The sequence below is a fragment of the Prenolepis imparis genome, unplaced genomic scaffold, assembly GCF_030444845.1.
Source record: "Prenolepis imparis isolate NDT839.2.m4 unplaced genomic scaffold, iyPreImpa1.0 SCAF_4, whole genome shotgun sequence".
Classification (NCBI taxonomy): Eukaryota; Metazoa; Arthropoda; class Insecta; order Hymenoptera; family Formicidae; genus Prenolepis; species Prenolepis imparis.
This window is the reverse complement of record NW_028141162.1, coordinates 15,411,626-15,661,997: the sequence shown is the minus strand read 5'-3', so window position 1 is coordinate 15,661,997 and position 250,372 is coordinate 15,411,626. Positions and strand designations below refer to the sequence as shown.

The window sequence follows — 250,372 nt, the reverse complement described above, 5'->3', positions numbered from 1 at the left end:
TATAATGTACATAATGATGTACATATATGTACACAAACCCTATATATTATGTGCATATATACATACTGTTGCGACAGTTTTCATTGGGATTCGTCGCACGTATGACTTTTACTACTTATCTTACTTTCGAGAGTGCCAAGAGCCAAAGTCGACAAGAAATCTCGCGAGTCCCTGGGCGGTGATTCCTTAAACTTTGCGTCGCGGATCGTTGATCTTAATTATAAATTGCTAATTGTATCGAGCATATAGAAGGCGACACGTGATAAATGTCAAATGGACCGCGACGAGAGATGGAGGAATAGAAGTGGTAGAAGAGAGAAGTAGAAGAGGGTGGAAAAGAGCGCGAAGCGAAAACGAGATATAGAAAAATTCAGGAAGACGTATATATATCACTAGAAGTGTCAACACACGATAATAACACACCGAGAGAGAGCGAACCGTGGCGTGAAAATGGCTAACGCGCGCCTCGACAACTCCTTTCGACGAAGCTCCGCGTTGACGTTCGCGTTCCCTTCTCGCGGGCTACAAGGCTGAATCCCGGGATCCGATTCACTTCGTGTTATCGAGTGACGTTGTAGCACGTCCGTTCCGAGACAGGTTTAAAATCGATTTTTAGCAGTAGACGCGAGAAACGCGGAAAACAAGATTTCTCTCCCTCGCGAGATGGCTATACGCTAGCGATACTCGGTTGTCACTTCAGCTCGGTGTGTCTCTCTACGGTTAGATATTAATTATCCTATATTGCTACGAGAACTCTCGTCAGTCTTAGCCGAGAAAAAGCCGAGGAGAGTCGCAGACCGAGCAAGCAGAGATGGCTGTCTCTCTTTCTCTCTCTCCCTTTTTCTCTCCCTAAGTAACAATCAGAACGTCGCGAGGTGGCTAATTCCGCCTCTAATGTCACCCACGAAGAATGGTCAACCGTGTAAACAAGTATAAGGAAGGAGAAAAAAAAATCCCACACGAGCCTCGGCAGGTCGAATCCTTCTCGCTCGAAGAGCCCGGTTCTCAAAAAAGGTCGCGCCGTATACAATATAGTACAAGTACGTCACCTAAACGCGGTGACGCGATTTTAATGATAACAGTAATACTAACAATATAGTAGCGATGACGATAATAATAATAATAATAGTAATAATATTAATAATAATAATAGTAATAGTAATAAGATATTATCAATAACAATAATTTATTATCGTCCGCAGCGACGACGCGTCCATCATGTGCGCTTTCTCACGAACAAAAAAAAAATATATATATATAATGTGTATATATATAACTATATATATTTTTCTCTTTATAGAATTTCTCCTCCGTTTATATCGCCGCGCGTGCGCGACGGATATATTTACAATAATTTACTTAACTCGGGATTTTTATACTGGACTCCTTAGTGGCGTAAGTTTCATGCGTGTCCGGAGGCGAACCTTCGCTCCCAACAGACGATCCTTCCCGCACGAGCTGGCATTTTTCCCGCGATTTTCCTTCCATCGAGGATTCCATTTTCCGAAAATCGTCCTCTTCAAGACACGGGTCAATCGCGGGTAAAAGTGCTCTTTCAAAGACAGAGTTCGCCATCAAGGTGCGGGACGGCTCGTACGAGAGAAATAATTTTTTTTCAGCGATGCTGGCGCAGCGCTCGTTTCCGATCCTAGATCACAGATCCTAGGATCACGTTCGCTGCGCCAGCATGAAGGGCGAAATAGGGTGGTCCAGCCTCCAGTCGCGAAAGTTACGTCACTGCTCGCGAAACCACGTCGTTTTGTCGGAGTCACCACTCTCTCGATTCCCTCTGTCGATCCGTTCCAAGAAGTTTGACCAGGTCGACATTGTCCTCCCTATCTATCCCCAGCATCCGGCTGTGCAGCACCCTCATCGTGCGTCACGTGACCGCGAATGCACGCAATGATGCGGCGCGTCGCAGCATCCTCGAGGGATCCGCGGAGATCCAGAACGGTGTGTGCGAATATAGGTTTCTTTGCGCGATAGACTCTAGGACTCTTTCTCGGATGAATATAGGATTGTCGAGATTCTCTCTTCCTTTCTCTCTCGCGACTGTTCGCTGGATAAACGCGAGCGCGCGCGGACGGACTGTGGCATCATTGAGCGTTCCAGGTATGGGTGATGGTCTTTTTCTCATCATCGAACCGAACGTTTCAAGCTACGAAGGATCGTTTCCGTTTCGTCGTTCGTGGCTGACCGGGGAGAGAGATTGTGTATCTTTTCATTTTCGCGGGTGCGATTAGACAGTTAATCTGTAACGCGGATTCATCGGCGTCTCGGAAGCTAAAGGAGGAAGGGGAGAAAGAGGAGTCCTGATAAAGGGTGGATGGCCGCATTTGTGTTTTCCTTGGAGAGTATCTCCTCTGACGCTTTTGTAAAAGATGTACAGGAAGGCTCGCAATCTTCACTCTATCAGACAACTAATCACGTCAAAATAATTTCATGACACTTATATCTTTCGCGTTTAAAGACGGACGAAAACTTTGCACTTGTGTCATCAAGAGGCAAAGATTGTTTTAATGCAGATTTAAAAAATGTAGATTGTTGCCCTCTATTTGTTTGCATAATCAAGGACACACGACCGCCGAATTTAGGGGGAGAAATGTATCGTCCAGCGAGATTGTCATATCGAAAAGACTACAAACGAAATTTAAAAAAAAGAGCAAAAATATGAAACGCGAAGAGAAAAAAATAGAAAAAAAGAAGATAAAACGCGTCAATAAAGCGACGTGAAAGCAAGCGCAAAATGGCGAGAAAAAAGCGTATCTAAAAAAACAGAGAAGGAACAATGAGATTTGTGGGATTAAATCGAAACGAAAAGCGAACACGAGAATCTATCTATCTCTACATTAATAAGGTTTCAAGAAAATCGGATTATCATTTCACTGAGAGATACGACTTCGCTTTAAGGATCTCACTCAAAGATTTTGGACAAGCCGTCGTCTCGGAATTATCAAACGATCGATTGACAGTTATTTGGACAGAGGAAGGATTATGTTAAGGGTTGCATTATATGCATTAACACGTCTTCGCGGAGCGAAAGGTCAAAGGAATACAAGGCAGCGCTCCTCTACTTTCTCACAATCAGCTATATCACATTCTCGTTCCTCGCTCGGATAGGAAACTAAGGCCGAGTTGCACCGACGATTTGAGTCAGCTAATCTTTCACTCGGGTTTCGTCTAACAATCGAACGAAAGGAAGAAATATCATATTATATAGAGAGAATCTCTCTATTAATTCATTCATTTTTAATTATTACCGATCAATTCTTTTCGGAGAAGATATATGTGTCGCGCGACGTTGATATTAAAAGTTACCGTGCGGCTCGGAGAATTAAAGAGCCGCAATCAAATTTCTCTCTTAAAAAAAATTTCGCAGGGTAGACAGTAGCTCGACCGAGATTAGCTTTAATCGACGTTGGCGCAACCGGCTCTAAGAAGGCACAGTCGTTGAGTTAAGAACGTTAATGCGGCTCTAGACACCGAAGAGACGAAGAGTTTTCCCAAGCTGGTTCGCTCGCTTCACGTTCGCCGTTGCTGGACGACGAACTCGAGGCGAACGATCCTTCGCGCAGCGATCTTGCGGAAAGGGAGAAGATTGAAATGAAAAAGAGAAAAAAAAAGGAAGACGAAAGCGGCGGCGAGGCGGGGGCAGCTTTCGATCGATCGGGAAGTCCCCGAACTGGCTGCAGAAGATCGCGACAGGTAGAAGTAGCTAAGTGTGGTTATCGAGTACATTGCTGCTGCGCTTTCTCTTGTTATTATAGCGATGCTGTTCTACTGCGGTATACTTGCACAAACGCAAGCGCGCCGGTTATGTCGTTCGTTTGTCTGTGCTTTTGTCTGTTTTTTTATTCATTCGGGCTGAGCTTGCTTTTTCTTTTTTTTTTTTTGTTTTTTTTGTTAAGCGCTCGGTGGCGGCTTACGGCGGCGGCGGAGTGTGTGGGATTTGTGCCTGTCGACGACCCACTCATTTACTGGGCCTTCCACTTGTCGACGACCACCTCATTTACTGCAACATAACACACACGAGAACTATTAACGAGTGGCGGAGACCTAAAGGGAGGAAAAAAAAGAATGGAGAGCTAAAGTGGAAAAGGTTCGCAGCAGCGCGTGCAAGGCTGACTGTTTTTTTTTTCGCTTTTTTTTTGTTATAGCGCGCTTCTGCATCCTCCTCTCGATATCGGCGATCTGAAACGATCGGTCCTCGGATTAATCGGACTAAATGAACGAGATTTGCTCGAACGAATGTACGGATCCTTGCGAATAAAAAAAACCATGTCGCGAAATCGCTGCAATTTTGCAGTTCGACAAATTGCATAACTATTCCTTTTGATGAAAGAAGAATATTTTATCTCTCTCCACGATGGGTTCTCCCCTTCCGATGATAGATTGATTAGTGATAAATGAAATAGAGTACGAATTTTTTAATTCGAGTAAAATCAACATATCCTTATTTGCTCATCATCACAATCATGATATAATTAGAGACCTACCAGCGCGTACAACGTAATAAACGAATCAATTAGAGATAATAGACTGCGACGATACTCTAATCCTCCTAAGCTAATCGTACATTCGTTCACTTCCTTCTCCTCCGTCATCTCCCGATCGGGGAGATGGATCTTGGACGTCCGATCGTCAGGCAGACGAACGTGCAAACGCGAGTGAGTGCTCGCGTTTGTATGGTGCTTGCAACAGTGCATGTGTCGCGGGGTGACAAAGGGGTGATGCAAGTGCTTTGGTTTCGCATTCTCAAAAGGGGTGAATAGTGAGGAGGGAGAATATTTTTGTTCTGTTATAAAAGACGTCTCCGGTCCCTCTTCGAGAGCAGCTCGAGAGTGTAGTATGTGAGTGCTGAGTCGCCGAGATTTCTCGACTGCGGCCGATTATTAAGGTGTCTCTCTCAAGATTCGCCCTACGCCCACTCGGTCTTTATTTCGACGGCGTCACTGGCGGTGCCACTGCAATCATACGAGGGTAACATCGATTATTCCACCAAGCCAAGCCACTCTCGCTGGCTCAGCTACGGCGAAGCCACGCGCCCTCGTCCAGCTACGGAGCGGGATGCAGCTGCTAATCGATGCAAGCCTTGGCGACGATGATGCGTCGTTAGTGCGGCGGTGTGAGTGTGCGTGAAGGGAATGTGAAAATCTAGGATTTTTTCCGGACACACGTGTAATTTTTGTGCGTTATATATGCGATACAAATGTATTACATATGAGTCACGTGCATGTAATGAGGAATAGTATCATATATATATATATATATATATATATGTAGAAAATATATTGTTAGAATAAATTCTTAGACTTAGAATTTATATAGGAATAGTATCTTATATATAAAAATATAAAAAATATACATATTATTACAATAAATTCTTAAAGTTAGAATTTATATGCATGTGATGAGAAATGTGTCTTATATATAAAAAATATAAAAAATATATAAGAAAGATCTCTGTATATATTATACGTATCTATTTTAAATTGTGGAAACACATAATGGAACAAAGAAAATATCACAGAATATTAACATCTCCTTCGAAAAATGCATGTTATAATAGAAATTATATATTATATACAAAAAACGAAGAAAACGCGATTTCGATCAGATGATGCACATATTGCTACCCTGCAAGTAGCTCTCGTTTTCGAAATGTAGTTCATGTGACGTGTCTTGCATTAAAGCGCTTATAGCTAAAAAAGTTAGTCTCTTAAAACTAAAAAATAGTATCTTAAAATTTCGACATTACCTGTATCATACACGTGTCCGTAGACCGTTCCCGAAGACCGTCCTTCCTTGTGACTGTACAGTTTGGCACACACCAGCAGGCAGGGGGTTAGCAAAAAGGGGTGTCGAGGTGGCGCGTTGTATCGAGGGTGACGTTTTTCAACTTCCTCGATTTTAGGACTTGGATCATTCCGGGTCGACAGTTATCACATCGGTCTTTTTATTTTCCAGTGAACGCATGCAAAAACTCCAAACACAACTTTCCGTGGAGTGGAAAGAGGGTGGAGAACAGGGGAGAGATGGGACACATAATAGTCGCGAGAATGGAAAGATTCGAGGACTCGTTATGGCGAAAAAGAATATGGTATTTCGGCATCACCGTTAAAGGTGTTTTATCTTCCGAAATCTTGCCTCCGCGATGTGTGGCGAGCTGTTCGCAAGATGGTCCCCACCGAGAAGTCCTTGCGAAGAACCTTTCGAGGTTTATTATATCCACAGAAATTCCAAAGATTACATATATATATTATAAAAGCAAGGGCTGCCTTAATCATAGGATGAGCGGACCTAATATTTTGTAATTATTGAGCCAGATTCTATCAGATTTTAAATCTTTACAAAATATATAATTTTTTTATGTACACATAACTTAAAAAAATATAATCGCATTTTAATTTTATTTTTTTATTTATGAAATTGCGAATAAAAAATAGAAAAATTTAATTTTCATTCTAAAATTCTAGCTTTATATTCATAATTAGTAGTTTCTATAACTTTGGCCCATGCTTGAATGTCTTAAGCCAGCTGTGGTTACAATGAGCATTCGGAATCTCGTGAGAGGAATAACAGATAACGATAGAAAAAAAGGCAAGAAGAAGTTAGAAGTGGGGCTTTTAGGCATACTTAGGGACACAGACTGAACCAAACACTTATTACGTTCAGCGGTGTATCAAGTGTTCGGTTTCGTGATAGTAAAATATATTAACATGGGCGGCAGCTGTCAAATTTGTAAGCGAAAGTCACCGGCGGATCAATAGGCCAATCATTGAGAATCGAGACACGTATGTTAGTAACACATGATTCTTTTTATTATAACAAGTAATGCACTCTAAATCGTTCCATATCGTCCATATAATATAACTCTCACTTGTTATAATATCGTTCCGTATACGAGCTCGAATTGAATACACGACAAAAAAGACGAATCAAAAAACGATAAATAAAGAAATTGCGAACGCCAACACAAGAAATGCCGGTAATTACATGATATAATTACATGACGTAATTATATATTATATTTATCATATATATAGACTGGATCTCGTAAACCCGCGCAATAGTCGGATTCGTGGTTGTATAATATTTTTCTCTCTTTATTTAATTATTATTTCTTTTTTTTATCTTTGTCTCACCTCTACGCGAATCTGATTACACCCGGAATTATAATCGCCAGGTTCCTTCGCCGCAAAACGCATCTACGGCGAGTGTAGGTGTGTGTATGTGTGTATGTATGTGTGTGTGATTTCAAATCACTCAATATGTCATAGTATTCTATAAGTTAATAATATTAATAATTACTTTATTATCGTTAGAGAAATATAGGTACTTCCTGCAGGAAACGTCGCGATCGTAGTCTCATCGTCGCTGGACACTGCGTTTAATTGTCGACGTCACACAAAGATCGATGAGAAATATTCAACGAGATTAGCTACGTATTTAATTTTTATTGGATAAAAAAATGTTATTTATTTTCTTTTAAATTATAATTAATAAATTAAACATGACATGTCAAATATATGTGCAAACAGCTACAATTATAAATATAAATCATTTTTTTTTCTTCAAACTCAGCATCTTAAAAACCAAATATGCATACGCAGATTGCAATTTTCGTTAAACAAACTCATCGATAATTGTATGACGTCACGCAGCGTTCTTTCGCCGAGATGGCACTACTCCGTCATTTTCGATCAACGTAAAATACAATGCACACTCAAGTACTTACAGATACATCATGGACGAAGTGGAGACTCGGACGCGAAGGAGTAACGAGCGACGAATCCCGAAGGAGAGCTTTTTGTTCCCGAGAATTTTTCATCTCTCTGTACAAAATTTCACGATTTTTTTCAGGTTTTTTCAGACCTTCGAAAACTTATGAATTTACGAAGCGACTGCTTTTGGGAGCTTCCTCGAGATTCGTCGCTCGCATTATCTTGCATCCAGACTCCCCGATTAATTTCGTCGAATTTATTGAGCGTCACGGAACTGCATTAGACTCTCCGTACCGGAATTGATCCCCTCGCTACGAGTACCTGTGCTCCAGTAACTGTGCTAATTAACTGCGCTAATCGTTATCGCTTCGAATGAGAGCGTTCGGAGTTCTGTGCCTTGTGATAGAAACGATAATGACAAGAGTCGGAAGAGATATTTTGAGATTTTTTTTTCTCTTCAAAAAATTGAGATTAGTTGACTCCAGTGTTTATATACCAAATCTCGAGGAGTATCTTTTACAAAAATAATTAAATATCGTACGTATATTATTCTTCGGCGTGACTTTTCTCATCTTCTCGCTGCAAAGGCGCACCGATTCGCGAACGAAAATTCAGCGGAAGAGCGCAAAATTCGCGGTGCACAGGTGAACATTGGTCGAGGGGATACAACATCCCGATAGGACAGTTTAAACTCTCACGCTAAAAAATTAATTCCGTTTTACTCGGAAAAAAAAAACAAAACATTACTCGAGACACAAGTTTGTTAGTGCAGCGTAGCAGCGCTAACTCGTTCGGTCTGATTAAGTTTTAATTATGCCCATACCAAAGTATCACGCCTTAACCATTGCCTAAATTAATTAATTAATTATATTACACTACCGTGCCTGCGGCACGATTCCTGAAGAGTGCGCCTGCCTAAAAGTGGCGCAATTAAATTATTATGCGTCTCGCGCGCGCTTACGGAAAAAAAAGAAAAAAAAAAAACGCAGCGGAAAAACCGTCTCTCCGCTCCTTCGCGAGGAACACATCGTCAGTCTTGTTGCGTTTGCACGTGTCCCGAGGAGCGGATGAGCGTCTCGCGTTGCGTCTCGCGCGCTAAAGGATCGCTGGACCGTCTTATACGGCGATCCTCTCTTTCTCTCTCTATGAAGATCCGGACAAACGTTGGATCGTGCACTGTCGGTGAAAGTGTATAGAAGCTATTCGAAACAATTTCTGTCTCACGGTATAACATCGCTCTTGCTTCTTGCGTCAATTATCTATCCTCTCTCTCGGATCGAACGTAGCGAGGAGACTAAGCTTCAGAATTGTGAAAGATGAGGCTTCTTGCTCAACGTGTCGCAAATAAACGAGAAGGGAAAAAGAGATTGAAATTAAGAGACGAGCGCTCTTTCTTTCGATTTTAATTTTTTTCGTCCGTATGTATTTTGAGAATTTATTATACGCTTACACCGACAGATTACGTTCTCAGCGGATGAACTGACTTTTAAGCGGTCAGATGCATCAGAAGGCCCACGTACTCGTGATACGACACCGATTTATTATTCTCGTTTCGTGTGTGGCGCGTGTAGCTAAGGCAGTGACCGAACTCGCGTTCACTCAATCGAAAAATATCCTCGATTAATAATCATGATGAGACTGTCTTTCCTAATGCAAAAGCTCTGCGGGCCGGCGAATGTCTGTCATATTGATCATTTGAGATTACGACGTTGATAAACGAGAAAATGAACGGAAAGCTCCACATAGACACTTTGTAACTTAGACTCGAACAAATAAATTTTTGTCAAAGAGACTATATCACAGTTCAATGAAACACAAGCTCGACGATCCTTAATAAAATTTTTTATATACATAGAGATGGGAGCGTCACTAGACAAAAATATTTTTCTTTTCCACTAAAAAATAAATAGCTTTAATGGATAATATATTATTCCGAAAGCAGACTTCTTCAACACTAATAAATATTGATTTCTTTTATATTAATCCTATTTTTAAGAAAAAATCAGATTAATAGAAAAGAAATCAATATTTATTAATATTGAAGATGCTTTAGAATATTATACTATCTATTAAAGCTATTTTACCAAATTAAATTGTTTATTTCAAATTAACATAATAAAAACATATTTTAATATTTTAAATAATTTATAAAATAAGTATATTAAGAGAAAACAATGATTCTTTTGAGAAAACGATCTTCAATCCTAAAGCAATCTTTTATGTGTTAGTCAAAAATAATTAAATTTAGGCCCCCCTCTATGTATTCGTAAAATTTAATTAAAATCAGAATTTTGCGATTAGGAATGTCCTTGTAAGTTTAATATGCGCGTGCTTGAAAACTGAATGCGAAAAAGCTTTTCGGGAGCAGAGACGAAACACAATGATACATGCGTCTAGCTAACTATTTTTATTATCAATGATGAATTTATTTTTAAAAAATTCTGTCGTTTTATTAATCCTACGAACAAAAAAAACGTAACTTGATATCACTATTAATAAAAATGGATAGTTGATCTCAATGTTGAGTATGTCCGTGTTCGGAACACTGCTCTGATAATTATGTATATGAACAAATGTACTAGAAAATCTATGGACTGCTTCGTCGGTGTGTTTTGAAAAAAATAATAAAGTCAATTATATTATTCATCCGCGCTTGACAGTTGCCTTATCTTACACTTACGAATCTCTGCAGTCCATATCCGAAAATTATCGATACACGAATCTACGTTGTACTGCATAGATCTTTTAAATACATAAATCATATATATACATATATATATATATATATATATATATATATATATATATATATATATGTATGTAATAGATTATATACATAGAGGACAGATGCTGTCGCAAATCAGGATGAGAAATTAGAAGAAATCCTACTGTGCCGATTACGATCGATATAAAAAATCGCTTTGTATACATTATTTAATTTAAAAAGAGATCGATTATAAATATATATTATAGATATAGATATTTACAAAATTTTACTTCACAATTTGTTACGATATTGTTACAGATTAGATATAAATCAAGAATCTCGATAGAAAGTTAATTTATGAATACATGGAAACTAAGTTTTTTTCTGATCCACTTATATAAATTAATAAAGTAGATATCTACTGAGCGCGTATTTTCTAAATAATGCGCGAAATTGAATCGTTCGTTAATCGCATGGCACAACAGGATACATAGTTACTAAAGGAATAGATTACGATAAGAAAGGATTTTACCAAAAACATGCTGTTAATTTTAGCGTGCATGGATTATTTTCTACGGGAAGGAAGACACGGTATGTAGGACACAAAATGAGATCCGTTAGTGCGAAGTTCTTGTATTCCCTCATTTCAGCAAACGTTCAGACAGCTTCGGTTTTGACTTCGGGGTTGAAACAGGAACACCAGACACTAAGAATCCATCAATAAAGGTGATTTATAACAAGCAACATTGAAAGCAATGGGAAAGAAATGTAAGTGGAAAATTTATAAAACGATTTGATCGCGTAAACTGAATATTAACCACCTTTAATTCAATGCGTGCGTGATGCATTAAACTCAATCTGAAAATAAAAATCAGAGGGAAAGGGAAGTCAAATATAAATATAGCCACTACTATAGGAATTGTTTATTTCTCATCTGCGTTTCTGCCGAATGTTTTATTGTCTTCGTTGTGTAAACGCGTCTATTTACTTTAAATAGGAATGCCTCTGCTCATATCACGAATCTGTGCTGCAAACCGAAGTTATTATTTCCGGTATGATTATAACAAGCCGTATTTTGTACTTTCCAAATCGATCGAGATCAATTATACATCCCGCAGATATGCACAGATATAAAAATTGTGTCATAATATTAAGTATCGGCATGAAACACAGATGGAGAAATAAATACGTGCAATAAATCAACATGGGTTTCAACTACGTTGGTGTGCTACAGGACTGATGCCCCAATTTATCCAATTAATTGCAAACCATACCGAAAAGTGCATAATGTTCAAGACAAAAAAAGGCACAAAAAAATAATAGTGCACAGGATAAGAATCGGGACGCGTCATCAAACACATCTACATCGGAAAGAACATCTACGAACAATTTCGTATTGATTGCAGAGGGGAATTCAATGTTCAAAAGGCACTCGTAGAAAATAATTTAACGATCACAATCTTTGATTTACGCTGAGGGGTCTTTCTTTATAGATCACTCGATGCCACTCGAAACCCGTGATCGTTGAGCAACGTCGGGGTACGGTGTGTGTGATGCGGGCATGGTGGGCCTTGGTGGCGTATCTCATATACATATGGTCGTACTAACACCATGCACAACAGTCAAATTTGTTAAAATCTCACTTGAACGCACTCTGTTAATAACTTATCTCGCGCCTTCCCGCGTCACGGTGGGAAGAGCTTCGGTTAAATGCAATTGCGAGTCCAAGGATTTATAGTCGCGGATGCTTTTCCATAGGAAAAAAACATCATCTGCTAGATTAATTATTATTACTTCGCGGACGTTCTATATGGGACAGATATGCAACAGTCCAAAGAACACAGCCCACATTAGAACGATCCAATGTACGGTGTAAATTGGATTCTCACCGTCTGTGATCTTTCTGGCAATGAACTTCAAGGTTTCGTCGAGAAGTACCACTGGAATGGAGAACTTCATAACGGTAAGCCATTCTTCACACGTTAGTGGGGTCACTTGGAATACAGCCTGAAACAATGGAGTTAACGATTTTTCGAATTCTTCAAATTTATGCACTTCGAGTTGCTGGAAGACTAAGACTCCTCGGCCATCCGCTGCTACAATTTTGATATGTACAAAAAAGTACTTACCGAAAGAACATCGACGTACAGGATGACGAAATGGAGTGTGAAGGAAAGAGCCATGGAGGCGATGAGCCACAAATTGGACCAAGGCGGCATACTGATGAGCGACTGATTCTCAGACAAGCTGTAAAGAAATACATTTTATTATAACTGTAAAAAACATGACTCTTACGCAAATTATGTAACAAGCTTTTTCTTACCTGTTCATGGCGTTTAACATTTCAATAGTGACCAACACAGAGAGAGCCATAGTCATGGGGTGAGGATCAGAGAAGACTTTGCAGTTGATGCCTTTGAATTCCTCTCCGCCACCAAGGCATGCCAAGTGATGAGTCTATATTTTGTATAAGCGACACATTAGACATCACATTAGGTTTAAAAAAACCGATTCCGATAATTCTCAAATAATTATGATTATAGCGGTGAACAAACTTTTGTCGAAACTTACCACTTGATAATAGTTCAATTGAGGACCGTTCGGACTATACATGAACCACCAAGCAGCTGAGCCGACAGTGGCAGCGCCTACGTATCCACCAATAGCCAAATAGCGGAAAAACAGCCATCCGGAAATCAACGATTCATTGGCCTTGCGAGGGGGCTACAAAGAACACACAATAGTAAGATCTAACGTACATTACACCATATTCAACAATATGGCGGCGCATCTCTTTGACTTTACCTTGCTCATAATGTCCAAGTCAGGTGGATTAAAGCCGAGAGCGGTAGCTGGAAGACCATCAGTGACCAGGTTGACCCACAAAAGTTGGACCGGGATAAGAGCTTCGGGAAGACCAAGGGCAGCGGTCAAGAATATACTGCAAAATAAGATGTAATTATCGATTAAATTCGAATTTTATCGTAATTTTCCTCACTGAACACTCGTATATCTTGTAAATACCTGACGACCTCGCCGATGTTGGAAGAAATGAGATAACGAATAAATTGTTTCATGTTATTGTAGATAGCACGACCCTCTTCTACGGCGGCTACGATAGAGGAGAAATTGTCATCTGCCAACACCATCTCCGAAGCAGATTTCGCGACCGCAGTGCCAGAACCCATGGCGATACCGATCTCGGCTTTCTTCAAGGCGGGAGCGTCATTTACACCGTCACCAGTCTGCAAAACAATTTTGCAATCTTTTATAAGAACATTAATTTGAATAAAAATATTGGCTAAAGATATAAAAATGCACGTTTATATAATTAATTTGAGAATAATAACAATTCGTCTTGAAATAATTAGAGTAGTGAGACTTCAAGACTTACCATGGCAGAGATCTCGTTCATGCTTTGTAAGTACTCAATAATCTTGGACTTGTGAGCCGGTTCTACGCGGGAGAAGAGACGAGCTCTGGCGCAAGCGGCCTTCTGCTCCGCCATAGGCAAATCGTCAAATTCACGTCCAGAGTACGACTTGCCAGTGGTGTCTTCTTCCTCGCCAAAGACTCCGATACGTCGGCAAATAGCTTCAGCGGTGGACTTGTTGTCGCCGGTGATGACGATTACGCGAATGCCGGCGGCGCGGCACCTAACAATCGAGTCGAATACTTCCTTGCGAGGCGGATCGAGCATGCCTACTACGCCGATGAACGTGAGATCCCTCTCGTACGTGTAGAACTTGTTGGAATCGCCGAGATCCATGTCGTCGGGCTTCAGCGGGTGATCGGCAGTAGCGAGAGCGAGGCAACGCAGAGTGTCCCTACCAGTTCCGTATTGCCGAGTCAGCTCCAGGATACGATTCTTCAGGGTCGAAGTGAGCGGGACCTTCTGACTACCGATGCGGCAGTGCGTGCACCTATCCAATACACCCTCTGGCGCACCCTTGACGAACAACTTCGGTCCGGTTCCCAGCTTCGTTGGCTTCAGAGGCACGCAGTACGACGACATGGACTTGCGATCGCGCGAGAATTCCAGTGTAAATTCCTTCTTCCACTTTGTCTCCATATCTTGCCTGACAACAATGGCGCTAGTTCGTCGATCCAGGCCAGCCTTCGGTACGCCGAAAGGATTGACTTTCTCAGCAAGAACGATCAACGCGGTTTCCGTGGCCTCGCCAACCTTCTCGAATGCTTGTTTGAATTCGTTGAAGTCGATAGCAGAGTCGTTGCACATGATGCAGATGGTACCGATCTCGTACAAGGTCTCGTAATCCTGTCCCTTAATCTTTTGTCCCCTCAAGAAGGTTTCGCCGATAGGTTCGTAAGTCGAGCCAGTGATCTCAAATTCGTGGAAGCTGCTGTCGTTACCCTCGATCTTGTCAAAGATAAACATTCTGTAAACATATAAAAAATTATGCGTTAGTTCATATTTTTTATTTCATATTTTGTATTTAAGTAACGGGAAGAAAAATGGTCTTGTTTGTTTAATCATCTTACCGGCTAACGGACATCTGGTTAGTCGTCAAAGTGCCAGTTTTATCGGAGCAGATGACGGACGTGCAACCTAAAGTTTCTACGGACGGCAAGGATCGTACAATGGCGTTCTTCTTGGCCATACGCCTGGTACCCAGAGCCAAGCAAGTCGTGATTACGGCGGGCAAACCCTCGGGAATAGCGGCTACAGCGAGAGCGACGGCGATCTTGAAATAGTAGATGGCACCCTTGATCCAGGATCCACCGTGAGCCGGATCGTTAAAGTGGCCGATGTTGATGGCCCACACTGCGACGCAAATCACGGAGATGACCTTCGACAACTGCTCGCCGAACTCGTCCAATTTCTGCTGCAACGGCGTCTTGATCTCCTCGGTCTCCGACATCTCCGTACGAATCTTACCGATAGCTGTGTTCAAACCGGTTCCAATGACGACACCGCGAGCCTTGCCAGCGGCAACGTTGGTACCAGAAAACAAGATGTTCTTCTTGTCCTAGAGAAACACAACAAAAAATTAATAAAAATTCTTTAAAATTCATCATAATTCAACAATGCAATGTGATAAATAAAATTTTGAGATTTTTATTGTAGGAATTTACACAGCTGTAGCTTCACCAACCTGATTGACAGCGCGTGGATCGGGTATAGCATCGGTATGCTTGATGACGGATACCGATTCGCCGGTCAGAATAGACTGATCAATTCTCAAGGTGGTCGAGAAAATTTTGCTGAGACGGATATCTGCCGGGATCTTGTCGCCGACCGATATTTCCACGATGTCACCGGGCACGATCTCTTTGGCCCGGATCCTCTGGACGCCGGATTTGTCCCCTCGTACGACCTTACCCATCTCAGGCTCGTATTCTTTGAGCGCCTCTATCGCAGACTCGGCGTTCCGTTCCTGCCAGACACCGACTACGGCATTGGCGATGAGAATGAGCAGGATAACGAAGGGTTCGACGAAGGCCGTGAACGCATCCTCGTGCTCTTCAAATAAGGCTAATACCTGAGCAAAAGGTAACCAATAGAAAATTAGCAAGGTTTGAAAAAAAGAAGACGGACAGAAATTAATATATTATTAAGTTTGCATTATTCAAGCAGCTGTCTCTCGAAGTAAAATTTAGACTTAAAACTTATAGAAAATAGAATTCGATCTTAGTCACTTTACAATAATATCAATCTATCTTAGAAATAAAATAAATAAGAACAAGAATATATATTATAAAATTAAAAATCAATCCTTAAAATGTACATGTTTTGCAATTTTCTTCTTTAATCTATTATCGTAGTAAACTTACACGTACTTTACTTTTACAATTTGCAAATTAGATTCCATAGTAAATGTTATGCATTTCTCTTATGCGCCGAGAGAAAATCAGATCACCACGGCAACTTGAAATCAATATGCTATTTTTTCACATCTCGTGTAAGGTATATTTAGCCTCATTTACCCTTGAACCCCCATAAACATATAATTATGATGTTTTTAGCGAAGCGGCATACACCGGAAAACTTGACGAAGAAAAAGAACATCTCCTAAATCATTTTATACTATCACAAATTTCATGAAAGATTAGGTCGTCGACATCTCTTTTACTTCCATATCCATAATTCATAATAATAATAATAATGACGATCATATTTAATTAATCTTTTTTGTACTATTTTATATTTTTTATTTCTTTGTGAAAGACGTATTTCACATTTTTTTCATTATTTAAATCTCATATTGTGTAAGAGATATCTATACTTATTTTTTAATCTCTCTGTAATCATACTGTATTTACAATCGCATCTTATACTTACAAAAGAAATAATAGCGGCTAATAGAAGAATTTTAACTAGAAGATCATCGAACTGTTCCAAAACGAGTTGCCAGATGGATTTTCCTGTAAGCAAAAAATAAATGAAATATTAATAATCTCGCGTAATGCGCAAAGGTGGAAAAATTTGAAAAAAATGTTCAAGAAAATATTTCTCATAGTATATAATAATATTTGCAAAATTTATTTTCATGAACAAGTTTCAGTATATATTTAATTAAATACTCAAAAATATTGTGATATAATCTGCGACAAATTGGCATTAAACCTACATAAAAGTTGTAAAATGTAAAATAATTATTGAATTGCAGTCTAATCTTTCAAATAATAATAATCTAGATATTTAGTTTAATCGTTTAATGTTATTATATAATTTAATAATAATATAAGTATATAGTTTAATATCTTTAAATAGACTTCGAGATAGTTTCTTTTGATAATACAAGAGCGCGAACAATGATGTATTGTTACGAATCATATTAATTTCAGTATTGTGCACTACAATTAACTACACAATCCACTTGTTTTGTATAGTTGAAAATTAACATCGACATTTATGCGACTAATTTAATTTGAAAATTAAACTAACTTTCAAATTAAAATTAGTTCAGAAACAATATGCACATACATTCGCGAATAGTGTATATCTCATTGACATTTCATATATGTAAAAAAATCTTTTGTTTCGAATAATAATCATAAAGTTACTGAAAAACGTTGCACGAGAAAAATTGTTCCTCTTTTCATCTGTTCCTTCGCGTTCATATTTTATTTAAGAATTCAATAGAATACTCTATAACGTAAGTATGTTTAACATAAATGTTGTCCTTTTAAATGCTATCAGAAATTATTTTATCTTTAGTTATTTATCTCGGCAATATTATAAAATTATCAATCTTTAGATTCTTCAGAGTAATTGATAAATTAAATAAACTTTACAACGTATAAATTTACAACGCGAGCTACTATACACGTCATATATATAGATATTATTTTAATCTAAAGCAACATGTGCTTTGTGACGTGGACACGTCAAATTAATTTGATATTACGAGAAAAGGTTCTCGTAAAAGCAGACGCAATCTCATTTTGACGCGTTCAACGTCAGCGAGCGCGTTATAGGAAAATAGAATATGTGTGTGAAAGAATGATACTAGTCAGGAGCAAGTCCTTGACGACTTTTGCCAGCACGCGATTGACGTTATGTCATCGCTTTACGATTGATGATTTCATTAATTGTAATTTACAGCAACGGCGAAAAGAGAAAGGAGCGAAAATAATGATTGGAGCAATTGTGCGAGAAAATAGAGCTTTCTCTATTTATTTCATTTCTTTGAATTTTTCTTTTTTTCTGTATGTATGTATAAGCTGGATAGCATTTTTTTATCACAATATTATTAAGTCCTTTATTGAAAAATTGAAAATAGTAAATATAAGAAGTTTTTATAATATAATAAAATAAATTTTCTTGTAGCAGCAGGATTTAATATTTTTTTTCTATAAAATGTGATAATTTAATTGGTACAATTAAATAAAATAAATGTAATGTGTGTAGATAAAAATCGTGAATCACAATGATTCATTCATAAGTCAGAGAAAAGGAGACACCAATAAAAAATGATTAATAAAGACAGTCAACGAATCTGTTGAGATGTGCTAGTTGAACTGAATCATTAAGTAATAAAAAGAAACAGCTATGATATTGAAACTTTTCATTCAAATAATTAAATTAATGTACGATCACACAAGATTAATCGAAGCTATATTGGATTATGCATACATATGTTAAGACAATATTTTAAATTGAGACACGTATACGTTTCACATCTATAATCACATTGACTGAAGGCATATTCTAACATATAATGTTTAATATTTTTAATTACGAAGAAAACTGATAAGATTAAGATAACTAAACACGAGGTAAAATTGTTTAAAATTACATTAGCAAAATTAATCCAAAACAGAGCTATTCTTAATTAATTAACTCGTCAACTACTAATCTTCCAATAATATAATTAATTTTATATATATTTTCTATAAATAATTTTCTTAACACATACATATATCAAAATCATCTCTCGCGCGTCTTAATGCATACGTTTCGACCGGTGCAAATATGTGTAACGTGCACATTTCGTTACATAAATTGCATTGTAATGTCTTGGTACACATTCCACCGCGTCTCGGAAATTAATATCGTGGTATGACGTGCCACACATCGGTATACATTTCTCTACGTCCTCCTCCCTCCCTCTCTCATCCCTTATTCTCTCACCTACATGCATATATGACAACATGCTTCATTACCGGATTCAGCGTGTGACAATAGATGTTGTCATTCAATCGATAGAACGTTATATACACATGTGCACATGCACGACGGACAGAGCACGGCGATGATTATGGATGGCTGTATGTATGTAACCGATCGCGCGATTAATTTATGACGAGAATCTCATTAATACGACCTTGATCACTCTTCGAAGATTTCGTCAGATTACATTGAAAACAAAAAAAAACGAACGATAAACACAATAATGTCTCTGACATTACTGAACCGCGCGTTCTTTCATCCCGATAACATATCTGTCACAAACGTATTCTTCTCTCCTTTGTTGCAAACTTTTGTCGGCACTTGAACTTGCGAAGAAGGAGCACGGTTTATCGAAAATACTCTTTGTAATTCGTCGTATCTTAATTTTCTTGGCGAATCTTATCTTCCGAATAATGCTAATTAAGCCGCGATTGTGAGATCTCTTAATTCAAACAAGCACAATTTCAATTACGAAGTCTATAGCTTCAATTCATGCTCGTGAATAACATAAGAAAATTACATATCGCGTTCGAGTTTTGCGAAAAATCATATTGCCCTTTGATAAAAAATTTCCGCATTTTTCGGAGAAACTTTTAGTAATTATATATCTTTTCTCGATTTTTTAAATTTAAATTCAATTTATAATTTTTTTGTCTCATTAATTACATATTGCTTTTGTTGTCCGCAAAACAATAATTAGAAAGAATTTTTCTTACAAATCTTATTTCACGGAGAAAATAAATAACAACGGTGTTAGTATATAATGCAAAAATATTCACATAAAAAAAATTTATTATAATAAAGTAATAAAGTCGTTTCATTTTTAATCTTGCATTTCGAAAACAGATTTTTTTTGTTAATCTGCTTGTATCTCACAATTAGTTTTATATATTTTCCGGGATATATTTTTGTTTAAAATTTACAATTTATTTATAGACTTGTTTACGTTCTGTTAACTATATATGTATATTATTATTTGCTTTACTTTTTACTTAATTATATATTATTTCTTATAAGCTTGATTTATATATAATGCAATCAAGTTTCTAATTATCTATTAATATTTTAATTAATAAAGGACTAACTAAAAATTAAATTAGAATTGTGCTAAGTTGTCGTTAGATTGATTATTAAATTTAACAAACGGGTATATTGTGTTTTATTGTATTTAAATGATAGACATTTTCTCTTTTTGCTCATACAAGTAATCATGTGAAAATTAGATTAGCTTTATTATGTATTATTAAGAAACATCTATTTAGAGATGTAATATTTTGGTGATCGCGGTAAATCTGTCTCTTCGACATTAAGTATTTTTAGATTCAAAGATAAATTGACGATAAGATAGACTACGGTATCAAAATAATATCGTGCTAATTCCGGCTCGAATTCTTACCTCTTTCGATACCGCAGAAATAAAGTTTCCGAAAAATGCGGAAATTTTTTATCAAAGGGCTAATATGATTTTTCGCGAAACTCGAACACGATGTAATTTTCTTATCTTATTCACGAGCATGAATTAAAGCCATATAGACTTCGTAATTGAAATTGCGCTTGTTTGAATCAAGAGATCTCACAATATCTTAATTAGCATTATTCGGAAGACTCGATTCTCTCGCCAAGAAAATTAGCATACGACGATATATATACATATATATGTATATATGTACACTATACATTCGATGAGAACATAAAAATTTGTATCGCGAACAATCGCTCGATTTTTTTACTCTATATATACGATAACTCGCGAACAATAATAACGCCGAGCGAATAGCGAGAGCCGTAACTACGGCGGGTCGATCCATTGCCGAAGGTCGACGGAAAGATAGCCTGAACCTCTGTGCGGGTCGAGTGCAATGCCGATGCAATTACGGCCGAGTCGAAGGCGACACTATGCAGTGGTGTCTTTCGATATACGGATGATAAATGGGACAAGTGCAGTAAGTAATAATAGGGCAAGTAAAGTGGCATCTCTACATTCGAGCAGCCTTTCATTCCCATCGTGGGAAATGCAAAAAAATGTTTTTATTTTTTATTATATATTTTTTTTATATTCAAGAATTTTGAATTAATCTTTTCCGTAATCTGTATTCTTTTCTCATAAATAAAATTATCTCAGAGTAGAATAATTAATAAATCGTTTTTACTTGGGATATCTTTCTTGTGTCAGATTATACTTATTATAATTATAGATACTCGATAATATAAAAAAATTAATAGAAAAAGACACATTTATTGAAGGAATTAAAATATAATCAGAAAATAATGAAAAGATGTATGTGTATATTATATATTTCTCTCTCTTTTTATTTTCAATATATTAAAAAAGATTGTATTTCTTTTTCATGAATCTATTTTTTTAATTTCTTATTTCGATTGATTGATATTGTAGAATTAAGTAATCTTAAAGGGAGAATTTCGTGAAGCTGATAAAACGATTCTGACTTCCTTGAGCAGCAGACTGATACGGTTGCTCTCGCATGTGTGCATTCACAAGTGCATTCAATATAGCGTGTGCAAAGCTAATTCTTGGAGCTTACGGAGCTCCGGGCTGGCCTATTTTGATAGCGGATGCGTTCATGGCGCCTAAGTCTTTCACCTCCCCAACGAGAGATAGATCGACATTCGTCAAGTTAAGACAAGAATTTTGGAGAAATTCATACATCTAAGATTCTCAAAACTTTGCACAAATCGATGACTCGGTATAAAAGCGAAAAATAAATAAAAAGAAAAGCTTTTTTGTGTTTCCGATTTACCGAGTTTGTTTTGCTTCATTAAAAATAATTTATATTAATGTCAGTAATTTATATGTATGCCAATTTGTCGCAAGACCTCACCTATTTTATACATCACCACATGAAGTCAATGACCATCGATACTCACCTTCCTCAGCTGGCAATTCTGTAACCAAAGAAGAAAGAACGTATTAGAGTACAAGAAAATATAGCTACTTCATTTATTTATGAATTTTTATTTACGAATAATAAAATTGATGAAAGATTAAATCAATATGATATCAACAATTGTTATTATCAAATATCTTACAGAATCTTTAAATAAGGAAATTGATTTAATAATTAGTTTTTAATAATTATATATATATACGATAGTGTGAAGAGACGTTTGGAAAAATGTTTTAAATCATTTAAAAAATTAAATAGTAATACAGCTTTACACGTGAAGGGATGATTTATAAAATTCAAGGTACTTGAACGACTTTGAGGGATCTACTTTAAGGCGTTCTAGTTCAAATTATATAGAAGCACCGAGAATCCAGAGTCTCTCCCATAATTTCCATGACGCGAACAAATTGGAGGAAGCCGCGAAAACGAATTTCGCGTGCAGAATAGGTGGTTGAGTGGAATGTGCAAGTGACAGTTTGTGAAAGCATTAAATCTTCGGTAAATTTATACATATTGAACAATAGGGCAGTTCGATATAACGCGATATAATGGAAATTTCGAAATTTTACAACAAGTTATTCGATATTATTGAATTTTGCTTATAATTTTGCATGCGTTTAATATGCGTCTTTTCGACTGCGTCGCGATTAAGAGACTGCAATTAAATAATTATTCTGAGGCAATTGTTTTTAAAATATTGCGAAATTATTAATATAATTCTCTTATCAGCTCTTATTATTAATTACATGTATATCTAACAAATACATAGTAGTTTGAAAATTGATATTGTATAATATTGTATAATATTGTGTAATATTTTTTATAGTATTGTATTATATAATATTGTAAGTATTTATATATCTAAGAATTAATTCTTGTGTAAAGACATCTATGATCTTCCAAATAACGTCATATGTCTCAATGAAACGAGCAAGTCAAGAAAGGTCTTAGAAATAATGCATATCTTTATCTTGAACGAGAAAATCTCCGGTCTAATTTCATCTGCGAGGTCAATTACTCCCTTCAGCGTTCATTAACGTCTTAAAATTGGACGCGTGGGTGCACGCTCGTGTATTTCTGCTTTCTGGTTCTATAGTGAAACCGTCGTATAAATATTTATACACCGCGAAAACTCGGATCCTCTCGTAAAATGAGCTTTTTGTTGGACAAGAAAAGCGGGCGAAGAACACTATTGTGTTATCATAATCGTATATATGTATATACAAGATATTTTAGGTTCCTTCGCGTTTCCTCTACTCCGAATTTCTCGATCAATTCACATCTTTCATTGATAAAAATTTTATCGGGCGTCTTATCTTTGTCCGCGATGTTTCTTGCAAGTTAAATGTCGCACGGTATAATTAGCAGCTCGTCTCTCTCTCTCTCTCTCGCGAATTAAAATCGCGGTAAACTTTACTTGGAAATAAATGACGATTAACATTTCGAGACGGATTGAGGACGGATGTGCTTGCGGAATATCGTTCCCAATGAAAAAGCAACTGTCTATCGACGCGAGTGGCCTGTTCACGATACCGGGCCGAGTGACACGTGAGGAAAAACAGAGACACGTGGGTGTCATTGATTCGTATACTGGATCCGCATAGATTTTCCCCTGAATGCCCGTCGCGAGCGATTGACGTGTTCAACAAGAGAGGACACGTCGCTTCCCGTGAAACAGCACATCAGCGGCGGATTCTGATGAAAGGCCGCGGTGTAATTCTCCAAGTCGCGACAAAGGCAGGCGTGAAAGCGTTTGTTCCGCGAATAATACCTTCAATTTCGCGTCGATTTGCGCCGTGGCAAACTCATTAATTCGCGCGCACGGGCGAATTGCATCTGCCTGATGCAGCCTGTATCGAAACGTGATGATCGATCCTTACAATCGCTGTTAGTATCAGGAAAAAGAATGCCGTTCTTCGATTAGTTTACACCCAAAAATTATTTTAAACCAAAGTGTTTCTTATAGATTTTTAGATGCTGAAAATATCGCAAACTTCACCAGTACATCAGATTAATAAAATGATTGAGGTTTAATGTAAAAAATGGCTTTTTTGCGATATTTTAGATTTGTTGTAAAAAAATGCATTTTATAGGGGATAAACAATACATTCATGATATCTAATCAGAATTTCAAAACAATGTTGACTTATTTTTAAAAAAATTAAATAAATAAATTTTAATATCGCAAAATAAATTTTTTTTGCATATTAAACCTCAATTATTTCGAAAAATTGGCTTGCGGCATCGTTTCAACATCCAAACATATCTAAAAAACACTGTCTGATTCCAATAATGAAAAAAAAAAAAATTTTTTTGTAAACTAGCGTAATATTTCATATATTATATTTTTAGAATTATTTCCAACAATTATCTTCGATAAAATGCACAGGCATATTGCGCTATCTTGCTTTAAAAGAGGGAAAAATTGCCGTTTCTTCCTTTATCATATAACGTATATTTTAATAATATCAAATCAATAATCGATGTTGTGCAATATTGGCAAAAAAAAAAAAAAAAAAAAAAAAATTGCCAGCTTTGCGAGATATATCGAAATTTGTAACAGAACTTTCTTTCGGATATCGATACCGACCTCTAAGATCAAAAAGATCAAACGTAACGCGATATTATGGAAGACTGCTATTCGTTGCTCAATGGTATCGCGACATATATCGTAAGTATCTCTGGATGCACGCGATCCTTCCGGCGCGAGTTGCATCGATCGCGTTTTACGCACACACGGGGACTTAGTTACGGAAGGCGTCATCATGCTGAGGGGGAGAGGGAGACGGAAGCAAATGCAGCCGATCGTGGACAGGTCGGCGGGGAAAAGGTGTGAGGAAAAAGCCGGGGGGGGGGGCTTTTTTCCACCCCGCGCCACGTGCGAGAGCGTCACGGGGCTACGGATTTATCACGCGACAGTGAACGGCCGCACAAAGCTGATAGATACGTGCGACAAACAAATCCGTCGGCGTGCATTGAATGACACGCTGGTGCAGCACGTGCTAACTTTAGCCCGCGAACTTATGTACGTCGGAGGCGGAAGGGCTGATTCGTTACGAGGTGTCACAAGCAAGTTCCGCGGGTTATATTCGCGAATTTCGGCGAACCTGGAAAATCTTCGACGGATTCCCCAATGTATTGTGATGAAATATTAAGTATGTTTCATTACCATTAAAATATAAAGTAATTAAAATATTGAGGGGATACTTTGATACACATTTTTTAATCCGAAAATAATAGTTTTGAATTAACTGGTTCGTATTTTCATGTTTTACAAGACAATAAATACTTTATACGTATATATAAAAGGTAGAGATGATATAAAACATAAATATTAAAGATAAACTTATTTGATTATACCCTCTTTGTTTGAAAATAAAATTCTCTCTTCTTGTTATAATAAAAAGATCCGAACACATTCTCTTATGAGAAAAATACAAATACTTTGTACTCCTATTTGATGTAAAATGCTGAGTAATATGATTTTAAAATATAACTCGCTTGGAATAAAAGAAAAAAAATACTATCGCGTATGAATAAAGCTACACAAATATATAATTTTCGTACGTAATTTTTCTATTTCATTCGCGCATATACGAAAATTCTTATATAATTCTCTTAAACTCTTGATATATTCTCCATAGAATATTCTATATTTCACATCATCATACTAACAATAAGAAATACTTTGATCATAAACAAGTTCAAGCAAAAATAAGTACATTCAACATTTAAATTAACGACAACATAATTAAAGATTTTCTTAATTACGTGCGATATAAATGAGTGTTTTGCAATATATTAATTTAATCTTTAGTCCTTTGCTGTATACTATTCGAAATAAAATAAATTTATAAAAAAAGAAATAAATATGTCAACGGATTGAAGAAAGATACTGCCTGCGTAAAAATTAATAGTGATGCATAAATTATATTGTATAAGAACATGACTTTCTTTTTTCGCGCTCGTCCCATTTGTCATCCTCATGACAATTTGACATGTGGACTTAATATCAACAATACGCTTGACAAATGGAAGCTAAACATGGAGATGGAAGATAAATTCCGTGACACACGTGAAATATATGTATATGCGCGATGCGTTCTCTCGTCTAAGGTCATCCGTGAAACTAATCTGCAACTGCGGTTGCAAATGAAACATCAGTTCGCTCATGAGCGAACGACATTAACACGCCGAGTGCGTTTATTTGTGTGTCGAAGGTAACACTCGTGTGCAGAGAAGATAAAACAATATTGTTTGAGCATGCTCGACTCGACCACTTGTATTACGCGAAAAACTCTGGATTTTTTCGTACTCATTGTCAGATATAATCGTAACGTATCTCTAGATTCACAGATATCAAAATATCAATCTCTTGTGGATCTGGATACCGCTCAAATATCCAAAAAATGTTTAATATATTCGTCACATTTATTTATATCACACATTAAGAAATCTTTAATTATGCTGTCATTATTTTAGATGTTAAACGTGTGTCGAGTATGATTTTTCTCAGTGTTGTATATAGATATAAAAATAAAATTATATTTTAACGATTTCCGTATATATAAATGTCATGTAAATGAGCTAAAGTAGAGAGCTTAAATTTAGCATTAAAGAAAAACAAAATTCTTGAGTTTTATATTACATGTGCCAAAGATTATGCAAAACTGCCTTCACGAGAAATTTTAAAAACAATATATTTTGAAATAAAACATGTTATAAATTTATCAACAAAAACTGCAACTTTAATTATTGTTATATCTTAACATTTTGAATAACAAAAAAAAATTAAAATATATGTATGTAATCTCATATACATATATATATATATAAACTTTAAATATAAAATAATTTTTAAAAATGTCGAAATTTATTCGACGCTTATTTTCTGCATTTTTCGGTCAACAAGATTTTAGACTGCCTGTAATTGTGTTTCCCTCGTTAGAAAATATACGAATGGAAGTTTTCTAGTATCGATTGGTTACGCTACTTGGTATGAGTGCTCAACGAGACCATAACAAACTTTTGCCAGTGTTTGTGAATTTCCACTAACAGTTTTCGCTGCAGTTCTTTTCGTTATCTAACAGACGCACCTATACTTATCCTTAATTCTATTTGCAACTATTCTACACAAGTTTTTCCTTTCACAGTTATTTTTCTCAGATAAACAGCACGTTTTATACATGCATTTCCGCTCCGCGAGCTGTATTGGGCTTTGTAATTGCAAATTATGTTTTTCTATTAGACATTAATCCTTGAAAGTCTTACAACATTTTTACAAAAGACTACGATTCTTTTTATACTACAACTCTTTCAAAATTTTTGTACCATCCGAAAAACAAATTAAATTTCGTTCCGTTCCATATGTGTATTTTAATCCAAATTTAATTGTTTTAATTAATATTACGACCTGAAAAGCTATCGCGAAAACAAAAATGTTATTTTGATCAGAATACTTTGTTTTAATCAACGCGACACATCGAAATGCCTTCGTGATACGGCTTTCAGAATTTTGGCATTTTAACTATTTTAATGTTAAAGGTCAATTAACCGTATTCTTTTATTGAATCATAGGTTCAGAGAAGTTTCACGAATGCTTCCTTGCACAACACGCAACACTGTGAATCGGAATCGCGAGCAAACATGACGTGACAAAGAAAGCATTACGTTGAGAAATATGATGATAATAATAATAATAAATATAACTCTCTCGAACTGCATAAAAGAGTTATTGAGATCGATCGAATAAACTAATTAAATGGATAATCGTGTGAAGCGATATTGAAGTCGGGTACAACGCGCCCAAGCGCGTTAAATATCAAGGCAGGCTGCGACTTTAAAGAGCGACCTTAAAATGAATTAACCTCACTCAGTAGCGTCAACTCTTAATGCAATTTCACCATACATGCGCGATTTATTAAGTGCCGAGCGATTTTTACAGCCGCCTGCTTGTCGCGACTATTTACGTAGCTCAAGTAAAGCAGGACGCGATTCACATTATGTAATCTAAGATTGGCTGATATCGCAAGTTATATAAATTTGTTTCTATCTAATTTTTAAATTGAAATTTGTAATATTCGTGTACAATAACAATAATATAAATATGCTAATTGAGAGTAAAAAGACTCAGAATTGTAAGCGAGATAAAAGAATTCGACAATTAAATGATAGAACATTAAGAAATAGTTTTAGAAATTTAAATTCAAAAGATTAAATTTTGTAAGATGTTGTCTAAACTCTAAAAGTCGAATGAGAATAATAAGGAAATATTAGATATATACATATATCAAATATTTTTAAGAAAACTATAAATATTTGATATAATAAGATATGATAATTTTTATTAAAATACGATCTAATAAGTACATTGAATTTTATAAGAAAACAAAAGTTGATAAAAATTTAAATACGGTCGTAAAGTTTATAAGGATTTAATTTAGCGTGATTCTATAAAATAGTTTAGAACTATATTATATCGACTTGTGGAAGATACTTAATACTTTTATAATTTAATAACATCGTGAAAGTTAAGATTTTAAAAACGCTAATCATTCTTGTATATTTTTATTATGAAGTTGAGTACAATATTGAAAAAAATGATAAAAGATTCCAAAAATTAATAATTTTTATATATAAAAAAACTTGATGTTTAAGTGTATTTAGATGGCTTTATTTTATGATAGTATTTTCACTTTAAAAAAATTGTATATTTATATAATGCTGAAAAAATATATTTTTCAGCATTATATAAAATGTCTGAATTTCCTTACAATAAGTATCAAAATTTATTTTTGAATATACATGTTTCATGATCTCTTCATATTCTCTTTGTGTATATATAAATAAAAATTAAAATATCCATTTCTATTTGTAAAATATTAAATACTAATGAATTAATCCAGTCTTATGTTCGCATGTTGATGTCGAGATATTCCTAAATTAACTCGTTATAACGTGTATTTCAGGTTTCCTATACAAACTCGCGTGATCGCAGAACGAAGGAAAAGACGCTCGTGAAAACGTCTCTTCGCAGTCAGCTCATTAATAATGGATCGGCCAACGACGTTGCTCTGACGTGGTTGCTTACGCTGAAAGTTGTCCACGTCAGGTGACTCGCGTACGCGAGTTGCGCGTCGAAACAAAGAGTCTAGAGAGGTGCTAAGAATGCAATTATACCGCCATGCTAAACGCAAGTGCGTGCTAGATGATATTTTTGTCCGCGAAGCGGATTAGAGCTAAATCGCATATAGGACGTTGAGCGCGTTGAGCTTTCAGTCTGACCACAGGGCGTCATTCGCTACTTTTTTCCATTGCTTTTGTTATCAGTTTTTTTATTAAAAAATATAATTGTTTATCACTGAAAAAAATCTATGTACTTTTACATGGAAATTACTTGTTCAAAACTGGAAAAATTACCTAATTATCACTGTAATTTTTTTTTCCATAATTTTTAAAGTAAAAATACATATTAATGTAAAATATATATAAAATATCAGTAAAATTACTATTTTTATGTAAAAATCACTTGTAATTTAAAATTTAGTATTTTTACTTTATTAGAACTTTATTTTATCCATATTATTTATAACATTATTTTATAGCATTTATACTTTTATATTAGCATCGCTAACATTTCGTATATGTGTAATTCTATGTTCAGTGGAATATTTTCAATCCTGAAAATATATATTTTATATGAAATTACATATAATCTGTAATCTTCCATATAAAAGCAATATTGCATGATTATGCTGGGTCGGAAAAAAACTCAGCATAATCATGTAATTTTACACAAATATTTTTGTCAGTGTATGATAAAAGTTAAATTTTTATAAAATTATTGATTAGTCTATCCCTGTTCATATCTTTATCTACTCATTCATGAGTGGATAAAGAAAGTTTACGAATTATTTTATTATTCTGGCCATTTTAATTACAGATTTTCCTCTTAATTAATAAAAAATAATTAATAGAGATTCAATATTAAAAAAATTGAAGATTGTTCAGTCAAAATGTAATAAAATTTTCATATACATAGAAAATATCTACATGTAAAATCTTCCTTAATTACAAATATTCGTTACTGTGCTGAATCGGCAATTAATTCATGACCTAAAAAGATCAAGAATCGCACGTTGCAAATTCCGATATTTTGTCCGAGTTTAATTTTGATATTTTAAAATGTTTTATACATTACTTTCAAGATATATTATTTTCAAATTTAATGCTCGCGCAATAAGTTTACGATTTAAAGATGTTATATATTTTGAGAGCAATTTTATTTTAAAAAAACTTATTAATATTATAATTCAAAACAACAATTAATTTTTTAAATGTACTTTACTTTTATACATATATGCCAAGTTGACATCTCCATATTTTCTGATAGTTTCTTTTTTTAAATTATCGATGAATAATAGCTTCATCTATGATATAAAATAATTTGAAAAACATTTCAAAATCAAAGAAGCAATTATCATTGCATTAACATAGTTTATTTTTGTTGGAGCCGTTTTCGATTATTTTTTAAACTTACTTTGTAAACAATAAATTCGAGAGAAACAAATGAATTAACTACAACAATTAATTAATAATTAATTATAATAATTATATATCCAAATTTGATTTCTCGTGATAAGAGTGTAAGATTAAGAAGCTATCACAAACGTATCTTGCGGAATTAATATCCTTTAAATCCGAGTCAATAATAAATTCATGTAAAGCAAATATAAACCCAAGGATAATTGGGGCTACTAGTATCGTATTTGAAGACAAATTTTGATTCATACCTATAAATTTGACAACTATAACTAACTAAGCTTTTTGCTCAATTAGGTTAATACGTTTAAGCCTATTAAATCGTGATAATATTGCGATAACAGCGATAAGAGATTTTAGAGCCACCGGAACAATTCAATCATGCTTGCACTATCTAAAATAGATTACGCTTATTTTTTTATATATCGTTAATTACATTCTTAAATAAACTAATTTAAAATTACTCAATATTTTATATTAATAAAGACACGTGTTTCATCTTACAATCGATTGAAAACAGCGAGTTGGACATTATAAAAAGTGGAAAATTGAATTGTTAAATAATTCGAAAAACTACTTATTGAAAGTTTACACACATAAAAACATAATCGAAGATTTTTTTTTTCCAAAATATATACGCGAGTATTAATCTGAATTAAAATAAAAATTTTTGCGCGGTTTACTCTTGGTATTTATTATATATATAGGCAGAATGACGATTGCATCGCGACTAAGTTCTGGTCTCAAGAAGCCGGGAAGAAGCCTCTCGAGTCCGTTGATGTAATGCAAATTCATGTGGGCGACGACATTTTATCGCTAGAGTGCGGTCTACCGCGCGATTACCTCGTCGAGAAATTCTCCTCGGCATCGGCTCGGTATCTTGATAAAAGCGAGTCACAGAGAGATCGCTGTGTGTAAGCACCTAGAATTTGTTTATCTTTGCGAATGGGTGCAAATACGAGTGTCGCGATATACACGCACCTTCGACGATAACGAATAAAGCTTATCAATTTCGCATACCTGCGCGGTTATTTTTTTTTCGCTTTTCTTTTGCGAAATAATCTAAATCCGTAAATCGATAACATCGATGCGCGAATCTCCAAAAATGTTCATTCAGACTTCGATCACGTGTGTATAATATTTACGCAAACAATGATTTTCTTTCTGAACTAATTTCAAATTCAATTGTATATTCCTCGCCTGCGGCAAAGTAGATTAAAACTGACGTATATGTTAAATCGATATTATACTCTGAACGAGCGAATAAAAAAAATACACGAAAACGACTAGAATCTTCTAATATCAGTTTAATAACTTTCTAAACATTTGTATAGTGATAATTCCTTGTAATAAATATATTAAAACCGTGACGCGATGGACTGATAAAAAATGAAATAAGAAAACAAATGTTTAAATAGCGTAAAGATCAATTACTATTTAAATGGCACTTTATAATGGCAAGTTGACCGATAATAAAGATCATGGAATCATAAATCAAACCTGTGCACTGCAATCATCTTGGAAATAAAAAAAATGTCAGTATACTTATAGATTATATTACAAAGAAGTATTTCTGATAAACAATTTGATAACAGCACTATCGCATTCTAATTTTCCGGGATTTCCTCCTTTCTGTATTTACTTGTGAGTGACATTTCCGCGAAAAAATATATTAGAAACGTATAATGTGAAAAATTCATCGGTAAATAAATTTTGTATTTCTCGTAAATAAACAAATATGAAATATATATCCAACTAATTAAGCATATCTGTCGACAATAAATAAAGCTTGTCATATTTCGCACGTGTTCTACACAAAATTGGCCACGTGTAACTTATTATTACAAAACCGAGTACAAAACGCTTCTGCAAATAACAACGACGGAAAGTCTATAAATCTAGAATTCACTCTACAATTGGCGCATGTATAACATTACGCAACGATACTTCTTTATCATAATGCGAAGTCTGCCCACTCATACTTATCCGATGAAAATCATAATAAAAGTTTCCATAAAAGATAGCATTATCTCGAAGCAAACGTCCAAATCATTTTGAATACGACACTAATGTAAATACATACTTTTGATCAAAATTCGTGGATATCTAATTTTAATCGAAAAATAAACACACATCCCCCAATATATTTTTTTAAATCTCTAAAATCCGATTGGCAAAATTTTTAAGATTTTTTCATCCACAGAGAAATCTCTTCCTTTTTCTAATTTTATCCTTTCATCCTGTTTAATTAAAATTAATATACAATATTGTGCGTATCGAGAAACGAGTTACGCCTCCGTTTTACGTAATACTCGACATAATATATACAATAGCGATCGATTATACATATATACGAGAAGACATTTTTTTTTTACGTAAAAAGATCCTGCTTCAATTTTCTAAATTCGCATTTGATATGCACCAACAAAGTGATATTCAAAATCCATGATCAGGACAAGTATGCCAATCATCAAGTGATTGCATGCAACCTGCCAGATGCAACGCTTGACCACGTGAAATCGAGTTACGCTATCCATCAAACTCGCAACACGGCCGTATTTACCGGGTCGATTTGAATCTTAAAGTATTACATGCGTCTACTCTGCTTTAGCAATTTTCTGCAACTAGTTTTCAAAACTAAACTGAAGCGTATCCCCAACATCCGGCATGTTTACAAGTTCATTAGTACGATTACTTATACACCATACATGAAGTGAGATGTTACTTTTCACTTTTTTATATATATATATTTTGCGTATAATACACGCATTATTTTGTATAAAACAAATTTTGTTTAGATTGAATTGAAGGAACGATTAATAATAATAATGCTCGTGAAACTTTATAGCGTTCTTCAAAATTGAGATAATGAAGTAATAAGAAGAAAAGAATAATAACGTTAACTTAAGATTAACTATATTATTGTCAATATTAGAAAGGACTTGATTTCATCGGAAGAGGACGAATTTTATTATAGTATGCAGATAACGAAGGCCATTCAATCACGTTGGATAGTACGTATGAAAATGTTTGCTGCAAGTCGGTAAACAATCGTCATCGTTTGATTATATCAAGCAGACTTTGCAGGATGCATAATCGCAAAAGAAAAAAGATGATTATAATCTATCTATAGATGTTTAATGTTAAATTAATCTTGAATTATCTTGAAACAATTTTTTCCTCAATATAACATGCGTTTTTTCCTGAACTTTAATGTTTTACAAGTCAAAGTATGAAAAACTGTTGTCGCGATTGTATTACAAACTCTACAAATTCAAATTTCCGACACGTTTAATCTAAAAATCTGAAGAAAAGAGGACTTTAACAAACTTTAAATCTAAAGCAAATCAAAATACTTGAATGAAAAAATTTATGCGACGAAACTCGCGTTCTCGATCGCAATTTAAGCCGAGAAAAATTCTTAAAAGCAGTTATGATTTTCTGGGACAACTATGTTATTTAAAAACAATTGTATCACGTCGCAACGATAGAGATGTGTCAAAATAGCGACGGAACACACCAGATAATGTCTAACTATAAAATTCGACTACACCGATGGATCCTTCTCTCTTTCTCTTTCTTTCTTGTTGCTCGCTATATTTTATTTTCGTAAACGAAAGACGATACTTTGCCGAGCACTCGCCTATTTTGTAGCTCTGCTATAATGTTTACTGCGAATAACAGCGAAATTTTCGAATAGGTGTGTACATACGCAAACGATGATGCATTTTCATAGAATCAAATGATAATGAGCGTAAGTCAGTAATAATTATCGCATTTCGTCCATCTTTGATCATTTTCAGGAAGTTACTGTTTATAAACATGCCAAACATTTTCAATAAATAAGAGATAATTTTGTTTTGTAGTAATTTAAAATAATTTAAGGATTAATTAGACCTTTTTTTAAGAAAATACTTGTATAAATAATAAAAATAAATTTTTATTAAATACAGTGTAATTTTATCTTTAATATTACGTATATTGAACAAAATGAAAAATGCCTCTATTTTCCATAACCATAAAACTGTAAAAGCAGTAATAAAATCTCTAATTAAAATTCTGCAATAATTTTAAATTAAATTTTGTTGTATTTCTTCTTTTTATTTAATTTTATCTTTCTTCTAGTTTTACTTGAAGACAGTTTATTCGATAATAAGATCGAACTCGTAAAAAAGTTGAGATTAAGATCCAAAATTAGCAACATGCCTCTTTTTAAATTCACTTTGTTTAATTAATACACTTTAATCGCATTTTTATGACCAAACTGCGAAAAACAGACTTCAATTTTTTACACGAAAATCTTTAAGAAGCAGATAAAAAAGGTATCATAGTCATAAGTCACGCTGATTATTTATCGGAAGTTCTAGATGCTCGATCTCCGAGACTTGAGAGAGGGGGACATCCGATATTTCAAGGGGTGCTAACTAGCGACGCGTTATGCAAAAATAAACTGTTCGAGACACGTGCTCGCCTTTCCTCCTTCGCACGATTGCCGGACGGAATTAACGAGACTTTGCAGCTGACAAAAGTTATAAAGTCAAACGAAGAACGTAATAATATATACGTGTAGATATTTCGTCGAATTATTCAATTATTTCATTAATTAAGATTTTTTTTTCAATTTAATTTAAACACAGAAACTTATTGTCAATATCTGATAAAAAATATTCTTTAACGCGGGATCTCTAACTTTATGTACGGATCTAAAAAATCAATCTCAAAACAAAGTTGCAATTTAAAGTTTATATTTTAAAAAAAACATAATATACAAAGCAAAATATAAAACTAGTAAATGGAGATACTTGTACCGTACTGTAAACCGATAAGATTGTAAGGCGACCTTCATAAAAAATAATTTTTGTTTTATTTTTATTTTTAAGTTATTTTTATGTGACGTATACATATTGATGTTTTGAAGAGAAAGAAGAAAGAATAAAAATATATATTTAAATATCTTATGTATTCCGTGGCTCATATCATTTCGCATAATTGTTATCGCACATGTAAGCTTACATGTGCGATATTACCATAAAGATCTGATTATCATTCCAAGTTATTTTTACACGAAGTGAAAATTGTATAACAAGAAGTTAAAAGAATAAATCTCCTATTAAGATATATCTGTGTTGTAATAAATGTAATAAATGTTAATGAATCTCGTAGGTTATCTCTGATCGTTATCGAAGGAGATTAAAATAGTTTCGATACTGTTAGAAAGAATTATTGTTATTCCGCAAATTTGAAGCGCAGTTGAATTTTGCACGATTCGGCAAATTTTACGAAATATATATATATATATATATATATATGTATATATACGCATACAATATAGAAATTCGATCGAATGGTTCATGTCAACGACGGAAATTGGAATGTCGATGATTTAAACGTCCCCGATTACGTTATTGTAAAGCATCGACAGATACGCACGTCATATACAAGCAGTCCTTCCGAAACGAAGATTATATATATATATATATATATATATATATATATATATATATATATATATAGAGAGAGAGAGAGAGAGAGAGAGAGAGAGAGAGAGAGAGAGAGAGAGATGCATCAGACGGTTAAATCAATCTTACAATGATTGTCCTGATCACCGAACACTTGGTGAAAAAGAAATTTTGACAGATTATTATCCGAGATATATCTCGGATATAAATTTATCCACAGAATTCAAACCATTTTCTTTTTTCATCTATAGACAGTTTAAATTGAATCTATGTGAATTCTGCAAAGTCAACTTTTTTCATTAAACGCAAACGGAATTAAATTTTCGAGGTGCTAATCGATGATAATCAAACCGCGGAGATTACGAAACGGATACTTCTTTACGCACGCGGATGATGGCATTCACGTGTGTGTATAGAGTATAGACGTGGCGAAATGTTGAAAAACAATTCCACAACCGGATCTTACGAACGATACATAAGTAATCAACAGTGAGAGAAAACTACAGACTTGGAACACGTGTACGAGGAAGTAGCAAACGGTGATGGTGGGGACGAGGCAACACGCGTGGCCTACAACTATACTCGTACGACGATGACGACGTACGTACATACCCAGGCTGATAAAGCGACTTTTACATCGACTCTTTTCGACCCTAGCGAGCAGAACGCGCGATTATGTATTTTCACGAGCGCCACGCGATTATCGCTTCCGCGCGTGCTACGCATAATGTGAAATAAAATAAATTTCTGCATACACAGGGTAGCAGCATCGTGTCTTTCATCCGTGGATTTCGTGCGAAATTAAAATAAATTTGTTTTTTGTTTCATTTGTTAGACGCGAATGAATTTAAATCGAGTCAATAAAAATTTTTATCTCTCAATGTCGACCTAAAATCTTGCTACACATAGAGAGAATTTTCTCTTAGAATTTACCCTAAAAAACCTTGGTAATCGTGGGATAATAATATGGTATGGAAAAAATTTTGAGAATTTTTTAAATTAATATTTATCACAATAAAAAATAATATCTATCACAATAAAATATAAAATATGTTTGATTAATTTTACTAAAATTCTTTCTATACCATATTGTTCCACGACTACCATGATTTTCAGGATAAATTCTAATGCGGGGTCTACAATAGAGTCATAAAGTCGTAAGTTGTAAGAAATTGACCAACCACAGTTGAATGTGAGGAGAATAATCGACTGTGATTGGTTAATTTCTTACGACTTTACGACTCTATTGTAGACCCCGCATAAGAGAAAATTCTCTCTGTGTATAAATTAATTGGGAAATAAATGAGACAATCTGATCAGAAGTGGAGAGCTCGTAATCTTGGGAAGCGGAGATAATTTTCAGACACGTGGTATATCGTGAAACTATACACATTGTATATCAATGAATGTGTGATTCACTTTCCACAAGACGGAGTAAAATGATAAAGATACACGATTCCAAGCTTTATACTTCTCGACTTTGTTTCGTAAATCAATCTAAATCAAATGATACGAGTAAGTTCATGAATGATTTATAAACTGCGATAATTTATACGATATTACAAGAGCTACTGTGAGCCTTTTGTGGACAGGGATTCTTCAATTGTGTCAGATGCATGTAAATGAATCCGCGAATCTATATCGAATGCTCCACAAGAGAGATCAAAATGTAGAGAAAAAAAATTACTCACCGTTGAGACCATACTTCTCCTGGCTTCTCTTGACTTGATCCGGAGACAGTCCATGGTCAGCATCGACATTGAAGTAATTTACTACTTCGTCCACAGTTTTACAATGGGCGTCTTCCATGGTTACTGCTTCGTAGATGCTTCACTAATGTTATCCTCTCAGTGATTGTATACGTTCATTCACACTAACAGTTTCTGAAAGTGAATAAAATTATTTGTTAAATAAAATGTTTCATATTTATATATAGTTATTAAATAAAGAGTGGAGAGTTAAGTACAGAGCAAATAGATTTAAGTTGCAAAAAAATTGCTTTAATCTAAACAAATCTTGAGTAGATATAAAAAATAATATAAATTTCACAATCAGTATAAGAACCTACTATCATAGTGAATGAAATGATAACTTTAATTAGTTTTCAAGAATAGATAGAAGTACTATCTTCTATTACATAAAATTACCAACTATTTTAGAATCTAAAATTACAGGTTTAATAATTAAATGTTCGATACAAAATTGCTTGATACTTTACTCCTTTTTTTTTAAATGTCAGGAAAAAAACAGTATTTTTTTATCTTATACGTTCATACAAAAAAAAACTTACATAAATTCTTATATCAACAACTATTTATATATCTTTTTTTTGTGTATTCTGCTTTTAATATTAACACACATCTCCGACAATTTCAAACATATATAAATATACAGAATTGGATATATTAATGCTCCAAATTAATTCTATATCTTTGCCATATAATATGTGTTTTTAATTACTCGGTTAGCCTTCGGTGTAAGAAATTTTTTTTTAATCAAGTTTTCTTACACTAGAGTTATCTTATATTTAAAAAAAAAATATATATATATATAAATCATATACAATATGATCGAGAATTTTATCATCTCGATCTACGAGACTTCCAGTCTGAGGTACACATAATTAATCCTTAGCCAAACGTCGTTATCTCTTTCCAGATTACACTCTTAGCAACAATGTAATCAGCTGAAAAAACACGAGGAGATTTTACGCTGTACATTGCTGGTACACTGAACCTTAACAACTTGAAAACTAAATTTAAGACTTCGCTACCAGAGAGAGAGAGAGAGAGAGAAAGAGAGAGGAAAATCCACCGGGAATTCCACCGCACAAATCTAGCGCGTATTACGGAAACGGATGTGACAGAGAAGGAGAGAAAAACAGAGAGAGAAGAGAAATAAACTTCAACCATACCGAGGATGTCGTCGAGACGCAGGGGATCGTCCCACGGCGAGATTGTTCCGTCTCCTTGCGAAATTACGAAACGTAACGATGGATGAGCGTGACGACTCGTCGCCGCCGACGAGGACGAGGACGAGGACGAGGACGACGGAACAAGCGCGGCGCGCACTTGGTTTAGACTCACTTTGGAGCGCGACGTGTCCTCGCGACATGCACTCGCGGCTCGCTATACGGCTATCCTCGGCGGTATTTCTGGCTCGCGTTATAAGCACACGGAGCGAGGAAGCCCGCGTTCACGCGCGACAGACACACGGCTATCGTTGATGACGACGTGTCAATGTGGAGCGAGAGAGACGGAGAAGAAGAGAGAGAGGAAGAGAGAGAGAGAGCGAGAGAGAGAGAGAGAGAGAGAGAGAGCGAGAGAGAGAAGCGGGGAGAAGAGAGAGAGAGAAAGAGAGAGAGAGAAAGACGGGAGAGTGAGACGGAGAAGGCAGGAAAGAGAGAGAGATTGAGAAAATTACGTTACGGCCGCCGAATATTTAGGTTAGCCGCGTCAGCGACGACACGACGACGGCGGCGAACTTCACTACGAAGAATCACGATGAGGGGCGACGCCGCTTCCCCGTGTCCGGTTCCTTCCGGTGAGGCCGACGAAAGGAAAAGGAGAGAGAAAAAAAAGTACGAGGTGCTTACTCTGCTGATGATGCTTGCCTGCCGTTCTCGAATCGCACGCGCGAGCTATCACGAGGCGCGGATGCACGAGAGGCACGTCATTTTTCCCGTAACGATGAACTAATGCAACAACTGTGCTAACCTGACCTCCGCTTCCGCGAGACTGACATGACTATGCCTATGACTGGCGAATCGGGCGAATCATCGCGCCGGCGTCGGCGCCGCCTGGCGGCGCGCGCAGGCACTAATCGCCGCGTCTCCGCGCGTCGCGAGAGACTAATTTCGCCGTTTCCTCGGCGAAGCCGAGGACTCCGCGGACCCGATCGGCGATCGATTCGCGCCGGGACGTTCCGCGTGGATTTCGGAAAGAGTTGGACGAATTTTCCGGACGAACTCGACCGCGTTAGCCTGACGTTTCGCGTCCGGACGCGGCCCGCTGACGCGGACAGAGAGCATGTGGAGCGACGCCATTGGCCGAGCGGAGTGACGTGTACGGCTATTTTCAGGCTTCTGCTAGGCTATTTCCTTGGCGCGTATTTTAAGACTCCCGGCGGGACGGATCTCGCGGCGTGTTGTCGTGTTACGTAATCGCCGCGTCGCGGCAATAATCGCCCGCCTTCAAGCGTAACCGCGACTGCGAACCTTAACCCTTTCGCGTAATTTTTCGCGGCGACCGCGAAAGATCGGTGTTCGTGAATAACGAGAAATTGCTGGAAAGAAACTTTTGACGTTTCCCATCTGTTTCGAAGCTCTTACGCACGGCGTCGTCCACCAGCTGATTTTTCAACCAAGAGGAAGACAGATTCCTCAAATATTTCATTGTCGAGACGAGACGTTCGTTCCATCCCAGCAAAGGTATGTGTGATATGTATTATTATTAGCACAGTCACACGTGTGTGACATATGATATAAAGTTTATATGATTTAAATCAATGAGGCATAAACGAGTTTAGATAAAAGCGATAATCGCGATCCGTGACAGAATTATAAATAAATGATGATAATGGAAGCAGAGGAAATACGAGAATTGGTGATAGCTTCGGTAATAAAACACATAATACACGTACAAATGTAATAGTGCATCTAAATTTTTTTCTCGCGATTCAAGGTTAACGCGACACGATTTTAAAATTCGAGTCAAGTTCAAACCTTCACAAACAAACATCACTATATTATTCCATTTAAATGGCTCGATTTCATCGAGGATTACGATCGTATTTTTTTTTCAGCTAAAATTGATTTGCATACGTAATTTATAAAATATTTCTTATTCGGTGAGTTTTGCCACAGCCTTATGTAAGCTCGTTTGCGAAGCCGCTTCTGCGAAATTTCTTCGCCTCGGTTATTCATATTTTCCACGGGAACACATTCTGGCGAATGATTAAATACACACGTCCATCATTCTCCTGACATCCCTCCATCGTCCCATAATTATTGGTTGTTAACTCCCCGTGTTAATTTACAAATTCGCGGCGACGCGAAGGTTGGAATAAAGAGCGTTTCAAAATCTTGCTAAAATGCTGGCAAGATTCCAAAAGATGTCTAAAAAGTGTATTTAGAATTTGCCGGATATTTCGGACATTGTTTAGAGATGTATTTTATATATTTCTTGGACCTTTATCTTTGGAATTTAGACAAAAGTCTCTGAAGAATGTTTCTTATTCGATTTAGAACACAAACAGTATAAATATATTGAATGCTGCGATATTTCTTTTTTTTTTATTTTAAATATTTCTTGGGCGATTTAGAAGCTTGGAAAAATTAAAAGTAACAGTTTAAATAAAACATTGTAACATTGTCTATTTTTTTTATAATATACACAATTCAGGCAACATGTATCTAATTAAAATGTGCTGTTATTAACAAGCTGTTAATTACACATATCCATAATTTTCACGCTAATATCATTTTTACAAAATGTTAGCTTTCTATTATAATTTCTGTTAATTAAAAATATTAAGGTAACACGATAATTAATTATACGTGCCACAGCGGAATTCCGCGATAACATTTTCCTTAAATATCAAATCTCAACTATTTTTTGCCATGTCAATTAAAATAGCATGCATATTTGAAACAACGCAAATAGAACGAAAAATCTATCGATTGCTGGCAGACAATTAATTACACGATCCTGACAATTATTTATACATTTTTTGATATCAACTTATTGCTTTTATTGCATTACTTGGAAAATCGTAAGCAATCGAAAAAAAGAGTTAAAAATCCAACTACGTAGAAGAATGAAAAATAATTAATGTGATATAGATATGTGATATTGTCATACTATTTTGTTTACTGATTAGACACACATTAATCATCCATGCTACTCTTAAATTAAAATAAGATGACACGTTGAGAACGAGTAGCCCGCCAAAATGTCAACAAGTTTTAAGATTAATTAAACACGTCGTATTCAATTCTCACGATACGCTTTTTAATTAATGCGAACGTCAACTCTTCTCGCGATTGCTTGGAAAAGTTGAGACAAAACGCGGTCATAGCGAGGCAGTTGCGCTAAAATGATGACAAGTGGTTAATTACACACGTCACATACGACTCCCATAGGGTATCTCTTGTATATTCACATTCAAGGCCAGGGCACAAATTTGTGAAGCAACTTAATCGAAACGAAGGACACTCAATCCTCAACCGCGAGACTTGATTACAATCTTAATTTTAAGCAATTTTTCGCTTGCCAATCAAAATATACCATGTATATTTAATTCTTAATATAATAATAAGGCCTGTACTTCAAGATGCATATATTTTATCGCGATTACAAGGAAGTTATTTTCTGTCAATCACATTTATAAGCATGATCAATCATAATTTTAACGAAAATTCGCGTGTTAATTAGCCATTATACTACACAGAGAGAATTTTTTCTTAGATTTTACCCTGAAAATTATGGACCATAAAGAATTTTATGACAATTTCTCTGATTAATATTTATTACAATAAAATATAAAATGTTTGATTAATTTTACTATGCAGTTTAGTAAAATTAATCAAACACGTTTTGTATTTTATTGCAATAGATATTATTATTCTTATTGTAATAAATATATTAATCAGAGAAATTCTCATAAAATTCTTTCTATACCATATTGTCCCACGATCACCAAAATTTTCAGGGTAAATTCTAAGAGAAAATTCTCTCTGTATACTGATCCTGTCGCTAGCACTTATGATAGGATTTTCCCTCCCTCTCCCCCTTTGTTTCGCGCGTGATTGAGGATTGAGAAATCGCGAATGACAGGACTAACCCTCTCGAAGCTGAGTATCCCCTTCGACGGAGCGGGAACCGCTCGCATCAGTTTGGTCCTTGAAGGACAGACACGCCGCGACAGATAAAGATACGGACTCGGTGACCGGTCGCGCGGTACTGCGGTACCACGATACTCTCCGCTGAGGACTGTTCTCTCTCTCGAGGACTCTGTCCGGACAACCAGCTCGCTCGAGCGCCCGGGACGCGACTAGCCGGCCAAATTGTGCGCGCGCGTGCTCGAGCGGACGTTTTTAGCACATCTTCGACGACGACTTCCTAATTATTTTGGCAGAGATCAGGTCGCTCTCTCCCGATCTCCGGTATCGCGCCTCCTGCCCTCCTCCTTCCCGCGCATTGCCCGTCCTATCTAAGGATGATCCGAGAGGGTGGTTTCTTAATTTTCGATATTGCGGAATAAGAGAGACATCGGTCTGTGGAACTTGCTCTTTTATCTCTTCGTTGTCAAACTTTTTGATTAATTATGAGACATTCATTTTGTGCTATTTTAATCTCATTTATATTAGAAATCAAATCTCCTCAAAAGGATACGTCAGATTGATTATATAAGGACTGAGAGTTGTTGAACTTGTATTGTTCATAATCATAAGTGGTCGTTGAACTTATTCTCTTTTCCTTGCTGAAATTACGTTATGTGAAGTAATAATCACCAACAAACACGCTGCGTTGTATAAATTCTAGAGAGAGTTTTCTCGCGTATTTATGCTTTAAACTTTAATAAAAAATATCAAGTATTAACATTTTTGAATCACTATCATATTCAATTATTTAATTATTAAGTTATATAAAAATTGAGATGAAAAATTCTTGTACAAAATTAAATCGCAGTACAAAATTAAATTTTTAACGTGCGAAATGCATATATTGTTTAAATAAGTTTTCTCGCGTATTTATAGATGTTTTAACTTTAATAAAAAATATCAAGCATCAATATTTTTGAATCACTATCATATTCAATTATTTAATTATTAAGTTATATAAAAATTGAGATGAAAAATTCTTGTACAAAATTAAATCGCAGTACAAAATTAAATTTTTAACATGCGAAATGCATATATTATTTAAATAATTAAAATGTTTTTAAATATATTTGAGAAATTTTGCAACATAAAGGAAACGATGAAAGGAAGATGTTTTACTAATTTAGAAAAATTTAAATTGAATAAGTTACGTTTATTTAATGAAGATGTTTTGTAACATGAAGGCCCTCTCAAGCTGCATCCTCTAATAAAACATGAGCGTACATTTGTTCCATTTTAAGCACAGAAAATGCGAAAAGTGCAACTGCAGAGAAAAGCAGACCTGTAGTCATGAACTGGGTGAGTGCACCAACGTGGGGATTAGTAGAATCTATTTGAAGACGAGGTGCAACATGTTGGACGGGCCATAAGGATAAGAAACGTAGCGCGTTTGTTGGCAAACAAGTAGAGGTCGAGTTTGTATGTAATGAATGTTCACATAGATATGAAGTAATCCTTGGATCGTTGGATCGCCCATCCTCGAAAAAAAGTAATATTCTCTCTCTCTCTCTCTCTCTCTCTCTCTTGTATAAAATCGCGTATATAACTTTCCCAATTATGCAAATAATTCGCTTGTCAGGATGAGATAAATCTTCTAGAGATGTATTAAAATCATGCGATGCGAATATTAATACTAAATAAATTTTATATTTGAGAGTTGTTCATAAATTATTAAACTTATTTTTTTCCTTGCTGAGAGATCATGTTATATGAAGTATTATATAATTATCAACACGGTGCATAATTATAGAAACAGCTTGCTCGCGTATCTACGGACGTTTTAAATTTTAATAAAAATATCGGGCATTAACATCTTTGAAATCATTATTATATTGAATTATTAAATTATTAAATTATAGAGATTAATGAAAAAAATTTGTATGATGCATAATCAGTACAAAATTGTGAATTTGTTGCAAATTCATCCAAGTGAATTTATAGTTTGACATTAATTTGTTCTTCGAAGGCAGCAACTGTTTTACACAAAGAAACGTATTGCATATTGACTTGACTTTTTCATCAATCGAGAGGTAATGTCCTCTAATATTGGCGATGTCTCTATGTTATGCTATTGTGACATGATGCCATATGCTAATGTTGGCGCGTATAAATGCGTGTTTCGATTTTCGCTCCATTGCGGACAGTGCACGCATTAGCATGTTCCTTCGTATGAAATCATCCATCACGTATTTCAGCCTTGAGATCCATCGCCAAAGATAACAAAATGCCTTTCGAAATTTTTAAAAATACCGTCGTACGACAAGCAAAAATTGAATTCGAGGTACAAAAAATGTAAAAAAAAAAAAAAAGAGGAGATAATACCTGTCCGCGCATAGTACGCTTTAAAACATTTAACGTTTAATTTTTCCGCTGCGGGATTAAAATGTTAGTTTATTGCAAATTTGGGGACGCATAATAAGCTTGTATAATATAGTATATTTTTTTCTCCGCGCGCGTTATCCCCTTTATTAACACGCGTGGATTTATTTTCATTAAATGTCGTGCCCCCTCTTTCATCGCGTAATATACCGCGATGTGATGTTTTATAACGCGGCGTTTAATTATAGTTTAGGATTGCACAAATTACGTGACGTCGAGTCGAGGTAATTTCTCGGTCCGCGAAAATTGTTTAACGCGCGCGCCAACGCAGCGGTGACCTACAAAAACTAAAATGAATTCTTGGCTCTAGTTATTATAGGTCGCGTAATATGCGCGACGAGTGTTATAATTTAACGAAATTTTATAAGATTTTCGCGCATACGCGATCGAGGACATTCGGCGTGATTTCGCAGGTGTTTTTATCGGTTTTTTTTTTTTTCGATGCAAGTTTATTATTATGACAGCATACTTTTGTTCCGTGTATTTTGCTTCGCCAGCGCTTATTATGCAACCGCGTTATTACTTATATCGCAATACTCCGAAACAATGTAACAGAACAGGTGCTTCATATCGTTCGTTTTAATTCTGACCGCAATAAGGATTTCTTCCATTTATTTAAAATAAAATTTAATGATATTTCTATAAATAATCTAGCTGGATATTTTGATGTTTCTTTAAATAACAACGGATGCAATATTATTTATATCCGTTGAAATGGATACAAGCTATTTCAAATGTAAAAAAAATTATTATGCAGATCGTTCTAGATTCTCAACAATTGGATATTTTTGCATATTCATTGAAACTCTCATATTTTCCTAGAAAAAACGTGGAGTTCTGGAAACTAATGCTCTAAAGCATGCTCGGAGCTAGTCATTTAAAAATATTAATAAAATCGTTAAGGAGGGATCTCTGAACATTCTGACAGATGTGTTACTCAATTCACACGCGCGTACAGTTTCAGAATTTCTGGATTCTGCACAGCGAGGAAAACATGTGAGATTCTACAAATAGCAGGCAAATCCGGGATTCATGCAGCTTACTAATATCTCTAGAGACACTTTCTGTCTGACAAACTATTCAAAAGTAATTAAAAGCCATCGTACTCTGAACTGACAAGAGGGACTTTCTATTAACAATCCACTACCGAATCGTTTCCGAATTCCCCGAGATTTTCGAGTTACATTCCAATATCAACGAGCGAAATTTTGCGCAATCGATCAATTTTGCCAGCCAAATTCCACTGTAGAGCTACATATATCCTTCAACGTAACTCATCGACCCTTTGACGGTGTGAATCGAGATTTATATATATTCACAACGATTAGATCAATCACAATAATGATATATAATGATCCTTCACGGGTTAATCCTTCTTGACATTTCCGTCACTACACTTGCGCTTCCTCCCTCCTATGCGTTCGCCACTCCGGAGACGGAGGATTCGTCACTGCGCGCGATCACACGAAGAACACTATGCAACTGCATCCCACGATTGCGCGGCAAGTGGACTTACCCCAGTTACTTCTGTCTTCAAGTCTTCAACTTTTTCACTTGGACGTGTCGCGGGGGGGTGTGGACCACCCCCGTTAAACCTTACACACTACTCTCTCTCTTTGGTTTTTTTTTTCTTCTCTTTCGATCCTCACTATTCCTCGATGTGCATCGTCGTTCGTCGACGTGCCGCTCTCGACTGGGCCCTTCTACGACGTGTAGGAGAGTCGTGTACGCGACGGTAAAAGAGGGAATCGGAACAAACAAACATTCAAAAGGGGGCAACGTCTGCACTGCTGACAAAACGAGCACCGAGGGGCCGCGAAATTCGTTTAAATAGTCCGTAGACGTCGCTACCTGGTGGCGAGACGATGAACAAAGAAAAACCTATCTCTGGCCGGAAGCCAGTGGTCCCGGCGGCTGCTGCGAATGTCGTCGTCGTTTTTTCGCGTTTAACCTTCGAATCCGGAGAGCCGAGAAACGGCGAGAAAAATAAGAGGAGATGAGACGACGTCCAGCCGCTTGAAGCATCCCGCATTTCGATTATTGAGAGCATAGGACGGGTTGATTTAGACTTTTAGACAGAAGGATAGTTTTAAGACACCCTGGATGAGAAAATTATAATCCTGAAATGGTTTTTCGCGGTTCATATATCGTATAGACTGGCTTTGAGAGAGTACAGCTGATAAATAAAAAGATAGATCAGGATGGATAGGTGGAATGTTTTTCTTTTTTAAGAATAACAGGAATATATTTTTTTAGGATATCAAGGTACTCGAAGATAGAATAAGCAACTAAATGATTAAAAGTAGATCGTAAGAAAATTTTTCTGAAAATATTTATCCGAAAGAAAATGCAAAGATATGGATTACACAAACCCCTGGAAAAGAAAATTTTTCTGAAAGTAGTTACTTATAATCTACTATCACCTTTATCGAATTATTGAATGATTAGATAAATGCAATAATAGATCATAAGTAATTATTTTCAGAAAAATCTTCTTTTCCAGAGGTTTGTATAATCCATATTTTTGAATCATTTTCTTATTTATACTTACGATTGAAGGAATATATAAATTTCAAATTTAAAAGATAATAACATGCTATCCCCTCTTTTATATTTTCATTTTAAGATGATGGTTAATGTTTCGAAAAATCTATTAATTATTTTCTAATCAGGAATAATTAACATCGATTAAAATGAAGAAGTATCATGTAACTCGTAATAATTTTTAAAAACATTGTGTTTCGACAGATCGATATACAGAAATTGAAAACCTTTCAATAAAGCTAGAAAGACTCATGAAGATAAAAAATATCAGGATAAAAATTGTTAAAACAATCGAGTATCTTTTAGGAATTAAAACACGATCGAATTCAGATTCAGTTATAAATAAATAACTTCGACCATGCTCGTGTGGCATTATTCTTATTAGAATTATACAAGACATACGTTTTCTTCAAGAACGAAAATAGTTGATTGGCGGATATCCAAATGCGATATCAGGTACAACTTCGAGGACAATTCATCGCGAGCAATCTGTTGAGAGATTTGTTCTTTGGCCATCTCGTATTAACGCGATTAAGGTTTTTCAGTGAAAACTTTTATTCTCCTATCCAATATGTTTTTGAAAGGCCATTTTTCTTTTAATCAATATTTTTTGCATTTCCAACAAAGAGATAATACAAGTATCCCCTTTTCAGCATATAATTCAAATATTTATATTTTTCATCAATCATTCTTTATATTTATACGTTGAGAGAAATTGTCTTATTCTTATTCTTAATTTTTTTCATAGAGATAACACGAGTAAGAGAGGGAAAGATATCTTCTTCTCAATTTTTTGAGTTACTTAATCTGTAGAAAAATAATTGAAAGTTTTGTAGATTTGCAAAATATAATTTTCAAGTTTTACAAAATTGATCGCCGGGATTGCAATGTGTGTTTTACAATTTTTCGTCAAGATAATATACTCGTTGTATGCGAATCCATTAACAGAGAGACCTGTTATATCGTGCCCGAATGGCAGCAAAATTACGCGACGTTTCAAGTATAAGCGGATCTTGAGAGGCACGAAAAAAGAATGTGCAGGAGAAAGAGTCGGGTCAACGGTCTGTGTTTCTCGAATCCTAAATACATTTAACGTACAAGTATCCGTCCGTGAGATATCGCGTCATCTCGTTGAATTTGCCAAGTCCAGATTCGATTATCTCACGCACATCGAGATCGCAGACTTGCTCAAGGTGTAATGTAACATGACGAATTCAAGTATTATATATAGGATATTCCAATTTTACTCTTTAATAGCAGCAGTGCCTATTTTACAAAATTGCTTGGCTCTCGATCTATTTCAGCTAAAAAAATAATATTAAAATATACAGCAGACTTTCTGATAACAGATGCATATCAATTAGCATTAATATATTTTTCCGATTCTATAAGAGGAGAAATCACACTCTAATTTTCGAGATTTGTCGATTATAATTTTTGTAAAATTATTAAAAGTATGAAACAAATAATTTAGTTAGAGTATAATTTACAGTGTATCTTATACTTTTATATATATATATATATATATATATATATATATATAAAAGTTAGTATATATATAAAAGTGGAAATTATACTCATTACGCATTCAAGGAGTTAAGTGTAGATTAAGTCAGACATAGGACGAAATAATGAGATAATTTCGTTGCACAAAAATAATTAAACGAAATTCTTTATATCTATATAATATATACAATATGTTCTAACTAAATAGTTAGAATGCAAAGTTTCTTGGATAATATTGAATGTTTTGCCACACATTTATAATTTATAAATATAATCAATAATAAGTGCAAAAAGTAATACATAAGGCTGTTCCGTCGTGTCAAAAACTTTCGTGATCAATCAAACGGATTGACACGCACAAACTTCACAAAATTTTTGTTGCGAAACAAAAAGATGAGAATAGACTGTTCGGAACATCGAAGATAAGTGCGAAAAAGTGTGTCATAAAGGCGCGGGTGCTTTCCAAGAAGATCTCTTCGTCGCAATATACTTCTAAGATGAAGCAACGAGCAATCTGGATAAACATGTCGATGCCACATACATTTTATCGCGAAAGTTAGTGCCTTGAATACGTTTATTTTAAATACATCAATGGCCGTGCAACGTTAACGATTATAATTCAGTAACAGTGTTCTGGAAATACTTGCGCGGGCAAGTCTGTTTCTCAATATTGGTATGCACAATCGGAGTATATTAGCATTATATCTCGTACAAATTAGAGTTTATATTTCTTGAATCCATTTTCTAATTATAAATTATAGCAAAGTTAAATATTTGTACTTTATCTCGCTCAATTATCTGCAACTTTCTCGTAAAAATTTTTTGACAACTACATATGATTTTTTTTTATTAACAGTGTTATAGTGAATAACGTCTTACCATAGTAAACGTAGCTCAGCTTCTATATATTTTATCATTTCAAATATTAAATATAATTTAAATTAACTACATTAACTATTAATTAACTATTTAAATTAATTATTAAACTATTTTATTTTTCTCAATATTGAATTTCATAATGTTGCAGAGTATTTTCATTGTAAATTGCAGAACCGGATTGCCCTGAATAAGAGATATACTCCTATCGGCTATAATGCATTCTGAGATGTGTGCAAGCACCTATCGAGATTAAATAAATATATGTTCATGGCGTATCGAATAACAAAAACAGACATACGCGCCATAAGCTGACAGACAGTCCTTGAATTTTGCAACACGGACTAATATCGTCCGAGCTTGTCGAAAGGCTGAACTGTCAGAATCAGTTAGACGGCCGTCCCCATGAAACATCCGCGCTATCAGCATTCTCTCATTATAGCAAACGAAAATAGACGTTGTTACTTCGTCGCTTACTCTGACCGGCGGTTCAAAGCGTGGCGTTATTATTAGCCGAAACTCAAAGTCTTACGTAAAATCTGGTCCGCGATATAGCGGTGTTTTGGAGCATCATTAGGCCAGAACTGTTTCTTCATGCTCGATGTTTTGGGTTTCGTCTGCTTAGTAGATCCATCAACCCGGAAAAAGTTACATAGAAGTGTAACAGGAATGTAGTTATTCTAGGAAAGGCAATATCTCGGCGAATGTAGAATTAATTCGCGAATTTTATCATTTGCCAATTCAATAAGAAATTGCAAATATTTATTTTATTGCAAATTTTTTATTGCATGTATATCACACCTTGTTTACATACGGAAAAAGCACAGAAAAATAGCGATCGTTTGTACAGCGCACAAATATCGCTAGTTATATTGTGCCTCTTTGACGGTTCAGACAATCACACCGTTTTTATAGCGACAATATGATGAAAAGGCTATTTAATAGTTTATCAGGTTGAACACGTGTTTTGCTGAGCTTTATTTGCCACTAACGCGAATTTTAGAGGTGCCGATCTAAATATAGAACCGGAAAACATTACGGGGCACGCGCGTCTGTGATACAAAGAAGGAGAGAGAGATCAGTATTTATTTATAACGATTTTTATAAATGAACTGCTAAACAACCATGATGAAACCACCTGTCAGACAGAACAGGCCATCGATCATAACGTATCCTAAAACGAGTTCAAATACTAACGGACCGATGAAAAGTCTGCCACTCGTCTCTCGAGTATATATTTCTTTTAATTTGATATACCTATATGCGTTAATAATTGCAACTCGATTATTTCAGTCATAAATTTTACTCTTATTTTATATCACATTGAATTCACTTTTTAATATCTAGATAAGAATCGGGAATAGTCATTTTAATATTTTTTCGCCGAAGACAAGAATGTTTATTAGATCTTATAATTAAAATAGATTTATTATAGAAAGAGAAAAATATACACAGAGTTAATTTTTCCTTAATAAATAATTTTTCATGACGTTTTAATTTTAATAATTCGATTTTCAGAGAATATAATTAATATTATATTATTAACGCGTAAATAAATACACAAAAAAATAATTAGCGATTTCAAAGGCTATTTTAATAAATTTAATTTAATCTTTGTGCGATGCTTTGTAAAATAATTCCATTATATTTTAATACTATGATATTCCACGCAATTTTAATATTTAATCATAGTCATTGAACGTTTCAAGTTGATTTTCTTTAAAGTGACAGAATGAAGACATGACACTAAACGACCCGCACAACTTTATACTTCGTTAGAGGTGTCTTCAAAAGGAGATTGCCAAGATAATTTTAAATCATCGTCAACAGGATGCATTTGTCAAAATTTATAGGATATTATCAAAGAGCAGTTCACGCACGTCTCTCTCTTCTATCTCGCCGAACAGAAAGGTTCTGTTGCTGTTGAAGGCGCTTTCAACGTCTAACGATATTATCAGCATCCGAAAATTATCGTCACAACTCAATCACTTGTAAGAGGATAGCACAGACTCTGTCCTAAATTGTTCTCAATCATATAAAAATTAAAAAATCTACGACGCGTACACATAAATTCACTTCCTGAATTTCTTTTAATCCTGGATTAATTTTGAGATAATATAGCGAGACATAACAAATTTTAAGAAAATTCAAAAATTATTCTAAATACAATAAAAATTAATAATCTAATATCACATATCTAACAAAAAAAATTTTTAGTTTAAAAAAGCTTATATTTATTATAAAATTTTTATATTATTATATTTCTTTCTCCCTCTCTCTCTCTCTCTCTCTCTCTCTCTCTCTCTCTGTTTTATTTAACAAAATTTATTGTTTATTTAACAAGATCAAATATGTTGTTAATCAGTGCTCGAAAATTATTATATAAAATGGTTTTAATAGAATAAATTTACATACTTCCGAGAATATTTCAAGTTTAATTTAAGCAAATTCCGGTTCATTCTTCCATAATCTCATTTTGTAAAGTTTATGATTTTGTATCCTTGCCAACGCTGTCTTGATATACTTGCATTGCGGGCACACTATTGCTTCATAAATTTGTTTATTATCGTATGTGCATGAGAGAGAAAAGGGGCGCGAGGGACTAGAGTAAAGAAAGCCAAGTCTTTCATTTGCGGGGGGTGACTGCTTCTATACTACTACTACTCTACAATAAGTTATCTAAACCCTACTCATTTTATACTCGTTCGTTCGCCCACATGTTTAATGGTGTTGCGCTTACGTCAACGCTCGGAAAACGAACTTCCGTAATGAATAAGGTATTTTAAATCGCGTCCTACCTTCTATACAAAGTGTTTTGTTAATATAATTTTTATGAGAGAATTTAATATCGACGAACGAAAATATTTGCTGATCATTAAATTTTTTGCCGATTAAAATTTTTTTTAATTGATTAAAATTTGTCAAATTACCTGTGTATATAGTTGATATATTTTATCTATGGCCTCTCTCTGCATCTCTACAATTTGCACGTCTCTAATGCTCCCCCCGTGGAATAATCAATGATAATGTCCGACAAGGTTGCAACAGAATATTAATATATATATATAATAATAAAATATAAAATCAAACTGTGATCGTTATATTTTAAATTATTATTTTTTTATAAAAATATTTTTTTTAATAATATGAAGATTTCCTCTCTAAATATATTCATAAAAATCTAAGTTGACGTCAGATATCTTTCATTTCTGACACGAATAAAAAACGTAAACACTGTATATATATTTTATTTAAGAATTCTTTAAAAATACACATAAACCCATAGCTATCTTTTTGATATAAGGTTCGTTTATTTATTCAAACTTAAAAAGTATTTTAGTGCAAGTTAAGAGCATTTTAGTGTACGACGTCGAATTGACGGATGTCAATTCAACGTCGGTTCTAAGTACTGGCTTATTTATATGTGATTCATCACGGGTCTTTGCCTCTCGCGACGTACGTGACATTCCTTCCGGGAGGAAGTCTCCACGGTCAGGCGTGTCTGTCAAACTTGCAAGACTTATACTAAACGACTGGCCCGAATTAAGAATGCTTGCCCAGCGCGATATAGACACGGATGGTGATGTGATCTGTCATCGTGTACATGACATTGATGATTTCTTGTACATGTGGAATGAATCAACGATAAAATATTGCGAGAAAACGTGCAAGTCACTTGTTAGGAGAAATGATTAATTGTATTTAATCGTAATTAATCTGTCTTATGCTGTCTTGTTCACGAAAGCTGAGAGTCGTATTAGAATTTAAATTTGTATAATAGCAAGACCCTAATAATAATCGATCGCGAAATAAAATTAAATTAATTTGTCGTGAGAGCTTTCTGTATTTTCTGTATCTTTATGATATCTAAAATATCATTGAAGAAAAACTCTTTAATGCATTAAATGCAAATTAACATTCGATTACTCTTTATACTTTCTCGTTTTTTAAATGCATTTAATAATTATAGATTAAATATCTTAAAATTGTCAATTTTACCCCTTCATTCAGTCAAGATATTTAATTTTTCGCGTATTCCGGACTGTAACTCTTAGTCATCTCTTTCGCCGCATCAGACAGTGACGATTCCCGATCGATCTCGAAGAGGGAGATCGGTCGCATATGCGTCCGGTGAACAGAGCCGCTTTCAGGGTTAACTCGGATCGGTCCTACTTATGTAAAATCTTGAACGAGTAACATTGAGCTAATTATAAACACGGCTGGTTAGCTACGTCCGCGTAGCTGTCCGCCGCGTTTCTCGTCCGTTCGCAGCCAGTGCAGCAATTTACGATGCACGGTCGGTCTTAGGTGGATCGATGCGCACGGCTAGCGACCTAACTAAAAATAAATGGTCGGTCACAGAGTGGGCAGAGGGTGGAAGGAGTTCGGGGGTCCGATCAACGGCCAACTGGGCCAGTAAAGTAGTAGCCGTAGCTCAACGTCCCAAATATAGTCCTAACATCTAACGTGGACGCAACCGATCTATCCTATCTATCTGTCCTATCTGCAATCGTCGTCGCTCCTTACGTCGTATACATATATGCATTATATATGTATCGGGTATGGTATAACACCCTCTGCATCACCGGCGATTCCCCGATGACACGGGGAACCGCCGTGTCGAATCGCCGCCCTCGAATTGGAGCGAGTTCCACGCTAATTCTGGGGTAGGTCAGGTCATGCCGTCTCGTCGCGCTACAGGCGACAGTGTTAATTCCTCGCTATCGCGACTTGATTTATTAAACCCAGGATTGTCCGCGTTGATCTTTTTTAGTGACACGCGGACGAAAAAAGTTACTCCGTACGCTTCTACTTGTTGAAGAATAAAAATGAGAGAACGTTAGTATTTTATATTTAATGTCCGAAAACTTCTTGTACGAAGAATTTAAAAAAATGTATTTATTTAATAATTATTAAAAAGTTGAAATTTTGTTCCATCGCGCAAAATTGATCGAATATCTGCAGCAGAAATAAAGACTTTGATGATCAATTTTTTTTTAATGAGTTACGCGTTATTATTAGCTGAAATTGTCATCGATGAAATAATAGATTGACGAACACACGTTCCGTCCATTCCACGAGGATGACAATAATTTTCATTCGATCCCCACTCTCCAAGATACGACTATATTCAATCTTTATCGTGTCATTGTAGTGTTAATGCACTTGATCAGTATTATAGGCTCAATGCAATTACATCACTATGATGATATATATGACGGTATGAATATAATGGTTATTCAAAGTGCATTGTTATATGATTTCGAGTCTGTATGTGTCTGTTACTCTTCCACTTTATCGATCTATGCCGATCATAATATATATAATAGTTGCTCTCTTCTAAAAAAACACGACATATTTATCATCGATGATGAATGTGTCTGTAGACAAACAAAGTCAGGAAATACACGTCACTTAGATAGTTTTAATTTAATCTTTTTAGACGGCAAAGAGTAGTTAAAAATAAAAACACATGGGTTTGTTTATGTCACCGTATTCTTACTAGTTGATGGAATGCGAATCCTAATACGCCTTCTAAGTCGCCCGACAAATTTTCTAGATATAGTTCCTCTAATCATTTTATATAAATGACTTTAAATAAAATATTTCATAAAACTTTATATCACACAAAGCCAAAATTATTGTAAAGCATGTTTATTTTTAAAACGCTTTGTTATTTTTTGAAAATTATATTTTATATAAAATATATATATATATATATATATATATATATATATATATGATAGAAAGTTCATTCTTTTCTTTTTGAAAAGAAAAAATAGTAAAATGCAATAAAATTTATTACAGAGTTAATAATTTAGGTAAATCTTTAAATGCCAATGCAATTTTTTCAAATAAAATTTTTAACATTTTGATCTGTAGATAAATTATATTAATATGATACACATTAATGTTTATAAAAATTTCTACTTCGCATACAATTATGATATCTTGATTAACAAATTATAATGAGGCATCAAAAATGAAATTTTATGTGTATGTATATCTGATATTTGGTTGGCATCTCTAATTTTTACTTTTATATGTATATACGAAATCTAATACTTCGATAGAGTGACTATGATTAGTCTGGCGAAGTATTAGATTTCGTATATACATATAAAAGTAAAAATTAGAGATGCCAACCAAATATCAGATATTTATCGTTGTCTACGCGTCTGCAAAACTGCATCAGTGTAACAGACACATAACTTTTTCAATAATGAACAGAGATCTAATGTTAATAAAATAGAAAAAAATTAACTAAATTAAAATTTCAAACTTTTTCAACCACCGACGATACAAAATTGCATATCAAACGTAGAGATTTAATTTTTAATGCAGGCTTATGACACTTTCTTCAGACTATTCAACCAATAAGATTCATGAATATCACAAGTTTATAAAAAAAAAAGAGTTTAAAAAGATTCTTTAAAACCGTATCGAATAGCTCGCCTTGATATAGTATGCAGAAAAAAAGTCTTGTTTTTATATTTAGTAATATTTTTCGAGTCCTAATATTTCACAATCTTTTCTATTCTAGTCTGATAGTCTGTATTCTTTTAATTTCCTAAATTTAATGTAGAGTCTTTAAATCTCTCTCTTTAAATTTAATTTAAAAAGAAGAAAGAGAGGGTGATTTGATATTTAATAAAATATATTTGAAAAGTTAAACCTATTTTAAGATAATCTATTTATATTTAATCTAATGAATTAAAACGGATTTGACATTATTTTTTAATATTAAAATTTCTGGGCCCATATTTTTATGTTTAAATGCGCGACTAAAGACTGTTTGAGGAGAACAAAAATAGCAGATGAACGAAGGTTGCATTTAAGTTGTGCGTGCTGACATCCCCAGGAATTCTATCGTACTTTGAGATCGGTCTCTGTCCATTTTGATGAAGGCAACGTTACGGCTCGATGAATATCGCGGCTGTTGCGTGATGCAAGACGTCGCGAGTGGATGCACTTCTCTGAATTTTCAAGACAAGCGAGGCTCATATAATTAATTTATTTATTGCTAATGTCAAGCATAGATTTATAATCGTTCTCTGCTCTGGAATAAATAAAACTATAAAAATATTTTAAATTCTAAAAGAAAAGATGCAAACAAATTTTTATCAAAGCTCAAAATTCCATCAGAATTTAAAAATATTCTTCGAGCTATTTTTTAAGAATAAATTTGAGAAGGTGATTTCTGAATATAAAAGATATTGAATTAATATAATACTCAAGAAAAGACAAAGTATGTGTATATAATATAGGAAAAGACATCGATTAAAAAATTCAGCAATTAATATTGCAGAATATATAGAAATAATACATAACTTGTCATAACTAAAATAATCGCGACAGAACAAATTTTTTTCGAAAGCAGGCGAGTACAGAGAATTAATTAATATTTTAAACGGAATCTAAAAAATAATTTGCCCATGTGCGTGCAATTTTCCATGAAAAATTCGACGACTACGCTCGCGCGACAGGTGATCCTAAATTATTCGTCGTTCTCCATCGCCGTGTGCCGGGGCTTTGGCAGATCTCGCGCGGCTCGACGCGACGTCGATGAAACGCAGAAAAGTCTCATCTATCATGTCGAAATGCGTAACGCGAAAATAGTCGCAAGGATACGTGTTCGCGCGCGCGGGTCCGGACTTGGCGACTGATCTCGCGCTGATCTGTGCGCGATCTTGCAGGCGCGAGTTATCGGGCTTCGCGATCCCGATAACGAGCAGAGCTAGGTCACATCAAAGATCGGTTATAACGTGACAGATAGAAAAGAAGCCATAAGGATACAAATGTCGTTTTAAGCTTTAGAATTGAACAGACAGAAATATTGATAGATTCATGGAGTCTATCATTTTTCACTGCTCTTTTACCCTTTTTTTTTCTCAAAATACGTATATTTTTATTTTACTTTCCGCATAAGTATGTGCTAGAAATCCTTATTAAATAATTGGCCGTTTATGCCTCTTGAAAAAATAAATTTTTACGAAATAGCACATTTTTTGCTAATCATTGAATGTTAACTATATAATAATAAATATGAGGGATATATCTATGGAGGGTGTATGTATTTTTTCGTCGTGCTTCATTGGCTTAGCAAAGATACGTCTTTACAGAAAATATCTTAAGCTCTGGGAAAGGGCAAAATAGGCTCATCCTCTTATAAGAGCATGCAAAAGATGCACTATTACGCAATGATAGGAAGAACATTTTGAGGTCTAATATGAAAGCGAGGGTTGTTGTCGGCTATACACTTGCTAAGGGTGATAAAAATACGAGAGTCAACTCTGACTTCTTCACGATTAAAATACATACCGTCGTCACCCTTCAATTATATATTTCTTGATAAATTTTTAATAACTAATAATATATTTATAACTCTTTTAATAATCGAGATAATCAATTAATTATTTTTTGATAATTTATATAAAAATAAAAAAATCTTAAATTTTATTTAATATAATTTTCATATATTATGTTTTAAAATCAGCTATTCTTTGTAATTTGCAATACTTTTATAACAAATTGGATTCTTGATATATAACTTTACGTAGAATACTATAATTATATTAGTCACTCTCTGTTATATATAATAGATAAAAGTGCCAAAATTATTTAGTATATTTTGCAACCGATTCTCTATCATGATCTTATTCATATAATCTACATATATTTTCGAAAATAATATATATATATATTTGAATATTATCGTCATTCTTTCTCTTGCTTTTTTTTCATCTGCAGATTTCTTCGACCATTTTAACGTTTATTTTTTTAAAATATTATTTTCGGAAAAACCATTTGAATCTCCTTCAGATACGAGAGAAAATAATCTCTTCTCTAATGCTACATTTGCTAATCTACGAAAAGAACATGACGTCCCGAAGGATCCTTGAGAAAGCCGCTATTACGGCCGGTCAAGCCTACGCTCTAGGCCAGGGGCTAGGCTAGGCTATTTCCGCGTTTCAGCTTATGGACCGAAATAGTTGTAGAGAGAACTTGTGTACAAGAAACCGTTGGGACTATCCACGAGGATTCCCGGTGTGTCTGACTAGTATAGAATCAATCTTATTTCTTTTCATCATCCACACACGCGCCGTTTCGACAGTGTATCGCTGCGAGAATTCAAGTTTTCGCTGTTGCGTCTGTTAGTTTTCCAAACACATCGAAATGAGGGACAGCAGATGTAATCTAACAGACGTCTCATCGAATCTCCACGCGCACGCGGATTATATAATATATCCCTCTTTAAAATAAACGGACACCGCGACGAATATAGAAATAGATAGCTTTTATATAAAAAGTATTAAGACAGTTTTAATTTATTTTGGCCATTCGTAACTTTTTAGAAATCTTTATAACAATGTAGAGTATGGAAAAAATCGCGTTAATTAATATTATTCATTCTTCTAATATCTGAATTGTTTACACGTTATTATATTTACTGTGATAATTATTTTCTTCTTAATCACATGTTTTTTATTCGGTTATAATTATTTTCTATCATAAATGTATATTTAAAAGTAAAATTTAAAAAGTATGTATATATCACATATATAAAATATGTGACTAAAATCGAAATATATGAACTTTTTAATAACAAGTATATATTTACAAGTAAATATATAAGTCTGTTAAGAATTATAACCGATGTGGACAGAGCTAACATTTTTTTTAATATAAATATTTTTTTATTTTTATTATATTTTCTGGGTGTCTAAAAAAATAGACTGAAGAATGTAATTCAAACTCCAATTTTCTTTCTTTAATTGTGAACGACAAGTGGTGAAAGAAAGAGAGAAGGGGATTATCTCGGCGGGTCTACGGTTTACTCGCACTCCTCAATTTCTGTGCACAACGGCTATTTCCACTGTCGTCGTTCGGGAACGGTGCGACAGGTGCTAAAGGCATGCCGCATCTTGGCGAGGATTTCGAAATCCGCCGAGAGAAGCCCGCGACGGAGTATTTTCAATCGTCTCTACGGTGCTGGGCGATTCCTCCATCGTCCTGGGAACGGCACCGATAGGTGAAGGCGAACAGATAGGTGGGTTCGCAAAGCATATTTCTGGCAGTCACGAGATACAATTATACGGGCGACGAACGAGCTCGGTCGCGAGAGAAAGATAGGGAAAAGAACGAGAAAAGACGTGCGACGAGGCTAAAGGATACGCGAATACATATGAGATTAACAGGGAGACGAGGGAGATGAAGGCAGAAGGGTAGACTTTTGAAGTGGAAACGCAGACACGCGTTGCTTTAGGCAGATTCGACATTGTCGGGCGGCAGCCAATTTTCAGGGAAATTCCATTAATACTCGTGGCTTTGTCCCACTTCGAATTGATGATTCCTCGTCATTCCGCACGTTACATTATTAAGACAAATCGTTTTATATGTAAGATATTCCTGATTCATTCCGGATGCCCGATAACTTGCTTTTGGAGTTAATTCCTCCCTACTTCCTCTCTCTTACTTTTTGCATTTTCTTTGACACTATTAAAATTCGGAAGATCAAGATTCTGTTAAAATATACTACTTAAAAAAAATCACAATAATAACAAAAGCATATCTATATCTATCAATACAATAATATTTAACGATAAAATAGTGATTTGTATCCGGGGTTTCAAAAATATTAAACTGCCGATTTATTTAATAATAATTGAACATTGAAGCAATCACCATTTTTTTCTCTTATATTATTTTCTTTATATTTGAAAAAAAACTTGAAACATTTTGTAAAAGACGGCGTACCTGACATTGAATTGATCAATGGAGTGTAAAGACATGTAGAAAGATGTAATGGCGACCAAATATATTTTATAGAACGCATGCGGTATACTTTGCGATGATATACAATCGTACTTGCGCATGATGGATGCTTCGGTAGATTGAAAATTATGAATGTCTCTTGGGAGAAGAGAACATCTTCAACTTCAGATACGCGCTCGTACATGCATTTGCTAAACGCGTTTCGTTGCGACTCCGCGTTTTATAAGTTTGAAAAATACCCGGCCATATCAAAGTCATATTTTCTGTATTTGTATACGTTGATCCTATGCCAAAAATGCACACCTACACACGTGCAATTACACGAGATTGATATCTTAATCTGGTCTTCTCTCAACGCATTAAATTATCAGACAGATTAAGCAATATTAAGAGCAGTAAAAATTATAAAATAAATGTTTAATTAATAAAGTCCTCGTATTCTTTTTCATAATTCGAAGATAATTTTTTTTTGATCATAAAAATATTTAATATTAAAAAGTAATGTAAAAAAAACATTAAATTCTCATTGCAGAAAAGTCAACAGCAAATTGTTTAAATAATGTATTTTTAAACAAAAATTTAGCGATAGCTTTTCGCAATTTTAATATTGAAACATAAATATTTCTAACTTTAAATATTTTACCAAATCTCTGGCATAAAAATTATTCTCCGAAGCAACCCTTTTACTTTATATTCTCCAGTCTTTGCCTTACTTGAAGGATCGACTAAGGTCAATTTCGCGATAGCAATCGACACGAGGAACGCGCTTCGACGTAGGATAAACGGATTATCGGTGGGAAACTTCGCAGTTTGGTTAACCCAATTCCGTAGCCCTGGGTCCGAGTCCACGCGGACGACCTTTACCTCGTCTACGCAGCGCGTGGAAGGGATTCATCCCGAGGAGTCCACACCTGCCACCGGACACCAGCACCGACCAAGCTGACTGTCCGACCGCCCACACGAATTGCTACCGCATTATTTCGAGTGCTTTGGCCTTGGGTAGCGGCCAGAGAAAACTTTTGCGGAGATATCATCGCGGAGATACGCGATGTCAGCGGGAATCTTCCTCCTGCGGACGATAAGTACCTATGTATCTTAGCACTTTGATCGCAGAATGTATCATCGTCCTCTATACCCGAATGCTTACATATGAGAAAGACGTGCATTCTGATATAGCGTTAAGTACGGAAAAAAATTTATTTCCTATCTTACGCCGAGATTTATGAGGAATTTGCCTGACACTTCTTTTCGCCTATAATTCTTCGCGAAAAACGTGATTTTTTACACAATTTTAACGTGACGTCACGAGTGTATGATTATTCGGGGTGGTTGGGCTGTTGACGAAAGAGGTTGACGAAAGGAAGAGGAAAAAGAAATATGATGGATGGACCGACGTGACAATCAACGGTTCTCGAGATCACGGTGGGGATAATTGGTTCTTTTTTACAGAGAGGGAGAGAAAAGGGAAAGAGAGAGAGAGAGGGAACGTTTCTTTGGCAAACGAGCGTGGAGAAGCACTTCCTGCTCTCGGCTCGAAAACGAGCTTTAAGCTCCGGCCGACTTAGAACTCGTCGAGCTCTCGCCACGAGTCATAATAATAACAACTGCCGCAAAGATTCCGCTCCCGAGCTGAATCTTAAATTTAAACAGAATGGCGACAGGCACATTGCGGTGAAGCGTAAAATGCTTGTCATTTCTGTACCTCTGTGGACCTGTACGGTTCCCCTATTACGTTCTGTGTGTGTTTGCTCGATTTTATAGGATCTATGAATAACTTTGTCGTCCCTCGAAAATGGTATTTTATGAGCCGAGTGTTCGGAGCCGCAAATTTTAATTTTAACGATAGGTAAATCAGTTCATCAACTTGGAATCGCTCTTTCAACTGTCGTAATTTAAGGATAAAAAAAACAGATATCATGCCAGGAGTCCAAAGTATTTCGTTTTCTATTGTTATATATTTATAAGAAAAATTTTTTACATGTACACTTTAAAACTTGTGTGTTTTTTTTTATAAACTCTTATTAAGGACAATATATTTCTAAATTTTAGAATATACATTCTACTATTGTCCTAGATTTTTTCTTAAAGATATTTACAAACCATCTCTAACTACTTCTCTGAAACTTCTGATGCAGCATCCAAGCGAGGATCCCGCTAGAAACGACTATACTGCCCCTAGTTAAAAAGATCAGTCGATTATATGATACAAATATATATATTTTTTTTGTACAAATAAAATAATAAGAGAAAATTAATAAATAATAACATACAAAAATTATAAATGACGATTGGATTATTTTTTTCGTAATGCAAATATTTTGAAATTAAAACAACGATATAATTTATTTTTTAAACGCTATGCTTTCATAAAATTAAAAGCACAGTTTTAGGAAAATTTAATTTCGATAAATTATTGCACCTTCTCACTCATCATGGAACATATATTTAAACAAGCGTTCTATTCAAGGAGAACGTCGCGATCATAAAGAGTTTAAAATTGAACATTCTAAAAACGTCTGCGGGGTGAAAAATCAAGGAAATCTCTAATGTCTAACTTGGTGATATGACGCGCGAGAGAGACGGGGGAGAATCGCGACGATCGAAATATAAAATATAACATCTTCACGCTTATTGCACGCGGAACGGGTATAATGATACGCGAGCGCGGATTGATATATATCGATTGCGACAAACCGAGATAGAGGCGGAAAATCGCAGCCGTAATAAGCATCGGCGAGTCGAGTCTTTCACCCGAGTGTTAGGTAACCAAGTGACGATCGACGACCAGGACGTCGTCATATAATGCCTTCGCAACAATTGGCAGCGCGAATCGCACACGACTTCTCGCATCCAGGGGAATGTCGACGCTAATTGGGGGACTTTACGAACTACGAGTGCGGTCTGTCGAAAATCATTAATTTGTTTGACGTAACCCGGCGTTCGCGTTCGTTTACCACTACTAATAGGAATTGGATCGACCTCAACGCATCGATCATCGATTAAAATCCCGATTACGACATCGGGATGCGTCCCGAAATCGACGTGGCACGTGGAAACATGACGTCCCAAAAACTGTCGCGAATGATGGATCCCTCGATAGTTCTCCAACATGTACATAGCTATATAGCTTAATTAGTGAACACGTGCCGTAAGGCGAAAATCGAATTTCCCTTTCACATTTAAGCGCCGCAGATCTTCATAAAATCAAATAAAGAAATAAATCTATATTTATTATAATCTAAATCTATATTTATCTACCTAAATTTATATATCTAAATCTATATTTATTTCTAATCGATATTTGAAATTTACGCTCAAGATCAAATCAGGAATTTTTTATCGAAATTTATATCGAACTATATTATGCTATATATTTTGCATATTGATTTTTTATACGCACCATAGGACGAGCTGGACCGAGGGTGAGTGCCGTATCGGATTATAAGGGACAACGTATAGCTCCTTGTTTTGTTTGAAGTGTTGCAATATGTCTCGTGCGCTATAAAACGATCGAGGAAATCGTTCTTGATCATTGCGTCGCAAATGAGGATGTAATAACGCGACGTTTTTCGATCGGTCTGCCTTGACAAGATAAACGTAATTACGCGTTAAGCCAATTTCGCGTGACAAAAGTTGCACACGTGTGGCACACAGCAGGTATAATAATAGACCGTTAATAATAATGTACACACAGTGATGTAGACAGTGGCGATCTTTTAATAAGCGCTGTAAATATATCCGCAAAAGTTCGTTGGTAAAAGCGACATAAAGATGGGAATGATGCCAATGACGAAGAAAATCCTACGCGCAACATGACAGCGACGAGTCAATTATTTGTACGGATAACTTTACGGAACTTTTATCGTAAAAAAAACAAAAAAAAAAACCGCATAATTCTACGAGATAGTCGTTAATCCTTTTCTAAAAAAAGACATGCTATTGACATTGTCGCTTTTCCGCGATGTTGATTAGCTATACCTCGATTCGCGTTATATTCATAGCATCAAGCAGCTGTCATCGCGAGGGATAGCAGTTTGACAGTTTGTCCAAAATAAAATTAAATAAAATAATATTATGTTTTAAATAATATGTTATAATACTTTAAACTCGATTAATATTTTTGACAGTTATCAGCTGATTTCTGTCAAAAAATATTAATCGCGGATAAAGTATTATAACATATTATATTACTTACAAAATATTATTGTTTTAATTATAATAATATGTTGTAAATAATATAAATACCTATGTTATAATATATACTTTGTCCGCGATTAATATTTTTTGACAGAAATCAGCTGATAACTGTCAAAAATATTAATCAAACTTAAAGTATTAAAATATATTATTTAAAACATATTATTTTATTTTATTTTATTTTGGACAAACTGTCAAACTGCTAACCTTCGCGATGACAGCCTCTTGATGCTATAAATATAACGCACAACGCAAATCGAGGTAGCTAATCAACATCGCGAGAAAAAGGCAACATTACTTGCGAGACTTAATATGCCTTTTTTTAGAAAAGGAGAATAGAACACAAGTGCGCGCCATTCCTCGATTTTATCAGCTGATGTATGTATGTCAAAAAATATTAAATAAAGCATTAATTTGCTAATTAAGTTCTGAAATAATAATATGTTAAAAATATTAAAATAGTAATATGTTGTAAATAATATGTTATAATGCTTTATTCGCGATTAATATTTTTTGACAGAAATCAGCTGATAACTGTCAAAAATTTTAATCGAGTTTAAAGAATTATAATATTATAATTACTTAAAACATATTATATATACTATTTTAATTTTTGTAACGTATTATTATTTTAAAATTTAATTAGCAAATTAACGCTTTATTAATATTTTTTGACAGAAATCAGCTGATTAAAACATTAATTTGTTAATTAAATTTTAAAATAATAGTATGTAATAAAAATTATAAAAGAATGTTTTAAATAAAATGTTATAGTACTTATAACTCGATTAATATTTTTTGACAGTTATCAGCTGATTTCTGTCAAAAAATATTATTCGAGTTTAAAGAATTATAACATATTATTTAAAACATATTATTATTTTAATTTTTATAACACATTTTTATTTTAAAATTTAATTAGCAAATTAATGCTTTGATCAGCTGATTTTGATCGAAAAATATTAACAAACTTTATATATAAAAATATCATTCCTTTTTATATAAAATCGAGGACGTAGCGCTTGTGTTGTTCTAGTTTTAATATAAAGAAGACAAGATATATGGAGAGATCCTCGAAACGCGAAGTGCGTTTTCTTATTATCAGAACGCGTTTTTCAATGATAAAGAGAAACAAATTCGTGAAATTAACAATAGAAGAGATGCAATTTTGCAAATTCTACAACGATAAAGCAGATCACACAAAATATTATCCTACTTCGTTGAATAAAAAACACATAAAATACAAAAGATAAAGTGTACATTTTGCCGCGAACACCTGCAGCGTTTAAATGGCCGCAAGGCACTTAACGCGTTCGCTGTCTCAACACGGTGCTCTCTCGAAAACAAGCGAAATTGTAATGGATTCACTGAATTGGCGATATCCCACGGCTTGTGTTTGCATACTATCTGAATTAGACAAACCCGGTCGATTGAAATCAATCGCATAAAACCAGACCGAGAAAATAAACTCGGATGGAACATGTGTTGCGAATCGCCGGGTGAGTGTAAAGTGATAATTCAATGTAACATCGTGTCAATGAAATAAATGACGATCGATAATCTCACAGTCGCATAGAGGGGGGGATCGCACACCCCCTCTTTTATATAATTATACTAATAAAATTATAAAAATGTTTCAATCAACAGTTCATCAATTCATCAATTTAAAACTTTCTAAACTGCAGCGCATCTAATATATTAGAATACGCACATTTTCTATTTGATATAATAATAAAAGAGCTATTCTGCTTTTTCAAGTGTTAATAAATTATTCCATTAATTTCATCGTGTTTGAGTAATGCTATATCGAATTTTTATTTTCCATTTATATTCCGCGTGTCATTTTTCACATTGATAACTTAAAGAATTGTATAATTATTCTTTCCGATATCATATTTATCGAAAATTTATTATCTATATATCAGTCTCGTTTTAAATTTTAAATAATATTAAGTGACCTATAAATTTGTTATTCACTCGCATTTTGAAAAACATGCAAACGTGGATGTTTTGACAGTATAATTGTTTTGTATGAAAATGAAAACACTAAATCACTTTATGCAATGCATTGGTGAACGGTTGCCCTTGGAAGGCATCCAAAATAGTTCCGCCACCGAAATAGTCTTATATTATTATAAATTATCTTTTCCCTCTCCTCCGTCGATTATTTATTTATATTTGTGAATATGGAAGAAATGAAGTGCTCTTTAAAGACAGCGAATTTTGCGAAATCTTTTTCCGCGCTTTGCATTAATGCAATGTTATGGTATTTTATAGATATCTCGAAATTAAACGCAGTTGACAGCAATCGTTTTCTCAATATATAAAGCCGTCCTATTTTTCTCATGCAAGATTTTTGTGCGAAAGATGTTTAACAATTTATTTATATATGCACATAATATAGAATATTGATAAAATCAAATAAGAGAGAAGCGAAAAAGAGTTGATAAAACAGTATGGATCACTGACCTTCCGTGATTTGCTACTGCAACTAACACGCGCTTCGATGTGTATTGCTTCACGTCAACCATACCGAATGTCGACATTTTTTCAGCTATCTGCGCAAATATTTCATAACAATGCAGACTGATTACAAATTATTCATCTTTTACATTCGTATATTGCATATTGTAATATACGAAAGTGCTTAGAATCCTATAATCATATTACATTGTTATCTGGAATAATTAGGTACAATACCTGCAAAGCAGTTATCGGCTTCGACATTTTCACATAAAGCCATTTCGGTCGAGTCGATACAGGTTCAGGTCCGTCAAGTCTCTGGGAATATCATAATGTGTCGTTTTCTTTTTGTAAAAGAATATAATATACATCCAGCTCGTCTCTTTTTATATAGTATATTTCATTCACAATTAATGTTTTGCACTTTTCTTACCAAATAATTTGTACTGCCACGGATGATATTTATACAATTTGCAAAACTTTTTATATTGCTCATTAATTCTGTATGTGTAAAGTGCTTCAACATTAAGCCTCTAAAATTATAAGATTTTTCTATATATTCTACTTATAGCAATAGATTTTAATGTATATAATATATATATTTTTATTAGGAATCAAAATAAATAATTATCAATTTTTGTATATATAACTTACTGTCCATAACGTTTTGTGGCAAATACATGAGCCATTCTAATAAATACATAACCAGCAAAGTAAGAATCCCATCCTGCAGTATGATATTTCATTGAAGGTACAGTAACTAAAAAAATTTAAAAGTTTTACAAGATGTAAATTAGCCATAAAATTGTAAAATCAATATACCATAAAAAAAAATATCTACCATCCACTTTATCTGAATTTATTTTACAAGTGAGATTAATATTAGGTGGTGCAAGTGCTAGATGTTTTCCTTGCTTCTCTGTAAAATATTCGACTAAGCCACTTAAAGAATTAAATTTCCATTTTTCTGTAAAGATAATAAGAATGTCGTCAATATGCTTTAAATTGTATACAAACGTATGTAAATGTTTTTAATTAATAATAATTCTGTAAATTACGTTCTGTTGGAAGAAGCTCTCTCAATTCAAAACTTAAATGTTTTGTGTCATAAACTGTTGGAAATAGGTGTTGTATATTATTCTTGAAATCAGTGTATTTTTCTGCAAATAATGTATTATTCATAATTTATCATAATTTAACTTTTTCTCACCGTATTGCATTATACAAATAGAGAAGATGAATTATTTTTTCATATTATACATACGTGGTAATGGCTTATAAAACTGTTGATGTATAAACATTAAATCTAACATAGCATTATGTGCTATTATAGGTTTTTTCAAAGATACCAAAAGTTTAAACACCTTTGAAAAACCTACGTATGATTCAAGCAACACATTTTCTAGTATAAAACCTTCTTCTTGTTCCAAAACTTTTCTCGAATCTGGTGGAATTTTTATAACCGTAATCTAAAAAATTAGAAGGTTTAAAAACTTTGAAAGATAATCGAGTTTTCTTATGGTTCTCGTAAGAAGCAAAATGATTGGATATACCATATTATTTCCTGAGAAGGTCCAAACATTTGGGAAACGATTTCTTAATTCCTTGTGCATAAGATATTGCAAAATTGGAGTAGGAGTGTTAATTTTAAACGAACTTGTTTCGTCACTCGCTAGATTCAACCATTCGGACACTTGATTGATATAATCTTTAAGAGTGTCTTCCTCTTTATAAGAGATAGATCGCTCCACATTGCGAAATAACACATTCTCCTGTAATTGTTTCTGCAAGATTGCTTGGTCAGCCTCATTGAGATACGAAATGCCTTTATAAGCAAGCTGAAAGTTTTTGATATACATATTTGTTACTTTTTTAATAGCAAAATAAATGTAATTTCAATGTGAACTATATGCTGCGTCTTGTTCTTAAAGTTTAAAGTAATTCATAAAGAATACGACATACTTTGTTGAAATCAAAGTCATATGCAGTCAGGAATTCTAATGCAGCAATTTGCCAAACGATTTGTCTACTCTTTGATGGAATAGATCTAGGTAGCAGAAAGAAATTAAAGACCTCTGCTGTATACTGATTTTCATTCTGGACTCGTTGGAATACAGTAATACCAAATTGGATTATTATGTACGATTGAATATTGCATCTCTGCTTCTCATAACGCTCCTCTATGGAATCGAACAAACTGCAACGATAAAGCATACGAGAAATAATAATAAACTCACTGAAATATTATTCAAGTGTATATTCAGGAGATTTAAAACTAACCTATTTTTGACATCATCAACATTTATACCTGTCAATTCCGTATCAATCCCTATGAAATTCGCATCTTTCAATGTACGTTCCAAATGCGGATATATTGTGCTAAAATTTTCATTCGTAACTTCAATCATAATAATATTCTTTCAGATACAGTGCAAAATAGTGCGAGATAACCTTAAACAAGAACATGCGCTGTGTTCTTTACAATGTTACCGCCATTCATGTATATGTGTGTGTGTGTGTGTGTGTGTGTGTGTGTGTGTGTGTGTGTGTGTGTGTGTGTGTGTGTGTGTGTGTGTGTGTGTGTGTGTGTGTGTGTGTGTGTATATATGTATGTACAGCGACATCAGTCACACATTTATTGATCTGTAAATAATTTTTTAATATTGCCAGTATTATAAAATTTTTTTATCGAAATACATTTCTCGTATGCTTAGAACATATATCACATTATGTACAATATATAATAAAATATATAATAAAATATATAATAAAATAATAAAATATATATATATATTATTATTAATATATATATTAATTATTCTATATATATGTTTCTAAGCTCATGTGATACCAAACATTGCAATGATATACTTTATTTATACATAAATATTACTTGCGCTATAAATAAAACATCAATTAAATATATAATTCAAATGCTCTCCTTTTGTGATTTGTATAATTTATATTTCTAATTTTTATATAACTTATTCATATACTATATTATTAATTATTAAGAAAGCACTAAAATTTTAAAAAAGAAAGTATAATAATAAGATAGCTATCATTCTTTTTATTCCAAACTTTTACAAAATTTAATTATTAAAATATTTTTAAAAATAAGGCATCTGTAATTATAAATAAAAATAAAAATGTGTGCCGCATTTATATATAAATTATAGACACTTTATTTAAATTATATCAGATTATTTCTTTTTTAATATTAAATATTAAAACATTGAATAATATAATAATTGTAAAATTAAAATTATTGATTGAAAAAAGTAAAAATTCAGAACAAAAATTTTGTATCTTTTATTTGTATTTAAAATATCTTTTTCTCAAAAAAATTTCCAGTTACTAATTTATTATGTATTCGAAAGGCATATTTTAATATTTTCTATAATAAAAAGAAATAAAATTAATATTATATATATTTTATATTATCGTTCATATATAGCGTAATGTTGGATCTGTTTAAATATTACAATCAATAAAATAAAGATAATTCAACAAGAAAAATGATACGGTAAAATATCATAATAGAATATTCTTATGAAATAAAGTGTTTAATAATCGCAGACATAAAATTAGTTCTGGAATAATTTGATCGATATTTTCAGTTTATATTTCAAGTTAATACTCGATCATTATATACTTCCGTTTCGACTTTGTGCTTCCTATTAATATCGTTGCGTGAATGAATTCTCATTAAATAGTAGTTAATAATTATTAGCTTAATTAATATGATTCTAAATATTCTCTTTAATTATAATATCCCTAACAGCACACATATCCGAAAGACGTTCAGAGGACATCCAGAGGACATCCCAACATCCTCTGGATGTCCTCTGGATGTCCCTTGAACGTCTTTCGGATATGTGTGCTGTTAGGGATACAGAATACCTGAATACAAATAAAGGAAAACTTGTTGGATAGTGTTATTAAATTATCGTATTATCGATCACAAAATATATTTAAACAGATTTAAATTACGCATAATGCAAGAATAAAAGCAACAGAAAAACAGAAGCCTAAGAAAACTAATTACATTACAAAGTCTAATTGCTCCAGCTTTCGCGTGTGAAGAAGATAATTTATAAATCGGATACAATTATAATTAATCAATTTTAGTAACTAGTAGTAGCTCATCCCGCGCTTTTCTCTTGTATGAGAATACTGTTGGAGAGAGGACTCGAAGTAAAAAGAGTATTATTACAAGGGTCACCAGAGGTGACCACCATCTCCCCGAAAATTGTCAAGTATACCGCGATGATTCCGAAAGATCCACCCACTCGCGTGTATAATCACGAACGTGCTAAGTAAGAGGCTTCGTACACGAGGCATAACAGTACAAGCGCGTTAGTGCTTCACATGCAAGATCTTTCTTTTAATCGGCAATCGACTCTCTCTCCTTGGCAATGAACTTGCTTGAGCGGTGCTAGTGTGTCCGCGACCACGACACCGGCTAGTCCGACACTCGCTTGCCTTTTCGCGCTTCTCTCGCCACTGATTTTCTCGAGCACCATGCTCTTCAGATTCGGGATCTTCATCGGGCTTGGTTCCGTGGTCGCGACCATCATCTACTTGACGCCCGTCCCAGGTGAGTCGTAGGCAATTTCTGCCATAGCAGTGAAAATGAAATAGACGTGTAGCTCGTATAGCGGAAGTTGAAACATTTATTTCGAAATTGGAGCACGAAGCGAAAGCGTATCTCGCGCATCGATCGTAGAAATAATTTTTTCCGCAACCATTCGTCTCATATTTTAGAGTTTTAGGTCAGTTTGTAACTTTGCAATTGGCACAAACTGACTTTTGACGTAGACAGATTAAGAAAAAATTGCCAGATGAGATAACTTTAAAAACTGTTGATATATATTATAATAAAGGAGAATACATATATATGTATTATTAATTATAAAATATTAAAAATTGTGTCTTTACTTATTTATTTTGCTTCAAGTTTTGTCAAGATCGTCAAGATAAATTTATGATTGATATATAATTGTTTATATATATGTACAAATTGTTTCTTCTTCACATTTATTACTTATTCTATTTGCTTGCATCTTTTTTTATAGAAGTGAATACTTTGATTTCAAGTAAAAGCATGCTAGGTAAATTTGTTTTCATAAATTAAAAGAGAAATGTTTGCATCAAACTATTTATGTGACACATTGTCGTATAAAGAACGTAATTGTATTATTAAATAATTAAATAGGGAACCCTTTAGAAATATCACTAATAATCGATTTTTTCTACAAATGTAGTCAATGTCTTATATTTATAATTATTTATTTTATTTAAATATAAATAACATTATCTTTTTTATTTTATTTAAAGGTAAATATATCAAAATAAAGCAAAAAAAAAAGAATAAAATATAATAATAATTAGAGAAAATTTATACAAACTTTCTCCTCTTATTATGATTCACGTCAAGATCGCGATATAAGCAGATATGGAAGATTAAAATAGCAGATGGACAATTAATACTCTAATAAATTGTTAAGGGTTCTATAATAATAATATATAGACTTAAATTTAAAATCACCATATATTCTATAATATCCGCAAAGATTGAGATAGTAAATCGACAAAATTTTGATAATTCGTATTGATATCACAATTAATCAAAAATGTTTCTTAGGTAATTATAATAGTGTAGCATGCTTTTATCAGAATTATATGATCTATCTCTTTCAAAGTATTAAGAATTATAATATTTGTTAGCAAGACTATTTGCAAAAATTTTCCATCAAAAATTGTTTTCTTCAACAAAATATTCACTAAATATAAATATAATACTTGATATAGCGAATATTCATGCGAAGATAGGCACAGATTGTATGACCTCTGTATGAGATGAGGTGAATGTCCTCAAATCAAAATTTACAGTTATGTACAGTATGCCTCTTTTAATAAGGACCAATCTTATTGCCAACGATGCTAACTGCAATTACTATTTGTCAGAGGTCATACATACGATATGAGGTATTGTTTCTGTTGAAACACGTTATGCTAAATTAACTGTCAAGTTTTCGGACTTCATTATTAATGTTAGTATTAGCTGATGAAAAAAATTAAAGAGGAGATTAAAAGCCCTTTTCGAATTTTTATCATGTAATTATCAAGTTATATTATTTGTTATATTTTAATTCTGATTATATCATAAAAATAAAAATATGACGAAGGTAATATGCAATTGATCAATTCAATTATATCTCTCTTATTGTATATGCAGCAATTTTTTTTGTAAACTTGCAAGAATTAAAGAAATATTATTTTATGTAATGATTATTTTACTTATAAATAATTATTTATATAATCTTTAATTCGTGTCGGGAAAAGAATTTCGGTATTATACGCTTTTGTTAAATATAAGATAAAATATAAAAGTAAATAAAATATATATTATTTTACAAATTTTATACATATAATATTTTACGTTTAAAATTGTATGGAGAAATCGTGCATTTTGGTATCACTATACTTTTACTGATGTAATTGGTACGTATACTTTATTAAAAGTCATTTACTCGTGTATAATCATGATGCTCTGTATGCTTTTTAGCATTTTTAGATGTTAATGATTTCTTAACATTCTATTAAAAATTATCTTTTCTAGATAATTTTTTAATAGAGAAGATCTCTCTAATATTACCTTGCATGTACATACACGCCTGCAATTAGCTCTAATAACATCTTAAATGTTTATCAGGAGAATAATTATATTGTACAATAGTATAATTTTAAGTTATTATTAATTCTATTATTCTCACATCTAACAGATATTTTTTTACGCTATATTAAAATTGATATATATATATAATTTATACATCTTTATACAATTAGCATTTTTATATTATGTTATACCATATTATATGGTATAATATGTATATATTTTGTTATATATTTTGAAATATCATAATTTTTGGGGTAAGAATAATATAGAAATTCTTATTATACTTTTAAATTCACAACGTAAAAGTGTACTGGAAATATTACAAATTATAACTATGACAAAAATTGTTTATGGTTTATTGGTAATCTTATTGAATAATGTAATGTCTACATGAACTACACATACGAACTTTCTCTTTGATTAATTATAAAAGGGAAGAGGCAACACACGCGTATCGTACTGTATCGTAAATATCGTCAAAATGTACAGGAATGAAAATTGAAAGTTTAACGTGAAAGTGTGTGGCATCGCAATAACACAATTTCGTTTTTTGACAATGCCATTGTTTCCGCTTGAAAAAGATGATCGAATTTCTTATTAACAATTTGAACGTAAAGCCGGCGTCACACAATGTACGTTTTTTTGTATGATTAGCTTGTATGCTAGCTTGTATCCTGTACGTTGCTTGGTTTGCTGCATAGAGTTGTATAAACACGTCACACGAAGTTGGTTTGCTGTATGGAGTGTTGTATGAAGACGTCAGACGAAAGAAAACGTCAAACGTCAATCATAGCTGGTTGATAGGTTTTGATAATTAAATAAAATATTTTAAAAGAGATTGATATGGAGGAACAACAGCTCCTGTATATAGTAAATGAAATTTTGCGACGACGGAGATTGGCTGCATTCGTGCTATTACTTCATCGCGAAATAAATACAAGAAATCGTAGAAACTATTTGTTCTTTATTCCACATTTTTATTAAAATATTAATATTCTGTCAAACGATTTTGACATATCATATCAACAGTGAAGATTGCACTGAATGAAACATTTCCGAAACGCTGATTGGTGCATGCAAGGAAACGAGCACGAAATAATGCACCGTAGCAAACATAGAAATCATACAAGCTAGACTTTCGCACTCAATGCATCGAAGTGTCTGGCATGCACAAGTGCAAGCACAATAGCGTACAAACTAGCGTACAGCTAATTATACAGAAAAACCTACATCGTGACGCCGGCATAACATTAGCCTGCCTTAAATGTCCTTTTTCGTGGCTAGCTCTAAATGACTTTCTCTTATTTTATACTTCAAAAGAATATCTGTCATCTCAGGCAAAGAGATTAATTTATTTTTGCTTGATCGCCTTTTTAATGGTATATATAAATTTCAGTAGAATATTTCATCTTGCAGAGATTTTAGTTACAACTTACGCGAATTATTAAATATATGTCAATTAAGTTGCTAACATTATTCTACTCGCATCATTATAAATACTTTCTTTGTAATCGGATTTTACGTGCAAGCAAAGAATTTAGCGCTTTCTGAAAAAATGTAAATTTTTTGATAATAATTTCGTTTCTAATTGTACCAAAAAAATAATTATGAATTAAAATTAATTAATAAATTAATAATAATATCAGCTTTTCCTCAAACAAATGCAAATCAATATTTAATTTTTGCAATTTAAATTAATTACTGTAAGTATCGATCTTTTTCTTCTTATATCGATAGTTGAATCCTACATATACAAATTTAATTACTTCAATACATCATTCTGCATTATCAATAATGTTTGAACATGATTATATCGTATGATAGGGTCCTCGTCATATGCACGTACAGGATTATGTATTTACGAATATTTGACGACTAAGTAAATCGCGGCGATTATAAATGCAATTTTATTTCCGCGCGCAAATCTATTTCCGCATGATTCGAATACTTCCTATAAAAATGTGATATTAACAAAACCTACATGCGATAGTTATCTAAATTTCGCGGATTCTGAAAAATGTGCGTGAGAGAGATGCGTTTCGCCGAAGTAAACAAGTGAAAGCGTCAATTATTACACGGTAAATGTGGCGTTTTACTCGCAATATATGTAGAGAGTAAGGAAAGGGTCATCTTAACTATCAGAGTGAAACAAATTCCAGGATATCAATTCGAAAATTTTCCGACACATGACGCAAAACTATATAAAGCGCGTAACGTTATTTGATACAAATATAGAAATACAAAGAAAATAGATAAAATAATGTCGGAAGTAAAAAATAAAACCTTAATTTATAAAGAAGCTTATAAAACAAATAGTTGTTTTTGCACTTCCAATTTGCACCAGTGAAATCAAATATTTTTTTATACCAAGAAGATACAGAGGATCTGCTCCCATTATCGATTAAATCGAGAGCATTTCTCTTTTATAAATGATCTGTACATTTTTCATTGTGTAAGCAACATGCAATACTTATTAACCGCTTTTCTAATTCTTATTCTAAGCTAAACAGAATCGTCTTGATTACCTGATAACTCATAGAAATTCTTAGTGTCGATAACCATTAAATACAGGATGCGAAATGATATCGAGCAAAACGCTCTTAAATGTGAAAGATTTCCGCTTCAGTGTGCTACTTACAATTATTATTGTCGATAGAGAAAAATGCTTTCTCAGGAGAAAATAAAATAATACAACTTGCATGAGTAACATGCAACATATTGTAGATAGACCAAGAGATACATCTTTCACTTTCTAAGACCGATTTGCTTCATCCATCATATAATCTTTTAATAGATTCATACTTAAATGATTCTATTTTGTGAATTACATTCGATAATTTGAATACTTTAAAGTGGGTCTCAAGTCAGATAATTGCATTATCAATAATCACATTATTTTTGCCCAGATGCACAATTTTATAACTATTGTAGAAGCTGATAAACATAATAAAATGCGAAGCACAAAATATATTTGAAATCATTAATTATGACAGCAGGTGACAACGCGTTACTTGCAAAGCTAGGAAGTCATTACCTATTTAACGCATCGTATAATGACAATCGCACTGAATATGAATTAGATAACATAAATGACATTACGAATTTAAATAACGCAATTTTGTTATCGAATGTATCGCAAGTGTTAGATAATGCGTGACACATAGGCAAAATTTACATTTTGCGCTTTGATTTTTGATTAAATCGTTACATTGATATTGTGATAATGTTAATTAGAGTGGCGAAAATTTATTTATGTCACTTGCAGAGGAATAAATTATACTCCTCATAATTTGAGATGATAAATTACACTCGCGAGGAAAAGATGCGAATCGATCAATATTGAAACATGATGTATGTATACGCTATTTTTTCATTTATCTACTGTCTGCGACATGCTTATAAAATGTTAAGAGAAAAGTTCGGACCGATGTTATTCCGATAGCAATTTTCTCCACTATTGTGTTATAACTTGTTTCCAAGAATGCAAAGTCATTCGTTTCACGAATGTACTTGTTTTGTTTAACTTCACTAAATTTAAATCAATTATCCAAGTCGAGTTTGCACGAAATTCTTTTATATTCTATTCTAGCGAGTCTAATAATTTATTTGTCGCCTATAGCGACAAATAAATTCTCGCGGCATGACAAAGCATCACACAAAGAAACTTAGAAACTAAATTGAATGTACCAAATTATCTATAAGAAAGTTATTAATTTTGTGATTAATTCTCATTGTTTTTAGCTGCGCGCAAACGGAGAAATTTATAATATTTATTATTTATCTTAAAATCATGCGGGGAAAGAAAAATATTAATATAGCTACATGTTTCACATATGCATATGTATAAATTAATTAGCGTATTTCTATTTATAGATATAGATACCTACTTTTTGCCTAAGCGATGCGAATATCGTGTGGCAAAATATTTTGCTGTTCAAATAATTAAACTCGTTGAGATCGTACCAGTTTCTAAGTGTGCACCATAGATATGTACCTATGTTAAAAATCTTATCCTTCTCTCTAGAAAGTTCCGATCGAGCATATGCAGTTGCAATCTAAATGTTGCAATCTAAATGAAAATGACCGATAAATATGAGCCTAAGCGTATTCACGACAAGCAAAACGTTACTTGCTTTCCATAGAGAAGTGACCGCACAAACGATGATTATCGTTTCTATCCGCCCATGTGAGTAAGAGCTGATCCGGTACGGCATCAGCGAAAGCGAAATCTCTACACGTTGGCTGGACCGAGGAGACTCGAGGAGAAGGAGAAAGGTCGGGAGATGAAAGTATTGGCGCAGAGCCGGCTTTTGAGAGAGATGAAACGGGTCCCCAGTCGCATTGCGAACTGATGGTAGGTAGGGGCCTTCAGGACGGGCCCTCCGGCGAACTTTCACTCGCCGTTATGCCGTTTCTGACACATATTTCAGATTCGATTCGCGTACGCGAAACTCGAGGTGCAACGCACGATCGCGGGGATGTGTAGGAAAGAAAAAAAAAAAAGGAATAGAAAAAACTACCAGTCGCGCATATAGATGATCTTTGTTCCTCGACCGCGGATCCCCGGGAGAGGGAAGGCGCACGTCATAGTTTGTTCGACTGGGTAGCGATGGAAATTGGACTTTTTCGTCAGTTGACTACTGGGTGCGCGGCGATACCTATACGACGACGTCGCGGTCGTTATAGTCTACCTACGTTAGCCGACAACTGTCAGTGGTGCGGTGATTTATGAGATCCGGTCCATCATTTTGTCTCAATCATAATCATCCACACTTGCCTTTAGATCGTCATGCCTCGGTCATCTATTAGCGACACCTTATTCGATTTTTCCTCAGCTATTATGATAGATGGACATCTGGATGTTGAGTACTCTTTCGATACTTTCCATTTGAAGTACACTTTGATCGTTAAACTACCATGTCGGGTAGTCACATACGAAGCCAATCGGGAGTCGATACGCATAGTTACGTACAGATGAGGCAGCCGATTAATCATATTCGCGGATAGGAAAAAAAAATCTTCGAAAGAAGTAACATGGCAAATACAAATCGCCAGTAAAGAGACGAGTCAAGTAACATCATTAGCGCCTTTTATTTGTACTCGCGAAAGTTGTCGATGCAGAAACTCTGCTGCGTGAATGGATAACAATAGTAGTTATTAAAATATTTATAAATGCATGAAAAAGAATTAAAGTTTAAAAAAAATTTATTAATTAAAATTGACTTCAAATATATATTTCTCATTTTTGAAAAGAATCTTGTTACATTTAAAAGTTATCGCCTCAATAATTTCGGATCGAATCTAATTAATCTGCCTTCGTAACATATGTAATAATAATACTTTTTCGCAACAATGTAAACAGATAATTTATTGAGATGGAAAAAATCTGACGGCTAATCAAATTTATTTACTACTTTTGTATAATAAAATCCTCTTCAATTGTCGATGCGATAACGCAATCTGAATAAAACCTCAGACTGGTTCAGAACTCAAGGATAGAAAATTATATAGCCAAACGTAATAGAGGCTATGTCGTAATTTGCAGACAGCCTGAAATGTTTGTGTAGCGAAACGCTCGTAAAGTTATCGTAAATAAATTTATTATGATTTTTTTTCTTACGACTCGACTCGTTTCTTTCTTTCTTGTTAATAAAAAATCCGATTCTCTCCTCTCACCTTGGATGAATTTCACGAATAAACGAGCTTCGATCGTTCTTTGCTAGCAATAGTTTGGATCTTCGATAATAAGGAAGGAACGTCGAAGAGCGGCGAAAGAGAGCGGGAGAGAAACGCCGTTCTAGCAACGAATTTCGGGCTCAATATTCTCATCAGTCGTCGACGAGGAGCGCGACTGTGTCCGCAATTTTGTTATAGCGGCTCCACGTAAATGTCCGTAGTGGTGCAGTGACACAAAGATATCTATATTCTCTTCATACACGTTTCTTTTTCATGTTATTTCTTTGTGCATGATCGTTTTATTTAGGGGGAATCTCTCTTTTCTCGTTATCTATATCCTCGTTTATTAATATTTATTATTTATATCTGTTGAGTTTAAGAATCGTGTTGCTTTCGTTGCAAGATACGTGTCAAACGTAGTGATGATTAACTCTCTTGGATTTTAATAACTTATTTCAGTTTAAAAAATCTTTAAGACTTTATAAGTTTTACGTATTGATAATTGTAATATAAATAATATTTAAATAATATTTTTTTATTTTTTTTTATTTTAAAAATTACGCGCCCTGCAATATTGAATTAAATTGCAAAGAGTTGAGTTAATCGATTAATTTGTGTTAGAATTATTTCTAGAAAAAATTTTGAGAACATCCTGCAATTAAAAAAAGATTCATTCTATCTGTTTGTATTATACAATTCGTTTCGAGGCTACAAAAAGATCTCTGTGGTAAAATTGCTACAATGTGAACAGTAATTTTACTTTCAATTTCAGTTAAAACTTTCAGAGATGCATGATTCCGTTGTATATAACTGAATTATGGTTCATCGACGTGTTATAATGTGAAAATTATACAAATTTCTACGTAATATATACAAAAATTTTTATGTGATAATGATCTCGTAATCGAGGACGGAAATGACAATATTAGGCAAACGTTGTGTTTAATCTTATTATTTCGTTGATTTTTATTTTTTCTATAAAAAATCTCCGTGATTATTATTCAGAATATAATATACAATTTTCTTTAATACATATATTTCAAATAATTGCTACTTATATAAACTATATGTGTTGATTATATATAATATTGTCATAATCTTTTAATAAAACTTAACGTTTGTAGTATAATTATAGTTGAAATAATTACACATACAAATATTTTTAAAAACAAATATTTTGACAGTTAATGAGTGACAGATAGCCTCATTATTTACTATATGATTAATCATTACGCATGATTAAACTTCAAATTTAATCTTCATAATTCATTCATCTGTCTCGCGAAAACTGATTATGAACGCCTTTTGAAGACTGAAACTGGAAAAGATTTGACTCAGAAAGATAGGCGAACAAGAATTCAACTTTCGATCTTGTTTATATATAGAATACAAACGGCTTCTTTTTTTTTATCTTCACGGTCAGCTTTCTCCGCGTCAACTCTTTCATTTTATTATCCTCGACACATCAACACTTAGCTTGAAGCTTGAAAGCAGCAAAGAGTCATCTCAATCTTAAAAAAATTTTCTCTTATTTATTGGTAGAAATCTATCATATATCTTTCTTGTCAATTAACTGCTGAATACACATACATCTCGTGCTACTTAATAATTGCACGCGCGCTAATTTACGTGATTTAATCGACATACTTTTTTTTATTAAGAAGATTAATTGTTCATCCATAAATATTTCATTCAAAATCTGTCAATTTTTAAAGCTCACGGGGAATAAATGTCGTCACCACCTGTTATTGTTGTATAACAACGTTGGTAGGCGATGTATTCTCCAAAATCCGCTCATCGTCACGTGGTCACTCCGGCCACGTACATTTTACGATGTCTCGTGGTCGTAACAATGATCGCAGCTGCGGCGACATTTTTACATATTAACAATTACAGGCCTAGTAAGTTGAAACAATTACTTTGTCAAAATTACAAACAACATATGCAGTCTTATCGCGCATAAGCCATGTAAATTTAATGCAACTTTTAATTATTCCTCATGAAAATACATTTTAGACAATATATAATGTAATATAAATTCGCGACAGACATTTAATTAATTAATTTAAAAGACATTTACTTATAATTTTTTATTTAATGCATCGTATATTTTATATCCATTTTTTCAAATATATTTGCAGTATTATATGAAATTAGAGGAAAGTATTATTAAAATGTTGTCTCTCTCGAATTTTTTTCACATACATCGTCTAAAGTTAAAACTCACTCTGATATACGTTTTGAAATATAAATATAAATTAATAACGTAAAATGTATTTGAATGCAAAGAAATTCACTAGACATTGAATTTACCCGATCAATAGAAGTCAACTTAAGATTTTATAATGAAGATAAATATGAAACGATAATGCGTGTAATAATGCGCGAAATGCATTTTCGCTTCTATCTCCAGCCGCAACTTTGATGTATGTGCCATAATATATACGCGTGTGCATCATTATAGCTTTTCTTTACTAAATAGTACTTTCTATGTGGTTTGTAACTTTCATCTTTGCCGCTTGTCCACTCATATTTTTTTCTGGTTTGTGTGATAGACGAAAAGGAAAATTGCTTTCGTCCGCGCATCGAGGCGATAAAAGATTTTTCTCACTCTTTCTGTTCTTTTTCAGAACAAACATTCCTCTCCTGCGACAGGCCATGTCATCACTTGGATTGGCCTATGATCTGCCGGGTGAAACTCACGTTAGAAGTCTTCCAATCGCTCAGCAAGTAAGTCTAACATTCAATTACATTTTTTTGCCAGTGTTGTACCCATTTTGTAAAAATTTAATCCAACCACGCATTTGCGCACGTAACGAGTGAAAAACTTAATTATAAATACATACGTCAGAAAAGGTCACATCGCTTGACTCGTCTCGTTTGTATGCAATCTCTTTAATCAGCTGATTATACCATATACTATCGATGTTTCGATAGCCAGATAAAAAAACCGATAAATTATTAAATTTTGTGTCAAATATTTTGTTTTGTATTTATTTAATATGTATATTTCCTATCTATTTTTTTCAACAAATTTTCATATACCTTTATTTAAAGAAATCAAATATATAATTTATGAGTATTTCAATGTTGCAAATCACACTAATATCAGGTTTCAACTAGTTTCATTAAAATGTAGCACATATGAAAAAAGCAACTTTTGAGACCAAATTTTTTTTTAATTAAATCTTCTCGGATGAGAAGGAAGACAAATCATATACGAAGGTTAAACGTTGCAAGAATGTAGATTACGTCGAAGTTAAATGTTGCGAACGATATTACGCAATGTTTGACTTCTATTTCATAAAATACCTATTCGTAAATAGGTTATTACGTCTCCGCTATAATAGATCGAAGTTATAAAAGCGTTTTATTAATTTAATTATATTAATTAAAATTATATTATATATATTAATTTTATTAGATATTATTAAATTAATTTAATTTCATTAAATATTATCAAACTAAAATTATATATACCTGTTGCTTTTATAAATTTTTACAATAAAATATTAATTTCGAATTTTCAATAATGTTGCGCTCGTCCGAGGAAACGAAGAGAGGCGAATTCTAAAAAGGGAAAGTTTCCTCATGTAATAAAGAAATGCATATGCGATCGTAACCGCATCACGCGAAGGAAGTTGGATTTTTCGTTACGCACGTTTCGCGAAATAACAGCATTATAAACACACATCGTTTCTTTTCTTTTCGTGTAAGTAATAATAATAAAAACAATACACACAGGAGATCGTGTGCAACCGCGAGGAAAGTTGCATTTCACGTTACGTGCGCGGCGTGAAATGATTATTACTGCATTATAAACAGTTCGTTTTTGTGATTGCAACATCGTTACACCGCACCGCCGTATTACATTTAACCATGCAACTATTACCGAACATAACGCTCGGTTTCGGACTCGTCGATGCAATAACCGTTATGCAATCCTTAACCGGTGTAATGTGGAAAACTCTCACGATTGCACGAACGACCGCACGCTTGTCGAAATCAACACGCAAACGAGAATCGCACTCTCGGTAATAGCTAAGCTGAGATCGGAGGAAATCGGATCGATATCTTGCAGCTTTTTATCAAATCTTAATAAAAACCTGTGTAAAACACTACGAATTGAATAATACATTACTTGTTTTTCTATTTACTTTAGTTACGCACTATTTATTTCGTTTACGCATTATTCTCAAAAAAATCGCTTGAGCGATCTTGTTATATAGATGTCTATATGAAATATGCAGATAAAAAAATTGCGAAAGTTTTATGCGGAAAATTGTGGTAAAAGGTATCATGGAAAAAAATTAATTACCCTAGTTAAATTTTAGATCTCCCTATATTACACCTGAAAGTTAGGCATAATAGCTATTTTGTTTCCGTGATTATTTCATAGAGCGCTTTTATAACACTTTCGGTGAAAGATATGATAGTTAAATAACAATTCGATCTGCTTCGTAGATATAATACATTATAGTGCTGGATGGAGAATCGCGATTTTACACAGGTTCCTTACAGATCATGCGGAGATTGTCCATTGAATCAGACCGCTTGCTTGGCCAAGCATTGCGTTTCCGCGGATGGACAAAGACGGGGCATTCTTACAGCTAATCGTCAAATGCCAGGACCTAGTATCCAGGTATGACCTCGATATACACCGTCGATCGATAGCCCGAGTGCATTACACTTACTGCTTGGAACTCGGCGAAATTCACCGCAAGCATATTTCGATATCGCTTTTCTACACTCTTTTTTTAATTAGAGTTTACTTTATAATGTCATATTAACGATTCAAAAATAAAATTTAATAATATATATTAATATAATACAATATATTTTATTTTGTAATATATTATATTATATTATTTAATAATATATGATTAATAATATATGATGATCTGAAATTAATATTAAGCTGCATATTTTAAAATTGCATTATTAAAAATATCTTTTATTATTTTATGATTTAAAACGCAAAATTTAAAAAAAAAATGAATTTAGTTTAATGTAACATTAAATATTCGGGATTTTACACGTCGAAAATCATTTTAAATCATTAATTAATAATGTACAATTAATTTTATTACCCGAATATCCTCTTGTTTTATTATTATTGCTATAATTTTACAGAAAGATTGCATTAAATTGAGATATATATGAGTGTGAATGTTTGTATAAATGTGTACGATTTGATCCACGTGGCTTTGCCGATACAAATATACCTTCATTTGCAATCAGCGATCTTCAATTGCAACGAAAATTGAACTCTATCTTGTGTTAAAATTAACTCGCATGGTGATTGAAACACGTATACACAGTTTTGATAATTAATTGCGTTGCTTGAATATAGGGAAATAATCTCGCGCACGTGTCTCGTTTAACTAAGTAACACTTTGAAATGAAGAGAGTTTCGTTGAGCCTCTAATTGATCTTTGCCGCAAACGTTACGAAGCTTTAGAAATGTTGATTAAAGCTAAATTCCAAATTTCATATAATTAAATAATATATGTGTGATGTTTTTCATCAGTCTTTTATATCAAAATCCAATTTTTTTAAAAATCCTTTTCATTTCTTTCATAGTAAAATTATAAAATAAAACTAATAAAATAAATTAAAGTTGGCAAAATTATAAAATAAAATTAAAATTAGAATCAACGTCGAAGAAAATTATCGAATATTTTTTCATTCATATTTGGAAGCTGGCTACAATTATCTTAATAGGATGCATGATTCCAACGTGAAGATCCCTGAACATTTATGACGGATAATGGGCGACTAATTAGCAACTTCCAGATAGATTTACGTCTTTACAGGTTTGTGAAAACGATATCCTAGTAGTGGACGTCATTAATCGTCTTCCGGGTAAGGCCGCAGCGATGCATTGGCGTGGACAAACGCAAATGGAAATGCCTTACATGGACGGCACGCCGTTGATCACGCAGTGTCCGATACCGAGTTACACCACTTTCCAATACAAATTTCGTGCCTCCACACCAGGCACGCATCTCTGGCACGCACACGCAGGTTGATAGTTGTCACTTATTTCATATATGGTATATATTGAAAAAAAATATTTAGAAATAAGAAGTTGGGCTTATTTTAGAAATTAAATTTTATCGCATGTGATATGAATAATAATTCAATATTGTTGGTGTATTAATATTATTAATATTAATATTAATATTAATATTATTTCACCTAAAACGAGTTATACAATTATCGAATTATGAATTGACCGATTTGTTTAAAAAAAAAACTCAGGCGCTGACGTCACCAATGGTATTTTCGGATCATTGATCGTGAAACAGGCGGACCTTCGGGATCCCCATCGCACCCTTTACGACATCGAGGACCCTAATCACGTAATTCTGGTGACCCACTGGCAGCATTCGCCGGAAGTATCGTTTAACCAAGGTCACGCCAAACCGGCGATTCTTTTGATCAATGGGAGAGGTCGTCAGCCTAGCGGACCCACGGTTCCCCTAAGCACATTCACGGTCATTCCGGGACGACGTCACAGATTCCGCGCCGCCAATGCCGGAGGTGCCGGTGCATGTCCAGTGACGCTTTTTATCGACGGTCACACTCTTCTCTTGACTGCGCTTGATGGGCATCCCATCGAACCGCGGCAGGTTGCCTCGATCACACTGGCGAAAGGTGCGAGTCCCGTTAATACCTTCCCGGAAATCTCTACGCGGTAATTCGCGATATTGATAGGTTTTATGTACGGGATATCTTCTCGTATCTTCGGGAAAATCAAGCAGATTTAAGTTAAAACATTCTAAATTTGTTTAGAACTTTTTGGCTTGTATTTTGTACACTTGGGAACGACTGAAAAGTAAAAGCATCCTAATAGGTTGCTCGCAGAGATTGTAATTCAGCTGTTTTATCTTTCAAGCAATTTATTTATTTTATGACGATAATTTTCCCCTTCATTGTTTCCACTTTCGAATATACCGGATCTCGAGTAGCGTGTCTTGCAACTTTTACCTTTACCGAGATTTGCAAGAAGATTATGATTAAAAATTCCGGACGTAAAATCGATACGGTGCACATAATTGAATTTTATTCGCGCGAAACAAGACTTTCATTGCAACTTCTCGCGATTTCCATTGAGCCAAGAGAGTGACGAACGATCCTTCGATTTTCGTTTATAGGTGAAAGGGCGGATTTTGTTCTCAAAGCGAGCAAACGCGTCGCTTCCTATTGGATGAACGTGCATACGGCGAAAGAATGCGGAACGAGCGCGATAAATGGCGCGGCCGTGCTCAGCTATAAAGGCAGCAGTTCGGAAATTCCGGCGACAACGGCGGAAACTATCGATCAGCAGGATATCGAGATAGGGACGAACCGGTTGGCCATGACAACGAATCCTGCGGAGAAATGCGGCGCACAGGAAAGCCTGTGCGTCATGGATATCCAGAATATGCGCAAAATTCCACGAGCCCTGGCTATGCCCCGAATGGACGTGACGATGTATCTGCCAATTAATTACAAGATGCAAGCAACAGAACTGATAGGTGGGTGTACGTGTGTCTCAAAATGAAAATGACGCGAAGAATGGGAAGTGAAAGTATAATAAAATTAAATCGCAACCGCGCGATGCAACCGTAATTGCAACGAGCAATTAATTTCGAACCAGACGTAATCGTCTGGTTAAAAATTCTCTACCACGTTTGTACGAGAGTTTCACCGCGTTCCGCGTTATTGAAATTTTGCTACCGATTATATTTCGCACAGAGAGACATAATGCAATGTATTCGGGTCAGGAAGACGCGCGCTTTCATCACTATTATTTTTCTCATAAATCTTTTCGTACGTCTCCTTAGCTGTTAACTTTTTGATGGATTAGTAGTAAGTCTCTCCTCGATCTCTTAACGAGTAATAATGAATTTATTAAAATAGCTGAGAGCGAATCTAAAAATATAAATATAAATATTTTTTATTTTAAATTCAAGCCAATTTGACTAGAATAAAAACTTTTATTTGACACTATAAGAGATTATAAAAATTTGTAAATTATATTGAGATTATAAAAACATCATATATATAGAAAATAAAAGGATCGCGAAATTTTCATCGTGGGAAAATCGATTCTAAATTCGCTTAAAAGTATTTGAGTTTTCTGCTAATAAGAATAACGGCCTCAATTTCCCCTAATCATTTGCGTAATACAAAAAAGAAGAAATCTCACCGTCCGAGAAAACGGCGCGTAATTAAAATCGTATTAAGAGAGTAATTAATTTCGAATCAAGAGAAGGATCACGCGCGCGATGCTCGATCAAACTCGATTATCCGATCGTGGCGCGAGAATTATTTCCCTTCTTTGTTCATTCTTAGGTAACAGCGGGACGGAAACGCGAGTGTTGAACGTGGACAATGCCACTTTCACGTATCCGTCATCACCACTGTTGACCCAGGGTGGCGACGTATCGCCGGACATGATGTGCTCTAGCCACGATGACGACAACGATGACGCCGATGACGCTCGCAATGAGAATAACGAGACATTATTGCGACCTCGGTGTCGTCCGGTCGGCGGCCCGGGTGACATGTGCGAATGCGTACACGTGCGTCGCGTCCCACTCGGAGCGACCGTCGAAATTATTCTTCTGGACCAGGGTAATTAGCCTTTCTTTCGAACGTCATCAAAACGCACATGCAACTCGCGCAATGTGACGCGAACGTCACGTGTCTCGTTTATTGTGCGCGGATTCTTTACGTTCTCCTCTCTGACAATCTCCTTCTTTTATCCCCGTGAATATAAATGAAATATTTAATATACTTGGTGCTATATTTCATTTTTTTATATAGCAATATATGTATAATATTTATCAATATTATATCTTCTTCGCTATATATGACGGATAAAATAATGTATTAAATTTTTTAGGCTGACACAATGTGTCATTTTGCAAATTTAAAGATATTACATAAAAATAATACTATGTTTGTTTAATTTAAACGATTTTTTAATGATCAATCTTTCAAAGATCGTTTTATTAATTAAAAATTATTAATTAAATTTTTTATCAATTAAAATTAATTAATTAATTAAAAATAAATTCCAGAGTGCCGAGAAAATATAATTAGTATGTTGAACTTTCGATATATTCGTTATATATAAGATATTAATACAAAAGGAAAATACATTAATCACAGAATGTGGTCTTTTGTGCAAGACATACACAAAGATTCATTATTACATAACTATTAATCAATGGCATACTTAGGATAATCTTACAATAAGCGGGATGGCACGAATGAGATAAGAGGGAACGTTGGCGCACAATGGAATGTAAGCTCAACCAAGATATCTTGATGTCCTTGATCTATATTTCGTATTTACTGCGAAAGTCGGCAATTATTGATCTTGCTTTATCTTCATAAAAATCATTTCCAACGGAAACGTATATTATTACTTTTTAAGAACAATATTTGACGCGTTATCGCTACTTTTCCCAATGTGTTATTTGCGTCAGCTGAAAAAAAAAATCCTGCAACTTTTTCGATAACAATGCGAGAAACAATCGATTATCTAACGACGAGTTCCGAGTTTATTAGGTCTATCTTTGTCATAGAATTCTTTTTATATCCAATTTAATTATTAATTAATGTTATGAATGTGCTGTTTTAATTTTATGATACGAAGGATTCCATTTATTCGGGAGTTAATGCGTCATTACTTTGCTACAGGCGGTCTGGATGATCTAGTTTATCACTTACACGGCTACAGTTTTTATGTGATGGGGGCAAGACAATTCGGGCGGAGTATGTCGGTGCAGGAAGTGAAGAAACTCGACGAGAGGAAGCAACTGTTTATGAGAAATTTCGACTGCGCGCCTATTAAGGACACTATCGTCGTACCTAAGTTCGGTGCCGTGGCGTTGAGATTTAAAGCCGACAATCCAGGTAAAATTCCCAGTAAATCTTCATGTCATCAAACTACTTAACATATAAACTATTTTTACATTTAACCGGATAAATCGTTAATTTGTATTTCTTCAAACAAAACGGGAGATAAAAATATCGAGAGATGCATCAAAATATTCTTAGCGATTGAAAATAAAGATGTTTTCGATATTTTCATAATTCGACTTTGCATTTGTTACTGCTCGGAATTTCGAGATTTAATCAAATTTTAATTTTCAATATATTTTATATCGACATTTTTTATAAATTATAACGAATAATGACATTTTCCGATAATTTTATCGAGAAAAATTGATTCAGAGTTTGTCAAACATTTTAATATCGATGATTAATCTGGTAGAAACGCAAAGGAGCGCTTATATAACAGCGACGCTTGCGCATTAAATCGATGAAATTACTGATCCCTTACTTTCACATAATTCTGCAGGTTATTGGATGTTGCGTGATGAACACGCGGCTGATTGGACTCGCGGTTTGGACGTTGTTCTGCAAGTCGGGGAACCGAGCGACATGATGTCTGCTCCGCAGGACTTTCCCAAGTGCGGATCCTTCATCGGACCCGACTATTTCCTTATATAGACTGTTATAATCGCTTAAGCTTAACATATGTATATAATTGTATATAACGATAGGTTTCCACGTGTACGTGGACTAAGATTTACAATTTTTTTATGAATAAATATCGAATCATACATCGACCTATAAAAAGTGTTCTCGTCAATTTCGAATAAAAAAACCTTTTATCGCGCTTTCTTAAATAATTCCCGCATTATAGAGACTTTTCAGCGAAAGGAAACTGTTTGATTAAACGCCACACACACAATTTCCGTAACTTTCTCATTTTCAACTTCAATTAACTCGATCTAACTTTATAATAAATAAATTGTTCCAAGAATCTCTGCTACCAGAGCGTAATACATAACTTTATAATTTTCAAGTTTTAATAACCGAGAGCTTTGAGTTACGGTTACATCGTAATTATAAAGTAATCATGTTTCCATAATTTAGAACCAAAACTCTAGTACGCGCGCGATTTTCAGCCTCACACCGTATATACCACAGTGTGTTTCCGCTTCTGTCATTCACTTTTATCCTCGAACAAACGACGAATGCCGCTTCCGCGGATTATTTCAGCGCGCACATCAGGCGTTTACATGCGTTTAGATGCGATTTAACGTAAGTGTCGTAACCGCGATTCTCTCCTCCGCGGTGACGATGAATCCTGAAGAACCAGAGGCTGACTCCTCGTCAGTGACGTTCTGCCTGAACGCGCTGGACTCGCAGTTAGCGACTCTGCTCTCGGTGCCTAACGAGATCCTGCTTCTGCGACACAGGGTGTTCCGCGAATACGCTAAAATCGCAGTCGGGCCGGACTTTATTCACACATTACCGTCCTTCGTAATCGTAGCGGCCACGATGCTCGTTCTCTGGAAAAATCCTCCGTTCTCCACGCGGCTGATGAACCTCGTAGGCGTGACATTCGTTTATAAAGGTCTTCAGGTACGGAGATTTCTAAAGATTCATTATGCAGCTAGTGCTTTCACTCTGCACGTTTTTCAAGGTGTCAATCAGCTGGCTAATGATTACCGCGCTTTTATGGTTATGGCTGGTCCTTCAAAGAATACTTTATTGCAGCGTTTGGCATTATTGGAGTTACGTGAGTGGACTCGTTATTACTTCTTTTGTAATTAATTAAAGAAATCACTCTCACAATGTTCGAATTATTCGCTTTTATACAAGAGCATTTAAACACTCTTTTATATTATAAAATAAAAAAATATAATTCTAAAGTTTCTTCTACATGTTAATTACGTGTAGAATATACGTATATATATAAAATCGCTGTAGGAAACTGAGCATCGAGATATTTCATATCCCTGGTGGCAACGTGTCTGGTCTTCATACTATCCTGTACCTGTACAACCACCGGTAATGTCAGCCAGTTTTATTAGTTGGATCATCGCAATGTCGATCGGGATAATCGCGCTAGGATGCGCAATGAACACTGATCGCTTGAAAACGTTTATTAAAAAAATTTCAAGTAAACTTCAATACATCCTTGCGGTGATAAAGTCTTGCATAGAGTGGTCACAAAATAGGTCGGTATTACGATTGATATTTCTACTCTCTTATCTCCTATTTTCATTTTTGTTTTGCTATTTGTAAACATTTTGTACATATTAATTTAAATTTTTCTGATCAAGAAATTTTGCAGCAGCTCTATAATGCATAACACGTAAACTCATTATTTCTTCTTTCGAAACTCAAATTTTGTTTCATAGTATCGTGTTATCATTTCTTATAAATTAAAACAATCATAGCAATAATAATATAGAAATATTTAAAATAGATTATTTAAAAAATTAAACCAAAGAAGAAATTAAATTATAATATGTACAATAATAATAATAAAATTAATAATAATAAAATAATAATAAAAATAATAACAACAATAAATAAGATATGCTTGTAAAATTTCCTAGAACGCAACAAATACTTGTAAGCTCCGAGGCAAACGCAGCAACGGATGACAGTGAAATGAGCTCAGTTTGCGACGACGGTCGCTCAGAAACGTCGATGGATGCGAATGCGACACGAGGAGACGTACATCCGATCTCTTATGGAACAAATTGGATGCCACCGCCAAACTTTTCTACGTTCAAGGAAGCGCACCGAAAAATATCTTTGAAATCTTTTCACACAGTAACGGGAGTGAACGATGTTCAGGTAATAGTGAGAGAGGAAAAGAGAGAGAATTTTTCTTTTCAATCATAAATGAATTTTTTTTTCTCAATATTTAATTGATGCATTACGATAATTTTTATACCTTTTTTATTTTGCTATACTTATCTTGAATTTTTCTCTAAATAAATGTAACATAAAAATAAGGGCAGAAATAGGCGATCACTTATTGATCCAGTAATCTCATCTTTAGAGAGCGAAAAGCTCTTTTTTCAAGAATTTCTTTAGATTTCGCAGAAATTTCCAGGTAAACAGCTGATGCGATATAATTGCAATGACGCGGCGGTTATTACTTCCAGGATCCCGACAAATTCGCGGCCAAGCAATTCCGACACCGACGTGGCTGTCACACAGTGATACCGGGTAATTCCAGTGAGCAATCGAGTGGATGTTGAAGAGACTAATCACAGCGTTCGTTAAACGCTCGTTATTGAACACGCGCGCCTTCGGTTAATCGAGTATCGCTAATGCGTGAAAAAAAAATTTCCATGAAGGCGACACGTCAACTTCGTAGATGATATTTAATTTGAATAAACGCCCCGCACGATGCTATTTTTTATATATTTCGATAAGATTTCATAGATTCGCTATAACATTTGTACGCGTTATTTTTACACAAAATTTTCTATAAAAATATTTTTTATACGAGTGATATATAATCGTGCGCGAGATTTTGAGATTTTTGAGATTATATTGAACAATATCGAATGTACGCAATAATTAAAAACAATGCGCGTAACATTACGTAATACAACATCTATCCGATATATCAATTACATTAATAGAATATGTATATGTATATAAACTTTTTATAAATAAATATCAATTTCTAGCATCTAATTTTGATTATTTTCTCTATTGTTTTGCAATATTTTGTCCGCACAAATTTCTAATAAAATAAGTTTTAAAAAATATACATCAATTTGTTTGACAAACAGTTTTCCTTCTAATGATAATTTTATCGATTTTACAATCATCAAATAATATAATCTCTTCTTATTTTAGTATCAAAATTTAGATTTTTGAAAAAGGAGCAACACAAAATTGATGCTTGAATCTGCTTGAAATGTGTTACTGCTTTATTCTTTTTAAATTTCACAACTAGTTTTAAATATTAAAAAAATTTCTATAAAATTTTATATATTTTACTTTCAATGGCAATATTTATATATATATTGAAGAGCATATCTTATTGAAAATTGATGCCGCATTAGAAAAGTTACTGAATTTTTTATATATACAATATTAACAGCAGTATTTTTTTCGTTAATATTTGTAAAAAAAACGTATAAAGCACAATGTTATTCCAAATCATTCTATGGTCTCTTTGAGTATTTATCGAGTAAAAGGTCCTGCCGCCAGATCCCAGGACTCCGCCACTTCGCTGGCTGGCGGGGATGCGCGCAAAAACGCGCATGCGTTCGAAAGGGGTTAATATTCCCCATCTTGAACCTATCTAGTATTATTCTGTAACCACATCTCTTGTGGGGTAGGTCGCAGATATCCTGTGACAAACGCGTCAATACAAATAAATCTCGTCTACTCCGAAAGTGCGATTTATCAAACGTCACCTTCGACAAGTGAAACCGTGCGAGTCATCCGTGGATTGATTCGAGTCGGGACGTCCTCTCCGGAAAGAATCCAGAAGGAGATTTTACCCGGAAGCGGACTCTCAGGCGTGAACGAGTCTTCCCAACAACGTAGCTAACGTCTGCTTCCTCGAGTGATGTAATGATTACGCGCAATACCGGATCTTACGATTATCACGACGAGACGGAAAATTGACGATCACGGCTAGTGCATTGGAATCCTTAACGCACCCTTTGGTAAGAGAACTTCGTTCAACAAAATCAATATTTATATTGTATATATATATATATATAAACAGAATTTCATCATATTTATTACATAATATTAATTTTTATTTCAAACAAAATGTCCGCGTGAGATATAAAAATCTCTATTTGAACTTAAAATAAATTTTATAACAGGAAAAAAATAATGGAAATAAATTTTCATACACCGAGATGGAAACTGCATCTAGCTATATATATACTGAGAATATATATTAGACCTAAATGTCTGAAAAACTGCATGTATGTGTGAAGCTATAAATTTTTAAGAGTTGTAACAATGTTTTTTCACCGGCAATTGACAAATCTAGTTTAATATCGTATCTTAATCGACACATGGACATCGTGTAACAATTAAGATTATATTCGTACACGACCTACGTCATTCAATTAACGACCATGTATTTCCCACCCTCGCGCACTCAAGCGCATGATGCAAGCATCATCATTTCTGCTACGTTTCGTTTGTTGCAATTATGGCAATAAGATGGGCTGGGCAATAATAAATTTACTATTATTATTTTTTAAATATTTTAGATATTTGAGCGTATAATTATGAAATTTGTTTTAATGTTTTTTTCACTGTCTATGTATATATTAAATTTTATTACAACAATTAAATGCCACACTATCAGTTTGCATCTGAAAGTGGACATAAAAAAAAGTTTAAATGTCAGAAAATATCAAAGTTGAGTAACGTGGTTTGTGTTAATAATGCCGGATGTTTTGTTAACACTCTAAGGAAATGAAATATTATTAAAAATTGATGAAAAATTAATTATATTTTAATATTTTCTTCTTCTAATTATTCACGAGACACTTATATTTTTGATTCACGTTATACAATATATCGTTTTAAGGTTTATCTCTCTTGCATTTTCTCTGTCCCCGTATATGCTTTCATTTTTCTACCCCTCCCTTTCTTTCCCCCAAATTTAAAGTATTCAAATGTCTTGATGCACCCTCGTATAATCATTGTTCTGACGCAATCGCAATCCAATAGGGTATCAGCGAGCCTGTGTCGCATCCGAATTTACGGTCGAGGTTCACGGTCCACGTGTATACGTAGACGCGATGTAAACTTGATATTGATTTTGCGTTCAGCATCCGCGCGTAGAGCGCGCGCACGATGTGCGCATACAGACGTAGCAGACATAACACACTCACACGTATACATACATCCGGGTGCACGTGCACCCTCTTCATCCGCGAAATCCCGAATTGGTAGGACTACAATGGAGAAAGAAGTAGGGTGGCGAAAGAAAGAGAGAGATTTTTGAAGGAGGGGACTTTTCAATGAGTGAACATGTGTTCTTGTGTATATACGCATGCGACGAGGATAATGCGCGCGAAATGGACACGATGTGTTGAGCAAGAAATCGGTTTAGGTCCAGCTTGGACTAACGTGGATTGAAAAGAAATTTTTTGAAATGATATTTTGAAATGATTTTTAAAATCTCCGCAGGTATCAATTTTTACATATAACTACTTCTATTATTCTATATTTTTTACATATAACTATTTATTTATTTTTTTTCTTTAGATTATATTATTTACAGAAAGATAGAAGCAATAAACAATTTTATAATCGATATCGATATTATGTAATTTGAAATAAATTATTACTTTTACGCTTAGTTAACGCTATCTTTAAAAATACCTATTTTAAATACCTAAATGCAAATACGCGTTATTTAGATTACGTTATTCGAAAGATCAACCTGATTTATATGTATTATGTAAAAAAATCAGAGAAAGGTAAACGAAACGGAGGCGGTTATTGGAAAAGCAATTCCCAAACGACACTCGTAATTGCTCAGCTTGTAGTTGCGTGCCAGACCTTATCGGAACGTGAGCGGAAAAATTTATCGTTAGAGTGCATCGCTTTCTTCTATGAATGCAATAAAGGTCACAACAAAATATTGATATTGGAGAAAATGTGTACACTTGTGTTATTGACTTCTCGGAAATCTACATAAATTAGATCGATCTCCACTGAAAGAAGTCTATGCATTGAAAGAAATCTCGGAAATAAGCGAATAAAGTAGGAATTTATGTAATATTTTCCTGTTAACTTGTAAATTCTTAATCTTTCTTTGAAAAAGAAAAAAATAAATAAATAAATAAAAATCCAAACAGCTTTTAAAACTGAAAGAAATAAAAGCAACTGTAAATATTAGTAAACTTTCTCTTTAATTATTGATTTCAAAAATTAAAAAAAATTCAGTTTTATAAAATAAATGCTTGTGAACTTTCTATTTTAATTTGTCAGAAATTATTTAAAAAAGTAAATAAATAAAATACTGTAAAAATTGTTTTTACACATACATTCTGTTAAATTATATAGCAATCTTTTATCATCTTACATAAGACATCGCGTGTGTCTCCTTTTAGCAGAAATGTGCCTTAACGCATAATAAAAAAAAAATAGAACAATTTTATAATCGATAATACGAAGGTCGTAAAAGAGAATTTGCGTTTCATCCTTCCAATTATCTTTAAGAACCGGCTTCTCGCTCTCTCTTATAGATATTCAGTGTCAATTTTCGACGCGTTTACAGGCTCCATGGCGGAGAAAATGTATTACTGGGGCGAGGAGAAGGATCAGGTCGACCCCGATCAGACCTTCATAGAGTTCAAGGCCAAATCGGTGGGGACGGACAAGAGACGCGAGCCGTCCCGCTCTGTGCCGAAGATGACGGTATCCTCGCCGCAGGGTAAAATGACCGAGATCGGAAATAGGGAGGAAGATGCCGAACGCGGCGGCTGGGACAATAAACTCGACTTTTTGTTTTCTTGCATAAGTGTCTCCGTCGGGCTAGGGAATGTCTGGCGGTTTCCTTATCTTTGCTACAAAAATGGAGGTGGTAAGTCTGTATTTATATCAGATTTACATAAACAATATAAATAATTTTAAATATTAGAACTTTTAACCAGCCTATAAATTAATAATTAGTTATTATCAGTTTTATTACATGTAATTAAATTATAAAAATTTTATTTTATTTAAAAAAAATAATATAATAATATTTATTCTGCAAATATAATATAGAAAGTACTTCTACAATTCGAAATAATTCGAATTGCTTTAATAAATTATTTTAGCTCTCAGGAGCCTTGAATGTTATTTTATATTTGCGAGCTTCCCTAGAGTTTTAAATTTGCCACTTTAAGTCGAGGACACAGACAGTGTTAAATTTCAGTAGCATCCAACATGTATAATTGCCCCTCTAATTTATGATGTCATGTAATCCTTAATATATGATAAAAATTGCGTGAGCTAAAATATAGTTGAGCTCACAATTTCGCTTTTTCCGAGCTTAATTGCTAACTCGCTGTTAATTAACATCTTTTATGTTCATATAAAAAAATGTATTTTAAAATAGAGAAGGAAAAGTGGCTTATAATTATAAACGATGAGATAAATGAGATAGATTATTTATTTATATTTCTATAACTTGATGTGTAAAAGTAATAATTATTATTTATTATATATATTATTAAAGTAAATTAATTAGTCATTATTTTCATTCATCTCGGAATTTTGCTGCAGGTGCTTTCCTGATCACTTATGGTATCGCGATGCTATTTTGCGGAATTCCTATATTTTTTCAAGAAGTCGCTATTGGACAATACCTTGGAGCTGGCGGAATGTCGCTAGTAGGGCAATTATGTCCTCTTTTGCAAGGTATGAGAATTATTTTCCAATATTTTCAAATCAAAGTAATAGCTCGACTATGTCAATAATATATTAATGATTATTGTGGTCATATTTCAGGTGTGGGATATGCTACAATGACTATTGTATTCTTCCTCGACGTATATTATTGCATAATTATTTCTTGGACACTTTTTTACCTCATAAGTACATTCGTGAATTTACCCAAAGTACCTTGGAGTGGATGTGGTAAGTAATATACATTTAAAAATACCCAAGGCTTATTAAAATTATATTATTAAGTTTTTTAAGCCATAGAATCTTTTAAAAAATTATATTTAGAATAGATCTTACATCTTTATATGTGATGTAATAACATTGTTAAAAAAAAAAGTATTATCTTAATTGCGCTTTTTTTCTATATTCAATATATTTATATATAAATATAAATGTAATATATTATATAAATATAATATTTATAATAATATTTATATATAAAATACTGCAAGACGAGATATTATAAATCCGCGCGACATCTTTATTGCTACTTAAATATTTAATTATGTTCCGTTTGCCGTATATAGAATATTCTTTTTCTTTTTTAGGAAATTGGTGGAACACGGACGATTGTTACGATGCTGAAGATAGCACAAGCGCGCATGGACGAATAAACTGTTCGAAAATAATATCTGCTGAAAATAATACCTGTCACCATACCACGCCGGTAGAAGAATACTGGGAGTAAGTAAAGCGTATTATTAAATAATTGTTATAATATATAAACAAATAATTTGAATAAGTCTATAATAATAGATGCCGAATATTTTTCGCTAATTAATTGTATTTCTTTTTTTAATCACAAAGTATATTCTTCGAATTAGAGAAGACTTTTCTAGACTCAATAATTTTGAGTTCAATCAAAGCATACATGTATGCATCAAATTGTCCCTTGCGAGTTATAGTGCCGATTATGTAAGTTTGAAAGTATTGGGGGATTTGTGTGGAACTAAGAATTATAAGAAAATGCGACATTGATTTTCTTAAAATCAGGTCGAAGCAAATTCGCTCGTGTTTAAACGCATTTATGTAACGGAAAAAAATGTCAATATTAATCTCAAGAGAACATGTTTACATGTTCGCCACAAAAATTTGCAATTTATCAATCTAATGTAAACTCATTATAAATTTACTTCGCAGGATGATGAGTGAAGCAATCGCCGCGATTTTTTTATATATGTATTAATTGTATAACACAATTTCAATTTAATCGATATAATTATACTGACATAATTTATTCTCTTATCACAAGTATTATTTGTGTAAAGTCATGGGGTTGAGATATTGAGGCACGTTAATTGAGATATATTTGTAAGTTTAAACCGACTGCATTTTCAGTCAGCGAGTCCTGGGCATCACGTCCGGTATCGAGACTGTCGACAAGATCCAGTGGGAGCTGCTAGGCTGCCTGATTCTCGGCTGGTTGCTCGTTTACTTTATCATCCGGCGTGGTCTACATCAGAGCGGTAAGATCATCTGGTTTTCAGCTATGTTCCCGTACGTGGTGCTTTTCATTCTTTTGGGAAGAGCGGTGACGTTGAACGGCGCGTACGACGGTTTGCTTTACTACGTGACACCGCGATGGGAGGAGTTGCGCAATCCCGGACCGTGGATAGACGGTGCTACCCAGATCTTCTTCGCGTACAGTATCGGTACCGGTGCCCTGCCCGCCCTAGGCTCGTACAACAAGTTCCATCACAATTGTTATAGGTAAGCGATGTAAGATCCTATCCCGGATGGCAATTATCAACAAGATATCGAGCTTCAATAAGACAGCGTCGCTTGTCCGTTCAAGAAGTAATTTTTCGCCAACAAGAATGTCGAGGTAGAATTTAATAGTAGAACTTTCAATTAACTTTCTCGATGCTGCAATCGTCGGTTTTTGCAGCTCCATGTCGATTCGAATAAGCCACGTGTGTCGCTACACGTTAGCCGAGTCAGATTTCACGTTGGCCTTATTTGTCTTAAATGAGAATTTCTATTGTTTGCGTATAAAATGACTTTGTTAGCACGCTCTATTCTTTTTAATCACACGACGGTGTCGTCGCTGCTGGAGTCTTTCAAAAAGAGAGTTTTGTCTTGCAGAGACGCACTAATCACTTGCGTAGTCAATACCCTGACGTGTCTTCTGGCCGGTTGCGTAACATTTTCGATACTGGGTCACATCGCCCTGGAACAGCAAACGCAGGTGTCCGAGGTCGTCAAGAGCGGGCCTGGTCTCGTGTTCCTCACGTATCCCGAGGTCGTTCTGAAGCTACCCGGTGCTTCGTTGTGGGCCATTATATTCTTCGTGATGCTGCTCGTAAGAAATTGTTATTCCGACGACGGAATCGGCTGTCGCCGTCTATATTTATTATGTGATGCGTACATCGCTGTAAAAAGAGTTTGGACACGCGTTGTCGCCCTCAGCAGGAAGATGCTTTCGACATGTCACAATTTAATGTCGAACTATGTATTTTTGTGCTAAGAAAAATTGTGAAATGTTCATGGAAAATAATTTTTAAAAATTTAAAGAAGTGAAGAATTCTCAGAGAAAAATTTTACGCGATTAAATTTTAGTATAAATTCAATTCCTAGCATAAACCGATATTAGCAATTTATGCATAAAATTCTCTCGTATAATAAAATCAAAATTCGATAATATTTTATTTTCTACAGATATTTCACAATTTATAAATTTAATGTAATGATTATTTTAGTCACAGGCTTGCTCATTTTTTCTTAAAAATTTTAAAAGTTTGAGATTTAATATGTAGTTGATATTGTTCATGTCGTTTGTCTTCTTAAAATTGATAATGAGAACAAATCATGTAACAGTATAAGAATCATATTTCTAAGATCTGAATGACTATAATTTTAATGGATTATTGTAGATGCATATTACGGAATATAAATTGTAAATCTAATCATAGATTTTTTGGAGCAAAGCTTAAGCACACCTAGAGAAATTAAAATTCTTTCAACTCTTTATACAAGATAATTATATACGAATCGCTTTGTCTCTCTACGCAGATACTTGGCATCGACAGTGAATTTTGTATCGTGGAATCTTTCATAACCGGTATGGTCGATTATTGGCCGGATATTCTTCGTCCTCACAGGGTCAAGTTCACCATCGCTATCTGTCTGATAATGTTCCTTCTGGGAATTCCGATGGTCACAAATGTTAGTATCCGACGAACAATGTCAATCAATCGATAAACAATGAATCGAATATACATATAATATATATACAGAAAGGTTTAGACGCGCAATACAAAATTAAAGGAAAGAAAAATGAAAATGTTGCTTTTCAGGGGGGAATTTATATTTTCCAACTGATGGACTTCTACTCTGCGAGCGGTATGTCTATTTTATGGGTGTGTTTCTTCCAAACGATCGCGATATCGTGGATTTTCGGAGCACAAAAATTCTGTGATTGCGTACATCAGATGATGGGAATTCGTTTGAATAAATTCTGGTACATATGCTGGGTTCTACTCGCGCCGATAATCATGCTCGTAAGTATACTAATACGTTTCAATTACGACATCCAAAGCAGACCCACACAAATCATTATACTTCGAAGAGAATTAATTATATAAATCAGTGCTGTTCTCTATTTGCAACTTTTGTTCTAATTTCGAATAATAAGTGGGAAGGCAGTGGGCGTGAATCACGAAGTTTGCTCGCAAGTTGCAAGTAAAAAAATAGCATTAATGTAAATTAATGAGCATAGAATTATTATCAAGTAAAGTAGAAAGCATATGAAACTAATATTATAAACGAAAAAAACTAAAAATATATAAAATGTATGATATATTATACACGCAACAGCGAAAGTTTTCTCAGTTGTACATATTTTTATCTTTCAGTTTATCTTCGTATTTCAAATCGTGCAATACAAGCCACTCAAATATGGCAGCAGCTACGAATATCCAACGTGGGCAGAAATAGTGGGAGTGTGCTTGAGTCTTTCATCTATGATATGGATACCAGGTTACGCGTTGTATTACGTAATAGTTACGCCAGGATCGTTCAAGGAGGTAAACGATGTTTGCGTGTAAATTGCATGCATACGCAAACCCTATCTGAAATTATTATCGTACATGGAATAATAATAAGCTATAATTATTTTAATCCATTTTGAGTTGCGAATATAATCTGTCATCTTTTTTTTTTTTAGAATATCCTGAAAGGTCTGCAACCGAACATAAAATCGCACGCAAAGTTACCGAAAGGCGAGAAGTCGGCCGTGATACCAATGTCAGAGAGTAGCGCAGGCTTAATTACGAAAAATAACAGCTTCCTCAGTCAAACATGATTGATGCTAGCCATCACTTTTAACTCGTATATTAGGTTACACTTATCGTAAAAGTAATATTTATAGTGAGATAAATAAAGTGAAAAGAGTCCAGCACACGACTGGGCATTCAGTAGTAATTTGTGTCAAAATGGACGCGTGTCAAATTAATCGGTTTCATATATAATATGCTCAGTAAGACAGCGATCATTATATTATTATTTATTTAATATATAATCATATATCATTATATTTATTTAATAACGTATATCTTTCTCCTAAAGAGGTGTCAAATATTCTCCTTAATTCTTTAATAGCTGGTCAATTTTTATAATACATATCTTAATATTCTTCTTGAATTACATATTATTTAAAAAGAAATTGTTTCAAAGAAACTTCTTCCAAGGCTTATGTAATATATATTTTTAATTTGTAAAAAATACATTGAGAGTTTTAAGGAACGCAAGAATATCTTATTATCTCGTTTAAAGCTTGATTATTTAAATTTATTGTTAAAGATACCAGCTATTAAAGTTTTAAGAGAGAAAAAAATTCAGCTGTCAAGAAAATTATTTGGGGATCGCAATTAAATGATTCGTCTGCGTTGACCAAGCTCTGATAAGATAAAAGATATAATATGTATATTGGAAGCGTATGGCGGAGGAAAAGGAGTACTTATAGAAATAATAATAGTATACCGCGCTAGAGAGAATGTGTATTCAGATACCTAATTATGGGGATGAGAATTAAAAGAAGTATATTTTTATATCGCGATCACATACTCGCGATAAGTGTATGAATTTTTAACAGAGAGATCGTTTGGTTGATAATTCGACTGGTTTAAAGGAATTGAAACTTCTTGTATTGAAGGATGAGCTCTTGAGAGGAGTAGAAATTTACATTTTCTATGTCCACTCAAAGTAATGCACTTACGAGTGTTCGCGCATTTAAAGGCTCCGCTTGATGAGTGCATTAAAAGGTTTGCTGCAATTCTACGAGATAAAATAGAAACGTAGCATATATAGAGTTACTGACAGTTAAACTAAATATACTCACAATATACTAAAGTACAAGTAATAAAATAAAAATATAATGTAATTTTGGTATTCGTATGTGTATTTTGAAAAGTGACTCGATGCATTCACTGAGAAGAGACATCTTCAATTCCAACCAGTCGCGATAATCAACTGGACCGTAGCAGGATACAGAATGTTTCTATCATAAAGTTTTTTAGCAGTTTATACTGCACTCACAACTTCGACAGCACAAATATTAGAATTTTTTTTACGTTTCACGTTATGATACGATTAATAATTATAATAATGCATTTAATGACGTAGAATTATAAAGTGATGTATAAGTTCCGTTACTTATTTGCTCTAAACTCAATTTTTGATGGCGCATAATATCGGCACAATAAATTCATCTAATAGCAATTTTTATTTTAAAACATGTGAAAACTCTGATTTGAACTTGCAATCAATATATAACAAAGTATTTAGTGTCTGAGACACGTCTGACAGTATTTTAGAAAGAGTTAAAGTTAAATTTAGAAGAAGGATATATATGTTACATATATATAATATATAAAATTATTGGAAAAAAATTGAGACTTTTATTCGATGAACGATGTTATCCAATTTAATCTTCTATATTGAGGTTTTAATTTGTTCCATCAGTTCAAATGCGCCAGAGAATACGGCGTTCTTTTTACTTGGAAAAACTTGTGAAAAGTATGAAATATAAAATTGATTTATCTCATTACCACTATTAATATTACAATTAATACATTCTCTTAATTTCTATCATTTCAAATCTTCGTTTTCTCACGTAAAGATATTTTATGTACGCGAGAGATTTTTCATTTGCTCGAAAAATACAAAAGCAATAAACGTACGATACGAAGCGATATGCTTTTTCAACCGGCCTAATTCATTAAGAATATGTTCTCTTTTTTCGTCCGTATAGAGTAAATCGCGAGCGCTATTCGTCGAAGTGTTACAATTGTTGACGTTGTACAATACTAAGGGATATGGCTGCGATATTCGTTTCTATTTTAGTACCATACGGTTGCGAAGTACTTCCAATAGTAAGCTAAAAAAAAAAACGAGCGATATTATAAGCCAGTTGGATCTGCGTTGAACAAGGTGCGTATATAATTGCGGCATGATTAATTCGTAACTTTATTTAATGTGGTTTATATATATCGGCAGAATATATACACACACATATTTTGCAACATGGTTTATAAAACGACTCTGTTTGCGAATGATAACATTAGAGTGAAATATTTATACACACGCGCGAAGTCTCGATCATTTGATTATATTATTAATCGGCAAATTAGCCAATGATGACACGCGAACATGCGAAAAATTTTTTCACACACACCCATTACGAGCGAGAAAACACAACACTGCGACTACGTATATGTGTGTAACATCGCAAACATTTGTTCAGCGCATGATAGCTAATAACCACGTAACTCTGTATCTGTAAATGTATTCAATGTGATGTACACATAAACACAATCGAAAGGGAGGAATGGGGGATGCGAGCATAAATTTCCGCAATTATTCTTGCACGGTAATGTCTGCATACGTGTTGCCAAACGCAGGATGACCGCATGTATTATATTTGTCGACCGCACATATGATTCGATTATGGTTCGACGAATCGTTGCTACAACTCGTACGAAGAATGTGAAGCGTGTTATACGAATATTATATTTCTATATACGTATATATATTATGTGCATTATGTTTTATACGATGTATAGTGATATGACCGTGAGAAAATCAAAAAAGATCTGAATCAAGGCAGTATAGTTTTTTTATAAACGGAAATTAAATGCATTTACGACGGAGGAAATTGTTTTCTTATTTTCGATGTTGTAAAATTTTTCTGTAATTTAAGTTTATCGCAAATTTTAATCGAATCTTTTGTTAATTCTCGATTATACGCGTATGAGAGAAATATGAGAAAAATAGTTTGCATCGCTTACAATTATTGAAATATATTAATATATGATCGTTTATTTGTGCAAACAAGATTATCATTTCATGATAAAGTTTATTTGTGCAAACAAGATTATCATTTCATGATGAAGTATATCGAATATTTACTTTTGAACATGTGTGTGACACATAAATATAATAAAAATATATATATCTAAAATTAGGTAAAATTTTATACCTGGCGAAATTTTACTTAACTTTAGATATATATATTATATTTATGTGTCACACACATGTTCAAAAGTAAATATTCGATTTACTTCATCATAAAATGATAATCTTATTTATATTTTCAAACTTCCACAGAATATATTTTTAATTGCGATCAATAAACTGTTCTATATCTAGATTTATTTTAGAATTTTAGAAAATTATATTCTATCTAAAATTAATTTTTTCGCCATTGAGGCAATTGCGAAATATTTAATTACTTTACCACGTATTTATAACTTGAAAGTCGCAAGCGTTTCTGTTTCGCGAATTCTGAAAAACATATAACAGAATAAAAACGGTGGGTAAGAATTTTGAAATAAATTTTTGGGAAATCAGATTGCGTGAGTCGCAATGTTGTATATGTGCTCGAGGACCGATATTTGTTTAAATTCAATTACTTTTCGAGCGATATATGCGTTAAAAGCAATGCATTATTTGCGAATGTGTACTAGCTTAATGCATTGGGTGTTTCACATAGTTATAACATTATGTATACGTTTCCGGCTAAATTGTATCCACATATATGTACTCGAATAAATAGTAACGCCTATTATGTTGTGAGATAATTTTTGACATTTAATTGTGCACAGCGATAAATAATAATACTTTTTGTTCTATCGTTTATATATATTATTTCTATTATGATTTTGTGCTGTATATACGATTGTTTATTCAATTTGTGGATGTTCATTATATTCTCTTTCCTATAATGTTCATCAGTTGTTTAATGACTATTTCAGGCACGAATTACAGACGCGTAGATTAGAATCCCCGCAGTCATTATTCGTACCAATATTTTGATTGCCAATAGAATTGCACGCAGAATTTTGCATAGCGATTAACAAACGCGGACGTAACAATCCACAGTTTCAGTAGCGCCCCCAGATATTCGTAATGAATGATTGTAATGCCTCCGTAATATCCCCTCGTTCAATAAACGGTCGCTAACAAATGCATAGTTTACTAACGACACAACGTCGAAATAATTACGTCAAATGAATACAGAACTTTCGAGAACTAGATGTCAGAGTTTTCTATGCAATATATAATTTCCGAACTGCAATGTCTTCTCTCCTTAACCATCGCGAGTTTCACCAAATAAAGTAGTAAAAAATCTGTCAACTTTTTCGTGTTGAGAGAAAAAAAATACGACACAATCTCGTAAAAAAATATATATCCGGTTCAAAGCTTTTCGCAGAGACCATTATTGCAAAGGTAGGAAATAATCCATTTCAAATGACGATTGTAGAATCGCGCGGAAGTTGTCCTTCGCGTGTAATGTCAGCGAGACAGAAGATCTTGTCATATTTCGAGTGTCCCTGCTTCGTTTGTCTCTCTTTCTCTCTCTCTCGCGTCTGTGTATTTCAACTGTCAGCTTCCTCTCATCTTGCGAAACGACGCATCGTTTCGCCATGTGTTTTACGACGGCTAAAGGCGACGTGATACGGGTGAGCAAAGTGCGGAAACCGCTGATGTGTGCCGACTCGTCTGCCACACTAAACCCGATCGTTACGCGGTCTTTTATTTTGCAGCAGCGACTATTATCGCAATACTATCGCGCATTTTCCATGGCCCACCGTTCGTTGGTGACATTTTCCCTCGCGTAGATACGCGCCGTCGTTAAGACTGTCTTACGCTCCTTGACCGCGCGAGCTGCGCGAAAGGATAATGATATCGCGGACGAGTCAAACTCATTGATGGACATATTAAAAAAAAAAAGCACGGATTATTAAAAATAATCATTTAGATAATTTCGTTTAAAAATGAAATATATAAAAATTTAATAATTTAATAATAAATGATAGTAAATTAATTAAAAGTCTAGCACGATGAGCAGTGCGAAAATTATACCTTCTTGATATTATTTATTTAGTATGTTTTGATCCTATTTTCGAACCATCTTCAGCAAAAAATAATCGGATGAATGTGCATATGTCTTCCCATGACTTTCACAATTAATAACATCTGCGACGGATAAAATAGGATCAAAACGTACTAAACAAACAATATTTTATCAAGACTAATTTGTTCTTAATTAACCTACTATCATTTATTTGCAATAATTAATATCCCGAAAGCCTCATATTTCAATTTTAAAATACAATAATTAAAATTATTAATTGACACAACAATTTAGAAAGAATTACTAGAAATTTCCTGTCTTTCTTCTTTCATTTATATATTATTATTTTAAATATTATGTAATAAAGAAAATAATTAGAAAAGTGATCATATATTGTTTATTTAATTTTTATAAAGATAGTATAATTTAACAAAATATAAAGAAAAACGGATTTGCAAATAATAGGAAAATAAATAGAATAAGTACTATAAATTCGTAAAAATACTATTAAAATATTTATTATAAATATTTTATTGTGTATAAGAAAATAAATAATTATTTTAATTAGTTGAAGTCTCTAACAAGAAATATACATATTTGAAATACTTATTTCTGATAAAATTTACTAAATATTTTCATTAGAAATTTAATATACAAATAAATATTTCAGCATTTATTATACTTATGCATTAATAAAGTAAGAGAAATAGCTTAAGTAGAAATATTTTTCTTTTCTAATTCAAAAAGTTCTTTTGTGTTTATAAAATATCCTAGTTTAATCTTGACAATCAAATACAAATTAGAATAAAAATATGATTTTGTAAATTTCGAAGCTCTCAAGTGAAAAATAAGACGTAAAAATGTATGATGAGATGTTGTACTTTTCATCTCCTCCCCAATGTCCTCTAATTTTCTGCTACCATTTTGTCTCTGTAAGGCTTGAAAAATTGTCTGGCTTAAAAGTTACATATACAGAATGTCCTATTACTTTCGCTACTTTTTTGTACTAAATAGAATTGATGATATCAGTGAATAAAACAAATAGAGCCTTTTCTCTAATTAAGCTGATTAAAAAAAGAAACAAAAACAGAAAGAGAGAATAAAGTATTTAAACTTTTCTGCAGCACAAACTATACATTATCTGTATTATGCAAATTATGCTAAATAATTATATTCTCAATCAATAATAACACGGAATGCGTGTGATAAATTATAGTGTGTATCAAACTTTATTTAGCTTAACAAATAAAAACGGCGAATTTAAAATAATATTTCTTAATAAAAACATTTTATTATTTATTGTAATTTAATTTGATTTGATTTGATTAATTTGAAATTTCTTATTTTAATGCTTAATTTATCACATACCTAATTTTGAACAATTTGAAATAAACTTTTCACACACACACATGCTTTTGACCAATAGTTATCTTAAGTTTCGTAAATAAAATTATTTTTGTCCGAAATAAATTTAAAACGAGTAAAAATAGCAGTTTACTATTATCCTCGATGAAGCCACCGATAGCTAGTGCTTTTCATGTTCTATGTACATTTTCATATAACCTATCCGTTAAGTTTAGCTATCGGAAATCGGAGCAAAAGACATCATGACACTATCGCGTTACAGGATTCGACTTGCATTTCGTGAGGCGATCAGATCCTACATTTATCGTGCAGATCCCAGGAAAGTGCTCGACACCGTTACTTTCTTTCTTCATGAATGTAAGCTAATCAGTTCTTATGCGGATTTTACTACGATCGAGCAGCGAAAATCCATGATTCAGATTTCTCTGTTAAAATAATGAGTTTCTTTGATTATATTTTTATATTCGATAATATGATTCGATATTTTTTTGATTACATAACAAGATCATATAATATTTTGATAATTATTTCGTAATAATATAAATATCCGTATTGCTGCATATTTTATAATTAAATCTGTGCTTCAGAAATCAAAATATCGCAAATTACTTATCTAAGGGGCGTTCAGCAGTTGACCTATAACGCAAGAAATGTTACAGAGAGATCCTATAAATTCTTATCCATTTTAGGAGAGTAATTCATCAATCATTATTTATGTTCAATCGTGTAAAGAAATTGACGAAGTCGAAATAGAGAACTGACGCGTGGCATCAATAATTCAGTTATTTAGGCTAAAAGCATTTCTCGGATTGTATGTCCAAATTTTATCAATTAGAAAAAAAAAATAGTTGTTCTATATTTTACACAAATCGCGGGTTTATAATTGTACATAAAATGTACAAAATATATATACTCATAAAATAATTTTTTCAAGAGTTTTAATAGGTAAACCATCTTCAATTAATTGTGGCAGACGAAGTTAATTAAAACAGATAGCAAGTTTTTAATTTTTTCTTTTTTAGTTTTTTATTTTTAAATTCTAAATGGATTGGCTTTTACTTTTTACTCATTTATGAGGCTACGATAGAAGTTCCGGACAAATTTCGTGCATGTAACATAGTTGTATCAAGTAATTATCGGTGCACTTGTGAGATACATCGGTGTCACGTTGAAGCATAGGCCTATGTCTCGTTGGTTTCGGATGACCTATTCATTGAACACGAGACCCGCATTCTCACAACGATACTACACAGCAGTAAAACGCAAAACTTAAGAACCTTTGGCAACGTGATGCTACTTTCGGGTGTAAGTCCGTAACGTGTCGCCATGACGACACCCTTTATATGTACGCACTTCTGTTTCAAATAGTAACTTCAGCGGCACGTGGGACACGGTTAAGATCTTCCTTGTAAGAAAATATAAATTCTTGCAGGAAGAATATTAATTTTTAAGCGCATGACTTTTTGTATTTTGGGATTAATAAATATGATATCATTTTTTGTCATTTATATATTAATATTTACAATTAATAGAAAATGTAATAAAAAATGTTTTCTTTATTTTTATTTTCATTATTATTTCCACTATTTATTTTCACTATTTTTTTATGAGAAAATATAGTTGCCAATAATTGCGGATGTGTATAAACAAATATTTACAAATATAAAAAAATATAAAAAAAATTTTATATATACAAATAAAATGGATAAAAATATCTATCCAATTATTCTGCTACAAAATATTCTAGAAATCTCATTTCTATAATTATTACAAAAGAGTAAGATGAGCCTCTAAGTTTGTCTTGAAATATTCAACCACATTTCACGTTTATGAGTAGTACAGTATTTTAAGATGCAGAAGTGTGTACAACAGACTAAAGTGCACTTAAAAAATTACCACGGATAAATTCTCGTCGCACGGCATTAAAAACTGTTATGAATCTGCTTTGTGCGAGACATGTTTTTCATAATCTTTTAGAATATTATAACTTCAAAAACATACATAAGCTTGACTAGAAATTTCTAAGAAAGAGAAAGAAAATTTAAAAGAAATTCTAAACTTGTAGAAAAATAGCATTTTTATACCATTTTGTTGACTGATAGTATTAAAGCAAGTTTATTTAATGCTGAAGATTTGTTATTTCGCAAAAAAAAAACCGCTTTAAAGATTTCAACGGAGATCGTTTATTTTACTATCACAGATTTCTTCGTTGCGCGATATCACCGACAGTGTCTTCGCTTTATCATCACGGCCTATGCATAATTCATTGAAATTGCAATTATTTTTGCCCTGAGGCGCGCCTTTCCCTCTCACGATGAAATAGTATTATATGTTACGTTATAGAAATTATTTATAACCTTTCATTATTCCAAACGATCAATCCACACACAAAATATAATTGCATAAGAAAAAAGATACGGAAATCAACCAGTCTCCCTCTTGCGCAGGATATCCCAGAGAACATATGTCACAGATGTCTAGAAGCGAAGTTATTATAAAGAAAAAAAATGTATTGCGCGTATATAAACTTGTGATTAAAATTTTTCCATCTGTTTTTACCTACACTTTATATTCCTTAATATTTCGTTGATAAGTTATGTATTTAAGATACTTCAAAAATTTGTTTGCAAGTACTCAAACTTACGCAGGTCAAATTTTTCATGTATCGCATTTCCTTTTTGTTCGAGCACTTTGCTGTTCATGACACTTCGCAACTTCGAAACTTTGTGGAAAAACTTCTAAAATTTCCCTATATCCACGGATGCACAGAGTATGCGAGTGGAAGCGAAAATGGACTTAGGAGACGAAGAGATAAGCTTGCTTCAAAAAACTTCTTCGCATAACAAAGATTTATTTCTTGGACGATCGTAAAGGACTTGTGATTTACTTCGACATCCGAGACCATTCTTGCGCATTCGGAATTTTAAATTTCCATAACTTAAGATAAAAATCGTCACACATATGTCCTCGATATTATATTACGTTAAATGCATTACATTTATATTTAAAATAACTCATAATCGACAAACTTGTTACATAAAATAGCTTCTTTTATTGAAATAAAAATAAGCAAACTAACGTCACAGAAACTTAAGTCAGACAATTTATAATTTTACATTAAAAAGATATTTCACATTTTTATTTAGGATAAATCGTAATTTATGTTATAAAAAATTATAAAAGCATCAGAGAAACACGAGATTAAAAGAATAATTATGTCCTATAGATAGGTTTTTTATAATTATCTTAATGTATATAAGAGACATTCCATTTCTCAGGGGATCGTTTAACAGCGATAGCTGCTTGTATCGATCGCTTTAAAACGCGAATACGACGATCAAGCACTGTAAATTTTAATTCTGAGTGGACTGAGAGGCCGTTTTGTGCTCGAGAATCGCGTGTAATAGTCTTGCCTATGCTGCACGTTAAATAACCAATAAATGTCAGCGGTTAGCGTGTCTTGTCGATATTTATGAAAATCTTAATATTATTTATCTGTACGAAGGGATTAACATTCAAGTTAGTTTTCATGTCACGATCGCTTTAATTCAACTCATTTTTAATTTGCTTAAATATCAGATATTTATTTATTTTTAATTGCTCAACACTTATTACTGCCATAAAGATGAACAATATTTTTGAGCAACTTTATGGTAAATATATTCGTAAAATAAATGCTCTTTGAAAGAGAGAAAAATGCTACTTATAAATTATTAAGATATACTTCCAATTGTAATCTGTACGATATCGTACAAAGAATATATGCCAGTGACACATGACAAGTTAGCAGTTGTATTGATCTGGAATATGCAATATTAAAGTAACCCTGAAATTTCCTTTGTGATCTACTGTCTTAAACCATCAACGATGTCGATAAAAAGCTTTGCTATTATTGTGACCTGTCGCAATCTTCATCGTAAAATAAGTTTTTTTTAGCTACACAAAGATAAAAATTAAAAATAACATTAATATATAAAAACAATAAATTGTACTTTTATCGCGTAATTTAATTATTTAAAAATTTTTTTAAGATTGAAATATTATTTATATCCTAATTCGACAATACATTATTGTTCCATCGTTATTATGTTCGCGATAAGCGCCATTTTTGGATGTTTTATGATAACCGTGAGATGGAAAGGTAACAAAGATCTCTTTTAACGGGATACTCTTGCCCAAGTTTTTATAAAATGGACATTAACTCTCGGGTCGGAAAACTTTTCTTTTATTGCATTAAAAGTTTAAGATGTAAAGAGTGAGATATATAAGCTACCGGGTGTATTACGGCGTGCAATCCTCTAAAAAGAATAGATTGGGGGGTAGTAAAAGGGTCCTCGTGTAAAAATTTTACAACTTTTTGACTGCGGGCACTGACCGTAAATAAAACAAAACGTAATAAATAAAACAAGCCGTAAATAAATAAAACAAAAAAAATTCAATAAGATTTTTCTTTTTCAGGAATCAAGTTTATTAATTATAATTAGCTTTATTAATCAAAGAGGAGAGAAAATCTGCATCTATGAACAAGAATTGAAGTTTATCCAATTTTCTGGTGGATTAAATAATTTCTATGTTTACACGAACTAATCGGAGCAAAACATAAAAAATTTTTAAAAATAAATAATGTTACCAATCTCTCTCTTTTTCTCTCGCAACCTTTCATTATGGGATTCTTCAATCACCAGATGTAATTACTGCAACAATTAACATTTTCATTGATCACTTTTCGGCAAAATTGTGAAAATCCGCTCTGCAGTTTTTCGACGCCGACGGGGATTCACGTGATCGCTTCGCAGCATTTATCACATTTCGCTGTTGTAATTTTCTGCCGCTGTAATTTTACCTCCCCTGCCGTAATACCGTGTAATTATTTAACGATCAGAGTCAGGTTACCGGGGGCGCGCGAAGGTATCTCGGGGAGGTTTGCGGGAGCGCGAGAACGTCTTGCGGTGCGATTCAACTGAATGCGTCCGATTCGAACGCGATAATAAATCACATAAGCACCGCGTCAAGAAGCACATTTATTCGTTTTCCACGACACGATTCTATCGCATTTTGCAAAATGCGAGACATGTATTCGCGGAAACGACGTGTTTCGAACAGAAACACGGCCGTATAGAGAGAGCGAGGAGTCATATTTTTTGCGATCATTTTTTTTTCTTCTTGTTTTTTTTTTGAGTTGTGTCAAGTTTTACACTTGTTGGCTCGGCTGAATTATATCGGACGGGGCAAATTTCGCAATCATGACAGGGATATGAATTAGAAGAATTTCACGTGCGTCACGCGCGATTCTCGCGGACGGCTTCGTGCATACTTCATGCATGAATCTGATATCTTTATATATATGTATATAAGTATATATACATTCGTGTTGCACGCGAGAGGAACCTTAAAGGAGTTTGTTCGACATCTCTACGTTGCATCAGGTTTCGAAACTTGGTCCGCCCTCTCGATGCAGCAAACGTTTTAGCGTCGAGACGGACCGGATTCTTTATCACGTCGTCTTCGATTTTCCGATAAGCGTCAAGCAGCGAGAGATTCGCCGTTGATCGAGTTTAGCTTTGAATTATTCGCATCGAACACATTTCATCTATTATTCGCATTGAAGCTAAAAGAAGTCAACGCAGAAGCTAATGGTCTTTCTTCAAAAAATCTATCGCATTAATTTTCATCATTTAGAAATATTGAAAGGATTAACGATTATCGATTTATCGACTTTGCAATCAATATATAATATGACACTTTTGAAATAAATTTATTAAAATTTAATATAAACAGATTTACTGTAATGCTATTATATGGTTTCAGATCATAAACTTTAGGTTTAAAAAAAATTAAAATACGACAACATTTACAAAACACAAATCAAATTGAATACATTTTCAAGTGACAATAGTTAAGCAAAAAACGTTATGTTAGATATTTCCAATTTTTTATTAAATGAAACGCAAACGAGAGAGATATGTTCTATGTTCAATATCAATATTTAACCCATCAAAAATATTACAAAAAAATATGCCATTGTACAAAATTAGATTTCTCGTTGCTCTACTAAAATCCTTTTCAAATTAAAGAAAAAAATATACAAATTATTAAAAATTAAATTAAATTAAATTTTAATTTAATTCAATTTTAATTTAATTTAAATTTGTGACTATAGTTTAGTGATATTAATTTATAACTCGGATATATTTTTTCCCCATGAATATTTATTCTACAGCAGCACCCTTATTTACATTTCTCAAAGAAGCTTTAGGTGAGCCGTTCGTAATAAAAAAGAAGCGGCGCGACATAAGTAAAGTGATAAAGATTACGCGTCACTTTCAAGAAATCCTCTCATACTGCATTAACGGCAAGTAACGGAATTTGCCTGCTTTCCGTTGGATAAGTACTTAAATGCAAATAGCCTCTAAAAAGTTAGAAAAAGAGTAGCCAGACAACAGTGGAGTCACGGGGAAGTGCATTGGAATGAAAGCGCACACAATGCACAGAGGAAAAATGTTATATATGAAGAGGGCGAAGAAAATATATGGCACTTGAGAGATTTTGTAGATTTCTGTTCTTCCATAAACTGCAATTATGCTCAATATATACGATATAGAGAAAGAGATAATTTCTATTAAAAAGTACACGGAAAAAGATTTTTAATGAGTTTTTTCTCCTGCATTTAATAACTTTGCTCTTCATTTTACGTCGATTTTACTTCGACGTTTTTAGGTCATTTCGTTCAATGAATCAAATTCATTTCCCGTGCACCATCCGCACCGAGGAACAATAAAGAAGTTTCAAAACGTGCCGAATAGGACGTGTTCGAACATCGGAAGCGGAATACTGTAGTTTTTCTTCGCGCGGCTAAGGATCCAAAGACAATATAACACAAAAGTCTCGGTTGGCTAGTCACTTACGCTTCCTCTTCCTTGAATTTTATCCGAGAAACGTCTCGGCGGCGCCTCCACTCTTTTTCCAGCCTCCCTCGCGTCCTCCGACTCTTCCGTTTTTCACCGTCACGGCGCCTGGGTTACACACCCTGAGAAAGTATTACGTGCATCCTGTTCATGATGGAGGTACCGCGGTTTCCTCTCGGCGACTACTGTAGTTTCATCGAAATCCCGAGGCGCAGAGATTTCGGGGAATGATTCGGGAAAACTTTGCGGCTACTTTGTTTCCTTCTAGCAATTAACGCCGCGGCACCTCTCTGACAATTATCTTAATTGCTCAAACGAAATCATAGAGAATTCACGAGATTCTCTCAAATTCATCGAAGAATTTGTACTTAAGGTATTTTTCAATAAGTTATCTAGAAATTCTATGTATTTTATATTTTATACTTTGCAACATAAATTTATTTATAATTTTATGCTGCTTATCCTAATATATGTGTAAAATCTCCCGATCAAAAAATTATTTTGCTTTATATTATATGTATATAAAATAATTAAATATAAATATATATATAATATATAATATAATAAATATATCTATAACGTATTATATAAAATAGAACAATTTTTTTTTAAGAAAACAAAACTTAAATCTCTAAAAATGTGGCAACTATAAATAAATAAATATATATATGTGCGTGTGTGTGCGTATATTTACACATATCTTTATATCTATTCTCTCATATTTCTAAACGTTTTTTATAATTTATTTATATAAAGTAAAAATTATAAAATTTTTAATCTAAAAATGTTCAGATATAAAACTGTTTATTCAGTGATATCTTTGAAAGATGAAGACCATATACAATTTATTGTGACATTTCATATTTTGCTCGCAGAATCTTTTCCGGATTAAAACATAAAACATTACAGTATATCATATATGATATACATGCGACTATTAGTTTACTTTCAATATTTAAATTCCTTTTGTCACTTTTTGTTTTTATATTCTGTTGTTAAACCTTTTATCTACAAGCCCACAAACGTTCAACAAGAATTGACAACTTTGCGATAAAAAAGTAAATGACATTTACGTAACTTTTATCCATTAACTTTCTCTTTGTTATAATGCATTTTTATTATACTTTAATTTATAACGTATATAATTGTTATTTTTATAATTAATACAAAAATATGATAAATCAAAGCGGAGTATATCGTGCATAATTACAATATTCTATCTCGTTTTGATCAAAAGGAGTTTTACAAACTAAATTTATAATTAAATTTTTCTCTGTTATAACAAAAATAATATAATAACCAAGATTAAAATTATGTTTAGTGAGATTTTCAAGTTTAAATCAACAAACTAGAAAAAGAACTGGACATATCAGACGTCAGTAAGATATTTTTCTTTTACTTTAGTAGTGTAACACCATTAATAATATATCTGGATCGATCAGAGCGCTGCCCCCGAAAAGTTCGCGATGCAAAAGAAACCCTTAACTTGTGTACCTTACTCACTGTCACCCTCGACAACCGACGCTCACTTAGCGATCCGTGTTTCGTCTCTCGTATGCAAGAACGAGAAGGTAAAAGAAGCGTGGGGTGTGTAGGCAAACGAAGGACAGGGGCAGTATTGACCCAGTTGTGGCGCGCATTGTTCGCCCTCTTCTCGACGACCCGTCGATGCGCGTGTGCATGCGTGAAATGCGTGCGTGCGTGCGTGAGTGAGTGCGTACGCGCACAACTCATTAATGATGTCGATACGTTTACGATTTAATGGGTCAGCCGCGGCCATCCCGTGGGTGTAGGGTGTTAACCTCTCGACACATTTAATACGTACAGAGTTCGTCTATATTGGCTGAACTCTTGTAGTTCTAAGATATTTCAGCACAGAACCTCTCTTTGTTAATTCAATCTTTGTCGATTTTTTTTCAGATATGTGCATAAATAAAATTATTTAGTCTAAATAAAAATTGAAACGAATTGAAAGAATAGATATTCGTTTCTTTTTTTAGTTTTAAATTTATTGAACGAATCAGAAATTATACATCTGCATTGATGATTAAAAGCTTGCTAATATTGAAATATGCAGCCTGTCATTTGCCATTTGTCACACGACACATTATATATATAATATATATGTGGATGTATGTATATATAGGTATACCGTCATTCTGTATAGCTAATTCTTCGGTCAATATTCAATGCATAATTAAATGCTCGCATGTATGAATATGTACTGCATATAAGATGTGTATATATATATGTTTTAAATTATTTCTCATAGACGAATATTGTATATCTTGATTAAATGTGCATTAACGTGGTAAAATAATTTTCTCCGTGTAATCGCGTTGTGAAGATTAAATTAAATTCATATGAGCGACATAAATCGTCATCGATTTTTCTCGAGACAAAGTGTGCTCTATATATAGGCTGACGCCAATTTTTAACAGATCGAAGTAGAACGAACTGAATAAAAGCGATTTTATCGATTTCAACTTATCAGAATTATCTAAGACTAGAGAGTCTAGATTGACATCCTAGCTATTATAATATCTACTTTTAAAGCAGCAACAGCATTAATTGAAAAGCTATGTGCATTGATTAAAACATTCAAATTTTATTAATTCATTCGACATATTTAATATTCAAACATGATTTGATCAATATCATATAATTTATTCAAATATATTTATAATATGACGCATAATTTTCTTTTTTATGAACATCAACAGAAAATTAATAAAATTTGTCTGTAACAGAGAAGAGCTATTCATCTTTATGTATAAAAAATTCATACTTTTTATGGTGATGAATTCATGTATTATTTTCGGGTAAAAGTTATGAAAGCTTTTGTCACATAAAAGCTCACAAGTTAAGACGTTAAGACACATTTTCATAATGCATGCAATTACGCGAACATGATTTTATACTTATGTAGAGACATTAAGTATTAAAATAAAATAAGACAAAGAGAGATATATATTTCGTTCGATTACCATTTCATGTCATTTCGCAAAATGTCTCTTCGGCGAAGAGATCAGATCTTTTACTCATTTTACTGGTTTCGTGAATGGCTTTGTGATTACATAAAAGCTTCACCTTCTGCGAAATTGCGATTTCGTGCGTTTTATGACCACGAAGTTAATGTTGGAGGATCATATATATTCAGCGCGTTCTACGTTCACCACGATGTTAAAGCAAAGAGCAAACTCAGGTGCTGAAACGTCGCTGAATATCAACTGGGTAAACAATACATTGTTAAACCATTTTACACCGGTGCAGCTGCATCTACCGGATACGTTAATTGGAAATGTAGTCGCAACAGCGATATTAGCAGATCTGAATGCTTGAAGTTATTAGTCAGAAAAGCGTTACATCGTACTACTTGCTTCGAATAAAAAGTTCTTGCAAATTACCCTGGCTTTTTCTCTCTCTTTCTCTCTCTCTATTCGGTTGAATAAAGTCTATAGAAAAGATTCCGAGTGAAGTTTGCGATTGCGTTCGATTTTGAGTTCTTTTTCCATCCCTCTTTTTTTAAATTCTACGTTGATATTCATCATTATTACTTTCTCCCCTTCTATCTGTCGTTGATCCAGAAATACTTCCTCTTTTATCAAGTCATGAAAATAACAATTTCAACCATCATAATTAAGATAATGAAGATTTTAATAGTTGGAATTATTATCTCCATGACTTGACGAAAGAGAAGGTCATTAGAGTCAACAGATTGTATCAGTCTTAATGATAATTTTCCATAATATCGAGATATTTCAAACATTCAACAATTTCTTCCCTCATTTTTATTTATCGCAACGAGAAATTTCCAAAGCTCCTCGCAGTTTATCCCATTTATCCGCTATTCTCCAATCGATCTTCACGCTATATTTCCCCCGAATTTCAAACGCTTCTCCAAAACTCGCAACAAGCTCGAATCGATGCTGGCCCGATGCCAAGAGAATCGTCAGGTGGCAGTCGTCGACTTTATCTTCGCCCGAGGACGAATCCGTAAAGACGTTGAGCTTGCAGCGAGGATGGAGAGAGCGAGGTTGCCGGAACAGAGCGGAGCTGCTGGAACAGAAGCTCGGGGTGTCCCGGTCGGTTGAAGGTGGGCCCGGGTTTTCGCTAAGCGCGCGTTTTCAAGGCGCGCAGGTGCGCCGTGACGTCGTTTCCTCCCTCCCTCTTATTCTCCCACGGTTGTGTGTGAACGTCGTTCGGGGTACGCGCGACGCCACAGAGCACGGCAGAAGTCCAGAGGATCGCGAGGTCCCATCGTAGAGAGTCGGTTCTCCGCCGGGTTCGCTGCTTGTCGCTCAACTGACTTTGACATGAGCCTCGGTTCCCGCGCGTTCGTCAGCTAGGAAGGGGGATCCTCTCTCCGGAAACCAGGTCAGTCCGAGACGCGTCACGATCATCAGCGACCAACGTTTTACGCGCGACTCTCTCGTCGTCGTCGTCGCGCGATCAAGTGAAATCAAAACGAGTTGTATCATGTACGAGTGAGATCGATTCATCTTCTGTCGATTGTTTCCGTTCCGTTGACCCGGTACGTGAAGAACGCGGAAGTTGTTGTCGAAGGAGTTTGGGATACAAGAGAGAGACCAGTGGACAAGTGAGCACCTTCACATTCCTCGGGAAAAGTGAAGTGAAAAAAAAATACGCGGGTGGTGGATTCGGTGACGTTTCTCGAATTCGCCGGAAGTTTATCTCGACGATACTCTTACTCTTGCAACTTGTTCGAAGAATCTTGTCCGTGGAAGATTTTCGCCTTTTGCGCGCTTGGCCGTTCGAAGGTGCCCGCTTGTTCACGGCAGAGACGACGCGCGTAAGTTGGACACCTGTTAAACTAGCGTGAACGAAGTAGTAGTTTCGGGTAAACGGTTTAGTCAAACGACTGTTGGTGATACAATGTTCGAGTTTTCTATTTTAGAAGAATTGAAATACACTCTCTCGTATAAAAATTAATTAACACGAGAGATAGCTTGTTTAAATGTTAAATGTCACTCTTCTTCTATTTTCACCTCAATATAATCTCTTGAAATTAAACAATTGCGTTTCTTGAAGTCGCCCGGGAGAGTCGCGATCAATGTTTCATTCCTTGATACACTGATGATTTAAATTTGAAATAAATCGCAACATTTAAAATATGACACATGTGTGTAGTAAAATCTCTGTTGCGACTTCAAGAATATCTTGTCGTAGCTATCGCGACGAGGTTTATATCCGTAGTTACAATTATTCAAATCATAAAGCCATGACGCGAAATGGTGCCCGGGTGTTAACAGTTCCGTGGATGTAACGACGTGGATATAACAATGATTTGAAACAACGACGAAGAAAGTTTAATTGCAAGTTGCAATGAGTTTTGTTGCAACAGCCGAGTTAGTTAGTACCTTAAAACCACGCTTGAAATATATATACCTATTCTTGCTCTTGCTATTTAAAATTGCTATATAATAGTCTCTTGTAAAATAAACATATTCTTCTTTACGTAGAAATATTTTATAACGAATAAAATATGGTTCACGGGAGATTTCATAAATTTCGCAGAATATATTAATGGAATGAATTTTATATCAGATTAAAATTTAAAATTTTTTTATGCACAAAAAATATATAACGTAAAATATAAAATAATAAGATATATATATCTAAGTTATCTAAGTTATATATAGTAATGTTTTTTAAAATAAATTAAGATAAAAAGAAAAAAAATACCGCAACACAATTTGTTAACCAAAAGCGATCGTTTCCTCAAAAGTCTGCATTCTCAAAAGTCAATTTCTTATAAATATTCTATTCTTAGAGCACGATACAGTGATCTCTTCAGAGATCGTAACAAGTTTCCTTTTTCCTCTTGGGTTTGATGTCGGTTCCCATGAATTTTTCAAATCTCTGTTACGCCATACGCATCGATCGTGCCCTACCTTGCCCTTATACATACATATTTTGCATATTTTGCAGTCGCAGAGAACGCGCAATAATCAGAATAAATTCATATAATCGAATAATTATTCCATCAAATATTCAACATTTTTTATCTGTTTGAAAAAAATGCTCTAAAGAATTTTTTTCTAAACTTATATACAGTTTTAATTTACTTATAAGGCAAATTTAGTTTGGAAATAGCGGTTTAGAGCTAGAAAAGAAGCTTATAATTAGCTTATAACAAGATATATTTTTCATCGCTATTCAATAACCTGAGTGCACACTTGGAGGATGCTCGGATAATCAATGCGAGGCCGGGATCGAACGTTCGTTCATCAATTACCACGACAGTAACTTCCTTTTAGATCTTTCGACCTACCTTTGAGCGATTGCCCGAGAATAAGCGCGTAATATCGATCGCGGCGCGATAGTCGTGTGAACCTAGAACGGCGGCGTCGAGAAAACAATTCCTATCGCATTGAGCGTAACAAGTGGCACCGGTTTTGTACGGGTCATGGGACTTAGCCGTCTCCTCCATTGTCCCGAATTCTCGTCGCCTCGCCGGCAGACAACGTGCCGATAACAGCGAGACGTCGCAGTTCGTTCATCATCACGGATCGGAGTTATTTTGCGACAATGGAAAGCGATTTTGCACTCGACGTTTCTCGCCATGTTGTATCGGATAAAGGGCTTCATCAAGCTATCCGAATGGCATACGTGCACGAAGTCAGACATTGAAGTTTCGGGACACTGTGTGTATGTGTGTAATTTCGTATTGCAAAGCTGCTAACTTGCACACATCTAATCTTAGAGACATAAACTTGGCAAGAGATTACCAAGAGTTAGAATCAAAGTTTTGTTTCCTCCTTTATCTTCCGCATAGTGTAAATAATTTGACGGAAAACAAGGAAGAGACGAAACTTTAATTCCACTTCGATAACTTATCAAGCGCAATTTGCGAATTAGATTTGTCTCGTAAATTAGGAAACTTTGTGCCAACAAGACTTGCTTGAAAATGCATCTAAGAACTTTTGCATATACAAATCAGTGATTAATTCTTTACGAAGATAGCAATTGGGTAATTGGTCCATTTTAGTATCGGTGCGGCTGGATACCTCTCGCACGACGATAGTGCACGTTCGCGAATGTGTAGATATTTGAAATTACGGAACCGTAAATTTGGCAGCGCTTCCTGCGGGTACCCTTATTTACTCGCGCATACACATGTACGTGATACAGGCGAACTCCGAAATTTCGGGCGATATGCCACGGAGTAAGAGAGCAGGGTGTGTCCAATTCGTGTACGCATGTTGGCTCATGGTCGTTTACGTAATCCCAGGAGAATGATACAACACGATTCTGTTGTTACCTGTTTCCTTCTCCCACCCCTTTTGATCAGAATAATAATTTCGCGCGTCTTCCGTGCGCATTTCCTTAATAATACGTGTCTGTTTCCATTGTATCATGCGCTGGGTTGGAATCCCTTCGTCAATTAATTCAAAGGGCCATTTACACGAATCGCAGGCATTAAAATTGCCTCGCATGTTAACGGAGAGTTAAAGATTAATGCGCTTCTCGATGTTGTTTTAAACGGCAGCACTATTAATTAAGAATTAAGCAAACGCTTGCAGAAAATCAATAAAGAGAAAAATAACTACCTGCGCGAACCGATTATTTCGCGCGATATTAAACAATCATTTTTTTCGTTCAAATATAAATATTAATTTGCGCATAATAAAAAGAATTATATATAAAAAAAATCACACACAAATTGTGCACTTTTTATTTTCAAAAAATTCAATTTTTAATTAATTTTTATATGTAATATTGAATGAAAAAAATACCTCGAATAAATATTACGCTGTAGATTTGAAAAAGGAGTGATCTAAATTAATCAAAATATATCAAATAAACAAATATTTGCATGTATATATAAAAGATCTAATTAAGGAAGAAAAAAATAGAAAAGAAATTTTTTTCTAAATTATTTTTAATATATTTTCAAGAGGAAACATTTTACTTTTCTTCTTGAATAATAAGGACATATAATATAAAAAGAACATATAATATAAAAAGCATCTAATGTAAAAGAAATGCAAATAAAAGTATTCGAAATTGGCTAATTAAACTACGGAGTTGCTATTGCAGAATAAATGGCTGACAATTTAAAAATAAAGTGTTAAGAGAGATTGGAAAGACAATGTAAATTAAAAATTTTATTCTGTCGACTCTCGTGTACCATTTTCCAATCTTTTTTTTTTTATTATTTCCACATTTCATTTTATCATATCATTTTCATTTAAATGTTTCCAATTCTCTCCTTGTAATATCTCTCATTTCATCATTTTTATTCAAATAATTCCGTAAAATATTCATGCTTCTAACAGAGCTAGTGTCGGCATATTCAGGGACACGTGCTATAGAATCGTGTATTACTTTCGCGGCGAAATGTCAGCGAAATAGACGGGGTTACGACGACGAGCGAGTCGATTTATCCCCCTCGTTACGTCGCTGCAACCACCTACGGCTTGTGTAATCGCGAGATCCAAGATTTCTCTCGCTCACCGTAAAGGTACGCGTACCTTGCTCTTAATGCGTTATGTACATATTGCGCGACGCGAGATAATACCGCGTGTTATCGGTCGACGTTATCGCTGCGTCACATAATGCACGTATGTATGTATTAGTTGTGCGGCGCGAGAATTTTCGCCTTCCACGTCTCTCTTTCGCATCAAGATTTTGCGTCAACTTGTCTCGAAAAATGCACATCGCTCCTACGTAGATATTTACCGCTGAAAATACGACGTTCGCCGATATCCCCGCGCGTTTATCCCCGATCACTCGTAAATTGCAACCCCGGGAAACGCAAAACGATGTGGCGCATCGCAAACATTACTCATACTTTTATACCGCCTCTTCCTTCTTGTCACGCTACATTCTTTCTGATATGCAAATGATATTTATACTGCTCGCTCGCGCTATTAAGATAAACGAGGGTGAACACTTAAGTTCAGATAAGTCATCATATAATGTCTCTCAGACCACTTGAAGAAACTTGATTTTATTGTTCTTACAAGACCGGAAAAAATGCGAGATCCTCCTAGCGTTACACATTTATTACATTTCAAAGAGATAGATACAAAGAGCGCGCACGCATTCATCTCAGGTCATACATACATCCATTTTCATTTATTGTACCTTTTCATTTCATTTTCTTACTTAAACACGTGTGCATAACATTTCCTTTGCATAACATTTCCTTTGCATGTTTACATTTATGAAAGTATATTCGTGAAATATAGGTACATATGTCTTTATATCTCGAGTTCTCCTCTAATTTGCATATACGCGCAACAAAAATCTGCATTTACAGTTGAAATCTTACATTTACATTTTTCACATTAAATGTTTAAAATTTAAAGTCTCAAAATTTCTCGAAAATTTTATTATATATTTTTTCACGTTAAGAAAAAATTTACTTCAAACTTTTTTCGTAGAGTATGTGACTGCAAAGGCTGATATGATGTATCTGCGATTTTCTGCATATATAATAGATACATAAATATTTCCGGAAAATTCGACGTATCATTTGTATTTATTATACTTTACGGTGTACGTGAAATTGGATTTGCATTGCGTTCGACATGAATGTATGATTTCTGCTGGATGGTATCATTTAACATATATCATCTTTATTGAGAATCGCATCGTATGTCCGTTGCATACGCTGCTGCGCGTTTTTCTTTGCGTGAAAATTTACGAAGGCTGCAACAATGCTAGGCTTCCATGCATTTTCGCTGCAGTGGAAATGCATTGCACACCACTTTACTTTCCCGACCGTTGCACAAAGGGGTGGTTCGCGTTGTTTGTGAACACACAACTCGTACTGTTTTACACAGGCACAGTCTTGGGGCGAGCGTAACGTATTTCCTTCACTTTATGCTTTAAAACAGCATGACGTTTTCTTAACACCTGTTTCGTTAAAAAGCGCTTCGCATAAAGCTCGGACTTGTTCAATCGAGAGAGAAATCAGGGATTTTTATCAAGTAATAAAAGGAAAGAAAAAAGAGAAAAAGATATTCGAATGACTTTTAATTGTGTAATTATATTGCAGACTTTCTTAGAAAAAAGTACATTGAACAATTTATTTTACAACATAAATCGATTATTATACAAGTGACTATTAAAATCGAAAATTAAATTGCAGTTGTATATTAAGTACTCTAAATACTTGTCTCGCGTGATATTAAGGAACAAACTGTTTGGAAGGAAATGTTAACTTGAAGTTATTAGGGCTGGATATTAAGGTCGAGGAAATTTTCTCGGGGATCAATTAGGATTCATCCTATTAGATGTGGTTTCATTTACGGTTGTGCCGCAAGGAAGATGGAAGAGTTATAAGCTGCTTGCACGCGAATTCGTCGCGCGAAAATAATGAAACTGTGTTTCGGTTACGTATCGACGAGTCGTTTTTCACGACTCGCTCGTGGATTTTCCCTCCCGAAATATTTAATTAACTTAGCAGAGCAAGAGCCTGATGTCTCCGGGAAAGTACCAAGCCTAACTTGAACGTGTTTAACGTGACCCAGGAGGGAATAAACGATTCACGCGATGCGGGACGCGAAAAATGGAACGTCGTCGTCGTCGCTCGTGTATGTTATTTTTTCGTGCCGCTTGAGTAAAAACACGAGGATCGATCTCACGTCTGTCAACTGCGCGCACAGCGGATAGAGAGAGAAAGAGAGAGCTTTGATCAGAGCATATTATCTTTGCATCCGCAAAGGCAACGACGATGCTCGTTAATCCGAGGGCTCGAGTCAAGGCGATTTTACCACCCGATACGCTGATCTCGTCTTTTTTTATTTTCTCCCTTTTTCGCCCTACGTTGACTCCGTTACATTGTGTCGCCAACAGCGAAATCACTCGCTTCGACTTTCCGTGAATAACAATTTACATATATTCTCCTTTCAACGCTCAATACGCGTTATTTAAGACTCGCGGTCCATATTTTCAAGAAATATCTTTTGAATCAGCACAGTCAAGAAATAATCCGAAAATAAAGAAAATATGCATGCCTACGTTTTTTCATATCACTTGGTAATATACACACTAGATTGTGCAGAATGTATATTTGAATATTATTAAATAATTCCAAGATATATATTTAATTTTCGTATGTTAATAAGAAAAAAATTTGTACAAACACGTAAAATTCTTTTTTTTTCGAATTTTATAGTTTGTTATATATAATCAAAAATTTCTCGGTGAAAAAAAGTAACACGCACAGTTCACGTTGCACGAAGGTGTATGTAATCGCTCATTTCCAAATAATGTTCCTGAGATATGTCTAACTTTTAAGAAAGAACTTGAGTTCGCAAACAAAGGAAGAGTAAACTTTCGCTATTATCTTTATAGAAGATGTTCAAACTGTCTTTTTTGGTGCTATACCTTTGACATATCTGTTATACAGATGCTTTCTACTACATAGACTTCATCATCGCGCAATCCATTAACGCATCCACGCGTTTTTCAATCTCTTGCAGCATTAATATCAACATCAAAAAATGCAAGAAATGAACGATTGACTTTATCACGTACTACGTAAAAATATAAATTTAATAGAATCAAACCAGATGAATGATCAAACTGTAAAGCTTTTTATAATTAATCCATTTATCACAGGAACACTCATTTATTACGGAAATATACATTTAATCGAATATAAGTTAATGTGGAAATTTTTATATATCGTGGAAAAATTCCTTTTCTCCAAGTTACGAGTGCTACTAAAAATTTCAGTAGTAAAAGCAGGGACATAGCTGACCGCACGTAATTATAGTTATGCCTATGTGTTAGCTTCTAGTTTCTAATAAAATTTTTAGAAGCGTAAAAAGACTTGGAGACAGTCTTCTTTTCTCATGCATTTTTTTTACATAATTTTGGTATTCTCAGAATTTTATATATATATACTGATATATAATTATCTAGTATTAATTATATTTTTTTCTGTATCTTCATACACAATTCCAAAGAACCTGTAAATATTTGATAAAAATTTGTTATACGATTTTCGTTATTATGCGAGCATAATAATTCGAATGATTTTATCTTGTTTCTTGGCCGTACTTTCGATATTGCTTGTCGCAGTGATGTAGTGTAATCTCACTTCGCTCGATTTTTATCGTTGACCTTAAGAATAAATCTCGTGGCTCGATATTTTAGTAAAGTTTAAAATAGTACCGGTGAGAAATGTTAAAAGTTTACGATGCAACTATTTCTTACCGCGGCCTCAAAATTTGCGCTTTACAGAGCCATTAAACAAAAGATATTCAAAAACTTGTAACTCTAGCATGACGTTCCTAATGTGCGTGACTGCACATAATATGGCTGAGAAAGATATGAGACAAAAAGAGAGACAGAGAAAGAAGAAGAGAGGAGAGAGGAGAGAGGAGAGAGAGAGAGAGAGAGAGAGAGAGAGAGAGAGAGAGAGAGAGAGAGAGAGAGAGAGAGAGAGAGAATTTTATTGTACCTTAGGGCAATGTCCGTTGAGGGGTGAGATAATACATGCACGTATATAAGCAACTATGCTGCAGGGAATTTACATGAGTCCTAGCAAACATGTCAAAGCTGGATTAATGTAAGCAACTAGCTACGTGTGTAGATTAAGATTAGACTAGTTATCAGCTATACAAATGATTATAATTAGAATGAATTTACACAACTTTATATCTATTACAGAATTTATAAATGAAAAAGAGAAGAGAGGAGGAGAGATGCGAAGGAAACAGAAAACACATAGAAACGTATATATAGTCGTTATTTAATCCTCCAGTCGTTACTAAATAATATCAAGATTATGTTGTTAGATTAGGTAATTTAAATATATATTATAATTAATTGCGTTAAATTAAAAAATCAGTCCGGTACATAAGTTAATCATATATATTTGTAATTGTACGCGCAATTTAACAAGTTTATCTTTTTGTATTTCCTCTTTACATTTGCAAGACATCGATAAAGCGCATGTTACGTTGATGTACGTTGCTATGCATGCTGTGTGAATTACAGCACTGTCAACCATAGAAAATTGCGTTTACCGCGAACGTAATGCGTGCTAACTTCGTAGGACAAGTCCGCATAATTTAGACGAGGGATGACGAGACGATGTTGCTTTTCCCTCGTGTATCTTGCTTTCATGGCACGTTGATATAGATAGAACGACGATAAAGTTCTGTGAAACGGCAACGTCTCCGCGTATGTATTTACCAATATTGAAGAAAAAGCTATATGTCGCTAAATAATCGCTAACGTTTGTGCGAATGGAATTGTGGATTTGAATCGGGAAAAGCTAAACAGTTAGCTAATGGCGCCGTGTTAAGTTTCCACCACCCTGTGTGTTCCAAATAGATGGCATTCATTAACGTGAAATACGCCACGCTGATAGAAGAAATAGATTAGACGTTTTTATTTGACCCAAAACAAGAGATAGATAGGACGCTATAAAGAAGCGATATTGCACGGTGATATAGCTTTAATTAATCTGAAATACTTTCCTTGTTCGAATTCAAACGCACCTACCTAAGTTGACGTCACGCACAAGATTTCTCTTGTGTAATCATTTGTATGTAATATTACCCTAAACTTCTAGAGATTTTAACACGAATAATAATGCTCCATATAAATTGATTTTCCAAATTATATATATTTTTATTTGCATATTATAAATCATATAATTACTTTCATATAGATATGTTAGAATATTCTTCAAATATATATATGAACACTAGTGTCGCGAAATGATTGATTTAGATATTTTCTTTTATATAAATTAATGACCCTTAAAAGATTTGTCTTTCATTCAAATGAAAAAGAGAGTATATTCTCATTTATACGAAAACTTTTAAACTTTGAGAATAATCTCAAAGTAACATTTTTTATGAGACTGTCGCATTATTATGTTTCAATGGTTTAATTTCAAAATTATTCTATGTGTTAAGGAGACTCAAAAAATAATATTTTTAATTTGCTATTCTTCAAAATTAAATATTTTATTGTTATCAGATGTGAATTTCGGACTGCATTTAAAAATAAAAGAATTAAATTGAGGTAGAGATACGCTTTTCCTATATATATTCTCTATATTGTGCTATTGCTTAAATGCGACGATAAAGGTGTATTTTCATGATTCCAATTTCGTTAACAGAAACAAGTGAATTGAACTCTTTTCTTTTTCTCACAATCAGCTAGAAATCCTTCCTCCAAAGTACAACATGTGCTCCTTTAACCTTTTCACGCTTGATAACAACGATAGTAATGCAACCTTTGCTGCAATAATATCGGATATTGATTGCTGACGGGTATTATTTTATAACGTTTGAAAAACTTCACCGAGCATCTTTGTACAAGCGCGATCTCCCTGAGATGCTTAAAATACGCGGCAGGCATATAAATACACTAAGGCCCGATTGCACGAACGTCATTTTGGTTTTAAGCGAGACTTAAATATATGTTTGTCTTTATTTATTTAGAAAAAAAGATAAAGATAGATACATATTTAAGTCTCAATGATGGCTAAAATGATGTTGGTGCAATCGGGCCTAAGAGAATTGCGTATCTCTGTATCTTATGTCGACCGACGTAGCGTTACGTATACATAATCTATTTAATAATTTAATCAGACCTCTCTCTCTCGTTTAGGAATGAAATGATTGAAACTGCGGTTAACATTATACTGTATTTTCTTCAATCCAACTTCGTCTCTATACACACATCGGTTTTGAACTTATTTAAACTTTCCTTAAAACTTGCTTTTCCCCCTTCGCCCCGTTTTCGTTAAGATCACATCAAACGCGCCGCCAGCGTTGTAGCATCTTAACAAGACGTAACTTTGTTATCGCGCCATATACGTAACTTTCCTCGAATTCCGCGGAATATTGGCACTTTGCATTTATCGGGCGTGAATCTCATTTGCTCTGATCATAATTCATGAGAGGAATCCGCCTGATCGAGATCTTTTTTTTTTTTTTTTGAGCTAATGCAGAGAGGAATCCGTCTGATCGAGATCTTTTTTTTCGGAGCTAATGCAGTCGCTGGGGATAATCCTTGAATTGATATAATGCAGTTGGAAAATTGGTGGAGACGGTACGAATTTAAATGAACCACGACGAAAAACTTTCGTCGCAAATATTAATCGTTATTAAATGCCGACACTTCATCGTAATCAAAACTTTTAAAAGCTTCCTAACAATAAGATTTTTATAACACGAGATATTTCAATGCGAAATATATTCTATAAATTGACATTGTGACTTAATTTTCTTTTTTATGCAGAAAAAATACTAACTTGCAGATAATATTATCTCTCTACATTATTAAAAAATTAGATATTCTTATTAATTCACATATATTAAAAACAGGTAAATATTATTATTTCTATTAAAGTAATTTTTCAAAAAACTTTTTACATCTTTTCTTATTTATATGCATCTGCCATTTCTACTTTAAGACACGGACATGTGGGAATTCTGGGATATGACGTATGGTCTTGTAACAATAAAGTGACATAATCTGGCATTTTTCGGATATTTCCGCTTCAGATATTTCGATACTCCCGATAAATATTCCCAGTAAACATTTGCAGCGTATCACACATATCCTTACACATAATATTGTTATCTCGGTCTAAAATTTTATTATACTTCAATTAGATGTATAATGATCGCGCTAGCTGCACAAATTTGTCAAATATATAAGCAAATATCTGCTATCTAATTCATCGTTCATCGCCGTATAGCTTCCGCATATGTGGAGCGTGCTACAGACTTTAAATAAATTATGCAGGAAGCAACGTTGTGCGCATGGTTTATACAATGCTGCGGAAATATAAACTCAATCATAAAATAATAATGTACGTGCTACGAACTCGAGTCAGGATACATGTAGCTAAACGCTAAACAATTATTTTGTAAAGTGATTAAAATAGTGAGAAGCGCACTTTTATTATGCATCTAGATTAAAAATATTATATCTTCGATATTAAAAAGAATTTTTATATTTCTATTCTAAAACTTTATTCCTCCCATCGAATATGGTTATCCGATTCTGAATACGATTCGTCTCATTTATTTCATATCAATATGAAAAATGTCAACGACTCAATAGACTTTTATCGATAAATATATGTCAAAATATTGATCGCAATTTTTAAAAGAAAGTTGCCGATAAATCTTGTGTTAAGAAAAATGGAAGGTATCATTTATGTTCTTACGGGAAAGAAAAGCTGATTCGATAGTGCTTTCCATAGTGTTTGGTAAAAGTGTCACATAGCTTCACTATTGTTCGATACAAAAGCTTGTATGAAAATGCAAAGCGCTATTACGATAAGGCGTAACAAACTTGTTAGACTCCGGATCAACTGCGAAGACAAAAAAAAATAGATATATCCCGGTTACAAGTTAATTAAAGTTTGAAAAATTTATCATCTTACGGAAATAACATATTACCATTGTGAAACTTCAAAATTACACAGGTAGAGTTTTGCACAGTTTTAGATGAATTATTACGACATATACCTTGCCGCGTTCCTCCTCAATCTACGTTGATACTTGCGACATACGACGGAATACTCACATTCTCGATAATTAAAGTTTTTGAACGGATTAATTGAGACAGTGGTTAGAAAATGGGGCAAATGAGCAGAAATCTTGTTTTAGAGAAAAAAGACCATTCAAACTTCTAATCTTATTTTGGAGAAAAAGTTGGAAGCAGCTTGTAACTCTGCTAACTGTTAATAAAGTTGTACACTTACACTGCTGTTATTCACACATGTAATATACTTTTTTAGAGAGCAAGTTGTTAAGCTTTTAAATTTGTTTTTTAAATACTGCGTATACACGTTGCAGTGTATTATATATAGGTATATATAATATATATGTATATATAAAATAAATTAAACTTTAAATTTTTTGGAAGCAAATTTTCGATACCGCAAAATCACGTTAACCGTGAAATATACAGAATATCCATATTGATAAAAAAAAGATAAAAATGTGTATTAAGAGTACAATAACTGTATACAATACATAAAATGTGTGAGTTTATATAGAAGAAGTTCACTCGAGCTTAGTAGCAAAGGGCTAACTTTACTCCTAAAGGGAAATGGAGAACGAAATGATAATGGTGGAACGTGACAAAAAATTCTATTTCTGCCCTAACGGTGCTTGGCTCTGCAGTGTTTGACAGAACAATTTTGGTTTGCTCCCATTTTCGCGTACGCGTTTGTCCCTTATTGACAATAAACCTGTCAACTTATCGAGGGTCACAATATCCGTCTACCTCTCTTATCTTTCAATGAAGTCTATGGAAAAAAAATTAATAAAAGTGTCAATGTTATAAAAAAATAACGATTTACATAATTTCGAGAGTTTACAAGTTTAAAGAAAAAATACAAGTTTTTCTTTCCGAATTTTCTAAACCTTTGTGAAATTAGAGCAAATACTTCTTCTAATAAAAATAATAATTATATGTAAAAATTCTAATTTTCAGCTGCATATAGAAATAAAACAAGATTACGTAGAAAATCCATTAGAAATGATAATAATAGTAACTAAAAAAACTTTCTGTGATATTATAAACCGATTAAGGCCAATTATGATAAATAATGCGATTATTTTATATATATATATATATATATATATATATGTTCGCTAATATATGCAACTAATTGATTACTAATATGAGATTATTGTAAATGTGGTTTTAGATACGCTGACACATGTGTATATTAATTATAACTAATGTATAAACTTCATGTAATATTGTCATTTTGACGTATAATATTGTTTTAGATTTTAAATAGCAAGATCACTAAACCTCACAATCATAATTGTAGAAATTATAAAACTTGTATACTTCGTCTCTTTTGAAATACATATATTTTAAATTTACACGGCAAATCTTATGAGATAATCGTAAAAATATAACGTAATAAAAAAAATACTCCAAGTAATATTACGTTAATTTCACATTAAATGATCCAAAGAATGTATATGAAAAGCATAATTATATCATTGAACACTTCTTTATAAATATAATTATATCGCTAAAAAGATCTCGTTAGAAACAAACTTATTGAGTATAATATGTGCAATATAAGCTTTAGTGTGAAAGACAGAATTTGAAATTTTAATTCAAACGATGTTACTAAGATCCAACTTGCCAATAGAAGAAAGTAAATTCCAAACTTTTATTATGAATGCCAAAAATATAATTGTTGCCAAAAATAACTCGATATGTACAGATTCTATAATCTACATGAATATGCTATTGAATATGATATTTGATCATTAATCAATTCCGCTGTTGTTAGCCCATTAGCAATGGAAATTTTTAAAACTTTCCTTAAATTGTCGGAAATAGCTACAATGAATGAGCACATGCAATCGAGTTATTTTCTTGATGAAACATTATAGTATCAATTAAATATTCTGATATTTCTTTTCGTTTAACCATTCTCAAAAGAAAAAAAAATATCTGTAATAATATCGATCACGAAAAAAATTCTTTGAAATTATATCTTGGAATATTTAAGGCTTAATTGATATTTCAAGCGTTACATATATGTATAATAAATAATCAAAGATATTTTATTGAACGCTGAATATAATAAATTTATAAGATATTTATATTTATATTTATGATTTATATGTATATAATTCATTATAATTAATATTTAATACAATTACTGATATAATTATTTTAAAATTATATAAATTAATTTAAATTCTACGTTTCTTTGTCTCTTTAAAACTTATATAATTTTAATATATTCTATTGGTTTTAAATTTTTGTTATATTCGAAAATAATATATAAAAAATATAAAACATACAAATATGTATGTCAAAAACGTACTTTTTGTACACACATTTTTAAATACTTTTTGATATATAATTGACATGATATATAATTTAATTATATTCACTAGCGGATCCTAACGTCGATAATATAGGGGGGGGTTTAGCAAAATTATTTTATTTAATATTTTTGGTTTCATGATTAGCTTTTATTCCAGGATCAACGACGTCAATAGCTCTTTAATGTTTGTTTTTCTTTATTTATATTTTTTAAACAAATTCAGCAAAACTGTTTCTTTTAATTTCCAGGGGGGGGGGTTACCCCCCCTTCCAGGATCCGCCAGTGTATATATATATATATATATATATATATTATATAGATATAAAGAATTTCTCGCCTAATTATTTTGATGCAACGAAATTATCTCATCATTTCGTCCCATGTCTGACTTAATCTATACTTAATTCCTTGAATGCGTAATGAGTATAATTTATAGTGTATCTTATACATACATATTGTATATATTATATATATATAAAGAATTTCGCCTAATTATTTTCGTGCATGAAATTATCTCATTATTTCATCCTATGTCTGACTTAATCTATACTTAACTCCTTGAATGCGTAATGAGTATAATTTCCAGTGTATCTTATACTTTTATATATATATATATATATATATATATATATATGTATATTATATAGATATAAAGAATTTCGCCTAATTATTTTCGTGCAACGAAATTATCTCATCATTTTATCCTATGTCTGACTTAATCTAAACCTAACTCCTTGAATGCGTAATGAGTATAATTTACAGTGTATCTTATACTTTTATATATATATATTTTTTTATATATATATTATATATACATATATATATATATATATATAAAAGTATAAGATACACTGGAAATTATACTCATTACGCATTCAAGGAGTTAGGTTTAGATTAAGTCAGACATACGACGAAATAATGAGATAATTTCGTTGCATGAAAATAATTAAACGAAATTCTTTATATCTATATAATACACACACACACACACACACACACACACACACACACACACACACACACACACACACACACACATATATATAGAAAAGTATAAGATACACTGGAAATTATACTCATTACGCATTCAAGGAGTTAGATTTAGATTAAGTCAGACATACGACGAAATGATGAGATAATTTCGTTGCAGGAAAATAATTAGGCGAAATTCTTTATATCTATAATCTATATAATATATACAATATGTATGTATAAGATACACTGGAAATTATACTCATTACGCATTCAAGGAGTTAAGTATAGATTAAATCAGACATAGGAGGAAATGATGAGATAATTTCGTTGCAAGAAAATAATTAGGCGAAATTCTTTATATCTATATAATATATACAATATGTATGTATAAGATACACTGGAAATTATATTCATTAGGCATTCAAGGAATTAAGTATAGATTAAGTCAGACATAAGACGAAATGATGAGATAATTTCGTTGTACGAAAATAAGTAGGCGAAATTCTTTGTATCTAATATATATTATATAGATATAAAGAATTTCACCTAATTATTTTCGTGCAATGAAATTATCTCATCATTTCGTCCTATGTCTGACTTAATCTATACTTAACTTCTTGAATGCGTAATGAGTATAATTTACAGTGTATCTTATACTTATATATATACACTAGCGGATCCTGACGTCGATAGTTCTTTAATGTTTGTTTTTCTTTATTTATATTTTTTAAACAAATTCAGCAAAACTGTTTTAATTTGCAAGGGGGGAGGGGTTAACCCCCCCCCCGATCCGCCAGTAATTATATTTATATACTTATTATATTATTTTTAAATTTAATTATGATATTTCATACATACATTTTTTTAGAATCTATTCAAGATAATTTTCTCGGCACGTAAATATATCGCTTTGCTCTCTCAATCTACAATTTACAATAATTCAAGCGGAGAATATTGATTTGAACCTAGGTAACAAGTCTTGCATGTTGTACTATCACAAAACGAAATCCTGATTCAATATATCGTCCGAAACTTTAGGGTTGACAACTCGGCGAATTAAGCACGAAAGTCAGAAAGCGGAATTACTTTCTCGCTCGAGAGACGCGGCACGTTTCCGCAGATGTTGGGCTAGTTTGTAAAGTTGCATCGTCAAGTGATGCAGTCGGGAGGCGACCAAAACGACAAGCGGAGTTGCGAATTGCAATCGCGAATCCTCGCACGGTGCTACACTGACTCGGTTTGTGTCACCGATTAACTACGTGACACTTAGGTCCGCCCTTAAGGTTCGGCGGACAAGTTACTCGGACAATTTTCATGATCCCCCCTGATTTAATGCATCGAAACGGAATCGTCCTTTGTCCAAGTTGAATGTAGTTTCGTGCAATGTAAAGCGCAATTGTCCTGTCGTGAACAACGTATTACACATGCGTGAGATGTATATTAATATCTTCCACGTTTAATAAAGTTAACAATTCTCGTGATAATATTAATCAACATCGCGTCTCGCTGTCTCTTCAGCGAAATAAAGAAGATTAGTACATAGCGAATTTATTGCCTCCATTTTAAGTTACCAATTATGATTCCCTTTAATTATTAGCGCTGCATTTTGCTTCCGCAAACCAACACAATTATCCAGATTACTAAGAGCAATTAATTACGATACATCTCATCGCTGACACTCCGAACGCATTCAGGGCAGATCAATAGGGTACACTTCAGAGACTGATATGGTGCTGATTCGTAACACGCTATACGAGGATCTAATTGTAAGTGGACACTTTATATCGACAGCATTAGTCGAATAGAATCCCTATAGAATCCCTATAATTCACGCGAGAGATCATTTATAAGGATTATTCTGAGAATTATTCTGTAATTATTCACGCGCAAGCGTCCTCTTTTCGAGAGAAAGAGAAAATTATTCTCTTCGCAATAGACCTCGGTTGCATTAATAGAACCGATCTGTACATGATACATATAATATATACATGTATATATGTATATATAGAGTGACAAGCGATATGCGAATTCAAGAAGAAAGATTGAGTGTTGACCGTTTTCTAAATAAAACAGAATCGAAAATGTTGAGGTAAATCAGTGAGAAAACCGTAGTAAAATCTTTGCACTGCTGCGAGTCATTACGAGAATACGTTTCCAACATAACTGCGGTATCTCAAACCAATGTTTTGATTGTAATCAAAACTTTGGACACGATAATATGACGTTCACGAACCGCACAGTAATATAAACGCGTAAATATTAGTCAATGAGAGTCGAGCAATATTTCCCGCATAAAACTGTCCGATGGAGGATATTCTCGAGATTGAAGTGGCAAAAGCTTGTTTGCTTGTAATTCTATTTAAACGCTTTTCGCTCTATGAGACATGAAATGTAATCGAAACGACGTTAATGCACTATAAATTTTAGAGCAGTAGAATCATGGAAATTTATTGGCATGTTGCTCAAATAAATTGTCATTATGATCAAAATATATACCGCTAAAAATATATCGACATAAAATAATACATCGCTAAACACTGTTTGCAAATACACGGGAAAAAAATCAATGCAAAGTCGCGGAGAAATATCTGTTCAAATTTTACATTTGCGCACAAAATGAATATCTCAAGTCCAATAAAATATTTCTAATCAAATATAAAATGTCGGAGACAAAATAAAATTATCGGTATAAATTTCATCTCTATAATATTTCTCGGTGACATCGTTAATTTTCGCGCATGATATCAAACTTTTTTTTCGTAACATTCATCGAAAGATTCACGTTTACAGAACACAACATCAATAGCGACGCTATCAAACGTTTCGCGTTTTTCGTTTATTTATCGGACGGATGTCACGCCATCCTCCTTCCCCCCAGCAATGTATAAAACAAACATTTAATTTTCCTATTTCGCTTCTCGTCTATACTGTCAAACGGGACGAGGGTTTTCGCTTCGGAAATCGATAGTCCTCTATGCTATTTTCGGGTCGAATACCTCTTTCAGGTAAGATCGGGGATCAATGCATGCGAGCGAAATAAGATGCAGCAGACTGCAGGCGCCGGAAATCGCAAGCGATTTCGTGAATTTTCCTTTCCAAGAATATCTCAACAGCAAATGGAGACTCTCGAGTGGGAATCGATCACCGTGTTATTCTTTTCTTCCAGATTTATGCCGCGATGAAAAATTCTTTATTCGGGCGATGGTTTATTCGCTCCTTTCATATCGATTCGGGAAAAAAAAGGCGATGCGCGATGCTTCGCGTAGTCCGACTCGACACGGCTAACGCGGCAGTGGTTGACCTGTACTACTGCGAACCGCAAGAACCGCGTCATTTACGCGATAGCGTTGCGATGCGGACTGTCATGTCGATTGTATAAACAACGTCGTTCTGACGAAAAAATATTAGGCAAACGTTTTTTTTACTAATTCCCTCTGCTACGCGAAAAAACTCCCGTTGTACGTACAATAGTGATTCGCATTACGTGAACGTGATATCGCTTTCTGCATATTCAGTAAATTACAGAAATCACGCAGTGTCCCCGTTTTATACATTTTATGCTTCGTAAAAATATTTGCAACTGTTATATTCAGAATGTCACGACAGAATGTTATTCTTCATTATCTTGCGTGAGATTTACCTTACCCAGTCATAATAATCATATTTACCGGTTTAACGTAAAAATTGATTTAAAACGAATCATCTGATAAAATGTTGGCGAAATGCGAGCGCGACGCTGGGGATAGGAAGATATAGCGAAAACAATTTTGCATAAACACATCGATCGATGCTGGAAAGTTCCCTGAAGAATAAAGCATTCCCCGACGGAAATAAGTATCTACTATTCTTGACGTCCTTCGTTGTCCTTTCTAAAACTGCCGATGTTAAGAAATATATATCAACCTAGCAGTTGCGCAAACAAGACTTGACATACAGTTTGACATTTTAATACTTGATGTACGGCACGTGGAAAGTAAAAAATGAGCAACAAAAAATTTACTTTGCTAATATTACTTGCATAAAATAGTATTGATTGAGAAGATTTCGAAAAAAAAGATTTAACCTCAGATATAAAAAATATTATTTCTCGAAAACATATTTTTTACTTCGTATAAAAAAAAATATCAGCGTAAAATAATTTTATAATCGTATTTTATATTCAATCATAAAAAAAATATCGCGCCAAATTATATTCAAAATAATCCATATAAAAATGAAATAACGTAATAAGCATCTTTTTTAGCTTAAATTATTTCATTTGAATTATCTTCTCTTTTTCATCGAGATATTTAAATTATATAAATTTAATAAATAATAAAGTAATATAATATTACTAAAAAGTGGAATTTTTAATCTTCATCTTTTTAAAATTATTATTTTAAATGCAAATTTAGAGAGAACTTTCTTTCTATATTATTTCTATTTATTATAATTTTATTTTCTTCCTTATATAGTTACTGCCAAAGTGACACTTGTTTTTAAAAGATTCGATACACAACTATTAAAATAGTGACTAAATTAAAACAATTTTGAGTTTAATTCCAATTTCGCATGTTTATTCTTTTAACTGTTTTCTTAGAGCAAACGCTTCAGAGTAAAAGGTAGAGGTTTCTTCCACGGATTGTTTTCTTTCAATTCGATTTTGCACTTGCGAAGATAGTTTACTTTTCTCTGTACCACTCCGCAATAAGCCAAATCGAAATAATTTAGAGAAATTCAGCAAACGGATTACATTGTTTTTTCTATGAAATGTTTGACTGCGGCAACAAAATAACAAACATATAATGCATCTAATATCAATTGATACTTCCTATTTTTTAATATATTTGGTTATGCGTATATTGAGTTTTTGTGTACCTATATCATTTTCAATATTAATTGATACTTGATTAAATCACCGCTATGTCTGCGACGATTGCATCGACAATATTTCAAAAGCATATATTTGAGAGATTATCTTTTAGGCAATTTTCTTCAAATACCATTTTATTCCGTGAATATGACAAAAACATGCGAAATTTATGTCACCTGCATCCAGGGTGATCCTTGCATTTTCCTGGCGAAATTCTATTCTTTCGCGCGATGATACATTTATATCATATATCTTACAGAGAAATGTATAAAATGTGGAATTAAATTTCATAAAAGACCAGATGGTTTTGAATATTAAGATAGTGCTTCCGCATGATGCATCGACTGAAAAAAGTAGCAATTTGTATTTCATGTCGAGCGTTAACTTGCGAAAATCTATGTGAAAAATTTGCGCATATGATGTATGCGATTTCCGCGGTATCGATTGGCCTCGTAACATAAGTGTGCCCGATAAATTTCCATTTTTATGGAATTTGGGATGTATGCGAGGAAAGAGTTCTATCGCGCAGTTAGTCAAATGAGCGAAAGTTAATAGCGAGACGAGTTTATATTCGTAATTGCAAATAGATCGCTTTTTTCCATAAACGCAATCGATCGATGTGTTATTACAAAATATTGCAAAAAAATACCGCGTTATATACAATGTAAAATAAGTATTGCGAATAATAATATGTGTCTTATATCCTATCTCAATGTTTTGCTTATCATGCACCTGTATTCGCATGGATATACTTCGTCACCTTTTATGTCACACATACAGGTCGTTATACAGAGTGCATTTTATTAATTTTTTTCCCATCACATTCCAATAATTTCATAATATCGTAGCGGTAGAAAATTAATATTTTTGTTTCGTGTCACTGATAATCTAATCGAAATATATCTGCTCCACAAATGCATATTTGTAGAAAAAAACAATACATAGTTTACAATTTTTATGTGATTTATAATAAATGTACAGATATGAAATACAAAGTAAAATTGTTTTTCTTAGAACCGAGTAAAAGTAAATGGCATTTTACGAGTTGAGCATCAGAGAACAAAATCTCATTTTTTCAATCTCAAATAAATGTTAGTTTAACAAATTTAAATATATAATTTAATATATAGATTACAAAGAAATATTATTTCCTTTTCTAAAAAAGATATGTAAAGTCGATACTCGCATATATCGAAGTTTATTGTTGTCGCTTTTCTGTGATGCTCATTGGCTGTCAAGATTCGCATTGTGCGTTATAATTCGTAGCATCGAGAGTCATCGCGAGAGTTAGCAGTTTGATAGTTTGTTCAAAATAAAATTAAATATAATAATGATATTAGTTTTAAATAATATATTATAATACTTTAAACTCGATTAATATTTTTGACAGTTATCAGCTGATTTCTGTCAAAAAATATTAATCGCGGATAAAGTATTATAACATATTATTTAAAACATATAATTTTATTTTATTTTATTTTGAACAAACTATTAAACTAGTAACCCTCGCGATAACAGCCTCTTCATGCTATAAATATAACGCACAATGCGAATCGAAACAGTCAATCAGCATCGCGGAAAAGATGCAACAATACTTGCGAGAATCGACTAATAAATATACCTTTTTTGGAAAGGGATGTTATAATATTTTTTGTCAAAAAATATTAATCGCGAAGATAATATATAACATATTATTTTAAATGTTACTATTTTAATATTTTCGACATATTCTATACACCTCCATATTACCGCTATACAAATGTTATAAAATAAACTATTTTTCACTCACCGATACGTAGAATAGCGGAGTTGTAGTACACAGCACGTTGATCTGAAACAAAATATTCAAATTATATATATGCATATGTGTGTGTCGAATAAACAATGCAGTTTAGAAAAAAATGTTTTGCATACCTCACAGTTGTCCCGCTGTTGCCCGATGCCTCCCCGGGCCTCCTCCTCCTCTCTTGGTCCTTCGTAGCACTCACGACACTCACGAAAATACGAATAATTACGATTGCCCGATACTTTACACGGCACTCCTGACGCGCGACACTTTACGGCACTCCCGACACGACGCGTGAATCGCACTGTGTATCGCAATGCTACCTGTAACAAATAAAATACATACCTATATTAGTATAATCTTATTATTTCGCATTATAACATACACAATATAAATATGTAAGCTAGAATAAACAATAGATATATCCACGGATCGCAACACATTCGCGCGCGCGACAAGATTAAGTTGGGTTATGTTGCCAAAAGAGATTTTGCATCGAATTTTTCGCGAAATATGCGTTTCGAACAATTACGACTATATATTAACGTTGAAATAATGATATGCGATTGATAAATATTACAATACAAAGATTAGAAATCGTTTCTAATGATTATGCTTACTAATTAATCACAGCGGGACGCAGCTCCAACTGCCTGATACTCGCGGCGTTTCGGTAGTGGCCGAGCTATGCGCTACGAACATCGGCAACTTCATTCTAATAGCGCGCGCGCAATACTATATACATACATGACTTAATATTAATAATTAATTAAAACTCGAAGGAGATTCGTTCGAAAAGATATAGCTTTAGAAAGAAAAAATATTAATCGAGAATAAGGTATTATATAACATATTATTTACAACATATTACTATTTTATAACTTTTACCATATTATTATTATATTTTAAAATTTAATGAGCAAATTATAACGTACACAATATAAATATAAATATGTAAGCTATACTTAATTAGTAAATTTTCGCTTTATTAATATTTTTTGACAGAAATCAGCTGATTAAAGCGTTAATTTGCTAATTAATTTTTAAAATAATAATACGTTATAAAAATTAAAATAATATAATATATTTTAAATAATATGTTATAATACTTTAAACTCGATTAATATTTTTGACAGTTATCAGCTGATTTCTGTCAAAAAATATTAATCGAAAATAAGGTATTATAACATATTATTTACAACATATTACTATTTTAAGTTTTATAATATAGTTTTATTTTAAAATTTAATTAGTAAATTAACGCTTTAATCAACTGATTTCTGTAAAATAATATTAATCGAGTTTAAATAAACTTCATATTATTTTTTTAATATCATTTTTTTTAATACAAAACCAAAGAATGGCGCGCGCTTGGGTTGTTCTAGTAGATATTAAAAAGCTGCGACAAATATAATGAGATTTTCGTTAAAGAAATATTTCAAATGTTAAAACATTTTTTTCTTCAAATTTGATGCAGTGACAGTGATTCGTTCTATAATTCTTCAAGTTCCTCAAACTTTTCTGTCAATTTCGCAAATTGATAATTAACATTGTTTCGACGTGCGACATTAAAAAAGGTTCGATAAAAATGAAATAGACCACCTGTTTTCAGGACTAATGAAATCACAATAAAAAAAAGAAAATGTAAAAGAAATAATATATAATAATATTGGGGGCTGAATTCTCTCTTTTAGATTGAGAATTATGAGGGTCTCGCGAATTTACGACAAATTTGAGCGTAATGTAACGAAAAGTTGCCCGGATAGAAAAAAAGCGAGCGGAAGAAGACCGGTTGCGTTTATCCGGTTTATGCGCCCGTGAAATTCAACGTCGACGACTAATGATCCGTCTCAGCTCGGCGCCGACAATTTTATTGACAAGCGAATTTCGAAGCATGTGGCTACAAGAGGCTACGTCGAGATCGAGACATCTCCTGTTCCTGCCGTGCTTCCGCGCGATTTGAGAACATGATTTATCGTAATAATATTCTAACAATAAGGCGAATATTCTATTAATACGTGGAATACTTAGATAGAAAGTATTGACAAGTGTGATATAAAATTTTTGGTGTTAAACTTGTGTATTGTTAGAGCGATATTTCACAGGCAAAAAGATACATTTTTAAAAATGAAACACATTTTTCGAATTTTAAAATTTAACGTTATATCAAAAAGCTTTCAATAATTAAAAAAATTGCTTCTATTGATAGCAAAGTTGCTGCGTTATCCAAAAAACATAAAGATCGCTGAAAGCTTTTAACAACGCGTTAAACAATTCAATTTTATTCCTTTATAAATGTACGACAAGTGTACGACAAACTTTTTGAAAATACTTTTGAAAAAAACTTTTAAAAAGATGAAAAAAAGTTGTTTAGATATTGTACTATCCTCTTCTACCTTTTTCCAGTAATGTCATGCCAAAATATAATACTACAAAAATTGCAAAAAAACATAGACTGCTTCCAACTTTACTTTTCATCAAGTTTGTAGAGTAGTAAACTTTATTTTGATAAAATTTTGATTCTTGGATTAAATGCAAAAAAGTTTAATGCTGAACTGATAAAAAGAGAAATGAATAAGTCTTCAGCGTGATCAAAAAAACATGAAAGAAGGCAGAGAGAATTTGTAAAAGACATTTACTCTTTCAAATTGAATTAATAAAAATGTCACTAATTTAAACTATGACAAATTTTCACTGAAGAAAATGAATGTTTTACTATTTTTCAGTAAAAGCACTTAGACATTTTGTCTTACATTTCATTAATTTATGTAATATTTCATTGAAAAATCAGCTACTAATTGATTCTTCTCAGTGCGAAGAATTTCACTGTATAACATGCTCATCAGTCATAATTCCATTTAAGAGAGTACATAGAGTTATAATTAATTATAAATAATAAAAGATACATATTTCCTCAAATAAATTAATATTTCTTTTAAAGAGATGCTTTTTTCTATTTTAATTTTATACTTAAAATCTATCGAGCATATTCCATCCTGTTGAAATTTTATAAAATAAAAATATTCATAAAATTATATAAATTTTTCTCAGACAACTTGTAAAAGTTCTATCAATTTGTAATATAGACGCATGACATTGTCACTTTTCGACACCGTAATGCGAGTAATCTCACGAACATCAATCAATATAATTTTGGTGTCGACAACGGTGATACAGTTGTATTATTTTGCGGGGAATGCAATCACAACATTCCCTATTAGTCTGTGGTAGTTTCATCGAACGATTTCCCGCCGCGCGACAACGGAGAATTCGATACATTCCTCTTGACATCAATTTCCGTCATATCAAACACGCGAGATCGAGTCGTTTATATATCATTTACTGAAATATGCAGATGTCAGTAACCATTGTTCCCGATTCGATCTATGTATTTTGTATTCGAAAGTGTGGCATTAAGCCTCAATTTGACGTTCGCACCATGTCGTAATTATCAATTTCGTCAAACTTGTTGCTAAATAAAATCCTGTTTCTATATAAATATATTACGAAATTTTACTATTCCCATTTGATCTCTGCGATCAAATCCACATTGTACAAAAAAAAAGATTTACATAAACAATAAACAATAAGTATAAAATTATATAATAAATAAAAATGTATAACATTTTCATTATGTAATTTACACTTATTATATACTAATAGAAATATATAATATTTCCCCGTTATTTATTGTATAATTTTATACTTATTATATGTTCATATAATTTTATATATTTTTTATAATGTATGCAAATAAAAAATTTTATCTATGTGTTATTATCTGAAAAGAGTAAATATAGTCAATTATTGTACGTTTACTACACAAATAATATAAATTATGATATTGTTCTACACTAGATTCAAAATGTGTCGCATAATAATCGCATTGACGATTTAATGGATACGGGTTGAAACTGGAGAAAATGCATTTAATTAATTAGTGTAACGAACGCCTTTCTATAATGATTCTGTACAAATATGGGATAATATTTACGCTGCGAATTGTTAGCCAGTAAGATAATTTCGATAAATTTCATTCCCAAATATTATTATAGGATTACGAAATTAATATTAACATGTAGAATATATATTTTTGCAAAAAGTTATATAAATTATAAATGTGTCAATTATCTTGCGTATCTTATACTTCAGTTATCTTTGCGTGACCTTCGAATATAATCACTAAAGATTCACTACTTATCCAAACATAATTATATAAGTATTGATTTTCATCGACATAAACATCGACAAACATCGAATAACTACGTCGTAGTACTGACAATTTTGCGTTGAAAACGAGAAAGTACGCTTAATAGATCAAGTACTTTATAAGTTTGCCAACGAGTGCTTTTGCAATAATTAGATGCGGCCATGCAATATTTGCGTTGTGAATTGTTAGCTCTTAATTATTACGCAAGGTTGAATAGTTATGGTGGACTGTACATTGTTCATATCAAACAGCGACTATCAAATTGCTCGATATAATCGTGGACATATAAACATAACATAATGCAACGTGCTAATTGTAGTTCAAATAATGTACGTTCTATGACATAATGATTAATGAATTTGTATCTACGAGCGTAGCACCACGCTTTACATATCTGCTTCATATCGTTATCGACGTAACAATATATCAGATGGGAATGTGATTAACTCTCTTCTTATCGAAGAAATAACAAAATCTTTCCTAGCAGCAAAGTTAAAACAGAGCTCATTTTGAATAAAGTTTTATTGTTATAAGAGTTTATAAATATATATTTTATCAGTATTTTAATGTGTTTATTGTGCGATTTAAACTTATGTAAATCATTTAAATTTACTTATTTGTCTGTAAAAATATTTTTAAAATAGCATTTATATCTACTAAATTGTTCTATGAACAAGTAAAAGCTTTGATAGTAAAAGAATATTACAAGAATAATTACATCTATATATGTTGCGTTTTAAAGTTAAGAAAATTTTTTTTCTCTTAAAGAAAATATTTTTTTTCTTTTCTTTCATCAGATGTGTTCTCCAATTTACAAGTGAAAATATTAATAAATAAAAATATTTAAAAATGCCAATAAATATTCTGCAAAGTATTTCAATTCCGCGAGAGATTAATAATTTTCCCAAGTATAAGAAGACCATTACATGACTGCAAGCATGAGTGGGTCAATTTTAATAAATTCCGTCACTAATTGGCAAACTTATAAAGTTGTAATTATGGTCATCGAAAGAAGCATGATGTAAGAACTTTATTAAAGTCGTTCAATATATTCTAAAAACTAACGGAACTGATTATCATTGAAGCGTTTTTAGCCTTAGATGTCAAATTGATTTAACTGCCTGGAAGTCATTTGAATAATTCGGAAATATCTTGCACATCGAAGCGAGAATAGAAATAATTGATTGGCCGTGATCCAATCAAGATAAAAAAACTGACGTTATAGATTGATTCTAATTTGATTGTTTATCAAATTTATCTTATAATAATGGTGCTATCATCGAACAAAACGTTTCCTTCAAATTGATGTGTAAAAATTGATTTGCATTAATTATATTATATAACATTTTCCTTTCGAATAAATTATTCTGTAGCAAAAATTTTTTTGCTACAGAAACTTAATCAAAGCAAATCAATTTTTACACATCAATTTGAAGGAAACGTTTTGTTCGATGATAGCTATCATGACGCAAATTTGTAATTTGCTACATTAAATATTGTCAAAGTTGGCTGACATGAATTTCTGCTAAATTAAAAAACTCGGTTGAAATCAAATAAAATATAATTCTATAATTGATTTATACTCTCAAAATTTATAATTTATAAATTTTTGTTTGTTCGGTTTGTTAGGTTCATAATTATATATACGAATAATAAAACAAACAGAAACATTTCTAGATAATTTTATGCGATTATCATTGTTGCAAGCGCAAACAATGAGCGTTAATTAACAAATTAATATTTTATTTCAAGCAGAATACAACTTGAATCTATTAAAAATAAAAAAAGTATTTGTATAAAAAAAATTTTCGGCTCATTATGTCAGAAGAAATCCAAATAATGCTGATAAAATTAATACAATCCTTTAAACTATATTGCTTGGATTTCTTTCTTATATATTATGTGTCATTTATAATTACAATATCTATTAATTGTAGAAACGCCGTTCTACAATTAATAAAATAACAAACTCAGAATATTTCAGTAACGTTCGGATAATTGCAATTACAAGCTATTAGACGATTTATAATATCAGATAAGGAAAGCTGCAAATGCACTCATTGTGTATGCTCTCCATACGTAAAATATATTATGTGACAACGCTATATAATTACAATTATACCAGTACATTAATCTATTATCCATTTAATTCTAATTATTTAAACACATTAATTATTTAAATTGTTATTCAATAATGACTTAATAAACGAATGGCAATTGCGGTTATATTGCAAAATAAATTAACGGTCACTCAATTGGATTCAAAATTGCGCTAATTATGATAAATTTTATGTAAAGAAGTAGTAAAGAGAAAGAGAGATGCGGTACGCTTATGTACATATACGCATGCCAGAATAAATGATGATGTGGAAGGGGCCAGAATAAATGTGGCGCTTTAGAATATATTGCATTAATATGCATACATTATTTCCCATCTATGTTCTTCATCTATATGCTAGTTAGTTGTTTTAAACACACCGTTGGATTATCGACCAGCTAGGCGACCTATATCCATAGTATTATTGTTTGCCAACTTTGCGTCTTTATCGTATTCGAAGAATTGCGAGTGTAAGTTTGAGATTTAAGAGAGAATCGCAAACCGAATGTGCTACTTTAAATGTTAATGCATTCTCTTTATCGTTTTCCCGCAATTTTAGAGAAAAAAAACTCAAGTCAGACTAACTCAATAATTCAAGCTATGTAATTCTCCAACTATCTTCAGTCTTGTAGTTTTCAAACGACGCTCTACACGATATCTGATAATAAAATATTAAATTCGACACACATAAGTTTGTGACAAGTTTCTGAATATCGTAAACTTACAATATATTTCGATTAGTCAGATTTTAATTTGATATGAATATATCGGGAAATATAATCTTATATGCTAATGTCGCGTTTTGTTACACGAGTAATAAGTAAGAATCATTTTCGCGCGCAATGTATCGCGTGTAAAAACACAAATGACTTTAATTCCTACAAATTTATGAGAGAATTATAATTCCTCTCGTTAACTTTTATGTAAGAGATGTATCTCTCATAAATGTAAAATGCCGAAACATTTGCGTTTCATTAGTCTACACATTCCCATTTCAATTTTCATTGATATTATATACATATAAACGGGTTTGAACATTTTTGTGTGTATGCATTCGGATATTAATTAAAGCTTATCCATTATAAATTATAATTGACCCGACGCATGTTATTTATCGATGTGAAATAACTGCATCATATATGAGCATCTGTTACATATTCTCCATCTCGTTTTAATATTTGTTTGCGAGATTTTTATAAATGTAAACATGTTAACACGTGTCATATGTTTGGCGTTGTGCGGAATATTCGTGAAAAATGCAGAGAATATGGTGGATAAAATATCTCTCTTTAATTCTCTTAAATATAAACGCGTGGAATATGCTATCGGCAATTAAATTTTGAAATAATGAACTTATGGTATTTGAAATAATCAGGCGACTCGTATTATTCGCATTATTCAATGCACGGAGATGCGTTTGAATTATATGACGAAATACGGAAATTTGGATTATATACAGAGATCAGTTATGTATACCAACACTGCATTAAATGAGATTCGAACAAATTAGAGTTTTGCGTGTCAAAAAGAAATAATCTAAGAATGATCTTTTCAAGAGAGAAGAGAGAGAGAGAGAGAGAGAGAGAGAGAGAGAGAGAGAGAAACAGAGAATCAATAAAAATCTTTTTAATTCGCACATATGGTAAAAATCAAAGAATTAAGTGGTCTGTGACAAATCTCTGTTGGATTTTTGGAGAAAGCAAAAATTAATTTTAATTATAATTATAAAATTGTAAAAATTATAGTCTCACTTCGTAAATTTTGCGAATTGTTCATTTTCACATGTATCGTAGTAGCGTTCGTTAAAAAATATCGTAGATAGATTTTTGAACGATTATCTTGCGTAAACAGACAATCGTCCTTGTCAATTGAATAAAGTATCCTCGTAACAAGCACAATTCGCCTCCAATATATGACCCGCGTTCGATATATCGATATATCGATCATTCGTTTCGGTAAGAGTTCAGCTATCTTCCCAGGCAAGGCTCTTGAAGTCGAGCACACTCGTACCAAGAACCTATGAGTTATGCTCGATATTTGATGTTAACATGGTTGATCAAAGGGCAAATCGAATGGTCAGTAAACGTATAATCATAAATCATGCAAGATCCCTATGTGACTTCATGATGCAGTTCAACTCCAACCGCGTTTCTGTGATTGAAACTGGTAATTTAGAGTAATTTACGTAAATAAACGTTGCAGTGCGCATTATAATTTATTCGTGTGCAAACCTTATCTGATTCTAAATTATATTATTATTCTATTATTTCTCGTTCAATGAAAATAAAAAAATGTTAATTTATTTTCTGAAATAAGAGAGAAGATGAGACGGGACCTGACATATTTTTAGAATAAATATTTCATTAAAACTCATTGTAGATATCTGACAGTATCCTATTCTTAATATATTTCTCGACAATTATATCTTTATTAAATTTGCGTTAAAGCACAGGTCGCACTGTGTTATGAAATAAATTGAATTTTATACTATATATAATCGAGCTAATTTCAATATTAAATAGTTATAATTCAGTTTCTAACTAAATTTGTATTTTTATTTTATATTTCATATTTGTAAAAGATATTCTTATCGTTTTTCAAAATTTTATTTTATATAAATACCTAATTTAAATACGAAAATATTAGAAACTTCAAAAAAGATTTATCAAATTAAAGAAAGAGCGAAGTGCCAAATTATTAAATTCTAAATTATTAAATTGGGGCAATTTAAAAGCAAAAGAATAAATTAATTAAATTATTTTAATTAAATTATCTAATTCAGTATCTAATTCAATTTGTTCCAAACTTGTATATCTAGAGTTTATAAAAATATTAGAAACTTTAAAAAAGATTTATCAAATTACAAAAGTAGAGAGCAAAGTACCAAATTATAAATTCATAAACTTAACATTATACTAACTAATAAAAAATATTAAGTTATATTAATCAACGCGCGTGCATTTGTCGACAAAATTTCATATAGGCTATCAATCTCAAATATAAATCGAATAAAATAGCATGGAAAAAACTACCTTTATATGCGTAATAAAGAAAAAAAAATTTCCTTTTCTGCAAATTTTAATTTAAAAAATATCTTTCTCAAGCCTCCACTATAGCCTTCCTAAAAAAAATCAATAAAAATTAAATTTTTAAAGATTCAAACGCATTTAAATATATTTATTTGATACGAAATATACATATATGTGTAAGCAGCGCTTGCACATATGGGGTCCGGGATTTTAGAACGGTCCTGTTGTTCTCGCGTGCACATAAATGTGCGAAGAGCGGTTCGCGCGCAGACACGCAAATTGTCGTGTGAATATTCGATTTCCGGTGTTCGGCTGCCGTGCAATTTTCGGGTGCCGTGATAACGAACTCAGCTATTCGCGACTGCAACAGCAGTGAGGCGAGGAAATTTCGCGTTTAGCGCCTCTACGTGTCCTCGGATCGATCGTGCTCGATCATCATTTGTACTTCCTCGTGCCCGAGTGTACAGCGCAGTGCAAATTCGACTTGATTTTTTTGCGTGTTCTCGTTACGTGTTCGTCGCCCGCGCGTTATGACAAAAGGCGAACGTGCGCGCGTGATGGTTACAAATCAAGCCGATAAATTAAAGGATCTCGCCGCGCGCATGGTTCCACGAGCAACGTTCGATCATCCTTGATTCTTCGTGCTTCGCGACGGGAGGATGATGGATGTTGAAAGCTCAGGAGCTTCTGCAGAATGCGAATGTTCGCGAGATATTATTACTGCCCTATGGAGGTAAAATAGAAGTATGATGCATTGTTTTTGACCCCTAACGTAATAGAATGCGGTGTGTTATCTAGGTAGAGCTTGAAATCTATTTATGAATTGTTAGTATTGAGTTATAGAATTGTTATATTTAGAGATTATTATACATATATAATAGAATTGTTGTATTTAGAAATCAAATAGAATTTCGATAAATTCAGTTTTGAACACTGTGGTAGAGGATGATCAAACTTAGACTTTATAAATAGTCTCGTATGTCTCTCATAATTAGTAAATCTGTTTTTAATCTATCAAACGTTCAAAATATCTCAATGCTTATTAAAGTAACTCTTTAAAAATTAATAAGTTTTTAAAAAGTAAGCATCCTATGTTATAAAATAATTGTATTATGTTATGTTATAAGTGTGATCTCTATTTATTCATAAACAGTGGAAACATGACAATTATATGCAGTTGTATCTATAGTACAAATAAAAATTATGCTTATTAAAATTTATACAAGAGAAAAAGTATTACTATCTTATCGATAATCTGACCTCAATGCAATTAAAAAATTCCACAGATAAAATATATGAAGAAGAAAGGGAGGAAGAGAAAAAGTATATAAAGATTACGTTAATGATTAAAGCGATATTGCTTATCACTAATTGATGCATATGTGAGAGCTAATCCGCGACCTAATCTAAATAGAAGATTCTTTAATTACATTTTCAATAATGTCGGCGAGTGGGGATTAATTTTTCTTATCGCATGGACCTTCCTTATTTTATCAGATAGGCAAACTTCCTTGCAAAGGTAGAAAGGTAAACGGAAAGGAGGAAGGTCACCTGGCCATGCTAATGCCCAGTTCGTCGAGCAAATTGTAGGGTCAAAGTAGGCTAACTCGCAGAATCCTACGTAGAATATTATGCAAAGTAAAACATTGTGTCGTGATGTGGATGCGAATTTAAGTGCCCGGTCCGTACGTGCTCTCTCTTTCTCTCTCTCTCTCTTTCACATACACAAACATATACACATTCTCAGTGGTCGTTTCCGTGTGGTTTTATCATGCAAAAATCGTTTTCCTCCCATTCCGAGAGCGAGTCCGGAGTACTCGAAACTGTCGCGTCGGTTATATGTGTCGTTACAGCGTTATTGAGATTCCGATGTTTTTGCCCAATTTATCTTCCTGCACCGCCATCACTGCGGTGCAAAAAGCGGAACTGTGTAAGCCGCTTTTTCGGCAGTAATGCCCCTGGCAATATTTTATAACCGCTAATGGTTGCAACAGTAACGATATCGGAACTGTGTAACGAATTTATAATATGCAGATCTCAGGCCTCTTGCATGTGTGTTGCGTGAGATGAGCGGATTGATGCATATTGAAATATTTAAAAAGGTTTGCGGATATTTTAGGACTCGATATGTGCAAAGATCACGCCCCGACATGCGTTTTGAAGAGGAAGGATATTGATCCCGAACTAATTTTAGGAACTTGAACAGAATGTTCCTTCGAGTGAGGTCCTCCTTTTATAACCACGGATCTATAATGTTGTACGTTTTAATAAATAAGTTTAACTGCTTGGATAATTATATAATCGCCCATGTGCGCAAAATATATTAATATTACGTATATGAATATTTAAAAAAAAACAAAGAGTTTATAAAACATTTATAAATACAATAATCGTTAAATTGAAACGTAAGCGAAAAAAGGTATAAAATTATAAGTTTTATAAGTTTTATTATAATTTTCTCAAATCTCTGACTTTACATTCAATTATTAGTCACTTAATCGTTTCAAATATAAATTTCCACGGGCACAAAAAAGATCTTTATATTTGATTAATGTGATCAACGTTGTCAAGAGAATTGAGTGAATTAAATCTCTAGTATAAAATATTGAATCACATCCTTTTATTGATCCAATCTTTTACCGAAGAGAATACAATCTAGCACAATCTTAATTATCTAGATAGATTCTATAGCAGTAATTCCCAATGCCGCAACTGTTAACTGTGTGATTCGATTCATAGCAAGACATAGATTAAAGCCACTGCATAATACAAACTCACTTCGCATGGCGAATCGCGTTGTTAATATTCTCCACCCGATGCAATTTTAAAACTGTAATTTGCATTTGTTCAAGGAGTTGTTATTCGCTTATTACAAAAATACTTATAGAGATTTATAATACTTGTTGAGAGTAAGAAAATACATATGAAATATGAAATCACGAGAAATGCGTACAAACTATTTATCAAGCATCATAATACACACGCGACATATCGTATAAAATAGAGATATTTCATGATATAGTTGACGGTATCACGATCAATAATAATTTAAATCTGACTTTGTGACGTCTCGCGTGAAATCTATTACGACAACACAAGTTTCGCTAAAAGGATTTTTATTTAAACAATTTCAAATTAACTAACTCTAAGTAAGAACACAAAGCGTTGAAAGTAAGCACAAAAACTTCTTTAAACGTTACTTTTTCGCTGCGCATTCCCCTCTTTCTGCGTTCTTATATTTTATTCTTGCGGTTTTACATTCACATAGCCGCGACTCGGCCCAAGGGACAGAAATTCTTCGACTTGAAAGAAAGAGAAGTCATGCTCGTCGGAGATCTGTTTACATTTACATATATATTTTAGCGTTTATTATTGCGTCAAGATGATCCGGATATTTTCTTTCTCATTCAAAAACATATAATTAAATCATATAATTAAATTGAATTCCATTATATGTGTGTTTCATATTATTGTCCATTAAACTTGCAATATTTATGCCATATTCAAATTGTTTTCATATATAAAAATGGCTATAAAATATATATTAAATATACATACTTAAAAATAAAAATATTTATTATATAATAAAATATAAAAATACTCGGTCCAATTCATTTATAAATATAATTTCGAGTTCTATTTAATTTCTATGTAATTTAAGTAAGTAATTTTATGTAATTTAAAGCAACGTATATATTATAAAATCAGCATCATTGCATATTCTTTTCTTTTCCCGTTTTCAGTTTGCCGTAAAACTTGGTGAGACTCTATATTTCTCCGAAACTTGGAAACCAACAGGCTACTAAATAAACCACGAAGATTATATTTCAGGGATAAAGTTTTAACATAAATAAGAAAACGCAAGAAGAGAGAAGGAATAATAACGAAGATAATAACATGAGAATTTTTGGAATGGGGGATTTAGATAGCTTTAGTAAATATATCGAAGATATAATCTTTGAGATGCAGCTCGCGTCAGCATTACGTTCAACAAGAGTACGATTTTTCGTGATGCGACCTCTCACAGGTCAAGATCGATTACGGTGGACCCGAAGAAGTTGACGTTCCCACAGAAGCTTGAGAAGCAATCAGCTTCTTGCTTTCAAAGTTATCCGTGATGGGCATTCGAGGCAAGATTCATGGCGTATCCAATTCTTGCCAAAGAAACTTTTGATACCGAAAGTCAGCATAAAATAGAAATGCATTTAGACTATTTTTATATACATATATCCCTCGTGCAAAAGTCAAGATATTTAATAAATCATTTTCTTTCATTCATTCTTTTTATTAAAATATTTCTTTCTGAATCTATTTATCCCAAATTTGCTTCTAACAATTTTTACGTCTATTTAAACTATTTCTTTTGTGCGTTTCTATTTATACACATATAATACTTCTCGCGAGTAAAAAGAAAATTACCATTGATTCTAACTATAAACATAGCGGTCTGATCGATAACCTGCATATGTTTTCAAGTTGTATTTGTTCTCTTTCGTTTCATGTTCATCTGACTTATTTATTCATATTTCAAGGATTCAGAAAAGTTGTATCTATATAACGCAGATGCGCTCGCGGATCAGAATGACTCTTTGTGCCAATATTTCTCAATATATAGTATCCTATTTTTCGCATATCACGACACATTCCGTATCTCTTTTTCATCTAGAAATTTATCTTTGCTCATTTCCCGCATGCAATGCTCTTGCAATTGCCTTTTATGCGCGATTTAAATAAATTGCTGCCTTTATCTCAGCTGCTTTGTCCTCTGATGAAATAATAGACATTTATTTGTGTTGTTGCAAAAGGCAGATGCAACAAGATAATTATTAAACAAATGTATAACTTTTCCATATATATTCAATATATATAAATTTTCTGGAAGTACGAAAAAGACGCAAAATAATACAATTGAAAAATCGAACATCTGATATTTCTTTCACATAAATTCTTTTTCATTATAAAAGAGAAATATATACGAGTACATGATCAAACACATTTTCATATATTTAAAATAAAAATTATTAATTTAAAATAAGAATTATTAAAAAATTAAACAAAGTGCGATACTTTTTAAAAATTATTTAATATTCAATTATAAATCTCTTTATAACTTTACAGAAGGATAATATTTCATTAGAGTAAAGCGCGTTGAAATTCAAGAATAATTCGTTTTTATTCCCTCAGTCATAAGTCAAAAATTACTGTGATATTTCCATGAAAATGGGAAGGAATTTGCCTCAAATCACTCATAAAATCTGATGTCTCGAAGACAAAAATACACCACATATTCTTATCTTTGCTTTTATAATGAAATAAAAGGAAAATATACAAAAAAAAAGAAAAAAAGAAAAACAGAAGAAGAATAGTAAGTAATAATCTTCGGCAAAACGAGAATAACCTCGGATGAAGATTCAAGATTATTTTTATCGTCTACTCCATCCATCCATTACATTCTCTTTCACTCTTTGGCACCTTTAGGCAGTGACCATTTCTTCGGTCTATTTATTGATTTGTGCTCTTTTTCGTCACACTAAGGTGGGAAATGTATAATACTGTTTTAAAGACTCTAAAGCAATGCTGAGTGAATCTTTTTATAAACATTTTCCAATGCTTGTTGCGAACTAGCAATACTTGGAACATTCAGATGCGTTTCATCAGATTTTGCGGATTTATCTATTTTTTCTTTTCCTGTCTCTGTTTTGATTAACCCATATCTCTCATATAAAAATGTATGGCTGCTTCCTGTTCCAAATATAAATTGCCGTTTTTCTCTCCGGCTTCTATATTATTTTTTACAGCGGCTTCTGCATAAAGATCCATTGTCTTGTATTGATCCATCGTGAAAAAACGTCCTCGTTGTAAACCAATTTCAAGGGAGATTAAAGTCAAAAGGAATTCAAACTTATTTTACGAAGTCAAAGTGGGACTCTAATGTACGGTTAGATAGAAAAGGATCAATAAAACTAACTTGTGCCAAAGTTTTCGCGTCTCAATTCTCTCTGTATCGTATCACATTCCATGTACTATTCTCGGTTTATCTTCTTACAAAATACATTAAGCGACTGAATTTTCTTCCTCATCTTTATTTGAACTGAGTTAATTTTATTCTACATACATTTTAAATAAAAATTATTAAAGAAAAAAATTATATTAAATATTGATTATATATCAAATAAAAGTTATATCTATATTGTTATATTTATCGTTATCTCTATATTCAATCTAATATAATTTGCTAATAAGTGCTCCCTTCCCTCCGCGTCAAAAATATCATTATTATTGCTTTTAGATAGTAAATGATAATTAAGCGCACATGGAATAATAATCACGTTTTCGCTTTTTGATGACAATTTATTTCGCTAATGGATATTACCGAATTCGACAGGACCTTCGATTACGTTATTCGTGATAACTTTTTGAAAAGATTACAAAAATAATAAACATGCGTAATTAATACCAAATAATACTGAACGTCAACCCCCAATAAATTGTCGAATTTCCATATTTAATGCTGTTTAATTAAATGGAAGAGAAATGAGCAATGTGCAACCTATTGTTTAGGTTTTGTCGTATCTGCGGTTTACCGCGAGGTTGCTCTTAGCGTTCCCATTGAATAGAATGTTCTTTTAGCAATTTGCCTTTTTCTCTTTCTTCGGAGTCCTCTAAATTCAACGTTGTCGAGAAAGCAATAAGATTCCACGCTACCGCACTGACGTGCAATTCCAAGCAATAAAGAACCAACTTTTAGAGAAAGAAAGCTCTACTTTCCGTGTATACCCGACAACGTTTGTTGTCTAACTTTTATATTTTGTATCTATTTTAATTACTCTCGTTGTGTGCGTTGCGCATTCACATTTATTGCATTATTATTGCACACTTTAGATTACAGAAAGTTACTATTGCACGTAGCTGATGACATGACATTTCTTTCGAATGCAGAAAAATTGTTAATCAAAATTTTTCTACTATCCTCGTTTATTAATAAAATATTTCTGCGTGATTAAGTCTCAAATAAAAATATCAAAATGAAACACACTCTCGAGAATTAACCGAGAAATAAAATTTCATGAGCTACATACATATATGGTGGAGAAACTTATTTCTCTAAAGTACGTTTTATTTTTTAGAAAGATCGCTTAATATATTTTTAATAATATTAAACGCGTAAAGAGATTTTAAAATAACGGCATTTCCGTCTTACGTTCTATTAACGATAAAATAATAAATTAATATCAGCACAGTCTTTTGTTTAGATTCCGGTATCTTATTTCACTACTACGCCCACACGCTATATGACAGTACTTTACACTAACTAAGAATTTTCTTTGCCCTGTCGTCATTTATTAACGTATTTTCTCGCGTCAGGCATGTTTCTCACATGTCTGTTTTTTACACCGCAACCTTTGTTAGATGCAACATTACTCCGAAAGTAAATTCGTGCTCCCCAACAGTTACCAACTGCCCTGCAAAATACAGAGAAAAGCTTTCAAAAACACACGTCGCGATAGTTTCTGTACAGTGTTTTCATTCTATTTTATCTCCTTTCTTCTGCATTATATGAATTTGCTGCTATATGTATATCGGTGTATAATTTTTGATTCTATAATAGTTACACGTGGCAATTTAAACGAGAAAATTATATTATTTTTGATTTCATGTGTTGAGTGATCGTGATATAAGGTTTTTGAATTGTGTGTGCATTTAGAGAGAGAGAGAGAGAGAAACGGTAAAAAGCGTTCCGAGATAAAACCACGGTATTTAATTCACTTTTGTCATCGGTGTAGCGCGGTTTAGCTCTGTATCCGGCGCGCTTAAAATCGATTGAATCTTCTATTTAACCCCGGAATGAATTTAACAGGGATACCTTCGAAAATACCCAGCATATTTCACCGCTATCCGTTTCTATCGATTTTATCGCCTTTGACAATATTTGCGAACCACATCTTTGTCATACGCGCGTTGTATTTCACTGTACAACCCAGAAAAGGGGTATAGGTTCTATTTCTCCCCGGATAGTATTACCTATATGTATTGCCTTTGTACTATCGCGTACACAATGAATATTTCGTTCATGCGTACGCTTTGTGTCATAGCAATTTCCACCTCCTTTCGATTGCTTTGTCAGTCACGGCGATTGTTCCTGTCGCATTTTGCTCTTTAAATGTGCTGTTTCGTTCGTTTGATTCCTTCAGCCATCAATTATTCCTCCAGTGAATCAATTATATTATTCCTCCTTTCTGCATTACTTATGCTTCCATAACGTCACGTCATTTTTTTCTATTCCATTTATCCCGGGGATCTATACATTCGTTCTCTATATCGCACAACGACAATAAAAAGATCACACACATACAAACACATACAAACTCACATAAAAAGATACGCGCGTGGGGAAAATATATTCCGCATACTTTTATCTATTTATATATCCATTATCTACGGATCGTGCATACTTGCGGCCAACTTCTTATTCTTCGTAAATTGTAAAGTAATACTTTTCTCATGTTTCTCTCTAACCAGACGTATACTCTCTCTACTACTCCAATTGAATTTTTTGTGGTATCCTTTCGTCACCATATTCTCGGCTCCTCTTTAAATCCGGAATTGTTCCACACCTGACACAAACAGGCAAAGCGAGATGTAACGTCTTTGTGCTAGCCAAACGACCGTAGGAGCTAAGATATTGCCGGACTTTAAGGCTGTTATAGCATGAAAATTTATTTGCGGTAAAACTTTATAGTTCGCAACACGTTCTTAAACACGTCCAACATGGTTGTATTAAATTGCTTTACATATTCAAACCTCGGGTATATCTCGGGATGGATTATTGTAAAGATAAATTTTCAATAAATAGATTGCGAAAGAATTACTTCTTTTGAATTGAATTTCCGAATCCGTAAAAATATATAGAATAGACTTTCTCTGAAATGAGATTGAGTTGCAAAATGGAGAAACTAAAACTAGTGCAAGCTGCAAAGGTATGCGTGTGTGCTCAGCCATTGGTCAATTGTTCAACCAATCAATGATTGAAATTTTTACAGCGCGTTTGTGTTGTACGTCGAACGCATTGACGTTTATCAAAAAATAACAGTTTTCAATCTATTTGTAGAATAAAGGACAGATTTTATTTCGGATTGCTGAAAAACATGTGCTGGAAATGACAGTTAACCCCAATTAAGGAAAAAAAAGAGTAAATTTTGATGTTTCTCTATTAGCAACAATACTTTGCGAGATAATATTCAAAACAATCTTCAAGAAACTAAATATTTTTATCCAGTTACAAAAATACTTATTAAAAATTGCATGTTAAAATTTTGGTGAAGAGAAAATATTCAAACTTTTATCGAAAAAAAATCGTAGATAAAAGGGGAAAGTACAGTCTGATGTGGGGTATTCTATAAACGAGAAAGTGTGAATACAACACAGACCGTTGGATCAATCAAATCGTCTCATCATCACTTTCGTATCGGAGTTACTGATCGTCAATCGTTTGGAACAGAAATAAGAAACGGAGTAGAAGCGGAGTAAGTATAGTAAGCGAACGCGAGAGGGATGATGAAACGAGGAGGGGACGAAAGAGAGCGAGTCGAGGCGAGCGGGCTACGTCACAAAAATCGATAGGACAAGGGTAGAGCGTACCGGAGGGGAAAACGGAGGCGCAAAAGTTCGGCGATAAAATCACGATTGCGGTGTATATAGGGTAAAACCCGGAGCCGGACTCGCGTATCGAGCTTATCCCAGGCTGAAATCAGAAAACGCGGCTGAACGCGTTTTTTCTGTGGCCCGAACTGTAAAAACTAACGATAAGATCCCTCGACACGATCCCGTTATGAGGGTAAGAAGTACCCCAAGACGGCGCCGTCTGTTGTAAAACTCTATGCAAGGCCTAATTCTAAATAGAGTGAGGCAGAATCTCGAGAGCTAGAGCTCTTTTATAAATACGCTAAAAATTTCTCGCTTACTTTGTATTTCCATTTGATGCGGTTTTCTCTCATAAAGATAAACCGATCGACTATCCCTGCGGCAAAAAATAAATCCCTAGTCCGGTTTCAGTTTGACCTGAAAAACTTTATCAAATGAGGATATCTTAATTCTTTTAAAACTTGTTGTAAGACTGTTTGTTAGCTCTGAAACAAAGGTACATATAAACTAAGAGGTAAGAAGTGTGCACGCGAAATATTACTTGATATAGAACGCTCTTAAACACTAGCGCTCAGCTTAGAAGCTTTTTGCAAAAAAAAAAAAAAAAACATTTAAATAATTTGTTTGTATACATATATATTATGCGCTTAAAGAAATATTATCTCCAAACAACATAGTAAATAATAATATAAATAATAATATAAATATATATAATAATAAATATGTAATATAAATAATAATAAAATAAATGCAAGCCATTTCCTTACTTTATCACCGTTAAAATTAAAATCCAATGCAAAATAATATTTGCACAATAATAATTATAAAATAATAACTGCAAAATAATATTTATCATTATCAATGCAATCTAATTGCATCTTTTAAAAGAAGTGATATTATTAACGACTAAAATATTTATAGCCTAATTAATTTAAAACTAAAATCGATTCTTTCAAACATTAACGTGCCGTTTTATTACTCAGTCTTCCGCTCATCAGGGACAGTGTCGATGCAGGGGTCGAATTAACGATTCACCAGTTTCAAGGGAAGAAACGCTCTAGAGAGCGCAGAATGATTGAATGTCCTCAGGGATATTCCTGCCTCTGGCGTATTACATCTATATCCTGATGCAAGGAATACGCTGAACTTTTTCGTTTTTTTCTCGCTTTTCCCCTCCTCTCTCTTTCTCTCCTTCTCTTTCTACATATATACATATATATGTAAAATAAATTTTTATTCTTACACACTTTTACTTTCTCTATTTACTTTCGTGTATTCTTAAATTCTAGGTTCGTCGAAAAGTTTATCACATTTGCCCCAGTTGCACCATTAAATAGTGTCAATTATGAATATTCCTTTTGCTTCCATTTTGCATTTTACCATATATATAAAGACAAAAATAGACAATCTTTATTGGAAATTTCGTAATTTTGATTATATAATGGTGCAACTGGGGCAAATGTGATAAACCTTTCGACGAATTTAGAACTTGAGAATGCACAAAATTAAGTAAAGAAAGAAAACACAAAGTAAGAATAAAAATTTTATTTTTTTTTCATAAAACTGAGAACAGTATCTTTTACGCAAGACGTGTTTTCTACAGAGACAATGTAATTTAAAATTTAAACATTGTCCAAATAAATGGCTCATGCTTTGCTTTAAAAAAATATAAAATACAGCAAACTCCATGTATATTCACTTTTGTACATCCCGTCTTGTATATCACTTAATCGAAAGAAATTTTCCCCAAAAAGAAAAAGAGCAATTTCGTGAAGATAGCGATAAAATGGTATTACGTCGTTGTCCGATGATATTAAAAGCGGTGTGGAAGTTAGTTTCGCGCACCTTCGTGTACTCCTATCCCTCGTAAAACGTATACCCTCGATATTTGTCTCGCAATAAACCGTGTCCGAAAAATATCCGATATATACATACATCTAAAAATTGATTTTTATGCGAGGAAAAGAATAAAACGGTCTCTGTCCCATAAAATCAAGCGAGAAGAGAAAGTGGATCGCGCGAAATGGAAAAACCAAACGAAAATAAAATAGAACACGCGTAGAAAAAAATCAACCTTAATTGCTACGGCGAATTTTTTGTTCGCATCGGCAATTGCTTTCAATTTTTTGCAATTTCGCTCGTTTATACCTTATCGAGAGAGAGAGAGTTCAGACCGTGAGAATGCTAATTTTGTAAAATAATCATTACCCACTTCTGACTTTACTTTCGCCTCGTTACAAGCTCAAATACTTCCGTGTTTTTCTAAGGATCGCCCGACACGGGCTAGGCGGAAGGAGCAAGCGTAGCGCAAACCCAGACTAAAGTGATATAACGTGTAAGAAAATAGACGATCCTCTTCACCTTATATTTCATCATAACGTGAAGTTATATAATGAAGTACGGGAAAGTCATACTCTGACCCTGTGTGTATACACAGGGTGAAATACTTTATAATATACGTGGAAATTCCTTTATTTTGTTGGCTCATCAAAGAATAATTTAGGGAAAGGTCCTATTGTTTCATAGTGTAACCGCGTTAGTTGCGCGAAGTTAAAGTTTTGATGACGTCTCATCAATCACGAAAGATTTTAAATTGAGTGACTCATAAAAATTAAAATGTCCATTAAATGTTGCTTAGCGTCGTAATTAAACATTGAAAATTTATCAACGTCAGAGTAGTTGTTATACGTTGCTCTTGCGAGAATAAATAGTTTTAATCACACTTGGAAAGAAAGGTAATAGCGTTAAAGTAATATCGAACATTAATCTATTATCACGACTCGATATGCCAACTCTTGCGCTTCGATTTTCGCCTCCGCACAAGAAAATGAAGATGAACGATTTCATATTTTACCGCCGTTCATCATCTCAAACGTCAAACTGTGCAGCTATTAAATGTGATAGTTAAGTGACACTAAAGCTAAATGCGACAATACTTAACATCGTCTACGACGATGTAATCTTTGATTCAAAATTACATTATTTTATTAGAAATAATTTTCACTGATTTAGTCGCGTCCAAGAACATTTAAAATAAAATCAATATTAATAAAGAAAGAATAGAAGTAATTCAAAAGCGGAAAATTTAATTCATCACTTATTATTTAAAAGTTGAATAAAGCCCATGAACCAAAGATATTTTAATTTTGCAAAAATATAATTTTATATAACGTTTATTTCATTCGTTATTAATTTCATTCTGAATCTACAGTAAAATTGAAAAGACAAATATCAAAAATAAAGAACGATAGTAATTGTTTGTCATAATTTACATTTGTAATCATTTACTTCGCTAAATTTATGTAAATTTCGTCCAATGCTACAGAACTTTACACAGTCGTTGCTACTGTATAAATAAATTCAAAATCCTTTCAAGTTAATTTTATACTAATAAATTTATAGTGAAACTTAGAAATTACATTTTCACTCTTCTTGCAAAAAAAAACAATTTAAACTAAAAATAGACAGACGGAATGAATCATGAGGCAAGACTCATAACATTAGTGAGATAAGATCGAAAGATAAAAAAATTAATATACGAAACTCTAATTTTAGTAAAATTAATCAAACTAATCAAAGATAAGAGAAATATTTAACGGTCTTTCAAAAGTCTTATTCTTTGACAGATTCGAATAGATGTTTTTTCTCATGTCTCTATAAAGAATCGCGCCTCAATTTTAATGATATGGGAACGTTAGAGACATCGATGCGAGAATGCAAGGGTTATCGTGAGGCCTCGACAAAAGCGCGCATTATAAAGCGTTTGCAGCGTGTTGAAATGAAATGTGCGCCTTAATAAATCAGGTGAAATGCGATTCAGGTTCTTTGTGCATGCGGAATCGTTGGCGCGAAAGGGAATGAAAATGCCGATAAAGGAAAAGCCTGTGCATATACGCATTATATGAGCCACGGGAATACTACGGGTCTCTTCGTGAATCCATTCGACATTCGATTTCGCGAAGTAATCTCGAGTGGGCTCGTGATTTAGAGAGAAAGTCGTGACGTCGAATTCCCGTTTCCCGTTTGACTCTGGAGCTTACATGAGATACGCTCAAACTTTCCACCGTGTATACGAATAAAAGTTTCTATATTTTGAAAAATCATATCGCTTTACTTCCCGTGTTTTCTCTCACTCTCTCTCCAAAACCGTCCGCGATGACGAATTAAAAGCAACGACGATAATCGAGATTCCTGTTGGAATTCCACATGGAAATTATCTAAGAGTGTGCACTTCGTTGCGACGTACATCGCGTATATTTTTTTCAAGCTTCTTCAATACAGAATCCGCGCTAGTATGTATGTAGTTATATACATTTAATGTTATTAGCGGTATTACACGCTAAGCGTAACGGAAGAGAATAGAATCACCGATCGTATCAGCCGTATTCATGATACGACCTATTATAGCTTCGTACCACGTCCCGGTGCTTTGTCCGCCATCAAACTATATCCCGTTTATGCTTCCAACCGTGCTATGATCCAAGGATTTAGAGGCTCACCGATATATATAGCGAAGAAAATCTAGTATGATTCTCATCGGATATAACCTTTCCACCCCTTCACGTCGGTGTCAATGTGTTCTTAATATTATACATTTTGCAATATTTATTCCATTACTATATTTCGTAGTTTTAAATTTATTGCAAATATTTTGCAAAATTTTTTAATAAACTACTATACAATTGGAAAACTCTGCTGATATATATATATACGCACAATAGTAGGAGATTTTTCAGTGACAGTGATACATGGAAACCGTATTCTGAACATCATATTAAGTAGTTTCATATTATAAGTTGCGTGAAATAAATAATGCATATTTTATTCACTCGTGCATTACTATATATGCAGATTGAACCTGGCATTTTCTGTAACTTCATTTTATAAATACGGATGAAATGCCAGTTAACTGTGTGAGACTGAATTTCACTTCTTGTATTAGATTCAATTAAAACTTTGCGGAAGTTTCTTTCATATTAAGAGATAGTTATAAAGCGACGCGTATTCTTCGTAGAAAATAAGACTATAATTATAAGCATGAAGTCTGGTAAATACTTGAGATGGAAATACGTATTTGCCAAATGATATTCCAAAGCAGTCCCGTTCGTCGGAAATGCAGATATTTGCAAATGCATTTTCTTTTAAACTTCGTTTTGCTTTTACTTTTCTTGAAATAATTTTTCTAATAAGTTTGACTAACATTTTCATACACATACACAAATGGCATAAAATAACTTCTAAGAAAGCTCTTATTTTTTTTAAATGAAATAAAAAATGCATTTGTATAAAAATATAAATTTGTAAAAAAAAAACAATATGTAAATATATAATCATAATTATTTGGATCTTTATAAAGTTTTTTTGCAAAAAACATTTTATTCAATTTAATATTTCTATAAGTGCAGTATTTATGCTTCAATAGCACTGTAACCATCTCGCAGCGCTTTTATTTTTCTTTAACCGATGCTGATGTTCTCCTCAAATGCATCAACCCTCTATATTCTGAGTCGTAACATTAATCGCTTAGACATGCTGTTGCTTTAACGAGCACGTCTCTCCTTCTAGAGTGTGCGGTAGCAATAACTACAACTATAACACTTTTGAATGTAAAACCGCAGTTTCGTATAAGATGATTAAATAGAACGATTTAATCTCTGCGCAGAGGCAGAGCTACATTTTCAATCCATATAAAAAAATAAACATATTTAACCTCTTTAATTAAGAGCTTTAGAAAAAAAATCTCTGATATTTTTTATATTTTTAAATATATAAGTGCATCAAGATTGTTCAAATATACGTATTTGTTCTATCTTTATACTTGACTTATTGCGAAACTATATTTAATATGAAAGAAATAATTTATCGTAACAATTATCATATATTTTGTATTCTCTTCAGTTTCTCTATCTTCTAAATATCTTCTAACAGCATGTAATATATTGCATAGTAAGATATTAAGCATTGTGGGATTAAAAAAATATTATATATTGTATTTAAGTCATAATCTTATAAGAGAATGGAGAGAAACATTAAAGCACTTTTCTGAATTTAAGATTAAAATACAAAATACAGCGAAATGAAGGACGATTTTCCATTGTACATAACTATAAAGTAAAGCGCAGCTGGTTTTATCCGCGCGTCGAAAAAGATATTTGTTGAAAACTAGGCAATACATTACTACTTCCTCGTTTCAATGCGATTTATCCGATTCGCAGTCTCTTATAAATTCTTCGAGTCCCACGGGAATCGAAAAATCGAGAGCTGCATCGGATCTGCCCTGTTCGCCAAAATCGCATTACCTCACGTCGCTCGCGTGATTTTCCCGGCTGAAGGAAACCCGGAGGACCTACTACTACTACCACTATTCATGTACATTTTCGCGTTACATGTAACATGTTGCTCAAAAACTGCTATGTAAGATAACAAGTTCTTGTTCCACTATGAAGTTGTTGAATACATGCACGTAGTGAAACGTTTTTTATATATATGCATGAAAAGATAAAAGAGTGCAAAATAAATTGCAATAAAAAAATAAAATTAAAAAAATATATGTATATTTTTATATGATACATAATTCAACATTTTACATGCGATTATGCAGTTTTGTTTTCTTTTAATATTTTTTATCTCTCATCGTAGAATAAGAGAAAAATAGATTTTTGCATTTTTACATTTTATAAAAATAACATTAAAGCGAATTATATCAAATTTATTGTTGACAGAAAAACATTTCGAATTGATGTAAAATATGTTAAAATAATAAAGAATATAAATATACATTATATATATATATATAAAATACATTAAGAATTTCATTTCTACTAATAAAATCCAAAACATAAAAATATTTATGATTTATCCAGTAAATTTTTACACTTCTACATATGTAGAATATAAAAGAATCACGTATGTCTCATAAAATAATTTTTCTTACACGTTTTATAAGTCTTATATTTTAAAAGGAATACGCATAAATGAAGAATCGTATAAAAAAAATCAAAACTAAATTGTTACTGACTCTTTTAGGTCAGTTTTGTCCGAAATATTAAACTAAACTTCGCGTAGGCGAACAGTATATCAAAAAGATCGCGTAATATGACACAGGTAAGACGCGCTATTGATTTGCTCTGATCAAAATTCCCTATGAAATCGAGAACTGCGTCCTATTACGCGATCTTTTTGATATGCTGTCCGTCTACACGAACACACTTAGCCCCGATGGGGCGCATTTAGTATCCCCAGAATGAAATTTCTATGATGGATCTGAGATCGCTAGAGAATATATGTATACCCGGCGCTATTTTGCTGCCATGAATCTCCGAGGGATAAATGTCATTTTCCTCCGTAAATTCTTGTTATAGAATAAAGATAATAATCTCATCACAACGAAACACGGATTTTTAATACTTGCGATATAGCATCGCCGAAACAATTATGCAGATGTCTTTGGATAAATTTCCTTTTACTCTCCTCTCGCCTTACGTCGAACGAATCTCAGAACGCAGTCTCTCTTGATATTCGCGAAAAGACTTTTCTCCGCGTAACCTGCAGTAGCAAAGCCGACTTATCTTGCATTTCCATGAGCTGTCTTTAAAGCGTAAAATTAAATAAAGTTGCTAAGACCAATCATACCCGCGATTTTCTGCAACTTTCTCGCAAAGACTGAAATCCGCGAAATAACTTTTCCTCAGATAAGTACTGAGCAATGTAAATGTATTTTGAAATTATTGAATCTCTTAGATTTTTATAAGAGTATCAGACTGCTTTTAATTTATTAATGTCAGTTATTCGCGCAAATATATATATAGAATGGTTTGAGAGATAATATAATTATTTGAAAGCGCATTTATTTAATATCGGACAAAAATTACGGAATTTTGTCGCTGTAAGATATGTCGATATTCAAGAATATCAAATACTGATGATGTACATATGTCTTTTTTGCAAATTTTGTAGAGTTTTTGTGTCATGTCAAAAATAGGTCCGCATATACCTTTTTTTAACTCAATCGATAGTCGAGAACAGACCATACTTGGAACAGGCAACACATGTTATTCAATATTACCGTCCAGATTTATTTGCACGGGCGAATGTTCCTCCCTTTACAGTCGAGGTCAGCGCGAGATCGTTCGTGTGATTTTTGTATGCATCCTATCTGAACCACGTACTTACTACTAGAAGCTCCAAGGCTGACCCCATACCCTCTGTAAAAGCTGACTCCTTCGGATCCAACTGCCGTTTCAGCGAGCACGTTTTTCTATCGGTACGTGATGGTACTGACGATCTCGCGGAGAGCGCAAAGAACGAATACGAGGGCGAAAGGTTACGGTGCTACAGGTGTGCCGTACATCTCGTTTCAGTGTACCCCTTTATAGTAAAACGGTAGTATCACCCCCATTGTAAAAACGTCGAATCCGAAGTCTTCTCGACCATCAAACCCGCAGTCTGATTGTTACAAATTACCTCTAAACCCGCACCAACCCTTTGCCTTTTCCAAAGTGATCATTCCTAACCGATAAAGATTTTTAGAATCCATTTCGTGCGTATATTCTATGATTTTATTCGATCGAAATCGAGTATTTTATTGGTCTAATATCGCGCATTTTACATATATTGATCTTTGCCAATATATTGTCGTATATATAATTTTGTAAATCTTTTTGTTAATATATCCATCATCTTTTGTATATTTTTATTTAAATATAAATGCATATAAGTCATCAATATGTTAATTAATTAATTAAAAAAAGAGATTATCAATTTACCTAGAAATAGGTAAAAGTTCTTTGTATAATATTCATCTTGTAATGAGATCTTCATGCAGTCCGTATACAATGTGTGTTATACAGAAATAAAATTTACATGTTTAAAATTCTTATTATTTCTTCTTTAATTATATAGACACACATACATATATACATATATATAGTATTTTTATGTTCATTATTTTTTACTCATTTCTTGCATTATACAAAGATATAAGAAGTACATCTGATTCATAATTAAAATAATTAATTTAAAGCTCTATAAAAATAATTAATTTAAAGAGAAATAACAAATGACTCTCTCAAATTAAAACATTAGTATTATATTGGCAATTTAAAGCTCTGTAAAAATAATTAATTTAAAGCTCTGAATTAGAAAGAGAGTGAGAGAAAGATTTACAAGAAGAAAATATCATTGATCATTGATAACTCAAATTTTCTAAATATACTGATTGAAATACCACTGTACCAAAATATATTTGAGTTGTAGTTCACAATTTTATAAAATAAATCGCGTAGTTGCTTTTGTTCCGTTGTTGGTGCGACATTATTTACAGCGAATAATGTGCAGTAATAATTTCACATGTATGTACCAATATACGTTGTGCTTGCACGGGACGGAAGCTACATTTGGAGTGCGCCTATATTCGAGACATTTATCAGATTTCCCGCTTTTACATCACATTCACATGCTCGCAGCAATTAGAGTGTAAATGCGCATAACAGAAATATTAAGTAAATATTTTTGTTTTCGGAAAAAAATATATATATGCACATACAAATTATAATATAATATGTTATTATATTATAATTTGTATGTGCATATATATATTTTTTTCCGAAAACAAAAATATTTACTTAATATTTCTGTTATGCGCATTTACACTCTATATTATAGTATAAATTATAATATAATATATCTGTATCTTTTAAGAATGTCTATTTCGTAAAGAACGTAAAATTCGTGAGAAAAAATAATATTCATGTTGTGCGTGGGAAATTAAAGTGCGCCCCTGAATTGAATTTGCTTATTCGCGAGACTTCAAAAGTGGAATCAATCGACAAGGAGAGCGTTCTTTAAACTCTCATAGATTCTTTGCTTTGGTCTCAATATTCTGATGCAAAAATGGGTCGAGAGTTTCAGTATATTTTTACCGCGATACATATGTGACGTCTGAATAATTAGAATCGTGACGTTCAACGCGTAAAAACGTAACAAGAAATTCCACGCTAAGTACATAGAAAAAATATTATAGTAAAAATTACAATATAATTTTTATAATCACGAAATATACTAACGTGTAAAAAAATTTTAATTAAAGAATATTTTTATTCAATAATATGATATACGTATTATATATGTTACAAAGAATATTATAATGTAGGGTACAAACAAATGCATAATCATTAATAAACAGTAAAACAAATGCTTAACTTACAATTTTTATAGTAATAAATATTCTAATGTTATATTTTAACTTTATAATAAATGCTGTAAAAGGATATTTTCATTTTTTTATATAGTTTATACTGTAAAATTTTCTCTTTGTATTGAAGTGTAAACGAGATAATATATAAAGCGCTAGAGATGTAAAAGTAGATTTGAATTACGATATGTTTTATCTGCAGAAATAAAGTATAATTCTATATAAATAGTATACGCGTTGGTCTTTCCGGAAAGAAAATATTCCAATTATAGCATAATATTCATGCATAATTTTTATTTCCTGATATAACTAATTTTGTGCGCGTGAAATGTATATATTTACTATTGGTAACAAATTGGAAATTGAATTGGTAACAAATTGGGAATTAGTCTTTCATTACGTATTTTCTTTTTAGAAAAGGGGGAGCAATAGAAATATATTTATAAAATATATATTAATCAAAGGGGAATATGTAATATATATAATAAAAACCAAAAAAAAAAGAATTTAACGTTCGAAAATAAGATGTGTTGCATAAGAAAATCTATTTTCAGCGAAGAAACAATGTATCAATGGCAATTCTTATAGAATGAGAACGTTCTATTTCGTAAGAGATTGCATTTACAAGATCCATCAATATCTACTTTTACCATACTCTACTTTACTTAACAATTCGAAATAGGACATTGACACCTCGGGCAGAAATAAAGCATCTGCGCTTTCACATTTGTCGATCTCGGTTCACGCAACACAATTTCCTCGCTTTTGCGGGCGAGGGATTAAACATCCATCGTCGGGATTAAAACATCGTTGGCGTGTTCAAAGCCAAATGTCAGTTTAAAATCAAGCCAAGCTCGGAAAGCATAATTGGGAAAACCAAGATCGTTGTTAACACAAACGTCACGTCGTTTACCAAAAATTTGCACATCCACTTATAGTCGCTTCGACAAATATTTGCAGGGATAACTTTAATGCGGGGCACTCGCGCGAGTTTCTTACCTTTTCTACATCAGCTTTCTATTCTACATTATATTTTTCCAACGATACATTTTTATTTATCTTTTGATGTTTTCTTGCGAAAGATACCTGTGATACGCTTGCCTTGAATTTATTTTAGAGAAAAATATATGTCTCTATATATAAATATTCCATTCAATTTGTAAATGTTCATTAAAATGTATAAAATAATTAATATTTCTTGATAATTTCTTTTCAAAAAATTGATAATGTTACGTGATTATGATTCGTTTTCCATAATTACGCACGGATTTTAATGTTCGAAATTTTAAGATCTAAAAACGGTAGAAAATTGACATATCTACGTCACTATGTTTCGTACGTAAAACATGCCCCGTATGATATTTCTCTGTCCCTAAACATGCGAAATTGTGTTCTCGATTATGCGGCGGCATGCAATTTACATCATATTGCGCCTCGCGCGAAACTATAATTGCGTGGACTAGAGCGAGTACAGCGAGGGTTCATCACCATGAAACACTGAATCCCGCCAATAATAATCAGCCGAAGCGAACCTCGGCGAGAACAGCTATGCCCCGCCAATCTATTTAATTGAAATTGCATGTACATTACTCGTCGTCAGGAAATCTCCGCACTCCAGTATTTGTGCTGAAATCAGTGTCGGCACTTGTACGAGTAACACTTTCGATATGCTCTAGCAAATCAACAATTGACGCATCTCTATAAATTTTAAAGAACTTCTTTCTTCTCTTATATTAATGCAATAATTATGACTAATAATATTTTTTGTATTTTTTTTTACTTGTGATTCTTACCGCCTATTAGTGAAAATGAATTCTAATAATTCCACTCTTTATTATCTATTTTTTTATCACGTGTAAAACACGCGAAAATACATTACTTCTTTAAATAAAATTTAAATATGCGTAAATATGTAAACAATATAAAATGCAAATTGTTATGAAAAGTTTGAAGACCTTTTTATTAATCGGAGAAATTGTCAAGATCAGAATTGCATATTTAAAACAAAAAAAAATTCTTGTTTTAAAACAAAAACGCGATTATGACAATATGTATTTAAATTTAAACAATCAATGTAAGTATTGATGAGAATTTTCACAAATATGACATCCAATAATAAAAATGTTTTTTCGATAAATCAAATATTTAAAATTAAAAATAACTGTAAATTAAAAGTAAATATAAAATTATGTAGAAATATTTCCCATATATAACATATTCATGAAAATATTCTTTCATATTTTGAAATAGCTATTTCAAAATATTTCTTCCAATCTCAACTTTATAAAATATTTCTCGCTACAATTTGAGGTCATATTGCGTTTCTTTTTATCGCGCGAGCTTTTAATTGGCGTTCCAGAATAATGCGCGTTATATTGTTGTATTGTACATTTATTGATTCCATTTCTGCAATCTTTTTCATTGCAGGTACGTACCGTACAGAATGTAAGCTCAACTGGCAGTATTCCATTAAACGAGAAACGCCCGTAACATCCGGTGAGTAAATATTTCGCTAGTGATAAAATAATACGCGAGCGCAAATATGAATGAGACAAACACGTTATCGTGATATACAATGTAGTGTGCTTTGCTTTGCTTTAAATATTTGAAAAATTACAAATATAATATATAGAGAAACAATGATTTAAAAGTTCATTATAATATTTTAGTGAAATAACGCTTTGTAAACTATATAAAAATTTTTGTAAGATTAGACGGATCAAAGATTTAAGTTTTTATTTTCGATTTATTTTAGATTTTGTAAATATAATAACAAAAAAATTTCTCTCTTTACGATTAAATATAATTGATTACGTTTCATTACGTTTCGTGCATTTAATCTATTTTTTAGCGTTGTGTTACAAGTTTGTTAGAAAAATTATATTAAGCCACAATTTTTTAATTTTACAATTTTTTAAATATACTGCCATAGATGTATGTGCGCGCGTTTTTATCTTTAAAAATATCAATTTTATCAAAAATGCAAAAATGTAATTCTGATTTTATCAAGAAAGAAGAAATAAAAAAAAGAATCTTCAAAATTTTTAAAACAATAAAGCCGTTCTTATAAATTATTTTACATCATTACACTAAATCTAATTTAAAAATAGCAACATATAAACGTATTCCCCAACGCATGTTTTATCCATGATGAAAAAAATTACGGTACAATGCGTGACAAAGGGCGCGGTTTCTCTGTCATAAGTTTTGTGTTAATAAAGAGTTCGCGAAATAATTAGCGGAAATGTAACTGGATCATTGCAAAAGGCAAACTGCGTTAACACATTGCACTTTTGATGTAAGTAAATACAAGGAAAATAAAACTGTATACGAATCACCTATATGCCATTATTTGCATCCTAATCAAATATTTGTTCAGCACTCGCGATAATTCAAGCTAGAAGCGTACAATGTAAAGTATACTTTCTATTATGCACATACGTGCTTCTTTATCCTTTTCTTCCTTTGCTTCCCTTTATCGTCGTCTTTATCAAGAATACGGTTTGAAGAGTTAGCAAAATACGACTACGTAATAAGAATAGTCAAAGGTATCGGTCCGGCGAACTAGAAAATAAAATCCTCACGGAATCGTCTAGAGTGACGTTCTGCGCACGTATTTTTTCGTTGGCAGACAAATGGAGTTTCATGGTCGAGGAACTTGAGAGACATAAAGTGAAATTGTCAGAGAGACAAAAAAATCTGTATACAAACAGTGTTCATAATTTATCTGCAGAAAATTTTAGACGATTAAGTTTAATGCGATTTAAAGGCAATATCTTCTTTTTTCTATCGTGCACTTAACTTGCAGCAACTAATAGAGACTACTTGTAAAAAAAAAAGATGAGAACGATACTTAAAACACTTTTAAGATACGATAAAACCAGAGCGACACGATTTTATAGAGTTTTATGACACATAAGTGAATGTCATTATAATCGGAGTAAAACGAGAAATAAAGAAAATTACTGAACTTTGCTAATTATTTTAATTCTCAAACTTTTGCAATTTTTTGCATCGTTTTAAAATTGTTTTACCCTCAATTATTCTATTAATATCTTTAACAATAAACTATTAATATCTTTAACAATAAACAATATTTTATTGTACTTATTTTGATAATTTTCAAATAATGATCAAAACATTTAATTCAATTTCTTTGTATTTCTATACATATAAGTTTAAAATTGCATTGGGGGGGCTTCTGCAATAACTAAATAATTTAATTCAAAAGAGTAATAAACGCAAATTTATAATGTAACTTTTTTGATAAAAGCGGTGCTTAATGAATCGTAAAAACCATAGTTGAAATGCATATTTTAGAATTGCAATAAGAACGAGAATGTCCAAAGACAACGAAAGCGCGATTGCATGCATATGTATACATGTACATATATTAAACCAGTGCTTGTGATGCAAACGCTATTTACGTAAAAGATTTATAGACACAAATACACATACATTACTGCAATTCTCTTATTTATACATGTCGCTTTGGAAAAAATTCAATTTTGCGTGCTAACACCCGAGAGGAATTTTTTTTGCGGTGATATTAAATATAAAAAAAAAAAAAATCAAGCGAAATTCTTTCGCAATCCGATATTGGAAATTTTATATGAAATCGAATATTTTTTCGCCTCGTATTTTTTTCCTTGTACATAGATTTGGGTAATTATGAAAAATTATTTATCGCGCATTAATTATGTATCGGATGAAATATTATACGTTATGCATACATGGAAAGCACGATAAATCACCTGTCTGTGAAACTGCGTTCATTGCAAAATGCACTGGGGATAGATCTTGTACATTCAAAGCATGTAACGTGATTTCACGTTAAACGCCCTGTTAATTAATTAACGTTGATCGAACTGAGAGGAATTACCGTGGAACATTGAACACGTGTACTTTGATATGCCGAATCGGCAGACGATACGATGCCTGTCATACGTAATGAATTAAATTTTAGAAATAATCATCGGAAGCGCGTTTGTGGCGCTCGGTCGAGCGTCAGTTGCTCAGATTTTATTACAATTACGTCTGTCCGCATAAATCCGTCGTAGTATACGCGAGTGCAACTCTTTGATTTTGCCCCGGCTCTCCCAAGTGTATATACCCAAACTGACGCGGAATATATTTCACAGAGTTGGAGTTCTGCAATATGTATATGCGGTTAAAATTAATGGATGAACAGCGTGTTCTGCAAAGATCGGATTGCTGAGAGGAATCTAAACGCGAAATAGTCTTTTGTGATTATTTGTTGATGTTTCTATGTTGATCGTTTCTATAAATTGTGAACCATTTTCCTCACTCGTAACGATTTATAAAAAAGTTGTCTAAAAATATCTTCAGTAAAAAAATTATTTTTCAAAAATCAAAAAACACCTGATAAATGAGAAATGTTAGATATCTGTATTTCTTTTTTAATTTTTCATCATCGATTTTATATCATCATCAATTTTAAAATTTTGATGTCTCTCTCTAATTGCAATAGAAAAAATAATAAAGATAATAAGAATTTCTTTGCTGCGCGATTAAGATAAATAAATATTGATTTATAATAATTTCTTTTTCCATATAATCTCCTAATGTTACTGATGGTACAAGCTTTATTATTTTTAAAAAATTATTTTAAAAAATATTTTATATAAACTCACGCGTTGCGTATTCATTGCATATGTTCATAGAAATATTTGCATTGTTTTTTGATGTATTACGTGTTACATAAATATCACAGGTCATGCTGTATGTAGGTGTTACAAAGTGCACTTTACAAAGTACTACCTACAAAATATTTCAAGTTGTAGGAAGCAGTTCTTTCCGCCCGGGATGCTCGTGAGTAGCGCTACGTTTCTTGCAGGACAATATATCGCGAAAAATCGAATCTTTCTTTTGCGGAGTCATATTGTTCGTTGAGATATCACGCGGGAGATTCAACGTTTCAGACATATTCTACAAAAATTTTTCAATTCTTCTATGTGCTTTTGCAATCAAATCAATTTATCGTGCTATACACTATACATATATTGACGTCATCGAGAGCAGATACAGCTTCATGCAATAGGAAAAGAATTAAACACGCATATCGACTTATTCATGTAGAGTGATTGGATTGAAAATTTAATACACAATTTTGCGCGTTCGACCATCCCGCGTAAAAAATATGTCAAAAATTAAATTGATTGCCTCATGAAGATCTGGGCATGTGATGCTGCAGGCTATCTATAAGTAAACCTTATACGATTATTTAATAAATAATGTAATTATAATTGACATTTAATTAAAGCCTGTATATAGCTGTATTTTATGCATAATTATCGATAATTATTTCGTTATATTAAATCGGATGCATATTCGTAAAATGTGTTTTACATCGTAAAAGAAATAACTCTTAATATAGATCTACTTTTATTTAGTCACAATTTTTACATTCTTTACTGAAAAATATTTTCTATTTTCTCTCATCTTCAAAATTATGAAACTATACTTTATCTATGTTAGATAGTTACTAGCTATAGCAATAACATTTCAGTATAAATCAATAATCTGTTAGAGACTAGAAATTATTTTGTAAAAAATTATATACGATAAACAGGGAACTTTATAGTTTATCGTTTTACATCTATGAGATTAAAGGAACTTTTGATCTTGAGCTAACGTATTTATCGTCAGTGGCAAACTAAGTATATAGGACCATCGATCGAGAAGAAAGCCCTTTAATTCTATTTATCTTTAATCCATTTAATCAATTCTCTTTTTCTCCGTTCGGGCATTTTACGTTCTCTCTCAAACTATTGGCGCAACGAGCTGTATTTTGCGGTAATATTTACTCAAAATGGATCCGGAACAAGCTCATTAAACAGGCGCATTATTGCCAGATTACTATAGTGCATGTACGACGGCGTGGCAGTCAATTTTAGACTAATTAGGACACAGTATGAGTCTTACTCCGAACCGACGGTGTAGAGATGGATTAACATAAATCCAAGATGGTAATTGAAATTACCGGAATGTTCTACCATCAAGTGAGGACCTAAATATGATTGCGCTAATGTTACACGAAGTTTTATGTAAAACGTATGAAAAAAAAAATCGAGATTACACATATATCTGCGATTTATTATAAATTTATGTATATAATTTGTAATTTCTGCAACGCATTGATTTACCGTACATTTGCTACAAATTAAAATGTACTGTGGTAATAAAATTGTGGGAAATATATTTAATCGTGTTTATAAAAGAAATCTGAAGAGTAAATAAGCGCAAGATAATAAACGATAATAATGTTTGAATATGCAGAGTTGCACGGCAGAGATTCAGCCTTCAAAGGAAAGGGTCGTCGTAGTTTCCTTTCGAATAACGCAATTGCGAAGGTACTTTCATCTTCCTTAATTTGGGGAAATATTTTAATCGCTTCTATACAAAGAAAGATAAATATTCGCGCAAACGGAAACGGTCTCTATTTAAGAGCCTTTAATCGCACAATTATGTACATAATGTCAAATAGTCGTTCTTGTTAACAGAAATATTTAATATTATCACGTCTTACTGAATATTCTGCTTTTTTAGAACATGAATTTTTCAGGTTCTAATATATAAACCAGCTATGTGAACCTAGCACCCGACTTTTTAAAAATTAATTTTTTAAAACGGAAAATGATAGCATTTCGTTTGTAGTTGTTTGTAGTAACAATAATTTCGTTTGTAGTTTTATCAATTAATAAATAAAACAAATTTTTTAAATGACTCGCACTCGACATTGTGATATCGCAAATCCGCTTGCGCAGTCTTCTTTAGAATCGTTTGTAGTTGTTTGTAGTGATTTTCTTTTCGTTTGTAGTTGAGCGGTTCAAAAGTTATAAAGAATTTGTTTATAACTTTTGAACCGCTCAACTACAAACGAAAAAAAAATCACTACAAACAACTACAAACGATTCTAAAGAAGACTGCGCAAGCGGATTTGCGATATCTTTAAAATTAACAAATTTACCTCTTGGACGAATAAACAATTGTTTATAACTTTTAAACCGCTCAACTACAAACGAAAGGAAAATCAGTACAAACAACTACAAACGATTCTAAAGAAGACTGGGCAAGCGGATTTTAAAAATCTTAAAAATTGACAAAGTTAGCTCTTGGACGAATAAACAATTGTTTATAACTTTTGAACCGCTCAACAACAAATGAAAGAAAAATCACTACAAACAACTACAAACGATTCTAAAGAAGACTGCGCAAACGGATTTGCGATATCTTTAAAATTAACAAATTTACTTCTTGAACGAATAAACAATTGTTTATAACTTTTGAACCGCTCAATTACAAACAAAAGGAAAATCACTACAAAACTACAAACGATTCTAAAAAAGACTGCGCAAGCGGATTTGCAATATCACAATGTCGGATGCGAATCATTTAAAAAATTTTTTTTATTTATTAATTGATAAAACTACAAACGAAATTATTGTTACTACAAACAACAACAAACGAAATGCTATCATTTTCCGTTTTAAAAAATTAATTTTTAAAAAGTCGGGTACTAGGTTCACATAGCTCGTCGTGTGCGAATAATATTTTATTACTTTATCAATAGAATTTATTATTTAAATATTCGTAAATAAAATTTTAAAAAAATTGTAAAAAATGATAACATTATTTATGCTATTATCGCGATATTCGTCAAAATTATTCGAACGAGGAATAAAAGCATGCAGGGATGAAAAGAGTTCGGACGCGTTACTATTGTCGCTTATATCGGACGGATAATCACTGAAATCGGCTGACCAGTGCTACTTTCTATCCCTGATTAATCGCCAGACTCGGAAAAAATCACTTTCTCATTATTATTGCATATGTACATTATATTGCATATTATATGCGAGTATAATATGACTCATTTGTTAAATAATTTTGTCGAAACGCTCATATATACATGATGTTATATGATATAAAACTTTCTGTTTTTTTTTCCCCGATTTAAAATATCAAACGGTAAGAGTTTTATACGTCGTGTGAGCTATGTGAATCTAGCACTCGACTTTTTAAAAATTAATTTTTTAAAACGGAAAATGATAGCATTTCGTTTGTAGTTGTTTGCAGTAACAATAATTTCGTTTGTAGTTTTATCAATTAAATAAAAAAAATGTTTTTAATGACTCGCACCCGACATTGTGATATCGCAAATCCGCTTGCGCAGTATTTTTTAGAATCGTTTGTAGTAGTTTGTAGTGATTTTCCTTTCGTTTGTAGTTGAGCGGTTCAAAAGTTATAAACAATTGTTTATTCGTCCAAGAGCTAACTTTGTCAATTTTTAAGATTTTTCAAATCCGCTTGCGCAGTCTTCTTTAGAATCGTTTGTAGTTGTTTGTAGTGATTTTCCTTTCGTTTGTAGTTGAGCGGTTCAAAAGTTATAAACAATTTGTTCATAACTTATGAACCGCACAACTACAAACGAAAGGAAAATCACTACAAACAACTGCAAACGATTCTAAAAAAAACTGCGCAAGCGAATTTGCGATATCTTTAAAACTAACAAATTTATCTCTTGGACGAATAAACAATTGTTTATAACTTTTGAACCGCTCAACTACAAACGAAAGGAAAAAGGAAAATCACTACAAACAACTACAAACGATTCTAAAGAAGACTGCGCAAGCGGATTTGCGATATCACAATGTCGGGTGCGAGTCATTTAAAAAATTTTTTTATTTATTAATTGATAAAACTACAAACGAAATTATTGTTACTACAAACAACTACAAACGAAATGCTATCATTTTCCGTTTTAAAAAATTAATTTTTAAAAAGTCGGGTACTAGGTTCACATAGCTCGTCGTGTGCGAATAATATTTTATTACTTTATCAATAGAATTCATTATTTAAATATTTGTAAATAAAATTTTAAAAAAATTGTTGTAAAAAATGATAACATTATTTATGCTATTATCGCGATATTCGTCAAAATTATTCGAACGAGGAATAAAAGCATGCAGGGATGAAAAGAGTTCGGACGCGTTACTATTGTCGCTTATATCGGACGGATAATCACTGAAATCGGCTGACCAGTGCTACTTTCTATCCCTGATTAATCGCCAGACTCGGAAAAAATCACTTTCTCATTATTATTGCATATGTACATTATATTGCATATTATATGCGAGTATAATATGACTCATTTGTTAAATAATTTTGTCGAAACGCTCATATATACATGATGTTATATGATATAAAACTTTCTGTTTTTTTTTTCCCCGATTTAAAATATCAAACGGTAAGAGTTTTATACGTCGTGTGAGCTATGTGAATCTAGCACTCGACTTTTTAAAAATTAATTTTTTAAAACGGAAAATGATAGCATTTCGTTTGTAGTTGTTTGCAGTAACAATAATTTCGTTTGTAATTTTATCAATTAAATAAAAAAAATGTTTTTAATGACTCGCACCCGACATTGTGATATCGCAAATCCGCTTGCGCAGTATTTTTTAGAATCGTTTGTAGTAGTTTGTAGTGATTTTCCTTTCGTTTGTAGTTGAGCGGTTCAAAAGTTATAAACAATTGTTTATTCGTCCAAGAGCTAACTTTGTCAATTTTTAAGATTTTTCAAATCCGCTTGCGCAGTCTTCTTTAGAATCGTTTGTAGTTGTTTGTAGTGATTTTCCTTTCGTTTGTAGTTGAGCGGTTCAAAAGTTATAAACAATTTGTTCATAACTTATGAACCGCACAACTACAAACGAAAGGAAAATCACTACAAACAACTACAAACGATTCTAAAGAAAACTGCGCAAGCGAATTTGCGATATCTTTAAAACTAACAAATTTATCTCTTGGACGAATAAACAATTGTTTATAACTTTTGAACCGCTCAACTACAAACGAAAGGAAAAAGGAAAATCACTACAAACGATTCTAAAGAAGACTGCGCAAGCGGATTTGCGATATCACAATGTCGGGTGCGAGTCATTTAAAAAATTTTTTTATTTATTAATTGATAAAACTACAAACGAAATTATTGTTACTACAAACAACTACAAACGAAATGCTATCATTTTCCGTTTTAAAAAATTAATTTTTAAACAGTCGGGTGCTAGGTTCACATAGCTATATAAACCGGATATTCCTCACGTCAGATTTCCTATCAACACGACTCTTCGCGAGTTTTGTTCTCGCGAGAGCTCTTTGGCCGACAAAACTTGTCGTTCCCACAATATTGCAATATATCGGTGATGGAAGCGAGTAAATAAAAGAGCCATCGAGAAAGCACACGAGTCTCATGTGCAGTATTATATAGCCTCTATGTAGGTAGCCAGGTGTACGCTACGCACTTGGATGTCTATTTTTACAGCTAGATACACAATCGAGTTCCAACTTTTCATGCGCTACTATCTGCTGCAGGCAATGTGGATATAGATCTGTGGTACCTACAACTGATATATGCTGTAGATATCACATTTCCTCGTTAACATTTTATTTAAATAAATCGGACAATTTAATTTTTTTAATTAGAAAAGAGATTTAATGGAAATAAAAAACTTAATAAAATAAAATAGCGTTCTCGATATAAATTTGTTAATAAAAATTGTCCGCAATTGTGTGAAAACAAATTCAATCTAAAAAAAAGCACGCTATTTAAAATATTCTTCGTATAATTTTGTCGTATAACGAACGGCACAATTAACGTGCAACGTCGATATTTAACATGAACAGTTCTTGAAACATTAAACTGCGACCCGGATCGCCGACATAAGTCGTCCTCCATTGGATCAACCAGTCCTCTAAAAAAATATCTTTCACAGTTTACACACGAGGCGGTCTAAAAAAAAAAAGAAAAAAGAAAGAAAAAAAACAACATTCATATCGATCTCGCACGTGACTGGCTGTCGGGAAACGCGATCCGCGCCTGGATAATTTAGCATAGTATGTGCAGGCCGTGTTTTAGAGAACCATGCTGAGCTGCATATTTCATCGTTTATTGTCGCACGCAGATAGCGGCGTATGAAAAAGCACGAATGCTTTTTAATCCGCGGAACGATGCTACGTATCTTCGTCGCGGCGGCGATTTCACCGTTTTTATATTCCTCTTCCCGCGCATTTCACACGACCCGCCTTTATCTCCGCTCCTCTTTCTCTCTCGCTCGCTCTTTCTCGATCGCACTTTCTCTATGCACGCGATGTACTTTAAAACTAATCTGAAAATGAAACCAACCCGAGGTACCAACACTGATACATTTCACGGACACTACGAGCAATCCCGCGATATAGCCGTGCGAGTAAGCCGATATTTATTTTCCGGCTCTCGCAATTTGTAGAAGAATGCGAATGTCTGAGCGGTTAAGGATAGATGCGAAGAGGAAGTTTACAAGTTTTACACAAAAGAATAATCCACTCTGGATAAGAAGCATTTTAATCTCTTGAGTGATGCAGAGTTTGTCTCGCACCCGATTTAGATGAAATAAACAACACGGCAATATTTATTAGCTAATTTTTCAAATAGATTTTCATTTAATTCATTTTTAATTTAAAGCTTAGTCAAGACAAAAGATGACAAATAACTTCTCGGCATGAAAAATTAACTGTAAATTTGCTTAAGTAACCATGTTTATAGAGACATCGTTTATAATTTTCGAGTAAAATATTTAGTCTGAACAGTCTCTGTGTAAATGAAAAGGGGACGATATATAATAATTATAGAGGGAAAAAAAATGCCGCGATATTAAAACGGGGCGAGATACGCGACCGAACAAATTTGTCGTTTTTTTTTTCGTCCCCTATCGGTGGTTGTGCAAGCTTCGCCGCGCGGTAATAATTGTGTATACTGAAATTGCAACGAAAGTAAAAAGCGCGCATCAACATAATATCGATCGATATCGCGGCGCGGTCGAATTATAAACAGCGCTATTAGCGCGATATTGCGACAGGAAGACAGAATATTTGCGCCACAATTATAGCAGACAGGACGTACATAACTCATATCGCGCATGTTCAATTATTCAGATAATTGAGATGGAAGTAAATCCTCATTTGATCAAGACGCATGCGCCGCGTTAGAGCTCTATACGCCGGTGATATAAGTGACAAAGTTCTAAGGGCCTTTCTGGATCCAGGCGTTGTAAATAATGTCGCCGTGTAGTGTTAATTAAAAAGTTTTGGGCGGTTCTACGTGCTAGACGAACGCGCGTGCCTCAATTCTCTCGTCCGCGATTTACGTAAAACATTGCAAAACTACCTGCTGGTGCACATCGCGTGCATCGCTTCATTTAGTATGTTCTCCAAAATTTTTGATCTATTCGCGAAACGTTACATCGGATTTATCATACGTCACTTCCGTTAACCGAATAAATTTTCAGATGAGTGTTTATGTCGAATTATTCAAAGAACATGACGAATAATGAACAAACATGAAGAATCTCTTAACACAGATGTTAACATATAAAATTCTTTATTATATTTTTTTTTACTGCGAAATTCATTTAACACAAATTGATGAGTTCAAGTATATATTTAAAAGTTGCTTCACATATATTCTGTATAATAATTGCAATATACGATTTACTTACGATTTGATTTTACGAGTCGTCTTTCGTGCAATCGATAAATACACAAAACTCATTAAAAACATGATAAATACATAAGAAAATTAAATATTTGAGACACTAGTTGAGAGACTTTATTCTCTCATTTCAGCGTCATCTCGATGTAACAACGTATACATAATCCGTAGAAACGGCATATTATAGTCAACAACTCCCTCTTTGTGAAGAGCCCAAGTTTCCTTAACATTTGTGACACGTGCTGGGAATACGCAGATGCGCGAGAAAGCGCAACAATTTCTGACTGTTTCGAGGAGGGAATCAGACTGACTGACAGTTCAGGAATACGTTATTTGCGAAAATAATAGCGTTTTGTCCAACATAGAGAAAACGAGACCGCTTAAACTCGCACTCGAAATAAACAGAGATGGCCGATGTAATAAGACAGCTAATCGTTCTCGGCGCAGCATCCCGTTATATATTGTCTCTGCTGCGATAACAAAGTCAGAGAAATTACAGTCTGCTCCGCTAAATGTATATTTGCAAGATGAAGAGCCATCTTCACCAATTTTCGCCTCCGACGACACCCTCGGGGGCTCAATTTGCCTTGCCCGGGAAAGGATCTTGTCAGGCTCGCTACCTGTGTGTGCGAGCACGATGTCTACTTAAATATTTAGCAGGGTGCAAGAGCGTGAAAAAAATATGTCTTGGCGAACCGGTTTACGGCTTTATCGAAATGATATGATAGCGAGAAGATAGCCTTAGTGCATGACCGATGAAAATACGCGCGACTTTCTGTCAAACACGCACTTGCTTGTTTGCAAACTAGATTTGATTGGTTACACGCTTTTTTACTTAATCACCGCATGATCTTTCGCGAATATTATCACAGAAAGAAAAAAATTCTTTATTTTCGAAAAACACATCTTACATTATATTGGCCTAATTTTTGTAGAACGTGGGAGTAACGTGGAAGTTCTATGTTAAACTCGCATAAAATAACAACTCACGTAAATACCATTAAAAAACTGCAGTAAAAAATAGTTATGTAAAATTTATTATGTAGCGTTTTTTGCACATTTTTGCAAATTTTTCCAAAATTACAATAATTTAATTTTCCGAAATTGCAATATTTTTATTTAAAGCTAAAATCCTAAGCTATCTAATATTGAAAGTTAAATGGTTGTGTATAATAAATAAATTCTTATTTAAAGTTTTCATATAAAATCCGCCGACTCAAAAGTCGTCAAATAATTTAATATTCTAAGAAATTAATGGGTCAATTTTGTCAATGTGTTTTAATCTAGAAAGAGAGAAAAAGAAAGAGAAAGACATAATACTGCTCTTTTTAGCATTCAATATATAGATTATCTCAATTTATAAAATATATAGTCAATTAAAGATTATAAAGCATAATTCAATTTATGTCAAAAGTGATTAAAATATTAATCAATCGATACTCCAATTTCATCCTTTTCGCAATAATTAAAAGATATTTTCAGAATAAATAAATGCAGAACAAATTTATATATTTTTATTCTACATTCGGATAATTGCAAAAAGAATTTATTGATTTATTCAAAGAGCCAGAGATCCCTAAACTATTATATACATATATATACATATATAGAATCAGAGTTTCTCCACACTCTCGGGAGAATGCCACATTTTGCTTCTGGGTCACGTGAGCAAAGCATAAATGGATTAATTATATCTGAGAATATAATCGAGCAGTTAATTCCATTCATCCGGGAGGATTCTACGTGACCAACGAAAGTCGAAGAACGCGAGAGGAGCGAGACATAAATGCAGGAATACAGCAGCTGCTTCATTTTAGTATATTTTACGCCTTCAACGGGTAAAGCTCGGTTGTTCCTGTGGGATTCAACCCGACTTATGTCTCGGTTATATTCAACGGGCTTTTGTTCGTAAAGTTTCATCAACCTCACGATGTAACGTTGCCGCCCCATCGGACAACGACGCGAGTATATTAATTTTCTTTTCGCCCACAAAAACCCGGGCACTTCTGATAATTCATCATTTAGGGCAGACATTTCTCTATTCGTTTGGAAAAATTTCGTAAGCTCTCCTGTTGCTGCTTTGCATATTCGAGATTCAGATTCATCATCGTCACGTCAGAAACATATCCCATCATTATCGAATTTTACTAAGCCGAAAATTCTGCGGATTGTCTAATTTGATTTTTCTTTGACATACTATGTATATAATAATATATTGCGATATAAATTTTAAGAAATTTTTTATTGAAAGCTAAAATGCTAAGATATCTAATATTGAAAGTTAAATAGTTGTGCATGATAAATGAATTCTTATTTAAAGTTTTCATGTAAAATTCGCCGACTCAAAAGTCGCCAAATAATGCGTTATTAAAATGTTAGGCGAGAACCGCTATTGTGATTTTAGCTTGCATGTGACATCCGTACTATACCCATTAACCTTAATGCATATTGTTACACGGTGTGTAATTTTCCTCGAGTTTCAAAGACGCCCATCATCGACATTGTAACGCTCGCGGATCGATACCGGTTCACTTTCGCGAAGTTTCCTCCAATTTGATTGCTCGACGTAATTTAAAAGTTTTTCGAAACGTTATTGAAGTCACACACTCTTCCGCAAGTGCAGTAATGTCCGTCTTAAAAAACACGATTTAACTCCGATTAAATCTTTACGAGAATACCACATCTATGTGGATCACGACTATCATATTATATGTATATACATACATGTGTATTGTATATGCGAGCACAATCATTTCTCCTTAATTGTGTTGCTATCTCTCGTGACACGTATCGTTCTCTAACTACGTCGGCTTTGCTGCGTTAGATGGCAGCTACCATGCTACCTTGCGACACATCGCTACGTGATACTGATGCTGATGCTAGACGTGGCGAGATCCGCATCAGCTGAGACAATGCCGCGAGTTTATTGCACTTTATCCCAATGTAGAAACGACGAAATGGCTTTAGCCAAGTCGTTCTTCGTGAAAGCATCAAGAGAGCATTATTATTAAAATACGCTAGAAACGAAAAATATGACATTATTTCTGCATTCATTTTATTGCTCTGTAAAATTAGATCGAATTCATCAGTATCATGTAAAAGAACACCCTTTCTACAAATATAACTTGGAAACCGATTAAAAAGTTAGAAACTCCAACTTCAAACGTCCCTCTGCAAAATAAATTCTTGTGTAATCATAATTTTTTTAAGAACATTTTTCTACATAAATATTAACGCTAACTTTATTTTCCGTTTCTCCGTATTTATTCTTTATTTGGAAAAAGAATTTTAGTTTCGGTTTTATATTTAAAAAAAAAAAGCGAGGAGATAATTTCATACTTTTTCATTTTTTTGATTAATGTCCATTTTTATTCGATAAAGGAGTTATTTAAAAAATTACAGAATTTGCATATGCGTCATTACTTATTCCCGGCTCGTCGCGAGCAATAGAGAAAAACATAATGGCATATCGATTTCTAATTACTATGAAGCGTGACTAGCCACCGGCTGTGCACAGCCGCTGGGCATATTTCTATCTCTTTCTATCTCTTTTGCGGGAGCGTTTATCATTACGGAATTAGTGCAATCGTCCTCAAATGCGAAAATCACTAGTATCTCTCGCCAGAAATTAATTTTCGCGCTGCGACACACGCTGCCATCGTTGAAATCAATGCCGGAAGAGGTAATTAGGATAATCGGCTATTTCTGAGTTATACCGCGAACGATTTAACGCACTACCCATAGATCGATAGATATCGTGTAATTAATTCGGCCATTTTACGTGGGACGTGAACTATACGCGACATTTGACCGGTCAGCTGGTTCGTTGTTTACAATAACTGACCGCTTATTAAAAAGAACAATAAAGCAGATACATAAAACATGTGGAAATAATAACGTAGTTCCTTCTCTAGCCACAATTTTTTTTTTAATAAAAATTTAAAAGTTAAATGTTCCGTAACAAAAATGTCATTAAATTTCTTTGGACAAGGCAGTAGGCAAATTTTTATCAACAATGCATAAATGTTATGAAATGTTTAAATTTTTTGTGACTAAAAAGATCATCAAAAAAATAAATTTTTCAGAATTAATAAATACAAAAGTATGTGCATTCTTTATATAATTTCAAGTAAATTTTAATTAAAATTCTTAAATTTTGTTTTAACAGAAAAACATGCCCAATATAAAACATTAATAAATTACTGCATAAAAGAGTATTAAAAAAAAGTTAATTTAAAACTTAAAAATGAATTTTTAACAATGAATCTTTTTTAACAAAAACTTTTTCATAGAACTGTTATTGAAAGGATATATATTGTACACGCGATACAGAATATTGCACACAAAACCGTTATTCGCACGTATATTACCGAAGAAATTTTCTTTTCTGTTGCAGCAATAGAGAATCTGTTATCACTGTTATAAAAATCGTGACGTGTAATTCTAGTCACATTTCAACCGAACCCGAGATGCACCAGTGCGGCGAATAAAACTTGAGCGGCATTCGTGTCACACCTAAACATTCTATGCCAGGTTCGCTATCGGAAATCGTTATGGCTTACAAAGCTTTTCGAAGATAAATTCGCGACGTTATAAAATGCAATTAAAATTATATATTTTACGTTTTTTTTTTCTCTAGTTTCTCTCTTTTTCTTTGATTTTTTTTACACTTTTCAGAATACTTGGATTGAGAGCCCTCGGTCTTCTTGAAAGAAATTATTAAAAAGGTCAAGGGTTTGATTGTTCATTAGATCTTGCTCATACCATAAAACGCCCGGCGGCTCTTATTCGGCATAATTAAAAACTTAGTGCTTGTTTATCTTTTGCGAACAAATTTCATCAAGGTAGCTCGTAAATTGCACGCCTACGCCGAAGTTATTAAACCGCGCCGCGTGATTCTACATATATGCGGTGTCGATTATACGGATATTATCACGGCTGCTTTATCATTGCGCTTATATCGGGGCAACAATATAAATGAATATTATTGTATTAACTCACTATATACCATGTTCATATTATTATTCGAACGAAATGATTTGTATTAACTATGAATAATGTTCGAATCATAGAATATCATGCGGCATTTTAAGGCAAACAAGAGCATTTAGTATTATCATTTTCTCGATAACGATACCGTCATCCTCTCTTATAATTGTCATTAAATGTATAAAATGTTACTTTCAAATTATTATGCAATATTGCAAAGTATCATAGAATAGATATCATTTTTAAAAAATCTAAGAAAGTAATTTGTTAGTTTAAATATAGTCTTCTACTGCACATCGAACAATTTCCTTAAAATGATTCGAAACGTCTCGCACTCGAATGCACAATTATTGCATATATGCTGCTGCAATCTCATCGTAATGGTAGGCATTTGGCAACAAAGCGATTCAATTCTCTTTGTAGAGAAACACGTCTAATGCGATTCGAGTATCATTGATCAATCTTATCATCTATCCTATGATAGCGGAATTCTCTCTCCTTTCCTCCTTTCCCTCCTCCTCCTCCTCCTTTCTCTTCGGCAACCACAAACACGGCAGTTTGCTCTCACAATTAGTTTGCGATCGGCGAACCAGCTTTGGCAGTCAGACTTGCCTTGGCTAATGAATGCTCCACTATTCTGGTGCCATTATCGCAAAAGGTACTGTCTAAGTGTAATGCGCACGGTGCTCGAGTTGGAGAACCTCGTAAATATTTTACCTGTCTAATAAGATTAGCTGGTGAGTTAAATGCAAACTTGCCATTAACCAAAGTGATTTGCGGAGTATTTCATTAAAGTAGCAATCATGGTCAACTCCACTGTTCATCAATTCTTTCCTTCATATCTAATCTAAATCTATAAAAGAATTCACAGCACGAAGTATCCCACATTTGTTTACGCGATTATGTACATACACTAATTAGAACATATGACTGTAAAATGATTTGTACTTATAAAAAAAAACTATTTATGCCAAATTATACATGATAGTATTTTATTGTATATTTTATTATAAATTATATTGTCCGAGAGAAAAGAGAGAGAATGAGAGAAAAAGAGATTGCCTATTGTATAGTTTATTTACTTACGATATATAAATAACTTTTAAGTTCACGCGAAAGTAAACAATAATTAATAACGTTGACGCTTATTACATCAAGTTGCACTGCCATTTAACATGTGTAACAATATTTAATATGTAGCATACTAATTATGATATCGGCGAAAATTTTATTTTATCTGTAATTAATTATGCAATATAATTATTGGTACGTAATAATAATAATATATATATATATATTTTCCTAATACCGATTGGAAACCCGGTTAGCGCACAGGGAAATTGTAATTGGAAGCTGTGCCGGAATATTTTAATTTTACTCGCGAGAAACGACCATTGCTAATCCTAGTTAACATTGCAGAGAGTTCCAGCGTTAATTGTTATTTATGGCCGACGGAAGCATACGCGTGAGTTTTTTTTAACGACGGTCCGAGTCTACACCGTGGCATCAATTATAATAACACCTATGTTTAAAATAGTAACGTACGATTATATGATTATGACTTTTTCAAGTTAGAACTTTGCGCCGTCCGCAGGGAGAATAACTGCGTAAGGTGTGCACGCATATTGTAATAATTATACGCAAAAGAATATCACAAACATTATTCATTGTTATTAGTGTATTCGGTCACATTATTTTTACTCTTTGTTTTTATTAATCAGAAGTTTTTATTATAGCAAAAACAATTTTAAAATTTTAATTAAAGATAACTCTTTTGCGCTTAGTTCGTAAACTGATAAATAAATATACTTCAGAAATAACATAAAGCAATAAATCAAGATAAAATTTAATTAATGTAAAAACTTGTTTATAACTAATTATTAAATTTGAACGCAATAATTTTAAGATAATTAATGCTCCAGTTTGATGAAAGAGAAACACAAGTTATGGAAAGATAAATATTTTTTAAATTTTCATAACTTCAGAGACCGGATTTCACGAATTCAGGAAATCTTTTGCTCGTCTCGTAAAAGCTTTCGCTATGAAATATGAGTGCCAAGAACAAAGCTAGTAGTTCCTGCGGCAAATCTGGGGTGACCAGGTGCTTAACCCGACTTTAGACCGAAACTTAACTCAGATTATTATCAGTGATACTTGGCTCTCTCATAGTTACGGAATTATGCGGTATCCTTTCAGTCCTTGAGATGCCATATTTTCCGAAAAATATATAAATATGCCATGGAAATGATGATTTTGATGCAATAGCAAAGATTTCTTTTTTTTTTTTTTTTTTTCTTTTTCGCGAAAAATCTTACGGAATCCGCATTCCTCCATTTCAGTCGCGTTTTTCTTATTTTGCATAAACCTATATATTAATATAATTATCCGTGTACTACACATTTTAAACAAATATTACAACAATAATTCTGCAACTGCACGATATATAACTGTGCAGAGAGTTATAATTCAACATTTCTGATTCGCATGGGATTTCCGAGGTACGAGTTTCTCTGTACAATTTAATCGAATTTGGACCAGTTTACTCATAGAACTTGTCAGCATGCGGATTCTGATAGTCGATGGTTCGTTTGTGAATATTAGTAACACCCTATATGCTCAATTATCTTCCACAGAATAAAACAAGAATCTTCACACAAAGAGTTCCTTCTTAATAAAATCAAGTATAGAAAATGATAAATATATTCTTAAAATTTTTTCTATAAGAAATATTTAACAGTAACTTATGCAAAAGCATAATAAAGTAAACTTCAAGCCAATTAAAAAATATAAGTCAATTTTACAAAGTGATAAAATGTCATGTATGTGAATTTGGCACGATATTCTATGAATTAAAAAAAAAATAACAAGAGTTATAATAGCACTTTTCATAGTTCTATAAAAATTTTAAAAAGTTCTGGATTTTCTTTATTAAAAATTCAAACAAGAAAAAATATGTGTTAATTCGCGAATCTAATACGACACTCCTCCCTCTAATATATTAAAACGCGTTAATTGTTGAAAACAGTTAATGACCGAAACTCTTTTTAGATTTAACCTAATAATGCCTAGAACTCTTATAGGACTCTTGAAAATTATGAGAACTACAGAAAATCATCAGCACGACACAGTTTCATTAAATATCATGTTGAGCGTGAATATTATAAATCGATTAAAAATTATTAATTAGTAGAATATCGATCTAAAATTGCACATATACTGGACCTGAATAAAACTACTATTACTGGGAACTACTGGGAACTCTTGTTAAAAATGATAATATTACACGCGTTTTATTATTTTAGAGAGAAGAGTGTTAAATTCGCGAAATTAGCACATTTTTTCAATTTTGAATTTTTAATATTAGAAACGCGGAATTTTTAAAATTTTTATCAAGAACTGTAGAACTATAAAAAGTGTTATTAGAACTCTTAGTATTTTTTTGAAATTCATAGAATGTTGTGCCAAATTCACAAACACTAAAATGCCTACAATTCAAAATTTAAGTTACACAGATAAAAATATTATATATAAATGTTAATTCTTATTCATATTGGCTATAAATATTTTCGGCATATATATTATTTTTTGATAACTAAAATCGTATATTTCTCATCGATTATTTTTTTGTAAAAAATTATGCAGTACACGTCTTACAGAAGATATAGAATGGCAAGCCTCCTTTAAATTCGTGTTACGTTTTAGTGGGTGCTGTTTGTTTTGCGAACCGTTAGTTTGTTTTCTGTTCGCTCACTTTATTTTTATTTATTTTTTTTTTGAGACTTTGCTAACGATTAAAAAATTTATCAGGAACCATATCAAGTTGGACAAATCAATCGAGTTTGCATTATTTATGCAGAGAAAACAATTTTATCCGTTATAAAAATTGCATATATAAATTTGCATAATATATTTTAGCATTAAAATTGTTTTATCTATAATATCGTGAATATCATCCAGAAATTTGTATCGGTATTGTTTCTATCTCAGAAACATGAGCAAAGTAGTAGGTATCATAAAATATTTTTGAATTCCGGAGCTAAAAGCGCCTCTTATATTGCAAGGGTATCTCCGTTAAAGTGATAGCGACTAGAAAGAAATATATGTAGGGTTTAACGATATGATACATGGCGGGAAGTGTCTGGAGGGATAGAACTATAATAATACGTAGACGGAAAAGAGAAACATTAAAACTGCAACAAGATATAACGCGCACCATCAGCGATATAGAACGTACAAAGCAATTTCAGTTCCGGCACGTCATAATATTGTAAACGTAAATGTGGCTTAAATGTCATTTTTCGACGAGTGCAATTGATATAACAAATTAATATAATCACATACCAATATAGACGGATTAATACGTCTATCAAAGAGTATTTTGCATTATTTTAAACAGGTTTACGGTCCCTCTTTTGATTGTCAACTCTACCTCCGTATATAAATATCTAATAAGCAGATAATTGAATAATTCTATTATAGAATTTATTTGATTCAAGATAATGTTTTAATACTTCAACTATAAATATTTTTAACAAAAATCTTTCTTGTTTAAAAAGTTAATGTAAAAAGTTTAAAATAAATTCTCTCTTTGTAATTATATATATATTGTAATTATATATAATAATTAAATATATATACATATATATTTGTTTATCTTTTTTGATATACTTTACAGTTTAAGATTTGATTAAAATAAATCAATTAAATTATCCGCGTCAGATTTAATTATATACGGAATAACATTATCGCACCATGCAAGTTATTATAAAAAGAAAAAAATGTTTGTAAAAAAATTATAAAAATATCTTAAAAATATTATATTAAAATTTCACTCATATTCTTTACTTTACTCCTAATCTTTATTTTACAAAATAATGTTATTTATATTCTTCCTATATCGATTATGCTTTTTCAGAATGATGTATGTTTTCAAACATGTAAGGAAAATTATATTTCCAAATAGTATCTGCCTATTTTTATTTATGATTTTATAGATTATTTTTCATGAACTCCGGAACTTTTCTCCAGATTTGACAGAAAATTGTCGCGCAAAACGTGTGCCAAAATGTGCAATTTTTCGAAAATTTCCAGAAAAATATCCAGTTTTATTACGGTTAGTACGATGGTGTTCACGGCTTCGATGAGATCGTAAACGTTTACGTATATCACAGGGACGGCGAACGAAGTTAAGCCTGATAACGATATTTCGCGAAGCTCGTTGCACGTATGCGATGCATCTCCGCCAAGATGAGATTATTTTCAACCGCGAAATATATCCTAACACTGACTTTATCGCAATTGAACCGAGTAATTTACAATCATTACTGTTAATATAAAATCGTTTTATACATAGAGAAAGAAAGAGAGATATAATACTAATTAAACAATTAATTTTGTTTATAAATTTTTCTCTCAAATATAAATTTTTTTAATTCTTAATTCCTTAAATCAAAAATATTATTATTATTAAATAAAGATAATCCAGATAACAAACCAAATTAAAAATTCATATAAAAGAATTATATAAAATATATTATCTATAATATATATTTCAAAACTCAAAAATAATTTAAGCTTTATAAAAAATCACAAACTTGTTTTTTGAAACTTTAAAATATACATCTCAAAATATTTCTTTATTATTATTCTTTATTATTTATTTATATTAAAATGTAATAACATTAGCTGATTAATTTGGCTGATACCTAAATTATTAAAAAATTAAATAGGGCTTAATATATTTCTGCTATATAAATATGTAGATAAAAATTTTTATAAAATATCTCTAAAATAATTAAAATTGTATTATATTTATATACACGAGCAATTATAAAACTTTGTTTTTCCATCATTTTTAATTGACTGTAGAATTTTTGTCTAAATTGCACAAATGGCTAGTTTTATTTGTTAGAAAATAATTCAAAAATTACTTTTCTTAAATGATATTTTGTGGACGTATACAATAAAATGATATTTAAATATCTTCGAATTTTGACGTAAAATCAGATTTTATGATAGAATAAGAGACAACTTCGGAAGAAAAGACAATAATTTCTACTATTTCTCATAAAATTAGATATGTCAGAACGGATCGCAAAAATGCATTAACTGCGTAATATTACGATGCTGCAGTGAAGCCATAATATTTTCCATTAAAATAACTGATCTGAAATCATGTTCTATTCTTATACACATATATATGTATACTATTTCAAATACTCCAATGTTTTCAAATGGCTTCTAATAGTATACTCTAATGTTATCTTATTACAGTATACTCTAATATTAATGATTATTTTTATCTAATATTATATAATAAATATCTATTTCAAAATCTCTCTCTTTCTTCACAAATAATTTTATTTGTTACTTGCGATAAAGCTTTTCCTTAAACATCGACATGTATTTTTTCAATTAGAAATAATTATTAAAATAAATGATCTTTGATAGCGCATAAAAATACGAGCATAAAATATCCACTAAAATCTAATAGTCTTTATTTTTCTTACTAGAATTTGAATCAATTTTTTAAACTGTGACTCAAAGCACTTTTTATATGGAGAAAGATTAGAGGAAGATTTTAACAGCAAATAATCATTTCGTATTCAGATAGAGTATTCAAATAATTAATTTAAAGCGTCAAAAATGCTAAATAATGTGTATTTATATTAATTAATATTATTATAAATTGGATAGTAATAATAAAAACAATTCCGTACTAAAAATAATTTTTACAAAATTTTAGCAGCATTCTTATATAGAAATAATCGACATCGCAACTGCAAAATGATTACAATTAAAGAAGAATTAGTTGTAAAAGTAAATTTTTCGTTTAAAAAGAGATGCAAAAGTTATAATCAATTATTATCTATATACGTAGTCGCAAAGTGTAAATGTCAATTTCTCATTCAGATATAATAAAAGAAAATAATTAAATTGCCATTATTTATTTCTGTTTGCTCTGTGTACCATTGATGTATTACATTTTAATAAGCGCAATTATTTTAATTTCATAATAATTAAACAAATGGTTATAACTCTGACCCAACAATATTAACATTTATTTAGACTTATTTTCCCAACAAATTTTCGCTAAATAATGTATATAGATAATTTCCATGATATCTGGTTTGCTTGTTGCTGTATGCTTTTTTTTTACTTTTACCTCATAGCTCATCGAGACTAATTACTCGCATTACATCTTATTTCTTTTGTACGGCTAAAGTACATCGCGTGATACAGGCGCAAGTAACGGCTCGAAATTCGCAGGCGAATTAAATAGACCGCGAATTCAATTTCGGCATGGCTAATTAAGCACTAGAAATCCCTGGTTTAAAATTTACGAAGCTGCGCTTCGTGCTATATCAATCTATATCTTGCGAATATCGTAAAGCGGAAGACACGAAAATGTGCGCGGTTAGTTTATCAGCACGATTTTAATATATTCAAGGAGAAAAAAAGGGCTCGTGTTTCTCTATCGATTAATGTCGTCTATAGCGGTTAAAGCAAACACAGTTTTAACGTTATTTTCTCTTCAAAAGAAAAAACAGCATTACAATTTTCGAAAGAAAATTTAAATCGTTTTTTGACTCACCGATCGATCCGTAACAGCAGAGTTGATCTGTAACAAACAAATAAAAAATCTAAATTATAGTAATGCTTCAAATAATTAATATTTAAAGAAATTATTATTGTACATATCTCGAATTTTATATTCGGTGTTCATAAACATATTTTTTATTGAATGAATTATATAATTTTCAAAAAGCAAATTTTTCTAGAGTAACAAACTTTTAATAAGATACTAAGAGATTTTTATTTCTAACTCTTGTTTAAGTTGTTCAAATAAATAAAAAAAAATAAACGCAAATATACGTGTGTATGTGTGTGTGTGTGTGTGTGTGTGTGTGTGATTAATAAAAAATAATAAATCAAAACAAAGCGTGTTTCAATAAAATATATCAACATTTCATCGGTAATCAAAGTGCGATTGTCAACGACAATGAGAAATGCGAAAGGGAATATCGCTCGAAAGCTTTAAAAAACCTTTTGAATACTTAGCTTCTCTTTCAAAATAAACCTTCCAAGTAAACCCTCCCATCAACATCAAAGTGTACCCAGTAGGAGAAATCTTGTCGGCAAAAGAAATGTTTAAAAAAAAACGAGTACCGGATAATCTTTTTTCGCCGCTATTTTCTTAATTATATAAAATAAATTATAAATTAAATATATTGTGAAATTGTGTATAAACACCAAATATTTTATTCAAAACATCATCCATTATTAATCACGATGCAACATATGTTCAAGTATTATATTGTAATGAAAAGTAGTTTTATACGAGAGGACAAAATAGAGTCGCATTATCGAAGGCTATCGAAATAGAAGAACTCGAACATTATAATGCTTAGCGTACAAATATTGACTGAATAATAATAATCTTTTCGCTTTCTGCGTGTCAATTTTTATCCTTTCTCCCTCTCGATTTCATTGTAGTATTGTTTAAACGCTCCATTATACCTCATTGACATATTGCCAAGTAGGTATGTAAACAAAACCGCGCGTCGCTATTTCTTACTATAAAAATCCTCATAAGGATTATCATGATTTTTAAAACATTTACGATAATTCGCGTTTATAAATTTTTATTAATAGAATTAATTAATTGTACGAATATAATCACTAATTGTTCGTACGTACATATAGAGCGAATTGTATCTGCGCCAGCCCAAACATCATCGTGCGAATACTACAAAACGCGTATGCAGTATAAACGAAGGTTAATTAATTTGAACTATTCCAATTGATTTGTTAATTGTCTCGTCTCGAAGCATTACTTTATGCCAAATAATTTAACATTTTATAAGTTAGTTCTAAACCAAATATTCTATTCATATGATTGATTATTAATAAACGGATCGGCTTGTCATTATCTAAATTATTCAATCCAATTCGTGTATTCCATATTCTATGTGTTGATTGTTTTCCGTTATTTGGTTTGATTCGGATTCATATTACATATTACTTCGCTCTCTTAATCCGGAAATGACAATAATAATAAATTACGTATCCGCATAAAAATTTTACGCATGATGCGAAATATATTCAAATCGATAAACATCAATGTAGAAATAACTGTCGCTTGTAAATATCACAGTAAATAAACATTTCTATTTATTTATTGTTTTAATTTCTATTTAAAATTGATAAGTCGAACGATATATCTACTTAAATAATTGTCGGTTTGATACGCTTACGAATCGTTAATAGTGAGAATAAAATAATCGTGCAGATTGATAATAGCTAACATTGTTCGTGGAAATAATCGCGTTTTCTCTTGGTACTTGTGATCACGCCTCAAAAGATAATAATACAATGACACGCGGAGCGGCTCGCATTACTAATTGCCGGCTAGGTCTGTCACTGCGCGTGCGAGATTTATTGAGATTTATTAAATATTAATATTATTTTTTAAATATTTTTAAGTATTATTTTTTTTGCTTTCAAAATATTTTAGTATATATACGTATAAGAACTAATAATAAACTACTCGAGAATAATTTATAAAAAATCTTCTATATTCTTCGATGAATTAATTATATGTTATTTTACATGATTTCAAGTGAAATAAACAAAACCGCGCGTCGCTATCTTACTATAAAAATCCTCATAAAGATTGCCATGATTTTTAAGACATTTACGACAATTAAATACGAAATAAAGATAAATTATACCGATAAGTATGAATAGACAGTCTAAGAAAAATTAAAATAAAACTGACGTTATAATACAGATGTGAATAACAATTATTTATGTATTTTCACAAATAAATTATTTAAAACATGTGATATAATCTTGTTCCGGTCTTCATCATTCATAACCAGTGAACAAAACTGATGTTAATATTATTATTACAATATACAAGAGTTATATTACTACGTTTTAACCATGCATTTACAATATTTATATGCAAATATTATCATTATAACTCAAACATATTCTTTGTAATTTTATTTGTAATAATCAAATTACTTATAGCAGCTAATATCTCTGAAGTACTAATTACAATATTGCTGTGTTGTATACATGTATATAATATTATTATCTCTATAATACATGTTACAATATTTAAATAAAAATCCGCACTCTTTAAAATATATAAATTATTCTACACTTTAGTATATTGTGTGAAATATTTATATTATAATATTTATTATAAATATACAATTATTGCAACCCAAATATATCGTAATCAATAGTTTAAAAATATTAAACTGATAAGTAACTTGATCTTTAGTTAAATTATAAATAATTATAATATTAACAATAGACATAAATATCGCAAATGCTCATATAACTACAGCATAGAATAATACTCATATTATAGTGATAACATCTATGTTTATGCAATTTTATAATGCAATACATTTTTTAATGCTTTTTCACTTCGTTTGATAAGTTAGCCACACACACAGAGCATCAGCATTTTATAAACATCAAAGAAAAAAATTAATTCTTCTATATAATTTTATCTTTTAAATATAATGAGTTATGAATATACCTACAATACGTATACACATTATATTATAATATCTATATAAATATAAATATTTAAATCTCTTTTTGACATTAAAGTTGAAGTATTCTTCAAATTCAAACTTTCTTCATATATATTTATTTCATTAAATATTTTAATGTGTATAAGACAAGAAAAGAGTGACCACGTGGTTCTTGTCATATCATTTCACAAGTTAAGTTCAGAATGTTGTAGCAGCTGTTATCACACTCAAGATATACGTGTGTACGCATCGCTTAATATCTAGCGTTGCGTACAATTTACGAAGTATAATTACAGAAGTATAAATGAGTGCTATATATATATGTATATATATAGTCTGCAGTTATAGTAGGTATATCAGTTTAGTACAAGTTTAGTACAAGTTCCCTCGATTGCAACACGCCGTAAAGAGAGTCCCGGCGCTCTAATCCCATATTCTTAGACTGTCGTTAATATGACGGCGACGGTAATCTGTTTCGAAGCGTATAATTGACCAATTTAGGGATATATGGGTCGTCCTCCTTACGAGGAGGCGGCGGTTCTCTCAACGCGCTCTTCCTTGGAATACTAGTCAGAACGTGATCGTGATTATACTCCCCGGTCACGTTATACTCGGTGGCTGAGGTCTTTGCAGGACAGCCCGAACCCACCTCGCCTCTCGACCCGCGTGCGCTGTGGCCGATCAATATTACGTATACGTTGAGGGAGGCCAAGCGAAACGTCGAGCAACCAACAGGTGAAGTAACATCGCGGCAACAGACTGTAGGTACGAGGCCAAGGGGAGAATATAAAATTACCCTCCTCGTGGATAGAAGGCTGCCAGTCGATCTCAGTTCGTCACGGATGGATCACTTAATGCGCGAACCACCTTGGGCTTTCTCATGGCCTCGACGCATTTTCCATTCTCCTTTTCCCCTTATCAGCCTCTCTTTCTCCTCGTCCCTCCATTTCTCATTCTAACCCTACTTCCGGATGCCGACATAAGATAGAACTTTAAATAAACGTTCTAATTTCAGCGCGATTCCTTTAATCGATAAATTTCCGTGATAAAGATTCACCTATCGATTACGTAGTCTAATAAACGGACCGATAATGCGTGGTAATTTCAGATTTTACAGTTTATATCTGTTGAACGAATAAAATCTTTTTGTCAACAGAAGTCTGATTCAATGCAATAAGTCTTGTGTACTGCATTATTTGAAGCTTGATGCTTCATTGTATTTTTAATTATTTTTTATAAAATAATCGTATATATTATGATATTAAAATATCCTATCTAATCTTCTATGCTACGTACAAGTAACTATTTTCATGAAGATTTTATAACAGTATATTGACCGTTAAAGTTTTCTGTTATAAAAACTTTCTTTTTTTAGTAAAGTATAACTAATCTTCATTTCTCATTTATTTAGATAATCAATTTTAATCTTGGTATGTTCAAAAATATTATGTTGTATAATGTAGATGTTTTACATTCTCAGATTATTTAGCGAAATTAATATATATATCAATATTTCCCGAATTTTATCTTTAATTAATTTAATTATAATTATTATATACATTTTTCTGAATAACCTATTTGGAAAATTCATTCCTTCAATAATAATCAGATTTCGATAAAATATGAAAAAAATTCTACATCATCTATATAAATGTATCATAAAATATACTCTACAGAAATAAACCATATATTACACATATTAAAAATTATTCAAACTTAAATTTAATTCAAACTAAAATTTAGTTTTTAAAAATATTATACGGTTTATCACAATTCAAATATATAATATATTAAACAAATTGTATTACGCAATATTTTTTATTTAATTTTGAAATTGTAGAAATATATAGAATTTCGTTAGTTGATATTTAATTATATACTGTAGCAGATTATTGTAATTTAATAATTAAACAAATTTTCTGGAAAACTGGAACATTTAATTTTATAATTGTAACAAAATGTATAATGATTAATTATTAGGTACCTAACGTTTGTTTTAATAAAAACGTTTCATAAAATACAATCGTGTCAAATCAGTCATTACTGCTAATGATATATTGCACAATTAATTGAATAAACAAGTATTACCAAATTCTGTTCATCAATTTTTCACCTAAAAAACAAACTCATCCCTTCATCCATCATTAAACGCGTCATCTTCTTTATTATTATGCAATAGTTACGTCTAAAAATTGAACTCAAAATAATTATTAATATTAACCGAGGCATATCTTGGCCCATGATGGACGTGCCATTGTATCGTTTATTAATACGCGCGACGGAACAATGGCGTGGCATCCGAGCCAGGCATCTAATTAGGAATACGCTGTTGGACGCACGCATGGTTCATTAGGTCACCGAGTCGTTATACCGACGCTAACGAATGCCATATTCCGTAGCTGGAACCGAATTCGACGTCGCAGCGCGTCCTTATTCAACCCATTCGTTCGTTACGATGCGTATATGTATCCGGAAAATATGCAAACTCCCAGCGTGTCGTCGTCGTCGTTGTTGCACCACGGGTCGCATTTGCATACGCGTTTCGCGAACGACTTGTTCGCGAAAGTCTACGACGATCCACGCGGGTAACATTTTCCGTCTGGAAACGAACGAGCGACCCGAGACGGAGACTCAATTCATGAGAGAGTCTGATTACTTATATATAGAGATTTACGTATCACGGCTCTCTTAAACTGAATCAGTGAAGAAAATGTCACTGATTAAAGTCGTGACTAGATTTCACCGAAATTCAATAAGTATTTCACTGATTTTTTAATGAAAACGTTCATATTTTGCTCTTCCATTTTATTTTTCATTGATTATTATAATAAGATTTCATTGAAAAATAGTAACACACCGATTCTATTTAAGAGAGTGATGATTCGATATTTTTATCGTTCAAATAGGATTGAAAACCGCCAATGTTGTTTTCGTAATAAAATGGAAAGATCGCGTAAAATGTATTGACTATGAAATTATTGTGTGCATCTGATAACGTTATTTTCAGGCGTTGATGATTTAATGTTCATCCATTCGCGGTGAAAGATTGAAGCACAACACTGGAGATTAATTAAAGGTTGAATTTGACACTAACTCGCATAGGTTATTTACGCGTTGTCTCTGTTCGCAAATAAACCTCGGTTTTTGTTGTTTAACAACTGTCCTGTAATTACTGACGTATTTGATAAAGAATAGAGTTACATACACGCGCGCGCTCGCATGTTTTCAAAAGTTAAAATTTTCTGCAAATTCTTTTTGACGCAGACTATGGAACAAAACGAAATGCAAGTAAAATGACTCGTCGGCGAAACGACCAACAGGAAATACACATTTTGTAGGATGGCGATAATTGGAAAGCGGCAGTAGGTTTGCCCATTAATTTTGCTCTGTCTGGAAAGTTGAAATCCAGTGATTAACTGGGGACGTACACGAGAACGTGACATACATAGTGAGTGTGCTGTGCAAAATTTTATCTTTTCAATATAAAGATCGTTACTATATACATATGCATAAATATCGAATGCCAAGAAAATTATCTATGCGAAAAAAACTATAAATGTATAGAACTTTTAGAAAAAATTTAGAATAATTAAGTATTTAAATTCGAAAATCACAAAATGTGAAAATTAAAAAAAAAGATAATTGATTGCTATATTGATATAAATAATAACAAAATTAAAATAAAACAAGAGGCAAATTTATATATAATAATAGAAAAATATTTAAAATTTTTCGAGATTAAAAATATCTATAAGCTACATAGAATAATATAATATAATTTCAAAATTGAAAAGATATAACTATAATATTTGTATAATGTGCAAAAAATGGAGATGGAGAGATAGAAATATAGAACAGATAATTCTCTTTTGAAGCGAAAATGCAGATTGCACGAGATGATAAATCTACAGTAATTTCGCGCAGATGACAAATTGGGCATTCAAAAAAATTGGTGAGTCGTAAGAGAGTTTGCACGATTGAGGAGTGAAACGGACAGGGAACTTCGCGCTATCTGTCCTCTCTCTTTTCTTTCGTTAGTATCTGAATACGAAATCCTCTTACGAACGCGGCGACATCCCTACTAATGGTACGCCATTAGTTGAAACTGGAAGCACTTCATTATGTCAGATCTTTTCCACAAATGTCAAGACGTCAGACAGAAAATAACCTGACGTACATACAGAGATAGATACACCTCTCTAAATATTCGCGCATCATGGCTGTTGATTATTCGAAAACCAGCAATGCTATTTCAAATCAGCGGGAGAATATGACTGACAGTTTGATGTATCTATGTTTAACACGTATCAAATTAGAAAATTAGAAGATTAGAAAATAAATAAGATTTAATAAATAATAAGATTTGTTAAATAATGCTTAATAATATTATTTAAATTATAAATGATATTGTTATATACATATGTAATTATTAGTAATCTTTAGATAAAAATAAAACAAAATGAAAAGAGAAGCAAACGAAATAATGGATCAAATAATAGAGGAATTTGTCTAGAATTGTTATTAATTAATTACAATTTTATAACATTATACTATATATAATATTGAATATATATGAAAAAATTTTAACAATATATTATATATATACATATTATTAATTAAGTATATTATTTAATGAATCTATGTTGCTTATCTTCTAATTTCATTTTGACATGTGTCAAACGTGAATACATCAGACTATAAACTGTCAATCACATTATCCTGCTGATTTAAAACAGTGTTTTAGAATTTTAGAATAATAATAATTGTCATGATGCATGAACATTTAGAGATAAAATGTGCGTGTCGAATATACCCCGATACACATACAAATTCATGTGAAAATGCATCTATCAATATATCTTAAGACTTATCTAGCTATTATATATAGCCAAGGAAAGAATTGCCCCTTTATCGGAGACGATTTGTCGAATTTTTACATCACGCTTCCTTTTTTCCTGTCCCAAACACTCGTTTGTCAAGTTATTGACAGAGCGTCGCGAAATATTTTTACGTTAAAATATATGTCACTATACTGTCAGGATATATCAAACGTTTTATGACGTTACACGTCACAATTCTATACTAAAGAGAGATTGCTCTTATTCCAATATTAAAGTAAAAAAATATTTTCTGACAAAGTATGAAAACATTTTCTCCTAAAAGTTTTTTAATTAATTTATTACATTACTCTCTGTATATATTATACATATATACATTGTTTTATTAAAAATTAATTAAAAACAACAAAATAATACATGGGAAAATATTATGATTCCGAAAACATGATCGAGAATTAGTTTTTAATATAAAGTCGTTAATCTCTTTCTCCTAATATCTCTTTTCTACCTCTAAGATTTAAAAAAATATGCAATTTGAAGCAATATATAATTCGCGATAAAAGTACTATACTTCGTATTAAAACTTTTACATACAAAAATTTTCGAAATTGAAGAAAACGTGATACAAGGCTACGAGTTTTCTGCCTCTGTTATATTCGAAATGATTTGCTTAGACTTCGTTACATCTCGTGCGCGCTACCGCAGGATTAAAAAGGTGAATACACAGTCTCCCTTGCAGGATTAAAAAGTGGATCACGAATTCTACTCGACGAGCGGGAGCTGCTGAGAGCTCAGTCTTGCATGGCGCATTCGGATGCCGCGATGCGAGAAGCGCATTCGGCATCTGCATCTCTCGCGGATGCGCGTCGACGGCACTCGAGCCCGCGAGAACATCCAATTCTCCGAGTAGAGAGTAGTAACGTTGTAGATTTGTAGTACAATAATCATGAAATGTACGCTCCTGTGAATCCATGCCACTTCCACCTCTGTTTATTAACCTAATTTCGCCGCGATAGCAGCGTGGAAAATATCCGTCAGATAACAATGGATCAATCTATCATCGCGAATATTCTCAAGCATTCGGTTTCGCCGACACTAATGAAAATGCATCCATCCCGAAGTAAAAAGAGGCAATATACGCGCTGATATTATCTCGACATGGTTACGCGCGTGTCAATAAAATATCCGTTTTGCATAATCAGATATTTCAAAAATATAACATATCGCGAATAAATTCATCTTCATTTCGGATTCTTCATTTCATAAATGCATTTGATTCATTTTGAAATATATTATTAGCTATATATAGCTATTAGCTAATAACGTATATCCAAATTGAACCAAATTATATATATTTAAATATTATATGTATGTATGAATTAAAATAATTAAACCAAATTACATTAATTAAATTAAAATATTATATATATAATATATATAAAATTATATTTTAAAAAATATATATGTATATATATTTAATATAAATTGTACGCGGGATTTTACGAACGAGAAAAATTAATAAGTAAGTTTCAACCGGGATGTGCAATCATCGCAAATTGATCAATTCATGCGAATATATAATCTCTGCGAGCATTAATACATCGGCGAGTCGAGTTATAATTAGAACTAGAAACGGCGAGCGTATTCACGAAGGAAAATGCAAATAATGTATTTCCCATGTGTAAAGGGAGCTCGAGCCAATAATCTTCCACGTAATCTTCTTAAGCCACGAGCGGATGCGTTTTCGGAAAATTTCAATCCGCCCAACATCCCATGCGCGATGCAAAGTCAACGCACTGGTATTATTAGATGTCTCTCTGGTCGTGACAGTAATGCTCGAATTGTATATCGCGTGGAGGAGACAACTGTTCGCCTTTCTTTTTTTTTCAGAAACGCGAAGCGCCTCAATTATGAATGAAACCTTGTTTGTAAAAGTCGTATACCTATAACGCGGAGTCAGAAGCATCCGCGAAGCGGCACACGAAAGTTTAACGATTTAGGAGACAATGCAACCCGCTTCTCTGCTCTTTTTCCTCTTAAAAAAAAAAATAAAAGGAAAAAAATAATCGCGCGAGAGGAGATGGAAAAACACAGTACAGCTGTCTTTTTCATTTCACGACCGAGGCAACGGACTAACAAATCATTCCGAAAATAATTTCGCAAACTAAGAACATTGTAAGCTCGCGAAACATTCTTTTTGCATGCCATGACTTAAAGCCTATGCGACATACATAAAAGATTTATGCAAATATCCAATCGAGACCAGAATTCTGATGTTTAAATCTCATCAAATGCAATATAACTCTTTGGACATGAGATTATTTGACATTATTACTTAATTGTAATTAATGTTTGATGACATTCCTCTGCCTTTAATGTATGTGTATATATGTAAATCACTATTCGATAATTTTTCACTTGCAAATCAGTAAATCAAAATAAGTGTTTTTTTTTTTTTACGTATCTAACAATAAGCATGAATAAATTTTACATTTAATTGTAATAATGTTTTTCGTGTGATAACGTTTGTTAAAATGAAGAAAAACCAACCGAATGTATTCAACGATATATAAAAAATTATCATCTACAAAACAGAAATATAAAAAAATGTACTGTGTGTGTATGTGAAAGAGAGAGAGAGAGAGAGAGAGAGAGATGTGCAGCATACATTTTATTTGTAACTGCGTATATCGTTATATAAGGATTAGTATAAAAGCATGTATCGTACTGCGACGAATTTAATAGTACGAGAGTTCTCGATACGAGAGTGTTCAATATGGAAATTCAGATGGGAATTCTATTAATAATATTATTCATTGTGAATTAGTAAGTAAAGTAAATAAGTTAAATAAGTTAGTAAATATATATCTGTAGTGTATATATGGTCTCTAATCTCTTAATCTTTTAATCTCTCTTATCTCTACTTTTATCACTATTTATGCCTCTTTATACATTTTTTTTTTATAATTTCTTCTTTTAATGAAATAAAGTTCTTATCTATTTTCTTTCCTTGTTACAAAGTTTGTGAAACAACAAATTGTATAGTATTCTAAAATTTGAAAAGTATTAAGTTTTAATTGAAAATATAAATTTAAATTTAAATATTAAATAATTAAAATATAAAGTAACAAAGACATTAATATACACCACATGATGTTATTCTTCTTCTTCATTCAAGCAAAATTTAATTCAAGTAAAATTTATGGCAAAGCGATCAATGCGAAAGTCACGCAAAAGCGTCTTTATATTGATTTTAAAGATACTAAATTCTATATTTATTTGACAAACGTTACTATTCTTTCTGTTAATCATTATTATTTAAAAATATATTTATATAAGTTTTGAAATTGTTCAAGAATAATGTAGTTCACTTTGCAAAATGCTACTGTGCGCAACAGCATTAATTAAAAATGAATAAAAATTTTATATCATTAAAAACTATAATTTTTGAAAGATAATATAATTCAATCTTTCAGTCATGTATAATCAACAGCTGCTGTACCCAGTGTTATTACAATCGTTTCGATAATTTGTAGCCTCCAAATCAAATTAATACAATTCATATATTATGACAGATGAGTGCACTCAAAACTTGTACTAACTCTTTTGAATATTTTTCTATAATTAAAATATATAATTTACAAATTAAATAACAAATTTATACATATATGTATACATATAAATTTATTTTTAAATTTATACATATATGCATAAAATTTCCTAAAAAAATTAATCATAAAATGTACTTCTAAAACATAATTTTTCTCATCTTATTGTTAGTATGCATTATATTGTATGCGAAAAATTAAAATATCCTAAAAGATGATTATTCGATTTCGTCCGTCGTAATGCACATTAATCTTATACAAGATGTGTTATCAATTCTACGTAAATACATATGTCGATATACATATCTCGCTGCGTGTATCACTTAATGCCTATGCTAATTATACATGCAACGTATGCTAATAAAGCGTAATAAGTTCGTCATATATATAATGTCAAAGTGCGCTAAGGATTAAGGCCATAGCCCAAGAATTCCATACGAATCGAACCGCTGTGATTTAATTGGGAGTAAAACATCTCATTTTGATTTTCACATCAGCAAGATAATATTCGCGTTATGCGGGGATTGTCGCAAGATAATATAATGAAATCGGAAACACGATCGAGTCACGCTATGTGAAAACATGAATGTAAAGTTACGGGGATGCAGATAAATATTTTGTAATCGTTGAACATATTGCAAAACGCAAAATGACGCAGCTTGCTTTTACTCTTTTTACTGTATCACCTTTTTACTGTATCCAGTAATATGCGTATACATATATCACGTTGATATTTAAATATATATAATATATATTTAATATACACTAAGAATATAAAGGCTCGATATATATCAAATATAAATCGGTAATAGATAGGCTATTCGAGCCGTACGCGGATGTCGGTGCGTCGATTCCAACGAAAATTAATTTTTCGTTGGAATTAACTAATTGTGCACGGGGCACAAATTTTGCTTGGTACACCGCCAAGACTTTATTACGGAACAATCTCAATTCGAGATTTTTAATTCCAAAGATCCCCTCTGTCCCCCCTAAAGAAATGTAGGCGAGAAAAATATAGATCCGAAAGTCGCTGAATCGGGAATCGAACCCGAGACCTTTCGCTTGCCGGGCGACTGCTCTCTATTATTTAATATATATAATTTGCTAAAAAAAGAAATTATATATAATTTTCTGCGAATGTATAGCATTGCTACAATTAAACTAAAAGAAGAGAGCATTTACTCAAGTCTATTAATAAGATAAAGCAAGGTCATGAAGTGCGATTATATAATTTAATCATAACGTAGCAAAATCGCAAACACGTTTTGCGTATTATAAATCAGATACATGTTCTATATTAATCGCGAATTAAAAGTTTGCGACATATTTTTTTATACATATACAAACACACACAAAATGGTGATATTTGAGTAATAACGATTATGCGAATTTATTCTTAAACTTTTCTTTCAGAATAAGAACATGCGTTTTCCGACAAACCAAATTTCACGGTTTCTTTCTCTTTTTTTTCTGCGGAACGAAAGTCAATCACGTAAGCATGCCGGCACGGAAAATGAAAAAAGCACGTCTATCGCAAGCGTACTCGAACAACGTTATCGAAGTGTCGACGTCATTCAATTTAATAGAGTGCCTCTCTCTCTCTCGCTAGATTGTACAATTTATTCTACGCCAACCGTCGCGCAAACAAAACGGGGCGAGATATTGCTGAGCAAGCGAAGACGAATCGATTTGGGCGACGTCAAACGGTTAACAGAAGGGAGTCGCACCTCGTCCCCTCGTTCAAACACTCGATAGTATGCTAATTACCGTTCTCGTGCCCGCATTAATCTCAATGCTTCACAATTCGTGCTTTGTAAAAGCGGCGCTAAAAGAGCATTAAACGTCAAGTTCATTCTATAAGACGACGTATTTTGAAACAAATCCTTCCTCCAGCTCGTACGTGTGCGCAATTATTATTGGTTGTTTAAGGAAAAAATTCGCGAAACAAGAATGTATTGCTTAACGCTGCCACTATATCTTCTCCGATATTAATTTTCTCGTCACTTCTCTCAGCCCTATGATACGAACATTTCGCCATATATATGATAATAAATTCCGCGACTTAATTCTCGGCTCTAGCATATACCGTTAACTTTTCGTATTTTACGCTCATTGCGCTAAACAAGAATGGGACTTAAGTCACAGATATTGCGCGAAAACGTTACTCCTGGAAGAAATCAGCACGACGGAAGCTGAAAGCTCTTAATACTTTCCCAATTGAATCTTCTTCTCCGCGAACGCAACTCACTACCGAACTTAATTAGCGGTCGGGCAATATCCTTCATCTCGGTTTCGAATCTCTTAGAAGAGAGTACCTTCGGAAAGGTCGTTGGAATACGTAATAATGCATCGTCTTGTTCTCTCTTCATTTTTCGATCGCAAAAGTTGTCTTAATCATTCGTAATTACGACATTATTTGATAGATCAGTCACTGATCAAAAACGGATTGTCTACAGATAGTGAATGGAAGTGATCATCCAATCCTAAGGCGATTTATGCTATCTTGATTAACTTGAAAGTATAAGATTTAGACAAGAAAATTGATGCGTCTTTATTTCACTTTATGGTTTATACATATTTTTTATTTCATGAGAAGAAAAAATGTGATTTAAATATATGTAATAAATAATTGATTTAAGCCATTTAATATTGTATATATTTGAAAATTAAACAAAATTGTAAAAGCTAAAATTGTGAAGTTATAATAAATTTAAAATAAAAGATTGCATAGTCAGAATTTAGAATTATACATATAAAGTAATAATCATTTGATATACATTTTTTAGAGCCAGAGCTCATATAAATTTATTCATTCTGTATATGTGACACTTGTATTAAAACTTTACATTTCCCGAGTATAAATTTATCCTGACATCCATTCGCTTAGTTTATAAAGTTAAAAAAGCTCATATATAAAACGTGTACTTGTGTACATTTTTATATACAAAATATTCAGAGAATTTTACATTCTAAAATAAATAGATACTACAATAATTCGTATCATTTTTGTGGTTATTGTGTCATTCTTTTATATTTTTACCCTTTTACAACTATTTATGTCGTCATAATTATATTCTAAAGTCATTTAAAAAATGAGTAAACAATATCATATTTCAAGTATAATCTGCAGAATGACGCTGTTATTAAAAATAATGAAAACATTAATAAAGAAGTGTGTATACGTACGTCACACACTTTACTTTTAATTTTCGATATTGATACTCTAAGAAGATTTCTGCTGGGTGATTTAAAAAAAAAAAGAAAAAAAGACTGTATACCTTCCTAGACTACGAATAAAGAAAGGCAAAGGAAAGAACATTAGCGAGACATTAGCGTTATGCCTCCGCAAAAGTCATAAATCAAGATACTGGATTTTCCATTATGAACACTACGTGTGCTCTTTCTTTTCCTTCGCAATCACAAAATCATTTGCACGAAAAACACTCGCTCCTCTGATCGCAACGAGAGCAACTGTGACGTTATATGGCCGATATATTCTCGCGATCCCATGATCCCTATGTGCCGGAAGCGGCCTATTAGTCGAGCAATGTAACGTCAACGGACACACAGATCAGCAGCAACGCAGCACTGACATAAGCGAGCTCTACCAACTGTGACGCCTTCGCGCCGGAGACCAAGAGTCCTTAGTCTTTAGTGATGGTTTCGCTATCGACATCGCCGGTATATCATAGTCCCATTTATACCTAACCCTTCGAATCCATCAGCTTCCGGGGTCACGTCGGGATCGCGCCTGCGTATTTTCGACGGCGTATTAAAGGGGATCGTGTCGGATATCGACGACGTAAATACGCGTCGCGTTGACGTGTCCTCTTTCTGGGGAAATTAACGACTGGATATCGATTCCGGGACCGTCCAATCGATCGTCGTTCGAAAATGATACCGAGAATGACGTAGTGTGACGCGCGACCAGTCCAGCGCGATTTTCGCGGCGCAATTGCGCCGAGTATAGATGTGACGCACGGATATTACTATTAAATGGAGAAGCAGTGAGTGATTACTTCGTTGGATGGTAGCGGAAGCTTCGCGCGCGCGTCGATTTTCTCGATCGAGTTTGCGGCCGCGTATATAGATGGATATCGGGCGGTGAGAGGTGTTTATCGGAAAAATAAATCGATATGGGATCGTGAGCTGCGACTATAATGATGGTGTATTCGTTGCACGATATCGGGATTAGTTGTGGCTCGAGGCTCGCTCACGATACCATCACGTCGGGAGAGTGATTTCGATAACGTCGCGCCGCTGTGTGCATGTGAAGTGATAAAATTGATTCGATTTCTGATTTCCTTTTGCGAGATCTGGCAAAACGTTCGCTTTACGGGCTGAGAAAATTCTCAAGGACAAACACAAACTCTTCCTATGCATTCGCGTTGCACGAACGTACGTGTTGCGCAACGAGAGGTAAACAACGAGGAATAAGGATGCGCGAGAGTGTTAAATAAAATAATAAAAAAAATTCGCACATTTATGCGACTAGCCAATCGATTGAACTGTCATACGCAGTGACATCGAAAGCGATGCCTAGTGATCACGCGAACACACGTCATCACTCCATTTTACGTCTTCCGTTGAGTGTATTACGAGCTAGAAGAAAATACGACATGCGCCGCATGGCTCGGTATGTGTAAATTGATAGAACAGTTGTGCGTATTATATTACAGCGTTGTATATAAAAAAATTATATTTAAAAAATATATAAAATAATATCAATAATGCGTTTCTCGATAATTTTAGAGTCAATTCTTTCTTAACAAAAATATGATCATCGTTCCTTAGCAAATTTTTAATTTTTAGCACTAAGTATCTTTCCAGTTAGACTTAAAATAGAATTCTTCGTAAAATTGAAATAAAAGACAAAATTAATAATTACAAGATAAAACATTAACATTTATATTATTAAAAGAATCGCAATTTGCAGAATTTGTTTAATTGCGAGATATTGTAAAATAATTATGTAATTAATTCTCAGGTTAGATTCTGAATGCAAAAATGTTAGATTTATCACACACACAAACGATACATTCTATACATTTTTGTAAAAAAATAATATGAGAGTTCGCAGAAATGTAATGTGAAGTGCGAGAGTAACTTTTTAACACGCTAAATCTTTAAAAATTTTAACAGCGTTGTAACATTGTATTAATGGATCCTGAAATTTAATGCATGTTATTAATATCCATGCGTAAAAGTTTTGCGCACCCACTCGACGCTGGCGATAAGTTCGCCATTATGCAAGTATACGAACATTTTCGTAATATAAACTTGTAGTGCGATCGGAATATTATTCGTATACGTTATTGTTGCGTTGTCAAGCTTAAAACATATGTGTTATTCTGCGCTAACACAGACGCACAATAATTCCGATAAATTTTCCATTACTCTGCACAAACTACATAATTATTGACTCAACATTAAATAAAAGGGAATACTGTTCTATTTTTTAGTAATGATATTGCGCTATGCTGGCATTTTCCGCATATATCAACAAATAAATAGTTTTTAGAAAGATAATTATTGCGTTACAGTAAAAAAAAATGGTTGAACCAGTATGCACATTTTATATTTTATTATTTCATAATGATTAAAAAAAAAGACCAGAAATACATTCCTCTCGGAATCCTATAGTTACAAATTAAAGTCGACTCTGTATAAACCAGATGCTACGTTTCCTCTCTTTTTATCCTTTTAGCCCTTATTAGCAGAAAGTTATTTGATAATGCGCGATGTATTCAGATATTAGGTTCTCCTTGTTCTCGATAAATTAGATTCTCCCCGTCATGTTCCTCTACCTCCTTTCCATAAACGAGGGGAACTTATCGAGCTTTCGTTTGCTTGCAGACTCGGTGTACTGGTACACCGTGGCAGAGCGAACAATGGATATGAGAAGAGCAGAGGCTAAGTAGCTAAGGCTGCAGGTACAGGAACGGAGACGGCGCGAGGGGAAGATTGGAGAGAGGTGCGACAGAAAGCGAGAGTGAACGCGAGGGAGACAGGCACGGAGGGTGAACAGAGAGGGAAAGTCCGGGAGGGTCGGCTATTGTGACAAAGTCACGGGGGAGAAGTGTGGAGTCGTACGAAAAATGAGGGAGCACGGTCTGTTGGATGTGTGGCGGCTGGTGTGGTTGCTCTGCCTCGTTCTAGCGACGGGTCTAGCCCAAATATCGCAAGTCTGTCCGACCCACAACGATATCTCGCCCTGTTACTGCAGCGTGAAGAAATCCGGCCTGGACATTGTGTGCGAGATCACTGACATGCAACATATCAGCAAGGCCATGACCGTGCTTAAGGGTAGACCGAACCTCGTGATATTCTACCTTAGACTTAGGCACAACAACCTGCCGAAGTTGGTGGGATACGTGTTCCTTGGGCTCGACATACGCCACCTCACCATCCATAATAGTAGCCTCGCGGTGCTCGAGGAAGCCTCCCTTAGTTCTCTTGGTAAGTGTGTTATATTAATGATATTCATTTAGCGAAGAAGGTAGAAATATTAATTAGAGGGTAGAAAGAAATACGAGATATTGAGACGTGAGTATTTAGTCTCTTTTCAGAAAGAAATATTTTAAATATATAGGAAGCTACATAAAATTACACTTTAATGGGATTAAATCATAATTTCGTTAATTGAAATACATAAAATTCTAAATAAAATATTTTTAAACGTGATTAATGACCATCATGAATTAATCGCATGTGCATTCTCATTTCATTTCCAAATATAATAAATTATAAAAAGTGTTTTATATTTATTTTAGCATATAACAATTTTTATTTTCACAAGTGAAAATGAAGTGTAGGAGATTTGGAGCCGTGCCCGAATTAATGGCAATTTATTTAACTTCTTCAATCAAATCACATCAAATAAAATAGATATAATTTTACATAGACGTTTCGATCTCGTTTAGATCATCTTCAGTATTGAATTAAGAAGTCAAGTGATATCATGTATCTCTTTCACAATTGCAAGGCTATCACTTGACTTCTTAATTCAATACTGAAGATGATCTAAACGAGATCGAAACGTCTATGTATAAGTATATCTATTTTATTTGATGTGACATTGAAGAAGTTAAATAAATTGCCATTAATTTGGGCACGGCTCCAAATCTTCTACACTTCATTTTCATTTGTGATTACAAACGAGCCTTATTTATAGAATTTATAATTTTTATTTTATTTAAGAATTTTATGTAAATTCCAAAAATATAATAATGTGCAACAAATTAGAATCATTTGCCATTAGATAGCTGTTATACATAAGCATTCTCGTTAAACAGTTATTGCGCAACAAGCTCAATCCTAAATGTTTGAGGATTTAAATTTTTAACTTTAAAAATTATTAATTAGTTATGATATTTAACATAATGATTTTAAAGTTTAATCGCAATTTTCTAAATAATTCAATATATTCATATACATGTGAATATTCTTAAAAATCATATTCAAATAATCTCTATAATAAAAAAGTAACTCCTTGATTAAACGCGTCTGTATATCAACAAAATATTCAATACCGTAATTTCAAAGTACGTCGCTGCCAGTAGGTACATGAAGTGATGAAAAAACCTCCGCGTTACTTCATGTAGTATAACATTTTTTTTACAGCACAGAACAGCAGCAGCTATCTTCTGGCGTCAAAAGACTTTCAAAGATTTAAGATCAGTTTTTTTTTTTTATATTAAAGCCAACATAGAGGCACTCATGCTGTCACGCGAGGCCCGCGTTAAAGTCGACTGCAAATTTAACCCCGCCTTTAAATTTCTTACCAAGCTCCGGGACTCACTAAACCGCCAGTACACCGCGCGTTTGCGGCCATGCAGATTCGGAATAAATTACTGTAAGGGACTGTGTGGAAAATACGTTCTTTTTACACCTGCCGTATAGTCGAGATACGCGAAGATAACCGCATCGCATGGCCACAGCATACGGGGGACCTTAATGAGAATGCAGTGCCATGCTGTGAGGCATCTCTGCGCGACATCGCTCGGTTGCATTAAGACAAAAGTGCATTAAATATATGGGTGCTTTGACTTTGTATTCCGAGTTTCACGACGAGTTAATTGTTTTATAAAACAGAAAGGATATTCGAAAAACTCTTCATATCATTAGTCAGCGCCAATGTTCTCGCAAAAAAACCCCTAATTTTTGCAAAGTAATCTTGCTAAATTTTTTCGTTCTTGCGTGTATCTGTATATGTGTGCATAAGTTTACAGATATTTCTCTTTTTTAAATAAAAAATAAATAGATATAAATTTGACTAATATTGCAGTAACTATTTGTGTTTTTATGTATCAGCATTTTTTTCAAAATTATTTGCAACAGTGCCACAATTTGAAATTTACATTTACACGAGACTAATGAGTCTCAAATAATATATACTATATTAATATTGGTAAAATCTTTTTATTAATAGAAAGGATATATGTATATCCTAAATTATCATATTAAATATGAGAAAGCTTTGAAAACAATCAAATTAAAATTTATACATTTGACTACAAATGCAAACACAGAATTGAATAATTCACTTCCTTACAGGATCGGGATTGACACAGCTGGATCTTTCCCAAAATTCGCTAAATAGCGTCCCAACCTCCGCGTTACGAGACCTCCACCATCTTCTAATTTTGAATTTAAATCGAAACAAAATCGCAACCATTCACAACAATGCTTTCGAAGGTCTCGATACACTTGAAATCCTAACGCTTTACGAAAACAAGATAGCTAGTATAGAGCCAGATGCATTTAAAGGACTCGATAAGTAAGTCTCTTTCTACTGACTGTACTATCGCAAATTTCAAGAAAATGTATACAAAGAAAAAGTTATAAGAATCAAAAAGCTCTTTTTTATTCAATAAAGAAAAAAAATTTTAATTATATTTACTTAATTAATAGCTAATAAAATAATGCATTGAATTAAAAATAAGGGCCTCTATATTTCAGCCTCTAATTATTTATTAGAAAATAAGAACTGTTTTAAATCTAAATGTTTCTAGCCGGAGACTCAAGAGGCTTAATTTAGGCGGAAACGAACTTACAAGGATCCCAACTAAAGCTTTAAATTCATTAGATTTGTTGAAGAAATTAGAACTGCAAGAAAATCGCATTTCAACCATAGAAGAAGGTGATTTCGAAGGTAAAGTCGATAATTTCTGCAAAATTCTACTCTGCAAGATGTATGTTTTTGAATATCCCTTATACGCGACTTATTTCAAAACGTACCTAATATCTTAAACATATGACACATTTTTACAACCAATTAGCTAACATTTCAGCTTCTCTCTGATGATCCCTTTCTTGCGCAACAATTTCAATTTTGAGTAATCAATTTTTTAAATCTATATTACATACATTCTACGTATACAAATAAAACGACTTTAATGAACGTATATGGATATTTCATACAATTAAAATGAAATAGACTCGTCGATAAAACGTTTTACCCTTTCAGGATTGAAAGCACTCGATTCATTAGGATTGGCGCACAATCACCTTCGCGAGGTCCCGGCGCGTGTATTCTCCCACTTGACGCAATTAAACTCTTTGGAACTCGACGGAAATCAAATTACCCACGTGGATCCCAATGCATTCATCGGTCTAGAAGGTAATTGTAATTATAATTTAAATAGCTATTTAATCTATTAACCGCAGATGTACACGGATGCAACATTAAAAATGTTTACATTATTGTAATATTAATCGTCATTCTTTACAAGTTTTTAATTAAATAAAAATACTAAAGAATTCAGCAGTTTGATATGTAGTAAATTATTATAAAAAATACCTCTATTGTGTGTAAAAAACATAAATAACTGACGTCATATTTTATTTATATTTATCGAACAGTTCAAATTTTATACATATACAACATGTCTCGATAAAAGTGTCTCGATATTCGATTTCAATACAGTCGCGGAATTCGCACGGTCTTATGTTTACTTTACCATAAAATTCTCGCGGTCTTTGCAGATCACGTTCTACTTTATTTATCGTTTCAGACGTTGCAACTGCTTAGCATTTAAATTTACTGCATGCCACGACTGCTCGCCGGCGATGCAATCGGTTCCCTTTGGGTGTAGATATATAAACGGGCAAACGACACTTTACAAACAACCCTTCATCTTGCTACATCCTATGAACACGAATTCGAATATCAAGATAGTATTTCGACAAAGCGATATTCCATGCGAGCGAACAGTATTGACATTTTCGACGATTCAGTCGAGCAACATATTGATAGCTTTACGATCAATAAGACAAATTATTTGATCGGATGTGAACACTATTATACATATAAACAAATATAAATTAAATATTAGTTAGAATTCTAAATATCCTTTGTATTTGATATGCCGAAATATTCTATCCCCGTCAAAAATATCGTATTATCATTCTTATTTTTTAAAAATTTTTTTATAAAAGATTTAAATCATGTAATAAGTTATAATTTTATCCATTAGAAATTGCACACATTTTAAATCATATACGTGTATATATGCATCTATATATTATAAATAATAAATATAATTTTTTGTATTCAGCTTTTTAAATATCTCATCAAAAAGTAGAATTTTTTTTTTACTTAGAACTTTTCAATCACTTATTTCGTTATGACGACGGATCCAATTAGAGTTTTCGATTAAAGTACTTGATTTATACTTGCGTAATTTTTTCTCAATTGATTATATGCTCGCTGCTGTGAGTATAGCTTGATTTGATTATAACTAACTACAATCCAAAGAAGTTCGTTTGAGCGTGTCGCAACTCTCGAAGACTATTGATGCTTCTCACGTAACGAAGCTATCTACTGCGAGCCAGATTGCTGTCTCACTCATTCTAATATACATATTTCATACCTTTGCACGACTGTTTTAATTAAATTATTCGTATTACATCAAACGAGAGAATCAATTAATTCTTTCACAAAGAAGCTAATAAATAAGGAAGTTTAATGAGAAATTTTGAGATAATCAGTCTTATATATATCTTTGCATCTTGAATATCTATATTCTTTTTAATATATTTTCGTAATCTTCAATCTTTCGTTCCAGAAAATTTACAATATTTACGATTGGGAGATAATAATTTACATTCGATACCGAGTGACGCTTTACGACGTTTACATCGCTTACGCCACCTTGATTTGCGGGCAAATAACATCACTATACTTCCGGAGGACGCTTTCACGGGCTACGGAGATTCCATCACTTTCCTTAATCTGCAGAAAAATATGTAATATCTTTTTCTTCCACATAGGATTTAGGTCATATTTAAATCAATTAATTACGCATTAGAAATTCATTTCTTGCAGTTTGATATAATAATCTATATTAGCATGAATATGCTGAAAAGTTTTCTCTGGCGTATAAAAAGTGCATTCATTATACTATTTTTTCAGGATTAAAATTCTTCCGCCCCTGGTATTCGAAAACCTTAATTCGCTGGAAACTTTGAATTTGCAAAACAACAAGCTCTCACATATCTCGGAAGAAATCACAGAAAATATCGTTGACACTCTACGTCACATCGATATAACAGGTAATATTATATGTTTCTTTTACTGTCTCTCTCAATAAACAGTACAAGTTTTATGTGATATATAGTGGAAGAAAGTAATCAATAAATAGAATAATATATATTTCATATATAAAATTATTTAGCTTCTTTGAAAAACTATAATTTTAGCAAGATTGCATCTTATCAAACTCATCAAATTTTGTTTCGAACGTTGAAAACTTCATACATTTCGCGCAGCTTTATTCGTTTTATTTCCTTTCCTTTCCGTTTCTCTTTCATACAGATAATCTTCTAATTTGCGACTGCGACCTACGATGGTACTCCACGTGGCTCGCAAATCTACGCGACAAGGACGACGAGATGATGTCGAAGAAGCGAACGGTCTGCACGATGATTTCGGAACATCGCGAGTACTCCGTGCAAAACATCCCGCTCGACAGGATGGGTTGCGTAGGCAAAAACGCCGGTAAATACTCGTCAACGGGTACCGGATGTAAAATGTACGTCGACGCGACGTTACCGGTGTTCGTTCTCGTCGCCGTTTTGGTATAAGTCCGGGCAAAAGTGCGCGATGACTTCTCGCGATTGCAATACCATTTCGACTTTTCGTTTCGAGACGGGATTAACGATTGCATTTAGCAATTTAACGTTTGCATTAAGCGCCGCTATATAAATCGCCACGAATCATGATGAGTTTTCTTTATTCAAGTTCAAGTCAGAGAGACGAGAGAGTGTTGACACGAGAGGACTTTCCTCGCTTGTTTTTCATCCTTTCTTTTCGAGGTAATCGTGACGCGATAGCGGAGACGTATCACGATTCCGCGATGAACATATCTTGTCGTAGACGTAGGACCAATCTTTTGTAGAGAAACTAAAGTGTGAGAAATCTTATCATCGTACGCGCAATAATTTAATATATACTCATAATGAGATGTGGCCTGTCATAAAAATACATAAGCCTGACATAAGCGAGCCTCGACGCGAAAAGTTGACAGCATCAACACGGTCGACCGAATCGTAAGTGATTTTAATCGGAGTCGAATTAAAGCGAGAAAAGCATTACGCGAACGAATTATTACGTCACGGTTCGGTGTGACGGGAATGATTGATTCCTTCGGAAAACCGCTTTTTTATTTCCCACGAGGGGCACACGAAGACAGACGTTTGTTTCGTTGTGCGGAATGATATATTGAGCATATATATATATATATATATATATATATATATATATATATATATATATATATATAGCAGCTCGCGCGTTTTGCTTCTTTTTTTTGCAAACGCGTCCATGCAATCGCGATCACGCATGGACAATCATATATTATATATATAGTAACCGCGACAATCGACCTCTCTTGAGAACTGAGTACTTTAAATTCCTTCGAAATATTTGCCGGGCATTTCCGCAATATATTTTTCCCTATCCGGATCACCGGAAGATTCTTCGTCGGTTCGATTCGATTTTAATCAGTACACGCGCCATTATTATTTATCCTGCGAAAGTCAGTTTGCCGAAACATTTGGATTTTAATCGAATCAATATATACCTGAATTTCCTCCGTATTATTTCTAAACTACTTCCGAAAGCTGCAAGATAAATTAGTTTTAATTTAATGCTTAAGCGTACGCAACAAAAAGCAGACCGAGATTTATTCGTTATGAAAAAACTTGATGAAGCCCGCGGAAAACAATTCGCGAAAGTACAATAACCATATGTTAAAAAAATAATGCGATAATTTCAGATCGCAATATGTATCACGAGCAATCCTTTTCCAATTGTCGAAATGATAATCACAAATGTTGCACGGCTATACTTTTTAACGTAACGACGAGCGGAGCGTAGGAAATTAAACTTGCTATGAACGGCGGATTTATTTCTGATAATATCACTGTTATTTATAGCGCACTCAGATGCTTTACGATCGAATCGCGCCCGTTGCAATTGCACAGTAAACGATCAAATACGCGGCCTGCTCGCTGCTCGTTATAATTTGTCAGATTTCTATCGCGAAAACAATATGTAACAGAGTAGTATACATACACATTCTCAACAATGTGACATGTCACTTCACCTCGCGCGGTTCGATAGTGCAGGATCTGAGCGATTGCTAAGATCGAACGTCGATCGCGAGTGCGATCGACGAGTGGACCGAAGAATTCTCGCCCGCCAGGTACGCGCGAGGTTTCTTCATACCGGAACGTTACATATCAGCATCGTTGCCAATTATTCCGTGGTTATCTGTTATTAAAGCTCGCGGCGCGAGATAGTATACTCACTAGCGGATTCGAGTGGCCGGAAGTCGGTCGCCCCTAGGCGCGATATTCCGCATCACTCGTCGTATACATATCAATACGTTCCTGTTGAACAATAGTCGGTGTTGCAAATAGTCGGCATTCTCCTAATGCTCGCGCGTTCTCCGTATGTCACGATCTTTCCGCAGGCTTGAAGCTACTAGGTGTATTATTTTTTTATCTGTTATCCACTTACAATTTCTTTAGTTTAGAAATTAAGAATTATTCGCGAACGGATATAATAAATTAAAAAATTAAAAAATAGGTTATTCGATTTTTTTTGTTTAATTTGCTTTAATATATAAATAGTTGATTAAAATTAATATTAATATTAATTAAGGCACGTAATGTGATCACAAAACGAAATGTGTGTTAATTAGATATTGCGGGAGGATAGAACGAAAAAAAGTATTCGTGTAACATCTGTCTCTTATCAAATTTTCCCCTGGAACGTCTCTACGCGACAGTCGCTAACATTTTGAGATCGCCCCGATACTTGCTTAATTCGATTCGCAAAGACTCGATCGCGCGCGCGCGCGGAATGAAATAATGACTGCGCTGATGACACGTAATACTCCCAACGATGCTCTCAGCAGGAAACCGACACTTGTCAAAGTGTCGGTGGAGCACTATCGCGGTTATTCAAACGCCTCGTTGCGTCCCAGTCGTTACAACTCTGTTACTTCGCCATACGTGCGCTAAAATTGCATCATCTTGCAAAAGGAGGCATCACATGCAACGCACATGTTCGCGAGACAAACAATCACGAGGCGCGTAATTCCTTGTGTATAAAATTTTTTTTTCTGTAGATTAAAATAATAATTTATGCTTATATATATATATATATATACATATACATATATACATATATGTATGTATATATATATATAACGGAAAGATATCGTGACATACGGAAATATAAACTATGTGTGCTTCGCTTCGAAAAATGTTCGATGAATGCATCTAATGATGCATCCAGTAACGCTTTTCTCAGAGAAGACATATCGAGCAGAGAAACCGATTGCGTAGAAAAACGCTGTAGAGTTCATAGGGACGTAGTGCTGATCACAGTGCTAACGCGGAAAGTAATATGTGTTTTGCTATTCGATACGTATAATAAGGATAAGGTAGAATTAAGCCTAAGGCATTATTATAAGAAGCCATGTGGCGGAATACTAAGGACATCTGTATGCGTTATATTGGCGCGTCCAGCGGAGCTTTTCGAAAGAGAATTTCAGAGAACATTTTAATCCTTGGCTTCATACTTTATAACGCAGCTCGATTGCAATAACATTTCGCTATAAATATATCTTTTTCATAAAACGTCAGAATTTTGTAATTCGATAAATGTATTATTTCGATAATCCAGTAAAGAAAACTTGTACGTACAAAAATAAAATATTAAGATCTCACACACGTGATAATTTAAGAAAAAAATATGTTAAACGCTATTAAATCCGATGGCGATAGCATGTGAGGTGCTATATTTATCTCGTTTATATATCGCGTCAATTTTACTCATAACAGTTTTAGATTCATGTAACAAGGCCATCTTACATCAACTCTCCGGAAGAAACCATGTGATTGATTTAATGCGATATCTAATTCGCGAAGATATATTTAGAAAATAAGATCTTCTCTTTCGAATTGCGCAAACAGGAGCGCGTGACGATATCACATACACACGTACACATATCATTTATACGCCCAATCTACTTGTAAGATAAACTGATTAATTAAGTCGATTTAAGGCTTGACGAAGCTATAACGACTAAAGATCGTATACATATCGTGAACGTACGAGATTTAAGAGAATTTATTTGTTAACATATACATATATACATATATGTACGTTATATATAATATATATATTATTATGCATTATTACGATCATAAAAGATATATATTATATACCTATATCTCTTATATATACATATACGCACTAGATGTTTTTTCTAAAAAGTTATATCGATAACGATATATGAAACCGCCGGGCATATACTGACGTTGTAAAAAATTTATTTCCATACATTCTGAAATACGGAATATTTTTTTCTCTAAATAAAAAATATTTATATAAAAAATTTATATAAAAAATATTGTATGTTGCTACATTAAAATTTATGCAAGTTAAAATAAAAAATTAAAGATACGCCAAATGCGATCCTCTGCAGGCCCTACATTTAGCTTAGGATCCGTACGAGGCATATCTATATATTCATTATTCACATTTCCCAATTTTTTAAAATATTTTTATAACTGCATAACGAATAATTCACGGGCATATAATTATTTAAAACATGTATAATTATGATTAGAAAAGGGAAAAGAGACGGCAGTGTGTGAACGGCAACAAGTTACAAAAAAAAAGTTGATAGTCACGAAAGTAAAATTAGCGAAGTAGCATAATAAATATATTATATCTGAGTCGGAAGTTTGGCACATACACTTTTACTTTTATTGTAATAGTTGATAAAGGATGCATTTAAAATATAATGAGAAAATCTCTTTCTCGGATCATTTTTCTGTATTTTAACCGATTATTCCCTGAGAGTGTTCTTTTTATCATATACATTTTTATTTCTCTACTCTATTTCTAAATTTGATTTTTTTGCTACTAAATTAATAAAACGAAGGTCGTGGCAATTCTTCTTCAGATCTGAATCGATTTAATTTAATTCGGCGAAAAACTTCCGGCTTAAGCGCGTTAGGATATATCTCTAGGCAACTTTTAAAGCGAAAACGGGAACGTCCAGTTCGCGTGACTCTCGAATCCTTTCGCTGCTGAATATTACGCTGGTATACACGCTGTTAAAATGCTCTAATAATTACCGTACACGAGAATGCTGTATTTGCGTAACGCACGTACAATTGTCTATCACGCTCTATATCTTATCGAATAATAATCAAGCAAAATCGAGAGGCGAAAAATATCACTCCAGTTCACGAGCAGCACTGCTGTAAAATGACAGTTCACAAACCACGTGCTTGTCAGCGCGGTTGCAGCATCGAAAGGATTACAGACATCGTCGGACACCGAGCCCGCAGAACCATATCGAGACATATCGATGAGAGACGGCGCCAGCCTCGTCGGGCGCGCCGTTTATTATTACTAATTATTATAAGCGGATATTTTTGTACAGCGTCTTACAATGTGGTCAGATCGTTGCCGGCACGCCTGACGGGCGCACCCGGCCCCTCTATTTACTTCATTTAATAGCGCGTGATACCCTGAAGAGACGCGTATATTGTATATGCGCGTAGAGACGATAATATCACACACACATACACATATATATTATATATGTATATTATGTGTTTGTATGTGTGTGTGTATATATGTATGTATGTGCGCATGTGTGTGCGTCAACGGGACGTGTAAACGAAATTATCGACAGTCCCACCCGCGCGTAAGAACGATAAACGGAGCTTAACTAACTATCGATCGAAGGATCTTTGTAACCTCGGTGCTCGCTCACACGTCGCTTCTTCGCACGACTCGAGAAACCTCGTATCTGTGTTAACACGTACTCAATACGCATGTACACACGACATTACACGAACACAACACGTTATAATCTTACGGAGCATTCCATCCCCTCTTTCTCACTGTCTTCTATTTAAATAAAGGGAAAAAAAGGAAAAAAAAATCGATCGTAATATTCTTACGTATATAAGAAATAAAGTCCGTGTTTTAAGACAAATTAGAGATATAAAGAAAAATTAGTTCTCTCTCTTGTCAATCAATGTATACATGCAACATCTCTCGTATATAATCGTATATAACACAATACCTAAACGAACACACGCATACAAGACTAAATCACGCCTAATGTTATATTGATGTTACATATATGACACACACGTACACAAACTTCGTCTGTATATGTCTATACATAATGTTACATATATATATTGTCATGATATGATAACTATTACGTGATATGTATGTATTATGAAGCATTTTTCCCCTATCGACCCGCGACTCGGGCGTCTACTCAAATTCTAATGTCTATATGTCATTGTTTATTATATCGTTAATGATTATTACGTGTATATGTGAAACTTTCAAATGAATAAAAAATGACATAAGCAAACGCTTATTCGTTATCACCTGTACCTTTTACTTTGCTAAATTGCTATGTAAAAAAAATCACGTTCTAATAAATACGCAATTAATAAAAATATATTTCTTTTTCTATTATTAACTTTAATCAATATTTATTAATAATCTCAAATTATATATGTTTTGACATTTCTAGTGACGTAACAGTATATGTTGATGTGTTATTTTAAGATGTGAATTTTAATATGTGATAATTTCTCGAGGTTTCTCTTTAGTAATGTTGCATCGCTAATCAATACGAGATACATATATCGACAAAAGCATCAGAGATAATATTAATCAATGTCAAATGCAAATTGCGATTCTATATTCGATGAAATATATTAGACTGTGTCAATCGAATTGCATCGTATAGAAATAATGAACAATTAACAAACAAAGATGCATTGTGATTTTGCTCTGGATAAGAAGATATATTCGTAACTTTTAATATTTTTTTCCTATTTCTTTAATTCTGCAAATTTTTTGTGTATGTAAAAGTTGGCGTCTTATTTCGTGGATTTTAGCTTAATTTTTTTTTTTGCTTTTTTTTTGTTTTTAAGGTAAAACTCTTTTTAGAACTTATGTAGAACTATAAATCTTTTCCTGATAATTACTGATAAGAAAAATGCCATAGGACAAAGTGAGACATTGCGTGAATTTGGCATCTAAATTTGTCTTAAGGCATTTTCGTTGCTTTAATGGTCAGAACTAGTTTTTAAACTACCAAGAACTCTAGAATTATTAAAGATAAAGCCCGAACTCTTAATTATTTATGAGTTTCTACGAAATGAGACGCCAGCGTCATACACCCCCATTATCGCTACAGAAATGTCATAAAATAAAAACTTTCTCACTCACCGATATGTGCAATAGCAGAGTTGTAGTAGGTACACAGCACATTGATCTGAAAACAAAATATTCATATTATGTATACATATACATGTGTGTGTGTGTGTGTGTGTGTGTGTGTCAGGTGTTTTGAAAGTTTGGAATCGGTTGAATATTTCATAAACAATTTAGAAAAAATGTTTCTATTTTGCATACCTCACAGTTGCCTCGTTGTCGCCCGATGCCTCCCCGGGCCTCCTCCTCCTCTCTTGGTCCTTCGTAGCACTCACGACACTCGCGAAAATACGAATTACGATCGCCCGACACTTTACACGGCACTCCCGATGCGACATGTGAATCGCACGCGTATTTCGCGTACATTACACAAATGAGAAAAAAATTTATGCGAAATAATAATTGCACGAAGCAACGTTCGTTCGGCACTCGAGAATCTCGCAAACTTGCGCGCAGCTTATCAACAATGCTACCTGTAACAAATAAAATACATACATATATATAGGTATATATAGGTATATATAGGTATATATATTTTAGAGCAATCTTATTATTTTTGAATTATAATCCAAACTTATATAGTTTAGTAAAATTAATCAAACATATTTTATATTTTATTGTGATAGATATTATTTTTTATTGTGATAAATATTAGAGAAATTCTCATAAAATTCTCTCTCATATTGTCTCACGATGACATTTTCAGAGTAAATTCTAAGAGAAAATTCTCTCTGTGTATTGAAAATAAAAAACTCTTAATTATTTATGAATTTTCATGAAATCAGACGCCAGCTTCACACACACACATACACACACACACACACAAGTTTTTTGATTAAAGAGTCACGTCAAACTAGTCAGAGTTACTAAACTGAAAAGCATAGTAAATATTTATAATTATTATAAATAATCAATTCCCTCAATTAAATTAGATTTTGCATCAAGTATTCTCGGTGATAAATCTCGAGATAGAATTTCAGAATTTCTTCGCGAAAGAAGTTAAAAATGGCATTCTCATTACTTTATCGAATTCGAATAACATATCCCTTATTTGGTTCGCTAACAACGCGCAATCGAGTTTAACTTGCTTAGAAAAGTTGATGCAATGCGTCCGCAAAGTTAGAAATTCTTTTCTCCTATTTCAGCCACAAATAAGTTGTACAATTTGTTTGTTGAACAATTTGAACTTTTCGCCATTAAATTGTCTATCACAAAACGAGAAAAAGGACGAATATTGTCTATTATACAAACGAGAAAAAGGACTCTTGTCACGAAACGCGAAACTCGATTTATAATTCGAGAAGATCGACGTCGACTGTATACAAAATAATTTTTTCTAATTACACATCTCTAGCAAACCAACTTTGTTGCACTAAACTCATGGAGATTGAAAAGAGTCATAAACTGCAAAACCGAATTACTATTCTCATCCTTGCATTCGTATAATAGTTACGCAACTATTAAAACAATGGACGGACTTGAACGAGTGGATCTAAAAATTTAACATGTAACGATATAATGTGAGTTACACTTCTATATCATATTAAAAAAAAGAAATGATTTTCTAAATAATTGTTTTACTTTATAAAAATTTGTTCTAAAGAGGGTGCAATAAAAAAAATGTGTGTGTATAATGAATTAAATAGAATTTTTAAAAAATTATAAAATATATTTTGGATTTCTTTGACCATATTATTAAGTTTAAATATTATTCCAATATATGTAATTTTCAAATGCTGTGTATCCCCTGCGTAATATTAGTTAATGAATTTATCCAGAAATCTCGGTTCGCTCCGAACCTAATTAAATCTGGCTAACAGCCAAAACTGACGTAGGTCAATGTTAGATGCTAAGAACACACATAGTAAATAGTAATAGCATTGTGTAATTTTAAAAAAATATTGAAAAAAGAGACATAAAAACATAAAAATAATAAAAGTACATCAAAAAGATACGCGATATTGTGAGAATTCTGATGTCCTGATGTCCTCATCTTGCACAAAATTTGCATGTATCAAATTATTTTTTTAATTTGTTTTATATAATTATAGGAAAAAATCGTATTTTTTAATCTAAAAGAAATTCATGTTAGAAATTCCAATTAAAATATTTTCCAATTAAAACATAATTTTATTATTAAAATAATATAATTGTGATATTTGTTCTTGTTAATATTATAATTAGACTCGGTGTTCTAAAAATGAAACTGTAGAATCAAATAAATAAAATAACGAAACGAAAATTATTTTAGAAATTATAGACAAATGTGTCCATAAACAAATATGACAAAATTGAAATGATCGACGGAAATTTACGGTTTTAACTATCCTAAACTTAGCAATCTTCAATGAGTCGTTTATTATGGTAATGAAGCAATTCCCCTACCCAAAATTATTTTTAGCCGTTAGGTCAGTAGTTCGCGATTTAACATCGAAGCTTTATCTGATTGGCTGGTAAGGATTAACATACATATATCGAGGTTAAAGGTAGAGTTGCCAGATGATTTTTTAACGTTCGAGCTCTCGGCAATCCACTGCAATCCTCTAAAAGGATGCAATGCCAAACTGCTATATGTACGGTACGCTCTACAACGTATAACCGCTTTCATGTTCGCGAATAGTTCGTTATGTGCGGGGGAACCGTTTCGCTATATAACACGCAATGTCTATACGTCATATAAAGATATTATCAAATATGTCACGAAAGAGAGAGAAAAACAGAGAGAAGAGAATATTCTCTCCCAGATTAAATTATCTCTATATGAGTTAAATAATATTAGCTATACTATATAATTTATTGAGAAAATATTTTAAAAAATAAATTTGAAGAATATCTAAATTCATATATATAAATCATGAAAATTAAGTTTCATCAAAAATAAGCAAAAATACATCGTTTATGAAAATCTGAGTAATTCTGAGAATTAGAAAATCTGAACTTTTATTTAAATAAATTAATACAAATATAAAATTATATCCAAGAAATTAGGCAATATATTATATCCGATATTATAAAACTTGCTTTGCTAAAAAATGTTAAATTATAATGTTTAAATAAATATATTATAATATATTTATGTATAGTTTTTAAGATGTTGTATTCAATTAAATAAAAGTTTAAAAGTTGAATTTAAAGTTCATTCAATTGCATGAGCATGTTAATTGTTTCGCGAAGATACAGCCGTGAAAGTGTCCTAAATAAGAATCTTTTTATAGCGAGTTCGATTCGATTGGCGATGATCTATTAACATCGATTGTAGGTGTGTATCTGTAGTTTCGCTCTGCTAATTACTACGGCTCAGTACAAAACTCTCATCGGGGCAGTGAGTTACTATTAAAAAAGAACTCATTAATTACTTTGTGATTAATTTGACAGTTTCATTAAAACAATAAACTTTACCGATATGGTAATTATCATGTAAACTTATATAGAATTAATATTTGTTAAATTATAATTGCACGCGATGATTTGCCTTTTTCGCGATATATTGTTAATAATTTATACTTTAATTAATAACATTTGTTTGATATTGTAGGACGAAATTCAGCTTAGTAAAGATCAACTATCCCGTAAGTGCATTTGCATATATTAAAAGCAAAATTATTTTCGTGATATAAATATATAACGTGATATAATACGTAATATAATTTAAACTATTAGCTATTGGATAAGTGTATTTAAATATTCAGTATCCAAAAAATTTGAAACAATTTTTCTGAATAGATTTGAAAATGGCATTCGACGCGTTCGATCACAACAAAAAAGGATGTATCAGTACGGATATGATAGGCACAATTCTGGGTATGCTTGGTCATGAAGTGAACCCACAGGAACTTGGAGAAATTATATTAGAAATTGATATGTGGGGTAAGTATGATATCATACTAAAAATGTATGTGTATATATAAAACATAAATTTATTAAAAGAGAATTTAATTATATTCGTTAGCGTAATATTTTAAATATACTCTAGCATTCTAAACAATAGATTATAACTTATCTATTTCAAACAAAAATATAATTTTTTTACTTAGAATACTTAGTTGCAGAATGTGCAATAGAGTTTTTGCAAAAAAGTCACGGAAAATTAATTTTTTAAATAAATAAGAAATTCGCAAAAATGCAAACAAAGAAGTATTAAGACATATAACAAAGGATTAATTGAAAATATTGGATATTCATTTCTAGGAACCGGGGAATTAAAATTCGAGGAGTTTTGTCAGCTAGCGTCGCGTTTTCTCGAAGAGGAGATTGACACTGAAGCGATACAACAAGAGTTACGAGAGGCATTCCGATTATACGACAAAGAAGGCAACGGTTATATCACCACCGACGTGTTCAGAGATATCCTTCATGAACTGGACGACGCGCTATCTCCGGAGGAACTTGATATGATCATAGACGAAGTGGACATTGACGGATCTGGCACACTCGATTTCGATGGTGAGAGATTTTGTGTGGCGCACAGGTGTTAGTCCACTTCGTCTTCGCATACCTGACTATAACCCGGCGTTTATGTTACAGAATTCATGGAGGTCATGACAGGATAAGTTATTACTTTGGCACCGCGCGGATGCGTCGTGTCTATCGCCCACGCTTTAGACAACGAGTGTGCCTGTATAAACAGAGAAGCTGAAAACTCCTCGAAATTGTATATGATGCTGGCAGAATATAAAATCGTACGCTTATCACATAAAAAAGTCTCGCCTATTTTAAGTTTTACGTATTTTATTTAACAAAAAGGACATAAGTTTTACACATAAAATTTATGTTTTTTTTCTTTGTTAAATGAAATACATGATTCGAGAAGTCTAATGGTGATTGTAATAAGAAAAAATTCAAAAGTTTCTTAATAAAATATAATACACATTAGAATATATAGCCATGTTAAGTATAAACTAAAAAAAAAGACTTTGATATCTTTGAAATAATAAGTAAATATAATAATGCCAAGATTATATGTATCTCGAAAAAAATTCATAGTTTGTCGAAAATTATAATTAAATAATATATCTTGCCTATGTGATGTATAATATTATATGTATATTAATACTATGTAATTAAATGTATATTTAAGTTTAAATGAGTTTTGAATAAAAAATGCATGCAAAACTAACAAATCGATTATGTTATAAAATTATAAAAAAGTCATAAATGAGTGAGATTTATTTCAATGAATTTCGATTAAACTTCAATGGAATATGATCATTTTTTTTTTTAATTTTAAACGTATAAGCATATAATTTTAATAAAAACTTGATATTATATTTATTTTTTTGTTTAAATCCACTATAACAAAATTAATTAGTAATTAAAAAACACGATAGAATATGATTTATCTATTATAAATTATGATATTGATTATTTTATCTATTATAAATTTTGATATTTTAATTGCGCGCAGTTAAAATTTTGATAGAAGGAATGTATAAAGGAATCAATATCTCACATTTTTGTATGTTATTTCAATGACTGAAAAAATGCACATGTGTGCCCTGTAATTCTGCGTTATTTCTCGCTATATCATAGAGAGCCATAATTATAATTTCAATCAATACAAGATGTTGCACCTGAAAATACATGCTCGCGTGTTTGGCAACTATAGTGGCACGTGCTTTGCACGCATCAACCGCAGCATTACACGCGCAAGTCTGTAACAGTAATGTAATCTATTGTGAACTTTTGTCGAAAGAGTAACATGCTCCAAAAAGCTCGACAATGCGTACAACGGCAAACGGCTGTATTCCGGAATGAACGATAAAATCGCCTAAATATAATAGCAGCCACCGGGCTTTATGAGCTTATAATTAGGAAGCTAAGAATAAGACCTGTGCAAGGTTATTACTTAGAGCCGTCTTGGGTCAGCCTCACCCATGAATTTTCCGGCGGTGAGCCAATACTGTCTATTGTTGCATCCATGCAAACGATCACACATCGTGTCGCTCGTAAATTTTGGCATTCGGAAACGTAGGAAAATTTCACAATAAACCGCTTGTGAAATGTCGCCTATAGCAATTCCAATCGTAAAATATTTCCGCGACGGCCTAGTTAAAAGATGCAATTTTATCGGTATTCAAAAAGACATGTTAAGGATACGATAAAAAAGTTGCCGCGCTAATATAATTCGTACCGCTGTATCCTTCAATATAAATAATAATTTGAAAAAAATTTTATTTTATCTAATCTAAAAGCTAATCCTGATTATAAGTAGATAATTATTTATGTAATATATATTTTTCTGTAAAATTTTACACATATTTTATCAAATATTTTAATCTATTATTTGTCTTTTATCATAATGCACTATAAAATAAATTATATGCATCATATAATACATTACGCGGAAACAATTTTTTGTCATCTATACATTTAGATTTTTAGATTCACAATGAATCATATTATAATAGATATGTTATATCGTAATAAATTATATAAAAACAAGTTATATACCTATGTATATGTATAATATCAAATTTATCGAATTAAACTTTTCTTCATTGAATATAAAAAAATAATTTCATACATTTAATTTGTAAAATTATCCGTAAAATGTAAAAATATTTAATATAACAGAAATTTAATATAACCAAATATGTCGTGTCTGCATATAATCTTCCCAAATCAAACATAGTTTTCAATACTCTTACACTCTTACATTATAATGTACATGTACATTACATATTTGGCAACGTGATTTTTATAAAATCATATAAAATCATTAATAGTTCTAACATATAACTTTGTTATATTAATTAATATGTAAATAAATTGATCTTTTTACTATCAAATTCACGTTTTGTTATATTCAATTCATGGTTTTGTTATAAATAAGTAAAATAAACTTTCACATAATTAATGTAGTTGGATGTAATACGTGTCATAGTTAATTATTCGCATCAAGACGAATCGCGTGCAATATGCTCGCATTAATTATGCCACTGTAAGAACGTCAGAATATTTGGCCGTTTTGACAAATCGAATGTACAACTGCCAGTGGCATGGATAATTTTCGAAATTAAACGCGTTGCCATGAGTTCTGCAGAATTAGGTAAAATGCGTCTATGGAAATAAAGTGGGAGACGCGTCCTCGATGAATTTGAAAACCGCTAGACTCGGCATGTGTAGATACTACCTGATCAATCACGTGCCAGAATATCATCATTATGATCACTTAAAACAGAAGTCTGCGGCCAGAATCTGGTGCATACCCGGGTAAACCGTCGACGCCAACGTACCACGAGCAGCGCATATAGTTAACATTACTATGGCAAGTCGTATAATTTTGATAAACGCGAAACATATTCGTCGAATAATTCCGTGATTAGAAGTGTAAAAATTAGATATACGAGTAAAAAGTTCATATATAATAACATTAATAAATTTTATTGCTAAATTTTTTACTTAGTAGTATTTTAATATAATTAAACATTAAAATTAAATTTTTAAAAACAATAATTTAGCAATAAAATTTAAATGTTATAGAGATACAACAATAAATTATTCAATAGAAATGATAAAGGCTCAAACAAAATTAATTAATACTCTGTAAATTTATCGTGAATAAATTGTTTCATTAGTGTGATTTTAAATAATGATTGACTTTTTGGATATAGTTACGGGGATAATAATTATATTTTTCACGATTCCAGGAGGATCTAAATAAGGACCAATTAGTTTGTAAGTATATCATTTTATCGTAATAAAAAATTCAATATAATATTACAAACTATCTTTTTCTTAAATAGTGTTGAAGAAAGCTTTCGACGCTTTCGACCACGAAAAGAAGGGTAGCATCGGCACCAACATGGTGGGCACAATATTAACTATGTTAGGTCATGAAGTCAGTGAAACCACGTTACAAGAAATTATTAGCGAGGTAGACGAGGACGGTAAGTAAAATTATGACGACCTCACGGTTATGTTCTTTACGTGCTTGACATTTTCATTTTTATATTTTTCTTATATTGACAGGCTCCGGTGAACTCGAGTTTGAGGAATTTTGCACGTTGGCTGCTAGATTCTTAGTAGAGGAAGACACTGAAGCGATGCAACAAGAATTACGCGAAGCATTCCGATTGTACGATAAAGAAGGCAACGGCTATATAACTACTGAGGTGTTCCGCGATATTCTTCACGAACTTGATGACAAGTTGACACCGGAAGAACTCGATCTGATGATCGAAGAAATTGATGCCGATGGATCGGGAACGCTCGACTTTGACGGTATTTTTTTAAGCTACCGATACACACTTTTATTTCATTTTTCGTGTTATTTATTAACTCTGAATAAATAAATCTAATATGTGTTGTTTGCACAAAATAACCACCCTCTGAGAAATTAATATTTAAATTAATTTTGAAAATGCTTATTTTACAATTCAGTATTTTAAAAACTAAAAAAATATACTTTAAGTTAATTTAATAGAATATATATCTCTTTAATTTTTTGTGACATAATAAAAAATATTAATAAAAATACTACTATAATATTAAATTATAAAAAAGGTTTTTACTAGATTTGACATTATGCTCAAGAACTATTAAACCAATATTAAAGTATCATTAAAAATGTCAAGTATGTGCCAGGAATCTATTTAAAATATGTTTAAGAACACAAGAGCCGCATACTAGTGTAACAACTGTAATTTGCAAGATAAGATAACACATGTGACATGCTTTGAAAGCCAAGTAGTTCATTTAAAATCTGCTCAAGTTACAAAGCCCTGAGCCAAGAAAATTCGTTTCGCGCACGTCAACGTCAGGAAAGCTTAACATAACCGACACTAATAGCAAAGTCGATCGAACATTCAATAAATCTGTCGCCTTGGGTGGTTCGCCAAGTTTACAGTCCGCGGAAAACACGAGGCGCTGTTTGATTACACTAACGCCCACTACATTTCACGTGGTTTCAGAGTTCATGGAAGTCATGACGGGAGGTGACGATTAAGGCGAGCTGATAATGAAGATGAACCGCTCAAAGGCTGGGATTAGCTGCACAATCGGCAACGTCAGAAAGAGAAAGAGAGAGCGTTTTATCTTCATCAACTAGCACACACGCTTTTGCAAACTAAACTATAGACGAGCGGAAAATTGGACGTTCACGATAATCCATGGTTATCGTTGGCTTTCATCGTGCAAGATGAAGACTACATTTCCAAACGTTTTCGATCAACGCCAAAAGCAAAATAAAGATGAAATTACCCCGGAATTAAATCGGAACAACCCTAACGAGTTGACGCGAATAAAATAGCAATGCAAATCTCTTCGTCATATAGCAAAATGAGTACACGCGCTAAGCTCTCGCGCAATTATCTCTAATTGCTGATACAGCGAGGTAAGCCATAATTTCCTACTGTATGAATATCAATTTTGTTTCGAGAGTCTACGCGTGAAAGCATCGAGAGTTTCGGTAATTATATAAATCGTACGCGGTTAATTATTAAGTTTTACGTGCCTGCGTATTAGATACTGTGCGTGCTCTTTCTATGCGCGAATGCGCTGCGCCTAAACGATATTATCCTGTCCGCAAAGTAGCACATCACGTTCAAGTACGTAAGGCGCGTTATATTAATTTTCTTCGTAATTCAATCAATTAATAAATTGCGTCATTATTAATTTTTTAATTTTTCAATAAAGAAGATCGACAAAATTGTAACCATTTCTTTACCGTTCTAATTTTTTTAAATTTAGTTACGCAACGAGATAAAAATGTAATTACAATTCAATAATTAAAAACTCAGATAATTAAATAATTAAATTCAGAAATTGTGACTATTCTAATACTATTAGATCAATTATTTAGCAATTTCAGAAATTTGAGTCATGCTTCTAAGCAATTAAAAATATGGAAATGTTTATTTTTGTTCATCAGATGTTGTTATCATCGTTTGCAAGATAAAGCTTTCTACATTAGATTATGTACGACCGTACTGTAAAATAAATATATTTTTCTACTAAAATTTCCTATTAAATAATCTTTCTATCTTATAATATATTATATAGAAAAGTAATGAATAATGTGAATAAAATAAATATCTCAGCACCGTAATATTTAATAAAATATTTTAAGAATATATCTTGTTCATTTATACATCTGTTCCCTATTACAATCTGTAAGGACTAACAATAAAACAAATGTCAGCAATCATTGACACCGATTACTAGATGTACAACTGGTGGCATTTTCGTTTTGAAATTGAACCACATAATAAGTATACACAATAAATGTCGTGGTTCGTGCAACTATGTGCTGTGAGACCTTACCAAATCAGGTAGCTTTGAAATGTTCCGTCACGAAATTATTCTCGCGATTCTCACGTCGCCGCGAACTAATCTGTTTCGCGAAGCTTAACAATCTCGCTCATTGTGCATAGAACATAGAATCTCGCTTAGAGTACAATTATTTGTTGGAGTCAATAAAAACAGAAATGTCATAACTTCATCTCTTGACAATCCAATCGCTTTAAAAGGAAACAGAAAGACAAGACCAAAGAGTAGTATAATTTCGACATATAATAAAAGTAACACTCTATAAAATTATTATAGAATTTAAGAGATATATGAATATATATACATATATACTATATCATTTTGCATAAGAAGTATATATTATAATTTCATATCATTTCTAGGTTTCATGCGATAAAATATATTTGGCTATTTAATTATGATTTAATTAAATATCAATTTGCCCTATTAGCAACAATACTTGTTTACTTTATGCCCTATTAGTAACAATACTTTGATACTTTGAAATTCCAATTTCGCACATGTATTGCGAAGACAATGTCGCACACACTACATAAATTATGAGAGTCAAAGATTTTTATATCCTTTCTCTTTCATATTATATCTTTATAATGATAAAAATTTGTTATAATTATTTTATCTTCAGCTTTTTGAAATTAAAACTATTCTGTAAAAATTATAACAGTGTCATATTTTTATTTAAATAGAATATATGTATATAGTCCAGAAATGTAAAAACTAGTAAAAAAGAAACTTAATTTTTTTACTAATTGCGTATATTGCCGATATCTATATAGCCATCTATGTAGCTATTAAAAATGTATTTCAGAATGTATATAAGATTCTTTATAAATTTTCGTGGAGAATAACCAAATTTAAAAAACCGTGGATTTTTTTTCCGCACGCACACAGATGAATTATATCAGAAAAAATCGCGGATAATTTATTAGAAGATCAACATCCAGAACAACCTATTTTTCTTTGAAATTTTGTGAGCGACATTAATTCATCAAAAATATAATCTACACTATCAATGGGAATATCAAAGTCGTGTTTTTTTCTGAGAATTTGTTTTGCTCTTATTTTTTGTGCGATAAAAAATGTGATTAAACAGAGTTTTAATACCTATAAGATTATTAGCGTAACATTATACATTAAATATATACTAAATTATGTCGTAAACAAAAAATTATTTTATTTTTTCTTATATTTTATCTCATTCCATTCATATGTGTACATATAAAATGCAAGGAAATATGTTTCTAATTTTTTATTCCACATAAAGGATATAGTTGAAAGGATGATAAAAATTTTACACAAACTTTCAATGACCGGTCCGTTTAACATGCTCGATACGATATTTTTGGCGGTGATATAAGTTTGGTAGCGCGTCTTAAATCGTATTCGACATCGTACGGATCGATGCACAGTTATATCACAGAGATATACGTATGGTGCGCGTAACCTAAATATGGAAGACAACTACTATTTCGTAATAATATTGTCTCTCCGTTTCCTTTTATAAATAATTACATGAATAAAATTATTTTATTAAATACGTTATTATTACGTTAATATTTATACGTAATGCATCAGGTAAATTTTATTGTGCTTATGTCGACATGTGGCGCGTTACTAAATTCGTTTAATAAAATTGTTTTTTTTTATCATCGTGCATCTAAAATTATTTTTTATATACACAAATGTTTTAATATAGAAATTAAAAATCACTATTTTCTAGAATCAAAAATCAGTTTATAGAAATTGTAAAAATTACAATTTATGTTAAAATATTTTCATTTTAAGATTAAGTAATTTACAAACAAATGTCAGATGATAAAATTTTCTATAAAATTTGATTCTATAAAACTTAGTAATTAGTTATTATGAGAATTATATTTATTAGAAATAAATTTACGTTTATCTCAAAGAAATCTATTAAAATATTTCCATGTAAGATATGATAATAAGTTATACATTATATCTGTCACTCGCACATGATGATTCGAATTAAAATGAAATACGTCCGATAATAAGTAATAGTTATGATATTTTTTATCATGTGATCTTTATAAATTTCTTCAATAAAATATTGATATGGCTGCTATGATTAATAGAAATTTTAATGATAAATTCTATTTTAAATAAAACATGATTAAAAATTAATTGACATTAATTTCAATTTCTCACAGATACAAATTTTTCTTTTAGAAATCGAAAACAGAGTCTCTCAAAATTTTTATCGAAAAATACAATATTATAATCCAAATTGATCTCAATTAAAATAAAAAATTAATATTACTTTTTATATGATAAAGATATTAAAAAAGATAGCATCCTATACATTTTCAAATTCCTGTTTTTCATATTTAATTGCCTAAACTAACTTTCTTTGAAACATAAAAACTGCAGGAGTCTTTCAGGAAAAACTTCATTAATTATATCGAAATTCTGAAAATATAATCCTATTAACTTCACGCAGAGAAGTGATGTAACATACGACACGCATAACGCACGTATGTACTTCTTCATCGTGTCGTGTTCAACGATTCGTTATGGTTATGCGCAATGGTCTCAAGAGACAAACCATAGCTCTGAGAAGTGCACTACGAAGCTCGTTTAATTACACGTGCACGTCATTTAACGGAACTTTCTCCGCCAATTAAGTCGAGTTACCTATTGCTAATTCGATAACTAATATCCACAACTTCAATTGACGCTTCCCAAATATTTTATTACAATGCACGCATATAATATATCCTTTTACAAATAAAAAAAAATATCTCGTTTGACAAGTACGTTGGACTCTTTGAGCTTTCTTCTATGCCCAACAAATGAGAAAAATATCAATATTGAAATAAGTACGAGACGCAATATAGAATCGATCCTATACACATATAGTTCGCGTAAATTATTTTAAATTTCAATGTATTTTTATAAATAACAAACACGGATATAACCGCATTGTAAAATATTACACGCGAGGCTCGTCTGACTCGACACATTAGATCCGATTGTTAATCTCGGTCTATGAAAGAGAAAGTGGGTGAAGGCTAGAACGAACGATTTGCTACAATTACTTGCAGTCTCCTTCGCGCGTATTACACTTCGCCAACGAAACAAGTCCCGCTGCGAGAAAGTACAAGTGCCTAAAACACGATCGACCGAGAAAGATCTGATGCACGCGCACCCTCGCCAATCGCAGCAAACAGAACACCATTTGTTTGAATGATTGAAGGGCTCGTTAGAGATAGATATGGTAATATTTAATTTAATTTTTGTGTTTACCAAAGAAAAAAGTAGAAATATTAAATAAAATAGCAATTTTTTTCTAATGCTAAAGCCTGATTTTAATTTTTTTATAAAGATATAAAAATTTCAAGAAATCTTTTTTTCTTTAATTTCTATTTGTATTGTCGAATACATAAAAAAATTAAACATAAATATTAACAACCAATAAAATCAGAAAGGTTTATAGTTCAAAAATCTCGAATGCACATTGTGAATGCACAAAAGCGAATGTGTTTGCTTGCAAAATATACAAAATGTTTCTTCTATTTCAATAAGTTAAGATGTTGATATTGCATATAATAAAAAATATTTCATATACAATTTATATAATATACTTATAATATAAAAATCACAATAATAAAACTACTAATTTTATTTTATTTTCGCGCGTTTTTAACTTTCCAATTATAACATATAATTAACTACGGCTCTGTTAATAAAAACGATCGATTTGGTTTAATGTTGTTAAATATTATTTTGATGAAGAAAAGTGTTTAATTAACATTCTTTTTCATAATAAAATGTGATGCATAACTTAGTTTATATATGCATTGCTTCTCGAAGCTACTTGCAATCGCGGGGCTGGTGATTATAGTAAATTATACAATATCGGCTAATAAATACATCTGCTATAAACTTGGTCGCATTCCGTTAACGATACGGCCTTGCTCGCATTTCTTTCAAATTTCTTTTAGAATTGTTTGCGAACGATTATTGCAACGACCGAATAAATTAGATTAAATCAGATTTAAAAAAAAATAGATTAAAAAATTTAAAAAATAAATATTGTCAGACAAAAAAGTTTAATTTATTTTCTTTCTTTCTTTCCCCCCTTCTCTCCCTCCCTCACTCTCTCTCTCTCTCTCTCTTTCTCTCTCTACCCTGCGCTTGTATTTCATCTTAATCGGTGCTCTTAAGATCAATATCTGATATCGGGATTGAATATTCCAAACTATCAAATATAATTATTATAAAGCCTGCGATTAAATATCTTATGCAAACAGTAGCAGATCAGTATGATTTATTGTATTGCAATTTTCGATCCCGGTATCCATCGAGATCATCGAACTAGTAATTTAAGGATTATATATATAGAAGTCATTTAATTGATTTCCACAGTTCTCTCCATGTTAAATATAAGATAAAATTCTTTATATCATATAATAATATTTAATCGTATATATTTATTCATCTCTGCTATATAGTTATTTTATCCAATTGGAACAATTCTCTCATTATGATTAAAATTGATCGTAATCATTTCTCGATCGTATTTTTATCTAGCCGCCACCATATACATATAACCTCTTGTATTCGAAGGTAATACAAATTTTCGCAGTTAATTGGTGCAGCAACCAAAATCTCCCTAGGCGCTTTCTAAGGAAAATAGCCGTATACCTTTTGTGGAACAAATTACAAGATCATGCGTCTGATCGAAGTTAAGTCGATCACGTTTCCCATAAATGTTTTATGGCGCGGTTTTCGAGCCAGGAATAGATAAGAAACGTCTTGTTACGGCTGAGCTCATGACCGCCAGGGGAATAGCCAAGTAACACCTTAACTTTTTACTGTAGGTTTTTATAAAATGTTGGGAGACACAATCATCATTAATAAAAGTAGTATAAAAAAAGATTTTTGAAAAAAATATATATCATCTCAAGATAACAAATTACTTTCACATAAAATAAAATTAAAATATCAAATGTTGTTGTAAGAAAATAAGGAAAAATACCTATTACTGTTACTTAGATTCTTGCAGTAAATATGTAATAAAATTATAATTCCGTGAAACTAAAAGAATATATTTCCAACAAACACAAAATTATTTTCTATAAATATGTTAAGAAAGATTAAAAATGTAAAGAAACAGCAGGCATTCGTGAGATTTCACGAATAAATGTTATTTATTGTATAGTATATAATAATATAATTATACTGTTCCATAAAAAATATGCAAATATGTTTCTTAGAAAGTGTCTAAAAAATTTCTGGTACATTAATTACTTGCGCGAATTTCTATTACTTTTAAAATAATGTACACTTCTTGAAACGATAAAATATAAATACAGTGTCCAAAAAAATTTACAATTGATTTTTATCATAATGAGAGAATTACATTGATGTAACGATAAAATAATATGTCGGTAGCTCGCGATGATCGAGATTGTGGTAATGGTTTTGAGAATCGTCGGGCCGTAAAGTCGTTCAATGGCAAGAAACGGCCAACACTCGCATAGTAGCGATGTAAGATCAGACATTATCTAGGTTTTGTATAGAAAGGAAAATGTTCGCAGATTGATTGATATTCAACTGCGGCCGTTCATAAGACGATATTACGAGAAACCAAGGCAACCGCACTTCGCATGCTGTTCGAAATTATTGTCGCGTTCGAGCACCACACCTCAAAGTCCGTTCAAGACAAAAATAATCGCGATATATGCTTATACAAGTTTCACGACAGTATAACTATAAGGATACGAAAAGATCTTAGTTGAAGAATGTGAAAGCTATATTTCTTGATAGCATTTTTGTCCGTGTTTTTGTAAAAGATTTTTATCTAATTGGAATAATGTTCCCACATTTGCATTTATATTATTTCAGGAAAAGATAAATTTCTAAAATAAAATCACAAGTAATGTATAAATATTTTATGAATTAACGTGATCGTTTTCTCCTGATATAATTATACCTTAGGATAAAGATTTAATTCCGAATGTATAAGATATACTAGTTTCATTTACAGAAATAAATCATAAAAACACGATTAAAAGGCAGCAACAATAATTGCTTGAAGGAAACGAACAATAATATATGAGATTATAAGTGGCATAAACACATTATTTATGCGCGCGCCTTTCATGTAAAGAAAATTGTTTGCCCTCTGCTACACATATATATGTATAGACATAAACATATTATATATGCAATAATGTCTAAACAGCACGAAATTACACACGTTTCGTGAGTTTGCCATGCACGAATTAGTATGCAATGACAGCATTCTCCGTGTTCGCGAAAGTAAAAGTTACCGGATACAATCTATTTATTCTATTTATTCTATGTATTCTACATAAACAAGCGAACCATATCCAAAGTTGGTCCTGATCGATTAGTAATAGTACTGAATCGATTCCGGTTGCAGTTAGATTGATAAGCCATACGCGAGTGTATACTACGGAAAACTAAATCGCCAAAAACAATAATTCAGATTTAATTGATCAATTTGAATTTCACGCACTTCTTTATTTGAGCCTTTTAATTTTTATTTTGTTATGCATATAACTAATTAATAGCCTAACTTATATGTATAATTTCCTCATTAGTTTTCTCAATAATTTAAGAATTAATTTGAGTTTTTTTTTTAAATTATAATAGATAAAGTTCAAACAAATTTTCACGGCGCTGTTTCCGCGAACGAATTTTATTTTGACGTTTAATTAAACGTTTTCTTAAATTTAGATACAGAAGCAAGATCTCTAACTAGATCCGGATAAAGATTGCACTGAATAAGTATATACTGCGCTCACAAAAAAGAAAGTAATTTACATATAAAAAAATTCATTAATTATGTATGTTAGTATAGATAATTATATCTTTGATGATAAGATCAAGTTTCTAGAATAAAAATATTGTTTGCAATGTAATGAGAGAAGATTGCACATTTTATTTATTTGTTAATAAATGAAACATTAATCCATATCTTCTTTGCATAGATTATAAAGAAAATATCGCGATTGCAATAGCGAGAAGATAAATAGCTTAATTTAAATATACAATAAATAACAAATAATATTTGCATAAAATGCTGAAACTCGCGGATGTTATATATTTTATATGTATAATATTCATAAAATCTGACTGGAAAACTTGCAGAAGCTGTTTCTCTACTACTTATCATATTGCGTTATGTTCTAGGAAATGACATTAAATCAAATCGTTTCCCATAGTATAGTAATAGTAATAATTTAAAAATCTCTAGCAATTTTTTTTCTTTATATTATATTTTTTTTCTAGTACACAGTAACAGAACTCGATAGATATCTTCCTTTTTAGAACTTACGAAATTTTTCTCATTAATAATATAATTGTCGATCTAATTTTCGAAATTAGTGAATATTTCATTATATTCATAGAAATTGTTAAAAATTATATTAATATAATTTTTAATAATAATAATAATAAATCATAAAAATCGTTATATATCTTTATAATTTTTTTTAATTTATAGGACTTAAGATTCCCCCCCCCCTCCCCCTATTAATCACATCTTAAAAAGTTTTTTTTTAGCTTACAATAGAATATTATATATATTGTATACATATATTAAATTATGAATTTATAAATAAATATATATAACATATAGTTTTTTATGATAGCACTTCTATTTCCGGAAAAAAAGAAGGGAGAAAAAAATACATATCTTTCTTCTGATTCAGTTAATCAAAATCCTGTGGGAAAACCCAAATTCCGGGATCATAAATTGTAATGTTAACCAACGTATTAGAAAGGAAGCTATATGTATACCTAGCGTGCACCGATTGGTATTTGGTATCCGTGAAAGTCCAGACCTCCGTTCGCACGAGCTTGTTGAGGAATCACTCTAAATGATCTGTACCTCAGGCACTTTCCAGCCGATGACTTGTCCGATGTGACGTTTACTTTACGGTAACGGATATCCAGTCCCGTAACAGCGGCCACAAGCCATCGGCTGTAATCGTGTGTCCTTCGAGAACGGCATTCACTGATGCTAACCGATATAAGGTGCTACTCAGGGCCTTAGAATAACAAGAGAGTCCTAGTTTCGTTATGCCAATGAAGATTGAACTATGCGATTGAAGTCAACAATTCACTATCGCTACATTATACGTGTTTTATGAATTAATAGATACTTAATACAATCGATATTGCGAGCATATTGATTATATTATAGCAAAATTTATCTTTAATACGCGCAAAACTATGTAGTATTCTTCGAAATATATCACAATTAATTAAAATAAAAATACCATTTTTAATTATATATTGTTTCGTCACATTTTGTGCACGAGGAGGTCTGAATTTTCCAGATGTAATATTATTTGTCAATTTTATTTTCCTTCTAATATCTTTATATGCAACGCGCAGAATTAATTAAAAGTTTTTAGCGCACTAGTAAAGTGAGTCTGGAGCATGTGCGCTTTGCATTGCCCTACACTAGAACGCTCTGTTATTGGGTGTATATGAATCGTATAGCAATTCGCGGATAAATTCGTTGGAACGCGTGAGTGTTAAAAGCCACGCAAACTCCTTTCACCATGCCACCGGATCAACGAAGCATGCTACAGACGGATCATTGCGTCTAACCGATCGAATGACTCTCAATGTGATTCATAACTTGCCTCGATCAACTAAGTCCGCTTGAAATCAGATCTATCGCCAAGCAACAGCCAAGTTGTACCGAATAATTCTAATATTCTTTAAATAAAGTGATTAATATCAATATTTTACAATTCATTTAATTACAAAATAAGTGATTATTGAGAGGATATGTTCAATAATAAAGTATCAATTATGCAAAAATTATGTTGCCTTTTACTTTTCGATATATAATATTTAGATATATAATAATTTAAATTGATTATTTTGATATTTTTTATAAAATATTATATCATAGATACAAAATTATATAAAAGTTTTATATTTAATAAAAAGAATATGTATCACATTTTTGTATATATTTCTGTCTTTAATTATATTTATACTATATAAAATATTTATTATATGAAAGAAACAATAATTGCAATAATCACAAATTTTTTAAATATTGATAAATCACGTGTATTGATCTCAAAGATAATTATCGTTATTTTTAAAAAAATTACTTTGTCATACTTTATTAACTTTCGCAAGCCTATATCCTGTTAAAAAAACAGGACGAAAGAAAGGATAAGTTAATGATAGTGTGACGTGATATACGTTGAAATGCTTACACTTAAGACTACTTTAAGCATCCGGAATTCGTTCCAAAAGTCAAAGGTTACGAGAGAAAGGATTATACCAGAAGCAGCATCATATCACGGTGTATCCCCGCAAAATAATAATATTGTTGCGTCATCATTATTCATAAATTAAACTTAATTCGTATTGGAATTCAGTAATTCTATGCTTCCTTCGTACTTTAATTTATAAGTAAATCCTGCATGTAAACGTACACAGAGAAAATTTTTTTGGGGAATTTACCCTGAAAATCATGGTAGTCTTGGCACAATATGGTATGAAAAGAATTTTATGAAAATTTCTCTGATTAATATTTATTACAATAAAAATAATAATATCTATCGCAATAAAATATATTTGATTAATTTTACTAAACTGCATAGTAAAAGTCAAACACATTTTATATTTTATTGTGATAGATATTATTATTTTTATTGTGATAAATATTAATCAGAGGAGGTTTCATAAAATTCTTTCTATATTATATTGTCCCACGATTACAATGATTTTCAGGATAAATTCTAAGAGAAAATTCTTTGTATGTACGTTTTTTGCTTTTAATGTATTATTGCTATGTATATTGCTATAATATATGTATATTATTTTAAATAGATATAATTTCTTTTGCTAAAGAAATTATTGTAAACTCATTATTAAATATTTTTACATGTGAAATGTACTGTACATTTTATAAGTTTAAATCAGTTGATTATGTTGTTGTAATAAATTCATTAAATTTTTCATTAATGTTAAATTAATGCGACAGCTATTTCGTAAATAATTTGAAGTTTTCAGATAAACTTCAATCAAGAATGCATCGCATATGCTATATGTGTAATTGCAGATGTTTTTGCACCATAATGCAATTGCTATATGAATCTGATTCGATATTCCAACGCAATTGACTAAAATTGTATTCAATTTTATATCGCTTTATACTTACGTCAAACAGTAAATAAAAAATTCCACAACGATATATCAAATTTACATCTCAATAAAATAAATATATGCAACAATAATTGTTAAACAATATAATTTAAACAATAATAAGCATAAATAAAATGCATCAAAAATTTGTTTTGTAGTAAAACTTATAAAACTTCAAAAAAGTATTACGATTTTATATTTTCGAATATAATAGCATATTCGAATATAATGACATTTTCACGCGGACACACGTATCGATATAGTTAGACCCTGCTCACAATAGAGACAATATTAGGAATAAATATTAAATATTAGGAATAAGAATTATTTTAAAATGATAAAATCGAAAAGACTCTATTATAAAAATACAAATTCAAGTAAAAAGGCCTATATAGTAAGGGCTCTAATAAGCTGGTAAGAGCCTTTTATACTCGAATTTGTATTTGTATATCAGTTTTTTCGATTTTATTATTTTTAAATAATTAATATTCCTAATATTTAATATATATTCCTAATATTTCTCTATTGTGCGCTGGGCCTAACACAAGCACAATACTTTATGATATTTACATATTGCAGCAAATCGTGATATAATCCACAAAGAATTATGTGAGCAAGTGTAGAGAAACAAAGCTACATATTGTATATTACGGTTCGGTAGTTTTAAGATTGATGCGATAAAATTGATCCGTTTTACGATTTTGCGCCAGTTTAAATCATCATTTGTTATGACGTGGATGATAAAATAGTATTTTACGTAAAAACGACAGACAATTTATATTGCATATATTTATATATGATTTGCCATTCTTTTCATTCTCGAAATTTCCTTTTGATTCAATATCTTTACTATTTTTAGAAATCGATGAATGACTTAATTAAGCGTGATTATCTTTTTCTTTGATTGAGTCATGCCACGTGATTAGGTAAAAGATGGTTATTGCTACATCAATTGAAAGCGTTTCACCAATCGCAAAATGTATTTATCTATAATATAAATGAACTAATTAAACCATTTGTAACAATATAATACAATTGAAGTTCGCTATTTTAATTACGAACTATACTAAAATATCAGCAAAAAGAATTTTTCAATTAGAATTGAAAATGCACATATCATTATATTTCATAAATAAAAAAAAATATTTTTTTAAAATTTTATTTAGAAATTTTTTATCGAACTATATAGTTTGATAAATTTATTAAGATAAATTCTTCTTTTTTTTCTAATTACAAAGAAAATTTTCAAGCAAAACGTTATGTTTAACAAAAATTACTAACACAATTAATTTTAATTGAAATAAAATTAAATACGCTCTAAAAATAAACAGTATAAGTATTGCCTATATTTATTTGTTTGTGTTGCTCTTCACATATTTTTTATAAAACAATATGCATAGAGCAACACAAACAAATAAATATAGATAATACTGTTTATTTTTAGAATGTATTTAATTTTATTTCAATTAAAATTGTGTGAGTAATTTTCGTTAAACATAACGTTTTGTTTGAAAAGTTTCTTTGTAATTCTTAGAAAAAAAAAGAAGAATTTACCTTAATAAAGATTTTGTATGTACAAACACTCTGCGTGATGTAGCAATACCAAATTATTGCAACAAAATGTGCAATGTACTTTTGTGAATATAAAATCACTCACTGCTATTGCTCCGCATGATGTATCTTCTTATCCGCTACAGATGCTGCACCTGTAATTTATAATTATTAATTTTATTTTAATTGAAATTGTGTTTGTAATTTTTGTTGAACATTAAATTTTTGAAAATTTTCTTTGTAACTCTTGGAAAAAAAGAAGAATTTACTTTAATAAAGATTTTGTATGTATTTGTATAAACTGCGTGATGTAGCAATACCAAATTATTGCAATAAAATGTGCAATGTACTTTTGTGAATATATCACTCACCGCTGTTGTTCCACATAATGTATCGTCTTATCTGCTACAGATGCTGCACCTGTAATTTATAATTATTAATTTTATTTTAATTATAATTGTGTTTATAATTTTTGTTAAACACAAAGTTTTTGAAAATATTCTTTATAATAACTCTTGGAAAAAAAGAAGAATTCACCTCAATAAAGATTTTGTATATGTATTTGTATAAACTCTGCGTGATGTAACGATATCATGTTATTGCAATAAAATGTGCAA

At 32.6% G+C, this 250,372-nt stretch overlaps 9 protein-coding genes across 24 annotated transcripts; 6 read left to right on the top strand and 3 right to left on the bottom strand.

Moving 5' to 3' along the window:
* Positions 1–3,837: 3,837 nt before the first annotated feature.
* Serca (ATPase sarcoplasmic/endoplasmic reticulum Ca2+ transporting SERCA) lies at positions 3,838–47,056 on the bottom strand. Of its 7 annotated transcripts, XR_014425248.1 has the most exons (16): positions 46,754–47,056; positions 37,667–37,858; positions 21,956–21,973; positions 16,736–16,818; positions 15,549–15,935; positions 14,935–15,422; positions 13,826–14,831; positions 13,456–13,676; positions 13,237–13,372; positions 13,003–13,155; positions 12,755–12,888; positions 12,561–12,678; positions 12,321–12,438; positions 11,253–11,289; positions 5,759–11,137; positions 3,838–4,964 (listed from the first exon to the last, which is right to left on the bottom strand). XR_014425248.1 is itself a non-coding variant. In XM_083036998.1 (14 exons), the coding sequence occupies exons 2-14, from the start codon at positions 37,782–37,784 to the stop codon at positions 4,936–4,938; spliced, it is 3,009 nt and encodes a 1,002-aa protein (XP_082893124.1). In that variant the 5' UTR covers positions 37,785–37,858; positions 46,754–47,056; the 3' UTR covers positions 3,838–4,935. The 7 variants fall into 7 exon arrangements, 5 of the variants coding, with proteins under 5 accessions (XP_082893124.1, XP_082893123.1, XP_082893120.1 ...); XR_014425247.1 differs by lacking the exon at positions 11,253–11,289; XM_083036998.1 differs by lacking the exons at positions 5,759–11,137; positions 11,253–11,289.
* Positions 47,057–62,877: 15,821 nt separating this feature from the next.
* Positions 62,878–70,085, bottom strand: LOC145935238 (pre-piRNA 3'-exonuclease trimmer). 2 transcript variants are annotated; one of them, XM_083036385.1, is made up of 12 exons: positions 69,880–70,085; positions 69,562–69,796; positions 69,153–69,437; positions 68,864–69,068; positions 68,658–68,759; positions 68,441–68,566; positions 68,254–68,359; positions 68,033–68,132; positions 67,837–67,917; positions 67,606–67,694; positions 64,340–64,438; positions 62,878–63,114 (listed from the first exon to the last, which is right to left on the bottom strand). In XM_083036385.1, the coding sequence occupies exons 1-12, from the start codon at positions 70,005–70,007 to the stop codon at positions 63,045–63,047; spliced, it is 1,626 nt and encodes a 541-aa protein (XP_082892511.1). In that variant the 5' UTR covers positions 70,008–70,085; the 3' UTR covers positions 62,878–63,044. The 2 variants fall into 2 exon arrangements, 1 of the variants encoding a protein (XP_082892511.1); XR_014425179.1 differs by lacking the exon at positions 62,878–63,114 and having other exon boundaries at positions 64,390–64,438; positions 67,837–67,943.
* A 1,938-nt stretch (positions 70,086–72,023) lies between these two features.
* Positions 72,024–90,587, top strand: LOC145935544 (multicopper oxidase 3). 4 transcript variants are annotated; one of them, XM_083037002.1, is made up of 10 exons: positions 78,899–78,997; positions 81,673–81,858; positions 82,588–82,687; positions 84,479–84,599; positions 85,774–85,984; positions 86,222–86,617; positions 87,118–87,480; positions 88,301–88,582; positions 89,657–89,872; positions 90,321–90,587. In XM_083037002.1, the coding sequence occupies exons 2-10, from the start codon at positions 81,732–81,734 to the stop codon at positions 90,470–90,472; spliced, it is 1,968 nt and encodes a 655-aa protein (XP_082893128.1). In that variant the 5' UTR covers positions 78,899–78,997; positions 81,673–81,731; the 3' UTR covers positions 90,473–90,587. The 4 variants fall into 4 exon arrangements, with proteins under 4 accessions (XP_082893131.1, XP_082893128.1, XP_082893132.1 ...); XM_083037005.1 differs by lacking the exons at positions 78,899–78,997; positions 81,673–81,858 and adding an exon at positions 72,024–72,199; XM_083037006.1 differs by lacking the exon at positions 81,673–81,858 and having other exon boundaries at positions 78,979–78,997.
* Positions 90,588–91,108: 521 nt separating this feature from the next.
* Positions 91,109–93,030, top strand: LOC145935200 (uncharacterized). Its single transcript, XM_083036319.1, has 5 exons — positions 91,109–91,393; positions 91,455–91,550; positions 91,742–91,992; positions 92,377–92,620; positions 92,935–93,030. Exons 1-5 carry the CDS (start codon positions 91,109–91,111, stop codon positions 93,028–93,030), a joined length of 972 nt encoding a protein of 323 aa, XP_082892445.1.
* Positions 93,031–94,093: 1,063 nt separating this feature from the next.
* Positions 94,094–105,640, top strand: LOC145934927 (sodium- and chloride-dependent GABA transporter 1). Its single transcript, XM_083035837.1, has 11 exons — positions 94,094–94,461; positions 97,050–97,355; positions 98,042–98,176; positions 98,267–98,395; positions 98,752–98,887; positions 99,542–99,913; positions 100,289–100,505; positions 101,216–101,368; positions 101,500–101,703; positions 102,058–102,228; positions 102,369–105,640. Exons 2-11 carry the CDS (start codon positions 97,055–97,057, stop codon positions 102,504–102,506), a joined length of 1,956 nt encoding a protein of 651 aa, XP_082891963.1. The 5' UTR covers positions 94,094–94,461; positions 97,050–97,054; the 3' UTR covers positions 102,507–105,640.
* A 14,408-nt stretch (positions 105,641–120,048) lies between these two features.
* LOC145935716 (uncharacterized) lies at positions 120,049–226,908 on the top strand. 5 transcript variants are annotated; one of them, XM_083037270.1, is made up of 9 exons: positions 120,222–120,641; positions 173,869–173,937; positions 214,838–215,440; positions 217,538–217,760; positions 217,996–218,135; positions 218,451–218,603; positions 220,051–220,231; positions 220,398–220,537; positions 220,800–226,908. In XM_083037270.1, the coding sequence occupies exons 3-9, from the start codon at positions 215,080–215,082 to the stop codon at positions 221,066–221,068; spliced, it is 1,467 nt and encodes a 488-aa protein (XP_082893396.1). In that variant the 5' UTR covers positions 120,222–120,641; positions 173,869–173,937; positions 214,838–215,079; the 3' UTR covers positions 221,069–226,908. The 5 variants fall into 5 exon arrangements, with proteins under 5 accessions (XP_082893397.1, XP_082893396.1, XP_082893395.1 ...); XM_083037271.1 differs by lacking the exons at positions 120,222–120,641; positions 173,869–173,937 and adding an exon at positions 120,049–120,205; XM_083037269.1 differs by lacking the exons at positions 120,222–120,641; positions 173,869–173,937 and adding an exon at positions 208,111–208,199.
* On the bottom strand, positions 190,547–250,152 carry LOC145935199 (uncharacterized). Its single transcript, XM_083036318.1, has 6 exons — positions 250,127–250,152; positions 249,862–249,910; positions 227,964–228,235; positions 227,778–227,823; positions 197,571–197,597; positions 190,547–190,710 (listed from the first exon to the last, which is right to left on the bottom strand). The coding sequence occupies exons 2-6, from the start codon at positions 249,875–249,877 to the stop codon at positions 190,547–190,549; spliced, it is 525 nt and encodes a 174-aa protein (XP_082892444.1). The 5' UTR covers positions 249,878–249,910; positions 250,127–250,152.
* On the top strand, positions 231,061–232,766 carry LOC145934809 (troponin C, isoallergen Bla g 6.0101-like). Of its 2 annotated transcripts, XM_083035579.1 has the most exons (5): positions 231,062–231,168; positions 231,298–231,331; positions 231,486–231,629; positions 231,951–232,205; positions 232,287–232,766. In XM_083035579.1, the coding sequence occupies exons 1-5, from the start codon at positions 231,166–231,168 to the stop codon at positions 232,310–232,312; spliced, it is 462 nt and encodes a 153-aa protein (XP_082891705.1). In that variant the 5' UTR covers positions 231,062–231,165; the 3' UTR covers positions 232,313–232,766. The 2 variants fall into 2 exon arrangements, with proteins under 2 accessions (XP_082891704.1, XP_082891705.1); XM_083035578.1 differs by lacking the exon at positions 232,287–232,766 and having other exon boundaries at positions 231,061–231,168; positions 231,951–232,237.
* On the top strand, positions 234,898–237,835 carry LOC145934810 (troponin C, isoallergen Bla g 6.0101-like). Its single transcript, XM_083035580.1, has 5 exons — positions 234,898–235,029; positions 235,412–235,439; positions 235,508–235,651; positions 235,734–235,985; positions 236,675–237,835. The coding sequence occupies exons 1-5, from the start codon at positions 235,027–235,029 to the stop codon at positions 236,707–236,709; spliced, it is 462 nt and encodes a 153-aa protein (XP_082891706.1). The 5' UTR covers positions 234,898–235,026; the 3' UTR covers positions 236,710–237,835.
* Positions 250,153–250,372: the final 220 nt, after the last annotated feature.

Coding starts and splice junctions, on each gene's coding strand:
- Serca (XM_083036994.1), bottom strand. CDS start 37,784: ATGGAAGACGCCCATTGTAAAACTGTGGACGAAGTAGTAAATTACTTC. Junction 12,889..13,002: donor AATTGAACTATTATCAAGTG/GTAAGTTTCGAC, acceptor TACAAAATATAG/ACTCATCACTTGGCATGCCT. Junction 12,679..12,754: donor ATGTTAAACGCCATGAACAG/GTAAGAAAAAGC, acceptor ATTTCTTTACAG/CTTGTCTGAGAATCAGTCGC.
- LOC145935238 (XM_083036385.1), bottom strand. CDS start 70,007: ATGATTGAAGTTACGAATGAAAATTTTAGCACAATATATCCGCATTTG. Junction 69,438..69,561: donor ATGACTTTGATTTCAACAAA/GTATGTCGTATT, acceptor AAAAACTTTCAG/CTTGCTTATAAAGGCATTTC. Junction 63,115..64,339: donor TCGGTCCAGCTCGTCCTATG/GTGCGTATAAAA, acceptor CTTTTTAACTAG/GGGCAGTATAGTCGTTTCTA.
- LOC145935544 (XM_083037002.1), top strand. CDS start 81,732: ATGTATTCTCCAAAATCCGCTCATCGTCACGTGGTCACTCCGGCCACG. Junction 84,600..85,773: donor TGCCAGGACCTAGTATCCAG/GTATGACCTCGA, acceptor ACGTCTTTACAG/GTTTGTGAAAACGATATCCT. Junction 85,985..86,221: donor TCTCTGGCACGCACACGCAG/GTTGATAGTTGT, acceptor AAAAAAACTCAG/GCGCTGACGTCACCAATGGT.
- LOC145935200 (XM_083036319.1), top strand. CDS start 91,109: ATGAATCCTGAAGAACCAGAGGCTGACTCCTCGTCAGTGACGTTCTGC. Junction 91,551..91,741: donor TTTGGCATTATTGGAGTTAC/GTGAGTGGACTC, acceptor AAATCGCTGTAG/GAAACTGAGCATCGAGATAT. Junction 91,993..92,376: donor ATAGAGTGGTCACAAAATAG/GTCGGTATTACG, acceptor AAAATTTCCTAG/AACGCAACAAATACTTGTAA.
- LOC145934927 (XM_083035837.1), top strand. CDS start 97,055: ATGGCGGAGAAAATGTATTACTGGGGCGAGGAGAAGGATCAGGTCGAC. Junction 98,396..98,751: donor AGTACCTTGGAGTGGATGTG/GTAAGTAATATA, acceptor TTTCTTTTTTAG/GAAATTGGTGGAACACGGAC. Junction 102,229..102,368: donor CGCCAGGATCGTTCAAGGAG/GTAAACGATGTT, acceptor TTTTTTTTTTAG/AATATCCTGAAAGGTCTGCA.
- LOC145935716 (XM_083037271.1), top strand. CDS start 215,080: ATGAGGGAGCACGGTCTGTTGGATGTGTGGCGGCTGGTGTGGTTGCTC. Junction 215,441..217,537: donor AGCCTCCCTTAGTTCTCTTG/GTAAGTGTGTTA, acceptor ACTTCCTTACAG/GATCGGGATTGACACAGCTG. Junction 220,232..220,397: donor CTTAATCTGCAGAAAAATAT/GTAATATCTTTT, acceptor CTATTTTTTCAG/GATTAAAATTCTTCCGCCCC.
- LOC145934809 (XM_083035578.1), top strand. Junction 231,332..231,485: donor TAGTAAAGATCAACTATCCC/GTAAGTGCATTT, acceptor TTTTCTGAATAG/ATTTGAAAATGGCATTCGAC. Junction 231,630..231,950: donor ATTAGAAATTGATATGTGGG/GTAAGTATGATA, acceptor ATTCATTTCTAG/GAACCGGGGAATTAAAATTC.
- LOC145934810 (XM_083035580.1), top strand. Junction 235,440..235,507: donor AAATAAGGACCAATTAGTTT/GTAAGTATATCA, acceptor TTTCTTAAATAG/TGTTGAAGAAAGCTTTCGAC. Junction 235,652..235,733: donor TAGCGAGGTAGACGAGGACG/GTAAGTAAAATT, acceptor TTATATTGACAG/GCTCCGGTGAACTCGAGTTT.
- LOC145935199 (XM_083036318.1), bottom strand. Junction 227,824..227,963: donor GACAACGAGGCAACTGTGAG/GTATGCAAAATA, acceptor TTTTGTTTTCAG/ATCAATGTGCTGTGTACCTA. Junction 190,711..197,570: donor CTGCTGTTACGGATCGATCG/GTGAGTCAAAAA, acceptor TTAACTCACCAG/CTAATCTTATTAGACAGGTA.